This window comes from Strix aluco, chromosome 2, assembly GCF_031877795.1.
Source record: "Strix aluco isolate bStrAlu1 chromosome 2, bStrAlu1.hap1, whole genome shotgun sequence".
Lineage (NCBI taxonomy): Eukaryota > Metazoa > Chordata > Aves > Strigiformes > Strigidae > Strix > Strix aluco.
The window spans coordinates 100982720-101271077 of record NC_133932.1 but is presented as its reverse complement, the minus strand read 5'-3'; positions in this window follow the sequence as shown (position 1 = coordinate 101271077).

Sequence of the window (288358 nt, the reverse complement as noted above, 5' to 3'; positions counted from 1 at the left end):
TATTTTATTATAAGCATATGTTTAGGGACTGTCTTAGACCAGATGAGAAATTGTATTTATTCTGAATATCCTTTGAGTTTCTATGCTTAAAGCCGTATTGGCTATAGGAATGATTTTCTATTCCCTTGTGTCTTATTCTAAATTGAGAACAAAATGAATATAAGCCACTGCTTATGTCATATCATTTAATAAAGATTTGTAAGACACCAAATAAATATAGTAAATACAGCAGAAAAGGATACATATGAAACTACTTTAATAACATGGTATCACTATGTTATAAGAAATCTAGAATAGAGATTAGCAATTGTTAATAAGCCTTTATCTTTGACCACAAGATAAGCTTCTTAAAAACACTGAGGCTTTGTCTCACTTCAAAGTCTGTAGGAGTGGAAAGCTCCAGGATAAGGGCACTGTCCAGACTTTGGGCTTCTTTCATGCTATGTTCTTCTGGAAAAGACTCCAGAGGTTGGTAATTATGGTTCCATAATAACTTTTTCACCTCCATGCACCAGTGTGAGTGAACCAAACTGCTCAGTATATACTAGATCACTGCCACTTAGTGCTCTAATACTACCTTGGCAGACTCTGTTTAGTTGATTCTTTTAGGGATGCAATACAGATAGAAAGTGTATTTGTTTAGATGAGTTAAACTTTTTGCACATGTCAAAATAAGGCAACAATCCTTTAAAAGGAAAAGAACACTTACCTTTTGAAAAAGTAACAGTCTTTGAAAAGTAGTCTCCAGAACCCAAAGAGAAGAAAAAAAAAAAAAAAAAAGGCAAATACAACCTTATTCATGAACACTTCTTCCTCCATAACTCAGTTGAGTAATGCTGTTGATGACTATAAATCCACCACCATTCTTTTCTAAATACACCTTTTCCAGTGGACTAAAATAGGAGAGAGGAATGGAAGATCTAGACACCCAGGTAAAGCCTTTATAATGCTAGTAAGTACATTCAGTGTTTTAATTTCCAAAGAAATCACCTTTTTTAAAAAAAATCATTCTCCGGCACTTATTAATCATCTTCCCTGGACTGCTAAATCTTAAAACCACTACAGCTGCAAAAGTTCTTGTGGCTGGAGGCAGAAATCAAGATAGAGGGAGAAGAGGAATATGATGATTGTGACAGACTTTCATTCCTACTACTTCTTATTCCTTTAGCGGAGGTGAAATGTCAGGGACCCACTGTACTACCACAACAGTAGGATAAGTAGGAGCAATTGCAGGACATCTGAATCAAGCGGTCTTTTTCAAAGAGCTTTCATGGAGATTTGCCAAGTTTACTGTGGGATCAAGACTGTAAACCTGAGACAGCTCTGCTGATAACCAGTAATTCCTGTAGTCTAAGGTGCTGTTCACATCACCTCCTGCCTGGAAGAAATTCAAGCTTCTGTGGGCAATGACAACACTCAACTGCAAGGAGCCACCAGGTATTGCTGCCAAATCTTGAATCCCATAGCTTCTTGTAAATGGATGCCAGCTCTCCTCATTCACTTTCTTTATTTCCTTCATCCTGAGTGTTTGTAAGTCATACTAGCAAATGCTACTCCACATTTCCAAGCCTTGAAGGGTGGTCTGGAGAAAGACCAATCCTTGTTTAATGCATGTGTTGGTTAGCACAGAATGCATTTTTGCAGCCAAATAAAATTCAGTTAGGATCGTATTTGAAGAACCACCTGTTTGCTCAGTTTGGAATTTTTTTTAATTATTAATTTTGTTTCATTTTATAAGTAATCCAGACGATCTTCAACATCAATGAAGCTAGAAGCATGCTCTTTTTTAACAGTAGCATAAATATTAATTACAATCACCAGTCCAGACTGAGGATTTTATTTGGCATAACATGCACAACTATGCAACAATTATGTAAAAATGGAACTTATTATGAGCTATAATTAATATACTGTGTTGCCAGCTAACTCAAAGCACTTTGCTAAGCATGCTTAGCTTTAAAGACTGCATCAGAGCAGTGGTAAAATGTATATTAGATTCAGTAAAGCACATCAGCATCCCTAGGATTTCTCTTCTAGTGGTGACTAGCATTACCATCGACAGCACGTGTTGCAGACTTGTTGGATTTTATTTGTACTGGAATCTTGCTATTTAAAAAGAAAAAAAGAGAGAAAAAGCGCACTATAATTGCTGATTTACCGCCACTGCTTAATCTAATTCAGTTCTTAATGGTCCATTTGCATAGCAGAATTTACATTTTATTTCACAGAAAATGTTATGAGTCCACCTGCCTTAGTTCACATAATGCATCAGAAAGGGGAAACAATGGTACAAGCAAAGGAGTGTCAGATCACTTACCTTTACTAAAACAACTTAAATATTGAAGGAGAAGGAAGTACAGGTGTATCATCTTTGCAGGTGAACCAAAATGCACCAACTCCCCCACCTCCCTCACTTTCCGTTTTATTGGGTTTCCACAGCTCAGAAGTAATTTTCAAGTGTGGTGCTATCACATGCCACTGTTCTCGTAAAATTTTATTCATTCTGAAGACAGACAGAGAATGTAAAAAGATATATGCAGGCATATTGTGCCTTATCAAACTAACATCACTAAACATAACAATCTTCCTATTGACTTGGACCTAATCCAGACACTAGGGATCACAGACAAATTACAAGATATTACACCCTGCCCACAGTGAGGTGATCAAAATAAAAACAAATTAAGGATATTTTTTGATCGACAGTTTATATGTATTTCATTATATTTTTGCAGTTCCTTCAAGGCTTAAATCCTACAGGTGACAGCTGTCATTTTAAAGGTGACTCATTACATTTATTTACAGAGTCCCCTAACAGATGGAAGGGTCTTTGTTTCCCAGGGAACACTGACAGGTTATGATTTGCAGAGCTTTTAATCATTTTAACAAAACTTATACACATCTGTCAATTACTCTATTCAGTGTTGTTAATAATACAGCAATCTGAGAATGACAAAGAACACTTTCTTTTTCTTGAAACCACAACTTTTCCATCAAGACTAAAAGAGTGGAACAAAAATAGTTTTGAAGAGCTGTTTTCTTCCAGAGAAATGAATATAAGTACCAGTGTATTTTGTCTGGCTGAGATGGAGTTAATTTTCCCTATAGCAGCCCACATAGCGCTGTGCTTTGTATTGGTAGCTAGAAAGGTGTTGGTAACACACCAATGTTTTGGCCACTGCTGAGCAGTGTTGAAACAGCACGAAGGCTGTCTCTCCAACATTCCCCTCTCACCCATTAGGCTGGAGTGGGCAAAACCTTGGGAGGGGACATAGCCAGAACAGCTGACCCAAACTGGCCACGTGACATTTGCTTAGCAATAAAAGCTAAGAGAAAGGGGGCAGGGGACATTCGTTATTACGCTGTTTGTCTTCCAGAGCAACCGTTACGCGTACTGAAGACGTGCTTCCTGGGAGGTGGCTGGATATCACCTGCTGATGGGAAGTAGAGAATAAATCCTTTGTTTACCTTTGCTTCTGTGCACAGCCTTTTCTTTTGCTTTATTAAACTGTCTTTATCTTGACCCATGAGGTTTTTTTTCCATGTCCTGCTGTAGAGGGGAATGATAGAGCAGCTTGGTGGACACTGGCATCCAGCCAAGGTCAACCCACCACAGACAGTATTAACAATAACAGTAAAATTTTATTTTCATGGTACCTGTTCACAGAGCTTTTTTCCTCCTGAGCTACAGTGAAACTATAAATCATTAAAAAAAACAACAGATAAAACATGACAAGTTGGAATCACATGAATAATTAAAACCAAAGTCACTGTGCAGAACTGATAATTTTGGTCAGGTACAGAATAAGGCCCTTCACTGTGGTACTTTTTCTGGTCCTGATAACAAGCACTTCAAGCTCCCAAGGCTTCAGAATAGAGACAGCAGATGTATGTGTACCAGTACGTGTGGTGGCTCTGTCTCATGACTAAAACACAGCTCATTCATTCATTATAGACCTTAGGCCACAGTCCCCTTACATAAACCAGATATTCTTTTGCAATGATATTACAGGACATTCACATAGTAGTTGCATAGTCTTTACAGAGCAATGACACTGGGTTGGGTGTTTTTGAACTCTATAATGTTCAATATCAGCAGAAACCTGAGCACCTAAATGAAAACTTTCTAGCAAAAACTAGAAAGCTTTTTAGTAAAAGTGTTTTCACAGCATCTTATACTTTTATTTCTTTTAGAATTAGAGGGTTTTTTACTTCAAGTACCTACTACAAAAAATAAAATAGACATAGTTCTTTGCAATGTAACCACAACTTAACAGCACCTTAGTAACAGAACACTTCCAGCTTTCAAAGAAGCTACATTTTTAAGATCTCCCAACTGAAGATTTTTGTGTCATCAGGTGGTTCTTCATACTATTTAATATCATTACAATAGATTTTGAAGACCCTAGAGAAGGAGTCACAGCTTCTCTTTAAGCACTACTGATAAGTACTGAAATATTTCATTTTGCAAAAGCATTACAGAAGAAAAAACAAAACAAAACAAAACAATCCAATTTTTGGGACAGAGAAAGCATTATCTCCAGACCAGTCACAGCTGGCATAATAAGACACAATTTATAGGTTACAGTCTGCACAGGCAATATGTGCTGGAGACAGGAATTTAACTTGGATTTCCCTAGAAGTCTAATCCAGACCTTGAACTACTACAACCACCTTTTTATCTTCTTCTGGAAGCCCACACAGGTTATGGATTAGAAAGGCAGTTGCTAGAATTTAACCATGTTCCACAACAGTTTAACCCCAGCCTTTAACCTCTTCTCTGTATATTCTGTATAAATTCTCTGCCATTCTTCCAGTGACAAAATAGTCAGGAAGGGTGTTTCCCAACATTTTCTTAGGGGCCTTAAACTTTTAAGGACCTTGACATCTCTGTATATATTCTCTTGGAAAGAGTATGGACTACATTCAAACGTTATTCTGTAAAGTAAAATAAGTGGCAGCTGGCACCATACAGTTTTGTTATAATGAAAACATGAGGTGGTTGCCATTACACAGTCCTGCACTAATGAGAACAGTAGGAGACTAGCATTACAATGGTCTAATGAAAACAGGAAATAGCTGGCATTAGATTGGTATAATGAAAACAGGAGGTGGCTGACATTACACTTATACAATAAATAAATTAAGATTTCTGGCCCTATCAATCTCATCTACATTATATATGATTCCCGGGTGCAAGAAAGAGGCTTATGCAGTCAGGGCCCCTGACAGTAAAGAGCATTCTTTGTTACAACATTTCAGAAGAAAAGGGGTGTCATTTTCTTGCAGGGTTTCTTTTTTCTTTTTTTTGGTGGTTATACATCAGTGAAATAGAGATATGGTTTTAAAAATTGATACATAATATATACAGATTCTTCCTTTTTTTAAAAAAATAATCAAAAGCAGTATATTTTCTAGTGCATGTCCTGCTAGAATGTGAGATTGAAAGTAGCTTATTGAAAATGAAATTCAATATGACAGGACTTTTTAACTAACCTCCCACTTACCCCTCCCTAATTTGAGCTAAGTATCCAATGGATAAAAGTACTTCGGGGTGTTTCATGTAATGTAGAGAATGAGACCAAGAGGAAAAATACTTGCTGAGAAAAAAAAAAAGAAAGAAAAAAGCACAAAATCAATCATTCAGCTAATGGGCTTTCTTCTAGGAACAGAAGGGTCAGGTGTTTTTGTTCCTTGTTTTTCAAGCTAACCTCTCTGGTTGAGACTTTTTAATTATTATTGCACAAGAGGGTCTTCTGTGTAGCTCTTAGACAATAAATACACAACCATCTTCCCTTTTATTGTGACTTTTAGAGCCATTGGAAACTGATTGATTCTCACTCTCCTTAATCTGGCTGAATTCACCATCAAGTTCGTATAGTTCAAGGCCAGTACATTAAGATACTGCATCAATCCAGTTGTATGGTACCTTTCAGCCCCTCAATCTCCCATTTCTCATCTTCAAGCTCAACCACATCTTTTCTGGACATTTTCCATTGAAACCAAGAGGCGAAATGAAGCACGAAAATGTTTGAAGTATGATTTTCAAAGCAGCAATTAGTGTGCCGGAATGCTCCAGCATAAAACACTGTGCTTCCTGCAGCCTGGTATTCTGCTGATAGCTTCGGTTTCCATGCTCAGATTGCAGTGCAAATATTCCAGTCAGGTAGCTCTGAGTGAAACAGCAGTGTGATGCAAATAAGGAACAGATAATCAAATCAAACTTTCTAATCGAGTTTTGCTATGCTGACTCTCTTATTTCTCTCTAGCCTGCAGTTTGCATGTTGTTTTACAACACTGTGGAATTAGCTTAAAGAGTAAATACTTGTGAGTTTAAAGAATCCTGTCATGTCTCACATATACTGAAGAACGAATGAAGGAAAATAATCTTCCTGTGCTACTTCTATTATTACTTTAATGTCTTTGTGTCTTTTGTGTGGTACAAATTGAATTCTTTGGAAGGAGAGGAATAGGAGATGAAGAAGCCAGAGGGGTAAAACAGGGTGAGTGCCGTTAACAAATTTTTACTTTCTTTTTCTTTTGTTTTTATTTCTTCATCAAACAACTGAAGGAAAAAGAAAGGAAATAGTCATGCCTTACGCACCAGATTTTAAACTAAGACGTATGGCACTGGAAGCAACATATGCCTTAGAAAATCTGCTGTTACGCATTGTGTGTGCAAGCCACAGACGTGGCTTAATCAAGATAGGAGGCGACACGTGCCGTGCATCTGAGATTAGTGTCTGGCCCTCAGCCATTAATGCTGGCATCCCAGGAACCGACTCAGTCCTCTGCCAAACTTCTGCTGTGATTTGGATTCGCTGAAACCAACTCAGAATCTTTAATCCCCCAAAGCAGTATCTCTTTGATTTGTGAGGCTTGCAAAACATCCAGGTGGTGGTCCAGCCATGACAGTGCTGCATAAGCTCAAGAAGCACCATGCTCTCTTTAAGAGTTTTACTATACAGTCCTCTACCATGTAGGTCTGAATGTCAGAGCTCACCCCTTTTTTCTTGTGTTCATTATTCTGCAGAGACAATAGTCCTATCGCCCATTGCATAAGACTTCCAATCTTTTTGAAATACTTGAAATCTTACAAATGTATACTATAAATCTACTTGATGGGTCTCATCATTCCGTAAGCAGCATTTTTCATTAGCTTTACAATAAAAGGGCATTTTGCCCTATTTTCAAGCTAACAAATTTTGTCAGGGTTGGCATCTTTATTACAGTGCCAAATATATCAGTCAATATCACCTGGTGTAATTGAGTCTTGTTATATGATTCAGATAGTTGCTTAAACTATGGATTTTTCAAAGTCAAATTTTCTGGCAGAGAGAATATTATTTTAATAGAATTTTAGATAAATAGGTAGTGTATCACTGTAACTACTAGTCTTGATTTAAGATAATGAATTGACCTCTCCATGTATAATATTCAAGATCATTTGTAATTGTGTTGCACAAAAAAAGCTGTATAAAAACCATTTGATTATGCTTGATTTCTATTTCATACTGCATACCAAAGCTAACACCTGACATACACAGTAGAACATGAATGAGTGTGACAGTGAAGTCCATATAGGAGCCAAGGTTTTAAATTTTTTTTAAATAATAATAGAGAATATGCTCCCTTCTGGGTTTCTAATCAAGTAAGAAAAGTGGCATCATGAAAAAGGTGCCTATCTTTTAATGGAACACAGAAATTAAAATTTAGAAGTCTAGCTACACACACACGCAGAAGGAGGAGAATCATAGGAAAGTAAAAGATTTAAAACTGAGCGACACAGATTCAGCTAAACTACATTCTGAACCAAACATTTTTCCTAGATGCATTCACTTATAACAAAGGACTAATTCTATATTACTACACAGTTAGCTAATTAAAAGTTTTCCATTTTCATATGCATCTGTAATCTCGTTTTGGACAGTCCATTAAATTACAAATATTCAAATGGCATCTAGACATTATTTATATCCCTGTGATTGTTTTCTGCTTTTATTTCTAGATTGAAGAAAAAGTTGTAAAATCTAGATAAGTATTTAGAATGCCTTTATCTTAACCAAATATAAAGACTGGATTGTAATCAGCACTTCCACATAACAGAACACTTACTGTCTTTTTCCATGTTACTAATTCAATTTAATTTGGAAATTATTCTCACACATTACATTCTTATAACTTTCCTGCCATTCCCGAGGCAGACAGACAAAATACAAATTACTTACTTTAAGGCACTATAATTTCTTCAGTGATAGACACTGAAAATTTGCAAACTACATACGACCACAAGAACTTCACAGCTTAGATATAGCTTAAATTTTCAGTGTACAGAAAAACTGTATCACTACAGTATGTACTTGTGCCAGATTCAGTCAACTAAGTAGAGCTCACCCTAGCTAATTCCTGGGACATCTCCAAGGATAACAATGAGATCTACTAAGTAAACTGGACTGTTTACCAGGTGATACTGTCCTTTTCTTCTAAGTCAACATTGAACTAATCAATGTTAATCTAAATTATTTCACCTGATACATTCCCTGTCTTTTCAGAGCTTATGGCAGGAGCTCTGCTCTCATTTGCCCCCTTCTTATCCTACGATAAACTGAAGATTTTGTACTAAGCTTACATGGACAGTTTCCAAATGTTCTATTACCTGTGGTAGTCCATGGACCTGAATGTCTATTACACAGTTGCCAGAGGTAGCAGAAACTAAAATTGGTGGTCCAAGCGGGCTCATCCAAAACCACATTTCTACTGTCATCCTGGTTTTGGGAAGAATTGAGAGCTTGTCTTGCCTTGAGCTGCTTCTTTTTGGATTTAGGTAAAAAACATGGCATTGATTATTAATGGCTCAATGGCAGTTCTTGCAGATAAACTATATTTACTCATGGGGATTTCTGGACCAGTCTTCAATTTGGATTATTATATTAGCCAAGGAAAGATTTTATATCCTCAGGGAAAGTTGAAGTTCTCCAGGAATGGTTCTACCATTTTTTTTAAAAAAAAAGGCTGGTAACATTCATCTCCTAATGCAAATACTGTCGGGAATGACCAGGGGAAGTGCTTTACTCATAAATAGGGAAGACCTGGTGGAAAACTCAGAGGACGGTTTAGATTGCAGCATCTCTGAGATGATTAAGTTAAGGACCTGGAGGTGAAATGGGAAGGCAAGCAGCAAATTTTGGATTCTGGACTTTACAACTGCATATTTCATCTTATTCAGGATGTTGCTTGAGAACTCTTTGGGAAGCTGTCATGAAGAAGAAGTCAAGAAGAGCTAGCTGATTTTTAAAGAGAGCTTAACAACAGCTCAGGAATTAATCATAAAATCATAGAATCATAAATAAGTTTGTCTTGGAAAGGACCTTTAAAGATCATCTAGTCCAACCCCCCTGCAAATAGCAGTGACATCTTCAACTCGATTAGGTTGCTCAGAGCCCCATCTAACTTGATAAATGTTTCCAGGCATGAGATATCTACCACCTCTATGGGCAACCTGTTCCAGTGTTTCACCACCCTCATTGTAAAAAATTTCTTCCTTATATCTGGTCTGAATATACCCTCCTTAGTTTAAAACCATTATACCTTATTCTGTTGCTACAGGCCCTACTAAAAAGTCTGTCCCCAGTCTCCTGTACAGGAATAGTGGTAATTTTGGCAAATTACTTACTTAGCTAAGTGTGCAACTCTCCAAAATCTTAAACAAAGAGAGTCCACAAGAGCTGGAAAAAAAACCAAAATAGACAACAAGGCAAAAAAGAAGAGGAATTGCTTAGGCACCTAGGGACAAGATCGGGAAAGAAGTCCAGATAGAGCTATGACTAGTGAAAGACAAAGATATACATGTAGGGATTGTATAGCTCTGCCAGTTGCAAAGAAAATATCAGGGAAAATGAGGAAGATGATGGAGGGGGAAGACAGTCTAGTCATGGACAATACGGAAAATGCTGAAGGACTGAACTAACCTCTCTACCAGGAAAGTTTGGGAAGGAGAAGGGATTCTCATTTTTAGAACAAAAAGTTGTAGAAGTTAGATGTACTCCATATCATGTAACAGATATAAGTTTTATTAACAGATGCTGAACGAGTTAATTGTTGTGCTTGTGAAGCTGCTGTCTGTCATGTTGTCTGGAAGAAACAAAACAAAGCGAAACAAAATGAAACACTTTTAAGAGAGGCAAAAAAGGAGAATCAAAGAAACTGTTGGCTGGTCAGTCTCTTCTCAGTCCTTGAGAAGATCAAGAAGCACATGCTCTTGGAATCTACTTCCAAACAAGCAAAAGACAAGACAAGTAATCATGAGTACTCGACATGAACTTTCCAACAGGAAGGTGTGCATAAAAAAATTACTATCTTTGTGCAATTTAATGACTGGGTAAATGACAAGAGAAAGTGGTGTATGGAATTTGCCTTACCTTTAGTGAGGTTTTTTGACGATCTCCCACAGCTGAGGAAGTGGTGGGAAAACGGTTAGGTGAGTGAGCTATATGGCTTGAAAATTAACTGGATTCAGCCACAACAATGATCAGTGCTTAAATATCCCTCTGAGGGAGAGCAGTGAGAAGTTCAGTACTGTAGAATTCCATGCTGGGACCCATAATGTTCAACATCTTCAATGAGCACAAGTGCACTTAGAACATTTGCAGATGAAACAAGTAGGAAGCTGTAACTGTGGCCATGACAAATGTCACAAGTCTATCCAAAGAGACTGCAATAAACTTTAGCACTAGACCAAAATATAGCTCATGAGATTCCATAAGAAAAAGTGAAAAATTCTGGACCTAGGGAGAAATGATTCCATGCATCAACAGAGGTTAGGAAGGGACTACAGAGTTAAAGCCCTGTTGAAAAGAGCTTGAGGGTAATAGTGTACACTAGTTTGGAGACAAGCCCACAGTGTGCTCTCTTCCTGAATAAGGCAAACTATATACTGAGCTATGCTGAGACACTCTGGCCACAAGATCAAAGGAAGTTATTCTTCCTTTCTTAGCAACAGTGAGGTTGTATGCAAAATACTGCATCCAGTTTGGGACTTCACAGTTTAAGAGGGATAAGAAGAAATTGGAAAGGATCCAATGGAGGGCTACAAAGATGATCAGGGCCACAGAATTTTTGCCATGAATGGCACCTGAGGAAACTGAGGCTATACAGCTCAGTGAAGAAGAAACTAAGGACTTCTGCTTAAATATATTTGAAAGATGATGCAGCCAAAGTCTCCTTGGTAGTACTGGATGGTATAACAATAGGCAAAGACCACAAGCTGTAGCTTGGGAAAAGAAAATTGTACATGAAGAAAAAATTCTGGAGGAGGGTAGTGCCGCATATAGCCAGCTTGTCCAAGGAGGTTGTGGAATTTGTGTCCATGGAGGTGTCCGAGACTTAGCTCAACAAAATGAAGGCTGATTGACCTAATACTCGTGTTAGCCCTGCACCAAGGAGTGGATTGGACTAGATGGCTACCTGAGGTCACCTCCAATTAGCATTTCTGTGGTTCTGTAAAGTTCCCTGTGCATTACAAAGAGAAGCTGGCTAAAACGTGAGTGTTGGTAAAGTGAGTCCAGCAAAACTTCTGAGGTAGAGCTGGGACTTGAGGCTAGAGATGTGTTATATGGGCAGGTAATAGTTATGGCCTGGGGATCACCCTAAGTTTTACATTCAGTGGGAACAGTGAGATGGTCCATGTTTGGTGATATGCTGCCCTGTCAGTCCCTGTGGATCCTGATGTCCCATCAGGACACAGTGCTCTTAGGATCCATCTCAGAGGCATCAAAAGCCTCAAAGAGGTAATATACTTTCTACTTACTTGTCACCAAAATCACTATCTAATAACATCCTGTTTGACAGGACTGTTGACAGCCTTTGGATCTGTCTTCCCTCTCCTATATCTCTGTGGGAAATGTTTGTACAAATACGTAACAGTGTCTCCCATCATAACAAATAAACAACTACTGAGTTTATTTCTGCTGTTCTGCATCTTTATAACAACGGGATTTTTTTGTCACAGATTTCATTTTCAAGAAAACAATATATGTGAACTGGGAACAACAGCATTAGAGTCTCATTCGCAACAAAGAAAGAGAGAGAATAACTGACAGCAGAAACTTTCTGATCTTTCCAATTCCTCCCCAAAACAAAACTCATACAAAAATTAGACATAAAGATTTATTCTAAGCCTGACAAGACTAAACATACCTATTTCTGGTTTACATTCAGTCATCACTCTCAACAATTTATTCATTAGATCAAGTAGATGGTTAACATGTCTGAATTTAATTTTTTTCTCACTTAGCTGTGTGTCTTTGCTAAGTAAAGGTGTCTTTGCTAAGTCCTAGTTCTGAGCATACACTCTGGTTTCTACTAATAGATCTCACTGAATGCAGCTGATGTTTAGAAACCTGTGGATTTAATTAAATACACATGAGTATCCATCATTATCTCTGGTGCCCTGTAGCATTGTTTCATGGTTACCTTTTTCTCTGTCAGCTTTTTCTTCCAACAAGATGTCCATCAGGAGGTTCCAGGGAGAGAGAATACCAGATTTTCTTTCCCCAAAAGGTATTGTGTTAACATTTGTGCCTGATATTTCTAGTTTCAATAGCTTCAGAACTTAGCCAACTGAATAATTTACCAAATCATGCCAACTGCAAAGAGAAGAAGCAAGATATGTGGGAGGCCTTGGATTTTTATCTGTATAGGACAAAACCTTTCAAAATTTTTTCTAAAGAAGTCTGTCTCCTTTGCTGAGAGAATGAAAGGGGAAGCAATTTCCACTCAGAGTATCTCAGAGTGGATGTCTGTGTCTATTATGCTTTCCCAAGATTTATCTAAGTCACCTGATAATATATGACCACACTCAACAAGGATCTGTGCAGCTTAGAAATGCAATTTGCATTCAGTGTAACACAGAGTTCCATATACATTTTTACAAATGATGGTGTTCTACAGCCTGTGCTTTCCCTAGATGCCTCCTATATAAAGTCTTTCAGTAATTATTACCATCTGTTTCTTAGCCCCACTCAGCTGTACTCTTTGGAGCCACCTGCAGCAGAATAGAGAGACAAGCAATCAGAAGACAAAAAAATAAATAAATACTTCTTTCTATAATTCTTTCTATAAGAACGAGAGTTTTTAGAAAAAGGATATCTCCCTTTCTTTATGTTCCATGGACACTAAAGAAGGAACTGGGGAATGGGCATGAATGATCAAGCCCTTCCCATCTTTGTTACTATACAAATTGACAGGTAAGATGCACCTTTGACCCCTTGGGACTTCACTGGCCAAAATTATCTAGTTCCACACATAATGGAATACAGAAAGAAGCAACACACAATTCATTTACTGTGTGGATAAGTTGGTATATTTATTATGGCAAGAGGAGATCAAGTAGGTTTTATAATTAGAATGGTAACTGAATTTTGCAAGACCAAGGGATGGTGTTCCAGCTAAAGGATAATCTAAAAATTGTACCTTGCTAATGTGTCTTGTTAATGCCAAAGGCAAACTTTTTCAGCTCCTTGAATTGCATTGCATAAGGGCAGAACTGGGAAGAAAGTGAAACTTCTAAAGAAGACAGTTGTTCTATGATGTTGTTTCTACCAGCTATATAGCATATGCATATGTTGACAAACTAAGCAACAGCTGTTTTACTGGCAATATTCAATGTTAAGACATTGATGTTACGCCTTACAGAGGGAACTCTTCTTGTAACAAACTACAGCTAAATGCAACATCTCATCCTGCCTGAACCCTAAAGGAAACAAAGCAGGTATCCACACTGCATTTTAAATTATCAAGTACAAGAGCAGCATATATGAGAGGTTTTAGCACAATTCTCCATCCAAGGTAATCTTCTTTTCCTTTTTTTTTTAAAAAAAAAAAAAAAAAAAACACTAAGTTAGGTATCTCTAAAAAAATCACTGGGTTTGTATGGCATAGGAAGGTTAGAGTTAGCAACTTCTATACAAATCCATGCATTCTTCTACCTTGGCAAAATTCCTAACAAGGACGTACAAAGAGTCATGAAGTGCCTTGTTCTCACCTTGATGAGCACTTAAAATGTAATTTACTGTTGCTCTCAATTATTGTAGATTCCACAAGTGTTTACTATTTTTGGCATCCTGGAACCTCACAGCCAAAAGATGATGAATGAATGTAATGATGTGTTCTGTTTTAACAGAAATCTGGTAGTAAGGGAAAATAAGATATTTAGGCTAATTGCATAACCACTTCTTGAAACTTTAATAAACTGTCAAAAAGATGTGCTAACATTATGGTGAAAAAGATGCTTCAGAATGACAGACTTTTTTCTAGGGAATAAGTTATTTCTTTTTTTTTTTTTTTTTAAAAAAAAAAAGGGTGAAAGTGGCATATTTTGCAAATATGTTATTTATATTAATTATGTAGAAGGTCCTCCTAGTTGTGCAATTACATTCTCATGTAACACCCAAGGAAGGGGTTCAAGTGCCTAAGAATTTGACAACTGCTCTCTGCTTTACTCATTAGCATTAGCATCAAATTTCTTTTTTCTGTAGACAAAAGCTATGAAAAACCTTCAGCAACTTTTTATCAGCCTTTCAGATGTTTTAGCTATTTTTTTCTTTCCTTTTCTTCTGTCCTTCTTTTGTGTTTTGCTCTTTGACCATAAAGGGGAGCAGCTACAATGAAATAAAGTGTTCGCTTCTTCCTTTCTGTAGTCCCTCTCTTGTGTATTAAATCACTTCTAGGCTAGTACTATATCTAGAATGTGGCTAGATATGCACTTCATAGGTTCCTACAGGGTAATATTTGGTCCTAATGCAAATTCTGAGAAATCATATTAAATCCTTTGTATGGCACTATATGGGACCTAATATGCCACGTGGGATGAACTGAACCCTTATTTACTTTAACATTTTACTACAGATAGGAATGGACTGTGAACAAAATCAACTTAATATCCAACAACACAATTTGCATTTTCATTTTGTCTAATGCTTTTGAAGTATATCTTGTCAGCAAATGAAGAGCAATTTTTCAGCATAGGCTTTATCAGAAACAGACTCTGCCTTTTCTCCCTTCCTTCAGACTTCTCACCCAAGTCTTGGATCCATATGGGATGTTTTCTCCTTCTTTCAGGAGGGAATCTTCTATTCTGACAGATGGTATTGCAGACTGCAGGAATATGGCATTTTAAAAATAGTTTTAGGGAGATGGATTAGCTTCTGGAATTTTTCTGTGCAGAAATGTAAGCAGTACAGATTTCCCTAAATAAATACCTTCTAGGCTTGCAAAACAATCAGTCACTTTTGAAAATTTGTGTTCATAATGTACGTTCAGTGGGAACATTAAGCAGATGATATTAAAATTATAATTTAAAATAATAATGATGACAAGATTATTCAACTCTACCAATCACTGTTCTTTAAAAATAAAACCTCCTTAAACTATGGTCAACTCCACTAAAACAGTTCAATTTATTCATGTAGATAAATAAAATTTTCCCTTTCTACTAAATAGGATCAAAAATACAAAAACCTGGTAATTTGGTTATGCTATATATTGACCTGATAGAGAAATTAGAAAAATTATCTGCAATATGCAGAAGGTCAAACCAGATGTTTTACAATAATGCTTTCCAGCCTCAGCATTGATGTATCCATGAAATCCTCATACCTCAGAACATGCTACAATTTCCAAATTGTGACAGTCAAGAGGAAACCTCTTTAATGACCAGCTTATTCCATAACTTTTCACTATAGGGAAGTATTGCAACTTCCACTGAAATATTTGTCACTGGACATGTCAGACAAAATGTCATGTTGAACAGACTCCTGCTCTGATCCAGAATGTCTGTAGGTTCACAGATACATATAATCAGAGTGCTACATGGAAGACTTCTTGACACTGTTTTGTTTTAACAAAGATTCTGGATGGGCTCGTTTACTCTGTTCATAAATATTTGACAACTATATTTGCTTATGCAACACAAATGCATCATTATTTAAACTAATCCTTAGGGATCATTTTTGCAGTTGCTATGCTTTTTATAGTACCATGCTCTTTGCATAATTTTGGTTTTGATCGTCTGTTATCACCAACAATTTAAGGCTGTACAAAGAGTATATAAACACACAGATGTCAAGGAGAATGTTTAGGCATTTTGTGGTTTTTTGTGTTGGTTTTTTTTTTTTTTTCCCCATTCTGATGCTTGAAAAATTCACCTTAAAATTTAATATTCTCTTATGATGTGTTAGGGCATGGCATCATACAGTGGCTAAAGCATGCCATTTGAGGCTATTGCCATCTAATACTATGGAAAATGTATTCCTCTTTAAATGCACTTGCGTGTATGTCTCTAACCCAGATCATGCAGATTTATACTGATAAATAAAATAAGGTTGAGGCCAGTCCTGCACCCTGATTGGCTCACATACACATTTTTCAGAGCTATTGCCTCTTCCAGAGTAGACTGGTCTCATGGGATATAAACCAGTCAGCCCCAGGTCTCCTCTAGAATCGGTGTGATGCCCTTTGGATCCTTCAACATAATTAATTAATGTGTGTGTATGAATGGAGGGGTGTTAGTTCAAAATGCCTGAAGTAATATGTTAGGGGATACCCTATGCTGAAATTTCAAGATAATATTTTTGAATCAAAACAGATAAGAAGTAAGAGGATGGTGAGGAGAAGATGATTCATGGAAACCAGAAGGCACACGATCTGCAGAACAAACAGCTTTAGAGTTTGAAAGACATCTTTGTTAAGGGTTGTATTATATTCTTTCAAGTTAATATACTCTATTTCACCTTGTGAATAATTAGTCTTACATCTAGTGACACCTGCAGTAGTCATGCTGTCAGTCAAGTTACTCTTTTTAAGCAATATTGACCAGCCATGACAAAACTTATCAAAGGGGTTCTATTCTGGAGATTTGAGGGAATGCATTCTCCATCCCTACTTTATGGAAGTCTTTGATCTATCTGCTAAAAGTGCTCATTAGTGATGATGGAGACGGGTTCAGAAGAAACCTGACCATCATTTCTTTCCTTTGATGATGTAGGAAGTACAGATGACTATTTTTGTTTTAAAAAGTTAATTTCCGTGAAACATTTACCTTTTTCTTTAACATCCACAAGTCTTCGAAGAGATAAACTATATTCCAGGATACCCACAAGACTCTGGGAAGAACTCTGAAACTGCGAAATCTGTGGGAACTGCAAGCTCCAGCACAGCTAGATTACTGAGTCTTGGAACAAAGTTTTAAAGAGAGAGTTGCAACCCTGAGAGTATGTATGGGAATCTGAAAAGAGACCTAGTGTCCAAATTCTTCAGGGCAGAAAAGTGATGGGAAACTGATCTTTTGTGTTTCTCAAATTGTTATGGATTGTTACATTATGCTATCTCAAGATAACAAGCAGTTATCTTGAGAGAGGTAGTTCAAATCAGAGAAAAGCTCAGCCTCTGGAGATACCTGTTGTAGGATATCTCACTCAGATTTTGAAAGTTAGATTTTATAAATGCCCCTCTAAAAGAACATGGGAAACATGTCATCCACAGTTATTGTAAACTGATGGGTATCTAGAAAAGCTGATTTAGGAAATGAAGACAAGTTAAAAAAACTAAACACCACCATACCCACCCCCCCACCCCCCCCCCCAAAAAAAAAAAAAAAAAAAAAAGGAAAAAAAGAAGATTATGTTAAAATCATAAAAATTATAAAGTGAATGAATAGGGAACTTTTATTCACTATTTTTCATAGTTCAAGATCTAAAGACTACCTCAGGAGATGAACAGGCAGTAGCTTTATAATGATCAAAAAGAAGTACCTTTTTCACACAGTGTGTAATTAAAAAGTGAATTTTATTTTCACAAGAAGTTGGTAAATCTCAGACAGTACAAAAAAAAAAAAAAAAGTTCAGAAATCAAATCGCCCTCTACAGCTGCCTGAAAGGAGGTTGCAGAGAGCCTCTTTAACCAAGTAACAAGTGATAGGACAAGAGGGAATGGCCTCAAGTTGCTCCAGGGAAGGTTTAGACTAGATGTCAGGAAGTATTTCTTTACAGAACGGGTTATTAGGCAGTGGAATGGATTGCCCAGGGAGGTGGTGGAGTCCCCATCCCTGGAGGTGTTTAAGAGTAGGGTCGACATAGCGCTGAGAGATATGGTGTAGATGGGAACTGTCAGTGTTAGGTTAATGGTTGGACTGGATGATCTTCAAGGTCCTTTCCAACCTAGTTGATTCTGTGATTCTGTGAAAGGTCCTTCTGTAGTTACTACAGACAGTAGCCTGGATGAAACTTCCAGTTCAGGAAGCCCCAGGAAGTTGACACCTGGGACAGGAAAGCAAGACCAGAGAAAGTGTCACTTCATCCTTGCCATACTTGTCATCTTCCCCTAATCATTTGTTTCAGACTCCAGGATGATGGGCAGTCCTCTGTTGCTTTCTGCTATGGACGCTCTAATGTTCTTGGGAGACCTGTAGGATTTTCACAAATCCCACCTTATAGACTGAATTCAGTACTGAACTTAATCATCTCCCACTTGAGCTAGACTTATTTTGAACCTTTGAATTTCTGTAAAGACATATAATCTAATAAATCATGTACTCTCACACAGTGTCCATGTAAAACTACCTCAACTTTTGTAATGTTTTGTGGGGGATACTGAATTTATTTAAATAAATATATATATCTCTCTACTTTTATAATGCATAGATCTATATAAACCTCAAACATGTTCTGTCCTAGATCGAATACAATGAAAGTTTGCGTTTTGGGTTTGTTTTTTTGGGTTTTTTTGGTTTTTATTTTTTTTTAACTTAGCATAATGCACTAAATTGGATTTCTGGTAACTTTTCTTAGCCTAATGCAGATGGTTTTAAAAGACAACAGTAGCTACACACTGCAAAGGAGTGATCCCTGGTCTCCAGGACCAAGTACAGTAATTTGTGTCTAATCTGTTCAGAGCTAGTCCTTTCTGCATATGATTTGCCATATGCATACAGCATAACATTTTGGCTCAGTGTTTCCTCTGAGGTCCATGTCAAGATATAAGCACTGGTTCAATTCTGCATATATATATATATATATTTTTTTTTTTTTTAGGTTGAAAGTGTCTGAAATAATGTGAAGGTTGTATTTCTCTTTACTAGACTGATGTTCCCATAGTTTGAATCTGAGGATATGCCGTTGGTAGGTAGGTTCATTTTGAGATGTTGGGATTGTTATTTTGGAGGACTGGGACAGGAGCTCAGACTGACTGAGAATAATCTACACTGCATTTTGACAGTGGTCTTTGCCCAAACCACATTTGAGTTTTTGGTTAAGTTAAACTAATTTACCCACTCAGAAAGAGTTGAAAATATATGAGGGATTTTTGCAGGAATGAGAAAGAAAATAGTCTTTCTCTATAAATTAAAACATAAGCTTAACACATCACTTCTTGTGAGGAAGATGTCTCTTTTTTTTTTCCATAGCTGCAACCTTTATAATGTCCTCTTGCTATTTTTCCCAACTAATTTTGGTCAAAAAGTGAATCTACTGCAGTCAGCATAGTAAAGCCAAGGTAACTAGTTGAATCCTGCCAGTCTGATGATGACTAGAGTGATACCCTGCACAGTAATGAGCACTCAGAGATGCAGCTTTTAACAGAAGCAACTTAATCTTAAAATCTGCAATTAAGAGTATGGTTTCCATGGAGACAGTTGTGAAAGATGCAATGAAGTTGCAAAATAAACAAGTTGTAGAGTGTCAGACACATAAACTATCCTGAAAGTAAAAGAAAAGGCCAGAAGCAAGCAACGTATGAATTGTTTCCTGCACTGTAACTCCTCATATGACCTTAATGTTTTGCTAGAAATGTGAGCAATTCAGAAAAAGCAACCATGGAGGATCATATTTACAAGAACTGTTACATTTCATCAAGAGATAAGCATATGAAGCTAGAAAAGAAAAAAAATCTAATGCATTATATGATGAATATTAGGAATGGCTGGGATTCTTCCATACTGTACAATAATAGTAAGAAGAAATCTGTTTCACTTTTTAGAATACAATTCAGGATGTTAACAGATAATGGTTCATCTGCATACAGAATATGTTGTAGGAAAAAAAAAATTATCTGAAAGATAATCATTAAGGATGCAAAAATCAAACAATACAAAGTTACAAAATGTTAGTAATGAGGTTGCTTTAATTCAGTTTTATATTTAGATATCTAAACATAAGTAGAAAGAATCTTTCCCTGGATGTTCTCAAGGACACTCAATTTATCCATTTATAAAACACTCATTTCAAGAGAACTGAACCACTAAACAGCCAAAGCTAAGGCACAAACTGTATCTGTTATTTACAGCAACTGGAACTTATCCTGTGACACTGTCTTCATTGACATAATCAACTGTGTCACTCACTTAATATCTAGTTGGGGAGGATGTTCATTTATTATTCTCATTATTCAAAATGTGTGATGTAAAGCCTAGTTTAATGTACACTTTTCAGACCCTGTTCCGGACACTAAGTTATTCATCTTATCAGAGACTGTTTTGTCTCTAGAGTCTCAAACACTGAACAACCAGTATGTCTTCACTCCTGCCAAGCTGTGTTAATGGGATATTATATTACAGGTGAAGTCCAGCAGAACAAGAACATTATACTCAAATTTCCAATTTGAGGCAGCCAGGATCTGATTATTCAAAGTACTTGGCATTGTACATCTTGATATAGACCTGGGGAATTACAGGCCAGTCAGTCTAACTTCTGTGCCCAGCAGGATCATGGAGCAGATCCTCCTGGAGACTATGGTAGGGCACATGGAAAATAAGGAAGTGATTGGTGACAACCAGCATGGTTTCACTAAGGGCAAGTCCTGCCTGACAAATTTGGTGGTCTTCTACTATGGGGTTACAGCACTGGTGGATAAGAGAAGAGCAAGTGATGTCATCTACCTGGAACTGTGCAAAGCTTTTGACACTGTCGTGCATGACGTTCTTGTCTCTAAATTGGAGAGACATGGATTTGATGGATGGATCACTTGGCGGATAAGGAATTGGTCACACTCGAGGAGTTGTGGCCAATAGCTCAGTCTCCAAGTGGAGACCAGTGACTAGTGGTGTTCCTCAGGGGTCGATGCTGGGGCCACTGCTGTTTAATATCTTTGTTGGTAACATGGACAGTGGGATTGAGTGCACTCTCAGCAAGTTTGCTGATGACACCAAGCTGTGTGGTGTGGTTGACATGCTGGAGGGAAGGGATGTGCCATCCAGAGGGACCTGGGCAGAATTAAAAGGTGGGCCCATGCAAACCTCACAAAATTCAGCAAGGTCTAGTGCAAGGTCCTGCACATGGGTCGAGGCAATCCCAATCACAAATACAGGCTGGGCAGAGAATGGATTGAGATCAGCCCTGAGGAAAAGGACTTGAGGGTATTGGTGGACAAGAAGCTCAACATGACCTGTCAATGTGCGCTTGCAGCCCAGAAAGCCAACCTGATCCTGGGCCGCATCAAGAAAAAGGTGACCAGCAGGTCGAGGGAGGTGATTCTGCCCCTCTTCTCTGCTCTTGTGAGACCCCACCTGCAGTGCTGTGTCCAGCTCTGGGGCCCCCAACATAAGAAGGACACAGACCTGTTAGAGCAAGTCCAGAGGAGGGCCATGAAGATGATCAGGGGGCTGGAGTGCCTACCCTATGAGGACACGCTGAGAGAGTTGGGGTTGTTCAGCCTGGAGAAGAGAAGGCTCCAGGGAGACCTTAAGAAGTTGTGGATGCTTCCTCCCTGGAATTGTTCAAGGCCAGGTTGGATGGGGCTTTAGGCAACCTGATCTAGTGGAAGTTGTCCGAGCCCATGGCAGGGGGTTTGGAACTAAATGTTCCTTAAGGTTCCTTCCAACCCAAACCATTCTATGATTCTGTGATTAAACTTTTGTTTTATGAATTCAGACCACAGCTTCCAGACCTTCTGCAAATCAGACACAGATATTGAATCAGATATGCAAAAGTGAGGCAAGAGATGCTACAGCCTAGGATGATTGAGTTTTGCCAGGATAATTTCAGAGATTTATTCAGTGGCCATAATAGAAAATGCAGAAGTAGGCTAACATCACAATCTACATCTTCTTACTCAAAATGTTGCTTTAATGAGAAGTTAAAATCTCTACTTTCCATTCATTATCATAGAGTCCACGTTTAACAGAAGTTCAAAAATAACTTTTGCTTTCCTAAACTGTAAGAATTGTTCAAATTCTCCCCAGCTTGAGGATGGGACCAAAACTGTCTGTTTCCTGCATAAATAGCAGCACACTATTATGAAGAAAGCAGTAATCATCAGTTCATTTTTAAGTGAAAATGTCTGTATTTTGTGCAGTCATAATTGTTATGCATGTATATTAGGTATTCTCAGGACATACCTGAAAGACTTATCTACACTTACTCTTCACTTATGCATCCCAAATGGGTTTAGGTGAGCACTACATAGATGCTCAGGTCAGCCAAGACAGTGGCAGTTCCAGATGTTTTCCACAGCAGGACTAAGGTGAATAAGGGTATTTTGTAGAAGAAATGAGGACTCTCGGGCTAGTTTTACTGTTTTAAATTTAGATATCTAAAGATGCACTTTCCAGATGAACAAGGAACTGCAGCAGCAGACTTCTCCAGGAGAGGATAACAGCAGGGAGCCAGGGATGACCCTAGGGCATGTAGTGCTCTCACTGATGTGATGCAGTTCTACAGGGCCTAGGCACAGTGGGCAGAGCTGGAGGCTAGTAACAACAAAGGTCCATCAACAACTCCCAATATGGCAAGCAACATATTACGTCCAGAACACATCCACAGGATCCCATCAGTGGCAGCAAGACAGAGGGACAGAGACAGTGCCTGAGGCAAACTGAAGAATACATCCAAAGCATCCATCTACAAGACAAGATACCTACAGTATAGGCACGAGATCCATTCAGGAGACAGGGCTAGAGACAGGTACCTCTATAATGTAGCCCAAGCAGTGTCTGCAGACCCAAGGCTGAGCTGGAAATTAGGTCCTGGGCCTGTGGTCAGAGCACCTGTGGAGCGGCCAGGTGAAGCTGCTCCAGGCTGTTCAATCCTATTAGTGCACCCATGACACAAATTTAATATTTAAGATAATTCTGTGCTGGTTTTGTCCTCCCTCTAGCAAACTTACTTCTTTCCACTATGCTTTATGTGATTTTTTTTTTCTGAGTTCTGGTAATTGATGCCTTTCTTCTACATGCTTTCATTCTGCAATAATGTTTCTGAGAGGTGGTAATTTGCACAGCATTCACTAGGTAAGGCCACAATACTTATTTATGGAAATGCTTCATAGCTTTTACCATATTAATTATTTCTTACACTATTCCTCCAAACACTTTCATAACTTTTTTGATCCAAGTATTTAATTTTATTTACAGAGATGCCCAGGTCTTAGGAGTTCCTGAGTTCCAGCTGAGACTCAAACAGATCCCAAGCCATAGAGAATGTGCTGCAGCACATTCTTCCCATTTCCACCAGTATAGCCTCTGTCTCCCACCCCTTTCTATGATGGTATCTGAGCCCTCTAGGAATGCATCAACTTAAAACCAACTTAACAATTGGTTTAGGTAGTTTTGAAACAATTATCATCTGTGAATCCAGAAACTGTAAAACTAGATAGCAGGTAGTTTTCCTTTGCTAATATTCTTTAGAGTATCTTCTGGTATTGATTGACAACTTTGTGTCATCTTTCTACCTCACTGCACAATCCTCTCTTCCAGATCATTAATAAAATGTATTAAAAAGCATAGAGTTTAATGTGAAACCTTAAAGCACCCCTCTGTTAATGTGCTGACATTTTTTAAAATCCTCCTGTTTTCTGTTTCTTAGTCAATTCTGTCAGTTTTATCTCCCTTACTCTATCTTTAATATTAAAAATAATTTGTGCTACATCTATCACTTATAATTCTCCAAGCTTTTCTTTTTTTTTTTTTTTCTCTTTGAAACCTCTTTCACCTGGTTTAATAGAGGCAGCTACAGTAGTCTAGATGTTGATATTGATCGAATCAATGAGAAGGTGCTAAGCAGCCTCGTATTACTGATGCCTCATGTTGGAAAAAATTGCATGAAAAGAGGTGGTGTAAGTGTAAGTGACATATAATAAATACTGTCTGTGCCAATGAATCTTGAGTTTCTTCCTGATCAGCATCAACAGTAAGAATGTCTGTACCAATATTTCAGATAGACTATATCCCATTAGTTAAGGACTTTGGGGTGGATTATGACAGAATTGTGTTAGAAAGCTACTAGACTTGAAAGAATTTGAGCCCACATGTCTTGTCTCTTAGGGAAAGGAAGTGTACTACTGTTTAGTCCATTATAAACTAAGACTGGGGCTCTGACAGCAGCTTTTGGGATGAAACTGATCCTGATGGGATGTGTTACTTGTGCTCTTTAGAAAGATTCTGAACTGAACCTTTTCTGGAACATAATAGGAAAGACATCTAACACCTGAATCCCAGCTCCAAGGTGTGATGATTTTTTTCAGCCACATTGAAACTGTTCTGTTTTAACACAGAGAATCTAAAGCTTAGGAGTCTGACTTGTTTTCTGTGGGCTTCTATATCTCCTCAACTTATAAAGACGATACCTAAGGTGAGTAGGTGCTTAATTTTGATGTTGAGGCAGGCAGGATGAACCTGTTCCTAGATAAACAGGAGAGTTCATCATCTAGCATCCATGGATGTTGTGTCACCTCCGAAATCAGATGCAAACTGAACTGTGATTACATTTTTATTATCTAAACTTTCATTGATGTCCCACTTTAGGCACTTCAGTTGGTTTGGATATGTCCAGGTGAGAGTATAGGAGAAAACCTAAGCTGAAGTCAGCTGGTGCAACTGAACCAGATAATGGAAATAATCCCAGTTCTTCTAGCAATTAAAGTTCAATCTATTCCCTTCACAAGTAGCAGTGCATCAAAAGAATCCTGAATATAGTTTTAAATAGCAAATTTGAAACTAGAAAATCTAGTTTTCTTGTTGACCTCGATGCTGTGAGGGAGGTTTACAGAGGCCTATCACTGTTGTTCTGCTTCGTTTCCCTTCAGCTTCTTCAATTATCCTGCAAGGTCTCCCTCCAATATTGCTTTGTAAACTACCTCCCTTTTTGACATAGAAATTATATATTTCAAGACATAACTGAATACATTTTTAGCAGGCATTTTTAGGAAAGATTCAAAAGCCTAGGAATCCTTCCTCCTTGTCTGTGGTACACCCCTTTTCATGTGGCCTATGAGGGACTCCCAGAGTGCTTGGTGCCTTCAAGACCATAAATTTGTTTTCTTTGATTATATCATTCTTCATTAACATAGGTTCAGAAGTTCAGCACATCAATTCTTTTGATATTTTGCAAAAGATCCAAAGTAGCTTATTAAAAACACTAATAGTTTGGATAAACTATTATGAGGGTATCTATATTACAAAATTATAGAGTTTGTTAAAATGTTATTATATGTCTAAATTAAAATCTGCAGCCTATGTTTATGAACAGTTTTGACTGACTGCAATGTGTGTCACTCGTCTTTCTCATCCCTGATTTATGCACAGCCTTAAATACTTGGGTTTATTTCAGTCTGAGAGTCACTTAATGTTAAGTGACCCAGCCTCAGATTGGTTGGGTTGTCTCCTCCAGCTTTTCCAGCTGCAGATCTGGCCAAATGTATCTAGGAAAGCCAAAAAAAAAAAAAAAAAAAAAAGATAAAAATAGACAAAAATAGTAAAAAAGAGCAACACAGCATAATATTATCTTAATTATATATTTAGTGAATTAATGTCATCAGAAGAAGCTAACTGCAACCCAAGATGAAATTAATTTTATTGTTCTCTCTGAACATTTGTATTCTTACCTTGATTGTACAGGTTATATTGTAGTATCTGTAATGGTCCTCAGAATCAGTTTTATATGAGATTAAGATACCTATATGTTTTTGAGAGTTGAGCCATACTCTCCTCTAACACTTCTTTCTGCTTTCTTCCAACAAAAAAAGTAGAAGTCATAAAAAATATTTCTTGATGTCCCTAGGTTCATACACACTTCTTTTTTACCACATAAGAGCTGCCCTTTCCACCTGGGCTCGTGATCACTACTTATGGGACTCTTCTGAACTTGTATAATAGCACACTCAAAAGATGTTAGCAGTTTGTCAACATAATAGCTTAGGGTAAAAATGCTCTGGGTAAAAAAATATATAAGAACTTATCAGAAGTGGATGAAACCAACTGATTTGCCTACATATTATAGAATATTGAATGCCCCATTGCTGGTTTTTCTTTTCATTATGGTGTTATAAGTATTTCGGCACTGAGATCAGTTCTGCTTCTCCTTTGTAGAACCAGTTTCACTGAATCTGTATCAGAACACTCATTCCCCATCTTTCCACCTCACAAATAAAACCAGACCAAACCTTTTAAGCTATGTGACTTATGAACACAAAAACCAGAATGTCATTATCTACATGCCTCATTGTAGCCCAGGTTATTTAAATCAGGAGACTGAGAAAAAGATAACATACAGTTGTGTCCAATGAAGAACTAATCACTGTGAAAGGTACATGTTCAAATCTAACATCTTAGTTATGTTATAATCTTCTCATAAGTAATGTTAGAGCAGAGAGACTTAACAGCCTACTTTGTTGAAGAGATGGCTTCTTCTCATCAAGAAATGTCCGTAACTACACTTAAACAGAAAAATGGAAATCAGGTTATGTGACTTGCGATAGTGATTTTGGTGCTGTGTTATATAAACTGAGATTTTTTGGGTAGATTTTTACTGTGGACATAATTGTTACTTTAACTGTCTTAGATCACTATTATGATTTACCCTGACAGCTGTTTTACTGCACTGATATGATAAAATTGTAGAATTAATTACTTGTTTATTTTATTTTAGTCATGCAACTGGCTGAAAATCTATGCCAATCATTTGGTCAAAGTCTAAAACACTACAAAAATATCTACTCTGAATTAAGGACAGATTACAATAACTAATCTGGTTGTGTGCTTCCTTTTAGCTAAATCTAGATTTCAAAACAAGCAAAGAGATCAGCCCAACTCATAATTCTTTTTAAGACAGTTCTTTGCTATGTGGGGGTTTGAGATTGTGGCTTTGAAATATGAAGTTGGAAAAAAAAAGATGTTAAATGCTTGAAAGCCATAAACTGTAAAGACAGAAGCTCATATCTAATTTAGAAGGTTTGGCAAGTGTTGTATCCATTGATTTTTATGGTTAATTTCTGTCCTTTTCTTTAAAGTTAAAATGTCACATGGAGTGCTGTAAAGCATTACACAGGTTCTTTCCATTCTCTGGTGTGGATATATTCTTCTTTTGGGGCATCCTTTCACTGTCAATACTTACATCTGTTGCTTAAAATGCTATTCCTGGTACAATTGTTTTTTAAATGCAAACCCATATGTGTGATCTCAAGAGAAACTGGTAAATTTTAGCAAATGGGCATCCCTAAATTACATGCCATCTGCAGCTAGTGATGAGAGGACTAAACCCAGTCAGCTGTGATCTTCCACCACTGCATCTATCATTTTGATTGGCTCTAGGGAAATCAACAGCTTTTGGCTTGAACTTTTCCAACCCCAACAGGTTATTATGGACTGGTTGAGATGTACTGGCTAAAGAATGATCTCTTTTATGTGCAGCTAGGCCTCAAACTGTTTTCTAGTGGAAATCATCAGCAAAACTGCAAAATTCAGCAAAGCAAATGTAGGAGCATACTCTAGCATTGATTCAGATTTTATGAGGTGTAAGTGTGCAGCCTTATTAATTCAGAAAGACTTTTGAAATATGTAAATTCTGAAAGAAAAATTTAAGAAACATTATTATTGCCTATGTAATCATAAATTAATAGTACTAGAAAAAACAATGAACTTTTCAGAACAGCATATTCACATTCTGAAGGGATAATTGCCACAGTGGGAATTACTTTATTATAGCATGTGAGACTTTAGGATCATGTTAGAGACAGAGAAAAAAAAAATAGGAAAATAATACATAGATGCTACCTTACTGAGGAAAAGTGCTTCTGAAATCCCTTTTATATCGCTGATCTTCCACTATTAAGTGTCCCACCCTACAATCCTACCTTACAGCATATTTCTTTAAAGTAATAAAAGTTATTGTGAAGTAACTAAAACTGCAGTTTAGAAATCTAAGTGAAAATATACTGAGATGCACGTTGCTCTTACTAACAAAAGGCTTGGCAAATGTAAGTACTTAAACCTCATGAGCCTAACTGAACACTTGATAATTTGTTTTTATTTACTCCCTAACTAGATGTACTAATAAAGTCAGAAAACAAGATCTGAGAGCCAGCTCTGAAAAAAAGCAACAAATGCCACCCCAAAACCAACCATATCATTGCTGCTCTTCTACAGAGCTCCAAATGCTAAATATAGCATGAATTCATGTTCACCCATAAACTTGCTGTAGTATTTAAATGGTTTGTAGGAATGAAAGGCATAACATCCAGCATGTTAGGGAGCAGGATGAATGAGGTACACCCTGGGAGACACTGGAAGAAGGGAACATCTGCAATCCCACTTCTCTTTTGATCTGAAAGATGTGTGTGTCACTGGGATTCAAGATTCTGAATCCTTTTTGAAAGACAGTTGTAGGTATCTGTGTGCAGAGGAGCAATCTGGGTAAGCATCTCCAGTACAGACACCACCTCAGAGCCATGAAACTGATCAGGTCCTTGTAACAGAGAGGATGACAAATCATCTTGTTTATCTGTTGGCTATTTTCATGTGGCATCATATTAGACAAACAAGATGCTAGAAAGATTGCACTCCATCTGACTACAATTGCTTTGGTGGGATTTAGATACCTCTTCGTGAATTAGGCATCAAAAATTTAAGGCATCCAAATTCCCAGTGTTAAATTAATCTTTTGGTCTTTCAGCTATGTTTGTTTTCAATTTCTGTCCTCTATGCTAGAATTTTAATATGCACATTTGGCATGCTCTGACAGTGTCTGTAAGATCAAATCCCCCAGGGAATTTAAACAAAAGAATGGCTGGTGTCTCTAAATAGTTTTATTTAATGGCTAAGTGCTGTATTCACAGAATCATAGAATCATTCCGGTTGGAAAAGACCCTTGGGATCATCGTGTCCAACCATCAGCCCTACTCTACAAAGTTCTCCCCTGCACCATATCCCCCAGCATCTCATCTAAATGACCCTTAAACACATCCAGGGATGGTGACTCCACCACCTCCCTGGGCAGCCTGTTCCCCTGTCTCACTGTCTAGCACTGTGTTCCTCAAGCCTGTTAGAGTTTAGGTGCCTAAAGTACATGTGCTACAATTCAGCTGTTACCTAACGAGATTTTTTTAAGGTCTCAAAGTAATATCATTGGAATTTGGGAACTTCTAAGATACACTGAATGGGAGTCCTAAGGACAACAATTTGTGGACTTTTATTTCCAAATTACATGTGTATTCAAAGTTAGATGCCTGGATTATATTTTTGGCCTATTCATTAGCTTCTCAATGCTTTAGTTTCCCATGTGTGAAATGTAAAAGATATCTTCCATAGCAGAGGACTGTGAAAAAAAATACTTTAAGGACTATATACTCTCATCTCCTATAAGAGCCTAGTTGGTAGGATCTCTGATAAATACTTAAAGTTTGAGATAAGATAACGTTTAAGATTTTGACATATGTTATGAAAGAAAAGAGAACAAAACAATAAGATGGAACTAACAAGATAAATAAACCGGGAGATAAGGCATCATGAAAATATTTTTTTCTGGAGTTTTATGGTCCTCTTGTTCACTGATTTTCTTAAAAAATTCTGCGCAAAGACTTAAAGGTAATTCAGCACTAATCATCTTTCCGTTCCACTTGATGTCTTAGGAAATTAGATGCCTAAGTAACTTTTAATTTTTTTTTTTCTCCCATAAGTGTCTAAAGATTCAAAATTGAGAGTTTCTGAACTTGCTTTTGTAAAATGCTTTGCATAACATTTTCCCGCTGAAGCCAATACACAATGTCAGTTGTCTCACTTCACCTGATTGCTCAGTGGTGTAGCGTCAGTCGCCATATCATTATAAGCATTAATGTTTTAACAAACATGTAATTTTGGGGGAAAAAGAAAAACCAATTGCAACCAAAATTATAAAAGAAACAAATAAAATTTGTTATTATGCTAGACTAACTTACTGTATAAAATTCTTTCATTATTGTAACAATTACAGCCAGAACAAAACCCCAAAATTAATATTGTGAGGCAAGAGAAAGCAGAGTTACTAGCAGAGAGCAACAAACTCATTTGTAGTAGTTTATGCATAGTTTGCTATCACCAGTGTACTTTACTAAAAATATATGAACTGATGGCAGACTCTGACTATAAAATCCATCCAGCATTTGCTGTAAGTGCTTAAACATGACTCTGCAAACAGCAGAAAACAAGAAAAGGCCTTTGGATTTTGAAAAATCTGCTTTAAAATAAGGCATATTATTTTATTCCCCCACTTGAAAGAGCCACAGGACTGTCATGGTGACTTTTCCAAATTATATACTTTCTCTCCAAAGTATTGTTAACTTAGATGTCTGAAGAAAGGCAAGACCTTTCTATTGATTTTTTCAAGTGTTTTTGATGGTGTGCGTTCCTCAAGACTAATGTTAGGACCCTCTCACAGCTTTGCACCGTTACCTGTATTTATTACATTTACCAGAAACGTTTCCTCTTTGATGTCCACTACTCAAAATTCTGAATAGCTGTGACAGCTGGAAAAAGATCAACACTCTAGTACTACCACCTGAAGCTTGCAATAGGTGACATGAAATCATTCTCTAAGTCAATGCTGAGAAATGTTTATTTAGTATCTATTTTTATATAAAGAAGAGAGATGAATGGTAGAAATGTTGAGTGATTTTCAGTTTCATATTGTCAAAGGACAAAAATATCCCCCTGTGATGTCAACAAGGACTTTTGTTATTGACTTTGGTGAAGACAGGATTTCACTCAGAATAATTTTGTTTCATAAGGAGAGATGTAGGGAAAAGAGTGAGAAGGGAGGCTTTCAATTATATTTTATTTGAACTTTCTGCAGTTGTTGAATCCATAAAACTTGCCTACGCATGCAAAGGATGAAGGCTGGTTCCTAACTGAACAGGAAATGACATCCAATCTATCAGAGAAGATGGGTAGGATGGCAAATTTTAGCTAAATGAAAAATTTCAGCTTATGAAAAATCCCTTTGTGGCCCCAGTGTTCATGCAGAGAAGCCAGGAGCTGTTAGGGTTTCACATCATAGTCCCATAGCCCCACACTACATGAAACTCAGATATACTTGAGAGAGATGATGGATGAATTGACACTGCAAGCACTTGAACAATGATCTGGAAGGAATTTGAGTATTTTAAACTCTCATTTATTGCATCATTTTTCTGCCTTACAAGCCCGACTATACTTAAGATAAGTATTTACCTTTCAGCTTCTATTTGAAGTCAATTCAACAAACCTACTTGTTTTGTAGGTAAATGCTAGAAACTACAGGGAAATGGTGCTTTCAAGACTGTATGGAGATGTACTTCTTGGCCCTAGTACCCTTCCTATCAGTATGAATATCCTGTTTCTGAGCTTTTATAGTATTTTATTGTGACAACTTAGAGTGAAATCTTTCCTTTATCTGTATTTTTGAAAAAGGTATTGAAGAACAATGGTTTTCTCTATATATCTTTTTCTTTCCTCTTCTAATTGTGTATCTGCCAGAGAAAAAGATTAAAATATGGAAAAGAAAGGGAACAACTTTCACAAAAGTAATAACTACAGTTTTGTTTTCTCTAAAATTTGAAACACCAGAGAATGGGGGTGTATGATTTTATGAAAAGTATGATTATGATTTTTTTGTTTGTTTGTCACTGAAGTTTTTTCTCTTTCCTTTGGTGGCACATCAGGTAAAATCTAATTTGCATAGTTTATTGTGTGTGTACATAGAAAATACATACAGAACCTGTAGTTGTTTCCATACATGTGGTGCATTACACCCAGGCTGCTCTTCTGAGATAGGAAAACTTGCCTTGTCTCCCTAACCTACCATCAAAGAAGACATCATTATTCAGATTCTGGTTTTCGGGACACACACAGAAGGGGTGCAGTGTGAGCTATGGAGCGTGGAAATCCTTTTCCACTCACTTTCACACAGAAGATGGAGACCCATTTATAGAGTGACTGAAGTGAAGAGCCAGCAGAGTGAATACATAGCACAGAGAATATAAGAAATAAAACTGCAGGGGGAGGTGGGGGGCAGAAAGAGACACTGGCTGACAACTCCTCTGCTTTGCCTTCACTCTCTCAACTTTGCCCACTATAATCTGGATTTTGCTTTTATTCTTGTCATTGAATATACCTTTTGGAGTGACCCAATCACAGTGACTCTTTTGGAGTCTGCAAGCACAGCAGACGCCAGCTTGTGCTGCATACATTCTCATTGTTGCATTCTAAAGACACTGCTCTTGCTGGTTCAGATAAAATGAGAAGCAAACATAGTCTTCACTTATGCCTTCATCCAAATGAAATAATATTGTCACTGTTTGATTAATTTTCCATAATGTAGCCTCATCTCTGATTTTTCTAGTTATCTACACTCATAAAGTGTGTTCAAGTGCATTCATAGCCATTGCAAGCAAATCAATTGTGAATTGTTCAGGAAAAGTGCTAGATGGAGAAGACCAAACATGCCAGAGAATCTTTTAAAATTTAGTACTGTAGATGACAATGACCAGCACCCAGACATATTACCAGATAGACACAAAAAGACTGGGATAGACATAGTCACTGGTTCCCCTTCTAACAGTTCTGACCTGTGATAAGAAGTTACCTCCCTGGAAAATTTTTTTTTTACCTGTTAATATCAATTCTAAGTATGAAATCTGTGATCTTTTTCCCAGCCCAGATAGAATATGGTGAGGCACCATATCAGCAACATCTAAAAATAAAGGAATAGCCTTTGACTGAATTAACTTTTGGTCTTGAAGCACTTTATAGCTTCAAAACATGTAGGAATCACCTTATCCACCCTCAGATATTTACAATATGAATATATACATGTGAGCTACTATCTGCAAATTTCTTCAGTGACAAAGGAGAGAAATAGGCACACTCTTCAGATGTGCTTTAACTGCCCAATTTTAGCTGTCTGCTGCAGGCTGACTGGACTCAAGCCCTAAAAGTGTCTGCTTCTTTTTTACTGACTATAAGGGTAGACTATTTCAGACACAGCAGCAAGCTAAGGTGCAATTTACTGATTGAAGAGACAGATACAGCTAAAGCACAGTCTGATTAACTCCCTCTGCCTTGAAGAAAAGGCTTACTGAGAAGTAGGAAACTAGCACAGGTGAAGAAATCTGCCTTTGGTCAGATGAATCCTACACTCGGTAAGACTTACTGACTTGGAATGTATGATTCCTCCTAAAAACAAAGAAACAAAAGCCCTAAAAAAAAAATCAAATGTTTTTTGTATTTTGAGTAGGTAAATTCACTTTCACAGTGGTTTCACAGAGTTTATGCTGTGGGGTTGCCATGCTGATTCAGCTGTGATTGCACTTTCCACACTCACTAGAGCAGAATGAAGCAGGTTTTGTCCTTATTTAGTCCAAATTGTATCTGTTCATATAGTCTAGTCATGTTGTCCTTGTTTTGAAAAAGGTTTCACCTCCATCTGGAAATGTTTCTCCCATACCTTTTTGCAACTCTTTTTAGAAACCTCAAGGGAATACTTCCAGGTCTTGGAGTTCCGTTAAGCTTCAGATGTTATAATTCCTTAATCACCTGTTCTGGCTGAATCTTACCTCCTTCGATATTTTTTCTTGTTCTCCTGGGAAATTTATGTCTGTTTCTGACATCTGTCCCCAAACCTTCTGTGTGAACACAGAGGCAAAGAATTCATTTGATTGTGCTTTAGTTATGTCTGTCTCTTCAGTCAGTAAATTACCCAGGCCGACTCTTAGAATTTCCACTGTCTCTTCCAATGACCTCTTGTTCAATATGTTCTTGAAAAAAAGAAAACTTTGTTATTTATCTTAGCCTCTTCTGCAATTTTCCTTTCATTTCACATCTTTACTATTCCTAGCAGATTGCTATGTTTTCTACTGTATTATGTCATCTCTTCAGTTATCCTCATTCTTTTAATACTTTGCATCAGCCTCTTTTGTGCTGAGTCCTTCAACTTTTACTTTCAGAGGCTGGTATATTGGTTGGATAATTCTGACAATGATAGAGCACACAGTTTGGGTACTGTGTGCAGTTCTGGGGCTCACAATTTAAGAAGGATGTGAAGGTCCTTAAATGTGTCCAGAGGAGAGCAACAAAGCTGGTGAAGGGGCTGGAAGGCATGTCCTATGAGGAGTGGCTAAGGACTTTGGCCTTGTCTAATTTGGAGAAAAGGAGACTAAGGGGCAACCTCATTGCTCTCTACAGCTTCCTGAGGAGGGGAACTGGAGAGGAAGGTGCTGAGCTCTTCTCCCTGGGATCCAGTGACAGGATGGAAGGGAATGGTTCACAGCTACAGCAGAGGAGGTTTAGACTGGACATTAGGATTCATTTCATTACTGAGAGGGTAGCCAAACACTGGCAACAGGCTTCCTAGAGAGGTGGTTGATGCCCCAAGCCTCTCAGTGTTTAAAAGGCTTTTGGATAATGCCCTTAATAACATGATTTAGATTTTGGTCTGCCATGAATTGGTCAGTCAGTTGGACTGGATGATCATTGTTGTTCCTTTCCAACTGAAATAGTCTTATTCTATTCTATTCTATTCTATTCTATTCTATTCTATTCTATTCTATTCTATTCTATTCTATTCTATTCTAAATTTACTCATCAGTGGTTTCCGCTTCCACACTGTGGTTTTTGTTTTTTTTTTTTTTTTTCTATTATTTTATTTAATTGGATTACACAAAAACACACTAGCAATCTTAAAATGTGTATGGTGGAAACAATAAGATGCTATTTCCATCTTTACCACTGAGTTGCTGTGACCTCAGAAGAAAGTCCTGAGAGCTAGACATAAGCTAGATGATATATCTGTGAGTGGCAAAGTGGTAAAAGTGAGAGAGTGGGCTGGCAGACCTTGGTCACATAAAATGGTAGTTTGTGGCAGTCATTGCACCTCATTCTCTCAGATCCATGGGATGAAGTGCTATAACCCTCAACAGAGGAACATAATATATAGGATGTTTTATAAAACTGTCTCACTTTTCTGAAGGATGCTTCCCAGGCGCTCTGGAGGTATTTAGGGTGGGTCACTATAATCCTGTTCAGCACCACCACTGGTCTCCAACTATAAAACTATAAGGAAATTTTCTAATAACTTAAATAACTATCTGGAGGTTATACTTACAAGAAACTGAAAAATGGTTCTGTGTATGAAATAGAGGCTCCACACCTGGTTTGTCACTTTTGTTCTTATAAAGCATAGTCAGAGATGCCCAAGAGCCTCCTAGAGCTTCATTCTGAGGAAGGGGGGAACTTGGAGCACAACAGAAGATACAGTTTGAACACCAAGCACTCTTCACATAATAGAAATGGAGAATGAGAGATTACATATATGGCTTTCACCAAAATCTAAAGCAACATTTTTGAAGGGATATTTTTTGTTTCGAGACAAAAGTTTTTAGTTAGGAGTCTTTTTCAGTTTTTAAATTTTCAGAGAAAAGTCAGCATTTTCCACAGGGAAAGAAACAATATAACATAATCTTCCAACTAGTTTTGGTTGTAACAAATGTATGTTTTCATAAAGTGCTTTTAGACCATCAGATAAAGGTCACTGGGGAAGTGGAAAATGTCATTAAGAAATTCACTGACTTGATTTTCCACAGGTTTAGGCTTCATTTGCCAGCTAAATACTACACTTCTTTGTCTACAGTGAAGTCTGTACAAGATTCAAAATGAAATTAGATTGCATATTCTAGTTCTCTGTTGGTATTAAGGTCACACCAAACTACATCTATAAATTACCCAGGCACAGGCATGTCTTAATGCAGCCCCTAAGGACACTCCAGTGCAGTCGCATGAAGAGAGGATTTCTTTGGTTTAGCATTACGCATATTCATTCCAGGCTACACTTTCCCTCGAGCAGTTTTACAATACCCCTAAATTGAGGACAATCCATCTGATGCAATTCTTCTAAGACCCTGACTTGCTACAAGTCTTGACAAACCCAGCCTGCTTCCTTGCCCTCCCCCGATTGTTCTCAGGCTGTTTGGACCCCCTCAACCCTCTGAAGCTCCTCTGAAACAAGCCCTTTACACTGGTCATTCTCTTTCCTACACCGGAGATAAACTCACCTGATGAACATGGGTGGTATAGATCACTAGTACCCACTAAGGAGGGAACGATTTGAAAACATTTACTACTACATCATTTCTGAAGGTCTGGCAAATGTTGTCAATCCCTGTTAGATATGGAGGAATTTGGTTATGGGGGACATACTCTCAGGGGTAGAAGCTAAATGAGACCTTGAACAGGGAATTAACTCAAAGCAGCCTGGAGGGCATTCTGGCACTGACAGTAGAAACATTAGGTTATTTTGATCTTGAAACTGCCCTGAGAAGCTCTGAATAGTATAGCAAATGGATCTAGAAAGGTTGGATTTAGCAGTCAAACACGTAAATACTTCTTAAGAGCATTTATGAGAAATTGACTTATGATAGTATATGAAGTAGAGCAGGAATCTGAAACCTAAGCTAGTGCTGTAAATGCTGAGGTATTCCACAAACAACTGATGTATTCTTTATGAATAGTCCTTGATGCTGCATGTCACATGTTCTTGCTTAATGTTCTGAAGAAAAATACACTAGGAGTTTCACAGTGAAAAAAGCTTTCATTAAAAAATGTCAATTTATGAAACTCTTCTAGTGCAGACTGGATTTTATGATGAAATAGAGATTCACCTTAAAAAGTCCAATAATCAAAGTATCTGGGCATTTATCTACAATGTAGAAATTCAAGTTAAAGCAATTTTTTTCTGCATTTTTTCCACAGGCCAGTGAACACCTTAGTCAAATTCTTATTAGCTATTTTGGGGTCACTATCCTCTGTTCATTTATACTAGCTTGTTCCTTTCTGTATGGATAATTAAATAATCATTGGAATGGAACTACAGTTTTGGCAATACAGAGCTTTCTGAAAATTCACTGACAAATTCCACCCAGCTCTGATAAATATTCCCAGTGTATTAAATTGGCCAACAGTTACAGCTCAGGTGCAAATTTGGACCAGGCTGGGGCCTGTTCTGTGTTGGTCCTGGTGAATACTGGAGTAGATTGGAATCAGTTTCTTATGTGCAATCATCTTTGTTTCAGCCTTGGGATTTTCCTGATTGCTTGATTTATTTTACAGTACAGGAAGTCTTCTTATTTTTATGTTGTTTGTTTAATTCATCACTGGGATAATCAATAGTAAATTTCTAACACCAGTTTTCTCCCTTCATTATCTTCAAAATACTTCATTGTTGGCAGATCAGATTTAACCCAGCTTCATCTCTGTTAAGGTTCTCTGTGCCTTTTTCTTTTCAGTTACACTTAGGGAAAATGCCAAGCACTCTTAACTACTGTGTTCACTTGGAAATTATTTCACTGGCACTTGTCTGGGAACACAGAAGAGACACAACCTAATTGATCCATAAAGGTGAAAATAAGACCTGTGTAATTCAAAATATATTTTTATGGTCAAAGGAATTGGAAATGCAAAACACACTCAAAGTCAGAAGAAGGAAGAATATGCTTTTGCTAAAAAAACTAAGGCTGATATTTAAAGTCCAGAAAATAAGGAAAATCAAAATGATAGGTGGCAGTCACTTTCCTACTGTCCCTTAGATAAAGTCTTCAACTTACCCCAGGTGATCCAAAGAGTTACAATGTCTGGAGCTTAATAATGGAAAGAGGTTATATATATAGTACTGTAAATAATTAATACGAAACTTGTCTTACAAAGTCCAGCGGAATGGTTAGAATCCTTATTCCTCCAGCCTTGTAATTGCATTAAAATAACTGTTCCTATTGCAATACAGAGGCAGAATTTATTTGCAAAAGTCAAATTTATTAATCTTGCTGATGAGTTATTGATGACTGTTAAAGCACAGATCACACAGTGGCTCTCTGGAACCCACACCCACCAGCTAACACAAGCCAGAATTACATAGGACAGGGACTACAATCATGCAAAAAGCCCATTGAAACTTGTAATGAGGAAAAGAATCCTTTTTATGAGGAATCAGTGGTGTATTGACACTACACAAGAGACAAAATGGATGGTATTACTGACAAGATGGAGTGGAAAAATACATGAAGCAAGTCCAGACCTCTGAACTTGTCAGACCTTTACTCTCAGTTCACCATTTTGAGTATTTTGACAATATAGTGCTAAGCATCCGTTTGCCATAACAACAAAAATCCCCTCAAACCAATTTTTCAGCTATTTTCTCCTTTTTTTTCCCACTAGCTTATGGATAGCTGTATTGGCAAAGTGTTGGCAGCAGGGCTGCAGGGGCGGCCTCTGTGAGGAGAGGCTGGGGCTGCCCCGTGCCGGACACAGCCGGTTCCAGCCGGCTCCAACCGACCCACCGCAGGGCACGGCTGAGCCCCTCAGTCATGGTGGTGATAGCTCAGGGAAAGAGTGTTTAAGAAAGGGCAAAACACTTCACAGTGGTGTGAGGAGTGAGTAAAAAAGTGTGAGAAACAGCCCTGTAGACACCAAGGTGAAAGAAGGAGAGGAGGAGGTGCTCCAGGTGCTGGAGCAGAGTTTATCCCTGCAGCCCCTGGAAGAGGCCATGGTGATCCAGGTTGTCTGCCTGCAGCCCAAGGAGAAGACCATGTCGGAGCAGATATCCCCACTGCAGCCTGTAGATGACTCACCAGAGCAGATGGATATTCCCTGAAGGAACTGCAGCTCATGGAGAGCCCACTCAGGAGCAGGGGAAAAGTGTGAGGAGCAGCAGAGAGAAACTGTTATGGACTGACTCATTTCTCATCCTCCACTGCTCATAGGGGAAGAAGGTAGAGGGATCAGGAAGGAAGGACTGAGGTTGAGTCTGGGAAAAGGGGAGCAAGGCTGACAGAGAGGTCTTTTATTTTCTGTCTTTGTTTCTCACCATCCAGCTCTGTTTTTAATTGGCAATAAATTAAATTTGTTTTCCCCAAGTCGAGTCTCTTTTGGTTGTGATGGTAATTAGTGAGTGGTCTCCCTGTCCTCATCTCAACCCACAAGCTTTTAAATCTTATTTTCTCCTCTTGAAGAAGGGAAGTGAGAGAGCAGCTGGGTGGGCATCTGTCAGCCAGCCCAGGTCAACCCACCACAATAACATATTATACAATCTGTAATAATATACTTTGTCCTTCTTGCACCTTCATTGCTAAATATGTGTCTCAGGAAAATGTGAAGTATTCAGGTGGCAATGTGACCCTGGAATCTTCAGTGCCACTGGAACACGAATCTACATCTTGGGATGTCACCCAACATAATATTATTTGGGAACTTAACTTAATTTATTAGATTTGTCTCCTCTCAATTACTCATTTTATATCTGTGCTAATCTCTTCTTTTTTAACCAAGGTTATTAAAATTATTCCAATTATATTTCAGTACCATAAAAAGTGGTACTGACATGACTGAAGGAATGGTAAATAGCAGTGAGAAAGCAGGAACAAGCTGCTGAAGGTGGGGAAAACTTAAGCTCACCTTTACCACAGCAACAAATGTATGTGGAATAGGACCTGGATCTCTGTGGCAACCTTGAGTTCCCTCATGTAGTTATTGTAGGTTGACTCTCTGTAACAGCATTCTGTGTAATTGAAATTGTTAATGACCATGAAATCTGCCCTCATCCTTTCAACCTGGAAGATCATCCTGGGTGTGAAATATACATGTTACCAGTTGAAGAGTAGTAATATTCTTCTTTATAAATTCCTACACTAGCAAACAATATAAAGTGTCAGAAGGTTCTTTAAACTAATGGAGAAATTCTTAACAAGAACTAAAGCCTCAAGGTAATGCTAGAAACATTAATGTAAAAAAAAAGAAAGTTTAAACATTTCAACAGTTCTGCCACATGTTGTTCAATACTAAAAAGCCTGTTTCTGGGAATCTATACTAGATAAACTTCAGTAATAGCAGCCCCAGTCCTCACCAAGAAAAGTAGGAAGACAGAGTAGCATATTTGGGGGGTTTTTTCAAGAGGAGAACTATTTGTTTATCCACCAGAAATGACAGTCCTGCATTCAAGAAACCAAGCTTTTCTGGAAGGAAAAAGCTAATAGTAAAATAAAAGCAAACCAGTAAAAAATTAGTAGAAATGGACAGTAGGCAAGGGTATCACCTGTGTTTTATCTCAGTGTGGTGGTTTAGTCCCTGCCAGGGTCTGAGACCATGCGGCCACTGTCCCTTCCCCACAAAGGCAGTGAAATACAAAGCCCCATGTCTGAGATAAGGAGAGGTTTAATACAACAGTACAACAGCAACAAAACAAACAACAACAATAACAATAATAATAACAGTAATAACAATGAACAGAGCAAGGTATGTACTGATACAGCAGTGAGAGGACCGGCTGTACAAACCCACGAACTCACTGATTCTTCCCGCGCTATGGCACCAGGATGTGACTTCAGCATGGTATATGAATAACCCGGCTAGAGCTTCCCCCCACTGCTGGGGAAACTTAACCCTATCCTAGCTAAACCAGGACACTCGGCAACAATATGTCTAGTGAGAACAAGGTACTCAGCTGCTGATCTTTCCTGCTGGTGAGATCTCTTTCTCTGCTGAGTATCCAGGTCATGAGGACACTGCGCAACTATTGGGTGCGCTCATCTGTTCTCACTATGAGAGCACCTCTCAGAGGTTTCTTCCCCTCCTAGGAAAGGAAATGTCTATGGGCATACGAAGAGAGCTGATGTTCTATATGGATGCTGCTGATGTAGGGCCTGGCCTAAGCTCCTTGTTTTTGCTGTTTCTGCTCAAGTTTTCATTGCCAAAACTGCCTCTGTGCTGCATTCATTCTTGCTCAGATAACCAACTCATATTTTTCAACAGTACTTCTTGTAACTACTGCACTGCAAGATACAGTGCTTCCATTCCTGTATTTATCTGAAAGAAGTTTCTGAAGTGCACCTGGGAGAGGAATCATATGGCACTAGAATTGAGTCCTTATCACTAACATCTTATCACTCCATTCCTGAATGGAGACATTTGGTTTTTTCCTTGCCTTTCCTCATCTCAGTGTCATGGATTACTATATTGACATGGGTTGCAGCATTCTGGGAAGGAACAACGCTCCTACATTTCATCATATTTTGACCAAGATGTCCCAGACTACAACATGTCATACAACACTTATGTAAATATGACCTAGCACAGCTTAGCTTCCCTCACTTGATAAAAGATGCTGACAGACTGTCCCCTTCCCTAGGAACACTTCTGTCTGCCTGAAGTTCTCAGAGAGCTCTGAGTTGCTCTCATCCCTGTAGATAATTCTCCCAAGACTTGTTAAGTGACAACTTTTGAAGATGCTTACATCAGAATAAACTCCAAAGGTGAGATCTCCAACTCTTTATATTCCGACATCAAAAAAACACATTCCTTTCTGAAAAAGACAGACTAGACAAATGTATGTTTTAGTATCTGTACAAGAATATTAAATTCTGTGTGTTGCATAGGGATAAGAGGCCAAATATTTTTCTGGACAAAACTATGAAAAATGTATGTACATTTATGAAAAAATGTACAAATTACTCCGGAGAAAAGAAGGCTGAGGGGAGACCTTATCACTCTCTACAACTACCTGAAAGGAAGTTGTAGCAAGGTGGGTGTCAGTCTCTTTTCCCAAGTAATAAGTGATAGGACAAGAGGAAATGGCCTCAAATTGCACCAGGGGAGGTTTAGATAAGATATTAGAAAAAATTCCTTCACCATAAGGGTTGCCAAGCATTGGAACAGGCTGCCCATGGAAGTGGTTGAGTCACCATCCCTGGAGGTATTTAAAAGATGTGTAGACATGGTGCTTAGGACTTGGTAGTGTTAACTGTTGAACTCAATGATCTTAAGGGTCTTTTCCAACCTAAATGTTTCTATGATTCTGTGGCTCTAAATCACACTTTCCACTCTTTCTCTTCCCTTTCTATAGGAAATTTTAAAAGTTTCCTATTTTTCAAAGTTTCCTGGTATTACACAAAATATTCTTTCAGCAAGAAACCATAGATATGATGTTTTCTTGTCTTGCATACCTGTGCATCAAGAGACATATCTATAATGGATTTGAAATAAGTATGCCTTTCTAGATACTACAGCACATGCTTGATGGACAAGTCTGTGGATTCACACCTCTGTTGGACAGAATAGCAATGTATATAGTTGTTTTCAGAGCTACCTCAGAGATGTATATGTGTCTGATTCCACACAAAATATCTATCCTCTAATCATATCCTTGTCCGTACTGACTTTGCTCTGCGTATAGATGCCTGCAAAACAAATCAACCAGACTTCAAGGCAAGACAACAAGAAGAGAAGGAAGAATACTTTGTGACTAGCAACCACAGAAGTACCCCAAGGAAAATGAAAAAGTCTCTCAGAAAACCTTTAGTGTAGAAGTCAAATTAAATATAATGCTCTGGATTTGCTTAATAATGACATTGACCACGATGACAAATACACTAAATGAGATTCTTCTGTTTATTTACCAAGGCGAAGATTCTTTGACTGAAGTGGCATAGATGTAACTGAGGACAAATTTTTGTTGAATAACTCCTATAGAATGCATACTGCCATATAATATAGTCATGTATAAATAGCTCCGGAAGAGTGTAACATGTTACAAATGAGTGGGAATGATTATAAATGACCTAGTATACAGTGGCTATGGAAAAACACTTTTCTTTGAATGAAAATGATGAACAGTTCATTTTTCCCTGGCTGCTCACATAGAAATAAATTAGACAGAAAAGAGCAGTATTTTAAACTGAAATACAATATTTGAATAAAGTTTAGTTGTTATGAACACATCTGCAGTCATAAGTGCAGCCTTTCTAACCGTTCAATACAAAGATTCTGTAGGTATCGATTGATACGTAATAACTGCTTTAACATATTTTTAATTTCTTTAATTGTCCATAAGATATATTTGATACTTTCTTTACATTTTTTTAATCTTTGTATTCACAGCAAGTGTGTTGCTTAAGGCTTGACCACACAGGGACACATCCTGAGGTTAGAGTTTGCAGACCCAGCATGAAGAAGGTGAAATGATGAAAATGCATCAGGCCTACTCTACATGTACCACACAGCTGTGTCGAGTGTCCATCAAGAAATTCCTCATCATTCTCATTGCAGTTGTTTCAGTGCTCTGTCTGTTGCTTAGTAATCCTCTGCAATGGGCTTACATGACATCTGTTCTGCTTAGTTTAAATTTCTTTTACCATGATCAACCTCTGACAAATCCATAGTAAAATCACTGGGGAGTTTTCCTGAAACACAGCTCTACACTGCTTTATGAAACCCTTTGTGCTCACATCATTTTAATAGTCTGTGAGTTTAAATGATAACCCCTTCCTTAAAATGGAAGGACATGTCATGTGTGCCCCTGCTTTCATACTTCTGCTTTCATACAGTGCACAACCTATAGCTCCAGGGCCTGATCCCATGAGCTCATTCATGCCTTGGGCAGAACCAGTTTCATGAACCTAGTATCTAGTTTAGAGAGGTAATCCGACAAGGCTCCCTACAGTACCAGTGAAGAGAGATTAGTTCCTCCAGAGCAACTGAGATAAACTGCTCTGATTTTTCCTCAGGAAAAGCACATTTTCAACTGCAAGAGAATCATTACTGTATTTACCTTGAGTTACTTTTAGTTGTATACTTAGAATTACCATAGTACTTACCTATAGTCTGAACATACTGAATCCCTGAAGATGTAAAATCACTGAGAGAGTAATGAAAATGCAGGTTTGATGGCTTCGTTTCCCTAATATGCTAAAATATCTTCAAATAAACACTTAGAGAAAATGTGTTCTAAACATATTTATCCAGAGAGCTGCATGGTCAGAAGGCCTCCTTTAAGCTTTTTTTCCCCCATGCATTCACATAGTTTATTTCTCAGAAGCTCTGGGGTAACACAGAAGAATTAATAGGAGTAAAAAAAGGTATTTTTATTCCACTGCTGCAACTGAAGAGAAAGAACAAATGATGTTGAGAAAGTGAAGGCAGAATCAGAGATTAGGTGGTGAACATTCAGGATATGGGAAGCCAGGAAAGAGAAGGAAATAGACCAGATGGGAGTGAGAGATTAAACAATGAACAGAATCAGACAGTATGACTAACTTGTTCCATAAGGACAAAACACTTACATCTCAGTTGCATATGAGCTTGGTTAACATGCTTTACCCCTGTAAGCAATTTCTACAGTTGTCCTAGGGTTGTTATTGATCACAGCTAAGGAAAGTGTCTATTAGAAAATCATCTTCTGAAAATACAGTCCACATGTTGGAAAAATTTGAAGACCTTTGCTATTGATAAAATAATGGGCTCAGAAACTACACTACAGTGAGGAAAACAGGAATAGCTGTAAATAAAAAGAAGCACAGATGGCTCTTCTGAAGATGGGGATCTCTACAAGATTCCTCTCACAGGGTTTTCTCTGAATCAGTTTGTCACAAGGATGGGAAAATTGCATTTTTTCTCTATCACACTTTTCTCAACATCTCCATTCTTTCCCAGAAATAAATGACCAAACTTTTGATCAATAGATCTACAGGTTTAGCATGTCTCTCAGCAGTCATACACTTTTTTGTACTCAGCTGGTTCATTGTGAATGCCCTTATCTCAATGGTAAAGAATTTTTTGGAGTTAGACAGTTAGGATGTGCTTTTGATAGAATCTTTTCTTGGAGTGGTGAGAAGGAACATTATCAGGAAGACTGTGTATATGCAAAACTTCTGAAAGTTTAAGTTTAAACCCAAATACTTTGACTGAAACATAAGACTTTTCAAACTGTTTAAAAAGCAAATTAAGATTAAAGAAAATAACAGGTTTTTCAATACTTGAATTCTTACTAGACATAGAGATTCTCTATGTCCCTGCGGCTCTTGTTACATGAAGAAAAAAGAAACTGTCAGAATCAGTTGAGGGGGTATAACTGGGGAGTCCGCTTTGAGTGGACGGGTCCCTTTGACATCTCAATTTGGGTCCTGTATCTCTTTCTACTCCACAATATTGAGAAAGAGTTCACATCAGGGCAATAGATAGGGCCAGAGAGAACAGAAGTCCTTTGGGACCTTTAAACATGGTTTGTTCAAAAGTCTGCCACCAAAAGCAAAGGCAAAACTAATCAACTGTATTTGACTCTTGAGTAGTATAGTAGAGGACAAAGACATTCTGATTCCACATGTTGATTTTCTGTATTTTTTTATTTCCATGTCACAATTATTCTTTACTTTTCTGTTGTTTACTGGTGTGACTAGATCAATGGACTGTCTTTTATTACTAGTCAGATTACTAGTATGCTTAAATTAAATTAAATATGAAAGTAACACTGATGGGATAAAATCTCTTCCCAGGAATTTTTTAACTGTGGTATACAAATAAAACTCTAGGCAAAAGTAGCTTTAAATGAGCAGTGGGTTTTTTTTATTTTTAAGAAAAACATTTTCAGTTCTATATCTTGCTTTATAGCTTTTTGCAAAGCTCTCCTGACAATTTATCTATATAAGTATATACAGAGAAATTTGCTACAAGACACATTTCTGTACTGTTATATAGTGAATCCCCATCTGTAAAATAAGTATTTGCAAGTTCTAGCAGTGATCCTCTACCTAAGCAAGTCACTGTGACTCTGAATGCAGCAATCATTCTTCTAGACAGTGTTTCTCAACCTGCCAAAAGCTATTGAGAAGTCTTTCACAGAAGTTAGTGGTAAGTCTGACAAACTAAAGATAAACATACACCCAAATCCACAAAACTGATTTCTAGTTGTCTAAGAGCTTGTAACCAGGTGAGAGAAAACCCAGTTAATAAACATGAAGGGTCACAGTTAAAGTTTCTGCACAAACTTCTGTTCTCAGTTTCCTTTGGGTTTAAGTTTCCCCCATCTGGTTGCAGTGAGGCTGGAAAGAAGACTAAAAAAATAGTAGGAAATGAAGCTATTTTCATCCCTATCAATGTGCAGGGTACTGATGCGCATGTATGGAACAGAGAAGATTTGGGGTAATTTGAGGGGCAGAACTGAGAATAATAGCTTCAGATATTTCTAAAATCCAGAATCATTTGTTGTTTCATAAATGCTTGAACATTTAACTCAAAGAATTTTTCAAGCCTCTCTGCACACATAAAAGAATTGTCTCCTGCTCTGGTACATTTGACTCAACATGCATTCTCAATTTTGTTGCAGTTGTTATATAAACAACTTCCATTTTGTTTTGATGTCTCTGTGGCTTTGCATAACACATTTATTTTTGTTTATGTTTTTACGGTGAGCTATTAAAAAAAAATAAACTAACATAAAAGCATTACTCTAAAATCTGGAGAAAAAACATATTTCTCTGTGAGGGTCTGGCATTCACTTTTCTGACCAGCTACTGCCAGTTGAAATACAGGTGTCTCAAGCTGTCATTCACTCCTATTTTTATTGCATCTTCAGTTTTGCTTCATCTTATCTTTGCCTTTTCCTATTGTAGCTTTAGACAATAAAGTGGCCATGGGAATGCAATGGGGCAGTATAGCCAAGCCAAAAGGGAAAAATGCAGCTTTGTGATATCTGAATTATTTCAGTGGCTCAAAACTCTGATTTAGTGTTTAAACATATTTGAATTAAACACTTCAATCAGCCAAGCATTTTCATTTTTCAGATAAAGTATTTGTATTTTTCAATTATAAAAATTAAATTTTCAGCTCCAGAGTCAATCTAGCACATTTCTGGTGTTCTATCTGAGCTGTAAGAGGCCAGGCTAGCTACTGCAGGTACAGCACTATTCTGCTTTGGGGACCCAATTTGGCATTTCTGTCTTCTGCAGCTCTGCACTGTGTGGACTTCTGGACACTCTGGAAGCTGCTTTGGAATTATCTGCATTGCACTCAGTTGCATGTTGTAGCCAGATTTTGATACAAAAGTATTAAAAAACTTTACTTCTAATGCAGATATGTGAATCTTAGACAGAATTACACTGTCCTTCCTATTGCATTATGCTGTCAACAGTTGGACAGCATTGTCTCGTAAGCATCAAGTTAAAATCTCTGTGAATTTTTAGTCTTTCCAATACCTTTGGGAGGGCTCTTTATGTGCAGCGTATACATTGTATTTTGTGTTTTTTTCTTCTGTGTTCTTTGAGGTTGTCTGTGTCAAACCAGTAAAAAATTATCACTTCCTTTCATCCTTCTCAGTGATCAGAAAAGGGCACAGCTCTCTGTAGAGCTCCTATATAAAGGTGTCTAAAGTTAAAAGTCGCTAAAAAGAACAGGAGGTAGAGTTCCTGCTACTAATTCCTGATACATCACTTTTTTTTTAAGATGTTAGTAGCAATGGTCAGTTCAAGCAGGAAGTTTTACCTTGTTCTTCTGGTCAATTTCCATTTTTTAGTTTTTCTTTTTAACTATAATTTATACATGTCTACATTAGAATATCTATAGCAGTTGACAATTGATTTCTAACACTGACATCATCACAAAATCAGATGTATTGTATAGAATAATTGATAGCAATTTTATCACAGTCCATTTTCAACTATAGCTTGTACTTCCTATGATACAATGATTTCTTTGTAGGTTAATTTATTCATGTGTTATAGAAGGAATGCACTTAGACTACTGTACTATATTCAGAAATAGAAAGGGGAAAAAAAACCCCTTTATTACAAAGACATATGAGTGGAAAAAATAGCTACACCAGAAATTAATTTAATTTCCTGTAACTAATTTCAAAAAACCACTATGAGCAATCTTTTACATTTTTAATACAAAAGCAAGTTTAATGCAACAAAATTAAATTTATTTGTGAACAACATTATAAGAATGGAAAAAATAAATTCTGCTTCTGAATTCTAGTTTCATTTTTACACCAGTGTAAATTCATTAATCTATAACAATTATTCCTAGCTATTGAGCAGAAAGTCAGAACTTCTCTTTCACATCTGTTTAAATAATTATACAGATGTACAAATTTGTCTAGTTAGGAGTCTGAGCTCAGTTTATGTGCTCACAGCTAATTTGAACTATGAAACGGCTGGGTATTTAGTTAAAAGTAGTCATCTAGCTTTGTCACAGCCGATGAAGAGAGGTGCCTTTCTAATCTCTTAGATGTCTCTCATATTGGGAATTGTTCTTTGAAAAAGCTGTGAGAAAACTGATTATGCAATGCAGAAATATATACACGTAAGTATATACACAAAGAGACAGAGAGATATTTTTATACATACACACATTCACATGCACTTGCAAAGTAGAATATAAGTTGACATATACATCCTAACATTCTTCACAATCTGGTATTGCCACCTTGAAAATGAAAATTGCTACAGTATTGTATAAAAGGTAGTCTAGTTTAATATTTCACATCAGTGTGATGTCTAGAATTGTGTGAACCAGACTCTCCCTCTGGGTGTCCTTGTTCTACTGTTTCTTTCCCTTCAGCTGTCTTTCCTCCTCTTGTACATTTACCTGTCCCGTTCCTCCAGGTACCTTTATCTTTTATCTTGAACTTTCTAAAGCACAACAAGACAAACTGTGGTTTTGCTCAGTTGGCTATTGCTCACTATATCATGCACTCCCTTTCCACTGTTGAATCAACAGCACAATATAAAACTATTTGGATGATAGAACTACAGCCCTGAAGTTATGAGAAGCTGACAATGTATTACCCATTTGCAGAGCTAATGAACATGTCTAAAGGTGTTTCCTCTCCCATGAAAATCCATCCTTCACCCAGGTTGAGCTGTGCAGGCCAGTGCTTTCCTAGGCTGCATAACTTGGTGAGGGCTGCACAGATCTACCAGTATAGATTGGAATTGTATCAGCCTGATGTTAACAGCTCTCACAGTTCATGAATCAGCCTCATCATACCACAAACTCTGCCAGAAGCAAAAACACTGAAGTATTTAAAAAAAAATTCAGAATTTGGAAATTCTGCAGAAAGAATTGTAATGAGTATGTATGAGTGCTTGCATATGTGTTGCACTGAAAAAAATGACAATGGTTTTTGTTAGTCTGCAACAGCCTGAGAATGTTTTGTGGTTAATACTGTAGTCTGTGGTAAATAGATATACAAATATTTCCTAAAAAGTTATTTGTAGGTTGAATTCAGTCTTAGAAACTTGACTAAATTAGTATATGCTGTTTGAAATTGTTAAACAGAGGTTTCTCAGTTCAGAATGGGTAGTATTTTTCATTGTCCCACTGAAAGAATTATACTGAACATACTTTTCCTTTTATGCAAGTATGAGGGTCAGAATTTTCTCTTCTGCTGGGAATTATATTCATACAATTTCATATTGAGATTACATTCAATCTGTTAGTATTATGATATGATCTTATTTCCATGTTGCCCTCAGCAACCTCTCTGCTCAAATTCCTATTTCTTCCATCTTGTGATGCTTCTGAGATATCTATATTCTGTTGCGTTTTTATCACATGGAGTGTTTATGTCCTTGAACACTTACCTTCTCATGAAGCTTCATGGACAGACAAAGATTTCACCACTTTACGTGAAACTAGAATGTTTTATCTATAAGAAAAGTAATACTTTATTAGCGGATGAAACACTGTTCTTAGGACAGTTTTCCATGTATGACTGCAAATATTTGTGCCTTGGACCATAGCACTTCCTAGTATCCAAATAAAATTAGCCCACTGATTTAACAAAAAGAGGTTTCCTAAGTTTATATCATTTCAGTAAAACCACAGGTATCTTTTCGCCTTGTAAAAAAATTGCTCATATAATACTCAAAGAAAGAAGAAAATGCCCTTTGAAATCCGAATATGAACACTATCATTCATAACACACTGAAACTAAAATTGTTAACCCCTGAGGGAAGTGGTTGAATGGATGAAGACTACTTGGCACAGCAAGTGCTTCATGAATACATGAAGCATGAAAACATGACATGGTATTAATTAGAGGGACAACACCAACTAGTCAAAAGCACAACAATGGTATTGAATTGCTGATTTGTTATCTTGTGTTTATTAATTAGCATTACGAATGTTCAGGATTTCATGTTGCTTTGTTTCTCTTAATTATGTAAAAAAGAATGCCAGATATGCTTAAAAGCATTTGCTTTACAAAATAGAAGACTGCCTGTGCTCTAGCTCTGACATTCATGCCCCTAGGAATACATTAGTGCTGGATTTAGGCACTATTTGTTGACATGGGTTGTAAACTACTATATTATTGTTGCAGAGTATTTGATGTGTAATGTATTTTTCTTGGAGGTGGTGAGCCAGATATCATGCAATATTAATATTTTCACATACAGGAAAACTATGCAAACTGGATGAGAAATACCAAGCACAGAAGCACATAAGGCAGAACTTTTTTTTCACATATTTATATAAAAAAAAATCTTCCTGTGTATGGCAGAAAGTATCAGTGCCTTTTGGATAAACATCTGCAGTAAGTTATATATATAATAGTGATGATAATGTCAATAATTATTAGCAGTACCAATAGTTTTCATAAAGCATAACCTTACCCCTGGTACATTTCCTATATATTTATATAGGAAATATAAAAGCATTTTTCAAAAAATACAATAATTTATAAAAAACTATCATAAAACCACCCTTATAAAGCACCCTAAATAGATGGAGGGGACACATTAATAAAAGAAATGGGGCAGAACAAAAGCAATAATCATTTAGGTCAACAGTGGCTGTTCTAAAAATATTTATTAGAAAATGAACAGAAAAGATGGGGTAAATAAACTTAGATTAATGTCAGAGGAGAATAGGTCAATCACAAAAAGTATCTAATTGCCTTCTCAGCTGAAATACACCAATGGAGTCATAAGAAACAATTCATAACTACACATAGACACCCGACAAGAGAAGGTTCAAAGTAAAGCACTCAGCAAGTATGAATCAGCAAAAAAATGCATAAGATGCATCTTTGTTTTGCAAGAGCAGACAGAACTCTGACTAATTCATTAGACAAAAAAGTCACACTAACTTTGGTGTTGAATGATTGAAATACTTTTATTTTGATAAACTTTGCTTTCACTTACATGCAGATAAACCCATTAAATTAATTGGAATTTGTATGACAGGTCATGCCAGAAATGGCCCAGTCACCAGTTTTTTTCACCAAGAAAAAAGGAAAGCCACAACATTCTCTTCTTGTAAAGTTAAAAGTTCTTGTTCAGACACTTTTGATGATCGGTATTCTTTTAATCTTAAATACATTGCATAATAAAATATTTTAATTTATTAGGTGAAGAACATTCTCTTCGTTATGTGCTGTTGCATTTAGAGATAGCAGAAGGCCTTCCAAAGAAAAGTTGCACCATTATTTGTCTTCCAAATATAACCCAAATTAGAACATTTATTATAAACAATAGACTTCCATGTGATTCCATGTGAGGATTTGATTAACATCAGTACTAAGACTTTGAGGAAGCATCTGAAGGTCACCAGGAAGAAACCAGATACAGATTTTGTATTTTAAATTTTATTTTTCTTCTGTGTAATAGAGGACATCTGGGAATCCACAGCGAGAAGAGCTGGAATACAAAGTCTTTTACAAAACAGAAATAAGCCATGTTGGTAGGCTTGCACTGGGAGCTTGCACAGTGCCTGTTTGCATTATGTCTGTCTTTAGCCTGTGCTGCTCTTTCCACAGGATTTTAAAGCAGGACTTTATCTGACATTTCATCCAAAGTCCAATGTCTGTCCTTGGAAGAGTGAGCTGACCCTAGGAAGCAGCAGACCTCAGGGTTATTGCAGATTCTGAGTCACAGTTGTTGATCTATAGGATCAGTTTCTAATCCTTCCCACTCACTGTGACAAAGAATCAACCAAGGTTCACAAAATATTGTGTAGCAGATCATCTCTTCTCTGAGCAGTGCTTCTGGACACCAGCATCCTTCACTGAAGGTGAGAAGTCAGTGACTGTGAATGGCTTGCTTGTTCCACTTCTATCTTTTTCTCTCCTTGCTAAACTATACTGACCTACAGGAATTGTTAACTTAGCTTTCAACCACTTGCTGGATGACCTACAAAACTATTTTGAAAAATGGAAATTAGGTTATAAACTCTGGCTCTTATCACAGTGTGTCATGCTGGTAATTTATTACAGGATGGAACAGACAGTATGCTGGAATTTCTCTGTGGAAATAGCTTCAGGGTTTTCAGTCCTGTGTCCAAACTTCAGTTTTATCATTATTGGTTCTCTGGAGAATTATTCATTTATAATTGAGAAAACTTTCCTTTCCCTCTAATCACAACAACAACAACAATAATAATAATACAAAATGTAATTTAATAAAAGGAAGCATGTGAGATTTATTGCTCAAAGTACTGAAATAGGATTCAGACTCATGAACTCAAACCATAGGTCTGTATTGATTTGCTGCACTAATTTGTTTGTGGCATTGAGCAAATTAATTGTTATTTTTGTGCCTCAGTTTTGTCATTTGTAGAACAGGAATAATAAAACTATTTACTTCATAAGAACTTTTTGGAAGGTTTAATTACGAATCTTAATGGCCCTTAGGTGCCTTGGATGGTAGATGTTGTGTAAGTTGCAACACACTATTGTTCCCATTTGTCTTCTCTGTCATGGGAGTTTCTCTGCTTTCAAAGTCTTACAAATGTGAATTATCCTTAACAGTAACCAGGCCCTTACATTGGATGCAGTCTGAGGAAATATACTGTAACAGTTGTTTCCGAGAGCTATATATTATGTCACTAGATAGATTTAGATCTAGAAATCTGGAATAAACCCAAAAGTTTTCTCCATAACAGAATAAAAATGGTGAAAACTGTATTTTATTTCTGCAGGTGTGAGAAACTGGCTGTAATAATTTAGCATTCTGTAGCATAGCCATATACTCATAGAAATGGAAGAATGTAATTTATGGTATTCAGCTCAAGATAAAGTATCATCTAGATATGTCATTGAGGTAATTTTTACAAAATGGTTTTATGTTAAATATTCTGAAGGCCAAAGCCATTAAATCTGCAATCTTAATTATCTTGTCCAGTACTGGTGTAGATCTCTTCTGAGATCATTAACTAATGTTTATAATGCACTATTGAACATTATAAACAGTTTTATTTTTCAAGGGATGACTCATTTTCCCTTCTTTTTCATGAATGAATCATCTTGCAAATCCTATGTATTTGTTCATTGGGAGACACATTAAATGGGCATACGGGTGCAGTCAGTTGCCTCTGTAACATTAGAAAAATCTAGCAATCCTAACAAATCATTTTCATGTGTTGCAGGTGCTGCCTATTAGAAGAAAAGATGTACTTTAATGTTCTTTAATTAAAGTTTCCATTTCTTTAGTTATTATTCTGAAAAGAACTGAATTAGAAATTCTGCTACTGAGTGGGAAGTTGGAAAGTATTGATAGCCACTAGGTCAGTGCTACTAATATCTGTACATGCACACAAGTGATACATGAGTGTCTTGTGCTGTGTTGTAAGCCAAATATCACATTTTACAAAGCTCAAAGCTTTCTCTTCACCACAGAACATCTTCTTTAGGTAAGCCTTTTCTTCTCTTTCTGCTTAATCTTCTTTCTTTCCCTTGTTGATTCTGTCTTGCTTTGTGCATTATGAGCTATTTCAATAGACTGAAATGACCTGTGAGAATAAGTTTAAATTAGTTAAACACTTCCACAGACAACACACTCAATTTTGTGTCCATCTTCTGAAGAATGAAATTGGTATTGTTACCCCTCCTTGTTCATGGATAATACAGGGACTTAAAATTTCAATGTCAAAAATAAGCGAAGTGAACACCTTCACAGCAAGTGTGTAAATATATTAGTATTACAAAAGGGTATTAGATTGTTGGAAATTCATACTGGCAAAAAAGCTAGGAGTAAATGACTTGTAATAAATCAGGGTTAGCATGGAAAGCGTTTTTATATTTGGGGCTTATTAACACCTAAGTTTTGGTACACCAGTGTAGTTTCCATACTAGTTTCTCATTCATATAATTATAGAATCATAGAATATCTCAAGTTGGAAGGGATCCCTAAGGATCATCAAGTCCAATTCCTTGCTCCTCACAGGACTACCTAAAAATAAATCATATGACTAAGAGAGTTGTCCAGATACTCTTTGAGCTCTGGCAGGCTTGGTGTTCTGACCACTTCCCTGGGGAGCCTGTTCCAGTGACCAACTACCCTCTCAGTGAAGACCCTTTTCCTAATGTCCAGCCTGAACTTCCCTGATGCAGCTTCATTCCATTTCCTCGTGTCCTATCCCTGGTCATCAGAGAGACATCAGCACCTCCCCCCCAGCTGCCTCCTCAAGGAAGTTGTTGACTGTGATGAGGTCACCTCTCAGCCTTCTCTTCTCCAAGCTGAACAAACCAGGTGATCTCAGTCACTCCTCATAAGTCTTACCCTCGAGGCCTTTCACCATCTTGGTCACCCTGCTCTGGACACACTCAAACAGTTTGATGTCCTTATATTGAGGCACCCAAAACTGCACACAATACTGGAGATGGGGACACACCAGTTCAGTGTAGAGTGGGACAGTCACCTCCCTCGACCAGCTAGGTATGTGATGCACCCCAGGACATGGTTGGCCCTTTTGGCTATCAGGGCACACTGTTGACTCATACTCAACTTGCCATCAGGCCAAACCCCCCTATCTCTTTCCACGGGGCTGCTCGCCAGCCTCTTGTCCCCCACTTTCTATGTATAAGCAGGATTGCCCCATCTCAGGTACAAAATCCTGCACTTGCTTTGTTAATTTTCATATGGTGGGTGGTTCCCTAGCTCTCTAGTCTATCCAGACCTCTCTGTAAGGCCTCTCTACCCTCAACAGAGTCCACAGCTCCTCCTAATTTAATATCATCAGCAAATTTAATGTAACATTCGATACTGCATCCAGATCATTTAAAAAGACATTAAAGAGCACTGTCCTTAAAATCGAGCCCTGGGGAATCCCACTGGTGATCTAACCCCATTCACTGTAACTCTTTGAGTCCAACCCATCAGCCAATTGCTCACCCAATATATTATGAATCTATGCTGGACATTTTGTCCAGAAGGCTACTGTGAGAGACAGTATCAAAAACTTTGCTAAAATTAAAAAAATCCACATCAACTAGCTTCCATTGGTCAACTAGATGAGTGACCTTGTCATAAAAGGAAATTAAATTGGTTAAACAGGACTTTCCCTTTGTGAATCATGTTGGTTATTACCAACGACTGCATTGTCTCTCGTGTTTTTCAGTACCTTCCAGGTTAACCTTCTCTATAATTTTACCAGGCACTGAAGTGGGACTGACAAGCGTGTAATTACCAGGGTCTTCCTTCTTACCCTTCTTGAAAATTGGAACAACATTTGCCAGCTTCCAGTTGACTGGGACCTCTCCAGACTCTCTCAAGACTGTTACAAATTAACAGAGAGAGGTCCCACAATAAACATTAGCCAGCTCTTTCAGTACCGTTGGATGAATCCCATCAGGCCCCATAAATTTATGTGCATCCAGCTGAAGCAGTAAGTCTTGAACAAGTTCAGAGTTGGCTGGGAGTTTATCATCCCTCCAGTCATGGTCTTCCAACACAGGGCTCCGGGAGTCCCAGAGCCCATCATCAGTGTTAAAGACAGAGGCAAAGAAGGCATTAAGCATCTCTGCTTCGTCTATGTCCTTATTTGTGAGGTGACCGACCTCATCAAGTAACAGTTCAATTTACCTCTGATCCTCCTTGAGCTGTTAACATATTAACAATTCTTGGAAGAATTCTTGAAAGAAAATAGGAAATTGGATTACTTTCCATTATTGCTTTGCTAATTGGTAGCTGCAAATATTCACATTAAATTGTCAGTTCAATGAAGGGATTTAGGGGCTTATTTGTTCTTTTACAAGGCAAAATCCAACCCATAGGAACATCTGACATCCCCATAACATTTATGCAGCTACAGCCCAACTTCCAGTTGAACTGTGTCCACCTCCATTCTCATAAGCATTTTTGGTACAGAAAATCTGTTTTCAGGTTCTTGTTCTGCAGCAGCTTTAGCAGCAACTATAAGAAGATTCCTTCTCTGCTGGGTAAACTGCAGCTGAAATGAGGGTCCTGGGCCATGGGCAGGGTGGGGGGAAACACTGATGGGCTCTGGGCACAGACAGTAAGACCTGTCAGCACCCTCAAGGCCCTGATGCTTTCTCTTCTATGAAATCGATGGAAAGTCTCAGGAATTATTTTGGCCAATTGACACTATCCCCTATATTTTCACCATGTTGAAAAATTACAGTGGGCCAAGGGTTACAGGTTGTTTGAATGCGCCAACCTGTTTAGAAAGCAACACAGTAGTTATATGGATAATAGCTTAAAAACTATAGTTGTCCCATGCCAGTTGCCTCAGTGCCAGACTCAGAGACATATCAGTGTAGATAAAGCACAGCTGTGTTAGGACAAGTCTGAACCAGTGCTGGCAGTGCTCTGTACAGGCAGTGATGCTCTTTCAGGTGCTGAAAGCAGTTCAGCTGAAACACAATGAGGCCAGCTAACTCTTAACATGGTTTTATCAAGCTAAAGGCCTTTATCTCTCCCCTTCCCACTAAAACCGTCCAGTATAGAGTAAATACTTCTGATTTTGTGGTGTTTTAGTGGTCTCACAACAGTGCTCCTTTCCACACAGCTGGACTGGATTGACCCTGCAGTGGACCTTATCATTTAAAAGTACTGATAGGTTGATGGTGTGGATGAGATTCATCTGGCCTGATGAATACATCTGCATCCAGAGCAGTCACCTTCAACTTCATTTGTAGTCACTAGAAGGAAATAGAAACTCCTGGACTCAATTCATCTCACAGTAAAGTAATTGTCTAAAATAGGTCAGGAGAATATTGCTCAGTAAATTCTTTTATTTCCCTCTCGATATATATAAAAGACCCAAATGTAAATAGTTCAGAAGTAAATGTACAAAGCAGCTATCTAAACTTTGGTTAGATGGCTTTCAAACCATTTTTTTTTTTCTGTTGGCTTATTCCTAAGTCCCTATTTTTAAATGAAACTCATATTACCTGATGAGTTCTAAAATAGATCTGCATTGCTGTAATAAATATCATTATTATGATAATTATTTGCAATCTCCAATAAAGTTAGAATGCTGTATAATAATGCAAGGAGAGAGGAGGTCACCAGCTGTCTATGCTTCTGAAAACAGGAAGAATTCACTCACTTCCATGCTGAAGGATCTTCCGGAGTGTTATGAAACTATAGCAGCAACTGAAATATATTCTGGGCTGTTCCTCTACACCGGGAGACCATTATAATGATAATTTAACACCTGTATCACTGATTTTTGGTAGTGCAACCTGTAATCAGAGTCTGAAGCGATCCCTGAAGCAGTTATAATTTAGATTACAGTTTAATATACAACAGTGTTAGTTCTGAGCATTTGGATCACAGAATGTGGAACACCTCACTAAGCAATGATTGCATTAAGTAGGATTCACCATGAAGGAGGGCAATCTAATAATTCTATAGTCTTGAAATGTAGCCAGGTTTGACTGAGCTTGTATCTTGAGCAGGATGGCCTATTTTTTTGGCAGTGTGATACCATACAGGATGCTTTCATGAGGCATCTTTCTGGTAGTTTTGTTTAAAGTAGGCCCAGTAGACACTGCTAATTTACCTCCAGGCCGTGATTTTGAAAGGCAGTCAGTATAACTCAGGAAATAGAAGAGTGCCAGGAAAAGAAAGTTTTATCAATGCGACATCTCAGGTATTACACGTGGGGAGAAATAACACAGCCAAGCAGAGCTGTCAACACTCTGCTGTGTACCTTCCACCTCTACTGTCTCACCCAAACTGACAGAGTCTAGAGGACAGTAGGAACAGCATAGATGCCCATAAAGCATTCTGTCACAAGAGATAAGGAGGGAGAAGGTATCTAAGCTATTCTCCCTGCGTATTCCTTTGGAGCTGATTAGGAAAGGAAAATTAAATCATATCTCCCAAAATGATTATTTGTTGTCTGTGCTGACAACGTTATGAGCAATGTAGGTTTTGGTGCTGCTAGAATATGATCTATGCTCTTATTTTAAACAAAATACTACTGTTTTTTTTTTTCTTTCCTCCTTAGGGAAACTGCAGCCTATGTAAATTTTGCAGGTCCATAAGGCTCTGGGACTGGCTAGAGGGTCTGGCAGCTGAACTATGAGTTAGGTTCAGGTGAAAAAAAGTCTTGGTCATTGCACTTATTCATTGTGATAGGTTCCAGGCCAACCATCATGTAACATCTCCACATCAAAATAATACAAGAGGAAAGATAAACAGATCTTTTTTTTTTTTTTTTTTTTTTTTTTTTCCTGGACAGGACTGAATGCTTGAAATGGAAACACTGTGTGAAAATTTATTTATTTTGACCTTCCTGCTTGACTTTTGAACAGCTTAGGAAAGTGATAAGGATAGTAGCCACATTTACGTAACCCTGGTACTCAGATCCCCTGGGTGAAGGTTTCAGGTATCACTGTCATTGTTCAAAGGCGCTTCTGCCACACTGCAAATCCTCCAGCACATCTGACACATGATTCTCACTGCGACCAATGACATCGAGATGCCTAAATAGTTGGAACGTTCTGGATCTTAATGACTTGTCTTAGCTCTCTTCCATTGCTCAGTGAAGTCAGTGTAAATTTGTCACTGAAATTTAATAATGGTTCAGATACATACTTGAGGAGGAAGTTCTAAACTTGCATGGCTGGACAATGGCCCAAGGCTTAGTATGGAGAGGGGCCATATAGGTATAGCAGATCTTTAGAGTAGTGTCATACTGCTGGATTTCTTTAAGTAGAACATAAAGAGTAGTAATACAAAACTTTCTAAAACTCTTATATAACATTTTCAGTTACAGCTAAGAGATTTCACTATCACTTGAATACCTTCAAATCTCTTTCCACAAAATTCCTGTTCACCAATGACTGTAGCTGACGTGTCTTATTGCCTAGTTTTCTAGTGATAACACTCACTGCAGAATCAAATTTGTGCTAAAGCTGTGTGGATTCAACTAACCATGTCCTGACATTACTGAGACATTCTGAGCTGAAGTTCATACTGCAGCTCAGAGGCAAGTTTCATGCTAATTATTTTGCTTCCAACAGAGTCTGCTATGATAGATACACTGAAAGAAAATACTGCCTGGGCTATTAGGCTTCACAAAAAAGCTCTGAAGAAGGAGGGATGTTGAGCATTCATTTGTGATATAAGTGTCCTATGATTAAATCTCTCATTTGTCTAAAAGAGATAAAAATGACTTAAGAGCCTGATACCTTCACTGACTGAGGGTTTCAGGGAAGCTGTGTTGAAATCATAACCTTAAATGATGCAGTTGAGGGATGTTCTAAGCATCTCTAAATGCTAGATCACTGGATGTGGAACTAGTGCCATTCTTGGTCCAACATTAATTTTCAGACCGTATCCATTCACTCAACTTAGTAAGAATCTTGGACTGTGTCAATCCCACTGTGGTCACTGCACTCAATGTTTTTCACAACATTAGAAGTCTGGCAATAGAAGTTTGTACTGACAAAAAAATTATCTAGACAGTTTAGGCAGTATACCTCCAAAATTAGGTGGTAGCTGATACGAGGTTAGTAAATTATGAAGAGTCTGAACTAAGGTCCCTAAAGTCCTACATTTTGTGGATCTGACAGCTTATGTGTCTGCCTCCCATAATTCTTGTCATGTCATTTCAAAGGAGAACAAACAGAAGCAACAATGGTTTCATAAATATTTTGTTATTTGTACGTTACGAGATATCAGTGTCTTGCCCAAATAGGAAAAGCACTCCTTTTGTAATTTCTACTGATAAGCAGCTTGAACCCATCTCTTATGAATGCAGAAAAGAGCTGTTTTGTGTATCATATTATCAGTAGTAGCAGTAGCAAATGGCCCAGTTTTATTTTATTTTTCAGACTTTTCCAAATCAATCCTAAAATAAATATTTTGGAGTTTGAAATGACTTTAACAAAGCTTGACATGGTAATAATGGCTCACACTTGTGTTAGTTATTCCCCAGCCAGGCCCTTAGCCATATTATTTGCATTTTGTCTTTGCTCACAACTATCCTTCTTATGTTCTTGTCAAAGGTATTAAACTTGCTGTTGCAAAGAAAGGAGACTATCCGTATTCCCAATATTCTGGGACAGAATAAAGGAGCAAACACTTCTGCACAAAGCTCCTTTGAGCTATTTAATTTACTTTCTGACAAAAGGAAAGATGACATTGAGCACTCAACAAAGAACAAAAATTATTTCTTAAAACATGAAATACAAATGATAATTCAATCATTAGGAGAAATTTATTACATTCAGGAAAATTCTATTATGCCTTCTTCATTACAGATTGTGAGCTAGCCACTGTTGTAGTGGGGTCCAAAAGTTACATTTGATTTTGGTTTTGGTGTTTCTTTGCCTACTGAAAAAAAACATCTACTTAAAAAAGTAGATGAAAACTTTCCTTCTTCTATTTTTTTAACAATAATTAGAAAAAGCCCTCGGCTCAGGAACAAATGGGACATTTTCAGTGGAAATATAACAGAATAAAGCTGTTATTCCCTCTCTACAGAATGCTTGTATCCTCCTTTTATTTATATATATTTTAATAAACCATTACTTCCTTTTAATAAAGATAATACCATATTGAAAGAAAGTAAGTTAAAACCATGAGTGACAACTAACAATAGCCTGGAGGGTCTGGCTTTTGATATCCTTCAAATCCAAATTTTTTATAAATGCAGTCACACTTGGTGCTATTTGTTGGAAAAAAAAAAATGTAGCTGCAGGTTTTAGTCAACCTGAAGTCTGAGGATGGACAATTTGGAATTACAAGAGCAGCGAAGAGACCAGGCAGATCACACAGTGACATATTACAACAGGTAAGCTTAGATGTTGCTTTAATGTTTGCAGTTACATGACATTTGAACAACAGATTTGTAAAATACAAAGCTGAAATATTCTACTAACATTTTTATGCTGATCACATAAAGGTTTAAAGCAAACATATGGAGAATCTCAGTTATCAATTCCTTACAACATCACTTAACAGAATTAATAGGTAATTATATCAACATCTGTATTTAAAAAAAAAATAGAAAAAGAAAAAAATACAATCCCTCAACATAAGTGCAACCTCAGTGGTCACAAACTACACAGATTATATTGCACACACATAGACTGAATTATCTGAAAGGTTTCTCTCCTGACAGATATTACTACATGAAATAGGTGACTCATGACCTTCACCTGTATTAATTTGAACCTGTCCTTTCATAGAAACAGGAGGAAAGAAAAACTGGAGAGTGAGGAAGGCTATTGTGTGATGTTATACTTCAGCATCTTATTGAGTGGAAATCTAATTTGAGATACACATGAAATAGTTTCAAAAAATTTTCATACACATAAATTCTTGTTTGGTGGGGAGAGTGTCACTATAAATAAAACAGATCCCACCCATTGCAGAGTGAATGGAATAGAAGATTGCTTTTGCTAACATTTCTCTTTTATTAGCTAGAATTAGAGAGAGACTTCCTTGTAATAGACAATTCCCTGTAACTTTTAGATGCACATTAATATGTTCTTTTATTAAATTGCATGAAAGACCACAAGTAAAAGTGATCAGTCCTCGCTCATATGACAGGTGTGTCCTCTATGTACTGGTGATTGTGGCACTCATGCACCATTACACCCTCCTGTTGTAAAATTTCTAGGAAATGCTTCCGATATTCCAGTCCAAAATAGTTCTATCTTGACTTAATTTTGCAGACACAGCACTTGATGTGTAACTATTATACACCAGCTAAAACATTATTCTGATGAGTGTCCTTAACTTTGCAATAGTTGTGCAACATGCTCACCTAGCATAGCATTTATTTAACTAATGTATACTGTAAGTCAGCAGTAAATACAGCTAAAATGTTTAGAGTGGGTGACCAGGACATGAGAATTTTCTTTATTGAGAGGATTTAGAGACAGAAGAGCAGATGAACTGGAGCTGAGAGTATGGGACTAGAAGAAGGGAAGCTGTGAGTCTGTGAAGGTGAATGGAAGACTAGGTAGCAAGGCAGATGAAATGCTGGAGGGGAAGGCATCTCTAACCTTCATCATCCCCGTGTTTTGGGATTTCAGATCCTGTCTGTCTTGAGAAATAGGTCCCTTCTGCTCTTCCATGCAAACCGATATCCAAGGAGTTTGTTACATCCTCCTTGTCTCATATGTCCCCAGGGTATCATGCATGTTTTCTGTGGCACTCTGTCCCCTATATATATTGGAATACTTGTGTCTCAGAGAGCAGGACTTGTAAGGTGAGGGAGGTTACCATTTGTGAAAAAGTGGTGGTGATCAGGTTGTCTTCATATACTAGGAAATGATGGATGGGAGAAACAGAGAGAGTCGGTAACTCTCTTTAAGTGTCTGAATCATCCCTCTTGTTTTCTAGGTGGGATAACATCAAGGTAAGTCTCTAGACTGTTTGTTGATACCAGCAAGATAGCTTCAGTCCACATGACAGGTTCTCTACGCTTAGCTACGGAGAGACAGGCATGGATGAAACAGTTTTCCTATGTTCTGTCCTCATTACTGGGATGCTTTCATACAGACTTCATCCGCTTGGACTGTCTTTATTTAGTATTATTCAAAAGGATTCAGTGATCCACATCTGGCTTAATTTAAAGACGTCTGGGTTTTTAAAGACTTCTATGTTTTTAAAGACATAAGTCCAGTCTGTGTTTTCTTTGCATCATTCTTGAAATTATACAAAATAAAGTATATTTTTTTCATTTGACAAACAGAAACTAATGTTTAAGGTTTTTTGAGGTACAGAGTGTGAGAAGAAAGAATACCCGAGTTCCCAAAACTTGAGAACTGGAGTTCAAGGGAGAAACATTTTGTTCCTATGTTTTCTTTTCTGCTTGAATACAGGTTCTGATATAAATACATGCCCTGCCTAGTTAGTGTTAACAGAAACCTAATCTCCTCACATGCCCCTCTCTTTCTTCCTCATCCTACATGAACTAGAGTATTTTCTGTAGAAACTCTGTGTGTGGAATTCAGTCTAGATTAAGACAGCTATGCTTAAGTGTATATGTAGATGTCTGAACTAGGTGTCTACGCCATCATTGTGGTAGGTGAAGACCTAGAGTGGGACTTGCTTGTCCAAACATAGACACTTAGTTCTTCTGAGACATACTAGGGTTATCTGAGACATCCTGAATGGGCTGGTGGAGATGACATATGACCTAAGGAAGATACATCCTTCCATACCCTTGTGACTTTAGACGACTCATTCTCTTGACTTAATTAATTGTATTTAGCAAAAGAAAGTGTCTTAACCTTGAAAGGAATGACACCTTCAAACTCTTGATTTGGTAGCCCAGACTATATACAAGTACCATCTGAGAGGATATATTGGAGACGTAGGACCTTCTGGAAAAACACATGGAGGCCAGACAGTGTATCTTACACATTCTTAAGTGGCGTTTATCAGGATGACTAATTGGATATATTTTTTTGAAGTTAAACTTCCCTGCAGTATCTTGTCATTTCAGAATATTACAGAAGTATTTTGAAAAATAAAACTAAACATAGTGAAAAAACTGGCATAACTCTAGCTCTGCTTTATTCAAACTATGTCCCAACATGCCCCACACAAGTGTATGTACATTCTGCTCTTGTACCGAACAAGGGTTACTAGTACTTGTGCAGAATACACATTTGGCTAACAATGTTAATGAAATCTGATAATGTTTGCAAGCTGAAACCTGCTTTTATAATCACTCCATTCGGTTTCACTGGTACAATGCTCTCGCCCATCACTAAACCTATAGCCACATTTGTCTCACTCAAAACTGGTACTTTTCTCCATAGAAAGATCTACAATTCCCTTCCCTGTTCTTTCCTTACTGAACTGCATATCATTCCAAGGACAAAGATTTCAAATGGAAATATGGAAAAAAGACAAAAGGTCTTTTCCCTGCTCTGGGACTCTGTCACATCTCTTCCAAAGCACTCCAGTGAATCTCATTGCCATTTAACTCTTGAATACCCTTAGGTTATTTACAGTTAATTTACTACTCCAGGGGAGTAAGGTGGTGGAGAGACCACTACAGGTAAGGTGGTCTGAGTACACACTATGAATACATTCAGGTGACTGGAAGAACTTAGATCATCCTTTTCTATTTTCAGAGGTATTAATGTTTCTGAACCCATATGCATAGTACAGATTCATGTCAGTGAAGTTATATCTAATCAATATTGTATGTATTAGAAATATTTTAAGTACCTTACCTAGAAACTAGAGGTTTATTTTCTATCTCATTGTCTTTTTCAACTTGATGGCTAGGCTGTTTCTTTTTTTTCTTTTTTTTTTTTTTTTTTTCAGAATAAGTTGTTGGCATTTCTGAAGGTAATGTGATTTCAGTTCTTGGAGCAGTGAGTCCCACAACTGAAGCACAATAATTGAGAGAGTTAATTCTGCTGTACTCATGAATCGTCCTCTTTGGTTAACATGGGAGGCTCACATCCCATTTTCCATAGGAATTCATCTGTCACAACAGAGTAAGTCAAGAAAATTACAACAGTATTTGAAACAGTGATCCAAGATTGTCCTCAGAAAGGCAGAACAATTGAATATGAGGCAATATTTACTTAATGATCTGAAAATATAGTAATTTTAAACTGCATTATTGTAAAATTTTACTTAGAAATCTTGTAAATATTTCAGTTAAGTATAAGGACCTGGGCAGTCATATCAAATGCCAGTACCATGGTACTGCAAACTCAGTAGTTACTCCAGTGACATAACAAGTTACATTTCTTAAATAAGTGTAAGAAGTTCTTAAATAACATTTGCATTACATTTTCTTCAAGGACTCTTTAAGGAGTCACAAACAGTGCAGAACCATTTTCTCCCCTATATCTTTTGTGAACAACATGAAAGCTGTAAGTCTTTCAAAACCATGTCCATATGCTAACTGTATACATTTTGTATTTATTTTTACTGTGATGGTATAGGAAACAATGGTGTGGTGGGCAATAAGTGCAGTATGTGGAAATAAACAAGTGGAAGCTCTGAAGCTCTGTTACTGGGGAGATTAAATGGTAATTGATACTTTTATCTTTCTCATTCTTTAATATAACATTTTGATCGTGTTTAATGGTCTACGAAAAAGTTATATAGGATTATTGTCAGTCTTTGAAAAGTCCAATTAGGGCCTATAGTTAAGAAGGTGGAGGGAAGGCCACCACTGAAAGAGTGACTTTTTTTTTTTTTTTTTGGATTGTATTTAAACTTTTCAAATGCTGGATACTATTTTGACTAGCACTATAAATTATATACAGCTTGATAGTGCTCAGAAGGAATTAATTAAAAACTTTGGATTGATTTTGGTTTAGAAGTTTTGTTATCAAAACAGATGTTAATGACAAAAGAAGTTATTTGTTTTATCAAATGACAGAGTCAGCTTCAATTAATTTTGGACTACTGAAAAAGCATGTTTTATAAAACGACCATATTACAAAAAGATTCTCTTCCTTCACTGCTTCTTTTCTACACTCCACTGTTAAAATGAGGCTGAACTTCTACAAGCCTGGTTATAGGGAGGTCTCAACTTCTCGTTGGAAAACCACATCACTGTATTAACAGGGCATTGTCTTCTAGTTAATAAACAGAGGCTTTCAGAAATGGTTTCCATACAGAGACCTTTTGCTGTATCAAAGTAAAATGTCACTTGTTGTATCAATATGGCAACTAAATTTATTCACAGTTTAACTTTAGTAACATGAATAGAGAATTGAATTTTGCAAAGTATTTTGTACACATTTCTCTGCTTCATAGCCTTTTCCTATTTTCTGATATATAATTTATCATTTTAAAAATTTAGTGACTTTTTAAAAATATATTTTCACCCTTATTATCCACTGTCTTAAATTTCGGTTACTCATGCACAGACTGCTCACAAATTGCAACCAACCAAACTATGAAGTTATTTTTCATCCACTTTTCAGATACATAAATGACCTTAGATAGCAGAAGGCAAAGGAAAACTTGATCTCACTGTGAAATATCCTTTCCTTTGAGAAGGAAAAAAACCAAAACCAGGATATGTTGTCCATGCAAAATAAAAACCAAACCCAAACAAAACCAACCCTTCCAAAACAAAACAAAACAAAACAAAACAAAACAAAACAAAACAAAACAAAACAAAACAAAACAAAATCAAAAAATGGTGAAGAATTCTACCTCATTGTTTCACCTGAAGACTTATATGAGTAAAATGAAAATGGCAGTTAGTGTTTTTGATTTTTTTTCCATTCTCTGAAAGGAAACATTCACTTTGACAAAATCACTGGTGTTTACTCCAACATAAGAAGATTTTTTTAATGTGCTATTTCTGTATACTTGAGGAACTTCAGACTGTCAGGTAAGGGACAGCCCGAGACTTCAATCTCACTGAATATAATTCCATATTGACAGAAACCTGTGGAATTTGTCCTTTACAGCAGTTTTCTGTAAAAGTTGTTATAAAGAATAACATCTTTAATGTCTCTTGTTCTGGCTATGATAATCATATAACCATTTTATGTTTGTTGACTTTTGCCTACAGCAGTACGGATTTCAGAAAGCTTCAAAGGTGACTAGAGATTTTGCAACCGTAAGTTTTTTTAGGAATTCCACATAAGACATCTGTGGAGACACTGAACATTGAGACTTCAACAATTCTTTTAAAACCAGATTGTATTAAAGGAGTTTGTGTTGGCAACCTATGGTGGGTTTACACTTTGCTAATTAGCAATACCTTGGTGAAAATTGTCTGTGCAATCCTCCAGCTTCCCACAAAGTGGGGAAAAAGGAGACACATAGCAGTGTTTCATCCGTATCATCCTGTATCAGCTCAGTGTTTTACTAGCCACTCTGCCCAGAACCAAAGAACATCAAATGCAATCCCCAGACACGTGGATTGTATTAGGGATGGAATAAGAAGCCTTAACTCTGTAGTTCCAGGCTTTTGTTGGATTATTTTTACACAGCTTTTGTATTTAGGGAGGATTATGACACACATGGTCAATAAGATCACACAGTCTTTTTAGACCCTTATAATACTTCAAGGTGCAATGAAATGAGTTAAATATGGAGAGAAAAGCCAGTTTGAGTCTCATGGATTTTGAAATTTTAAATGAAAACTTGTTGTGCATTTTAACAAGGATCTTTCCATAATTTTTAACATTAACAGAAAAAAAAATGTAGAAGAGAATAAAGAAGACCTCATACTAAAAGACATGATCTGATTATAGTGACAATTATTCTTCATTTCATCCATGGTGATCATAGGAGACCCTTTAGAGCTATTATGATTTTGGTTGAAGTGCATGGGACACTGCTACTTAATTTCCATGAGATCTTAATGTAATTGTTATGATTCCTCCTTCAAAAAGCATAATCATGCATTCTACAGTTGTCATGGTGTATTGTGCCAATAAATACTACTAAGGAAATTCTTCATGCACAGCTCATTGACATAATAGACCATAATGATTTTTTTTAGTGCTGCTATGGTCTACTGTATCAATGCCTACTGAGGGAGACTTTAAAGCACTCATCCAAGCACATAGGGTAACTATACATAATAAAAATCTTTATGAAGGTTTTGGAAATAAGCAATTATTCTGCACTGCATTGTTCATTTTATATATAAGTGCCAAAATCATTAGCATACACAAGGGACTGATGTGGTATTCAAATTTTCCCTTAAAGACTGAAATAACTTCACTTTCACAGGCTTCAAGAACCTTCAAGAAAGTATTTTTTTTGTGTTGTCTTTCATTTTTCGTCATGTCAAAGTGCAAAAATACAAAGGAAAAACTTAACTCTCTCTCACTTAATGATCTCATGCTTCTCTATAATTTTGTAAGAAAAGGTTATAGTTGCCTCATCTTCCTATCTGAGAGCTATGCCTCTAATCTAAAACCCTGTCTAAGTATTCTATCTATGACATGGACAGAGAGAAGTGCCTCCAGAGAACAATTCGGAGGAACATTCATAAACTAGGTACCTAAAATGAGTGGGATGAAAGACTCATGGAAAGATTTAGCCCAGTTTCATAAAATTTTTAGACCTTGATTCAAGACTACAGGAAAACCAGGTGAAATATATATCAGCCCTGATGTAGAAAATACAGACACTGTTTTTAGAATTTTAACTAATCTAGATGAAAAGGGATTAATTTAGGACAATATAAAGGACCTCTCATTCTAAATAGGATGCAGTGCTGAATAACTACCACTTTCTGACATGAATACCAAGAGACTCAACAGGAAGTTCAAGAAACTATGCAACTGTCACTGATACATTAACTTTGCTAGAGGGCTGTGAGGAAAGTTTAACCACCCCCCAGAGATGTACTAAAGTGTGCTCTAGATCATCAAAAAACTCTTTTTTCTTTATTTTTATAGAATATTGTGGTGGGTTGACCTTGGTTAGTCGCCAGGTCCCTACCAAACCACTCTATCACTCCCCTTCCATCAACAGGACAGAGGAAGTAAATATGATGAAACTCTTGTGCATTGAGATAAGGACAGGGAGATCACTCAGCATTAACTGTCATGGGCAAAACAGACTTGAGAAAATTAATTTAATTTATTGACAATTAAACAGAGTAGGATAGTAAAAAATAAGAACAAATCCAAAAACACCTTCTACCCCATCTCTCCCTGCTTTCCCAGGCTCAACTTCACTTCTGACTCTTCTACCTCCTCCCTTTGAGCAATGTAGGTGGATGGGGAATGGGGTCTGCAGTCAGTCCATAACACTTTGTCTCTGCTACTCCTTCCTCATGCTCTTCTGCTGCTCCAGCTTGGGGTCCCTCCCACAAGATAAAGTCCTTCACAAAATTCTTCTTTTCCTTCTATGATAAGGTCACCTGCCTAGTGAATGAAGGGAAGGTGCTGGATGTAGTTTTTCTAGATTTTAGTAAAGCTTTTGATATTGTCCCTTACAGCATCCTTCTGGACAAGTTGTCCAACTGTGGAATGATCAGGTTCACAGTGAGATGGGTGAGGAACTGGTTGAAGGGCAGAGCTCAATGTGTTGTAATGAATGGGGCTACAGCTGGTTGGTGACCAGTCACCAGCAGTGCTCCTCAGGGTTCCATTCTAGGGCCAGTTCTGTTCAATATATTTATCAACAATCTGGAGGCAGGAGTTGAATGCACCATTAACAAGTTTGCTGATGATACCAAACTGGGAGGTGCTGTTGACTCTCTTGAGGGACAAGAGGCCTTGCAGAGGGATTTAGATGTATTGGAACATTGGGCTATGATTAATGAGTTGAAATTTAACAAGTCCAAATGCCAGATTCTGCATCTAGGATGGAGTAACACTGGGCACAAGCATAAACTGGGAGATGAGTGGCTGGAGAACAGCCCTCCAGAAAGGCAACTGGGAGTGCTGGTCGACAGCAGTCTCAATATAAGTCAACAGTGTGCCCTGGCAGCCAAGAGGGTAAACTGCATCCTGGGGTGTGTGCAGTTCTGGGCCCACAATTTAAGAAGGATGTGAAGGTCCTTTGATGTGTCCAGAGGAGTACAACAAAGTTGGTGAAAGGGCTGGAAGGAATGTCCTATGAGGAGCAGCTAAGTATTTTGGGCTTGTCTAGTTTGGAGAAAAGGAGGCTGAAGGGCAACCTCATTGCTCTCTACAGTTTCCTGAAGAGGGGAAGTGGAGAGGGGGGTGCTGAGCTCTTCTCCCTGGGTTCCAGTGATAGGACACGTGGGAATGGCTTAAAGTTGCACCAAGGGAGCTTTAGACTGGACATTAGGAAACATTTCTTTATTGAGAGGTGGTCAAACTGTGGAGCAGACTTCCTAGAGAGGTGGTCAATGGCCCTCAAACCTGTCAGTGTTCAAAAGACATTTGGACAATGTCCTTAATAACATGCTTTAACTTGGTCAGCCTGTTGAATTGGTCAGTCAGTTGAACTAGATCGTTGTTGGTCCTTTCCAATTGAAATAGTCTATTCTCTAACATCGGCCGTTCCCACAGGCTGCAGCTCTTCAAGAACTGCTCCAGCATATGTCCTTTCCACAGGATGCAGACCTTCAGGAACAGACTGCTCCAGCATGGGTCCCCCATGAGCCACAGTCCTGCCAGGAGCCTGCTCCACCATGGGCTCCCCATGGGCTGCAGATTCCTTCAGGACACATCCACCTGATCTGGCATAGGGTCCTCCACGGGCTGCAGAGGGACAACCTTAATAACCATGATGTTCACAAGCTGCAGGAGAATCTCTTTTCTGGCACTTGAAGTACCTACTCTCCCTCCTTCTTCAGTGACCTTGGTGTCTAGAGAGTTGTTTTTCTCACCTTATCTCACTTCTCTCCCAGCTGGTGTTGCACAGTGTTTTTTACCCTTTCTTAAATATGTTGTCACAGAGTTGTTACCAACATTGTTGACTGGCTCAGCTTTGGTCAGCTTCAGGTCCCTTTTGGAGCAAGGTGAAATTGACTCTGTCTGACATGGTGGAAGCTTCTGGCATCTTCTCACAGAAAACCTCCTGCAGCAACCCTCACCCCCTGCTCCCCACTACCAAAACTTGCCACATAAATTCAACACAAATATAAAGTAGATTAAGAAAAAAAAAAAAAAAAAAAAAAAAGGATCTTTTCCTTTTTTTCTTGTCTTTTTTCTCCCTTTTCTCTTTCCTTTTACTTTTTTCCCATCTCCTTCTCCTTCTCAGAATCAATCACAGAATCACAGAATCACAGAATCATCTAGGTTGGAAAGGACCTTGAAGATCATCTAGTCCAACCATTAACCTAGCTCTGACAGTTCCCAACTACACCGTATATCTAAGTGCTATGTCGACCCTACTCTTAAACATCTCCAGGGATGGAGACTCCACCACCACCTCCCTGGGCAGCCCATTCCAATGCCTAAAAACCCATTCTGTAAAGAAATACTTCCTAATATCTAGTCTAAAACTCCCCTGGTGCAACTTGAGGCCATTACCACTTGTCCAATTGCTTATTACTTGGTTAAAGAGGCTCATACCAAGTTCTCTGCAACCTCCTTCCAGGTAGCTATAGAGGGTGATGAGGTCTCCCCTCAGCCTCCTCTTCTCCAAACTAAACAAGCCCGGTTCCCTCAGCCGCTCCTCGTACAACATATGCTCCAGACCCTTCACCAGCTTCGTTGCCCTTCTCTGGACACGCTCGAGTAATTCAATGTCCTTTTTGTAGTGAGGGGCCCAAAACTGAACACAGGAATCAAGGTGCGGCCTCACCAGTGCCGAGTACAGGGGTAAGATCACTTCCCTGTCCCTGCTGGCCACACTATTTCTGATACAAGCCAGGATGCCATTGGCCTTCTTGGACACCTGGGCACACTGCTGGCTCATGTTCAGCCGGCTGTCGATCAACACCCCCAGATCCCTCTCTGACTGGCAGCTCTCCAGCCACTCCTCCCCAAGCCTGTAGCGCTGCTGGGGGTTGTTGTGGCCAAAGTGCAGCACCCAGCATTTGGCCTTATTGAAACTCCTACAGCTGGCCTTAGCCCATCACTCCAGCCTGTCCAGATCTCTCTGCAGAGCCTCCCTACCCTCGAGCTCATCAACACTCCCACCCAACTTGGTGTCATCTGCAAACTTACTGCAGGTGCACTCGATGCCCTGGTCTAGATCATCAGTAAAGATGTTAAACAGGAGTGGCCCCAAAACCGAGCCCTGGGGGACACCACTCGTGACTGGCCGCCAACTGGATTTAACTCCATTCACCACCACTCTTTGGGCCCAGCCATCCAGCCAGTTTTTTACCCAGAACAGTGTGTGATCGTCCAAGCCTCGGGCAGCCAGTGTTTCCAGGAGAATGTTGTGGGAAACGGTGTCAAAGGCCTTACTGAAGTCAAGGTAGACAACATCCACAGGCTTTCCCTCATCCAATAAGCAGGTCACCCTGTCGTAGAAGGAGATCAGGTTTGTCAAGCAGGACCTGCCTTTCATAAACCCATGCTGACTGGGCCTGATCATCTGGTTGTCCGGCAGGTGTTCTATGATTGTACTCAGGATGAGCTGCTCCATCAGCTTCCCGGGCACCGAAGTCAAGCTGACAGTCCTGTAATTTCCTGGATCATCCTTCCCAACCTTCTTATAGATGGGCGTCACATTGTCCATTTTCCAATCTGTTGGGACCTCCCTGGTCAGCCAGGACTGATGGTAAATAATGGAAAGCGGCTTGCCGAGCACTCCAGCCAGCATCTTCAGCACTCTCCGGTGTATCCCATCCAGTCCCATAGACTTGTGTGTGTCCATCTGATGCAGTAGGTCACTGAGTGTCTCCTCCTGGATTGTGGGGGGGTCGTTCTCCCAGTCTCTGTCTTCTGGTTGAGGAGGCTGGATTCCCTCAGTACAACTAGTCTTGGTATTAAAGACTGAGGCAAAGAATACATTAAGCACCTCAGCCTTTTCCTCATCACTTGTTACCATGTTTCCTCCTGCGTCTATCAGGGGATGGAGACTCTCCCTGGTCTTTCTTTTGCTCCTCACATACTTATAGAAACATTTCTTGTTGTCCTTGATTGCTGAAGCCAGATTAATTTCCAGATGGGCTTTAAACCTCCTGATTTCTGCCCTGCACAGCCTCACAGCATCTTTGTAATCACTGTGAGTCGCTAGCCCCTTCTTCCAAAGGCCGTAAACTTTCCTTTTCTCCCTGAGTTGGAGCCAAATCTCCCTATTTAGCCAGGCTGGTCTTTTCTGACGCCGCTTCTCTTACAGCACCTGGGGACTGCCTGCTCCTGAACCATTAAGACTTCCTTCTGGAAGAGCGCCCAGCCTTCCTGGACCCCTATACCCTTCAGGATCATCTCCCAAGGGATCGTTTCAAGCAGGTGCCTAAAAAAGACCAAGTCAGCCCTTTGGAAGTCCAGGATGTCAGTTCTGCTTAGCCCTCTCCTGGCCTCTCTAAGAATAGAGAACTCTATTATTTCATGATCACTGGGCCCTAGTCGGCCTCCAACCGCCACATCATCCACCAGTCCTTCTCTGTTCACAAAGAGGAGATCCAGCAGGGCACCTTCTCTGGTCCGTTCACACACCAGCTGTGTCAGGAAGTTATCTGACACACACTCCAGGAATCTCTGGGACTGGTCCTGCTCTTTTGTGTTGTATTTCCATCAGATGTCTGGGAAGTTAAAGTCTCCCACAAGAACAAGGTCAAGCGATAGTGAGATTTCTCCTAAGTGCCTATAGAATATTTCATCCACCTCTCTGTCCTAGGTGGGTAGCCTATAGTAGACTCCTACTACAACATCTGCCCTGTTGGCCTTCCCCTGATTCTAACATAAAGACACTCCACCCTGTCTTCACTACACTTGTACTCAAAGCAATCATAATAGTCCCTAATATACAGCACCACCCCACCACCTCCCCTTCCTGTCTGTCCCTCCTAAAGAGCTTGTAGCCCTCAACAGGCACACTCCAGTCTTGGGAGACATCCCACCATGTTTCTGTAATAGCCACTACATCATAATTTTCCTTTTTCTTCATGGCTTCAAGCTCCTCCTGTTTGTTACCCACGCTGTGTGCATTGGTATACATGCACTTCAGATGGGCTGATGTTTTGCCCCCTTCCCCCTTCAAATCTAGTTTAAAGCTCTGTCAGTGAGCCCAGCTAACTCCTGTCTCAAGATCCTTTTCCCCCTCTGGGACAGGTGCATTCCATCTAATGCCAAAAGGTCTGGTGCCCTGTATGCCAACCCATGATTGAAAAATCCAAAGCCCTGATGGTAACACCAGTCTTGGATACACAAGTTCATCTGTTGAGTTCTCCTGTTTTCTTCTTCATCTGTCCCCCCAACTGAAGGGATGGAGGAGAACACAATTTGTGCTCCCGACCCCTTAAGTAGTTTCCCCAAGGTTCTGACATCTCTCTTCATTGCTTTAGGACTTCTCCTGGTAATATTGTTGCTACCTACCTGAAAAACCAGGGGAGGGTAGTAGTCCTTGGGTCTCACTAGAGCAGGGAGTTTAGCCATGAGGTCCTTGATGAGGGCCCCAGGGAGACAGCAGACTTCCCTATGAAGCGGGTCTGGTCTGCATATTGGGCCTTCGACACCCCTCAGAATGGAGTCACCCCCTACAATGACTCTTCTGGGGTTCTTTTTAGAACTCATTTTAATACTTGGTCTAGAATGACCCGGCCTTGGTGGACCTTGGTCTTCCTCCTTGTTTGTCTCTTTCTCTTCCTCCTTCTCTTCTTCACTCAAAAGTTCCAGGGCCCCATGTCTATTGTTGAAGGGACACCATGGAGGGTGAGGGAGGTCAGGAGAGGATTTTCCTGCCTCCGTGAGCAGGGACCTGTTTCCAGCCTCCCCCATCTCTTAGGTCCCGTCCTTCTGCCTGGCAGCAAGAGCATGAGGGATTACCTTCCTCCTTTGGAGCCTCCATTTACTCCTGTTGCGGGGTGCTAGGGTATTACTCCACCTATCAATTTCCCTTTCACACTCCCTAATACTTCTTAATCTCTTGACCTCTTCTTTGAGTTCCTCCACCAGGCTGAGCAGGTCATCCAGCTGATCACAGCACACACAGGTGTTGTCACTGCTGCCCTCCAACAGGATTGACAGGCTCAGGCACTCCCTGCAGCCTGGGACCCTGACCGCTGCATGTTTGCGTGGCAGCTCCGTCTGGGTCACCATGTTCTTTCTGGTGGTGGTTTTGATGCGAGTGAAGACCATGGTTCAGTCTACTCATGGAGGACGATAACAGCTAGCTCAGATGAGATCTAGACCCCGGAGAGGGACTGCGCCCTGTCCGCTCGCCCTGCCTGCGTGAACTGCTGCGCAAACTGATGCGCCTCACCCTTCTGACTCACCACACCCTGTTTGCCCGCCCTGTTCGCCGCTCCCCTGGTCGCTCGCGCTCCCTGGGGGCTGCTCTCATACGTGATGGGTGTTGGGCGCCGTCACTCCCATCTCCGCCCATTCTGAGTCCCCGCTGCCCTCCTTAGCAGCTCACTCTTCCCGCTCAGGTGGAGGCAGCTTGAGGCTCTCCCTCTTCCCTCGGCTTCTGCCTTCATGTCTTGCAGTTTTGTCGTGGGTTTTTGATGTTTTCAGGAGGGTCCCCCGCCGCTGTTCTCCTCTTTGGAGCTCCTATCCTCAGCAACTGAGCTGAAAAGGCTCCTTCCCTGTCTTCCTTACCTTCTTTCTCCTTTCCTGATTTTAACCCTAAACAGTCTAACCCTGGTGTACAGTCAATGGTGACATGACATTGCTTAATTATGAGACAAAAAAGTGTGGGTTTTTTTTTTTTTTTTCTTCAGTTGGCTGTGGAAATTGCAGCCTGAGGTAATTTGCTCACGTTGCTTCTAGATTTCAGTACGGTTCTGGCCTGCATGATACAATCTAAAAGTTTGGAACTTGACATTTAGCAGCCATAAACATTAGTGTGATAGATTTTTGAAAGTGTCCTCACTAGTAAAACTTGAGTCCATAAGCATTCTCCAAAGGTAAATGAAAAAAGGATGCAAACTTTGCCAAAATAATAGTACAAGTTGAAGCAAATCTTAATAGAAAATATTTACTTTATTTACAACATATTTCTTTCCTAGGCCTAATGCCTAACATGTCCAAACCTGAAAAGGACCTGTAAGAAAAATGTGGAGCATTTCTTAACTATTTTATTACAAGCAGAGACCCTGATTAATGCAAAAGAATTTCAACATGTTTCTATGGCCCACTTTGAAACAAAGGTCAAGCATTAGATTGTTTCATAATTAACTGAGCTTCCTGGTTATGTGATCCTTCAGAATAGATTCTTATCTATACTCGGGGTCTCTAGTCACTCCTAAATAATTTGAAGGTACCTAACAGATGAATCACATAAAAAAATCTGAAATATAAGGCTAAAAAGTATGGAAGCTGTAACATAAGTGATGACAATCCCCTCTATTTTTAAAACTCATGAAGATATGTCTTTCATCTTCTTCATTGAGAACATGGTCTGGTCATGGAGTGCTTTGCCACAGTCTTCAGTTGTAACATCTCAGAGTTTAGCCCTTGTTTTTCATGGCAAATCACTGCATCATTCTAGACCTTATTCTTTGAAAAATTCTAGGGATGATGTTGACATTTTGTATACTCATTTGGGTGTCTAAATAATGCTTTAAGAGTGGGATTCCTCTTATCTATGTTTAGCTATGAACTAATCATCTTTAGTTTCAGCTACTGTTAGAGGGGACACATGAGCACTTTTAGAGCAAGATTCAGCTGACCTCTTTTAAAATATATTTTAAAATCATACTCAAAGTATGTATTTGTTTCTACTGGTTACAAAAGAAGTCTATTACCTTGTTACATTGTATTTGGATGTCTTGACTGTTGAGCTGGTCACATGATTCCCTACTGCAAGAATTTCCCTGATTTTGGCTAATATCTGCACAGGTGCTTTGTAACCTATATCATACGGAGATAAACTATGCATGTGGCATCTGAACCTAACTCCCTTAAGCACTTGCTAAGCAGAGCTCTACTGGGAATTTCATTTTTAGATGAGACATGGACATGTATTGGGCCACTTTCTCTTCTTGCTCTTTGTTTTATGTTTAAGGGAGTTGATGTATGTGCACTAGAACCTATGAGTGCACAGCAATGCAGACTGACTGTTCACTACAGACACAACCAAGAAGGATGTCACATGAAGAATTCAAACTCTAATGTACTTCTCAGTTTCCTTAGAATGTAGCAGTATTTATACCAGATGTTTGCTTTTGCTACAGAATATTTTATGTGAGAGAGGAGGAGTACTTAAATTAAGTCCATCCTTCCCAACAAAAAACATTTTTCTGCCAAAGACTTTCTATTAGCAATGAAGCTTTGGTCTCTTAGTGAAGTCTTTAGTGAAATAGGAATTTCCACCATTGAAGTGTTCAGTCCAGTTAGAAACAAAGCCAAAGCTATACTGGTGCAGATTGCATTTTAAACCAATGAATATACTGTATATTGGTGCAAAAATACCTGTAGAAAAAAATCCATGACATAGACAAACCTTCTTACAATATATTTTCTTGACTATTTGCCCTATAAAGATAACTCTCTAAACAAGCCTTTTGGCTCAATAACCAAACTAGAAGGGCATAGTGATTGTTGTGTACTTCAGTCAATATTCCAGTTTCTGTGCAAAGTTACAGATATGGATTGTCTTCACACAAAATGTATTATCTTAGATCCAGTAAAATGTACAACAATCAGCATATAAATGCATGTATACAAAAGACCCAGACTAGTTCAGAGTTTGGGAAAAAAGCTCTAGCCAGTCAAAGTAAAGTTTAAAATAGAAATATACTTTTTGCTGTCAAATGAATCTAAATGAAAATGACAATTTATAAATATGTATTATATAATAAATTATATTGTTATGTGTGATAAATCGTTACATAATAGTAGATGATGTATAGTATATTGCTTGTAATATATTTTAACAACATTTTACTATAATTTATAATATATCTATTATATTTAATTTACTTCGCAATGTGTATAAGATAAAGTTTCTTTGGACATTTCAGTCAGCTGATAGCATAAGCAGTGGTTTTGTTATGGAGGTCCATAAAACACTAGTCACTATTTCTGAGTGATGAAACGAACATACTGAAGATCAGTGATAACTGCCCAAATGTTAAGTCCCCCTTTTTACCCAATATAGTAATCTTTCCCCATAAACCAAACAAATCTTCAGTAAATTCAAACAAAACATCCAACAAAAAGATTGACCAAAAGCCTAACCACATAAAAGTTCTATACAGCACACTGAAGTGAAACAGAGTTTCACTTGATCAGTTTATCAGCCAAACTCTGGAGAGTGAAATGCAAAAGCATCCTCTGGAAACCTCTGTAACTGAGAAGTAGGATTTATTCCCTGAGGCTGAACTCTGGGCTGATATGTTTACCTGTTACAGCTCCCAAATTAGTTAAAAGCTAGCTTGGGTATGTTGACAGTATAGAGTACTAACAGCAGCATAAATGATCCAAGGGACTTCTTACTTTTTGTCTTGTTCTACCTGAAAATGTTTTCAGCCACTTTCCAATCTTGTTGCATAGGCCTGTTCTGTTTCAAACTTGCTTGAGGCTTTAAAAATATTCAGGAGTAAGCTGATCTGTACATAATAGGTGACATGGAAACAGTGTAGAGGTTTACGCACAAGTGCTATTTGAACATGTCTTTTCTTTGTACCAGGGAAATCTGTAGCTGTTTGTGTTGAAATTTTCAGCCTTCACATGTAGCCTGAGAAGAGCCACTGCAACATCTTGATGTCTTAAAATGATAAGAATCATTATGAACTCCTATTTGAAAATCCAAGGCTGTCAATAGTAGCAGTAAGACCTCTGTAGCCAATGAGCTAGAGGTGAACATGCACTTCTCAAAGATATATGTATGTCAACACAACTTCAGGCAAGAGGTTTTTTACCTCAGCAAGTGTTTTGTCAATGAATCACATTTAGTTTGTTTTCACTCAGACTGTGCTCTGATTCACCTATTTTGAATGTACTGAAACTCTGGAATCTAAATATAATGAAAAGGTAAACATAGACTGAACGATCTCAAGAGGGCTGATAGCATATGTAATGCCCAATCTTCTATAATTTGCCTCAAATTTGCTCACAGATATTCATTGGGACAAGCAGTGGTGATTTACTTGACAGCACTTCCTGTTCTTTTTCCCAGCAATATTAATCAGTCTAGACAAGATTTCATTAGGAGGGTTTTTCACATGAAAGAAATAGTGAAACTCAAGAGAAGTTCATCCCTGAGCAATAATTATTTAGAACTGAGAAGGAATTGGAAGGGTAGGTTCTGGTCTTTCTTTCAAAATCAAGTAAAATATACAATGATTATGAGTCTCTTAGACCATGACTGTATATTTTAGCCTCTGAACTGGAGAAGCATGCCAAAGAGAATGTATCAAAAAACCTGGATTTTAGAGTCCCGAGGTTTGATCATTTGCCTGAGATATGAAAGACAGACTGAAGACACATCCTTATGCAGCTTAACTTGGCCTTTCTGCTTCTCACTCCAACATCTAAACACAGAACTAGTGGCAAGTCTGCTTTGGATATATTGGTCTCTACCTCGAAGATATATATCTTTGGTACATTGTTTAAAAATCTTAATTTTGTTCCAGCACTGAATTAAAATTAAACTTGGAAACCTTAAACTTTTCCAAAAAGGATTTATTTTTTTAATTTCTGTTCATATCTTTAAGCATGAAACATTATGAGACTGAAATATCCTGCACTCAATGTGTGGGCTGTCATTAGTAGGATCACTGGTTATGAAACAGTTCTCTGAGATCCTTCTGGAGGTAAAAAATAGAGATCTGGGAAATACAGCCATCTCTGATAATGGTTTCCATTTCTTTGTCAGGAATTATCACACAGGGAAATATGATATGAAGGAACAGAATCTTTTCTGATGGCAAATTTGATATTTTCTTATCATGCTGAAGGTGGACTCTGAAACAACTGACAAAGAAAGAGATGAACCAGTTCGAGCACCTCAACAGCCTCTAAGAGAGAAATGTGTCAATAGGCTATGATATGTGCGCCTACTATTAACTTAAGATGCTGATTTTAATTTCTTTTCCTTCTTCCAGGGAAAGGCTGATGAGCAATATTCACAGGAAGTTCTCATCACAACAATGTTTAGTAATGTCTAAAATTCTCTGGAAAAATGGTCTGGGAATCTTAACTTCTGAGAAAGAACTGTCTGCTAGTCCTGTTTAGTTTATTTATATTTTCATGAAATTAGTTTCTTGCACAAATCTAAATATAATTTCAAAGCACCAAGAATGTGTCCTATTAAGTTACATGCATGCATGAACATGTACAGACACACTCATACAAAACCATACTTTTTCCTACTGCATAAGGGCTTGCATAGTAATATGAAATTTTTTTAGATGATTACAAATAAATGATGCAGTGATAGGGACATTATAGTTATATAGAAGTGTAGATGCCCCCTCTTTACTTCATCTTGCTTGCTCTTAGTTTCACATGACATCACAACTGAAGTGATTGGCATTGATATTTTTAATGGTTATGTCTAAAAGCAAAGACGGGATTAATCAAAGTTGGAATCTTTCAAATCCAAGGGCTTACAAAGAGGCCACCAATAGTCTATTCTATTAGGTTTGATAACACCAAACCTATGCAACATTATTTCTAGGAAATCATCAACAGACACTGTAAAGACAATATGTGATCCATTTATAATTTACAGATTGATATAAATTAAATCTATGGCATCCATATGTAACTGTCTGATTCCTGCATTGCTAAATTTATAAGATTTAAGAGGTTAAGCTCTTCTAGGATTTATTGATAAGATTACAATTGTCTGTGGCTTTTGGATCCATCACGGTAACAAGTATAAAAAGTGATGACACAAAGCTCTTATAGAAGTTTTTAAGTAATAAAGAGGGTCAAAACCACAGGGATCTTATTTATTTGTACCAAAGACTTATTATGTAACCATTGGTATTTCCTAAAAACATTATAAATACTGTAGACTCTAATTCTAGCCCAAATGCTTCATTCAGCATCTGCACATAGCTCTCAATGCCACTAATTTTCATGTGTTGTTATAGTTATTAATTCTTAATATTTTATTAATTTTATTGCCTCTGTAAATATCTAGTCAATCAAACAGACAACACAGAAAACAGTCCCTATTATAAAAGAACATCTTCATGAAAATGAAAGTGTCAATAGGAAAGCCACAGATGAATGAAATGGTAAAACGGCACTTTCAGTAAAAGGATAACTTGAATATAAAACAATGTTTACTCAAGTAGCTTAAGAATAGAAGACAATAGAAGTAGAAGTTTCCAAATATTATAGATATTATTAAAACCCATAATGATTTAGCAGCCACAAAACCTCTTGTGAGGTGGAAAAGGGTTGTAGCCCATATTTTACAGATGGAGAAAATGATGCACAGTAATTTTATACGCCTCCATCTTGATGTGCCAAAGTTGAAGTACCTGTGCTTTGATTTTAGAGTTGGTGAACACCTACAGCTTTAAGTGAAGCTAATCATGAAACAGAGTAGTATCTGGAAGCACTATGAACACATTTTTTTCAATCAAGATTATTTTTATTTTAAAATATTTAAACTATTCTTCATCCACTTTTACATTTCCAAGATTAGACCTTGGCTTTTGTAGCGAAAGATGCTTTTTGTCACATTATGTTTGTTATTTTATCATTTCCACTACACTGCCTGGAAGGAACATTCAGCCTAAAAGTCTTTATTTAGTCTTTTGTCAGTCTCTGACTAACAACGTGCTTTTTATGTCTTCCTTTCTATTATGATTAATAGTTTACATTCGTGTTTGGAATGTTTCAAGCTACAGTCATAGCAATCCCTTTCACAATTTCCTTCTATGTCTTCTGACACTACATGAATATTTGTGTTTGATCATTTTTTCTTATGGGTATGAAGTGAAGGTAGTATGTAGGTGTAGTTTCTCAGTATATTTTATATCAAATGTTTTGCTTCTTTCAGGGGTGTGGAAATCTCTGCCAACATAGTACAGTGTGCTGGACTCAATGACTGGAAATGCTTTCAGACCTCACACTGGGAAATCATTCAGGAAAAAAAAAAAAAAAAAAAAAAAAATTGGGATTCTCCTATCCACAGGTTTTTTTTAATACTAGATCTATCGCACAGGTGTTACGACTGATCTAATCTAATTGGCCCACCAATCACCAGTCCACCCTTTGACACCAAAAACAAATAATTTTTTTAGCTAGACTTAATCTTTCAGAGGTAAGACTTCTGAATGTAAAACAAGGGTTCTGAGGAACTACGGTAATGGAATGGAGATAAAATCCTTCCCTGTAACAATATGTTGCATCAGCACAATTCATGCATGGCTCCTCTTTCAGAGTTTTCTGATGTAGCTTGCTGACACTGACATGTTAATGGTTAAAATATATAAAATAGTTCTTCTCTTAATGAAGAAATTTTTTTTAAATGGAAAAAAGTTTAAAAAAAAAATTTGTAAAGCAATGATAACTTTGGAAAAGGATTTACATACACTGTTAAAAATATAAACAGTAGCTTAGAAAAGTCAGTAGTTTTACCAAATACCATACAGAACAGTATCAGTGACTGTAGTTTTACAGTGCCTCTGAAACATAACACACCTTGAGAACATCCTTAATGGGATGAGTGACTTCCCCTCTGGACTTTCAAATAGAAGTCTCTGTGTAGGACAAAATTCTTTTTACCCTGAATGCTGATATCTCTATTTCTAAGAATATACTGTGACCAGGCTTTTTAAAATATTTAGAGACTAAACTCACCTTAAATTCCTTTGCCTAGTGAAAGGCAATAGAGAAGTCCTTTGAAGAGATTTCTGAAGAGCAATACAGAGGGCCTTAGAAAGAGGCTGACTGAGAACGAAGAAATGGATTTGAGTTAGCTCAATGTTAGGTGCAAGTTAAACTATCTAATATGGTCATTTCCTAAAGTTACTGAGTAACATACAGACTTTTTCCTGTACGAGAATTCAGAAATTCTAATAAAAAAAGTGATAAACAAATCTTGCTCTTCCTAGAATCAGGAGCTCTGAAGGTTTATCATTACAATTGGAAAAAACAGTTGGATAAAGAAAGTGGAGCAGAAGTAAATTCTACGCAAAATTTCATCTTAGGGGACTAATGTATTTCGCCTAACCTACCTGCACCTGCTCTGTTGTGTGTACTTACAGACAGAAGAATAATTCATTCTGTTATAATGGCAATTTATAAATTTTCTGTACAGTTAATTTCAGGACAAGTTGTATTGTAAAGTGTCTTAGTACTGGTAAATAAGACTTGTCTGTTGCTCTGTGCTGAGACTAATAATATATATCAATATCTGGAAATTTGGATGAAGCTTTTTAATATTGCCTTCATCTGTTGTATATTGTTGTGGTGGGTTAGCCTTGGCCAGCAACCCCACTCAGTCGCTCACTCGCTCCCCCTCCTTAATAGGACAGGGGCAGATAGTAGGAAAGACAAAGCTAATGGGTCAAGACAGAAAGGGAGATCACTCAACAATTACTGTCATGGGCTGAACAGACTCAACTCGGGGAAACTTAATTTAATTTATTGCCAATTAAAGATAGAGATGCATAGGGAGAAACAAAGACAAAAATTAAAACAATACATCCCAGACTCCCCTTGTGAGGCTCAAATTCATTCCTCACTCCCACATCCTCTCTCTCCCCAGCCCTGTCCACCTGAGGCTCCACGCACAGGGGGATGGGGAATGGCAGTTGGGGTCAATCCATAACAGTTCCTCTGTGTGGCTCCTTCCTTCTCACACCTTTCCTCTTCTCCAGACTGGGCACTATACAGGTTGCACCTTCATTTAAGTAATACATACCTGCTCTAGTGTGGGGACCTCCATGGGCTGCAGGTGGATATTTGCTCCTCTGTGGTCCTCCATGGGCTTCAGGGAGACAACCTGCATCACCATGGTCCTCACCATGGGCTGCCAGGGAATCTCTGCTCCAGAATGTGGAGAACCGCAACTTGAGGCCATTCCCTCTTGTCCTACCACTTGTTACTTCATTAAAGAGACTCATCCCTAGTTCTATGCAACCTCCTTTCAGGTAGTTGTAGAGGGCGATGAGGTCTCCCCTCAGCCTCCTCTTCTCCAGACTAAACAAACCCAGTTCCCTCAGCCGCTCCTCGTACGACATGTGATCCAGACCCTTCACCAGCTTCGTTGCCCTTCTTTGGACACGCTTGAGTAATTCAATGTCCTTTTTGTAGTGAGGGGCCCAAAACTGAACACAGGAATCAAGGTGCAGCCTCACCAGTGCTGAGGACAGGGGTAAGATCTATTCCCTTTCCTTGCTGACCAGGGATATCAATGGTATCTGATATAAGCCAGGATACCATTGGCCTTCTTGGCCACCTGGGCACACTGCTGGCTCATGTTCAGCCGGCTGTCAAACACCCCCAGGTCCCTCTCTGACTGGCAGCTCTCCAGCCACTCCTCCCCAAGCCTGTAGCGCTGCTGGGGGTTGTTGTGGCCGAAGTGCAGCACCCGGCATTTGGCCTTATTGAAACTCCTACAGTTGGCCTTAGCCCATCACTCCAGCCTGTCCAGATCTCTCTGCAGAGCCTCCCTACCCTCAAGCAGATCAACACTCCCACCCAACTTGGTGTCATCTGCAAACTTACTGCGGGTGCACTCGATGCCCTGGTCTAGATCATCAATAAAGATGTTAAACAGGAGTGGCCCCAAAACCGAGCCCTGGGGGACACCACTCGTGACTGGCCGCCAACTGGATTTAACTCTGTTCACCACACCTCTTTGGACCTGGCCATCCAGCCAGTTTTTTACCCAGAAAAGTGTGTGATCGTCCAAGCCTCGAGCAGCCAGTTTTTCCAGGAGAATGCTGTGGGAAACGGTGTCAAAGGCCTTCCTGAAGTCAAGGTAGACAACATCCACAGGCTTTCCCTCATCCAATAAGCAGGTCGCCCTGTCGTAGAAGGAGATCAGGTTTGTCAAGCAGGACCTGCCTTTCATAAACCCATGCTGACTGGGCCTGATCATCTGGTTGTCCTGCATGTGTTGTATGATGGTACTCAGGATGAGCTGCTCCATCAGCTTCCCGGGCAAAAAGTTATTGTCACAACTTTCTTTCCTTGAGCTTGGGCCATGTTATTATTGATAAAAGTTGTGTGGTTTTAAGTTGTAAGATAGTATTTCTCATGAGTGATGGGAAGACTTAACTTTTTACAACACTCATATGGTTTTTTTCCTCTGAAAGTGTGTTAACAAAACTAAGATTAATTAATATATTTTGCATATATGTAAAAATTCATTATAGTAAATAATAGTGATAGTAGAGATGCATAATTAAATTTTCATTACATCTTCCATTATAAAATCTGTCTTCAGTTGTTTATAGCTTTTCTGAATTTGTATAATTGGTAAAACAGAGAACTCATGCAGAGTGCTTACACACCCAACAGTCTGCCATTTTTCCATCATTTGTATCAGTTGGTCTAATAACATATTGCCTCCCTCTTATAAATACACCTGGTTTCTATTTTTAGACCACTACCATGTTATACATTACATACTAATTCACTCGGCTTTATTTCTTTACTTTATTTCTCTACAGGATACAAGATGCAGAAAATCCCTTTCTGAGCTAGTTTCTCATCATGGCACTGAATTGTGCCTTGTTGATGAACTAGCTCTAACATTGCCCTGTTTGCCGAGTGCAAACATAACTCACTGATCAGTATCAGACTCTGGCACAGATCTGCTGTCTGAGCTTGTTAAAGCATTATCACTATCCACTATATGGTAATTTTTGCATAACAATAGAAAACAGATGTTTTGAATAAGTAATGAAATTACAATTCTGAAAAAAATAAGTGCAACATTTTTCAGCTTCATTGAAGTACTGTGAATGGATTTATCACACCTAATGTGTATATCTAGAAATTAGAATAAAATCCTTATTTGATGGCATTATTGCCTTAAAGTATTCCTTGCCCCAACAGACCCATATCTTTCTGCCTCAATCTGTACTGCACTCTACCCCCCTTGTTTACAGAAACATAAAAGGAACTGGATTGCGAAATTGTCTAAGTCAACAAATTACCAACTACATACTTCTGAAATCACAGATAATGTGTCTGAATTTTAATTCATTGTTTTAGTTCTACTTTATAGTCAATATAAGAAAGACGCGTCCCTGAAAGGTGATTTATCTCATCTTGAGGTGTTTATTTTTCCTCAGCGGTATAAAGGGATCCAGCTTTGACCTAGACAAGTATCTTAGACAGCTGAAGCTGGATGAGATGAATCACATGTTGCATGAACAGCTTCAGTATTGAAAATTAATCTGAGCTTTGCTACAGAAACTGTTGACATACCACTTACTCAGAATCACAGAATCATCTAGTTTGGAAAAGACCTTGAAGATCATCTAGTCCAACCATTAACCTAACACTGACAGTTCCCAACTACACCATATCCCTAAGCGCTATGTTGACCCTACTCTTAAACACGTCCAGGGATGGGGACTCCACCACCTCCCTGGGCAGCCCATTCCAACACCTAACAACCCGTTCTGTAAAGAAATGTTTCCTAATATCTAGTCTAAACCTTCCCTGGTGTAACTTGAGGCCATTACCTCTTGTCCTATCACTTATTACTTGGTTAAAGAGACTCATCCCCAGCTCTCTGCAACTCGTCCTTAATTCTTTTGAAATTGATTTGCAAGATCTATTAAAAATCCCACAACAGTTAAAATTTTTGGGTGCTGGAAAACTCTATTTGCATGGCTCATAAATTAGTATAAATTATTAAGACCTATTTGACTGTCAGTGTTCTTACTTTCTTTTTGAATGTAAAGGGTTTTTCCTTCTGTTACATGATACTAGTACCAGGGCTGTGCATGGATCAGAGGTTATCTGCTCTCTAACTTTCCTTTACTACTCTTGACATACGTGTGGAACCCTCCAGTTCAGCTGTTTTACCGTGTTCTATTTCTTATAACGACAACATCCCATAAAGAAAGGAGGAGATAATTCTCCCACAAATTTGCATGTGAACGCTAGCTACAAGACAAGGAAATGCACATTCACCATGAGCACAGTTTGTGGAGTGATGAGGACACAAAGAGCCTCAGAGGAAATGATTGTTTCACAACAAGGAGCTCATGCATTTCAAATTGCTCAGCACCTGGGCTTGAAATGAGTCCATGCTCCTGTTGCTTAATACTGTTGCACAGTAGTTTTGGCAACAAGACTGACAGCTTGAAGGGTTATTCTCAAAATCATACAGCATGTTAAATTCTGGTAATGTATTTTTTTCCCTTTCCTGGCAAGATTACAAGAAAAAATTGGCTGGGTCTTCATAGATGTGCATCTGGCTGAATGGCAAAGCCTGGCTATCAATTTTATCACTATTAATTTATTATTTTCTGGGTTTTGCACTTAGCCTACATAAAACTTTGAATCCCATTGTTGCCTTTAGAAAAACACTTTTTTCCCACCTAAGGGATGAATGTATGCGCTCATGATTTTCAGATATTGTCTCAATTAACTCTTGACTGCTTTGGTGGCATTGAGAATCTAAAATTTGTACAAATGTGAAAGCTGATAGCTACCTGTGAAGCCAGATGCTCTCTGTATGAATGCCGGTAGAAGGTCAGACTGAGTGCCTGTTTAAATCAGTACGTCTTCACTGGAAATGATTTGTGGTAGATACATAGGGAAAGAATAAGAAACTAGGCAAATATAGTATTGTTCTGCCCTCATATTCCGTCCTGTCTTTAACTTGAGGTCTTTCTTAACCATTTGATATTGTAGAAGAATGGGGAAAGGTTTCAGGGTGGTAGGATGAATTAGACGAGTGTGGTGTTAACAAAGAGAGAGTTCCAGCACAAAGTCTGACCATGAATTCTTGCTTGGAACTAACATACTGCTACACTTGCCATGTTATTACACTTCCATGTAGTCAGCCACCATTAATCCCTGTCAGAAACAGGATACTGTACAAAGTGTACGGTACTTCAGGCAATCTGTACTTCAACATCAAACCAGCTTCAGTTATGAGATCAGACCAGGTTGCTTGTCTTTATCCAGCTGGGTCTTGAAAACCTCCAAGGATAGAAACTGCACAGTCTCTCTAGGAAACAGTCCCACCACTCGACTGTCCTCATAGTAAAAAGGTTTCTCCTTATAACCAGCATGTCATATTCAACTTATGTTTTTTACTCAATTTATGTCCATTGTTTCTTGTCCTCCCACCCTGCACCACTATGAAGAACCTGTCTCCACCTTCTTGATGAAGAAGCTGAACTCACTCCAGTTAATCGATGTTTTCCTTGTCCTTGACAGGGGTGAGGGAGAGATGGCAGAGACAAACTGGCCACAGTATTCTACATGTGGTCTAATGAGTAGCAGTTAGAGGGGAGGAATCACATCTTTTGTCCCGCTGGCCATGCTCTTGTTCATAGAGCTTAGGTTCATATTGACCATCTTGCTGCCAGAGCACACTGCTGGCTCACATGGAGCTCACGGTCCACTGGTGGCCTCATGTCTTTTTCAGCAGAGCTTCTCCCCAGCCAGTCAGTCCCCAACATGCAATGAGTTCTTCCTAGGTGCAGGACTTTGCATTTGTTTTCGTTGATTATCATAAGGTTGGCCCACTCCTCCATCCTGTGACTAGTGCCTTTGTACAGCAGCCCTGCCCTTGAGCATATTGATTGGTCCTCCACACTTTGGTGATATCTGCAAACTGTCAGCACACATTCTTTCATCTCCTGCAAGCCACTGAGAAAGATGTTAGACAGGACAGATAGGAGGATAGACCCATGCAGTATTTTGCTTGCTACCAGCCTCCAGGTAGAGTATAACAAATTAACCACAATGAGAAGAGGCTGCATGCATAGACTGAAGATGCCAATGTCTTTCGATGATCAAATATTTGGAAAACCTTCAAAAGGAAAAACATGGTGAGACTGCATGTTTGTACTGTGGCACTGTACTGTACTGCTGATAAATCACTTGCATGCTACTTTGTACTTAAGAAGCAAAGAGTCAACAAATTAAGGCACCTTTCACAACTTCTGGTTATCTTTATTCTTTCCTGTACATAAACAAACATATATTTATTTCACTTAGGGGTATATATAGCTTTTTTCGGTGTGTGGTGTTGAAAACAACAGAAAACATGAAAGAAAGATTAAAAAAATCAATATTGTTCTTTATTTGAAGACCAGTTGCTTCTAAGCATCTGGAATGTCTAATATACAACAAGCCGTGTTTGTGTTTTATTGGGCTGAGCATAGAACTGTAAGTAGCACCCTAGTGCTGGTTTTGAGTACATCACATGATATTTTTTTTTAATTTGGATTATTACCTTAATGAAAGAAATACTAAAATTTATATATTTGTGAAGACACAAGATACATGATTAAAAATCACAAAAATAGAAAATACTGTTTAACTATTTATTGTTGCTATTTATTATTTATTTATTATAAACTACTTACAGGCCAGAAAAGTGTCCCAGCCTTTTTCAATATTTTGTATTAAATCATTAATATATTTTCTTTCAAGAAGCTACAGATTTCAAAAATACTGTACTTTGTGGAATTATATTTTTTTAACCAGCAGAAAGCTGAAAGTATTACAATATTCTTATTTCAAATTGTGATTGAAATGGAAACAAAATAATGTTATTGAGATATAAGTCTTTGATATCTCTTTTTGTTGTTATTTAGGATGGGGAAGTCCTGTTTTTCTGAGTGCATGTGCTAGATGAACAATGCTTTGCCAGAGTCTTGATAGCTAGCTAGGCTTTGGTTTTTCAGTTTTGAGGTCAGAGCATTAACACATTTGCATTATAAAAAGAAAGAAAACTTGTTGGGAATCCCTGTATATATTTCATCTGGTTTAAAACCTTAATCCTAGATTCTGAGTGTTGTGTGGTTTTAAGAGTATTAGTACAGATTTATACAAAATGGCTTGATTCTGCACGTATCTGCAAACACTTTTCACCAACATCAGAAAGTTAAATAAAAAAAAGAAACCTAGATCAGGGTTAACAAGGTCTAACTGCTGGAGCCCTGGGAAGACCAGATGGTGGTGTGAAACTACTATATTGCTTTCTTGCTATTGTCCTGAAGATAGATTTTTAATCAAGGATCTTTGATCTTTATTTTTAATACAAAGAATACAAAAAGAATCTGGTCAAGTGTGTTTTAAAAGTTTCTAGTTTGTTGGGTTTGTTTTTAAACTTTCCATAGCAGTTGATACACCCTGAATAGCAGCCACTCTCTTACTTTTGTCCTTAGAGCCTACTTCTGTTACATGCCTATTTCAGGGCAGATGGGAATAGTTGGCACAGCAGCTGGCCAAAATTCAGATACTCTATTTTGTGTAATAAAACCTACATAATGATATTTCTATATTTGGTTTTGAACCAAATCATGCAGAAACCAAATTTGCTAAATTCCCCATGAACAGAAATTCTGAAGAAGAAAAAAAGGCATTTTCTCTTGTTGCCCTCTGTTCCCATCAGGTAAAATAAATGCATTGGGACCTGCAGCTACTAATTGAAAATCACATTCTTGAGGGGATCAAGAGGCTGGGGAATGAGTTGGCTCAGGAGTCCAGACATCTTAGAATCTTTGGCCAAAGGACAATCTGCCCAGTGGGGCTTCCTGTGGTCACACGCCATTGATCTCCAGCAGCTGCTACACTGGAATTAACATTCTTGTCAGGTTGACTGCTGCTGCTAGCCATGTGAAATTGTCACAACTGTCCATTTCAACATTTCCATGCCAAGAAACCTGGAAAACCCAAGAGCCCAGACTTCGTATGAAGCTCTCAAGTCTGCTAGTCCCTTCCTGCAGAGCCAAACACTGATCCCTATTTAAAGGGGGAGCTCAGCAGTTGGGTTCAAAGAGTCTGAAAACCTTGCCACAACAAACTGTCCTGGCACCACGGATAATGAGATTTAATACATAGGGGGAAAACACATTGTATCTAAATTACTATACACTTTAGAGCCTTGGATTCTCAATCAGTAGTAGCAGGTTGGAATCTGTCAGGTTTTCCTCATAGAGTCTTGTCTTTGATTTGGTACATATTGTTTGAATTCAAGATCTTTAAAGAGAAATATTTTAGGTACAATGAAGAGGTGTTTTCTGACAAAGCTTCATTTTAGTGAAAAATTTCTGAATAGATTAAATTTGTTTTTTATTGAAATTAGAAGTTATAGCAAAAAAGTAACTTTATGCATCTATATACTGATTGGCATCCAGTAACCTGACACTTTTCATTCAGGATGTTGGAATTATGACCCATTCCAAGAAAATAAGAGCCCATTGCTCAGTATTGTTAAAACAAAACAAAAATTGTCCAATTGTTGGGAAATATTAAAACTGGAATAGGGAATTAAACTCAAATCATAATTATATCACTATTTCAACCTGTTGTTGACATCTTAAATACTCTGTAGTTCTTGTCTTCCCATCCCAGGAGAGTTATAGAAGAATGTGAAAAGTTCAGATAGCAACAAAGATGATCAAATTTTTGACAAAAAACTCCAAAGCTCATTAGTTTGCAAATTAAAAGATAGAGAAGGGAGGTGTAATAAACATGTACAAAATCCTTGGTGTCATGGTGTTGCAGGTGCACCTGTCCAATGAAAAAAATGCTTCTTGGTTGCTGAAGTGTAGGAGCTCCTGTCTGCCTTTGTTCTCAGGGCTTCGCAGTAATTGGGGCCTTTGGCGAATGACAGCCACTGTTGACTACAGGTCAGATTGGGCCTGGGTATAAATTGAGGCCCCTGGGGAAGCCATTTTGAGCTTGTCCCCTGGAGCAGCACGCTGCAGTAGAGGACTCTCCCCTTGGCTCGGGATGCCGCCCAAGGAAACTCCTCGAGGTGACTTGGGTCGGGACGCTGCCCTCAGTAGGACCTTGAGGTTGAGAGCTCTTGCTTGTTAGGTGAGTGATAGAGCATTTTGGGTTGCCGTTAAACCCTAGGGAGTGGTGCTTTGTTCTGTGTTTTGGGTTGCTTAAACCCTAAGGAGTTGTGCTTTTTTCTGCGTTTCAGGTTGCTGTTAAACCCTAGGAAGTTGTTCTGTTGTCCTCTCACAGACATTTGAACCTGTAATTTACGGAGAGCTAGTTAATTGTGTTAAAAATAAATTTTTAAGTTTTGGTTGTTGGTCGTTTATTTGAGACCCTCCGTAACAAATTGGTGTAGTCTGCAGGATGTAGATAGAGGAGTTATTACAGAATTATAGTTGTGTCCATTCTCCCTCAGATGTACAATGGGTGAAGGAGAGGTGGTTTGATCCAGTGGCAGTTGTGAGAAAGTTGGAACAAAGCTGGGGAAGTTGGTGGAATAGTGGAAGTGAAGGAAAAATGTGTGCCATTTTAGGTGCCTGCTTGATTCAGGTGCAGGATTATTTTGTAGTAGTGGAGAAAGTTAACTTAAAGGAGCAATTAGAAATTGATCGTTTGAAGACAGAATTATTATGAGAAAGAGAAGGCAGTTATTAGGAAAAAAAATTGAAATTAAGTTGGCATGAGCAAAAAATCCTCCTAGTGTTGTTCAGATTCGAAAGTTAATTACCAGTGTAGATCTTGAGGAGTGGGATGGAGATATTTGGGGAGAGTCTGATGAAAGTGGCTTGGAGGAAATAGAGGAATTGGAGGAAAGACATGTGCGACCTCTCATTAAAACAGAAAGACATACAGGTCCATAAGGGGGGAACCCCCGAACCACCATCCAGACAACTCCCTGGGCAGGACCTGAGCTTAGTGAACTTCAGGTTAAATATTCACATAAGCCGGGTGAAACTGAAACTGAGTATTTGTGGAGAGCTTCTTTAAGGAGGGGGGGATCGGATTCTGTTGAGCGATGACGAGGCAGAAGGTTTCTGGGGTCACAGAGTGTTTTGAAGTGATGGACTAGTGGGTAACCAGTTGATAACATCTTGAGTGCCTTACTGGGCTGGTGGGTGGACCCTAAGAAGAGGGGAGAACCTGTTACCATTAAAGTAAAGGGACTCTTGGAGCTGGTGGAGGGAGTACAAAAGGCAGCTTGCATTCAGGTGATGGATGAGAGGGGGCAGTGCGGAATATCGCTTGCTGTGCCAGTGGATCCCAGCCACCTTAGACCTCTTATTAGAGGACTCCCGGCTGCCTTAAAGATCCATGTCCAGTCCCTCAGAGAAAGGGTGCAAAGAGCTATTGAATGCAACCAGCGAAACCCCCCCAGCCTTCATGTACACATGTTAATGTGGGCAGAAGTGTTACATGATCTGGTTACTTATGGGTGAGAAATGGGCTGGACTGACCCACGTGGGGCTGAAGATGTAAGCCAGAGGGTTTGGCAAATCAGTCGGACACTTCCCCCCGAGCAGCCTCCTCATAGAGAGTTTAAACCACCCCGGGATAAGTCAGGTCAGTTTTATGATTCAGGAAGGAATCATCTTTGGCAGAAGGCGTTGGCACTGGGGGCACCCAGGGCAATATTACATGGGCAATCTACTGGTAACATCTCGAAGTTGGTGCAATTGCTGGAGGGCAGAACTTGAGAACAAAGGAAAAATATTAGAGTTTGATGTTTTGGCAGGTAAACAGTGATGTTTACCACATGGCAGTGTGGAGTTTTGGAGTTAGGGGGACAGAAGTTACCTGTGTCTCTCAATATCCATTGACAAGTGCTGCCAAACAGGGTATTTTTGAGGTGATTAATGATACTGGAAAAGGATTATAAATCATACATATTCCCATTACAATTCTCCAGTGTGGCCAGTCCGCAAATCAAACAAAAGGTGGCAATTAACAGTCGATTATGGGCAGCTGAATGCCATCCAGGCCTTTGTCAGCTGCAGGGCCTGGCTGGGCTGGGCTCAGCCCTGCAGGAGCCGCCGGCCAGGTCTGGGACCGGCTCTTTGTGGTGCCTTTGTCAGAAGCAAGAGATGGCTTTGCTCCCACGTGGGACGGTCCAGTTTACATTTGCATGTCTTGTCTGGGGATATCGGTACTTGCCGACAATTGCTTGCTATGCACTGGCTCAAAAGCTCGCTAAAACCACACCGGGAGAAGGGGTTAATATCTCTGGAAAACTCCCAATCCTGTGGGAGTTGGCAGTGAGAAACTGCAAGGAAACACTATGTGCAGTGAGATCATTATTGCCACACACGGCGGATAGAGAAGGAAACACCCAAATCGATTCAATCAGATAACAGGAGCCACTTTACTGCCGGGGTGGTCCAGGAGTGGGCACACAAGGAATACAGTGGGTTTGCACACCCCATACTATCCTCAGGCTAATGGGCATTGTCGACATGCTTGGGAAGCCTTAGGGAAAGGTGGAAAAACTCACCCTATTAGTGCCCAATAGATAATTACTAATTTTTAACTTGATGCCCGGGTTCTGATCCGAGGCCTAGTTCTGTTTTTTTTTTTTTTTGTTAGGATCTTGGTGGAACAGATGACTTCGACATCCTGATTGGCCATGGGGATCCATATGGACAATCAAGACTTGGATGACAACACGGTGGCGAATGAATCCTGTGAAATTGGCATCATTCAGAAGAATGTGATTGAACTTGGTGCTATTATGTTAATGCCTGTCCTGGTTTAACCAGGATAGGGTTAAGTTTCCCCAGCAGTGGAGGAGGAAGCTCTAGCCGGGTTATTCATATGCCATGCTGACGTCAAGTCCAGGCGCCAGAGCACAGGAAGAATCGGTGATCGCGTGGGGTTGGCGCAGCCAGGTTTTTCTCTCACTGCTGTACTGGTAGATATTTTGCTCTGTTCATTGTTATTACTGTTATTCTTATTGTTATTGTTGTTGTTTGTTGTGTTACTATTGCACTGCTGTATTAAACCTGTCCTTATCTCAGATCGGGGCTTTGTATTTCACTCCCTTTGTGGGGGAGGGGCAGCGGCCGCGTGGTCTCAGACCCCGGCAGGGGCTAAACCATTACAATGCCATTTTAGGTCAAAAAATGAAGAAGGTGGCAAGAGACGAGGCAATTGTTGCTATATTAAGCTTTAATTGATTAATTGGATACGTTTGAATCTTCCTTGTTAGAATGGTTAATCAGCTTCCTTCAATTTTGATTGTAATACATTGTATGGTTGGAGGGTTGGGGTTTTTTTAGATTTGATTGTATAATCATTTAGGGATGACAATCCACAACAAGCATGGAGACTCACCAGGACTGCACTCCCTTTTAACCTTGGAGGCAAGAGGTGACTGCACCACCACTTCAAGGAAACCAGCCAAATCATGACTGTAGTCATGGGGTGGATTGTGTGGCAGGTGCACCTGCCCAATGAAAACAGAGCTTCTTGGCTGCTGAAGTATAGCAGCTACTGACTTCTTTGTTCAGGGCTTCATGGTAATTGGGGCCTTTGGTCAAGGGCAGCTGCTATTGACTACAGGTCAGATTGGGCCTGGGTATAAATTGAGGCCCCTGGGGGAGCCATTTTGAGCTCGTCCCCTGGAGCAGCACGCTGCGGTAGAGGACTCTCCCCTTGGGTCGGGATGCTGCCTAAGGAAACTCCTCGAGGTGACTTGGGTCGGGACACTGCCCTCAGTAGGACCTTGAGGTTGAGAGCCCTCATTTGTAAGGTGAGTGATAGAGCGTTTTGGGGAGTGGTGCTTTGTTCTGTGTTTTGGGTTGCTTAAACCCTAAGGAGTTGTGCTTTTTTCTGCATTTCAGGTTGCCATTAAACCCTAGGAAGTTGTTCTGTTCTCCTCTCACAGACATTCGGACCTGTGATTTACGGAGAGCTAGTTAATTCTGTTAATAATAAATTTTTATATTTTCATGGTTAGTCATTTATTTGAGAGCCTCCATAATACATGGAAAGGATAAAAAGTTGTTAAAGGCTGATTTTCCCCACGAAGATAAAAACAAAGGGGTAAAAGCTCAAGCTAGTTGGAGGCAGACCCAAAAGGGAAATCACATAATCAACATTTGGGTCAGAACTTTCTTCTAGAGGATACCGTCAATGCTCAAAGTTGCTGTGGGAACTAATGAAACTGAGTTTTGAAAGCAAAATCTACGGAAGGTGTTGTGAGAGTGCAGAGCAGGCTGATTGCTAAGGTTCTGGAGCCATGGGGACTTCCCCCAGGGTCCAGCTGGGCAGGACCCTGACAGGTTACTAAACACTCAGAAAAGTCCCAGATCTGTAAAAAGTTATAGCCTGGAAAATACCAGCAAGAATTTTTACATGTGATTTTCCTATTTTTATACTCTTCCTCAACATTCTTTTTGTCTGCTGACATAATGGCTTCCTCATCTCAAGTCATTTGTTCTGAACCAATACAACCATGCTTATGTTTTTACCCAATTTACACAAGAGTAGATAGATCATTAAATTCATGTCTAAATCATCATTCAGAAAAAGAAAATCTCTCTAGTTTTAGGTGTGTAGGTATTTGACAAGAATCTCTTTTAGTTTGTGTTGAGTACTATTTAGTTCCTGTTGAGATATTTGGTCAGAATGCCATCACAATCAATAATCTATGGGATTTGTTATTACTTGCACTTCCAAACACCCACTGTCATTATCTGGATCAATGAATATTTAATTATTCCATGGTGTTTCTACAGTGTGGAGTAAAAAAATTTCTTTCTTTCCATCTTTTTTTATCCCTCCCCATTACCATACATGAGTTTCCACAACCATAGTTACAATTGGCATCTGTAAGATAGAAAAACAGCTCTGGAGCTGTTTTAAGGTGTGCATCTCTGAGATGTGCACTATAGATCTCCACTCTATAGGGTGCCCACACCCAGTACTCAACACCTGCTGCATATCCACTGTGTAGTCATTTTGCATGTTTGCTTATGACACTGACAGACCTACACACATGTAAAATGGATCAGGCAAGATCATGCTCCTGAAGATATAGCAAACTATTAAATACAGGTCTCCTGTATAACTTAATTTCTGAACTGTAATGCAAAAGGAATAAGAACCCATATCATTGTGTTTGTTGAACAAATGCTAACAAGGTCAAAATCCCTCCAGAAAAGAGATTAAGAGTTTCATTTGGAGTTACTTTTACCACCATTTTTAATTTAAGAAACATGTTTGAAAAAACAGTTCTTTCTTCTGTGTGCCATCTTGGAGAAAAAAAATAATATGAGCCCATGAAATCAATTTATTTTTATTCCTGAAAAATACAAAGGTATCTTGAACATACATTACAGATCTAAAAAAATAATTGTTTATTTACTTTTAGGAACAGACATCAAAATTTTATCTGAACTACCTACACAGATACATAGTCATGATAATCTAAGCAACCACAAAATAAGATTTATCTCTGTGAAATCCTCTAATATGATGACGTAAGCATTTATAATGCAAGAACGTTTCTTCATTTTTGGTCTACTCTCTGCTTAGCTTAGGAAGCAACCTAAAATTTAACAGCTGTAATCATGTAATAATAACACATGCAGGAGATTTCACCAGTTCTCCTCCTTAGTACAAAGCCTTGCTACTGGAGAGACAATGTAATTTTCAGACCTGAACTTTGATAACATTAAAAGGCTTTCATAGTTTCCTTAAGAACAAATTGTTAAATTCACTGGAGTTGTATATGTTACAGTTTCTGATCTTTTTCATTGTTTTTATCTGTGGACTGCATCATCTATAAAGTCTTTACTTACAGTAAAACATTTCCCCACATCTTTACTTTATTAAAACATATGTTTCATTAATATTTTCATTAAAACCTCCCAGATAATTTGCCTTAGGGGTTCAGCTTTATTTTATGAATGGTGAACAAGTTCAACATATAAGCAGTGGTATTATTCATTTTTAAGACATACGGGATTTTAATTGCATTGTAGAAAAGAAAATATTTCCTGTCACCTGCTCCAAATATTTACTTCTATTGTTCTTCTGAAAGGTCAATCTAGAATGTCACATCTGCAAGAACACCTGTGACCCCACTTGGCATAGAAGGTCTTGCAAGATGGAAGCAGGAAGACTGAAGAATGTTTCCCTGAGTATCCAAAATAGATTATTAAAAACTTATCCCAACAGTTGAGTTCCCTAAGGCATCAGTGTTATGTACACATATACACAGAATGTTTAGCATTTGAAAATACCAGGAAGCATTTCCAAATCAGTCCCAAATGACTCTTACAGCTTCTTTCCTTTGTTGCTGGCATGCTGGATCTTATGGTTTGGAGCTGGAGAGGGGGCTGCCTTTAATTATTAATATTTTAACTTTTTAGAATTCTTCAGAAACAAAAGAAATATGATTTATCTGAATACCAGTAGCCCTGGGAACTTTCTCTGATGAAAGAAACTGTCTATTTTATGTATAACTCATGTTTACAGCCCCCTTGTTTGTGAGTACTAATGGCATTCCTTAACTCTGGAGCTTATTGGGAAAAAAACCAGCAAGGGCGATTTCTTTAGGGAACTCTGATATTTAACTACTTCCTTTTTCTTAAATAAGTTTCAAAACAAATACCCAGCAAAATAAGGAAACTTTTCACCAAATGAAAAAATAATTAAAATGGGAGCCTGGAAGAAACATAGCCTTTTCTTTTATGTTCACTAATCTTTGAGAGTTCAAATTCCTCAACCCCACCTGTTCTCTGTAAGTCTTGCTGATGGTCAGACTGTGTCTTTTCTCATGTATCATGGCCATTCAGTTCTCTGCAACGCAATTAAAACCCCATCTTTCTTCAAACTGATTACATCTTGCAACATCTGTAAGGAAAGAAAGGAAGGTATAAACATTCTCTTTTCCTTTACACAGATGGGAGGCACAGACCAACAGAATAAAAAATACTCAAGTGGTTGCTAAATGTTAAGTTCTATTCAAATAAAAAATGTTGGTTTGTGTTTTGCTGCTTTGAGTTCTAAGGGATTTGATTAACATCACTGATCAACTCACTGTTAAGAGCCGGAAAAAACACAGGTCTTTGGACTTCCAAGACTAAAGTGGATTATTCTACATACATTTAAAAAGATACAAGACAACAGTGAGATGAGCTGTAATTAAAGGGGCCAGATATTTTCTGGGAAAGAGTAGAAACCTCTTCCAGTTTAGGAAAAAGGTTTTCACAATCACCTATGCTGTAAATTAAGAAGACCAGATTGATGTTTCAAGCAAAACTAAAGAACAGGTATGAAAGAACACATGGAAATAGAGTTTAAAACATTTTTTCTTCCTTCGTGCTAGTATGAATCACAGACCTAAAACTGTGTCAATTCCAGCAGTCACAAGAGACTTAGCTGCTATTTCATAAAGGTTTTATTTCAAAGAAAATATTATACTTTTGAGGGTGTGCCTTTTTATAAAAAGAGGGAAATATCAGTGAAAAGTCACCTGTGTTTTGCCAGAGAGCTATGGAAGTCTGACATCATGTGCTCTCTAAGTTTCACACAAAGGATGCCTTGCTCTCCTAGGTGAACAATTTTGTCGGGGTAAAAATCTTTTGTTACATACTGTTTAAACTCCAAACTTGCCTGGAAGGACAGAGTTTTAAAATTATCTTAATTTTTGTTGATTTTGAAAATGATTATATAAATTCTGTTCTTTAACCCATTCTAAGAAAGTAGTACTGGAAGATAGCACAAAAAGACTCATAGACTATCTCTTACAGGTTGAAACATATATTGAACTTAATAACTGGCAGGACTGCATTTTTCAGTCTCTGAGTCTCTTTAAGCTTTTTTCACTAACAAAAAGCAAAACACTTGACCCCATGAAACTTACAGAAAGCCAATCCTATAGTTTATTATTTCTCTTACTCTTAATTACCTGTGCTTTTTCACTGATACACATCTCATATTATTCTTTGGGTGAGTAAGGGACATTGGGCTCTTGTACATGCCTTTATACTTTGGTAATTAAATATTTGGTGCCCTTGTGAGGTCCATGCTCCTGATGTCATTGGAAAATGTAAGAGACAATTGCTGCTGTCTACAAAAATTATAAGTGCACACATTTCAGTAACATTCATTCTTGTTAGAGGAGAGAATTATTGTAGTGACACACCTCCAAGTGTGTAACGCAACAGAAATTATATGATTTGATGTAAGGTTTTGTGTATAATGTTTCTGCCTCTATCTGCACTTCAGCCAGAAGCAGCTGGAACAATAACTTTGTCACATTAGATCCTTAAAGAAGCAAAGTTTCCTCTGGTTTACCTGTCTTAAAGATAAGGGTACAAATAAAAAATTTCCTCTAAACTACATATTTTGCTCTCAGCATGATCCTGATGCAGTTCAAACAATATACATCAGATTTCTCTTTGAGATGACATGCTTTCAGATTTTCTTCACACACAGATATGTGTCCAGAATGAGGCTAAAAACTCTCTGCTTTTTGATGTATATGGTTGTTCATTGCACAAAAAAGATGAAACATGTAGAGCTGATTTAAATAACAATATTATAGTTTTCATTTAAATCTGGATATAACAAAAAGAGATCCATTATCTGTATCTCTGTCACAGAAGCATTATCTCCTGCAGAGTGCATGTGTCTTGCTTGAATGTTTGCTAAGCTTCTGTTTCAAGATATTTTTCCATGTAAATGATGGCTGTGTTTGCCAGAGGGATGTAGAGCAAATGAGAGAGGTGGTAGTATGTGCTTAAATTAGAGTTGCTTACACTCATAAAGAAAACAAGATCTTCCTTTAAAGTAATGAGGGTCAAACTTTTTCTTAATAAACATCATTATTAAAGGCAGAAACTGCTACATGGACAGTTCTTTTATAGTCAGGATTTTAAGCCCTACTTTTCTTCCTGTTTACTTTGATAAAGTCTCCTGATAAATGTGTCATTGCTAAATAAATTTTGCATGAGACAGTTTTTATTTTTTGATATATTTTGCTGATATAAAACAGTTGAGATCTGACAATAATCAGAATCATGTACTAGAGAGTTCTTCACGAAACCCCACCAAGAAGGTGACTTATTGTGTTACAGTACCTAATTTTTTAATTGATTTTTCATAGTGCCATACAATATTTTGATTGAAGATTTACCATTACTTGGAATTAAGAGGTCCACAGCATGTAATCTGAAAACTGTCTTTCCAAATAATCTTAAATGTAATTCTTGATGGATACATTTGCACTGTCAAATAATTCAGTCCCCCTCATCGTTCCTATATCTAGTCTCCTGATTATACTGCATAGGTATTATTTAAACTTCTTTTGAAGAGAACAAAATAGCTTCTTCTGAAACACAGCCTAAAAGTGATTCTGGGAATAGCTTCTTTGACAGATAACTTCCAAAAGGCTGAAGGATTAAGACAACAGTAGGCTTGCTACCATGTGCTCTACACAATACTCCAATACTTTCTGAATATGCTCTTGATCCACAAATTCTTGAACATACCATGATACCAGGGCATGCAACACATTTCAAGCAATAAGAATATGGCTCTGACAGGCTGCAATAAAGCCTTCACATCATTAGTTACATTTTCAACAGAAAAGAAACCCCAGACCACAAAAATAGTAATTACATCTTTTGTTTAAATGATCACCATGTGAGAATAAAAACAAAGTCAGTGTCAAACTCTGCTTAGTGTGCATGCAGCTAGTTTACCCTAGATTAACCTTGAAGAACATGGATGTGAACCACCCCACAAAACTTGATCTGGAGACCAAAGCTTACTGCATAGGATAAATATATTAAATGGACAATATGTGCAGCCAGAGATAGGTATCAGTGGAGTAGTAGGGAGAGACCAAATTGAAGTCCATTCCTGTGTCTATGATAACAATGTAAAAATATTTATTAGCAAGTTTTGCAGATGACAGGCTTTGGTGGTATAATAAATGAGAAAAAGGAGAGGTTATTTCTGTGCAATTAGCATAATCTGGGTGAATGACCAGAGTGGGAGCCATTCACCAAGCCTGACTATAGTCTAGTGTGGCTAATCTCCCCCTCTGAGATTAATTAATCTCCTACTCTGAGCTGTTCTCTGGAGGATACTATCATACTATCTTCCTCTACTGACTACAAGGGACTCTAGGGAAATTAGCCTTTATAGACAAAAATTAGCCTTTGGAAATACATTCCCCTTCCCTGGTCTGACAAATATCTACATATCTGGGATGTGAATAATGCATAAGCCTTTAGAGGTTCTTGCAAAATACTGCTTGGGAAAAAAAAAAAAAAAAAAAAAAGACTCTGTTGACTGCTGTTGCACACAAAATATGCCTGTTTTGGAATAAGTGAGAAGCACAGCTACTCTTCAGTCTAAGGCATAACTGTGAAACCCTCTGAAAAGGGAAATCAACAGGATGAATAAGCCAAGGAAAACTTTATCACAAGAAAATGCTGCTCATTGATGTTCCCTTACTACTTGTGCTTGGACAAAGTCTGTTTGTGAATTCCTAGATCTGCACAGTTTTTCCTGCCTATAAAAGAACTAAAACATAACTCAGTCTACATAGTCACAACCTGCATGAACTTTTTCACTATAAAACCCCTTTGTCAGAGACCCTGTCTCTTTAACAGGGACATTAATAGGCATTGTATTTCCAGAAAAATCAAGAGCCATCATCTTTTGGTTCTGTGGCTAATAGATGCAGTAATCCCAGATTATTCCACAGAACAAACGAGTGTTTATTTCTTTTACATAGAGCATGCTACAGTCATTTCACAATTTACTTTTTTCCTAACAGATATAAGAACATTAAATTGTGAATCATTCTGAAACAAGACAGTGCAGATTCCAACATACTTCCCTACCAAAGACTGATTCTTTGCATTTGGAGCATGAAAGAATGTTTTATCATGGATTTTCAGGGCTGGATGGGGACTTTGAACAACGTTGTCTAGTGAAAGGTGTCCCTGTCCGTGGCAGGGAGTTGGAACTAGATGATCTTTAAGGTCCCTTTCAACCCAAACCATTCTATGGTTCTATATTTTTAAAACCTTTGACAATAGGTAATTCAGGAGCAAGTGGTACCTAAACACTACATAGGTGATGTCAATGTCAAAATGTGAGGAAGCGAAGTCCTTTTTACTCATTGATATATTTAGGTAAATTGCAGCTTTCCTAAACCAAGCACGTAGGTCCTGAATCAAAATAAATAAAAAAATTCAAAATTAATGATGTGGTCATTCAGTGCATAGAATAGCGTAACACACCACTTGCAAAAGAAGTAACTTTCCTTTAAGCTTATTCCTCCAAGGTATATCTCCTGAAATAAAATCTGTCTGGTATTTTGTCAATAAATACAACACTAATTTATCTGCTTCACGAATGCAGGGATTTCCCAGGACAAAAAAATGAAGACAACATACATGCAGACACACAGAACCTCCTTCTTATTATTTTATTGCTTATAAAAAGAATTATACAAATATCCTTATTTTGTTTTAGGATAAAATGTATAAGCATATTGTAAATATTTAGTAAAAATGTGACATACTTTGTCCTTCTCAAACGGAAGTACACAGGAATTTATTAAGTAGGAGGAGTGTGTTTGTGCTCTACATCATAACCCAGCCCAGACATATGGATGGTGCCTCTGTGATCTCCAGACGTCTGTTTCTTCAGAAACTGTACTCTCCAGATTACACAGGCATTTCTGAAAAGTTCATAGAAAGAACAGATTTCATTTACTGATCTTTCTGAACATAATTAATAATGTAGTTTTATATTACTTAAACATAATGCCTAAAATAGAAGAGCATGTCTGCAGATGAATAACAATAGTTATAATTCCAGAGAAAGACCGTCTGCTAGGGTAATAAGTATGTTTTGGTTTCATCTTGACTAGATTTTAAATTACCTCATAGGAGTTCTTTGATGCACAGTAAATCTTAAAGCTAAATATTAATTTAGAAGCCTAAGCTTAGGATTTTGATTTTTAAAAATGTTGATCCCAGATACTTGAGTAAAACCTTCTGATATGGTAAGTGTTGACTGAAAGTTTCAAATCTTATTGTCTAATGTTTGTCAATTGTGTTAATAATTGTCTTTTCCCTCTATAGATTTTCTCCCATTGAATCAGAGTACAAAATTTAGAGACTCAGTGTAGAAGTTACAGATTTGATACCTGTGCTAAACCGGTCTAATTATGCAGCCCTTGATTTCACCAGCATATAAAAATGCAGAGGAAGAAGACAGCATCATAGACCCTCTGCTAATCTCTATTCTACAACTGGAGATTTCATGTGGTTAAAAACAACGTTATCAGAAGAACTGACAGGAAATGCCTTACATGGAAGCCTCACATATCTTTTTTTTTCCCCTTAGAGTCCTGACATAGGTCAGCTCTTGTTATTCTCAAAAATCAGATCTCCTTACAAGCATCTAACTTAAGACTTCTCTTTTTACTGATCAAATTATAACATCTTAGTGGATTTGCCTCCAGTGTGCTTAATTAGAAGTAGGACAAGAAATGTAAATGTGCAGCTGATGTAGTGTTGCTTTATTAATGTTAGAGAGGTGATGGTGACATCAGAAGCTGGACAGTTACTTTACTATATGAAAAAGCAAGTAACTGTAAATTCAGACTCACTTTTGTGGTAGTTCTGTGTTATATATTGCCATGGAGACTCATTCCTGTCCATCTTAAAGTCCAAAACTGTAAACAGTTAAGTTATTCTCTTCAATAATAACTGAGGGAATTAATCAGCTCACAGGTTCCTGTAAGGTATCTCTGGTATTTTTTTCCTCTGCTAGCTTCTGCATCAGTTAAACAAAGCAAAATTGAATTTTGCAGAGGAAAACAAAATCTATGGATCAGAAAAAAAAGTAGCTACCCACCATAATCTTCAGCGTATAAAACAGGTTCATATAACTTGTGATCAGTGTAATGTCATGGCTTAATGTACCATTGAAAAAATAGTTCACATCCAACACAAATCACCTCTGTACAACTGTGTATTCAATTTCATGAAGCAAGCCAGAGACACAGCATGAGGTTAAACATATCTAAATATTAGTAAATTACACACATAATTAAGCACAGATTTGACTTCAATTACCCTTATTTTTTAAGACATACAGTACTCAAGAAAAAGTAATATTCATAAATAGGGAAAATAAGAAAAAAAACCCACCCCACAATGAAAAGAACAGGTTTTCTGATTTGAAGACCTTCCCCTTCAGAAACAATTATCTTGGAAATTTTGAGCGAGGCTATATCATTCAGTCTTTTTGTGGCATTGTCTGTTTAAAGAGATTCATGCTCATAAAACAATCTAAGTGAAACATATCAGGAATAGCCTTCAATAAATCATGATGCTTGCTCTCTATGGCCTTCCTGTACTTCAAATGGTTATAGTGTCTTCTCAATTTGCTAATACATGTTAAGGGGATTCTGGAAATGCCAAGGAAAAAGGAATATGTATTTTATGAGCTGACTGACTTGCCTTAAGAAAGTTTTATTTTGTGCAAAAGTAGGAAAGGACTGCACTGAAGATGTGAAGTGTTTTTGAGAATATTGATCCACTATTAACCAAACTTCCCCTTACTCTCTAGTCACATAGTCATAGCGTATTTCCATTTTGCAATGTGCTTCCACTGTCAGTGTTTTTATGTTGACATACATGGCTGTTTTTAAACAGAAGTTCCTATAATGGTCATTACAAAGAGAAAGAGATTAACTTTTTTCAGGTCTCAGATTTCAAGACTTCTATTCAGACCTGTTCACTGTTGTCATATGAAGTCTCTTCCCTTTCTAATTTTCTGTTTATATTTTCTGTATACACCCATATGTTCATTCATGTTTTGTCTGTCTTTTCAAGGTTATGAAGCCATAATATCCCCTTAAGAAGAATTTTAAAGCCTGATTATGACAGCATAATTAAAACTAAAGACTTCATCGGAAATGCAATGGGTTTGATTTTAATGGGACTGCTTACAAAGTAGTACCACTTCCTAAGTTGAGTAGTATGTTACACCATATATTGTTGGACTGAAATTGATGAAGATATAGGGGAAGTAAATGAGTACTTCTAAATCATTTTGACTCTTATTAAGAGAACCTGGCATCTGACAAGACCAGTATTCTTACTCAAGTCCTGGCAAAGAGAGACTGGAAAATGCTGAAAGGGAGGCTTTGAAGTGCAGTATTATTCTATCCACATGTGTTAACTTAGTTTTGAAATCTCTAATTTAGCTTTTATGCTGAAGTACAATTTATCTGTACCATTTGGCAGGATGAAGATGATGCTTGGACAGTAACTTCCAGAATTTGTCATTACAGCAAACAGTTTAAGAATATGCATAAGGAGTACACATAGAACAGTGGTGCAAGCTTTCCACTCTGTAATTACTTCACTCTTTCTGCAAAAAGTCTTAACCTTACAGGGGATGCTTCCTCTTCCATAAGTATTGCTGACACATCAGAAAACAGCTGGGATTTTCTGTAAATATAAAACTCAGACAATTAACTCATGTACAACACACACGTCATCATATTCATTTGCCATTTTCATGGTGGCTTGTCCTTTCTACATTTTATTATTCATTTATGATAGCTATTATGTGCCTTTCAGAGTCTATCTGGCTCTCCTGAGGAATATTTATGACTATTATAGGGCTCTTATGAGAAGACCCAACGATAGTTATTGCAGAAACTCTGTGAAATGCTACATTAGTGCAGAGATATGCTGGTAGTAAAATACCTGAACTTGTTTCAAAGTATCCCTTGATGGAAATTAAAAGATAGGCTTCTTCTGGTGAGGTTCTGTATCTCCTCTAACCCTGTCACCTCAGAGAACTGAGTAGTTCTGATTGGAAGTTTAGTATTCAGTGGTTGCAGCTGGTGCCTGAAAGCAAGAGACTTTGGAAAAGATTCCAATGGAAAGAAACAAGAAAAAAAAAAAAGTAAAGGTATTTGCTACAGCAGTAACACAGCAGAAATAAAAATTGAAAGAATATAGGTGAAAATAGAAGTCCTAAAGGTGCACCTTGTGACACTCAGGGACACCTCTATTATCCTTTACCCCTCTACCTCCTCCTATTTTAAAGAAGTAAGGATGCTGTCTTGAAGTGAATCTGAATACTGAAGTACTGCACCACCTTCTGGGAGGGAGAGAATCTGGAAAGAAGAGAAAGATACAGCTTTCACTAGTTTTTTTTTAATCAGTGTCTAATTTCATCCTTGTATCAACAAATAAGCATGAAGCAAACTACTGAATAATTTTTTTTTAATCCATGGCCATTAAAATATTTTCTATGTTTCTAGCCTATTTTGGCCTCTCTGTATAAAGAACAAGTAGCCATTTCAATTTAGAACTAGGAGAGTTTTGTGGCATGTAAGTGGTTGTTATAGAAGCAAATATGTTATGCTGTCAGGGAAGTAATTTGGGGAAACATCTTGAGTGGAAAATGAAAAAAGAGAATTTAACAGGCCAGAAAAATTAAAGAAGAAAAAAATTAAGATCAACAAAGTGAGAAAATTAAAAGAAATGTGAAAACAAAGTTGATAATACATGGATAGAATATAAATATAAAACTTTCCAGTTTGGGTGCAAATATTAACTTCACCTTACATAGAACATAAATTCCTATGATGGGTTCATGTCCTGTGTATACAAGAAATAGATTCCATTACTCAGACGCATTATCACAGCTGCTTAATACATTTGTTCCAGTGAAATCTCTGGTACAAGTTACACAATATCCTTATTATCTTTTCAGAACACAATCAAAACTTAGTTTTTGTTCAGTGCCTGAAAATTTTTATTTATTTATGTTGCTTTAACTTTAAGCAGTTTCTGGAAGAAAGCTGTGCATTGTTGTGGAATGTGGTTCAATGCCATCTTGGACTACTCCAGCATTTATCTTGTGTAGTCCTTTGGCTATCTGAGGGAAGTTGAAAAGAGGTATTTGCAAAGACTAATCTTACAACAGGAAAGCTAGTCTCTGCAGGTATCTTCTTTAATCAAAGGAGAGGAGAAGGTTCCACAAAGGAGATGTTTCTTAACAAGAGGCTTTTAATCATCACTGAAGGTGTCCTCTTCCACTGAGGATGCCTAGGAAGATTCTCCTTCATAGGTAAAAGTCAGTCTTTTTGACTAACCCTTCAAAGGTTTATCACACTTCATTACAAGAAGATCCTCTTAAAATATTTCTTAGCATGGAGCATGTTTTAGTGTTTAGGGCTCTACATTTCCACTTCTTTCTCCTTCGTGACATATTTTCCTCTACCTCCTACTCCCAGTTACAGGTCATTGCTTTTATTCAAATTATTAGTAAAAGATCTTCTTTTTTATACTAGGGTGAGCATCACACTGCAGGAACAAATTATTATCCCCACTTTCCTTCAGCTCTGACCGTAATCTGCCTGGAACAAGGATTGTTTTTTGCTTCAGATTCTTAGTCAAAACCCAGCAGATTGCCCATATTTAGACAACATCAAAGGAAAAAATACAAAACAAACCAAAATCCAAACCAAAACATGTACTGATTTAGCAAAAAAAATTAATTGAAGTCAATATTGTCAGTTTACACTGGGTGAGGATCTGACCCTGAGTATTTGTTAAGTGTGGTAGTAAGTGTAAATAAATCATATTGCACTGCTGGAGTGTATGGTAATTGGGTTATTTTGTTTCCTGTATTCCCTGTCTTTTGTTTTTCTAGTTTACTTTAATTAACAAACAGCATGAAGCATTTCAAACCTGTCCTTGATGTTCATTGAGGAAGAGGGAGACCAAATGCCAAACTTTAACCTACAATTCATCAGAAATAGTGAGATACCTTATAGGAGGTAGCAGAAAATATATTCATTCACATTTAAATTAAGTGTTGCAAATAATGATTTAATTGACGATTAATAAGCCAGTTATTGCAGGTTAATTAAATGCCACTTGATGATTAAAAACATATTATTTATTCAGATTAACAACTATCAGGCAGTAGTATAGCCCCACACCCTGCTGTGAGTTATTACTTTAAAAGACTCTGTCAAGGTGTTTCTCATTTTCAGGCTTGGCTTTTTTTACTCTGTTACTGTTTATAACAACACCTTGAAAACACTATGAGAAAATAATGCCAAAATTCTTGACATAAGATTGTTTTGCCCTAACATAGAGCATCTATATATTTTTGGCATGAATGTTTCTAAAAGTTCAGCTGTAATAATTGTAAGGAAAATACCACTGAAATATCACAAGTACTACACATATACATATGTATATAAAACAAAGAGGAAATTGCAAAGAGTGAATACAAAATAACAGATATGAAGGAAGTCAAATATCAAATCTGTAAGCATCACAGAACTCCTTTGATTTACCTCATGGGCCATACCCAGTTAATTTTCAGTAGAGCTATACATCCATATATGCTACTTGCATTTGGATGTAATGTGTGAATACTGCCTTGTGGTGGTCAGGAATGGGTGTTGGAAAAATAAGCAGCACTAACTTGTTTGTCATCTATATTACAATCTTTCATTCTTTATCCACATATTCTTTTACGAAAGCCTTTTTAACAGTGCATTAATGCTTATGTTGTGCTGTGTTGATAGGTTATTTAGAATTCCTTGTAGATGAAAGATTACCATAATAGAGCAAACTTCTCATCCATATTAATACACAGTATGAGCACCATCTTTTCCTGTCGTAAATCCAAAACAACTTTAAATCAAAACAACTGTACAAATCAGTTTTGCATGCATGGCAGGACAGCGGAGTTCACCCATCTTCAGTTTGGACGAGAAACTGCAGTCTGGCAGGTAGCCTGTTATAATTATTTCATTTTGGAAAGATTGCACAACTTCCATGAAGTGAAGGAAGTGACAGTCATGTATGTGTATATTGGTTCTTTGCCACTTTTGCTGATGTCATTCTCATCTTCTCAAATACCACCGCACAAAACCATTTTATACTACAGAACACAGGCACCGAGTTTCCTTCTGCCTCTTCACAACACCTCTTAGTGTTGTTACAAGACCTCTTTTTGCCTGTAGTAAAAGTTTTGTTTCTGTTTTTCCACACAACACACTTAAGAGAGATTCCAGTACCAATACATGCATATTTATTTAAATGATTTCTGGATCCAAATTTGATGTTAGGAATGCAGAAATTGGAAAAGCAATTCTCTGTATTATTTTTAGAAATCTAAAGGATATTATATACTTTTGGTTTTTTAGGGGTAGCTTCACCAAGACCTAGAATTTCTGTCCAGCAGCCCATAAGTGAGCTTGAGAAATACTGGGCAGCGTCTCCGTCATAGTCAGCTACCTTAATATACAATGTGAAAGAATCACAGAATCATCTAGGTTGGAAGAGACCTTGAAGATCATCTAGTCCAACCATTAACCTAACACTGACAGTTCCCAACTACACCATATCCCTAAGCGCTATGTCAATGTGACTCTTAAACACCTCCAGGGATGGGGACTCCACCACCTCCCTGGGCAGCTCATTCCAACGCCTAAAAACCCGTTCTGTAAAGAAATGCTTCCTAATATCCAGTCTAAACCTTCCCTGGTGCAACTTGAGGCCATTACCTCTTGTCCTGTCACTTGTTACTTGGTTAAAGAGACTCATTCCCATTTCTCTGCATTCTCCTTTCAGGTAGTTGTAGAGGGCGATGAGGTCTCCCCTCAGCCTCCTCTTCTCCAGAGTAAACTACCCCAGTTCTTTCTCCTGACCTCTTTAAGAATATAGAACTCTATTATTTCATGATCGCTGGGCCCTAGTCGGCCTCCAACCGCCACATCATCCACCAGTCTTTCTCTGTTCACAAAGAGGAGATCCAGCAGGGCACCTTCTCTGGTCGGTTCACTCACCAGCTGCATCAGGAAGTTATCTGCCACACATTCCAGGAATCTCCGGGACTGGTCCCGCTCTGCTGTGTTGTATTTCCATCAGATGTCTGGGAAGTTAAAGTTTCCCACAAGAACAAGGGCAAACAATCGTGATATTTCTCCTAAGTGCCTACAGAATATTTCATCCACCTCTTTGTCCTGGTTGGGTGGCCTATAGTAGTAAATTTGCTTTATCCTTTCTTGACATGGAACACAGTTGCTTAGCCCAGATTAAGTTAAAAAGAAGACAGGAACTAATCAAAATATTAATTTACTGTGATTCATATCAAAGTTCTTCACCCAAAGTGAGGCAGAGAAAAACTTTCTGTGAGCTGATTTACAACTACTGCTTAAAGTCACATGTGAAAAGCATAAAACACGGTTTCTTTTCACTGCTATCAACTGCATTGCCATTCCTATTCTGTAAAGCAAATAAATAAATAAATATGTAAACCCACATCATCAAAAACAGTAGAAGTGGGGTCACATTGACTGGAAAACCTTTTACAGTATACACAGCTGTTATGACTTCTGAGAATACAACGAAACAAAAGAACCAAGTCCTCTTCCAATCTTCTTCTCTAAAGTCAAGGATGGCTTAATGACTAACATTTTGCTGGCACCAGTAGGTTTATAAACAGTCCTCTTAACAGTACAGTAGTTGAGTTTAAAGTTATTTTATAGAAACAAAATCTTCGTAATCTATCTCAGATATTAAGGGAAAGGCAAACTTACAAAGGAAAGAGTCTTGAGAAAAGAATCAATTACACTAGCTTATGTTTCCTAAAATTCACTGACTCTTAAGCTCGAAGAGGAGACAGTTAATAGGTTCATTTTCACAGCAGTTGGGTGTATAAGTGCTTTCTCCAGGGGTCAGGAAGACCAGTCTTTCTAAGTATAACAAGCAATAGAGAAAGTGTGAGCTAAAATGCAGAACAAGACAGAGGACATTTTCTTGACACTTCTTTTGCTTTTCCTTCAGACTGCTCTAACAGACAGTTTCAGCAACTTCTCAGGTCTCTGCAGTACTCATAAAAGTGATGTAAGACATGCAGATGGCATGTGTCAATAGGTGTCAGAATCTTTATATTGTTTGAGTTAAACAGCTGAAGATATTTTAATGTGAGGGTTTTTAAACATTTAAGGTATGTGCATTTCTAGACATAAAAGACCAGATACTCTTATAGTACCATTTGGTGTAGCTGTATGTGCCATACAGCTGTTGTGGTTCTGAATCTCTCGTGTTCTTCTTCAACTTTCCAAGACTCACTGCAAACTATAAATTACAACCAGGTTTCCATCAGCTTGGTATACCTCAGAGCATCCTCTGCAAACCTCAGCTTGTCCTAAAACCACAGAAACAGACATTAAAATGAAGGAGAAATTAGTACACGTATCACTTGTAAAATGCATTGTCTCAGTTTTATTAAAATGTCAGTGGATAAGGATGGGGTGGTGGTGGAAATAAAGGACAGAAGTATTAAAATAATTGAAAACAGATTATCATATATTTTTTCTGTACCACTCTGGATCCGTACCATTAATGCTTAAAATCAATGCTGTTTTGAAAGTTTTGAGATGGCCTAAAGATAAAAATAGCTTTCAGCCTTAAAGAAGCACATATTAAAACATGCTAAAACATCGATACCTTTTATTACTATTTAGTTCAAACACAATGATTGAATTTTACACGTATTATACACTTTTTTATGTTGCCTTACCATTTTACATTTGTCTCAGTACAAAGGTAATTAACAATCAGTCACTTAGATTTTAATCATTCTTATTTTCTTGTTTTCACATAATTAAGATTCCAGTACATTCAGTGCTTCCAACACTTGAACAAAATACTGAAATTCAAAGGAAACAATTCATGTGGGTTTAGAATGGTTTTAATAACATGGATGTATTGATGACAGCTAATAAGCAAAGGAGAAATTTTACAGACTTCTGTAATTTCAAAAGTACTCCATTACACTGCATTCATAGGGTCTTTTTGCCTTCCTTTCTTCTGCTTTTTTCTTTGGAAACTGTTTCTACAGCTTTCTCTCAAATTTTCTCAAACTGTGCTACAACACAACAAAATCAACATGACTTGCATCATGCTGCGTACTAGGCACATCAGCACATCTGATGGGGAAGGTAAATCTTGTGATATGGAAGAAACAAAGCCATGGTAAAGTGTTACAATCTTTTGTTTTATTGAGTTCATTTTGAATATGAAGCCCTTCAAAACACACTCTTCCTCCATCTTGTCCAGTAAGAGTTATATCACAGATGACCAACTCACACATCTTGTCAGGAGCGTGAAAGAGTCAGGAATTGGAATCAGTGTTGCAGGGCTGCATCTGTGTGAAATGTTGCCCTTCTGCATGTTGCTAAGTGGGCTTGAAGACTTCACTGTGCTATAACTGCACCTGAAAGACTCTGATTAGTCAACCACAGAGATCAGAGGCAGATGGTCAGGAGATGAGCATCTCATCTCAGCATAGTAATAGTGAGAAGAACAAAATATCCAAAAATACGGGGAAGTTAATGTACAGGAGATAAAAGGTCTTTAGGGTCTGCGGAAGACAGGAATGACAGGGAATCTCTAACCACAATATATGGAGGGAATCAAGAACCTGCAGGTAGGTCTCCTTTGCTTTCTTAAAAGATGAACAGTGTGGGATGTAGTTGAGGATGTATGATAATAATTTCGCTTCAGTGGGGGAAAATGCAGAGGATGGATAATGGCTTTAGTACACATGAAAACTGTATGCAGGAAGGACAGAACTTCCCATAACAAGTACAGTTGCTTTTCATTTCACTGTAACCCTCACCCTACAGAGATTTTGGCAGAGACTGCAGAAACTGCATGAGAAGATAAGAAAATCCTGAGGGACAAAGTTGTGAATGCTTCAGTCACAGTCTTTCATTTTCATGACAGCTTACTTTTGTTAAACAGTAGGGCTATTCAAGATGTATGTGAAATGCAGTTGTTGTGATTTAAGCCCAGAGGGCAACTGAGCAGATGCTCCTTCACTCCTTACCCCTCAGTAATGGGAAGGAGAAAATAAAACAAAAAGCTCAAGGACTGAGATAAGGACAGACAGAGATGAATCACCAGTTATGGTCACGAGCAAAAGACAGACTCATTAGGGGAAAAAAAAGAACACCAATTTAGTTTAACAACCACCACCACTTAATTTTCCAATCAGAGTAGAACAGTGAGAAGTATAACCACATCTTAAAAAGCATCTTCCTGCTACCCCTCCCCTCCTCCCAGACTTAACTTTTCTCTACCTCCCAATTTTCTCTACCTCCTTCCCCACAGCGGCACAGGGGAGTAGGGGATGGGGGTTGTGGTCAGTTCATCACCAGTTGTTTCTGGTGAGGAATGTTCTGGGAGGACCCCTCACACTCTTCCCCTGCTCCAGTGTGGGGTTCCTCCTACAGTAGACAGTCCTCCCCAAACTTCTCCAACATGTGTCCTTCTCATGGGTTGCAGCTCTTCCCAAACTGCTTCAGTGTGGGTCCGTTCTGCATGTTGCAGTCCTCCCAGTGACGAGCTACAACAGCACGGGTTTCCCTCAGAGTTCCAGCCTTCTTTGGGCGCAGCCACCTGCTCCAGTGCGGGGTCCTCCACAGGCTGCAGGTGGGCATCTGCTCCACCATGGATCTCCATGTGCTGCAGGGGCACAGCCTGCCCTCTCCCCACAGGCTGCAGGGGAGTCTCTGCTCTGCCGCACCTTCGCCTGCTCCTCCTCCTCCTTTCTTCAACTGACCTCGGTGTTTGCATAGGCATCTCCCTCACAACTCCTTCTCCTCTCAGGTTCCCCTTCTTAAATACATTATCACAGAGGTGCAGCCACTGTAGTCAATTGGCTTGGCTTTGGCCAGAGGCGGATCTGACTTGCAACCAGTGGAGCTTTGAGAAGCTTGTCACAGGGAGCCACCGCTGCAGCCCTTCCCCCACTACTAAAATCCCCACTACACATGAACACAACACAGCAGTTAAAACCCACCAACAGGCTGAATTACTGGTGTGACTGCGCTTGAAACAGGGACATAACCACAGCCACGTGCAGTGACCCCATACACCTTGGGCGTTACAAGCCAAGATAAAGAGGAAAGGATGAACTCCCAGTCCCCAGAGTGAATGCCATTCTATTATTATTATTATTATTATTATTAAATATTCAACAATAAGAAATGTTATGAGAGAGATCTACAGTAAAAGGGTTTTTTTTAATTGGAAAAATATACTAAAATTTCAATTTGCAACAAAAACAAATTTTCTTTTTAAATTGCTTCCATCAAAATTTGTTATATACAACAAGATTTTATTGAAAAAATGTTTCTTGGAAGACACATTTTTCAGGGAGAATTTCACTATTCAAGACATTTCTGTTGGCTTTAGTGGACTTATTTCTATCAATATTTAGTTTGACATTTTGTGTAATCAATTTTTATCTAGCTTTTTGTTTAAGTTTTGAACAATTTAAGTATTGTTATTTGGAACTGATTAATTAGAGAGGCTTAGATTCTCCACTAAGACCACTAGAACAGTATATCAGTATTAAATCCCTAGTTGATTGTTTTTCAACATAAAGATTTAAAATTGTTCCTGTCCTCCTATGATCATTAAAATAGATTGGTAAAGTGTCCAATAGACCTATCTATCTGGAGTACAGCTCACAGGGAGGCTGCATGGTCAAACAAAAATATTCAAAGAAGGTGGCAATTCAAAAACTGTTGTTCAAAATGTTACTATATTCTTACAAAAAGATCTGCTACCAGCAAAATACTTTGACCCAGGGCAACAGATATTTTGCATATGTAGGCAAGAATACATTTTCTGTGTGAAGCATATCCTGTGACCTGACTGACATCTTCCAGTACAAATCCGTCCTCTCATTTTCCTACTGACACAGTTTTGTTCTTGAGCATAATTGAATCTCATCTCTGCAGCCTTGGCTGCTCTTCTGCTCCTTCAGACCTTTCTCTCCTGGCTCTAATTTTCTCTCTGCATACATTTTCTTACAACTCTCTGCACTTTCTCCTTCCCTGTGGCTCACTCGTTTCTCTCTGTAATTCTCCAGCTTCTACTCCATCAGAGGAGAAGTTCTTTAGCTGCTGTCCTCCAGTGCAGCAGCACAGTGGTGACCCCTTCTCACCCTTGCAGCACTTGACCATATTCATCTTCCTTGCAGTAGCATTTCAATCCACAGAAGAGCAAATTCTTATTGTATATGTCAATGAACTCTCATGAAGAAAAAAAATCACTGTAAAATAAACATTATACTTCAGTGTTTTTCAGATGAAACATTTTCATCTTTTAAAGCATTCTTCTTTAAAGATTTCCTTTGATTTAACTTCAGACTTACAAACTCAAAATAAAATCCTAAATTTTTGTGCGTTGTTTAATTCTTTTGTTTTAAGCTAACAATAATGCTCAACTTATCACTTTTTAGCACATTTTTAAATAGTAACAACTAATAATTGTGGTTTAAAAGCAGAAGTTTACTTCTTATTTATTTGTCACAATGGACAGAAACTTGAACACTTGAACACTGGATTTATGAGGTGAAAAAAGGGGCCATTGACTCTTCTAGCAGTCTGTTTGCCATTCCTTTTCTGTGGCCAAGAAAAGCGTAACTTGCTCGTACAGCTCCTACCATAATTTTGCTAATCTCAGGTGCCAGACTGAAGCTGACAGAAAGGATCAGTGCTGCTGTGCTATGAACATCAATAACTCTAGTGCTATGGCAAGGTCTGGGAAATTAATTAAAAAAGAACCCTCCCAGCTGGAAGGTTATATGAGCCAGGAGGGTCCTTAACTTACCTGGGTAAAGGGATAAGGGGTAGAAAAGGGGGATGCCCCATTAACATAGGTTGGCCATTGGAAGAAAATCATATACCTCCCTCTGTTGGACATCCATTGAGATCTTCATGTCAAAACTAAAGCTACACTTTGCAGATCCTTTTGATTTAACATTGTTTTTATGGCTTTTTCCATGTATTTACGTGGCTGAGTTTGTTCTTCAGATTCACAGTATCTGTTTGTCATCACAATATCCCTTGCTTTACCCTTGACAGTTACAAACTTTCCCTGCTTATACCCAGAATGGCATTTCAGAGTCGTTTTTGTGTCCTGTTCCTTTGTCCATGACGCTAAGCTCTTTCATGGCCTTTCTCTTATCTGTCATGTTGTATATAAAATATTTTAAATTCTAGATTTACTTTTCAAGGATTTCTACATGTTATTTTCATTCTAGCTTTCAAATAGAGACCTTGAAATTTCTCTCTCATACTTGAATATTTTTCTTCTTAACATCTACAAAACTTAATCTCCATTCTTGCAGTTCTGCCTTCTAGTTCTTCATAATACCCTTGGCAAACTTCACAATGGTCAAACAGCTCTGAACAGTGCTCAGGTCTAGTGACTAATACTGCCATGGTTTTCCCGTAGTTCCTTTATATCTGTTGCATTTTCGTGTCCCTTGTATTAGCCTTTGGTTTTAAGCTTTCAGGGAAACAGTACATCTATTCTGATTGAACAGTACCTAGAAGCAAAAAGTCCTTACAAGGGTTCCTAATTTGTGAACTAAGAATACTAAGAAAACAACAGCTTCAAGTCAGAATGAATAAATCTAGAAAGTGAGAGAATTTCCAAAGTATTTACTCTTAATACTGCTTTTTAGTTAGTGTCTCATAAAACATATGACTTACATTACGTGGGACTAAAGATATCTGAATAACATCTTTGACCCATAGTGTCCCCAAGTTCTTAAGTTCCTTTCTATACAAGGATGCAGTTTTCAACATGTCCACCACTGTGGTTCAAGTAACTGACCCAAACTGACCCAAACTTAGTCTTATCGCAAACTTCCCTGACATATTTCTCTCTCTTCTGTTAGATTCTCAGAAAACTTTTCTTCAAATTCTTCTTGAAGGAACAGGGTATAAAATATTTTAATAGCTCCATGTAAATACATATACCGCTGGCACATCATAACACTAATAATAGCGTTGGGTGTTTACAGCTCTTATCAGTGGCAGAGGGAGACAACACCACTGAGCAACATAAATGTTCAAATAGAGAATCCCTTTACTTATGCATGCCTGCTAAATATTGTTAAGGAAAAGTAGGTTGCAAAAAAGCCTTGTTACCATACGGTTATAACAGCCTGTATGAACCAGAACACACTCTCCTATTTATGAGATGTCTGCCTATATTTTTTCCTCTCCCTTTCAGTATTTGTTACATCTTATTTAAGTTTTCTAGTGTCACAGTCTCTTTTAGATCATCTTCTAGCTAAGGAAACTACTAGAGAATTGGTTTCTTTTAGTTTTACTCCATGCAGTTCTGACCTATTTTACCTTGTTACAGTGATGGAGGGTTTCCACATGGCTAAAATTCAGCTTCCAAGACTTCTGTATTAGAAACAATGTGGAAGCTTCCCCTCTGTATTCCCTGTACACATAGGTATAATCAGAATGCTAGCTTGTAATCAGTGCAGCCATCCAACAGTTCTAGTCAGTTTGTTTTCTATTTAGCGTTTATTTAAAATTGAAAAGAACTATTCTATATCAATATAATGAAAAATGCCTTCTGGCAAAATAGTCACTAGCAAGCTTGTAGACAGATGATTCCTTAGTTTATATCTTCCCTTTCAACATCCCCTGCCTCAGAAAAATATTCTTTAGCTAAGGAGGCCATGTTCACTTTGTGGTGGGTTTTTTTGTGTGTTTTTTTTTTTTTTTCTTCTCTTTCAAGTACATGTAATTACTGAATGTTGGCCAATATACTCACTTAATCTTTTCAATGTGTTAACTGTTGCTTTATCTGTTCTAACAGATGAAAGGTGATTTTGCACTACTTTAATTTTGTAAATTGATGCTGCCAGGATCTGCTTTGCAAGTGCTATTGAACTTCCACTGTATAAGATAAGTTAGATCTTTGTTAATTCCATAGAATAATTAATATTCCCTGTAAGTGGAAACCTTGGACAGGTATATGATGCTTAGAAGTACAAAAGCTGTTCAAGAATCATTATCATATCAATGCAGTACATTGATATAATTTTAAAATAGAAAAATGCCAGGAAACAGAGCAGCTATAAAATAGTCTGAGCTGTTTCAGCAAGATGCATGCTGACCTCGGACTATAGAAAATAATCTCCTGTTACTTACATGACATTTTCTTTCAGTGCAAATGTTTCACTCTGTGACCCACTTTTCCTACTTTATTAATTCAAAAATACAATATAGCATGTGAAAAAGAGCCAGTTTTGATGAATGTCATAGGCCCATTGCTTAGGTTGCCAGGGAAATTTTCCCTATTTTGAGCACATGTTCTGAAAACATTTTATGCTTCCATTTAATGATTGCATCCATTTGCTTTGTTTCTATATGCTAGATAAAATCCACCTAAACCCAGCCTTACTTTATCTACCCTTTAACCACCTGAAACTCATCTTTCCCATGTAGTCATTCAACCTACTTAATTATTCTGATTATCTGCACATGTAGGTGCATAGATTTATTAGGTGTCTCCTTCTTACCTAGGCAGCCACTTAAGCAATGCCCATGCATGCTCATAAGTATGAATGGGTGCCTGTCTACTGATCTAGTGAAAATCAAGATATCTGACTTCTTCCTTAGTCCCTAGACTTGCCTACAAAGTTGTTATAGGGTCATGTCTACTAGCTTTCTTTGAGATGGTAGATAGTTATTGATGATATTTATTCTTTGTATAATACTTCAATTGTTTATGGTAGGGAAGATAGAACTGGCATTCCAGACATATTTTCTGAGGGATCTGGATGATCAATTTATGCTTAAACTTATAAATCAGAGTAGATAAATGCTGGTAATCCTCCTCCCTTACTTATTTATTTCAATTTCCACCAACAAAAAGGGATTAATATCGTTTTGTTTTCTTTATCTCTTCATAGTTTATACATTTTTGTGTGATTATATTTTTTAATCACAGGACATAGAATTTGAAGTAGAGACATAATGCAAATATTAAATTATGGCAATGTATTACTATTCATTTTTTAGTTCAAATTCAAAGGAAGCTCCTATAAGCATAGCACTGCTTATGGAACTTAAATGAGAGAAAAAGATAGATTATTATGAAAATATAGATATATATCTAAAAGTTTTTTCCCCCAGAAGTAGGCCATGTAGTAGCTTGATTTTTATTGGTATGATTAGTTGCCTCTTGGCTTCTCTGAAAGCAAGTTAGAGACACTCTATATGCTCTGGCTTTAGCCTATCTATCTTAGCATAGGCTAATGTGTATGATATAGTACATGCAAAACAATGTGGCGTAGATCTCTGTTATAGGAGTTCTTATTGTATTCATATGAATCAAAATTTTGCATTCAAAAGAGAGAATATTCTCATTAAAATGAAAGGCAAAATATGGTATTGGTAAAACAGTGATTTTGCGTGTATATTTAAATGTGTGTATAGGGGAGACTAAGAAAAATGGGTGGATATAAATTTAGGTCTTAGTATTCAAAATTATAGAGGGATTTTAAATACTTTAAAATGTAACGACATTCACACCTGGGATTCAGTCCTGAAATTTTGTTTCAATGAAGTTAAAATCTCCCTGAAGTTCCGTCGTCTTAACATTTGAACTTTTAACTTTTCAGCAGCCAGATAATTGGCAGACAGTTTAATTCTTTAGTTAGTGGGGAAAGAAATTGCAAAACATAACCACATGACATATAATTTCAAGCATGAAAAATGGAATAAAGCCATATGAATTCCCAGTAAAAAGTAAAATGCATTTTTAGTATCCCATAGCAAGGAATTTTATTTAGACAGCAACATGCTGAAAATCAACTTCCTAAAGCAATTGTCATGAAATCTTTCTTTGATGATTTCAGTTAGAATTCTGGAATGCAAAGGGTCAAAGAATCCAAGAGATTTCATAATTTCTCATACATCAGTGAAAAAACCTTAGGGCTGACGCAAGCTGATGAACCAAGACTTAATGTAATATGGTCAATTCATTTTGTACTGATTACAGTCCAAGCAGCTGCATCCTGCCCTATCAGTTATACTTTTCAGAAGGCTGCACTATTTCTAGTGAAGAGTCATACTATCAAATGGATTAAAATATATGCATTAGGACAGACAAAAAATAAGGATAAACTGGAAATGTTAAAAAGAAATAAAATTATTAAAACCCCCTGTCTAGTTGCTTACATTTACTAACAAAGAAAATGTTTTTAAAGACTTTTAGAGACTAGATCTACATTGAAGACAACTTTGTAGCTGTAAGAACATTTTTCAAAATTTGGTATGCTTTTAGTATTTATACATAAGACCTATAATATCAATAATGAATAATACAACATACTTTTAGAAGTATATATATGTGGTCTAACTCTGCTCCTAGTAGTCCAATGCTGATCTAATGTATTTTTTTAAACCTTCTATTCAGTGTTCATTCATCAAAATTCTGCTGTCCGTCTTTTCAGAGGGAGTTACTTTACTCCTTTAAGGATGAGTTTTGTAAAAGCTAGCCATTTTGTGATATTTTATTCAATCCATTATCTATTCAAAGGGATAGAAAAACAAAACAGGAATTAATTCTCAGAAATGAAAATGTAAAGAATTGGAGTGGAACCCTGAGGAGAAGATAAGTTAGAATACTTTTAAATGATTTAAACTGGGTCTATGATCGTCCCCATGCAAATCTCCCCAACCGATATCTGTTTGACTTAGATTGATAACAATGCACATAACCCTTCAGTTATGGATTCCCTGCAGTGCAGATAAAGTGATACCTTCTATCAAAATAAAAAGTAGATTTTGTTAGAACAGTAAATAGTAAGGAAGCTTTGGACTCAAGACTCACTTTCTCTTGTAGAAACACAGAACAATAAACACAGACTTGGGATAATAAATGACTGATTTTATATTCCTGATTTAAAAAAAAATCTTCTGTTGTGTTCACTGAGATTATTTCCTCAAACATAAGTTCAAGATCAGGATTATTTTCTAGTCCGTTCTTTCTTTTTACAGGACTACAATGGTGTTGAATAGGGGCAATCATTTAAAGAAAAAAAATCAGCAAATTATAAGGTCCCTTGAGAAAACTCAGTAATTTTAATTTTTTTTTTCCTTTAGAACAGAATGCTCTGGTCAGGTCTCAGATAAACCTCAGCTAACTTAAATCTGTGGCCATTCTGAAAAGAGCCCTTGAAAGCTGTCAAGTGCATGTTTTTCACATTCAAATGACAAAACTCATTTTCTCTGTCACTTGACTGGGCTCTGGGTGTTCTCTGATTGAAGAAGTCATAATGAAGAAGACACACCATGAATCACTTTTTATTTTATGTAATACCTTCTGTATCTTGTGGTTAAGTCCAGGCTGTACAATCAGAGGGAAAGAATGTCAGTTTTAAAGGCATTCATTAAATTTGACAGCTTATTTTATATTGATATATGTCAACTACTCACTGGTCAAGTCAACTTGTTTCCACATGGGGCCATTTGCGGTGGTTTTAAGTTTTGTTGAAGTAAATCCTTTCCCTCCAATGTGAATCACAAAGTTCAGTGAATGTATATTAAAGAACTAGGATCAAAACAGCTATTTTAATTTATACCAGCTGGGCCACATAAGGTTCACTTCCTTTTCCATTTGTGACAATCTAACATGGCTGTCCCTCTACACAGATGAGGTATTATGATAGCCTTAAATTCATAGGGTAAAAATCATGCAGAGGATTTTCATCCATTGTTCTACTTCTTCACTTGCTACTTTAATGAACTTGGAATGCTTAGTTTACCATTTTAACATAGATAGGTTTCTGTTAAGGGTCATGAAACGTTTATTGTAAAATGCCATCTTCTGAAGACAGGACATATTTATGGTCTTGACTGTGTGTGAATACAGATATACAGTTGTTTGTCCAATAAACTGTGTCATAATAATACTTTGTATTTGTTTTCTTTAAACTAGGATAGGAACTAGTACTTTCTCATCTCTCAAGAAATGTATACCAATTTTTTTTTTCCCATTCTTTGCTACAGCTCTGGTCAATGTTCTTGTGCAAGACAATGTCCTGGTACTGTCTTCCTTTCCATTGTTAATTATCACTACATAAAATTATTTGTTTACATGTTAAGAATAGATTTTCACACAGAAAAAGCATGATCAAGACTGAAAATTAGAAGATTAATTTTTTTCATTTAGCACAAATTTTTAAGAAGGTAGAGATTTACAAATAATAATTTATACTGATATATCTTTTAACATGTGCTATTGAAAGACACCTGTTGCTCTGCACTTTCACAGAGTAACATAGACCTTAAGTCAAAAGACTTAAATATATGCTTAAACTTCATCCTGTTGAGACTGGGACAAACCATCCTGCAGAATCTATCTATTGATAACATCAGGATTGGATCCAGCTTCAATATGGTCAGCACAACTGCTCAGCTGTAAGGTTACTGCCACATCACATCTCTGCACGCTGTCCAAGGACGTGTTGATGGGTTGGCTACAGCCCCAGAATCTTACCTTCACCTCAGCAAATCTGTCCTGTAGTGTCACTGAGAGTTGTTCATCAATATGTCCTTCTCTCCCTAATGACTAGTCCTCTGGCCAGATCTTTACAGTGATTTTATTAAGCAATCATGGTGTGTTTTGTAAGCAGTATTGAACTTTATCTGGCTGAAATTGGTTTTTCCTTTGTTAATTCCATAGAAATTATTTATATTATTGTAATCCTTGAGCTGGTGTTTTGGATGAAGTTAGTAAATAAAGTTCTTGAGTCATTAGTCAGCTAAATGCAGCATAACAATACAAGTAAATGTAGAAATATACGGTGCAACTAACCAAGCATAAAATAATTTGGTTTGCATCTAGGAAACTATCCACCTAACAAAGTATTCTGGCTGTACCTGCAGCAGACTGTTGATGACTTATTCACATTGTAAGCAGGCTTCCCTGAGCCCACTAGGAAAAGCTGTAATGCTCATTGCTAATCCATCTCAGAGTAGGTAATGGCTGAAAAACAGTCAGTAATTATTAAAGTGGTGCACTTCAGGCTACTACAATGACAACTGTCTGAAAACAAACAAATATGTAGCTATACATTCAAATGCTTAAACAAAATAGTTGATTACTCCTATATTCTTACATGTCATTCTGCTCTCTCCCCCTTAATTTTGACATGTTGGAGACATAAACACTGTAAAAGAGGAGTGGATAAAAAAAAAGCTGGATGAAGTACAAAATATATCCAGACAGATTTCAGAGGAAAAAGATAAAATTTAAAAGTGAGATGACGAAAAGACATGAGTATTCTAAATCACAAGTTGAGACCAAATTTTTGTGCCAAGATAAATGGGTTTAATCTAGCAAGATGATCAAGATTTTGGTAGATATTTCAGAAATAAAAATATGCTAAATAAGTATGCCTGTACCATAAACTCTATCTTTTTTTCCTTTTTTTCCCCCGTTCTCTAGTCTGCCAGAGGGGGAAAAATTGAATTCTTTGGTCATGAAAAGAGTCAAATTGGTAGCATCAAAATTTAGAACCAGAAATATAGAAACATATTTTGCACAACCCCATGCTTAAGATATATATCTAACCCACTGCTACCACATCTTTAAGTCAGAAGCCTGTCTTCACTCCCTTCTATTCATCAACATCTGAACTGGGATGGCCAACAAAGGATTTCAAGCTGTGGAAGTTGTGGAAACCGTTTTATGATGCTGGTATTCAACACATTGCTCCAACTCATAAACCACTGTTGAAAATAACTTATTGAAAAAGCAAACAAGCCTAGACTTCATTTCACTGCTGGATATTTTATGCATATGACTATCAATCAAACTATAACTGTGTCTATCACTTAAAAGGTAAAACCAGCTTTATTAAGTAGGGTCAATGAAGTTGTAGCAATGACATAACATGACTGAACAAAAAAATTAGCTGCACATTTTTAGAGAAAAAAAGTCTTCAATAGAAAATGTTGATTCATCAGATCTGAAATCTTAAACAACAGAGTTATGTTCAGCAGAAACTTCTCTGGTTTCCCCACAGACATTCCTCTCAGTTTTCTGGTGAAAATGATTCTCTATAGCTGTGAGGCAATTTCACAGTGTGGACTTTAGACAGATGCTTAAATCTTTTGGTATTCTGAAAAACACAGACTGAATCATTTCCATCTAACACAGGGTAAAAATCTTTATAAAATTCCCCTTACACTCCAACATAGTCTGGGATAAAAATAGTAAAAAAGTCATACAGATTTAATTTTGACATTTCCAAATGGAATGCTTCAAATCAATAGTGTTAAAAAACTCAACATTTTAAACTTTGTATTCTCATTTTTTTTAACTTTTTATTTCAAAATATCATTATTTTTTTAAAAATTGCACCAGATAAAGATGAAAATAGGTAAAGGTCAAACCAATGCAAAGCAAAATATTTTGTGGCAGATCAAACAGAAAGTTTCTATTTGATAATTGTGACTTTAGCAATCTTTAGTGACTCCGTGAAAACTTGCCAAAATTCATTTTTTTGACCCAACTCAAGTATATTAATTACTTTTTTCTCCCAGTTTTCATAATTGAAAAAATAAATCCAGTACCTGTTCTGTATATCGGGTATACACAGCAAGATTTGAGGGGAGTAGGAGCAGCATGGCAGGAGCATCCTCTGTGAGGAGAGGCCGGGGCTGCCCCGTGCCAGACACAGCCGGTTCCAGCTGGCTCCAACTGACCCACCACAGGGCACGGCTGAGCCTCGCAGACAAGGTGGTGGCACCTCTGGGAATGTGTATTTAATAAAGAGCAAAACACTGGGCAAGCAGAGGAGCAGTGGGGAAGAAAGGGTGAGAACAGCAGAGGAAAACCGAGATCAGAGAAGGAGGAGCGGGAGGAGGAGCTCCAGGCACCAGAGCAGAGATTCCTTGTAGCCCAGGGAAGACCCATGCAGGAGAAGGGGAAAAGTGTGAGGAGAAAGGAGTAGCAGAGAGAAGCTATTATGGACTGACTCAATCCCCAGTCCCCAACCCCTGCGTACGACTCAGAGTGAATGGGGGTCAGATAGAGGTCTGCAAGAAAGTAGGGAAGTTGAGCCTGAGAAAGCAAAGGGGAAAAGTGTTTTTTAGTGTTTGGTTTTGTTTGTCATCTTTAAAATCTATTTTACTTGGCAATATTACTTTTTTTTCTATCCGAGACAAGTTTTTTTTTGCTGATGAGAGTAACTGCTATGCAATCTCCCTGTCTCTATTTTGACCCAGAACCTTTCTATTCAGATTTTCTCCTCATGTCCTGTTGAGGACATGGAGTAAATGAGCAGCTGCGTGGGCATTTAGCTGGTAGTTAAGGGTATCTCATTACACTCAGGTCCATTTAAAGGGTTCATTACTCTTCAAGAAAGTAAAACGAAAAAAAATATTTTTGATCTATTAATCAAGGAAGGGAAAATGAACTAAAATTTTAGTATATGTTGATTATTTAACTGATTTGGAGAATAAAGTTCAGATATCATGCAGAGTGCATTCCCAACATGGGAAGCGGAGTGGAGCTACTTTGCATCCAAAAGAGTCGGGGCTTTTTGTCACTTCTCTGGAGCTGTCCAGTAAAATATCTATTCACAATATGTACCTATACTCAGGACCAGTCTGTGTACTATGCTGTGCATTCAGTCAATGCAACTAGCACAAAGAACTACTTTTCCCTTTTTTGCCTTCAGTACATGAATCTGGCAGCCACTTTAACAGGTATCCATCCCTCTTTTTTTCTCCACAGAGAAAGTCTTAAAAGCATAGGAAGATAATGACAGTGAAAAGGACTCGGTGCTCAACTGGTATAGTATTGGCATCCCTGGCTCTGAGCAAGAGGGTTAGAAAGGCAATAATGAACTAGATATCCTCTGCCTTTCTTTCACATTCCTTTGATTAGAAACTATGGCCAGAAATGTTCATAATTATTTGATATATAAATAAATAGCTTATGCCCTCTACTGTGAAAATCCAAGGTCTATCTTTTGAACTGGCTCACATATCTTCTTTGTGGGCCAGGTTCAGTGTTTGCACACAGTAACACAGTATAAATTATGCAGGGATAATGATTCAAGAACTCAGGAAGGACTTTAAAAAACTTACTGTCTGCAAGGAGCACCTGTGCTTCTTTACTTATTAATATGCATTTCTTTGTTTCTACATTTATATTTAGAACAGTGGAAAGGGCAGGTTGGGAGAGAATAGTTTTTGAAGATGCTACCATTAAAAGTTACAAAAATAAGTGGGAAAAGGTTTTAAAATAAGCACAAAACAAAATCTTCAAACAAAGCAATGCAAACCCAGAATTGAAAGTGGAAGTCTCTACAGTTATATAGACTCGAGACTTTGCTGAACAGCTATGAGTGCATTTTCTAAGGGAAGATGTATTTGCAAAAGGGAATGATGGGATTTCTGCATCTGAAATACCTTAAGCCTTACATGCATTTTTATGCATGTAGCAAAGAAATAGTGATTGTCGTAATCTGTAAGGAGAGATTCCTGCTCCTATACTTGAGTGGTTAGCAACAACCTGGCAAATAGTTTATAGATATTGCTGATATGGGAGGTTAAAGTTGTCTTGCCTTAGAGCTTAGGAGCTTTTGTTCATTTTTGATAAGAGTTAAGTCTGTTCACAGTGAGGAATTATGGAAATAAGGGGCAGGAAAAATTTTAGAAAGGGAAGACATTTCCTTTTGTACATATAAGCATTCATCCTGCCCAGAGAACTGCAGAATGTTGCAAGTGCAAGGTAAAATGTGTTGAACACAAGAGCCTGACTCTGCACTAATGAAACTGCCGGGCTGTTGAATTACTCCTGCCTAGGAATACTCTTTTGGGCACTGTAAAAATTATAAATGATAACCGCAGCAGAAGCGATACATATAAGGGAAACTCTGAGCTATGCACCACATTTGACATGCTGAGGATGGCATATTATCATGGCTTGCTAAACACCCTGAATCTCTGCCTACAGTTCTGCTTAACTACTGGCCACATGAAAAAGTAAGGAAGCAGTAACCTGGGGAATCTGAGTGCACAGGGTGCACAGAGTGGTACCCAGGTCTTCACCTTGTCAATACACATCACACTGAAATGGCACAGACCGATACATGACTCCTTCTGACCTTAAAGTAATTTCAGGAAAGAGTATAGTAATATTATATATTTGGATCTCCTTTATTCAAATACAGTTCAATGCCAGACAGCCAAGTTTATTTTCCTCTGGTAATCACCCTAAACTTTTGTTTGCTAGAAACCCTATTGTCCCAAATTTTCCTCACCTTATTTAATTGTAAGTTTTCTATTAAAAAAAGTATATATAAGAGACAGAAAAGCTCTAACATCTTCATGTCAGAAATTAGAAGATATATGCTAAAAATCTTAAATGCCAGTTAAAGAACTACAGACTACAGATTCAAAACCTGTTGCCTAACACTAGAAGTCCCTACATTTACATTTTGAAGTTGCTTAAGTGATTTAAATGTCTACTCAAAACTGCTTAGATCTAGGGAACACTGAACAGGTAAGGCTCTGGTTTATATTTCAACTGTCAGTATGTAACAAGATAGTTTTCTATCCAAATTGCCTATTTGAGACCGATTCATCTGACTTCTCAAATCATGTCTATTGGGTTGAACCTGCTAGAAACTACTAGTGGAAGATGTTGTACTCCCTTTCACCCTCTCCAATTTTTACATAGGAATTTACTGGTTAGAGCATATACCTATGCCCCTGGAAGACCCTGTCTGAGTTTTCATGCTGCTGTAGGGAGCTGAACCTATATCACTGGAACCATCTGTTAACCAAAAGGCTATTTGGTATTCAAACCAGGTCTTCTCAAGTTCATCTGTTTAAAAATGTTCTGCTTATAAAAATTTTTTGCAATATTTATGGAACAAGGATTGGAATTTCATTCTCTCTCACTCTTGCTTACTAATTACCACCAGCCTATGACTAAATTCAGCATTTCATACTGAAGAGGCAGTTCTGCTTGCTCAGCATGTCTTAGCACATCAAGTTTATGCTCGTTATTAAGCATCCAAATATCTAGAAATCTGAGCATAAAACACCTGAGATGGAACTTGTGACCAAACATAGGCAGCTAAGCTCTCTTTATTGTCAGAAAGAAATACAAGCTTTCAGTTGAAGGATCCTACCTTTAGGTGACCATCTATATTTGGTCAGAAGAATTACACCCTAAAAGAACCTCTTTCTCCTTTCTCGAACTGTAAAGAGTATCTGGAATGATCAGTTTAGCTGTAGGTGACTGATTTGTAGATGTCTAAAGTTCAATGGGGTGAATTCTACCACTTTGATTGTCCATATTTTTTCTGGATCTAATGGTAACACCTATATGGAAAGTTTTTTCCTGAATTATTTGAACAGCTATAAAAATTGGTCAAACAGTTGGGTTTGGAAGCAGATTTTCCTTTAACAGGTAGATAGAAGTTTCTTCATTAATTTTGTCTTACTCAAGAAAGGACAGCTGTTACTCTTTTCCTTATTAAGATTAATGCATTAGTGCCTGAGATGTAAGTTTTCCCTCTGTATTAGGTTTAGGTGCCCTGGTTTTAGTACCATGGGTGGGTGTGTGGGTGGTCTATGTGAAGAGAGGCCAGGAGCTTCTCTGTGTCAGACACAGCTGGTTCCAGACGTCTCCAATACACCCACTGGCAGGGCACAGATGGGCCTCTCAGCCAAGATGGTGGCACTTCTCTATTAAGAAATACAGAGAGCGGGGGATGAGTCTCTTTAACCAAGTAACAAGCGATAGGACAAGAGGGAATGGCCTCAAGTTGCGCCAGGGAAAGTTTAGACTGGATATTATGAAGCATTTCTTTACAGAACGGGTTGTTAGGTGTTGGAATGGGCTGTCCAGGGCACTGGTGGATTCCCCATCCCTGGAGGTGTTTAAGAGTCATGTTGACATAGCGCTTAGGGATATGGTGTAGTTGAGAGCGGTCAGTGTTAGGTTAATGGTTGGACTAGATGATCTTCAAGGTCTTTTCCAACCTAGATGATTCTGTGATTCTGTGAAAGGGAAAAGTGCTGCGCACCAGTGTGAGGAGTGATGAAAAACGTGTGAGAAACAGCCTTGCAGACACTAAGATGAAAGAAGAAGGAGGAGGTACTCCAGGCACCAGAGCAGAGTTTCCTTTACAGCCTGTGGAGAAGACCATGGTGGAACAGGTTGTCCCCCTGCAGCCCATGAAAGACTATGGGGGAGCAGATATTCACACTGCAAACCGTGGAGGACCCTATGCCAGAGCAGGTAAATAGGTCCTAAAGGATGCTGCAGTCTGTGAGAGGATCCCAGGCTAAAGAAGGTTTTCTGGCAGGAGCTGCAGTCTGTGTAGGACCCGCACTGGATCAGTCTGTTCCTGATGGACTATACCCCACAGAGAGGACCCATGCTAGAGCAGTTCATGAAGGACTATATCCCATGGGAGGGACCTCACGCTGGAGTAGGGGAAGAGTATGAGGAGGAAGGAGATGTAGAGGTCAAATGTCATGAACTGACCACAACCCCAATTCCTCATTCCCCTGTACTGCTCAAGTTAGAGAGGAAGGGATAGAGGAGTTGAGATTGAAGGAATAAGGTTGAGCCTTGGAAGAAGGGTGTAGGCGAAATTTGTTTTAGTTTTTGTCTTTGCTCCTCACCATCCTACTCTATTTTTAATTGGCAGTAAGTTAAATTATTTTTACCCAAGATGAATCTGTTTTCCTGTGATGGTAATTGGTGAGTGATCTGTATCTCAACCAATGAGCATTTTTGTCTTGATTTGTACTTGTCCTATTGAAGAGGAGTGAGAGAGCAGCTGGGTGGCTGTCTGGCAGCCAGCCGAGGTCAACTCACCACACACTCAAAATATGTAAGGAGAGGGAGTATCTTTCTGTATTCTCCCAAACAAAGTAATGAGATGTTTTTGTTTGAAAGATGGAGTATAGAGAGATGCATGGATATATCTACATTGTCTGTTGAGTATCATTTGGAATCTGTTTGCTGTTGGGACAGAGTTGTCTTTGCTTTTGTAGATTGCCAGATGTTTATAGGGGAGGCAGGTCAACCATGGGCTACTGTTTTAAGAGCAGTGTAGACTTAGCCTGAGAGGTATAGGCCCAAATCATCAAACTAATCAGGGCAGCGATTTCACACTCTTTTTTTTTTTTTTTTTCAGAGGAACATTAATAGCTTTCCACTAACTGCAATACAATGACAATAACTTATAGGTATGATTGGATTTTGTGGTTGTAAGCAGTCCTCCAAATGTGCATTTACAATACTGATGAATATTTATAAGAAATGATAATAAAAATAATACTAAGGTAGACACTAGAATCTGATATGTTTTTCTTCTAAAGTGTGTTCAGTGCTGGTTTTCTCCCTTCATTTTGATTTCTGATTTTTTTTTTAAAAAAGGAAAAAAGAAATTGTAACTGAATGTGGTTTCCCTTCCTTACTTTTTTTCTCTGCTTACTTGAGAGCTGAGCTAAGAGGAAAATCCTACCTAAATGTGTCTGCTTCTTCACAGAGCTGAACTCCCAAAGAACTGATAAATTAGCTATTTAAATACAGTTGATAGGATGGCACAATTAAGTATAAAGCTTAATGACTTAACACAATTGTGAAAGAGGCCTGGCTCACTGTCAAAATACTTACAGTCAGATCTTCAGCTGGTGGAAATCAACAGCGTTGTGTTGGATTCAGTGGAGCAATGCCAATTTTCACCAGCTGAAGCTCTAGTTCTTTATATTTACCTAAAGATTTACTTTAATATGGTTCCTTTGTCATGCTCACTGGCATGCGTACTCATGCCTGATGTGGGCACTGCTGCATAAAGGATGTGTTGCGCCATTCAATGAAATCTTTAAATGAACCACCTGCAGCCCATCGCTAGTTAGCAATGCAGGTGGAAGTACAGAATCGCACAAGGAAGGCTGCCCAGCTTTTCTGTCCCTCAGCAAAACGGGTTCTAATATGTAGGTTTCTGTGTAACCATTGCTGAGCTATTGTTTACACAGTCACTGCACAGTCAGTGCTTCTGATAATTCAGAATTGCAAACTGCTTTGGGGGTACTTAGAGCCGACGAAGGGTGCAATATAAAACCAAATTCTCTTCTATTCAGTTTGTGAAACTATGAGTTATACTTGACAGTGTAGAAGAAAATATTTTTGTATGTCTTTGAACTAACTCCTGTGGGCAGTTTTTGTGCTGTTTCAAAGTAATTTAGCTCTGGGGAGGGAACAGAAGCAATGATCATCCATCCAGGATAAGAATTAACAGGGCCAGTATTGATCAACCACAGCTCTTTACACAGAGCTCTGGTCAGAGTCAAATGTAACATTTCTTCACATCTGCCTTTGATTTTTCTCTAGAGAATTTCATCTAAAGATGTGCCAGTTGCAGGATGCTAGTCATCTAATTCTATCCATCACTAAAAGGAAAAAAAAGAAGAGAAAAAAAAACCCAACCACCTAAAATCAGCTAGATAACTAAAACTACTGTGGGTGAAAGGAAAACATCTGTTTACATGTAAAAGTCAAAAGGGGAAGGTCTGGTACTCTCCATTCATAAAGACACATGTACTCTTTCCTTGGCACCCTTTCTAAGAAAGAAACAATTGAAAGACAAAGTACAAATTCCAAACCCATCCAGTTATCACTATTGGCCCAGGAATTGTTTCATAATCACACCAATGTTACTGAACAAGGATTTGTTTTTTTATTTTTATTATATGAATAAGTGAAAGTAGTTGTTACAAGGTACTCCTGATGTCCTGGAAAAGATCTTGCATGTGCAGCATTGGAATTAATAGCCAGTTAAAAGTGTCTTCCCATTTCCTAGAAGTCAAATTGAGTTTTGACAATGGTTTCACTGGAGGCAGTACCAGATCCGGAATAAACCATAAGGGAACATAAGAAAATAAGTAAGACATAAGGGGTTCACTGTCATTCTGTCTAGCCCAATAATTTCTTTTAAATGGTGGGAAATAAAAGATGTTTATGGAAGGCGAAAAACCCAGGGTCTTTTTATGGTGAAATTATTAAAAAATCCTCTCCCAGTACCTCGCAGCTGGAAAGGCAGAAATTCCTTATTTGAGTCAGAATTGATTTCATGGACATATTTAAAAGTGCAAACAAAGATAGACTAGACTGTGCAGAGGTCTGGAGCTGTTATTCATCTCTGATTTCAACTGAAGGCTCGAGGAACTGAAAAAAATTTTGTGACATCATTTCAAATTCGCTTAAAGTCTCCTAGAAGAAGCACTGCTCTTCAGAATGGTTTCATCTGGAGTTATCAGTAGACCAAGACAGGGATAACAGGGCTGTTGGCTTGTCTGGATAAGAAGACATTGGTAGAGTTTGTTTAGTGGAAAACTTCATAGCAGATTTCTGTTTTGTTAGCACTATGTTCATTTGTATGGGAAGATAAGGAAAAACAGGCTGAACTCAGCTCAAGCTGAAGAGTTTACGTATGAAGTATAGGTGAAAAGATTAAAAAATATCTTGCTTACTTTGCTGTGAGTCAAGGAGGCAAGACTGGTTCTCAGGAAGAAATTTAAGGGGTTGTCACACCAGTTTCAAGGGGCTAACACAACTGCTATGGCTCAGCACCATATGTTGTGCAGTGAAATGGGCCAACAGCACTGACCTGCAGTCTAGACATATATCGCTAATGGCCATCCTGTCTGCTGCAGGGCTTAGGGAATCACACTGCTGTTAGAAATGTAAGTTTTTTAGCCAGAATCCACTAACAGATGAACAAAAACCCACATGTATCCTTGAGAATCTGACTTTGAACATTCAGTGTGAACAATGCTGTCAGACAGCATAGAGATAGCATAGAATCATAGAATCAATCATAGAATGGTTTGGGTTGGAAGGGACCTTAAAGATCATCTGGTTCCAACCCCCCTGCATTGGGCTGGGACACTTTTGTCATGTTCCATTCAGACGAGGGAGACAAGTGATTTAGATTAGTAAATCCCCAGTGGAGTGGACAACGGTGAAACAAGTCTGAAAGTCCGGACATTTATTAACTTCCCACAATGTACTAACTGAACACATGATAATTGGTTAAGTGTATAACAAGTTATGGCAAGCAATACAGTAAGCCTGGCATTAGTTAATGGTAGTGAAGGAAAAGGGGAGCAAGGAAAGGAGGGACATAGAGAGAACAGAGAAATAGAGATCACCTGTCTGGGTTCCTGCGCTGATCCTGCCAGCAAGAGTTCAAGGAGGCATCTGTCTTCTTCGCTTCACTTCACTCTCTGAACCACCCCGCCTCCCTACCCCCCCTCAATTTATGCACACTTTCCTTGGGTCCGTCCCCTGGGTCGACCCACATACCTATGTATTCCGTGTATGGGGAGGGGTAAGGTGTTTCATGGGATGATGTAATTAGCATGATCTTGTTAGTCTTCATTAGCATATTGAGGGGTGTTAACTTTAATATGCATTTCGTGGATAATGAAGCAAAGGTCATTCACTGGACAGATGGCCCTTGAAATTTGGCCAGGTGCACCAGAGCAGAGCTGTCCTGTCTCCACAAGGCTCCCCCCTCCAGCTGCATCCCGTGTTATTCGGGCAGCTTTACCAGCTTCAGCCTCCACACTATCCACCCCGTGACTATAGTTTCATTACTTATGAGTGTTTGAAACATTCCTTAGCTTGGAGGACCTCCACTGCCCCTGCTATCCTTTATCTCTTTCTCAGGCTGTTTTTCTCAGTCTTTGTTTCTCACAGGCCTGTTTCTTTCAGGATCTGTTTTTACAAGTCATCTCTCACAGCCTTCCACTAGATCAGGTTGCTCAAAGCCCCATCCAACCTGGCCTTGAACACTTCCAGGGAGGGGGCATCCACAACTTCTCCAGGCAGCCTGTGCCAGTGTCTCACCACGTGCATAGTAAATAATTTCTTCCTTATAGGTAATCTAAATCTACCTTCTTTCAGTTTAAAACCCTTACCCCTCATCCTATCACTACACTCCCTGATAAAGGGTCCCTCCCCATCTTTTCTGTAGGATCCCTTTAGGTACTGAAAGGTTGCTATAAGGTCTCCCTGGAGCGTTCTCTTCTCCAGGCTGAAAAATCCCAACTCTCTTGGCCTGTCCTCATAGGGGAGATGTTTTAGACCCCTGATCATCTTCATGGCCCTCCTCTGGACTTGCTTCAACAAGTCCATGACCTTCTTATGTTGGGGACCCCAGAGCTGGACACAGCACTCCAGATGGGGTCTCATGAGAGCGGAGTAGAGTAGCAGAATCACCTCCATCAGCTGCTGGCCACACTTCTCTTGATGTAGCCCAAGACACAGCTGGCTTTCTGGGCCGCAACACATTGTTGACCTATATCAATAAACGTAAGTTTGTGAATGACCTCACATAAGTAACTGCTTAAAATAAGTGGTGTCAATAACTCCATAAAGATAAAGGTAAGAAACACTAATTATTAACACAAGGTCAGTTAAGAGCAGATCACCAAGTAACTAAGAAAGAAACAAGCATCTCTGCTTTACTGTTGGGAAAAAAAAAGTGCTATTGGCATAATGGTAAATAAGAGTGTTGGTACAGAAACATGGTATTTTATTGAAACCCTGGTAAATATGTATTAATGTGCCTTGCAAAGTAAAGCAAGTAAATTCTATTTACCTACTTCTATCCAGGATTGTACTACTTGAAAGACATTAATAAGTTTGAGTTACATACTGAGGCACTTCAAGGTATGTTAATACCTCTTAATTCCATTTAAGTGTTCAGCTGAGATCAGAGTCTAGTCTCTGGACTTCTCACCTACTCTAGTCAGAATAAGTAAGAGCCAAGTGTTGTCCTTAAAGGTGTAAATAATGCCTTCATGTTAGAATTAAAGCATTGGAAGAGGTAGGATCTGAGCACTGGGTGTTATTTAAAACTCTATGTGAATTGCAGTTCTCATGCATCAGCAGATGCCCAAACATGCAGGAAAACTGCATACTCTGGGAAGGGTGCAGGGGGTGGCTGCTACAGGAATTACTCTTTTAACAATTTTCTGGTTATCAAAATCAAACAATTCTAGGCAGAAGGAATCATTCCCCCCCTGCCTTTTTTTCTGAGAAAGAGAGTGATTGTAATATCTTTAGCTCTATTATGGCTTGTGTCTGATTGAGAATTTTCTTAGCTGAATTTCAAATGTCTAGTGAAGTATACCCAGGCCTACTAATAACAGTCACCAAGGATACACAGAGATTTAATGCAGTGTTTGCAGAGCGGGGAGTAATGGCTGTCAGACTGAGCTAGTGGAGTTACAGTACTTCATTAGCTCATTTGGAAGAGCCATGATTTTAGAGCAGAAGTATCTAAACTGTAAACACCTCCCAAATCTTTCCACCACCTCACCATTTTTTTTTTTTTTCAGGTACAATAAGACTTATTAAAGAGACAACAGCCAAATAGAGAACTTTTACAATGAGATGTATATTTATTATGTGTAAAAGGAAAACATTCACCTTCAAATCCCTTTGAAAGAATGTATCTGTATATACAGGAAATATGATTGTTTCTGTATTTTATTGGTGCTTAGCACTTACTGTAACATTAAGGAAGATCAGCTGAATTCTTTGCATGGAAGTACTAAGAAAAAAGAGTAAAGGGAAAGCACTGCAATTTTGTGAAGTACTGTGGCTTTCTTTCACTGAGATTTACACATTTCTTTCCCCTTACTTGAAAAATTAGGTTTTGGGACATTTGTCAGTTTGCACTGTGTTTTGGTGAAACCTGTGTAGCTACAGAGGGTAATTTGTTGGAATGCACTAATGCAGCACCGTGTAGCTCAGATGCTCTTTATAACAGAACAGTTATTTGCCACCTGGGCCTTTACAGGTAGTAAGTAAAAAAGCCTATAGCAGGTGTTTTACATAGCTTTTAATTTTTATTTACAGTGTTTTGCTTTTCGAAGGAGACAGAAAGGTACAGAAGCAAATTAAATATACCAGTCTTGATAATCGTGAGGGACTGCCTCTTTTTACCTCCTGCACTAACAGCACAAGAGTGGGTTTGTTTTCTGCGTCTGGTGCAGTGATGCAGCAGTACCAGGAGTGCATGACCAAAGTGATTTAAGCTGCCCCACCCTGCCCATGAGTTCTCATTCTGGGTATAGGCAGAAGTGATCTTAACACCAGGGACTGCTGGGGAATCAGAGCTTGCTAGGATCAAACTGGATAATAAGACACAGAAAGAAAAAGTAGAAGAGTGTTCCAGAGTCTCAATACTGGGTTTCCTGCACAAGGAAGACTTATGGGAAACAGCTTGTCTGCCCTCCTCACAGGTGCCATCTAAGTGTCCTCAGCCACATATGAGGATACAGCAATGGATAGTATATTTTCTGCTGTGGATCAGAGAAGATAGAATAATACATTGGTTACATATATAAAGTTTGTGTTATAACATTTCACTTACTTCCACTAATTACTGTTGGGCAAAACTTAAAAGGTTTGGTCAAATGATTTCATCAAGGTCATTCACTGATTCCCTAAACCCTGACAAGCCCCTTAGCATTCCCTCATCTATTCTCAAGTCCTTTACTGCTTTTCAGTGCTTGATCTCCCCAAAAGACACTAAAACTAAGGATTATATCACTTCTGCATTTACCTTCACAGTGATACAGCTCCTAAAGCACAGAGTAAGTAGGACTGAGCTCAGAGAAGGAACTTCTGTTCGTGTGATTTCAGGATAACCAGTCATGGGTTTATGCACAAATATTCTCACTGCCCTCTTGTTCTTCCTGTCACTGGCTGCTAGCATCACTATACTTCCCTTACTGTACAGTAAAACTGGGAATCACACAGATTAAAAACTATTGCTTTCAAGTCTTGATATCCCACTCATTTCCTGTCAGCCTGCTGATATAACTGATCCAGAAGGCACTTTTCATTAAGTTACAGTAAGAAAATCTCTTAACACTGGATTTGAATTTTCATGGTAAGCACTGGATTGGGTAACCTCCATTACATGCTACCCAGCAGGGAAAATATGCTGTAGTTGTGTCTTAGCAGATGTCTCGTGACAAGTAGCACTCATCTCTGTGGCAATCTTCTTGTGTTAGCCTTCTTGAGACCACAGAAGAGATTAGGATTTAGAACAAAACACTTTTTCAATCTAGTTTGTAGACAGACTTCCACATAGGTCCTTCCAGATATTCCTTTATTCAGCTGTTGGTTGCTTTTAAGTAATTTTAAAAAGTAATGATAAGGATTTGTCTATCCCCTCCCCTTCTTATGGTGACTTTAAGAAGCTTGAAAAGCTTTGATTTGAGTAAACAGATCAGGTTTTAAAATGCATAGCAAGAACAGACATTTTAATTGTGATCTTGAAGTCAAGTTATTTGTACAAAGAATATAAAGATTGTCAGAGAAACCTCTACCAATGGCTTCTTGAGGACTTTTCAGTCTAGGTCTCCATTTCTGCTGAAGTTAATTGAAAAAAGACTTCAGAACTTTACTCCTATCTTTTCATTAGATGCTACTAAATTTGGCATCCCTAGCTTGAGGGCCTTTCTTCATTATTTATAGATCTGGTAGCTTTGCAGAGATTGGATGGATGGCCTTCCATATGCATAACTCTTTCATTCCCACCATCCCCTTTCCAAGCTACATTATAAAATTTTATATTTCAGAAAGAACACTTAAAAGTAAAGTACCAGATCCTTAGTAGGGGAAATTGAAAGTAATTCTGTATTGTGTTCATGGATGTTATTATCAATACCATGAATCTTGTGTTTATTCTGTGCATAGTAGCACAAAGAAAAAGCACAGCATTGCAAAACATAAATGGTCATGTTTTACAGTTTGACATTCACCAATGTAAAAACCAGTTTATGGTATGAAGTTAAGGAAAATTAGGTGCTTCTTATTTTCGAAAATTTTTGGCTGCATTCTTAACCAGTGCAAATTTCTATGGTTCTTTTGATTCCAGTGCATTTTTTCCAGGTTCTTATGTTCTGAGCTCATCACCTACCACTTCTGAGATATTGGTAAGACACAAAGAACTTGTTCAATTTCGAATATACTTCTTGTATAAGACACATCTGATTGTGCACTGCCTCTCTCATTTAAGCAGAGTTTACAAATCTTTACAGTGCATTAGAAATAATTAAAATATTACTAGTGATCTTTAGTAACATAGCCTATTTTTTGTGAAAGCAAAAACCTAAAGATAAGTAATACTGGTGGTGCTCATATAACATCACAGAATTTCTTTTTTTTTCCCTCTTTTTTTTTTTTTTTTTTTTTTCTTCCAGTAATCCTCTTTATGGGCTTAACGAAAAAAAAGATAATATCAAGGTCTTTGGTGGCTCTAGGACATTGATTGCCAAACCAAACCATTCTTCCAAATATCAGTAAACTAGGAGCAGCAGACTGCTGTGAGCTATTTTTCAGCCAAAAGGATTAGATTTGTCTCTGAGACGGGTCTGACATCTAATATAGATTTCCAATGGGTTGAGTTTCGCCAGTCATAGTTGTGACTTTGTGAGAAGACTTGAAGCTTTCTGAGGGTGGAGTATGTCCCCTGCTGGGGAACCGAAGCATGTACCTCAGCCCTGGCACAGCAAATCTGTATTATGTTTTTAAGAAACCTTCAGTTGAGCTGTGGGGAGATACCCATGTGGTCAAATCTTCTGGAACAATTTCTGTTACAGCTACACAGCACAGTGGCTTCTGGATTCAAATAATAAGGCAGCTATGGTTGTTTAGGGCTTGCAAAGAAATAGGAAGAAAAAAAGGAGGAAAAAAATGAAGTATTACATCCTAGGCAGTTACATGATTTTAGCATTTGTTCCAGGGACATACTGCAAAGAGATATTGTCTCAGGGACTCGTACTGCCGTTTGTATGCAGAAGCACAGAAGAAGGACTGTAAAATATTTAAGGGAAAGTAACAAGCTGCACTTGTTAATGAAATTCAATTTTTATTTATTTTCATAAAAGTACCAGCATTATTTATGTAAACAATACAAACTGCATCTGCTATTTAGCTTTGTGTGAGATTTTCCATATCACTGAGGTTTAGGGAATATCACTTAGGGAGAAAAGCAATTTTAAGGTTATCATGTGAGTGACAAAGACATTAATCTGACAAGATATGCTCAAGAGACCCAAGATGCAATTGTAGAATTCTTTTTGGCTCTCTCACCTATAATTTCACGGAGCTCAGTGTAATTAACACACTTCATGGGATTTAAGTAACATTTGTTGCTTCTCCATCAGAATGCAAATTTGAGAATGATATGGATCTGTACAGGAGACAGCAACAACTGTTCCCTAGGTAATAACTGGTGCACTGTTTCCCACTGCAAAAAATAAGGAAAAAAAAAAAAAGGTGACAGATAAAGCATTACTCAGTTTTTATTAGGAAGTTAACATATGTTTTATAACTGCTGCAAATGCAGAAACCAGATATGTCATAAAATTAATGAAAATTAAATGGTTTATTGTCAGCTTGAAAATTTTAGGCCTTGTTTTCTTAAAAGGCGTATGAAATAATGAAATCTTCAGACTGCATGTGTGTATGTGTGTGCATGTATAAGTGGTTTTGCAATCAGCTAACAAAAAAATCAGTAGGTCAGCAGCATCTGTTAATTCTTAACCAGGAAGAAAACATTTTAACAAAAGAGAGGGCAGTAATTATAGGTGTACATCTGTGTGCATGCATGCATATGTTTACAGTACAGAAATACATTCAAGCATTCAAATCAAGAATCTTTTATCTTCAGTAATAGTTTAGTGTACAATAAAAGAATAGATTAAAAGACTTGTTACTTCCCTGTCCTACATTCCACCTCAGAATACAAAAGAATAATCCAAGTCTATACCATGTAAGGAGAGGTCATATGGTCTTGATTACTTATATTTTTCATCAGGAAATTGAAAAAATAAAAATAAATTTCATTCCACATGCAGCCTATTAGTAAAGAAAGAGCAAATTATGCATATAATTAATTACCTGCTCCTACATTTCTCTAGAAATAACCCTATGAGATAGGAAAGAATATCTGGATTTTACACTTCTTTTAGCTAATCATATTTGAGTACAAAGTGAACAAATGCACAAATGCGTAATGCTTGCAGAACATATAAGTTGAATAAATGAAGTGGGGCATACAGTACACATTAGTTTATTAATGCTTCAGGTTTTTCTTGATGTCCTTCAGGCACATTATCAGCTGCCTTAAGGATGATCAGATTTATCCTCATCTGCTCTTATTTTTTTCCCCTACAGATGAAATAATAAATAAATAAATAAACCTATACAATGAAGTTTTCCTTAGTGCATTTGGCATTGGCAGGACACTAACCTGAGAAAACTCTTAAGCTGTCAACAGAGTGGGAGATACAATTAATTTATCTCATATGTCTCTTACTTTTACCCAACCAGAATCTGAAACGGTTTTGGTTTCTAGAATGGATTTAAGGTACTACTGCTCCTTTATGTTTGTAGTTGAAAACAAATTATAAGAAAACCTTAATTACTAAGCTGGCTAAAACTGAATGTGAAATCAAAGTCCTATTATCATACAAAGTAGAAAAAAAAAAAAGAAAATGAGATCCCAGAGTGCCATTGGTGCTTGTGATTTCTAAGCTCTACCATATATTTATGGCTAGAGAAAAATTGATATATCTGCTAGAAAGAACAAGAAATGAACTTCAAATGTTTTAAGAAAGATTTCTTGTTCATAGGCAGATGGAGGCACTCGGATGAGCAGTGAAGCATCACCACTGACGTGAGCACAGAAATAAACAGGAGAGGCAGACTAAAAGAGACTCAAGATATGGGTTTATCCCAATGGGAGAGATATGACACATATGTGCTGTAAATAAAAATACTCTGTTCTCAGTTCAGCCCGATTTTCATGCAATCGGACTAAAAGGAACACTTTCTAGTGCCTCTTTACTGATGGTCTATTTATGCCTTTGACGTTTTTTCCTCACAACCTTTTCCTGGGCCCTGTGGTTGTCTGCCTCTAACCTTCTCTCCACTCTGCCCTGAATCTTATCTAAAAGTGAAATTATAGTAATTAATTCATCACACATGCAGTTCAGCTTGTTGGCTACAGCTAGATTCATGCAGTGTGTTCCTAGTGCAATGCTAAATGCCTCATCTCTATAGATTTTCAGGCCAAGGGTTGTATTGCGCATCTATTTTGTGTATTAGTGGTCTGCTATATCATGTGAAATCACCTATTGCTAGGCGTTCAATGTAGATAATTCTGAGAAATGTAATTTAATTGTGAGACATAAGATGATATCTAGGATTTAATGCCTATCCATATCTTTATAACCTTCTGAAACCCACTCCTGAAACTCTGAACAGCTCAATTTTCATTTGCACATTTATATGGCTTTCTGACACCTGCTGCCCAATAACTGGTGCCATAAGCAATTCGTTCTTAATTTATGTAACTAAAACAGGGATTTCTACATCCTTAATTTGATGTGCTGTTTTGTCAAAACAACACTGTGCTATCTTTTTTGAAGGGCCTAAGACATTACAATAATCATGATCATATGAAACAAATGTCATGCAGCTAGGTATTCTTGTGGTTGAGGGAGTGAAGTCTTCATGAAATATGCAATTTAAGTGTTTTTAAATGTATGATGTGGTTTAAAATAGATGAAGCTTTAAATTATTTTCTTTATAAAAGATCAGTTCTAAGAAGCTCAGTTTGTCACTTCTTTTCTCAAATAGAATAAATATTTATCTTAAGTTCTTATTCTGCAGCAACTGTATTTTTCTGGTAGACAACTTATTTTATTCTTCCTAAAATTTAGGCACATTAAGTTTCTGTATCTGCTTGCCCTAGAATTAAAATGGCACAATTGCTACTTTAAAAAGTTACAAATAAGAAGTTTTATCAAGATGAAACTCAGATCCCCCAAAGGTATGAACATATTTTGCTCATTTATAGTATAAAAAGTTAAGGCCAGGTACATAGCCTTACTCTGCGCTTTAAGTTAAAATCAGTGGTTTGTGTACAAATGGAGAACGAAATTCCAGTATCAGTAGCCCTTAGTCTCAGGTCAATAGTCGTTCTCTAAGCTCTAACACCATTTCCTAGATGCACAAGTAGGCTTCCAGGAATTAACTTGCTGATTTCAACTCTTTCAGATGTGTTCATGACCAGAAGTGATGTCTAAGCTATCCAGAACTCAAATTACATAGAACTTCAAAGGTCAGCATTACCACCTCCAACTAAGGTCAGAAATTAATAGGAAATTCATGGGACTGAAACTGTTTCTTTTGTCTGGCTCTGACAAGACACCATGTTGGTAAATTTTGTATCTACTAAACCCTCTGAGGCTCTCTTCATGCTAGTCCTAAAAATCCACTAGTGGAATACTGCATGTTGTACGCTTTGCACAGTAGGATTTTTAGGTGCATTCAGGACTGGTCTAAATCCAAGGTTTTTGAACCTGATAGATGTTTTAATACCCCGTGAAGTGCTTTGGAAGATTCTTCCTGGAATTTTCTGTGCTGTGGTCTTTTAAATTCCGTGCAAAGCAGTCAGTTTCACTGGTATAAATGAAAATATGACATTCTAATAAGTATAAATCACTTGGAGATGACTGATGCATAAGTAACAAAGGCAAATCCCTTATATGAAAAGATACAGATTTTCCCATTCAGGAAAAGCTGTCATGCCCATTAACAGAAGCTGCAGGTACTGCATCAAGAAAATCCGAGGAACTCAGAAGCTATTCACCATTTCAATGTTTGGGAATTGGGCACACATGATTCATAGAAAGATCTGTGTACTGTTCAGGTTTCTGGAAGGCTCTTATCTTGCATATATCCCTTGAAGGGTTGAAATATTTCCCTTGAGTATATCTCCCGAAAGAATGAAAACACTTCTCCCAACACATGAAAACTGACTTTGAGCCAACCATACCAGAACTTCCCTTTCCTTTTCTGGGGTTGTCTTATCTCCAGAGAATGAAAGTTGCTTTGGAATTTCAGTCTGTGGAGACCAGCATGAAGAATTGTAACTTAAGAACTCACTGGAAGTCTTTTACTTTTCATGAAATTCTCTCAGAAGCAAATAATAATCTGCTAAAAATAAATATTAACTTCCTATAATAAACCCATTTCCCATAGCCCACCTTCGTTCCATGCTTCTACGGATATTCTTCTCTAGTAGTCTGTGGTGGTTTAGGCCCTGCCGGGACCCGAGACCACGCTGCCGCTGCCCCTCCCCCACCCTTGTACCGGACGGGGCAGGGAGTGAAATACAAACCCCGAGGGTGAGATAAGGAGAGTTTTAATACAACAGTGCAACAACAACAAACCAAACAACAATAACAATAACAATAATGAACAGAACAAGAGATATACCACATGGATACAGCAGTGAGGGGACCGAACTGCACAAAAGCCGTCCCTGCTCTTTCCCTGCTCTTCCCACACTTGGGCGCCCGGACCTGAAGTCAGCATGGTATTGAATAACCCGGCTAGAGCTCCCTCCCCACCGCTGGGGAAACTTAACCCTATCCTAGCTGAACCAGGACATAATCCACCCCTTTATTCTATACCATCTGCGTCATGCCCAGCTGCCATTTAGCAATTAACAATAACCAAAAAACAAACAACAAAAGCACAATATAAGCACAACCCCATAGTCTGAGATTTTTTAAAATTTTTTTTTGTCAGACAAGAATGTCTTGGAAATGAGCTGGATCACAAAAGAGCTCAGGTTTTCCTCAAAATATTTAATTCCATAAAGTTAAAAAAAAAAAGATTCTTCATCTCATACAAATGCATGATAAACTTCATCCAACTGGATTTACTTATTTCTGCCTAGTTGATATTATTCATTGTGTTAAGCTTGCATTTACTTTTTAATTCTGCTTATGTTGCTTACAGCAACTAAAACTTTAATATAGATTTCATCAGGCAAGAAAACTAAAGGCAGTAATTATTTCTAAAATCTTTTTGGCTTTAATTCTAGTTAAAACTTGATTTTTTCCTAGACCATTGGCCTAAGAAATAGTAGTAATTCCCTTATTACTATGTAGCATTTGTAGGCATCAACAGTAAGTCTGCTTATGCACAGTTATTCTATACCTACAGGACAGAAGAATGGTTTATCTGAGTTGTGTGTGGTTTCATAATGATTACTGAATAATTCCTTAGGTTCTTCATATACTTGTTCAAGTCATGCTGTGAAACATGCAAGAACTGATTATATATATGTTTGTATTTATATTTATGCTTATATTTGTGTTTATATTATTTACATTTACATTAACATTATGACTTATGTTCGGATTTATATCTGTATTTTTATACCTTTACATACTGTCTGAAGTCCAAATCAAAAGCTTTGCTGTAGAAAAGGATATGCCTCAAATAAGCACTTTGGACAGGTCTGTACATAGTTTAAACCAAGATAACACACTGACTTCAGTATGATACTGATTTATGCTGCCTGAACAGCTGACTCCATATATTGGAAGAATGATTTTTTTTTTAACATTCTGGTGTCACAGGAATAGAAGATTGAAGAAGAGTGGCTCTTCTGGGTTGGATCATAGGTCCAAACCCAGTCTTATCATGCTTTCTCTAAGACAAGTTTTGACTACTTAAGGTAATAATAAAATGTTTAAAATTATATAAAAAGAAAGTAAGCACATGGCAGCGTACTCCTCAGGATACTTCTCCAGCTTTGTGTGACTTAGGGAAATTCCTAAACTAGAGCTTGTATCTCAATGTTTAACATCCTTTGATAAATTTCTATCTATTTGTCTAATTGGTTTTTGAACTGACTTAAATTTTTGGCATCCAGACTATCCTGTGACAATGTGTTCCAAAGTTTAGTCATATGTTAAATTATTAATTTTTTAAAAATTCTTTAAAATCTATTACCTTACAACTTCATCTAATGGCTCTCATAATTATTTTGCTATGTAGAAGAGTGTCTTGTTCTGTTTTTCTTCCCCAGTAATTCTTAGGGGTTTGTGTTTTGTTGCTTGGTTTGGTTTTGTTTATCAGTGAACACTGAACTGACATTTTCATAGGTGTATCCAGAGTAGCTGCAAATATCTTTTCTGGGTTACCAATGCCTAGTTTAGAGCCTTTCACTGTTTATAAACAGTGAGAATTTCCATTTGTCTTTTTCTCATATGCATAACTTTCTATGTGTTGCCTCTGCCTTTTTATCATCCAGTTAGTTTTGTGAGGAGTTTTCACAATCTTTCACAAAGAGTGAGACTTTAATTGTTAAAACTGATCATTTTATCATGGTATTGTTTCCTGTCCTTTAGATAATTATTTTCTCCTATCCTTCAGGTATTTATAAATCCACAGGTAGACATTCCTTTTTATAATCTACGACTGTTTAGTTTATTTAAGGACCTTTTATAAAGGACCTTCTCCAAATTTTTTGAAAATCCAGGAACAGCATATCAAACATACAGATCACCTTTGATCATATGTTCATTTATTCTAAGAACTTTTAAAAGCCAGAATTTTCACTACAAAATTTTTTATGCCTCCTCATTTTATTGCATTTATCTATGTGTCTATGCCTCCTATTCTACCAATCCACCTGTAAAGAATCAGACATACAACCTCTTAATTTTCTGCATCTCCCCTGCATTTCCCCTTCCAAGTTTCTATAAAGATCCTTTCTAAAAAAAATGGCATAAAATTTGCTAACCTCTATTCTCCTCATACAGAAGCTGACTTAAGCAATAGTGTAAGATCTATGATCAAATGACAACGTCATATTTGAGTTATTTAAGAACCCCTGGGTGTATACCATCTTGTCTTGGCAATTTTTTACTCTTCATTTATCTATTTGGTCTAAAATCACTTCTATTGACACTTTAATTTAAGATAGTTCCTCCAGTTCATCTTTTGCAAAGAAAACGTCCACTGTGAGAACGTTCCTAAACTCTTCAGTGGTGAGTATCAATGTGAAGAACTCATTTCATTTTTCTACCATGGTCTTATCTCCTTTGAGTTCTCTTATTACACCTCCATCATCTATCAGCTCTGCAGACTCTCTGGCAGACATTCTGCTTCTGATGGGTTGGTAAAAAACCTTATTATTAGTTTTCATGCCTTTCACAATCTTGTCCTCTAAACCTTTTTTTGGTCTTAACTTGATTCTACATTAAAGTTTTCAGAGGTCATGATGTTCAGATTTCCCTACATGGCTATAAATTCCACTTTCTGAGAGTAAGCTTTTAATTTGAAGAGTTGGTTGTTTTTTTTTTTCCTGCTGTTTATCAATACCATAATTTTGTTTATTGCCATGAACTTTACAAAATTTCCATTACACATTTAATAATTTTACCCTTTAAGAGTTTCCTTTTAATTTCTTGTATTTTTTTCTAGTATCACTCTTTTTGTAGTGGTCCCCTTTTTTACATACATGTATGTGTGTGTATGTGTTTTTTTTTTTTTTTCATTCCTATAGGGAAGAAGAATTTAAATGTACTATAGTCAGGACTTCAGAATGGGTATTCAGTATTAAAAATTTCAGTAAGTTCTTATGCTCTGCTCAGAATTATATAAAAAATAGCTGCTCCAAGAAGCAATCGTTATAGCATCTAAAATTAGTTTTTAGAACATGTCCCAAAATTTCTTTTTATCAGTCTGCATGGGAATAATTGAGTTCTCCATTATTACTGAGTTTTCTGCCATTGTAATCTCTCTCAACTCCCTTAGCATGTCCCAATCAATATACCTATCCAATTCAGGTGATTAATAACACAACCTTCCTACAATATTCTTTCTATTTATATATGAAATATTCAAATCAGAGGGAATGTTTCTTGTTGATACAGTTAATTTTTTTCCCTTGTTTGACTTTATCTGCACCTATACCACTGAACAACCTTGGGCCTCAAGTCAGAATATGCAGAGGACTGTGACCACACTGCTTAAAGTTAGTCCTCTTTGGAGAAAGATGCATATGTTTACAAGGTTTACAACTTGGCCAAGGCCTCTTCTAATCCCTGTGTTCTGGTCTTAAAATGCAATTTTTATTTTCATGCACGATTTTTCAGTTCAAAGTACCCGAGAGAGAGAAAGAGAGTGATGGCTACACTGCAGTACATCCGAGTGGGGGTTAGAAGGCAACACAGTGTGGCTGGATGCATCAGGGTATTGCTGGAACACATGTACTCTCATGCCCTTGGATTTAATCTAAATCCAGATGCTACAATTTGTTTCACTTGAAAAAAACACCTGGTAGTTGACACTGCACATGAAGAGCGCATAAACTCTTCAATGAACTTGGGAGCGAGGAGGTTGTACAGAGTAGATATATCTCTATATCTCTATAAGTTAAGGCATAGTAACACCCACTCGTCAGTACAGTCTGACCTATCAGTCCTGTCTAATTTGTAACCTGATATTGCAGTATCTCACATAGTATCTTCACGTCCATGAGGTTCTTTTATATACCTCTTAATTCTAAACTTGAGAGAAAAACATACATTTGACTAGGACCCGATTGGTCATTTTAAGTTGTCCTGACTAAATACGACTTCATTTAATTGGGGTTCTTCACAATTTCTTACCTATATCTTCTCCATATATAAGCCCTCCAAAAAATCAACCCCTGCCAAGATCACCCTATTTTACTGTAAAGAAATAAGCTAATTTAATTCAATATAGGGTAAATGTTCAAAAGGTAATTTCAACTTCCCAAATTTTTCCACATAGATCTACCAGAGGCCATCATACAATTTGTCACAAATGACCACAACTTGAACCCAGTGTTTCCAGGTGTTCTTGCAGCATGTTTAAAAGTGTTCTTTGTTATTTGCAAAATGTCAGTTTTTCCTTTTCATATATATTTTCAGTATAAAGACAATCTTTGCTATGTGGCTAAGAATAGGGCTGTTCCAATGGGAAACTTCAGCTGCTCATTAACAATTAGTTTCTCCCAGACACTTGGATAGCTGCTTCACTGACATGCAGAAGCACCTAAAAGAGTTTCAGATAACATGTAGGTGTTAATTCTGACCTAGAAATCCTTAAATGATTTTGTGCCTTGTTACCTGAGAAACCGACTTTCTCCTGTTGTGTTTCCACCATTAGAAATAGCTTAAGAGCTTTATTTCTCACGTGCTAAGTTCACAGGGTGACAAGGCATTAGTGCCCAGTCTTCAGACATACATACTGAAACATACTTTCTAGGTAGTACACTAACACCTAGATTTCCAATCTGGATATTCAAGGAATACCCAGAAAATTAATTTAATTTCCAACCTTTCTTGTGTCTTATGGGATTCGCTGGGAGAGATCTAGGAAGGCTATATGTAAAGTTCATGGTTCAATTTCATTTCAAATGATCTTCTTTTCTGCAATCTCTTTTTTTCTTTTTTTTTTTTTAATTTTTTTGGTACAATATGTAAGTTGTGGAAAGTATATAAAAATACATATTCAGATATAATTTGAAAATGTATGCAAATCTGGTTTCTCATAGTGGCCAGGAAATTTGGGTTAAAAGAGATGTGAATTCAGTTATTATGTGGTATTGGATGAAGTTAGGGTAGCACAAAAGGAAATTATATAAACCAGTTTTGGTTTTAAGTTGAAAAAACCAAAAATCTCAGATTGGGAGCCAAGCACTGTCAAAGCGATTTTTCTTTGGAAAAAATGCTTTTGTTATACAACATCCAGTGATAGTGGACATAGTAGCAAGGATATAACAGCAGCTAACACATACTTACATGTATTTTCTTTGGCTCAGTGAACATTAGAGTGTTTATGGGATCAGCATGTGTCTCCATACGCTTTTCTTCAGTGGGCATTTTCCTTTTTTACATTTCAGAGTTTTGTTCTATACCTGTAACCAATAGTGAGGATGCATGAGAGATAAGTCTTTAATGAAATAAAACCACATACACACAGAAAAAGCAACCATCCTTATATTAGCTGGATTAAGAAAAAATAAGATTTTCACTTAAACAAATATAACTACTTCTGCCGTGATTTACATTAAAGAGACAATATTGGAACCTACAGAACAACTGGCAGAAAATCCCAGAACTGTTTCACTCACATCTGACTTCTGCCCATCTCTTCATTTACTGACTCTAACAAAGACACTTCGCTTTTAAGACTGTGAGTGTTTCTATGGGAGTTATCATTAAATTATACTGTCATCTTCCTCTTACTAAAACTGTATGATTAAGAATAGAGAGGAATCTTCCTGTACTCTTTTATATAGCTGTTAAAACATGATACTGAAGACATACTGCTGTAGAGCTAAATAACTTAAAATAAAATTAAAGACTAAAACAAATAAAACTGGGAAAGTAAACTGTAAATGTAGACTTACTGAAATGCATGTGCTAAATAGTAAAACAATATCTCACACAAAATTATATTAAAAGATGCCCTGCTAGCAGCCTTATAGCTAAGAATACATTATAAAACAATCTTAAACCAGAAATATTCTGTTTTTCTCCAAAGCTAAAAGTCTTTTTTCTTTCTCTCTCTCTCTTTTTTTTTTTTTTTTTTTTTTTTTTTATTCTTTGTATGAACTAACTCTGGACTAATTCTTCAGTATTAGCAGTTCTGGCTAATACCTGGTTAGAATTTTAGGATTTGTATCCGACAGAGACTTTTCTTCTTAAAATATCTGCCTGTTGTGGTACTGCATCTCCTCAAATGACCAGTGCTTTAATAAAATTTGATGGAGAGGAACATCAGAAGGAATCTAATGCAGCTTATAGATTTACTTCAAAAATAGATTTTGGAACTTTTTGGTGTAAATATTTATCTTCTGCAAGCCCCCAGGACAGTCTGTGGTAAATATAAAGACTTTTTCTCATCCACCTGACAAAAGAACTCTATGGTTCACATAAAGACTATCCCAGCCATTCTAGACAAGATCAGTGAAAAGGAAATAGCAGAAACAGCTGTGATTAAACAGCCATTGGTAATTTAACAGCATTTATGACTAATTTATTCTAGAACTATATGTACCCATGTGGTTATTATCTACCTGAATAAATTTGTGCTTTGTAGAATTTCAATTTTTGTTATTTTTCCATTCTTTCCAGTCCCTTTTTCCTTATTTCTTATATACTATTTCCTTTATCCCTTTATTTTTTCCTCACTACCTTCTATTCCTTTTTTGGTTTCTTCTCTTTTTAAGAGCGCTTGATCTTCTCCTATACTTTTTTTCTTGCTCAGAATAACATTGTCACTTAATCAGCTGCACCCAAGCACACACATTCACATTTTTTGCTCTCTCTTTCCTCCTTATCCACCAACATTGGGTCTAAAAAAATATAGTTAAAAGGACTCTGTGAAAGTTAGAATATCTGCCCCTTCCTCAACCACTTTGCAAAAAAAGGAAAATTTTTGACTTGTTGCTTTGTCTTCCTCACAAAATGTTTGCAAAGATCTACATTGTCTATAAGAAGAGAATGCAAGGTTTAAACACCTAACTCAGATGTCTCAGGTAGCTGAAGATGAGTGAGTGTTATCTGGCCTACATATGCCAACATTTGCACTGTAGCAGAAATGCCCACAGATCACTTGTTAATTCAGAAATGATGAACTCAGTCAATGGGGCTCTAATTCTCCATCCTCTAAGAGACGGATGGTGATAATACTTTCTTAACCCAGCATGTCTATTCAGACATCTGCTGCTTAGGTGGCAAATCATACTACCTCCTATCAGTATTTATTCAGGAAAGAAACCTCTGAAAGCACTATTACTCCTCAGGGGATAATTACTGTCTGGTGTTTAAAATGCCTGTGTATGTGCATAGCCCTCTGAATGTGTATGGAACTGATAAAACCATACTGCAGCTGGCCTTCCACAAACTCAGTGTTACTTGTTTTGTGCATCTCACATCACATCAGTGTTACTTGTTTTGTGCATCTTTTGTGCATCTTCAATAGGTGAAGTCTTTTCTTATGACAGCTTTCCAGACCATGGAGATAGTGGCATTGGTAAAGTTGCATGTATATAATTGAAGAAAAAAAAAATGGTTGTATATAAGTAAATTAAATTTATATAATTGATAAGCTGTACAAGAACTGACTTGTTTGTAAATGATTTGTAAAGTTATATAGTTGAAGCAACTGATAAATTTATATAATTGAACCTTTGTATATTCTGTCTTGTCTACCATTTATTCTAATCTTTCCTTGTTAATTTAACCCATTAGTTTTTATGTTATCTTTTTCAATTAAAAAATGTTCCTGTTATCCTAATATTTCTTTATATATTTCTAGATTATAGTTGGTTTCCCCTCTGACATTTTCCATTTTTTCTTTCTTTTTTTAAAAGTGGAACCCAAAACTGAATGCAATACTCTGTCTAAAGCTTGATCAGTATCAAGCAGTTAATTATCTAATTACTTGCTTATTGTATATACAGTACTACTTTGCAATATTCATGGGTTTGTAATGTTATCAGACAATTCATTTACATTTAGTTAATCATGGGCCAGGCTTTCCTTTGTGCTGGTAATGTTGACAAAATATATAATTTTTACTTTTTTCTGTGATTTTTCTTACTTATGCAAACCAGTCTAAAATTGACATAACTAAAGATTAAAAACAACCATTTCAGATTTTTTGGAACCCACCCCATTCCTAGCAATATTAATTATATACTATAACCTCATCAGGTCAGAAAAACAAGTGCATCTCTGCATCTCTGTGCATTCTGCCCCAGAAGACTCTCAGAAGGCCAATAATGATTATGGGAGTTGATCCCAATCTGGTTACATCCCAGGATCTACTTCAGTGTGACTACCATTGCTTCACAAACAACCTTTTGAGTTTCTGATCCAACCCAAACTTTGTATGGAAGATTCTTGTGTGGGGAAGTAAGCCATCCTGACTGATCCAGCCCAGGGAAAATGCGCTTTCCTTCTTATGATATTACTGACACTTCAAAGAGTGGGCAAAGCTTTTGCAGGGATTTGTGTTGTCTCTTCTGTTTTGTTTTAAAAGCTTTTTGGCACTATTTGTAGGCATCCAAGAAAGTGTAACTTATTATTTTCTGTTTTTTTGATTAGCATGATTTCTACTTTTTTTCCAAGCACACAATGAAAATATTAAGCAGAGTTGGCTTCATAACCCAGAACAGACCTCTGTAGACCACACTTCATACTTCTTCCTAACCTGACACTGAACCATTAATAATTGCTCTGTTGGTTGTTTTTTTTTATTTGTTGTTACTGTGTGTTTTTTTTTTTCTTTCCAGCATTGTATTTATTTAGCAGTGATTGCATTTAATCAACATTTCTCTAGTTTCTTTATGAGAATGTCATGTGGAACTGTATCAAATTCTTTATTAAAATCAAGATGTAGTATGTCCACAGCATTTCCTTTATCCACTAAGCTTGTTATCCTATCAGTGAAAGAAATTAGGTTAGTTCAGCATGATTTGTTTTTGATGAGCCCATGTTGCCTACTATTTACAAGTTATTTTCCTCCAGGTGCTTATGAATTATCTGCTTTATTAATTGTTCTAGCAATTTATATCAAGTATTGAGTTTATACTTATCAGTCAGTGAGGTTTTATCAAATAGCATGAAGATAACTGACCATCTTGAACATATTGTAAATATGGATTTATAAAAATGCTCTGCTGTTTAATTCTTTATCTAGATTAATAGGATTTTCTTTACTTTCAAAGTTGGGGATGATTTTAGACTAAAAAGATATTTTTTACCTATATGTAATAATGTAATAGAAAAACATCTGTCACAGAAAAGAACACTAAGCTAAATCTTACTGTAATACCTTGACCCCACCACACACCTTCCATATGAAGACCTGCATGTCAGCTACTACTTCATTGCCCTACCCTTTTGCTGAATTTTCTGCGACACCTGAGCTATGACCCACAGAAATTACTATCAGATATCAGAATATCCATCAGGGAAATCACTGATGTTTAAGGCCTATAGTAGACACAAACTTCAGCCTGAGGTAAACTGTGACCTAGAATGCCCTGCATTGATTATGAAGGGACCCAGCCTGACCTAGTCAGATGTGAACATTTACCTTTGTTCTCTTTCTGAATTTCTAGACTCTCCACTCAAAAGCTGAATCAACTTTCACATGGGGAGATTTCTCCTGTGGAACTCAGACATGAGACAGAGAGTTAGCTTTGCAGCTGTGCTTTTCTCCTTCATTGATCCCAGAATACTGGGAACCCAGATGTGTAATGGATGCACCCCTTGTTGGCAGTCAGATGGAATGTTGTAGTTTCTATCAGTAATCAAAAATCCATTATTAAAGAGAACTGGGATTATTTCCTTAATTCCACTGTTATCAACTGCTTGATGAGAACTCTAGGACCTGATTTAAGTAACATTTAATTAGCACTGTTGCAGAGAGGTAAAGCATTTCTGAAGTAAATTAAATTACATCCGTTCAAACTACCAGTGATTTTGTCTTTGTCTAGATTTTCTTAGTATAATTAGTCAAAGCTGGTTTTAACCATCAGATTTACAAGAAGTGCTTCTGTACTATTGGTAAAATAGAGCGTGTGACTTTTTTGCTTCCCCCGCTAGATATTTAGCAAGATTTGACAAACAAAACATTGCTCTCCCTTTATCCAAGGAATCCCTTGTGAGAGAGAACTGCTGGAAAACAGTTAAGTGTTAAAAGCAGAGATCTTCAATCTTTTGGACTACAAAGACTTAAGAAATATGAAAAAACAAGTATGGCCCATTAGAAAACCAAGTCATTGATTTAGAGTAGTAAAAAGAGCCTCAGCATTTTGGAAGCAAGACCTGTCAAGGTGAAGAAAAATGTAGGGTTTGAGGATGAAACATTCACAGAAAACCATATTTATTTCCACTCTTTCAGGTAAAAACAAGGCACGCCTTCCTTTTGTTCTCTTTTTTCTTCCCCCCCACCCCCCCCCACCCCCCCCCCAGCCCCAGAACAAGCAGAGAACAATGGTAAGAAACACCACCATTAGATTTTAAGGCAGCTAACTTCATCTAATATGATCAGGCTGTCATATTCCTCATATGGTGAGAAAACTATTCTGGTGGTGATGCCCTTGTTAAGAAATTTTAGTCATCATTTGTATGATGGAGTACATGTACAGAACATAGACATATTTGGAAAAGTGTCTAATGATACTTTGTTCAGCATGTGGGAAGCAAAGATGCATACTTAACAAAAATGTAAACACCTCTTCCTGGAAAACAAAAGAGCACACTAATAATCACCTTCCAAATACCAAATCCCCTTTCGAAAACAAGACGTCATTATAGTTTCTCAAGTAACTGGTTTCTACACAGGTTATAGTTTGTTTTGGTTTGGGTTTTTTTGCATTATCATACAATTTAGTAAAAAGTTTTACAGACAAAGTATATTCCAATTTATTTCTTGGAAGAATCTAAAGTATTTTTGGTAATGGTTTCCAAATTATCCTGAAGCTCACCATAAAATGTCAGCTTGAACTCTTGAAAGTTTAGTAAAGTTATGTAAAAAGGTTTTAAAAGAGACAATGTGGCCGAAACTTTGGATCATTAGTTTTGCTTCAAACAATACAGAGAAAAAACTTGGTTTTATCCGAGTAAAATGCCTGAAGTGGGACTCAGTTGGAATATAAATCCTTAATTCCAGGAATGTAAAGCTTATAGCCTACAGGAGTTATCGTTTCAGCAATACAGTTCCCTAGGTTCCTTTATCTTGATTATCCCCTGAACTGTAGCTACAATGGAAAAGCAGACCCACTTGGTGCCTGTCTCAAGTCTAAGTACATTCAAAAACTCAAACTAGACTTTCTTCTGACAAAATGACCTTCTCACTGGTATGATCACAAAGTCAAGATGAGGCACACTGCCAGAGGATTGAACAGTAAACTAAAACCAAAGAAAAATAAAGCCACAAGTTTTCTGTGTTTTCTCAGACAAATTGAAATGCATGGTAGCCTTTCGTCTTCAAGTTCTGGCTTACAATGGCAACAATATTTCAATCTATGCCTTATGCAGTCCTATTCTGTCCTCTATTTCAATTGTTTTGCTACAATTTTAATTTGTAATACTTGTAAAAAGTTTTATGATCTTTGGATCTATTGTGTATATATGGGCCTACAGACACACATACAGAATTTAAGCATCCACTACTCATCTAGATTTATATTTACTATCCAGAGAGACAAGAGGATGTAAAAGACAGAGGAACTAACCAGCAAAATTACTGAAATGACAACTGACATTCTTATGAAGTCACAGAACAAGTATCCCAATTCCACTTTTCAATAATAAAAATACAGTATTATGAATTAAAATTGAATTATAAACTACGAAGGTTTCTGTACCCCGTTCAAATTATTTTTAAATTTAAAAAAAATCCTATAGACTTTTTCAATATTGAAGGAATTCTTTTTGCCATTACCATAAAAGAGATTTAGGCAGGATACCTGTGTTCTTTTGTTGACAGGCAGTTTCAGCTTGCGCTAATGTTTGCAGCTCACGCAGGATGTGTTCCATGATCTTTGCCTGTAACTCTGGGACAACTGTGTCCATATTTATGTTGAGGAATGGTTTGTGGGTTTTTTTTTCTTTGTCATTTTTAGTATTTGAGCCCCATTCGGAACCGTTTGTTCCTTCAGTATGAAAACCTAGTAAAATACGAATGGTGAAAAGTGGGGTTTGAATGCAAACTTAGCATGAAAATTTTAACTCAGAGTTTTTCATCAGTAGAGGTGAAAGTAAACTCTTCCCAAGCTTGTCTTCTCCCTTGTTTTACTTTCTCTGTCTGTTTTTCTCCTGAGGACAAAAGAGAGGGAGAAGAAATCATGGCAGTTCTGTGTACATTCCCAATCCATCTGCTTCTGACATGCATTAAAGAACAGACAAGAATCCAGGTGCAAATGTGTCATAAAGCTACCTTCAATTTCCATCAGCTCCTTTACCAAGACAAGCTCCATCCGAGAGCTGAGCTCAGCTTGTGGAATAGCTTTTTCTGTTTTATTTTTACCCCTGTATCCAGCTTGTATTTAGTAGGTTTCCTCTCCTTCTACTAGTATGCACTGATACTGCCACTTACTTACCAAGATAAAAAGAGTTCTAATCTGTTTCTTAAGAGACCTGATTCTCCTCTCTTCTGCATCACATTGGTAACTTCCATTTCCAGAAAGAGGGTGTAAAACGCTACCAAGTAAAAATTAAGTTACTGGCAGAGTGCATCTATGACCTTTAGGATTGGAGCTCTCCAAAGATGAAATGATTGTTTGTCAAGACTGCTTTGTAACAAAAGAAAGAGAAAATAGTATAGCAATCAACAAATTAAGTTAGAAGAAATAAAATGTGAAAAACAAAAGAAAATACTAATCTAATATACAGGAACTAAGGATGATTTAAATTTTATCTAGACTCAGCAAGGTTTCACTCCTTATTAGATACTTGGGATCCACTATTAGAAATGTGATCTTTTTGTCATTCTGTCTAGTAGTCTCAGGCAATTTACAACTTCTCATGTTGATAGATGTCTAGATATTTAAAGCCAGCAATGCATAAAATTTACCTACAGATGTTGATGCATCATAAATCCTTTAACGTATACATTTCTCTGTAACAATTTTGAGGTTATAAGAAAGAGGATATATCAGCATATCACTTAAAAATTTGCTGGGATGAACAGTTGTTTGCTGCTGGATATAAAAGAAATAAAACACAATATGGTTTGGGCTCTAGAAAACTTGCAATACTATGGAATGGAAAGAAAAGCACACACACTTTATTCAGGCAAAAATTTAATTGACTTCCATGTATTTTAATGATTGTGCAGTAAACTGTTTAAACTTCAATTATTGTTATGTCAGTCTCTGAAATGGGAAGATTAATATGACAAAATACATGCATATACATAGGGATCACCTCATGAAGCCTTTACAATCAATGCAGAGGACTAGAAACTTTCAAATCAGTCAGTAGAATCATAGAGCAACCCAAACTGGAAGGAATCTTGAAAGATCACCTGGTCCAACCTTAGAGATGCATTTCCTCTCATCTTAAACCAGATATGTAAAATAACTCCGATATTACCAGGAGAAGTCCTAACTCAATGAAAAGAGATTTCAGGGCCTTGGGGAAACTGGTTAGGGGGTCAGGGACACAAATTGTGTTCTCCTCCATCCCTTCAGTTGCAGGGATGGATGAAGAAGATTACAGGAGAAGCCAACACATGAACCTGTAGCTCCAAGACTGATGTTACCAGCAGTGCTTTGGATTATTCAACATGGGTTAGTATACAGGATGCCAGAACTTTTGGCATCAGATGGAATGCACCTGTTCCAGAGGGGGAAAAGGATCTTGGGGCAGGAGTTACCTGGGCTCATTGAGAGAGCTTTAAACTAGATTTGAAGGGGGAAGGAGACAAAACTGGAACTCCAACACATATGACCCAGGGTAGATTACCACAGTTTGTGCACTGATGTGCCAGCGATGACCCTCACCCTGCTATCCCAGTGGAGGCAAGGGATGGAGAAAAGTGGCACAACAAAGATGCAAGGAATGTTGATAGATCAGTAACCTGTGAAAGGTCAGGCCGGACTTAGGACCTCTAAATGCAAAAAGATGCTGGGGACATCAGCCCATCTGAAGTGCATGTATACCAATGCACACAGCATGGGTAACAAACAGGAGGAGCTTGAAGCCATGATGAAACAGGAAAGTTATGATGTAGTGTCTATTACAGAAGCACAGTGGGATGTCTCCCATGACTGGAGTGCGCCAATTGATGGCTACAAGCTCTTTAGGAGGGATGGACAAGGAAGGAGAGGTGGTGGGGTGGTGCTGTATGTTAGGGAATGTTATGATGGCTTTGAGCACAAGTGTAGTAAAGACAGGGTGGAGTGTCTTTGTGTTAGAATCAGGGGGAAGCACAACAGGGCAGATGTTGTAGTAGGAGTCTACTATAGGCCATCCAATCAGGACATAGAGGTGGATGAAATATTCTATAGGCACTTAGGAGAAATCTCACGATCGCTTGCCCTTGTTCTTGTGGGAGACTTTAACTTCCCAGACATCTGCTGGAAATACAACACAGCAGAGAGGGACCAGTCCCAGAGATACCTGGAGTGTGTGGGAGATAACTTCCTACACAGCTGGTGTGTGAACCGACCAGAGAAGGTGCCCTGCTGGACCTCCTCTTTGTGAACAGAGAAGGAATGGTGGACGATGTGGTGGTTGGAGGCTGACTAGGGCACAGCGATCATGAAATAATAGAGTTCTCTATTCTTAGAGAGGCCGGGAGAGGGGGCAGCAGAACTGACAACCTGGACATAGAAAGAGCTCCCTTTGTCTTGTTTAGGAACCTGCTTGACAGAATGCCTTGGGAGATGGTCCTGAAGGTAGAGGGGTCCAGGAAGGCTGGGCGCTCTTTAAGAAGGAAGTGTTAATGGCTCAGGAGCAGGCGGCCCCCAGGTGATGTAAGAGAAGAGAGTGACAAAGAAGCCCACACTGGCTAAACAGGGAGCTTTGGCTGCAAAGGGAGAAAAGCAAAGATTACAGCCTTTGGAAGAAGGGGCTAGCGACTCACAACGATTACAAAGATGCTGTGAGGCTATGCAGGACAGAAATCAGGAGGTCTAAAGCCCAGCTGGAAATTAATCTGGCTTCAACAATCAAGGACAACAAGAAATGTTTCTATAAGTATGTGAGTAGCAAAAGAAAGACCAGGGAGAGCCTCCACCCCCTGCTAGACACAGGAAGAAACATGGTAACAAGTGATGAGGAGAAGGCTGAGGTGCTTAATGCCTTCTTTGCCTCAGTCTTTGATAACAAGACTAGTTATATTGAGGGACTCCAACCTCCTCAGCCAGAAGACAGACACTGGGAGAACGACCCAGCAGATAGTCAGTGACCTGCTGCATCACATAGACATACACAAGTCTATGCGACCGGATGGGATACACCTGAGGGTGCTGAAGGAGCTGGCTGGGGTGCTCACCAAACCACTTTCCATCATTTACCAGCAGTCCTGGCTGACTGGGCAGGTCCCGACAGATTGGAAACTGGCCAGCGTGACGCCCATATATAAGAAGGGCTGGAGGGATGATCCAGGAAGTTACAGGCCTGTCAGCTTGACATTGGTGCCCGGGAAGCTGATGGAGCTCATCCTGAGTATCATCATACAACACATATGGGACAACCAGATGATCAGGCCCAGTCAGCATGAGTTATGAAAGGCAAGTCCTGCTTGACAAACCTGATCTCCTTCTACGACAGGGTGACCTGCTATTGGATGAGGGAAAGGCTGTGCATGTTGTTTACCTTGACTTCAGGAAGGCCTTTGACACCGTTTCCCACAGCATTCTCCTGGAAAAACTGGCTGCTCGTGGCTTGGACGATCGTACACTTTTCTGGTAAAAAACTGGCTGGATGGCCGGGCCCAAAGAGTTGTGGTGAATGGAGTTAAATCTGGTTGGCGGTCCGTCACGAGTGGTGTCCCCCAGGGCTCGGTTTTGGGGCCACTCCTGTTTAACATCTTTATTGATGATCTAGACGAGGGGATTGAGTGCACCCTCAGTAAGTTTGCAGATGACACCAAGTTGGGTGGGAGTGTTGATCTGCTCGAGGGTAGGGAGGCTCTGCAGAGAGATCTGGACAGGCTGGAGCGATGGGCTAAGGCCAACTGTAGGAGTTTCAATAAGGTCAAATGCCGGGTGCTGCACTTCAGCCACAACAACCCTCAACAGCGCTACAGGCTTGGGGAGGAGTGGCTGGAGAGCTGCCAGTCAGAGAGGGACCTGGGGGTGTTGATTGACAGCCGGCTGAACATGAGCCAGCCGTTGCCCAGGTGTCCAAGAAGGCCAATGGTATCCTGGCTTGTTTCAGAAATTACGTGGCCAGCAGGGACAGAGAAGTGATCTTACCCCTGTACTTAGCACTGGTGAGGCTGCATCTCAATTACTGTGTTCAGTTTTGGGCCCCTCACTACAAAAAGGACATTGAATTACTCGAGCGTGTCCAGAGAACGGCAACAAAGTTGTTGAAGGGTCTGGAGCACATGTCGTACAAGGAGCGGCTGAGGGAACTGGAGTTGTTTAGTCTGGAGAAGAGGAGGCTGAGGGGAGACCTCATCGCCCTCTACAACTACCTGAAAGGAGGTTGCAGAGAACTGGGGAAGAGTCTTTTTAATGAAGTAATAAGCAATAGGACAGGAAGGAATGACCTCACGTCACAGCAGAGAAGGTTTAGACTGGATATTAGGAAGTGTTTCTTTCTGGAACGGGTTGTTAGGCGTTGGAATGAGCTGCCCAGGGAAGTGGTGGAGTCCCCATCCCTTTAGGTGTTTAAGAGTCACCTTGACATCGTAATTAGCGATATGGTGTATTTGAGAACTGTCAATGTTAGGTTAATGGTTGTACTAGATGATCTTCAAGGTCCTTTCCAACGTTGATGATTCTGTGATTCTGTGAACCACAGCCTAAAAATGCGTCTTATTCTGCACTGCACTACTGGATACCAGCAAACCTGGTACCTACACCCTAAGACCAATGTATTTTTAATACTACTGAAAAAAGATTTCAACTGCAGAAGCTTATAGTCTATTTGTATTACCTTAGATTTACATAATTAATGCCTCTCTAAACTTAAATGAAAGGCAATTTTTTTTTTCAATGTTTTAGAAATGTTTAGAAAAAATTGTTAAATGCAACAGTGGGTAGCTGTGCTACAAATTCTTCTCAAAACAGGAAGTCCCCATGGCAATTTTTAAAGCATTAAAACTTCATTTTCCCTGTGAAAAGCCTATTTGAGTATTTTTTAGTGCTATAATAAGTTTTCCCAACAGAAAATGAAGCTTTTAAGACCTACTAAAACATTAACGGTTGCTTTCTACTCAGGGATATGAAGTCCAAACTTCAGATAGAAGAGTTTGATTCTCCATGGCCTTGTATGTTAAACCTCACTTACAGTTCCAGTAGAGTACCTTTACACTTTTCAGGTAGTGCAATTATGTTTCAAAAATATTCTTTAAGGCCACTTGTCACAGCCAAAAAAAACCAAACAAATGTGTTTTTTATGTAGCTCAGACCCAAGCTTTTTGCTGTAATCACTTATTATTGTCTAAGTCAGTGTAAAATATTACCAAGGACAAATGCACCATTTCATAGTGTCTTTGAAATTCTTTGAAAAAGTACAGAAGATACAGAGTAGAAAACAATGGGGTCCTAAGCCAGTAAATTTGCATCTTGCTTCAGTTGTATCGCTGGTCTTAGCAGAAATACTCTTTCCTTGCATAAGTGCAGCTGAGAGGAAATTCATACCTTTTAATACCAACCAGAAAAACACCAGATCTGTGAAGGTGTTTACTACTGCAAATGCACAGCCAGCCTTTTAATTATGGTAGATTACTAAAGAATTGCACCAGGAAGATGAAAAAGATTATTTCATTAGTCATTCTATTCTCATTGCTGTCCTACACTAGAATCTGTGTAAGAGGAAGTAATGTTTTCAGCAGTGTGTATCAGAGTTTTCTACTTGTGGTCCATTATCCATGGTGGTCCTGGAGATGCTTCTAAGGGAACTAAGATAAAAGGCTGGAAAGAACAGCTGCATATCCTCTACAGCAAATAAAATATATTTCTAAAGTGATCTGTATTACCCAGAAATCACAAACGCTTGATAATACCTGACATATAAACATGTTCAGCAAGGTTATGACTAGTGGTACTGCTGTGTGCATTCCTACAGTTTATGTGGTATGCTCTTTCCTAAATCCGAGTCCTAATCAGTCACAATGCCTAAAGTTGATACATCCTCAGGCTCTATTTTGACACTTGCATACTGTGTCTATTAATAAAACAAGATTAAGTGTAGAAGTCATGTGTAGTACATGCCATGTCCTTACGAGATGTGGCTACTAAAATGCAGTGCCCCAAAGGGTCCGCCTCATACTGCAACACTGAGCTTGCAAAGGGTGCACAGTACTTGGCTTAGGAACTCAGGTGTTCACAGTGGTGCAGTATGGCACCAGCAGCAAGTGTGATTCAATGCACAAATCTTAAACTGGACTAACATGATGTGTGAAAAGACTTGAGCTTTTCGGATGCCCTTTTTATTCTGATTTATTCATGCAGCTAGTACTAATATAATTAGCTAGGTTTTCTAGGTAGAAGTCAGAAAGTATAAGTTTAGTGTCTAGTTAAATAATTATTTGTCTGGTTCACTATCTAGGTTTTGAAACACTGAGTAACAGACTAATATTGCCTTCAAAATTACATTTATCACATCACACAACCAGAATGACAGTCTAGAATCATTAAAGAAAACCAGCAAGACTGTAGCTTGCCACTAGGTCAAGTAGCTCTTTTTTTTGAACACTTCCCATCTAAGTAATTTATCTTTCTGACCCAAAGATGTGAAGCTCCTTATGAAGACTGAGAAAGGCCAGTAGGGAGTAAGCAACTGATCAGTAAAATGAAATAAATCCCTTTAAAAAATGACTTTTTTTTGTTGCTTTTCATATTAGGAAACTATGCAAACTACTTTAGAGCCCATTTTTCTCTCCAGTAAACAGGAGAATTCACACTGACTTTGGAAAGCGTAACTTTGTCTCAGCTCCTTTTTTTTAAAGAATAAAAGCATTCATTTCTTTGCATATCTGTTGTTTTCCAGTGGGATAAGTCTTTATTATGGAAAGTTTTGAAATTAGCTTCTTTCTATGAGACTTGTGATGAATATACATATCTGTATGCCTAATGGCTAACTCTCAGAAGAAGTATTTGATTCTTCACTCCTTTACATCAAATGGTACAAAAAGGAAACTTTGTTGAAATAAACAGCATTGTGTCAACAAAAACTGATACAGTAGAGAATCATAATCTCTTGGGCTTTAATGGATAGCCACTTACTCTGCTAAGGAACTGTAAAATGTTGCGATCATGATTTATGAGCCTTTTCCACCTTGTTTTGTACTGGTGCAAATGGCAAAAGAGTGAAGCGCAAAGCAGACTGAGGACATGGTCTAGTGAGCACCTCTCCTGTTTTTATCCATTTCTTGCTGTTTAAACTTCCCAGTTTGCACACAGTGCACATGCCAGAGACTGTTCATCACTGTTCCTCACACAGTGGAAAGTTCAGTGATTCTTGCTAGTGGACAGTGCATACCACTTCCTGATTAGTATTTAGTGAGCATTGCATCTTAAAATTACTACACAGTAAAACTGTTCAACTTTAGGTAGTCTGGAGGACAAAACTTTCATCACCTCTGGAGGTGACCTGAACAAAGCAACTTCAAAATCAAAGTTAGGTCAGGTTTCTCTGGGTCTTGTCCAGATGAGTGTTGAAAGAGGGAAGGTACCACAGACTCTGTGGGCAACCTGTTACAATGCTTAGTCACAGTCACCGTGACAATTATATCCATTATATTCAGTCAGAATCTCCCTTGCAGTAGCTTCTGACTGTTACCTTTTTTTCTGTGCACCTTCAAAGAACTCTTGCACTTTCACTGCTCTATAGCCATCCTTTATGTTGTTGAAGAGAGCAAGTCAAATCCTTTTCTCTCTCCTCCCCTTCTCTGTAAGTTGTCTGCTTCATGCTTCTTCATCTTCAAGACATATTCCATGTGTTCCAGCCCCCTGCACACCTTAGTACCCTCATGTGGACTCTATTTTGTCACTCTCTCTTAGTTTGTTGAGCCCAAAATTGGACACAATATTCCAGATATGGTCTCAGAAGGGTTGAGAAGAGAAGAATAAGCAATTCTTTCAACTTGTCTGCTGCACTAACCAGCACTACAAGAACACATTACTGGTTGTTGTCCAATGGACATTTTTCAGGTTGTTGACCATCAGACACCCAGATTCCCATCTTTTACTGCAAAGTCTCTTTCTATCTAATTAACCCCAGATTGTTCAGTTGCAACGTGTAATTCTGTCACAAATGCAGGAATTTGCATTTTCTTTTACTGACCTTCATGAGGTTTCTGCCAGCCTATTTCTACAGTCTTTCAAGATCCTTTTGACTCCTGGACCCTAACCTTTAGCTTGCTCTCTGATCTTTCTAGTTTAGAATCTTTGGAGAATTCACTAAGATGCCTAGTCTTCTGTGGCAGAGGTCCCCAGTGAAGATTCTAGACAGTACCAGGCCCACAGTTGACTCTGGGAAACACCACTCACAACTGGCTGCCAGTTAGACTTGGAACAGTTGAGGCTCCACTTTGAGGACCATTAGTTTTTCACTCATTTTGGGTGCAAGTCCATATTGTCTCATCTTGGCTATCAAAATGCAATAACAAGATGTCGAATGTCTTGTTAAAGTCAAGGTAAACAACAATAATTATCTTCTTCTCTGGCCATTTCATGACCATTCAGACTGGTCAAGCATGATTTTTCCTTTGATAAATGCATGCTGGTTGTTCCAAGCCATCTTCTTGCACTTCATGTGCCTGGAATGGCTTCCAGAAGGATTTGGTCCATAAATATATTATACTGACCAGCCTGTGGTCCTCTAAATCCTCCTAGTGCCCATTTTGAAGATGAATACGATGAACATTTTTTCAGGCATCAGGGCCTCTCTTCAATTACCATAGTGATGTCCGTCAGCTTCTTCAGCATGCTTGAATATATCCCATCTATCCCCATGGACTTGTGAATGTCCAGTTTTCTGAAGAATCCATCATCTGATATTCTTCTTCTATTAATGCTACTACTTCTCTTCTCTAAACTTCCCAGATAAGCACAGGAAACTGTGAGGCCTGAGAGAAGCCTTTGCCAGCAAAAACTGAGGCAAAGAAAACATCTCAACTTTTTTAGTGACCCTCATTATTAAGTTGTCCCATCCATTCAGCAGAAGACCCACAGTATGCCTGGATTTCCTTTTCCTGATGATGTACTTACAGAAGTCCTTTTCTTTCACAGACCCTTTCCAGCTTCAGTTACAGCTGAAATTTGGCTTTTCCTAATTCCATCACTGCCTGCATGGACAATGCTTCCATATTCATCTGAGGCATTGTGGTTTAAGCCCAGAGGGCAACTGAGCACCATGCAGCCATTTTCTCACTCTATCCCTCCCCAGTGGGATAGGGAAGAGAAAATATAACAAAAGTCTTGAGGACTGAGACAAGGACAGGGAGGGATGATTCATCAATTATGGTCACGGGTAAAAGACAGACTCCTTAGGGGAAGAAAAACAACATCAATTTAATTTAAGCACCAACATCACCACCAGTTAATTTTCCAATCTAACAGAGCAGGGGAGTAAGAAGTATACCCACATTCTAAAAACACCTTCCCCTTCACTCCTCCCTTCTTCCTGGGCCCAACTTTGTTCCCAATTTCTCTACCTCCTCCCACCCAGCAACACAGGGAGGCAGGGGATGGGGGATGTGGTCATTTTATCACCTGTTGTCTCTGTCACTCCTTTCTCCTCAAGGGGAGGACTCCCCAAACTCTTCTTCTGCTCCAACATGTGGTCCCTCCCTTGGGGGACAGTCCTCCATGAACTTCTCTAATGTGGGTCCTTCCCATGGGCTGCAGCTCTTCACAAACTGCTCCAGCGTGGGTCCATTCCATGGACTGCAGTCCTCCCAGAAACAGACTGCTTCAGCGTGGGCTTCCATCACAGTCATGAACTTCTTCAGGTGCAGCCATTTGCTCCGGCATGGGGTCCTCCACAGGCAGGTGGAATGCCACATGCAGGTGGGCATCTACTCCACCATGGATCTCCATGGGCTGCAGAGGGACAACCTGCCCTCTCACCATGGGCTGCAGGGGAATCTGTGCTCGGGCACACCTTCCCCTGCTCCGCCTTTCTTCCACTGACCTTGGTGTTTGCATAGGTATTTCCCTCACTCTTCCTCCTCCTCTCAGGTCCCCCTTCTTAAATATGTTATCACAGAGTTGCAATCACCATCACTAATTGGCTTGGTCTTGGTACAGAGACGAGTCCAACTTTAGCAGGGGGAGCTTCTCACAGGAGCCACCTCTGTACCCCCCCCTCTACCAAAACCCTGCCACACATAAACCAAATACAGGTATCCTGTCCCCATTTTCACCTTTCATAAGCTTCCTTTCTTGTTTCTTAACCCTGTCTGGAGTTTCTTGTTCAGCAAAGCTGGTCTTTTGTTGTGAAATATCAGTGCACTGAATTAATCTTTCTGATCCAGATCTCCCAGTCCTTCGTCTTACAAATCTTTCTTTTTGTTGGACCTTATCTCTGATTCTCTCTCACACCTGCCACCATTGGTATCAACCTCAATACCTCACATGCCAGCTTCAGGAGAATTCAGTGGAATATGAGTTAAAGATCTCATTCAAGACCTGGAAATCCCTTTTTTCCTGCAACATTGTAAGTTATTAGCTAAGTAAAAGGCAGCAATTGCTGTGATCATAATTTTTATTTTATTTTTTTATTATGTCACATGAGAGTTCTAGCTCTAGATGAGTAACCAAATTACCTCACTGTGATAACCCACCCATTCTGTCACAGCCTTTGTCACTTGCCTTGTCTATTACTCAGAAAGTCACATTTCGAAACTGTGCAAACTCCTCAGTTCAGGGATCACTTCTATTAATTTTTATGGTGCTTTCCACACAAAAAGAGAGGGATTATTCTGAAGGAAAAGCTGTGACAGCAAAAGTCTATTGACAAATGATCTGTCAATAGAATTGCTGGGCACCCTCAAATTCCTTATAGGATGGTTAAATAAATATTCACTAAGGGTAGTTTTCTTACACTTCACTTTTTGACATTTCTTTGTCTGAAAAGTAGACATCTGACCCAAGTGGGATGACTCAGTGTGACACTGTCTTATAGACAATTTGTCCTTTCATAAAAATACCCAGAGGAATAAAAATGGACTGGCTGGATAAGTTGTTTGGTCTTGAGGAAGAAAGGCTTCCCCTACCCCCCAATTTCTGGGACAGAGGAAGAAATTATAAGATGTTTCTTTGAAAAAAAACTTATCTGTTAGATTTAACATTTCTAAGTTTTAAAAAACCTATTGTGTAAATGAAATTTCAAGATAAGCGATCTGTGGAAAATTTATATGATGTGTGCATCCCACAGAGGAATGCTGTGAAAAGCAAGAATACCTTAATGTACTCTGTATCAACTACATGCAGCCAATGTACTGACAGGTACTACTGACAACAGCAAGGACAGTGGTGGTATTGTCATCATGATTATTATTGTGGTCTTAGTTATTTAGTCACACAAAGTGAGAATATATTTGTAACTGTTTCCCTGTATACAGGTAAATGATGGTCTAGTGTATTTGTTCAGAAAATATAAAAATAAATCTGTTTGGATGTTGAGATCCACCTCTCAAAATAGCATTAGTAAGACAGTTGATTAGTGACTTTGTTGTTAGATCTAGTATGCAATAAAAAAAACCCAAAACAACCTACACAAATATTCCCCTTTTCCAAGTAAGATGGGATCTGTAACAGATGGAATACAATGTGTAGGAACTTCTACATAACTTCTTAGATACATTACCAAAACCTGAAGATTTCAAAATGGGCTACAGAAGAAGTACTGATGTAGTTTATGTGAAAACTTAGGTTGCATTCTAGGCTCTTTCAGTACCCAGCTGCAGAGAAAGGAATAGGGGTACCTTTTTCCCTGTAGTTAACAGTTTGAAGAATCCGTTGCAGGAAGAAAGAATGCCATAGTTCAGTAATCACCAACTGCCGAGAATAGGAAAACAGTAAAATCATTGAAGGGGAAGAGAAATGAAGAACACAGTAGTAGTGACCACTTCATTAGAAAATCTTGACAAAAGTAATAAGATTTAAAGAGCATTGCTTCTATAATATATTGTTCAGTGCATTAAAAATAACTGAAAAATCTGAACTACTCAAGGCATTTCCTATATTTGACTGCTTATTATCACTCTTGTCTTATTACATCTCATTTATGACTGCTTTTTTTTCATCTTAAAATAACTCAGTGGGACTGTCTTGCACAAAATGTCCTTGCAGGTTTCCTCTTTTTTCTTTTTATTTTTCTAGAGATTTTAATTTGATGGTTTACTTTTTGTTTATTCCCTAGGTTGATGACACATCATCACTTATTTCTACATTAGACATACGTTTAGGGGCAAGAGAGAAGCCTGGGGGCGGCCCATCAATGTTTGAGGGACGGTGTGCTAGCAAGGTCCTTCAGTCTGCCATCTCAGTGGTGGTAGGGGATAGAGATCCACGTGGCAGCACAGATGCAAGGGTTATTGATGTGTTAGAAACCATGGATGCATCTGAGAATGGCCACATAGGAACTAGGAGCTCTACCTCAAAAAAAATGGAGGGATCAACAGCCCAACCGAAGTGCATCTACATCAATGCATGCATCATGGGCAACAAACAGGAGGAGCTGGAAGCCCTTGTGCAACATTATGATATAGCTGCCATCAGGGAAATATGGTGGGATGAGGCACACAACTGGAGTGCTGCAATGGATGGATATAAACTCTTCAAAAGGGATAGGTAAGGAAGGAGAGGTGTTGGAGTAGCCCTGTGTGTCATAGAGTAGTTTGATTGTCTAGAGCTTGATGATGGTGACGATAAGGTTGTGTGTTTATGGGTAAGAATCAGGGGGAAGGCCAACAAGGCAGGTATCATGGTGAGAGTCTGTTATAGACCACCCAACCAGGATGAAGAGGCAGACGAAATGTTCTATAAGCAGCTGGGAGAAGTCTCACAATCGCTAGCTCTTGTTCTCATGGGGGACTTCAACTTGCCAGATGTCTGCTGGAAATACGATACAGCAGAGAGGAAACAGTATAGGAGGTTTCTGGAATGTGTGGAAGACACCTTCCTGACACAGCTGGTGAGGGAGCCAACTAGTGAAGGCGCCCCACTGGACCTGTTGTTTTCAAACAGAGAAGGACTTGTGGGTGATGTGATGGTTAGAGGCTGTCTTGGGCCCAGAAATTGCAAAATGATAGAGTTTTTGATTCTTGGATAAGTAAGGAGGGGATAAGCAGAACTGCTACCTTGGACTTCTGGAGGGAAGACCTTGGCCTGTTTATGGGCCTGGTTTCCAGAGTACCTTGGGAGGCAGTCCTGAAGGGCAAAGGAGTCCAGGAAGGCTGGACATTCTTCAAGAAGGAAATCTCAAAGACACAGGAGCAGTCTGTCCCCATCTGCTGAAAGACGATCCGTCGGGGAAGAAGATGGCCTGGCTGAACACATAGCTTTGGCTGAAACTCAGGAAAAAAAAGAGAGTTTATGACCTTTGGAAGGAGGGGCTGGCAACTCAGGAGGACTACAAAGATGTTGTGAGGTTATGCAGGGAGAAAATTAGAAAGGCCAAAGCACAACTAGAACTTGATCCGGGTACTACCATAAAAGACAACAAAAAATGTTTCCACAAATATATTTGTAGAATATATTATAAACAAAAGGAGGTCTGAGGAGAATCTCCATCCTTTATTGTTTATGGGGGGGGGAAACATAGTGACAATGCCTTCTTTGCCTCAGATTTTCATAGTAAGATTGATTGTTCTCAAGGTACCCAGCCCCCTGAGCTGGAGGACAGGGAGAATGAGCAGAATGAAGCCCCCATAATCTGAAGGGAAATGGCTAGCAACTTGCTACACCACTTAGACACACCCAAGTCTATGGGCCCAGATGGGATCCACCCAAGGGTACTGAGCGAGATGGTGGAAGTGCTCACCAAGACACTTTTCATCATTTGTGTGCAGTCCTGGCTAGCCAGGGAGGTCCCAGTTCACGGGAGGTTAAAAAATGTGATGCCCATCTGCAAGAAGGGCCAGAGGGAGGATCTGGGGAATTACAGGCCTGTCAGCCTGACCCTGGTGCTAGTGAAGGTTATGGAGCAGATTGTATTGAGTGTCATCACACAACACGTACAGAAAAAACAAGTGATCAGGCCCAGTCAGCACGGGTTTGTGAAAGGCAAGTCCTTAGAGAAGGTTTATCTCCTTCTATGACAAGGTGACCTGCTAAGTGGATGAGGGAAAGGCTGTGGATGTTGTCTACCTAGACTTTAGTAAAGTCTTTGACACCATTTTCCACAGCATTCTCCTAGAGAAACTAGCTGCTCATGGCTTGGACAGGTGTACTCTTTGCTGGGTAAAAAACTGGCTGGATGGCCAAGCCCAAAGAGTTGTGGTGAATGGAGTTAAATCCGCTCAGTGGCCAGTCACAAATGGTGTTCCCCAGGGCCCAGTATTGTAGCCAGTTCTGTTTAATATCTTTATCGATGATCTGGATGAGGAAAGAAGTGCATCTTCAGTAAGTTTGCAGACCATGCCAAGTTGGGTGGGAGTGTTGATCTGCTTGAGTGTAAGAAGGCTCTACAGAGAGATCTGGACAGGCTGGATCGATGGTCTGAGGCCAATTGTATAAGGTTCAATAAGGTTAAGTGTCAGGTCCTGCACTTGGGTCACAACAACCCCTAAAGGCTTGGGGAAGAGTGGCTGGAAAGCTGCCTGGTGGAAAAGGATCTGGGAATGTTGGTCAACAGCCAGATGAATATGAGCCAGCAGTGTACCCAGGTGACCAAGAAGGGCAATAGCATCCTGTCTCGTATCAGAAATAGTGTGGCCAGCAGGACTAAGCAAGTGATTGTCCCCCTGGACTCATTACTTTTGAGGCCACACTTCTAATACTGTGTTCAGTTTTGGGCCCCTCATACAAGAAAGACATTGAGATGCTGGAGCATGTCCAAAGAAGAGCACCAAAGCTGGTGAAGGGTCTAGATCACAAGTCCTGTGAGAAGCAGATGTGGGAACTGGAGTTGTTTATCCTGGAGAAAAGGACACTGAGGGGAGACCTTGTCACTCTCTACAACTACCTGAAAGGAGGTGGCAGCAAGGTGGATGTTGGTCTCTTCTCCCAAGTAACAAGTGATATGAAGAGAGGAAAGAGCCTCAAGCTGTACCAGGGAAGGTTTAGATTGGATATTAGGAAAAATTTCTTCACTGAAAGGGTTGTCAAGCATTGACACTTGGAAGAGGCTGCCCAGGGAAGTGGTAGAGTCATGATCCCCGGAGGTGTTTAAAAGATGTGTACATGTGGCACTTTGGGACATGGTTTAGTGGTGGACTTGGCAGTGTTAGGTTAACAGTTGCACTCAATGATCTTAAAGGTTCTTTCCAACCTAAATTATTCTATAATTCTATGATTTACTTTTTAAACAAGAAATACATTGACTTCTCAATCATTTAGGAAAATTTAAGTGATAACACAGGACAACGTATCTCTATTCTAATGGTTTATAAGAAATAATCTTTTATGATAAACTAGTTTAGTTGTACATTGCAATAATAGATAGTCTTTTTTTCACAAAACAATAGAGGACACAAAGAGTATGAAGAAAACATCCCATTTAGAAATCACAATTATCTTTAAAGTAGGGCAGCAATTTCATAGCATAATAGAACTATTTTACAGGGCACTTTGTCTTCAAGACCAATTCCTTTGAGAGCTTGTTACCACACAGGCCAAATTTTGACTTCAGACACCCATGTGCTTTTCCTACTGATTTGTGAAAAATCATGAACAATTTTGAGGGCTCTCTTGGCCGAAATAAATGAATCTTTACAATCTCTTGTTGATAATCACAGAATCACAGAATCATCTAGGTTGGAAAGGACCTTGAAGATCATCTAGTCCAACCATTAACCTAGCTCTGACAGTTCCCAACTACAACATATCACTAAGCGCTATGTCAATGTGACTCTTAAACACCTACAGGGATAGGGATTCCACCACCTCCCTGGGCAGCCCATTCCAAAGCCTAACAACCTGTTCTGTAAAGAAAAACTTCCTAATATCTAGTCTAAACCTTCCCTGATGTAATTGAGGCCATAACCTCTTGTCCTATCGCTTATTACTTGGTTAAAGAGACTCATCCCCAGTTCTCTGCAACCTCTTTTCAGGTAGTTGTAGAAGGTGATGAGGTCTCCCTTCAGCCTCCTCCTCTCCAGACTAAACAACTCCAGTTCCCTCAGCCGCTCCTCATAAGACATGTGCTCCAGACCCTTAACCAGCTTCGTTGCCCTTCTCTGGACACGTTCAAGTAATTCAATGTCCTTTTTGTAGTGAGGGGCCCAAAACTGAACACAGTAATTGAGATGCAGCCTCACCAGTGCTAAGTACAGGGGTAAGATCACTTCCCTGTCCCTGCTGGCCACGCTATTTCTGATACAAGCCAGGATGCCATTGGCCTTCTTGGCCACCTGAGCACACTGCTGGCTCATGTTCAGCCGGCTAGCAATCAACACCCCCAGGTCCCTTTCTGACTGGCAGTTCTCCAGCCATTCCTCCCTAAGCCTGTAGCGCTGTTGAGGGTTGTTGTGGCGGAAGTGCAGCACCCGGCATTTGGCCTTATTGAAACTCCTACAGTTGGCCTTAGCCCATTGCTCCAGCCTGTCCAGATCTATCTGCAGAGCCTCCCTACCCTCAAGCAGATCAACACTCCCACCCAACTTGGTGTCATCTGCCAACTTACTGAGGGTGCACTCAATCCCCTCGTCTAGATCATCAATAAAGATGTTAAACAGGAGTGGCCCCAAAACCGAGCCCTGGGGGACACCACTTGTGACAGGCCGCCAACCAGATTTAACTCCATTCACCACAACTCTTTGGGCCCGGCCATCCAGCCAGTTTTTTACCCAGCAAAGCGTGTGCCCATCCAAGCCACGAGCAGCCAGTTTTTCCAGGAGAATGCTGTGGGAAACGGTGTCAAAGGCCTTCCTGAAGTCAAGGTAAACAACATGCACAGCCTTTCCCTCATCCAATAAGCAGGTCACCCTGTCGTAGAAGGAGATCAGGTTTTTCAAGCAGGACCTGCCTTTCATAAACCCATGCTGACTGGGCCTGATCATCTGGTTGTCCCACATGTGTTGTTTGATGGTACTCAGGATGAGCTGCTCCATCAGCTTCCCGGGCACCAAAGTCAAGCTGACAGGCCTGTAATTTCCCAGATCATCCTTCCAACCCTTCTTATATATGGGCGTCACATTGGCTGATTTCCAATTTGTCGGGACCTCCCCAGTCAGCCAGGACTGCTGGTAAATGATGGAAAGTGGTTTGGCGATCACCCCAGCCAGCTCCTTCAGCACCTTCGGATGTATTCCATCCGGTCCCATAGACTTGTGTGTGTCTATTGTGATGCAGTAGGTCACTGACTATCTCCTACTGGATTGCAGGGCAGTTGTTTTCCCGGTCTCTGTCTTCTGGCTGAGGAGGCTGGATTCCCTCAGTACAACTAGTCTTGTTATCAAAGACTGAGGCAAAGAAGGCATTAAGCACCTCAGCCTTTTCTACACCACTTGTTACCATGTTTCCTCCTGCATCTAGCAGGGGGTTGAGGCTCTCCCTGGTCTTTCTTTTGCTACTCACATACTTATAGAAACATTTATTGTTGTCCTTGATTGCTGAAGCCAGATTAATTTCCAGCTGGGCTTTAGACCTCCTGATTTCTGTCCTGCATAGCCTCACAGCATCTTTGTAATCGTTGTGAGTCGCTAGCCCCTTTGGAAGATCCAAAGGCTGTAATCTTTGCTTTTCTCCCTGAGTTGTAGCCAAAGCTCCCTGTTTAGCCAGGGTGGGCTTCTTTGTCACTGGCTTCTCTTACATCACCTGGGGGCCGCCTGCTCCTGAGCCATTAACACTTTCTTCTTAAAGAGTGCCCAGCCTTCCTGGACACCTATACCCTTCAGGACCATCTCCCAAGGGATTCTGTCAAGCAGGTGCCCAAATAAGACAAAGTCAGCCCTTTTGAAGTCCAGGATGTCAGTTCTGCTTAGCCCCCTCTCCTGGCCTCTCTAAGAACAGAGAACTCTATTGTTTCATGATTGCTGTGTCCTAGTCGGCCTCCAACCACCACATCATCCACCAGTCCTTCTCTGTTCACAAAGAGGAGATCCAGCAGGGCACCTTCTCTGATCAGTTCAGTCACCAGCTGTGTCAGGAAGTTGTCTCCCACACATTCCAGGAATCTCCGGGACTGGTCCCGCTCTGCTGTGCTGTATTTCCAGCAGATGTCTGGGAAGTTAACGTCTCCCACAAGAACAAGGGCAAGCGATCGTGAGATTTCTCCTAAGTGCCTATAGAATATTTCATCCACCTCTCTGTCCTGGGTGGGTGGCCTATAATGTGTCAACATGGACGCAAAACATTATATTTTTGTGAGCTGTGAATAAATAATATTGAAGGCTTTCAGGTTACGTGTTGTTACTTTTGGAATGTCTTCAGAGCTTTTCCTAAATCTGCTCGCTGAAAAGAGAAATAATAATGCCCAAAAATAGATTAGGGAGATGACCTTAAGAATAAACTATATCTAATGAATATGTGTATTTCTGCAGTATGATAGAAACCAAGATCTTATATATTTGTGTAGTCATGTCACTTATTTGCATTTTCCTCCTTCTTTTTTTTCACTTTTCTAAAATACTCTGTGAAGAATTATCATGAGAGAGCCTCAAAGCTACATTATAAATTTCCCTGAGACCAAATTTCCACTAAATATAATTGACAAGAATTGGTTTGCATGAGTGACAGAATCTACAGAACCTATTTTTTCTTATAAAACAAACATTTTAGCATACCAATATAAAGGAAGCTGTTATTTAGAACCAGACAAGACATTTAACAAAAGGAAAGTAACAATAGGATTGTATTTGGTCTGATTAAAAACAAAACAAAACAAAACAAAACAAACAAGCAGGTACCTTTTAACTTCTATCTTTACTTAAGCTTCTGTATTTTTCAAGTGTATTGATCAATCCTCCTAATATTATTATGGTTATCATCACTGATATGGGAATTTCAGCTTCAAAGTTTTTTTTCCCTTTCCATTTGCTCTGCTGGTTGCTGTTACTACATAGTATTCCTTATGAACCTCGTCACTTTGCTACATCTTTTCTCAAGATAAGACAATCATAAGACATGACATAATGAACATGCTCCTTCTGCCATGATATTATATGATTAGCTAATGGTTGGATTATTTGGTGGTTTGATACGTTTCTGATCACCTTTATATCTGGCTTCTCAATACCTCAACTTGATGACTTCTGCTTATCATTCATTTTTTCTGTTAAGTCCAGCATGTACGTTAACTGCTCTAAATTTATTCAAAAATATTTCTTCTTTTTTACCTGTTGCCTATATTTTGTTATATTGCACTCACAATGGTTTTATTGTACATCATTAGGGCTTATTCATATTACTCCAATCTAATAGTGTTGCTTAGCAGCACAGCTGGGATTATAATGAAATTGGTTCCACAATTTAGTTACAATCAAACTAACTATATCTCTGAAAACATAGTTGAAAATACAGTTGTTGAATGACTGGAAGTGTTCTGTAGTTAAGTGGTTTTGAATCTGCTAAAGTTGTGCTGCAGATGCCCTCTTCACTGGAAGTTTCTCAGTCCCCAAATGTACCTGAAATCTAATGTTTTCAGATTAGTTTCTTCAAAGGTTTATGTGAAAATACAGTCTTTTTTTTCCCCATCTGCTTGCCTACCATCAATAAGTTCAAGAAAATCTAACAGAGGATAACATATTCTGAAAGGTAAGATTTTCCCTGTAAATACCTTAAAGATGGACTTCCAAAACAGAGAAGAAGTACCCACTGAGGGGCAGGCTACAGCACTAATTTTATACCAAACTTGTTTATTTATCCAATTCACATATTTGCATCTCTAGACGAGAAAACACATATTACCAATTACAGACATGGGAGCAAGATAGGGAAACTGTTTTAGACTCTGTTCCTGGAATGTTTGGAGAAAACAGAGACTGAGGAAAGGAGAGTATATGAAACATGGGGAATATATGAAATTATTGTACTGTTGACTATGGAGTTACAGAGGAGGAAAGGAGAAACAAAACAAATTGTGATGAATATTCAGGAGAAACATGGGTGGGATTTGGTCTGTTACACAGATAATGTGTGGGGCACATAGGATCGAAAACCAGATTTCATCAATTCAATGCTTCACTGAAACAATTCCACTGGTCACTGTGTCAGCCTTGTGTACTTGTAACATCTGAACACACAATAGCTTTGTTTCTCACTGTTCTAAAGAAAAAAAAAATACAAAACCTTTATTTCTGTCCATGACATTTTTTTCTTAATTCATGTTTAATTCACAGTAAACTCTGGATCAGGTTTTCTCCTTTCTTGTGTTTTCTATGTTTTTAGTCCTGAATTTCATGTTATCAGACTGTGTGTTTGTCTGCATTAGTGTTCTTGCGTTGTTCCTTTACCTCTTTGGTTTAGATGCCCTTGCTATCTGTATACTTTATGTAGTACTAGATTGTTGTGAGAAACAGATATGTCCTGTCACAGTGACATCAGATGTCTCAGCATTCTTTCTTCAGAATATAGCTAAATTCTAGAATTCTAAATCAGAAATTTGAGTATTTAATTCTCATTTTTCTATGTGAATTAAAAAAAAAACAAACAAACAAACCCAAAACTACACTTGAATCTCAGTGAGAGAAAAACTTTTAAAATGCCTTTGTCATCTGCTTGAACGTTTCAGAACTTTAGTCTCACTCAATTCTTCTCCTTATTTTCTTCCCATTGACAGTTCTGTGAAGAGACTGAATTCTTACATTCATTGCTTCCAGGCATAGGTATGGTTTCTTGTCTGCAAAGTCCATATTGTTATTGGTATGGATCCCTTGGTCCGGTTTTGTCTGCTATTTTTCTGTATCTTATGGGTCAGGGAGGATCCCACCAGCTTGACTACTGTCACCGTGTTTCATCTACCAACTGCTGTGCTACAAAATGAAAAGCATCCATGCTTGTAAAAATAAATTGTTTCCTTATTAAGGGATGTTGTGTATTGTATTCTGCTATGACAGTCTAGCCAATTCCATGAGCCATTTTAGAGTTCCCATGAGCTGGACACTTGGATATTTGAGAAGTGTCAGTGTATAAACAGTTCCAGTCAAGTGCCCTTATGAAATATAATTACCTAAATAAATTGATACAGACATTTGCCCGTCCATTTTCAAGTTCTGATTTCTATACCACTTTCAAAAAATTATCCTTTGTGCTTGTTGAGAAATCAGTTTAGAAATGTTTCTAGAGGTAATATCTCACCAGGTTTTTTTCACATGCTTCTATTTTTGTTTTTGTTTCTCTTGTAAGGGAAGAAATTATTTTTTTCTTCTAGCATCTTCCATTTCTACCAGACCCTAAGGCTGAGATCAGAAGTTTTTAAGTTATTTGGACTGGAACATTGTGGTGGTGCAATTCTACCCCCCTCTACTCTCTATTGCTGTGCTGCTTGGTGCTTGGTGTGTTCCCAACCCTCTTCTGGGTCATACCAACCTGAGGAGGTAGAGACTATTAATAGTCGGGAAACAGAACATTACACTGTGCTTTTGGTGAGTCTGGCTCCTGCTTTCCTTTGAAGTAGTTACAACACTCCATCACTTCCTGACAACATAGTACTTCTGTACCTGAGTTTGCGGTTGAAGGAAAACAATAACAGAATTGCACATCCATCAAGCTCTTGTGTACCTGGTAAGAACACCAGAACATCTCATTGTCTGAGCTAGGCCAAAGTGATATGTTGTGAGAGACTGAAATGTCAAATGATTGTCTCAAAGTTTGCTTGTGTGTGTGCTTTGAGTCACTGGGTGGTGTCAGTAATGCCTCAAACATTCTTCAAGGACCAGCTGTGGCCTTTGTAATTAATCTAAGGAATGTCACCCAAGGAAGCAGAAGTATATCGAAGGATGCACGCTCCCACTCCCTTGCAAATATTGAAAAATGCTTAGATAAATCCTGAAAGAGGGGGGGAAGTGGACTGAGTGAAACCAGGTGTTTCTCATCAAGCAGAAGGACTGCTGATCACTAGCTCCATTGTATTATCTTGATACTTTGTGGCTCTATTGTGTATGCCAGATGCCATGTGTGCCTTGCAAACAACTTTGTGACTTCACCAGTGAGGAGGTGATAAGAACTGATAAGAGGTGATCATTTTTTATTTTGTGAAAAGAGAAGGACTAGTGGATGATGTGGCGGCTGGAGGCTGACTAGGGCACAGCGATCACAGAATAATAGAATTCTCTATTCCTAGAGAGACCAGGAAAGAGGGCAGCAGAACTGACATCCTGGACTTAGAAAGAGCTCACTTTGTCTTGTTTAGGAACCTGCTTGACAGAATCCCTTGGGAGATAGTCTTGAAGGTAGAGGGGTCCAGGAAGGTTGGGTGCTCTTCCAGAAGGAAGTCTTAATGGCTCAGGAGCAGGCTGTCCCCAGGTGTTGTAAGAGAAGCCGGCGACAGAGGGCTAAACAGGGAACTCTGGTTGCAACTCAGGGAGAAAAGAAAGATTACAGCCTTTGGATCTTCCAAAGGGGCTAGCGACTCACAACGATTACAAAGATGCTGTGAGGCTATGCAGGACAGAAATCAGGAGGTCTAAAGCCCAGCTGGAAATTAATCTGGCTTCAGCAATCAAGGACAACAATAAATGTTTCTATAAGTATGTGAGTAGCAAAAGAAAGACCAGGGAGAGCCTCAACCCCCTGCTAGATGCAGGAGGAAACATGGTAACAAGTGGTGTAGAAAAGGCTGAGGTGCTTAATGCCTTCTTTGCCTCAGTCTTTGATAACAAGACTAGTTGTACTGAGGGAATCCAGCCTCTTCAGCCAGAAGACAGAGACCGGGAAAACAACTGCCCTGCAATCCAGTAGGAGATAGTCAGTGACCTACTGCATCACATAGACACACACAAGTCTATGGGACCGGATGGAATACATCCGAAGGTGCTGAAGGAGCTGGCTGGGGTGATCGCCAAACCACTTTCCATCATTTACCAGCAGTCCTGGCTGACTGGGGAGGTCCCGACAAATTGGAAATCAGCCAATGTGACGCCCATATATAAGAAGGGTTGGAAGGATGATCTGGGAAATTACAGGCCTGTCAGCTTGACTTTGGTGCCCGGGAAGCTGATGGAGCAGCTCATCCTGAGTACCATCAAACAACACATGTGGGACAACCAGATGATCAGGCCCAGTCAGCATGGGTTTATGAAAGGCAGGTCCTGCTTGAAAAACCTGATCTCCTTCTACGACAGGGTGACCTGCTTATTGGATGAGGGAAAGGCTGTGCATGTTGTTTACCTTGACTTCAGGAAGGCCTTTGACACCGTTTCCCACAGCATTCTCCTGGCGAAACTGGCTGCTCGTGGCTTGGATGGGCACACGCTTTGCTGGGTAAAAAACTGGCTGGATGGCCGGGCCCAAAGAGTTGTGGTGAACGGAGTTAAATCTGGTTGGCGGCCTGTCACAAGTGGTATCCCCCAGGGCTCAGTTTTGGGGCCACTCCTGTTTAACATCTTTATTGATGATCTAGACCAGGGCATCGAGTGCACCCTCAGTAAGTTGGCAGATGACACCAAGTTGGGTGGGAGTGTTGATCTGCTTGAGGGTAGGGAGGCTCTGCAGAGAGATCTGGACAGGCTGGAGCGATGGGCTAAGGCCAACTGTAGGAGTTTCAATAAGCCCAAATGCCAGGTGCTGCACTTCGGCCACAACAACCCTCAACAGCGCTACAGGCTTAGGGAGGAATGGCTGGAGAATGTCAGTCAGAGGGGGACCTGGGGGTGTTGATTGATAGCTGGCTGGACATGAGCCAGCAGTGTGCCCAGGTGGCCAAGAAGGCCAATGGCATCCTGGCTTGTATCAGAAATAGCGTGGCCAGCAGGGACAGGGAAGTGATCTTACCCCTGTACTTAGCACTGGTGAGGCTGCATCTCAATTACTGTGTTCAGTTTTGGGCCCCTCACTACAAAAAGGACATTGAATTACTCGAGCGTGTCCAAAGAAGGGCAACGAAGCTGGTTAAGGGTCTGGAGCACAGGTCTTATGAGAAGTGATTGAAGGAACTGGAGTTGTTTAGTCTGGAGAAGAGGAGGCTGAAGGGAGACCTCATCGCCCTCTACAACTACCTGAAAGGAGGTTTCAGAGAACTGGGGATGAGTCTCTTTAACCAAGTAATAAGCAGTAGGACAAGAGGTAATGGCCTCAATTTGCACCAGGGAAGGTTTAGAATGGATATTAGGAAGCATTTCTTCACAGAACAGGTTGTTAGGTGTTGAAAGAACTGTCCAGGGAGGTGGTGGAATCCCCATCCCTGGAGGTGTTTAAGAGTCACATTGACATAGAGCTTAGGGATATGGTGTAGTTGAACCTGTCAGTGTTAGGTTAATAGTTGGACTGGATGATCTTCAAGGTCTTTTCCAACCTTGATGATTCTGTGATTCTGTGATTTTTTCCCCAGAAGCCATATGATTGCTCAAAAGCATGAAGTCAACAAATGCGTGGGAACTGAGACAAAAACAAACGTGGGTAGGGCGAGCACGACCACTGACTGAGTTGTTCATGGAAATGAGCTCGAGAAATACTTTCCTCTATTTGTCTAGTATGCAGATCAGCTGATATGATGAGTTTAAAAGCTCTCTCAAACAGAGAACTTTGCTAGGGGTGCACCCACCACTGAAAAACTGAAGATTGAGGACCAGCGGTATGCTGATGGATCCATGGTGGTGACTATTCTTGCAATTCTATTTCAGATGCTTGCTTGATTTCTGTCTTTTCCTTCCATTCTGCCCTAGCACTACTACTCTTAATAATAAAAATTGTTTTGGGTGTATTGCATTTGACCTTGTTTGTGTCTTTATCTCGCTCTTGGGATCATATTGAAACCTATCCCAACATTGGATCGGGACATATGTATCTGACAAAAGTCAATTATCTTGGACCCTGTAAATTGTGACCCCAAGTGAGACACTTTGAGCTCTCCTAAATTGCAGAGGGCCTGTGACCAACATCTCCCCTGAGCTGAGACACCTCTTCAGATATTAAACCTTAAGGTATTAAGTCTTCCAGAGCCAACAGGAAGCCAGGGCAAAGTCGACCCGCTCAAGTCTCAACCATCTCCCATTGAGGTATGCTGGTGCATTGTGAGTATTTCACTCTAAACTCAAGAAGAGGGAAATTTTAAGTTTGAGCTAGCTTCACTTTCACCCTCTATCTCTCTCTATTTGCTAATGTGTTTGGGCATACATAGTTATTTTCACTAGTGTGGGTATGTACTTATTTTACTGGATCCAAGTATTTTTGCCTATGTGCTTTGTGTTTGTGAATATTCATGCATGTATATATTTATTTAGAGAACCATATAATAAGTTAGAGTGAATCTTGTCATCTTTAATCTGTAGTTAAATCACTATTTTATTTATAATATGTTTTATTAAATTATTTTGTAAACCTTTGAAGTGGTTAATGATTAAGTGCTGCTAGTCATTAACAAATCTTGATTTGCTGCTAAAACCATTACTGTGTTAATACTTTCATCCACGACAAACATGTACCTCCACTGTGGATGACCCTATCTCAGAATGTGTTCCTGTTCATGTATGCTGAATTATAAACAGAAAAAATACATCATCACAGATGGAGAAGTTAAAGAAAAAATGGTTCAGGAAAATGGCAGTGTGCTCTTGAACTGAAATAATAATGTAATTGTTTAGTTCATACAGCTCATGTATGTATTGTATGGATGAATTTGAATTCTCTTTGCTCTGCTCTGCTTCCTAATGCAGGACATTCTTTGAAAAAAAAAAACCAACAAAAAACCCAACACAAAACATTAAACAAAAAATATATATTCTTTTTTTTTTTGAACAAGTAAATGTTGAAAGAGTTGTGTTTCTGAAGACAAACATTATACTTTCCCTTCAATAAAGGTTAAGAGATGTGAAATTTAAAAAATATATATTTTTATAGGTACATAGAAAATCACGAGCTTCTATTACTGAGAGAGCTTTTAAAAATTTATTTTATGTTGCAAACACCAAACAGACAGTTTTCAAAATGATCTGTTTTCAAATCTCCAGTTTTCTGCTCCAAACAGATATAAGAATTCTATAAAGTAGTATATCTTTTAAATTTCACCTGCACTGCGAGCAGCTTCATCTTTTCTATTCTGCAGTAAGAAAATAGGATAATTATCTTTCTTTACCTTGTAATTCTTTGCAATAATTAAGAACCAGAACTATTAACCCATCTTTGGAGAGGTTAGCTGTTCCTCAAAATGAAAGGTAAGACAAATGAAATTAACATATGAGTATTAGGTATACAATGAGTAATACATAATTTGTGTCTCTCCTTGCAGCTTCATGGTAAAAGGTTTCTAAGGATTAGTGGTGGATTAGCCATGCTGAAAACTAGAACATTTTTCAGCTGAAAAATCCAAATAACCATACAAAGAATGGATTATCCCCCCAGTCTAGATGGGGGAATCTGGTTGATGATGGCTTTCCTTAGAGGTCTAAGCATGTTCCATGAGGAAAATAAACATTGTGATACAGTATTTAAAAAAAAAAAAAAGAATCAAAAGAAGCATTTAAACATGAAGGTTTTATCCCCGAAATACCGAAGAAAGTATGAGTAATTCAGTGTCAGTGTAAAAAATAACTAATTTTTTAAAACCAATGAACAATAGTCTTTATTTTCTAACCCAGTGAGATAGAATTGATAAAATCTGAAAATATTACACTCCATTGTGTAGTAGTAAATAACCAAACAGAAGTGCTTATCACCTGTTCTTTAAAAACTAAATCGAGTGCAGCCTTTTCTAGGACATCACTGAAGCTACCAAGATTCCTACTGATGTTCATGGGGATGCTCCAGAAATATGTTAAGTTATCCTACAGGACCAACAACTAGAAGGTAACTGTCATATTCCTACACCAAGTTCAACTGTAGAGGTAACAAACAAAATTTCATCTCATTATGACTAGCCACATTCCTATCACTAGTGATTATGAGTGTTGTATGATTAGTTGTCTGACTCTTCTCTTTGGAAGGGAAATGTTCTTTTGAATTTCACATTTACAGGTTACACATATAAAAGAGATTGCCATATAGCACTGTGAAAAGCAGTCCTCTGCATCTTAGCTGTAGGTCAGTGTTTTAACAGTCCTTCATTCCACTGTAACTGACAGGCCAGGATGCAAGCTTTAGCAGTCATAGGAACAACACAAATATTGGGCAAGGAGCTCATCACTGTGTAAACATTTTTTAGGCTACCTACAAATGATACAGCTTTCCTGTTCAAATGAGGCAGAAGATTATAAAAAGACTTTAGTCATAGAGCTGTATTTTAGTTTACATAGACCTCAATGCTGAGTAAAATCAAGAAGCCTATGGAAAACTCTGATAATCACTGACCTTTGAAAAGCAGTTTATACAAACAACAGCTTCCAGAACTTCCCAAAATCTACTTTTTTCCAACTTTTCCAGTAATGTCCCAGGTGACTAGGAAGAACCACTTTTTAGCTAGTCTTTTACTAGAAACCTGTCTGATCTAAGAGGAAAGAAAGGAAGATGTCTTAAATAGGTCTGTATTGTAAAGAACACTTTTCCCCCAAAAATTAACAATCATTTTTGTAGCAATAGTGTTTGTGTATTTGAAAACAGACAAGTGTATGGAACAATTAAATAAAAAATAATAATTTTATTCAAGAAATAATGCAAAGTATCCATTTCCTTTCCTTTGAGTAACGAGATTTAGTGAGATAGATACCCAGTTAAAAAAAAACAATCAGCACTGATGAGTGATTCCAGCTGTCTCTATTTTAGGAACTCAATCCACAGACAATAATTGTTCTGTAAAATAGATGACTAGCTGTCTAGTTTGGGTATATGGCCAGGCTCTTGACATGGATTTAAGATGCAGCCATATCACATCCTGAACTTCTGTTTCCAGGAAAAGGAAACCATGTGGGCTGAAAGACAGAAGGCAGCTGTGCAGTTCTTTGAACCAGGACTGCAGGATACACAATGTAGTATCTCTATAGTGTAGTCAGGACATAAACCCTCTGGTGTGATGGGAATATTAAGTCAGCTTTAAAAGATAAAGATTTTTAGTGCATTTGATTAATAATTTTAACTTATGACTTCTGCCAAAAATGGGCAAAAACCAACATCTTTCTTTTTTATGTAAGAGAAACATAAGAGAAACATATGAGAATATAACCCAAACTGCCGAAGTTAATTCCAAGGAGATCTAAAAAAGAGGCTGCTAGATAAAGAGGGAAGATTGAGATCATCTTGTTTAGATACCTACATGTAATAGAAAAATTAATATTTATGGTGAACTTAGGAAGTCTAATTTCAGCCATAGTTTAAATAAGAAAAATCATCCCTTCAAAATTCATCTTGAACTAAAAAAAATTCTTGAGCAAAAAAGATTTTCCCTAATAAACCTCACACCCAAGTACATTCTGTCCCTTTAGACTCGAAACATTTCAATTACTGTATTAATTACTTATTATTATATCATAGTCTTTCCTTCTGTAAAATTTTCTACTATAAAAGTTTCCTTTTGTACATGTTCTCTAGATTTTGTTTATCAATTCACCCAGACACCGGCACTATCTCAGAAATCAAGAGAAGGAAACAAAACAAACTAAAAAAAAAAAAAAAATCAAACAAAATAAAAGTAGAAGTATAAAGATGTAAAACCAGCAAACATACAAAATTGTAGCTAACTTTAAATACATGAAAAAAAGAAAAGACTGGAAGAGTTATAATAAGGCTGAAAGTTAAAAAGAGCAAAGATGTGGGAGTGGAATCTCAAAATGCGACAAAAGAAAGAAAAAGAAAGGCCAAACAACAAAAGTAAATTATCATAATGAAAACTAAAAGCCTCCTTTTATCTGTTGTAAAAATAGATACCATTGTTTTCCAGATTAACTTTGGTTTTGTAATTATGGATTTATGGAGAAATGAATGTTGGTGAACTAAACTGCTCACTTAGAGAATGTAGCTAAATCCATGGCATAGCAGGAACAGCTGTTGCCCATTATGTTTTGCGTTTTGATGATAAGTGGTAAGAAAGGTTGGGAAAAGGTGACCATTCAGCACTTTTTATTATGAGGTAATGGCTCCAATGATGTTAGCAAAATAATTAAATATCATCAGTCCTATTCTCTGTGAAGACACCTAATGTTGTTTCCATCTCTCCGTGCTGTCCTAAAATGTATTCACATATGCAGCAATATTGGAGGTTAGGGTAAAAAGAAGATTTTGTGCATTACATACACAGTCTTAATCCAAATTGGGTAATTCAGTGTTCCTACACTACGTATTTAAATTGAAACTATTACTCTTGTTCTCATGAAAGTAACAGTAAACCTTGCTCTCTGTTATGTCTTTGACTGGAAAGCTTTTTCTGTATGTTATTCACAAATGACATATGCATTTTCACATGGATGTCTCCAACTTTATTTGTCTTCTTAGTCATCCCATATGCAAGAAGAACCTGATGTGTCATCCTAATAATGAATACACTTATATTTTCGTGCTGAGTTACCCTTAGCAGCCAAACTTCCACTCAGCCACTCACTCACTCTGCCACCTGCCATGCAGGACAAGGAGAGAAAATAAGAACAGGAATGAGAAATCTCATGGGTCGAGGTAAAGATATGGAGATTGTTTACCAAATACTGTCATGGGCAAAAAAGACTAGACTTGGGAAAAATTAATTTAATTTACTGCCAAGTAGAACAAATATTTTTGGGTAGTGGGAAACATAAAAGCAAACATCAAAACATCACCATTCCTCCCCCTTTCCCAGACTCAACCTCAGTCATTCTCTCCTGACTCCTCTACCTCTTCCTCACCGAGCAGTGCAGGGAGATGGGGAATGGGAGCTGCAGTCAGTTCATAACAGTTTGTCTCTGCCACTACTTCCTCCTCACACTTTTCCTCTCTTTCAAAATGGGTCCTTCAGGAAAAATTGCTGTAGTGTGGACTCTCCACAGACTACAGGGATTATCTCTTTGTCCACAGAGCACCTCCTCCTCCTCCTTCTCTGACCTTTGTGTTCCCTCTGTTATTTCTCATTCTTCCCCCCCCCCCCCCCCCCCCCCCCCTTCTCTGCTTGTCCAGCATTTTCTGTCCTTTCTTAAATATGCTTTCCATCTTAAATATGCCACGATCTTGAATGGTGGGTTCACCTGTACCCTGTGGTGGGTCCTTTGGAGCCAGCTGGAACGGGCCATGTCCAGCACAGCCTCTCCTCACAGAGGCAATCTGTACAGTCCCCCAGCTGACAACATGTTGACACCTGCACCCAGTGCAAACTTGTACTCAGCCCCACCAGATGTTTGGGATAGTGGAAACCTTAAAAGGGAAAACTTGCACATAAAGAGCTGATTTACTTAAGTTATTCAGTACCGCAGCCATTGATAAAAAGACTTGAAGAATGGCATGGAGATCTATCCAGAATCAACAGATAGGTTGGGTTCAACAAAGGATCAGTTATTTGCATTAAATTAACTGTTTCAGTTAATTTAGAACCAGTTTCAGTTAATTTAGAACTAGTTCAGGAAAACATTTTTTTCCACACAACTAGCTGAGTTGCCTCATTTATTTTTATAACCGAGGTGATAATGTTTATTTTTTCTCACTCGGAATCAGCCATTTCCAAGGATCCCAATGATTTATGCTGGCTTCCATTAAAAGCCTAGAAATGTCAAAACCTATTTCTAGAGCTAGCTGTTCAGATATGTCCCCATGTTTGATTTTTTGCACATAGCACTCTCTGAGAAGAATGGAAGAATCAGACCTTTCTAAACCTACAAGGTGTTCTGGACAACAAGTGAGGCATCATGCAACAATACTTCCCTTTAAATTTCTTTCTTCAGGTGACACGACAGCAAAGAGGTATTATGACCAGAGAGGAAATTTCCTTTTTCTTAATTGCACTTCAGAATAAGATTAATAAGCATCTTATGGGCTTCACTCATACATCAGAAAAAAATATACTTTTTGCACCTAAAAGCAGATGATGTTCTCATCTTATCAAATGGGCTTTAATTGAAACACACCATACCATACATGGCATAAGATAGAAAATAGAATTTCCACCCATTGGGCAGAAGACTTGACAAATCCTAAATGCAGATTATAGAACTGAGCTTTTGGTCATGATAAAAAGTCTTTTGCTTTTATTCAAGATTTTGGACTGTCGAATCACTTTATGGGTTTTAATGAATAGTAAAAAAGTTGCTACTTGCTTGGGCAGATGGAAGAGAGATAAACAAGACATATGTTCATTCAGCCATCAATCCTTAAAAATCATTTAAAACTGAAATTGTAGTTTGTTTTAACTCCTTTCTTGGATGGGTGGTTAGCATAAATGGCCCTCCTCTGTGTTGAACATATCCTAGGTCTAGGACAAAAAAAAAAAAAAACCAAAACAAACAAAACACAACACCCAATAAATAAATAAATATACAGTATGAAATAAGAAAATTACATAAACTATTTTCAGAATTGTTGGATGGAAATGTACATGTACATTCCTAAAATGAAGATTTAAACATACTGATCAGATAAAGTCTCAGGCTCCCTAAACTGCAATGTAGATGACCCAGACAACCTAGGAATATCAGTAAGAGAGAAACAGAGTATTTACATCATAGAGTTGATCAAGTTTTTGTCCGTAGCATATGTGGACTAATTTACTAGTTAGAAGCAAAGAAGATCTATAGACGATCAATATGAACAGGGAGACAATTGGGGTATACCAGATCTCCCTTTTCAGGTTCTCAAAAATTTCTATGGATATTGAGCATACAGGGAATAGAGGCTGTTATTTTAGACCTACTGGATTACATTCTCTTCTTATCATGAGTCATAAGCCTTAGGTATCAGTGAAGTGATTCCTGAAATCAATAGATTATATTCCAGCCAGCAATGCAATGCAAACTGACAAATCTTAACCCACTTGTCACATTAAAATGTATGCATGATAAATCAATAAACATAAATGTGCTTAGTATGAAATAGTTGTTCTAGACTCATTTTACAACTTGTAACAGTATTAGATTGCTTAATCCCCATAGGGAAATAATTCTATTATCTTGCTGTAGCCTGAAAGAAGATAGGTAGACTTTTCAAGTAAACAATTTGGATGGGAAATAGCTATTTTTCATATATTAAATTTATAGCTTAAAAATATTTGAAGCAATGAAGAAACTAGTCTTCTCTAAATAAAAAAAGTAGTAATGAAAAATTAGACTTAGAGTGTAGCTAGACCTGAATGCTTTATACTGGAACAACTGAGTAACTACTATTTGAAAGGTCACTATGAAAGCATTAACATTTAATTAAAAGTAAGAACATAGGGTTTTTTTCTCATAAAATTAAAACTAACTAGGGAAATCAGGTGTTCTTCCTCAAATCCTTGATATGAGTAAAAGGGAAAACACCATATATGTGTAGCCAATAATTTACTGTTAGTATAGTTGAGGTCTTAACCTTGCAACCAAAATGCAGGTGATAATTCTTAGTCCAATTACAATGGATGCTAAAAATTCTAGACCAAATTATCTAGTCACTTCCTCAAGAATTGTCCTATGAAAGCATTATACATGAAATTCCTGCTATCTATCTACCTTCCCAGTATTTCTCCGGATTGACAGTTTTAGGTTTCGCCAATAAAATGTAAGGGAGCATTACGAGAGATCACCACCACAGTGTCCATGATGCATTGACACTGATAGCTGGGAACCCTTTTTTCTCAGTTTTGGGGTCTGCTTAGGCTTATTTTCATATGTTTCCTTAATACTGGTATTCTTTTCATTGACTCACAGATGAAGTTTGAAAGTTGCACACTAAGTTATAAAGATAAATACTACTGCTGTACTCAGAAAGAATATGTGTACTTTCATACATAATAAGACAGAATAATTAAATGACACGTTAGAATTTGGAATATATATATAGAGAAACATAACAATCTTTTTTTTTTTTTTTTACTCTCTGTCAACTGACGGCCTCAGTTAATGATAAAGGACTAAAATAAAGGGTCATTTTTTGTTGTAGAGTGACTGCCAGGGTTTGTCAAATCTCTACAATAGGTAGCATTTAAAGAGTTAAGCAGAAATATGTTAGCCAGTAGTCAAGTTGTCACTTGACCATCAGACAATTGCTATAACAGCTAAAACCAGCTTAGGCCAAGACAAGATGAGATAACTGCTGAGACCGTGCAGTGTTGGGTCAATACATCTCCTGTGGTCTTTTTGTAATTCTAGTAATTGCACAGGTCATATTTACTGGTCTACATGTATATCGACAAAAAGAAAAGGAAATGCTATCCTTTTTCTTGAAATAATTCTTATGCAGCCAAGAAAATTTATTTACTAGTGAAAGTTTCTGTATTTTTCATCCATACGTAAATCTTTTATCTCACCACCTGTTCATAAAAATCAAAGATCCAGCTGCCTCTGTAATGCATGGAGTACTGGATAGGGCTTCATCTCGTTCCAAAATATATATTCACCTCCATTCCCACTGCAAAGTTCAGCAATGCAAAAAGCAGGGAAAGTTTTGAATGTTCAGTCAAAATACATGAGGAAATAAAAAATGACCAACATGACAATATGATATCCATAAATTCACAGTTGATGTAAATAGAAAGGGAAATTTGGTTGAGCCCTAGATACTACAGATGCTCAGTAAGCAAAACCCAAAATATTACTGAAAAAAATTTAAAGTAAACAGTATATAATGATTTATTTGTGCAGTATGTATACTCCAGGATGACAGCGACAAAAAAATCTCAGAACAGACGAAATTATATTAAAATTATAGGGACTATTTCCCCATAGAGACCACAAAATCACAGAATCACAGAATGGTTGAAGTTATAAGGGATCTCTGGAAATCATCCATTCCAATCCCCCTGCTCAAGCAGGGCCACCCAGAGCTAGTTGTCCAGGACCATCCATGTCCAGAAAGCTTTTGAATATCTCCAAGCATGGAAACCACACAGCCTCCTTAGGTAACCTGTGCCAGCACTCAGTCACTTTCACAGTGAAAAAGTGTTTCCTGATGTTCAGATGGAACCTCCCGCATTTCAGTCTGTGCTCGTTGCCTCTGGTGCTGTCACTGTGTCCTGGTTTCGGCCAGGATAGAGTTACCTTTCCTTAACCTGAGAGGGAGCACAGCTAGAGGGCTGAGCCCAGATTGGTCATTGGAGTATTTCATATCATGTGATGTCATGCTCAGTATATAGGTGGATGCGAGCTCTCACGCCTTGGTTTTTTGGTTCCAGTTTCCCAGTCGGCGCGGGATTTCTTGTGTTGTCAGTATTGCTGCTGGGGGCGGGCTGCGTAGCAGTCGCCGGTTGGTAAGCCACTGCTGTATTTTAACCCGTTTGGACTTACTATTGTTAGTGTTGTTTTGTTACTACTACTAAATTTTTGTTCTTATTCAACCTATGAATTTCTTTTTTGTCCCTCCCCTATTTCACCGGGGAGGGGGGTGGGGGGGGTGGGGGGGAAGTAAACGACTGGCCACGTGGTGATTGGCTACCGGCTGAGTTCAAACCACGACAATATTTTGGCACCCAACGTGAGGCCTGAGGTTTGAGATAATGACAGAACGGGTCATAATGTTTATTGCTTGGCTCCTTAAGATTTTATCACCTCACTTGCTGTATGTATTTCCCATGCTGTTGCTCACAGTCCATGAGAGTTGGGTTAAGATTTTGTTTTTGCTGTACTATGTGATGCTGATCTATGATAGGGTGACGTCATCGGCCCTGGGGCTATTTACAATTGTGTTTGAGAAATTCAGGAATTTCAAATATCCTTGGAATGTTGACATTGGTCGCCTTGCTGCTAGGAGCTAGTGTGTTCCTGCATGTGGTTCAGGTTTTGTTCAGGGTTAAGTAACTATTTAAGGGTATCACCTGGAAATCTACCTCAAGGTCAGAGATTTATGAGTGGCTGGGGGTGTGGAGTAGCATGGGCAAGTACCTAGAACAGTGGGCACCCCGGGTGTATTGGAACTTCACTCCTGCACAGGTGCAGAATCCTAAAGAACTAGTAAAATATTTGGAGAAAGTATGTTGTCACCCAGGTAATTCCAGAGAGGCACAGCTCACTGCAACATGCTGGGGCATAGCCCACGCCTACCGAGTGCTATTAAACACTGTTCAGCACCCTCAAGAGGAAGCGAAGGGCTCTGGATCTGGTAACAAAGTAACAGAAACTGCAGCCACTACAACCCCGAGGACAGGCGCTGCAGCTGAACCAGAGAACCAACCCATGATGGTGTCAGTTGCTCCCTACATAAGAAGAAACACACAAGAAAATCACCTTGCAGTGTACAGGGTGTCAATGAACCAGGCCCATCACAAAAACACGGGGAGGAGGCAGAGCCAGTCTTAGTCACCCGATCCTTATCCCTGAGCGAGTTGAGAGACATGCGAAAATATTTCAGCCACCACCCAGCTGAGCAACTTGTTACCTGGCTGCTCTGGTGCTGGGATAGCGGGTCCAGTAGCATGGAACTAGAGGGTAGGGAGGCCAGGCAGCTGGGATCCCTGTCTAGGGAAGGGGACATTGACAAAGCCATTGGAAAGAAGACACAAAATCTCAGACTCTAGAGGTGACTCCTGTCAAGTGTGAGGGAGAGGTATCCCTTCAAGGAAGATTTTGTATGTCATCCAAGTAAGTGGACCACTATAGAGAGAGATGTTCAATACTTGAGGGAGCTAGCTGTGCGGGAGATGGTTTACTATGACCGAGATAATGCACAGCTACCCAGGTGAATCCAGGTGAAGTCCAGTGCACCCAGCCCATGTTGAGGAAGTTTGTATGGAGCACACCATCATCATACACCAATGCATTAGCAGTAATGGACTGGAGAGATGAAGAGATACCAACAGTGAATGAACTAGCTTGCTGACTACAACAATATGAAGAAAGTCTATTCCCCCCTTGTCGAGGCTGTGAAGAAATTATCTCAAGAATTCTAGCAATTTAAAGAGGACATGTCCTACTCCCCACCTGCACTGACTAGGATCTTGGCTATTAGGAGCAGTCATTTCTGTACTCGAGATAACCAGTACACACCACAGGGGAATCTGTGTCATCACCTGCATGACTATAGAGAAGACATGAAGAAATGGGATGGAAAACCTACCTACCTTCTAGAAGAGTGGGTATGTGAGTTGGAAGGAGGAACAACTACAAAACAGGGTTCTTTTAGGAGAAATGCTGCTTTGGTTTCCAGTAATCAAGTGTCCAAACAGAGCAGAAAGGTTGACTTTGTTCACAATCCTATGAGAAGAACTTCTGATTTGTATTCACAAGAAGTGAGTGATCAAGATGAGACTGAAACCCGTGCACACCATACTAAACTATTTGTGATTAGCAGGTATTATGACCAACATTAGAGGGGCCCTGCCTCCAGCCAGGCGGAGGACAGGGACAATCGAGTTTATTGGCCCATGTGGATTCGATGGCCTGGCACATCTGACCCCCAGCAGTATAAGGCTCTAGTGGACACTGGTGCGCAATGCACCCTAATGCTGTCAAATTTCAAAGGGGCAGAACCCATTTGTCTTAGAGTTGAAGGCAGCCAAGTGGTACATCATGATTGATATTTTTAACGTATTTTTCTCCATCCCTCTGGCAGCAGAATGCAGGCCACAGTTTGCTTTTACCTGGAGGTGTGTCCAATACACGTGGAATCGACTGCCCCAGGGGTGGAAACACAGCCCCACCGTTTGCCATGGACTGATCCAGACTGCACTGGAACAGGGTGAAACACTGGAACACTTACAATACATTGATGATACCTTTATATGGGGTAATACAGCAGAAGAAGTTTTTGAGAAAGGGGAGAAAATAATCCAAATCCTTCTGAGAGCTGGTTTTGCCATAAAGCGTGGTAAGGTTAAGTGACCTGCAGAAGAGATTCAGTTTTTAGGAGTAGAGTGGCAAGATGGACATCGTCAGATTCCAATGGAGGTGATTAATAAAATAACAGCTATGTCCCCACCGACTAATAGAAAAAAACCCGAAATCTTTCTTAGGTGTTGTGGGTTTCTGGAGACTGCACATTCCAAATTACAGTCAGATTGTAAGCCATCCCTATCACGTGACCTGGAAAAAGAATGATTTTATATGGGGTCTGGTTAAACAACAAGCTTTTGAACAAATTAAGCAGGAAATAGTTCATGCAGTAGCCCTCGAGCCAGTTCAGACAGGACAAGATGTTAAAAACGTGCTCTACACTGCAGCCAGGAAGGATGGCCCTACCTGGAGTCTCTGGCAGAGAGCACCAGGGGAGACTCAGGGTTGACCCCTGGGGTTTTGGAATCGGGGATACAGAGGATCTGAGGACCGCCATACTCTGACCGAAAAGGAGATATTGGCAACATATGAAGGGGTCTGAGCTGCTTCAGAGGTGATCAAGACTGAAGCACAACTCCTCTTGGCACACCGACTGCCAGTGCTGGGCTGGATGTTCAAAGGGAGTGTCCTCTCTACACATCATGCAGCCGATGCCACATGGAGTAAATGGGTCACATTAATCACACAGCAGGCTTAAATAGGGAGCCCCAATCATCCAAGAATACTGGAAGTGATCACAAGTTGGCCAGAAAGCAAAGATTTTGGAATGGTGTCAGAGGAAGAGGTAACACGTGCTGAGGAGGCCCCACCATATAATAAACTACTGGATAATGAGAAGCAATATGCCCTGTTTATTGATGGGTCCTGTCGCATTGTGGGGAAACATCGAAGGTGGAAAGAAGCTGTGTGGAGCCCCACACAACGGGTCGCTGAAGCTGCTGAAGGAGAAGCTGAATCAAGTCAGTTCGCAGAGGTGAAAGGCATCCAGTTGGCCTTGAATATTGCTGAGCGAGAAAAGTGGCCAGTGCTCTACCTCTATACTGACTCACGAATGGTGACAAATGGTCTATGGGGGTGGTTACAGCAGTGGAAATGGAGCAACTGGCATTGCAGAGGCAAACCCATCTGGGCTGCTGAATTATGGGAAGATATTGATGCTCGAGTAGAGAATCTGGCTGTTAAAGTATGCCATGTAGACGCTCATGTACCCAAGAGCTGGGCCACTGAAGAACATCAGAACAAACAACAGGTAGATCAAGCTGCTAAGATTAAGGTCCCTCACATAGATCTGGACTGGCAACATAAGGGTGAACAATTTATGGCTCACTGGGCCCATGACTCCTCAGGCCATCAGGGAAGAGATGCAACATATAGATGGGTTTGTGACTGAGGGGTGGACTTAACCATGGATGCTATTGCACAGGTAATCCATGAATGTGAGACATGTGCTATGATCAAGCAAGCCAAACGGTTAAAGCCCATTTGATATGGAGGACAATGGTTAAAATCTAAATATGGGGAGGCCTGGCAGATTGATTACATCACGGTCCCAAAAATTTGGCATGGCAAACACTATGTGCTTACAATGGTGAAAGCAGCCACCGGATGGTTGGAAACACGCCATGCCCCATGCCACTGCCCGGAACACCGTTGTAGGCCTTGAGGAGAAAGTCTTATGGCAGCGTGGCACACCAGAAAGGATTGAGTCAGATAATGGGACACATTTCCGAAACAATCTTATAGATGCTTGGGCCAAAGAACATGTCATTGAGTGGATATATCACATTCCCTACCATGAACAAGCCTCTGGGAAAATTGAGCGATACAATGGGTTGCTAAAAACTACACTGAGAGCAATGGGTGGTGGAACTTTCAAATACTGGGACATGCATTTAGCAAAACCCACCTTGTTAGTCAATACAAGCTGGCCCTGCTCAATCAAACCTCCTACATACTGTAGATGGGGCTAAAGCCCCCATAGTGTGCATTAAAAATATGCTGGGGAAGACCATCTAGGTTATTCTTGCATCGGGTAAAGGTAAACCCATGCGTGGGATTACTTTTGCACAAGGACCTGGGTGCACTTGGTGGGTAATGCAGAAGAACAGAGAAGTCCAATGTGTGCCTCAAGGAGATTTAACTTTAAGTGAAAACAGCCAGAGAATCGATAATTATCCCTTTTATTGCAATTGGTGGCTCACAACATCCTCCTGCCACATCCAAAGACTCCTGCTCCGCCAACTGAGCCCACTCCAAGTCACTCCTCCAGACTTAAGACTGTCATGAGAGATGGAACCCAAAGTAATGAACCAAATGAACTCAGTAGACATTTTGGAAGGATGGCCAACAGACTAAGGGAATGATATCTGTGAGACCCAGGAAAAGAGGTGGTGATTCCTTAGAGTGTATTTGGAACCTGAGCGTAACATAAATGGTATGGAATGAGGGGTGAAGACTGTTCTGGTTTCATCCAGGATAGAGTAAACTTTCCATGGGCTGAGAGGGAACACAGCAAGAGGGCCGGGCCCGAATTGGACATTGAAGTGTTCCATATCATGTGACGTCATGCTCATTATATAGGCAGACATGTGCTCTCTCACACCTCGTTTTTGCGATTTTGGTTTCCCAGTTGGCGCAGCGGGATTTCTGGTGTGATCAGAATCATTGCAGGGGGCGAGCTGCATACCAATCATTGGTCGGTAAGCCACTAGTATTTTTACCTGTTTGGACTTAATATGATTACTGTTTCCTGTATCATATAAACATACACAAGTCTATGAGACTGGATGGGATACACCCGAGGGTACTGAAGGAGCTGGCTGGAGTGCTTGCCAAGCCACTTTCCATTATTTACCAGCAGTCCTCAGTCCTGACTGACTGGGAAGGTCCTGACAGATTGGAAATCGGCCAATGTGATGTCCATATATAAGAAGGGTCGGAAGGATGATATGGAAAATTACAGGCCTGTCAGCTTGACCTCGGTGCCCGGGAAGCTGATGGAGCAGCTCATCCTGAGTACCATCATACAACACATGCGGAATAACCAGATGATAAGGCCCAGTCAGCATGGGTTTATGAAAGGCAGGTCCTGCTTGACAAACCGAATCTCCTTCTATGACAGGGTGACCTGCTTATTGGATGAGGGAAAGGCTGTGGATGTTGTTTACCTTGACTTCAGTAACGCTTTGACACTGCTTCCCACAGCATTCTCCTGGCAAAAAAGGCTGCTCACAGCTTGGATGGGCACAAGCTTTGCTGGATAAAAAACTGGCTGGATGGGTGGGCCCAAAGAGTTATGGTTAACGGAGTTAAATCCAGTTGGCGGCCGGTCATGAGGGGTGTCCCCCAGGGCTTGGTTTTGGGGCCACTCCTGTTTAACATCTTTATTGATGATCTAGATGAGGGGATTGAGTGCACCTGCAGTAGGTTTGCAGATGACACCAAGTTGGGTGGGAGTGTTGATCTGCTTGAGGGTAGGGAGGCTCTGCAGAGAGATGTGGACAGGTTGGAGCGATGGGCTAAGGCCAACTGTAGGAGTTTCAATAAGGCCAAATGCCAGGTGCTGCTCTTTGGCCACAACAACCCCCAGCAGCGCTACAGGCTTGGGGAGGAGTGGCTGGAGAGCAGCCAGTCAGAGAGGGACCTGGTTGTGTTGATAGACAGCCAGCTGAACATGAGCCAGCAGTGTGCCCAGGTGACCAAGAAGGCCAATGGCATCCTGACTTCTATCAGAAATAATGTGGCCAGCAGGGACAGAGAAGTGATCTTACCCCTGTACTCAGCACTGGTGAGGCTGCACCTCGATTCCTGTGTTCAGTTTTGGGCCCCTCACTACAAAAATCATTGTGAGTGTGTCCAAAGAAGGGCAACAAATCCGGTGCAGTGTCTGGAGCACAGGTCTTATGAGGAGCAGCTGAGGGAACTGGGGTTGTTTATTCTGGAGAAGAGGAGGCTGAGGGGAGACCTCATCAACCTCTACAACTACCTGAAAAGAGGTTGCAGAGAACTGGGTATAAGCCTCTTTTACCAAGTAATAAGCGATAAGACAAGAGGTAATGGCCTCAAGTTGCACCAGGAAAGGTTTAGACTGGATATTAGGAAGTATTTCTTTACAGAACGGGTTGTTAGGCATTGGAATGGGCTGCCCAGGGCAGTGGTGGAGTCCCCATCCCTGGAGATGTTTAAGAGTCAGGTTGACATAGCACTGAGGGATATGGTGTAGTTGAGAAAGGTCTGTGTTATGGTAATAGTTCGCTAGATGATGTCCAAGGTCTTTTACAACCTAGATGATTCTGTGATTCTGTGTTTTTTTGTTACTTTACTAAATTTTTGTTATTCAACCTACGAATTCCTTTTTTTTTGTCCCTGTCTTATTTCAACAGGGGGGGCGGGGTGGAGGGAAGTAAACAACTAGCATGTAGTGATTGGCTACCAGCTGAGTTCAAACCACTACAGACTGGGCACCACTGAAAACAACCTGGCTCCATTCTCTTTGCGCCCTCCTTTCAAGTATTTATATACTTTAATAAGAGCCTCAATGAGCCTCCTCCACTCTAGGCTAAACAGTCTCAGCCTTTCTTCACATGAGAGATGCTCCAGCCTCTTAATCACCTTCATGACCCTTCTCTGGACTCTCTCCACTATGTCCATGTCTCTCTTGTACTGAGCAGCCCAAAGCTGGACACAAAATTCCAGGTGTGGCCTCACCAGTGTAGAGTAGATGGGAAGGATCACCTCCCTTGCACTGCTGGCAACACTCCCAATGCAGCCCAGAGTACCATTAGTCTTCTTTGTGTCAAAGGCACATTTTTGGCTGATGTTCAAGTTGGTGTCCAGCAAGACTGCCAGGTCCTTTTCTGCCAAGCTGCTTTCCAGGTGGGTGGGCCCAGCTTGTACTGGTGCATGGAGTTGTTCCTCTCCAGGTGCAGGGCTTGTTGAACTACATGAGATTCCTGTCAGCCCATTTCTCCAGCCTGTCAAGGTCCCTCTGGAGGGCAGCACAACCCTCTGGCATATCCTCCCACCACGCTGCACCACCACCTGGATCATTACTGAAGATGTTGAAGAGGATTAGACCCACTATTGACCTCTGGTGTACACCACTAGTTACTGGTCACCAACTAGACTTTGGGATGCTGATTACTGTAGTCTGGGCCCAGCCATTCAGGCAGTTTTCCATCCACCTCACTCTCCGCTCATTCAGCCCATACATCAGCAGCTTCTCTATGAGAATCTTATGGGAGACAGTGTCAAAGGCCTTCCTGAAGCCCAGCTAGACAAATCCACTGCTCTCCCCTTGTCTACCAGGACACTCATTTCATTGTAGAAGTTACCAAGTTGTTAAGCATGACTTCCCCTTGGTGAGTCCATGCTGCCTAACCCTGATGATTTTCTTGTTGTTCGTGTGCCTGGAAATGGTTTTCAGGATTAGCTGCTCCATTACCTTCCCAGGGATCAAGGTGACCAGCTCGTCATTCCTTAGGTCCCTTCCGTCTTGCCCTTCTTGAAGACAGGAGTGATGTTTACTTTCCTTCAGTCCTCAGGGACTTCTCCCAATTGACATGATTGATCAAAGGTTGTCAATAGTGTCCTCTCAATGACATCTGCCAGCTCCTTCAGCACTTGTGGGTGCATCCCATCAGGGCCCATGGATTTATGGATGTCCAGTGGCGTTTGTATTCCCTGACCTGATCCTCTGCCAACAAGACTACACCTTCCTTATACCAGCCTTTCCCTCTGGTCACTGAGACCTGAGATTCCTGAAGGCCAGTCTGGTTAGTGAAGACTGACGCAAAGGCAGCATTCAGTACCTCAGCTTTTTCCATGTCCTGTGTAACCACGTCCCCCATCTCACTAAGCCATGGACCCACATTTTCCCTAGTCTTTCTTGTGTCACCTATGTACTTAAAGAAGCTCTCGTTGTTGCCTTTGACACCCCTGGACAGACCCTATTCCATTTGGACTTTAGCTTCTCCCTGGGTGCTTGGACAGTGTTTCTGTATTCCTTCTAGGTGACCTGCCCTTGCTTCCACCCTCTGTATGCTTCTCTTTTGTGTTTGAGTTTAGCCAGGACCTCCTTGTACATTCATGCAGGCCTCCTGGCATTTTGGCCTGACTTCTTATTCTTTGGGATCTAGCTCTCTTGAGCTTGGAGGAGGTGATATTAACCAGCTTTCTTGCACCCTTCTTCCCTCCAGGGACTAATCCCATTTGACTCTTCCAAGCAGATCTTTGAAGAGGCCAGACTCTGTTCTTTTGAAGTCCAGAGCTGTGAGCTTGCTTTTGACCCTCCTCCCTCAGGATCCTGAACTTCCACATCTTGTGGTCACTGCAGCCAAGGCAGCCTTTGATCTTCACATCCCCAGTGAGCTCCTCCTTGTTGGTCAGTATAAGGTCCAGCATAGCACTTCTCCTCAATTCCTCCTCCATCACTTGGTGGAGGGAGACATCACCAATGTGTTCCAGGAACCTCCTGGATTGCTCCTGCCCTGCTGTGTTGTCCCTCCAGCAGATATCAGGGTGCTTGAAGTCCCCCATGAGGACCAGGGTCTGTGAATGTGAGGCTGTTTCTATCTTTCTGTTGAGAGCCTTATCCACTTGTTCTTCCTGGTTGGGTGGCCTGTAGCAGACACCTACTCTAACGTCACCTTTGTCTGTCCTCTCTTTAATCGCAACCCATAAAGTCTCAGGTGATTCCTCACCCATCCCCGCATAGAGCTCCATGCATGCCAGTTGCTCTCTGACATAAAGGGCAGCTCCCCTCCACATCTTCCCTTCCTGTCCTTCCTAAAGAACCCATATCCCACCACTGCAATACTCTATTCATGGGAGCCATCCCACCATGTCTCCATGTCCCCAACAAGATCGTAGCCATGCAACTGCACACAAGTCTCTAACTCGGCATGTTTATTCCCATTTCTGCATACTTGAGTGTACAGGAACTTTAAAGGAGGCACCCAGCATGTTGAGTTCCTGGAGAGGCTTTGGGTGATTTCTCTATAATGGTGCCATGTAGGCACTTCTTGTTCTCACTTTAAAGCTCTCCTTTTGAGCTCAGCCATCCCATTGGCAAAAATTAACATTGCCTTGCTTCCATCTGACCTCTCCTGAATAGATGCTGATCTGCAAACAGGGTCTCATGGTCATAGAACACAAAACCTTTTTACCAACAGCAGTTCTGCAGTCAATTATTGACTTGTCCTATTAATACATTCGCCTTATACCCTTTCCCTTCACTGACAGGGTTGAGGAGAATACCACCTGGACCTACACACCCATGATTACCACCCTCAGAACTCTGTAGTCACTTTTGATACTTCCCAGGTTTCCCTTGTCAGTATGATTTATGTCCACAGGGAATTAGGGAAGCATGTGTAGTAGTCAGAGGATCAGCTGAGTTTTGACAATCCCTCTACAACATCAGGATTCCTGGTCCCTGGCAGACAGCAAGGCTCTCACGATGATGACTGGTCGTGTTGGCAGATGGGTGCCTCTGACTTGCTATTTATTCCTCATAGGCTTGTACCAGATTCTTTGCTTGTAGTCATATCTGGCTCCTCTTCAGCTTGAGGGTGGTGAACCTATTTTGCAGCTGTAAGCAGTTAAGTGGGGTAGTAGTCTTCCTGTTCATGGCAGAAGTCATCAATTTCCATCGTTCCCTTTCTCCAGAGGTTTTGCTTATCTTCATAGTGAGTGTAGACGCTGCCTGCTCCTCTACTGCAGGTGGGCACAGAGGCTGTTCAAAGCTGCTGAGTCTTACAGAACATCCTGACTGTATGTCTCACATGCAGATGGTTGTTTTTCTTCTCTGACTTGTTTTAAGGTATAATGGACAGAAGTAGCTCTGTCTTGGAAAACAGGCAACATTCACCCATATGTACCAATCTGAGAAATTCAGTGGGCAAAGGCTCTTGTTCAGTTGTGGCAGGGAGTAGGTGGTGCTTTGCGAGCTCTATAACAGACAAGAAGGCTGGTTGGAGTTCCAAGGATCCCAAAACCAGTAAAATATCTTTATATCTGTGTTTTACTTGTATCAGTTCCACATTCTTCAATAGGTGACACACAGAAAAAAAACCCCACTCAATTATGTTTCACTTTATATATATTTCTGATTCTAACAGGCTATTTAATTATTCTGTCTTATTATGTATGAAAGTATCCATTTCCTTTTTTGTGTAAAACAGTAGTACTTATAAATTAATTAAGTGATGAAGGGCAGATGGCTGGAGGGCTAGGTAAAGTGAAATCACCCTGAATTCGTTCTAAACATATATTAATTTATTTTATACAGTCTTGCTTTGGTCTGGTACTTTGGGATGAATGGAATGGGTTGTCTTTATCTTGTATCATTCTAAATAAAATTGACTCCTTATTTTTTTCATTCTGCATTATCTAGAGGCTCAAATCTCAATATAGTACACCAAATACCAAAAAAATCTGTGATTTTGAATTACAATGAAAACTTTGTGTAAAGTTAGTGTGTAAAACACATGGTATGATGAGGGTAGACTGCAGTCTTATTTGGATATGGTGCTTCTCAGGAGAAGTATCCCACTGCATATTGATATGGAAAGTATGTAAGAACAATTCTATAAACAACCCTTTAAAAAACAATTCTGCTACTACTGCAATTTCATCTGGAGTAGAGACATGAAGTTCTTTTAACGCTTAGATGAAGCTTGCAAGATAGCAGACAGCCTCATTTCCATAGCAGCCAAATTTTATGAAGCCCTAAGCCAATTATTTAATTAGCTAATTTGCTCAGTCACAAATAATTTGCACGTAGCTCTAAATGTCAGATTTGAAAACACTGGGGAGAGTTAGTCCTAGTGGAAAATATATTATTGAGAACAGAATTCCCTTACAAGGTTTTTCCAGGAAGTCTCAACAGGTTTGAGGGATGAAGGTCAGTTTGTATTCATGATTGTGTTAAGAAGTGGGGAAGAAAGAGGTGAAAAGAGTAGTATGAATCTTAATAGATGCTAGAGGATGATCTTGGTTGCCTAAATAATTCTTATAGAGATACTATACCTCTCTAATATCTCATTTTAACTCTAAATAATTTTTGGGCGTATGCATGTTTATGAGAAAATAGATTTGTCTACCTTCCCACTGATATTAGGAAAAGGAATTTTAGAAGAAGAATATTAACATTTTCCTCTATCCCATATTCTTTCTATGAGTTTATTCTGTTGGAATCTCCAGATCCTTCTGGTCATTAAATCCTTTTGCCTGCATAGTGACATTTTTTAAATAGCTCTGCCTTCCTGTATCTTCATCTATACTCTTTCCATGATTCTTCCCATTTTCCAGGACAGGAAGAAAACAGAAGCAAAAGAATTTTATAACTCTTGCCCTGTCTTTTGCCCCCTTGCCAATGTACTCTATCAGTAAGAGAACTGGCAAATTCAATTGCCAGTTTCTTCAAAGGTCCTTTTGCTTACCTGCTAAGTGAGTGAGAACAGTCAATCTCAAGAATTTTCTTCTAAGACTTCCCCCCACCCCTACAATCAAGTAATTTGCAAGAGATTCCTGAGTGTTGGCCACACTGGCATTATGGGGAGGTGAGCACAGAGAAAGCAGCTTTAGAAAAATTCCAATGGGTTAGCATTATGTTTTTCTCCCCATTAGTTTTCATTCCCAAAAATATATACAAAATATTTTTTGCAGCAGTTCCTCTCCCCCACTTTTCACAATCTCTCCTTTGCATATGTCTAGATAGATGTCATTTTCCTTAAAAATACTATTAGTTTTTGGTTTGTTTTTTTTTTTTCTTTTAGCAGCTGTGATGCTTCTCTCTCCCCACAAATACTTTTGGTCTCCTCTATGAAGATTATAGCTGCTGAGTTTTCAGGAGGAAAAAAAGAAATCCTACTCACAAGTAGGAAGACAAAGGTAAATCAAAGTTTTCAGCATTTCTTAAACAGATTTTTAAGCCACAAACATATTTTTTTGGATGGTCTGAAAACCTGCTTTCTGAATACTGAGTGATTGCACAGAGAGAACTAGAGGGTTTTGTTCCTGACCTTTTTTTCTTTCCTTAATGTGCTTCTCTGTGTGACCTGTCAGCTTAACAGGTACACTCAATGAAGTATGATTTGAAGTCTTCAGACATGAAGGATTTCATGTACTGGGGAATATTGTGCTAAAAGTCATGTATAAGCAAACTGTGTTGATTTCAATTTTACATTTGAAAATGGTCGATTGAAACACAACACTGTGGAGAAAGCAAGAAAGGTTTTTCTGACCCTGTTTTCTGTATGTTCGAAACAATGCCAATAATCCAGCTACATGGATACATATACATAAACCAGACTACCTCAGCTAGTATGTGTCATGTAATGATTTATATTGTAATTTCCTCTCTCTCACACAAGCACACACACTCACACATATACACACATAAATATTCCTCAGTCATTATCTCAGAAATATTTGGATTCTGCTTCACAAATACAGAAAACAGGCTGCAAAGCTACTGTTATTAGCTCTATTCTCTGTCTTACTATGTTTATCTCTTCTAGCGACAAAAGGAGAATTAAACCACCTCTGTTATATTGTCAAAAAGCTAATTAAAGGAAGTTAAAAATAATATCAACAAATAAAAGTTTATAATAAAAAAACACTCAAGGCCAAACAAGCAGATGCCCAGCAATCCTTAATCTCTTTTCGTTTTACACATAATTCAACCCTTATATAAATGCTAAGGGTAATATTGACTCTGAAAACATAGATGTTTATCCCCAGGCCATCAGTAATAAAACTGGCTTCATGTAGCATGATAAGTAAATGCAGATACATATTAAGGTATTATTGGTTTACTACCTTATTTCCTTTACGTTGTAGGCAAAAGCTTCCATCTGTTGTTGTACAATATTAAGCTCCCTTGTTTAATCTCCTTATTGTTTAATTTTCTCTTTTTTCCTTTTTGTTTTCCAAAGACCAGTTTTTATTTTTTAATCATTTACTGTAACATTATTTTTTCAACATTGCCTACATTGTTTTCTTGTTGTCTGTTCAATTGCTTATGTCTGAACCCAGCTGAAATACGACAGGAAAAGAATGAGTCATAAATAAAATAAGCCACAATATTTTCTCTCAATACTGCATAGGTGTTCTGTAGTTGAAGGAGGGCAAGAGACAGGCCCCAAGGAGACATCAGAAACTGATATACTAATATTACATAAAAATACAGGATTCTCCAGATATATTGCTTTATCTTGAATCCATGCAAATGTTCTGTATTTGAACTCCCCAGTTAAAAATAACAAGAAAAAAGTTTCTTTTAATATAAGGGTTTGGACAGTAGAAATTATCTAATTTGGCTGCTGCTTCATGTGATAGATATAGACCAATTCATTATCTTTTGTTTTGTTTTGCTTTTAATTCTGGGCACTGTTATAAAATAAAAATGATTTAACTTCTTGCCATACAAAAGGGAACAACCACTTGCAATTTAACATCTGGGCACATTTTGTAAAAATATTTTCCTTACTAATTTATCACCTTGATTGAAAGAATGACAACAATACTACTGTCAGCTGTATCCCAAAGTTAAAAATTTTGATTTAAAATGACAGGTAGACTTGAATGATCTCCCAATCCAGATTTGATTAAGAAGTCCATAATGACATGACATAGTAAGTTATGGGACACAGTGAAAACTGTCTTTTTTCCTACTGTGACACAACTGTCTGGTGACTCAAGTACTTTTCTCATAATGGTTCCAGAAAGTAGCAGAATTATAATTATGACACTGGCAAGAATATACCCTTTTATTGGTGTTTTTTCTTATAACTGCTATATTGAACTGTTTTGATCACTCTAATTCGTGTTGGTGGCAAATTGCATTGTGGTATTTTGGAGTTTCTTTTTGTATCTCATTTTTGCAGGAATTTGTGACTCTGTTTCTCCTTTCCTTGATTTATCTTTAAGCTTATTTTTAATGGGAAAAAAAAAAAAAGTACAGCTATGAATATTTTTTAAAATTCTATAACATTAATTAAGAAGAATCATAAAGTAAGTGGACAAGTACGTAAACCCACATTGCCTTCATTAAGGAGATCTATAAAATAGGGAGAGAAATACACAATCAAGCTCTGTTCTCTATCATTTGTCAGTGTAAGCATAGAGGATTCCCACTAAAATGAGACACTCAGAATTTGTTATAGCTGACCAAGATTTGGTGTAAAAATCATGATGTTTGTCATATTTATTTCTAAGCTGCAATAAGAGGACAACACCTTTGGTTGAAAGAATATAAATTCTCTACATGTACTACATTTTTTAAAATATATTTGATTTAGTATAAGATAGTCAGTAAGTAAAGACACGATTGGTACTAGGTTCCTTCAAGGATTATTCTTTAGTAATTTGAGTAGTAAAGATATTTGTTTAAGCAGATGGAGCCTCATCACTTCAGTTGTCATAAATAAAATTGCATATTAGAACTTTAAAAACTCAAGTGCTGAATCAGGGGAATATTGTTATTTTAGTATTTGTGGTATTGAAATAAATGTTCCTATCAGAATACCAGGGGAGAAGTTGTTTGTATACCTCAGCAGAACATATATCACTAAATTGTGAATTTTATGAAATGCGCATGGCAGAGCTTCATAACTTCTTGCTGTATTATGAAATCACAGACAAAAATCTCTGGGGACTGTGAAGTCAAATGACTTCTGGGGAGGAAAAGGGAAGGGGGCTGCCCATGCAAAATTGCTGAGTTTCAGTTTGGATTCTCATCCTGTTATGCAGTCACATTAGAGCATCATATTTGTCACCTCAAGCCTCAGAATCTATTAATTTATAAAATTAAATAATTAAAAGAAACCAGTTTGGCTAGCAGAGCAGTAATGCATCAGAATGAATCAGTGAAGTTAGCTGAAGGCCAAAAAACAGAGCCTGAGACTGACCCCACAGTTAACATGCCGATGTGATAGCCCTCTGGACTGCCATAAACCAATCATTCCCATCAAAGGCGTTTTCCTGAAATCTTGTAAATATTCACAGGAGAGATATAGGTGAAGAGCCTAGGAAATCTATTTGCATCCCATATTCATACAGACATTTTGAAAGGTATAATCAAAAGGAAATTTTCCTACTGCAGGGGGTAGTGAATATCAAAATGAAAGGGATAATAATAAAGAGTCACAAGCATAAAGAAGCTGTCAGCCCTCTCTGATGCAGAAAGGATGGTAAGTTTAAGGATGTGTAAACAAATTAAGGTCAGTCTTTTACTCCACCTGAAAATGATTTGGACAAGTTTACTTCAGAGTAAAAGTAGAATGGCTTGTGTTAAGGGTATTCTCATCTCACTCGTGTTAGTTTCCCCGAGGCGATAATAAACACAACTTTTAGTTTGTTTGCTTGTCTTCTTCTCAGGAGTGAACACAAGCCCTTAGAAGACAGGATGATGAGGAAATGTATATGAAAACAGTAATTTGACAGCCTCATATTTTCTAAGGTGTTTTAATTAACTTCATAGAAAGGGATTCATCTCACATACCTTCAGACATCTAAAAAGTAATTATCTATGTCTATGCTAGTCACCTCATTTCCCTTTGTTGGAAGAGAAATAGGTGCCTGCATTCCCTTCTAAAACAAGTACCTAAAATCACCTTCAGAGATGTCAGTATCCCTCCGGTGACTATATGTAAGGGCCCTCTGAGTACCAGCTTAGATTTATATGACTTAATGATGTCTAAAATTAAATTAAATGAATGGCTTCCATTCTTCCTTTGCAACAGTTTATTTTTCCCAAAACCAAGGCAACCCTGAAATATCAGTATAGTAACACTATTTGACTGTTTTTTCTTCTGTTAAATAGTACTACTTTGTATTTATACATACTGTACAATAGATTAGTGTATTACCAGTCTGCAGAGAATGATGCTATGAACTCTCTGAATTCTTTGGGTATTTTTGTAAAAACACAGATGTTCATGACAAGAATTTTTCCAAATACTCACAAAAGTAGAAATGTATGCTTTCTTAGTTCTCATACCAGTTCCAGACAATTGTGTACTATTCACTGCACAGTAACATCCACAGAATGATATTGAAATTATGTGTCATTATGATGACATAATGGACACAAGACCTTGTCTCTTCTGAATCATGGTTGTATTGATGTCAATGGGCTTATTGCCACTGACTTCCACAAGACTAGAATTTGGACTCTTGTTCTATCAGACTATGTTGGATCTGAGCAAGATGTTCTGAATTAAACTTGACACCAGCCAACACCTTACATGGAAGATCAAGGCTTACCTTGGCTGTCTAAGTGGTAGCAGGAGGGACTTTTCTGTCCCAGTGAAAATAATAATTACTCCCATTGATGGTCCCTTTGATTTCAGTGAAATTGGTGGGGTTCAGCATACAAGATATTGCATGAGTGAGCCTTAATGTGGCCTGTATGTGCTTCAGATGGTAAAGTCAGGTGAGGATTTCTAAGACTCATACAAAGCTGGGGAGAACCCTCTTTCTGACAAGATTTTACAAGCCACAGCTTTGTTCAGATAGAATTGGCCAGGCCTCTCATTTGACTCAGAATATGTTTCTTTTGAACAGAGCTGATCAGACACAGTATAAATGAAGAAGATACCAAATCTAGGTCCCATTGATGTCATCATTAGATCTAATCCCACCATCAATGGGACCAGGATTTGACCCAAAGTCAAAAGATGAGCAATTATGGGAAAGAAAGCAAAACAGTAAGAGAAGATTTTATCCAAAACAGGCTTCTCACACGCAGACAGAATTTTGACACAGGATATTGCAAAATAAGAGCTAGTATGTAGCTGAAATCCATTTACAAAGAGTTTTTCATTTTCATAGTTGATTACCTACAGCTTAAAGTTCAGTGTGACTTTAGGTATCTAATGATAGGCACCTGAGTTTAGAGGTAAGAACATTAAGTAGTCAAAAACAAATATTGGAAATTTAGATACATAAGAGAGGTAAAACTGTACGCTGTCTTTTCCCATCCAGGTATAACTTTTGAGGTTCTCGTTAATAATAACCGTGTCTGGTTTTAAGTTCAGAAAAACTATTTTGCATAGGTAGGTATGTGTAACCCACTTCAGAAAGTTATTAAACTGAGTTATTTTCAAGATAATGAAATCATATGAGCATAGATTTTTTAAACTCCTACTTAATAGACAAAGAATGCACATAATGATCAGTACCCAGAGGCACAACTATTAAAATGTATCAGAAGTTATGAAATGAAGACAAAGCTAACAGATGCATGAAGAAGATTCTAAAACTGAATCATAAAAACACAAATACTAAAAGAGAGATTATGAATTATCAACCAATAATGCTTGCCAACTTGATAATAAAAATGTTTAATAAATGAGTAAAGGTTTAAGAAGTGGAAGATAAAATAAAAAATAAATTTTCCCTCATCAGGCCATTGTGTTGTTGTATATTGGCTGCATGTATTCTGGAAAAGGTGGTGTCACATAATCCTTCATTCCACAGACCTTCATAACAGCATGGTTGCCTTTGACCAGAATTCAGGAGGAAAAAAAAATGGTAAGGATAATTGTTACAGATTTTAACATGGCCCTGAAATTAAGATTCTGTTCCATTATTTTATTTGCTGGTATTTTCTGCAGAGACATCTCTGCAGAGGTGATAGAGAGCAGCCTAATCTGTTATCTGGAGTGCAGCTTCTATTGTTGTTGGCTTTTACACTCTGAAAATGCAAAAAGAGAAGGCCAAATCATAGGAAGCTGACACTAGCAGTAACAGCAGTAGCCACAGGATGAAAGGAGTGTGAGGTCCACAGTGGGTGGCTGAGGGGGTTTCTGGGCCCTGGGAAACGTTGGGATGTGTGTGTGGAGGGACTAGCCAGGTCTCAGAAGAGGTGCAGGTAAGAGGTGGACAGTGCTGGCTGTGTCCACTGCCATTTCAAGCCATGGGAAGCCACATATAACCAGTCCCAAGGGAGCACTACAAACAGGGTGCACAAACAGGGAGCAGTGTCAGCAGTTTGTGTGGCAGTATGTTGGAAGGGTGCTTGGGAAGGGTGGCACACTCTGCCAGTTGTCAGGCTGCTGCCTGCTCTCTTCACCTGCAGGCTTACGCTGCAGCCCTGAAAGTCCGTGCAAGCTTATGCTGCTCGAGGTCTCCAAGGAATTAGAAGGGCTTGTTAGGCAGTGCTTTGAGGTTGATAGAAGCATGGTGGTAGAGAGCAGGTGACAGTTGTACTCTGCAGCAGACAGGAATCACCTACCTAGCCAGGCTAGCCTAGGATGCATGGAGGCAGCCACCCTTCTTATCATGAAAGCTGCTGTCCAGGTGGCGGTCTGCAGAGACTCACCCCTGCCTCCTGCATGGAGGAGGATGGAAGCTCCATCTGCACAAAGGTGTGCTCTGATGGAGTCACTCAGACAGAGGGTGGAGGAGCTGCAGAAGGAAGTTAGCAGGCTACACAGTATTAAAGATGGTGAACAAGAGAATATTATTCAAGACTTTGCAAGAAGAAATATTAAGGCCTCATGGTAGTGACCTCCAAGGACTACCACTACTTTGCTTCAACAGCGAACAGACAGCACCTTGGAGAAGGAGGCACCATGGTCTCTGGTGACCCGTGGGGACAAGGTACCACTTCACTCCCCTTCCTCACATGTACCAACCAGCAACAGATATGAAGCCTTGGTAGCAGATGAAACCAATGGGCAAGATTCACAGGGAGAAATCACACCAACAGCATATACTAAAATCTGTAAAAGGAAGCAGCCAGTGCTAGTAGTGGAAGAATCTCTTCTGAGAGGCACTGAGGCACTCATCTGCCAGCCTGATGTACAGTCAAGGGAAGTTGGCTTCTTACTGGAAGCCAAGATCAGGAATGTCACAGAGAGACTGACACAACTGGTTAAAAGCACAGATTAATAACCCTTACTTCTTTTCCATGTGGGCATCAATGACACAATAAAGCAAAACCTGGGCAAGATCAAGCAGGACTTCAGAGTTCTGGGAGCTCAAGTGAAAGGGATAGGTGCCCAAGTAATCTTCTCCTCTGTCTTGTCAATCAGAGTTAGGGGTGTAGGCAGAAGTCAATGCACCATGCAGATCAATACCTGACTTCGTGTTTGGTGTCATCTCCAGGGGTTTGTTTTCTATGATCACAGAATGTTCTTCAAAGAATACAGCATGGGGAGATGGGATCAACTTATCTAGAAGAGACAGGAGAATCTTTGCTAGCAGATTGGCTTAGTGAATCATGCTTTAGTCCATCAAACTTGGAGGGTAGCATCCAAAGCTATAACACTGTGACAAAGGTGCATATTCATAAGAAACACAGTGGATGAGGAATGCTCCCCAACCCTTTCCAAAGGCAAGATCCTAAGTCCAGTCACTTCAAGTGCATGTACACCAACTCATGTAGTCTGGGGCAACAAACAGGAGGAACTGGAGCTCTGTGTCCGCTTTGAGAGTTATAATGACATAGGAATAACAGAAACTTGGTAGGAAATCTCACATGACTGAAAGACTACAATGGATAGCTACAAACTCTTTTGGAAAGATAGGAAGGGAAGAAGAGAAAGTGGAGTTGTACTTTATGTAAAACATAAATTTGAATGTGTGGAGGTGACCTATGGAGATCACGAAAATTCTTACCAAATGCCCTTAGACCAAGATTAGAGGGATTGACACCAAGGAGGATCTTATGTTAAGCATCTGTTACCAACATCTCAATCAGGTTAATGAGGCTGACAAAATCTTTTTATATCTGCTCAAGAAAGTTTCAGGCCAAAAGAACCTGATCCTCATGGTTGAGTTCAATTACCCAGACATTTGTTGGGAAAAAAACCCAGCAGTGCATAAGTTGTTCATCAGGGTCTCGGAATTCTTCCTGCTACAGATGCTGGACATGCCAGCTAGGAACAGCGCATTGCTAGATTTACTGCTTAAAAACTGAGACTTACTTGGCAACATAGCCACCAATGGTAGCCTTGAATATAGTGACCACAACATTGTGGAGTTTAAGATCCTGCTGAGCACACTGAAGACCAGTAGCAGGACAAAGACCCTGGATTTTGGAAGAGTCAACTTTAATGCACTCAGAGACCAGGGATTCTATGGGAAGCATCCATGGAGGGCAAATGATCTTGTGAGTGGTGGGAGTTATTCAACAACAGCCTCTTGTAAGGACAAGAACAGAAAAGGAAAGGAAGAAGGCAGAACAAGACACCATCCTAGCTTAATAATGAGCTTTTGGTTGTGCTTAAAAGCAAAAAAATAAGCATACTGGTTATGCAAATGCAGACAAATAGCCATCAAGGACTATAAGAAACTTGCTAGGGCATGCAGAGATGCAGTCAGGAAGGCTAAGGCTCAGTTCAAGTTGAAATTGGCCATAAATGTCAAGAACAACAAGAAAGGGTTGTTCAGAAACATGAGCAGTAAGAAGAAACACAGTGAAGGCTTAGGCTTATTGTTAAACAGAGCAGGGAAGCTAGTTGCTGATAATGCTAACGTGGCAGAGGTTTTCAATGTCTTCTTTGTCTCTGTCTTTACTGGTGTAACAGGACCCCAGACCAGCATCAAGTATCTATGACAATGCATGTGTTGACTGACCAGAAAGAGAGGAAGGGCTGGTCAGTGGCTTCTTGTGGACTCAACCCACATAAATCTATGGGCCTGGATGGAATACACTTCAAGGATAAACTTTCCATTAAAAGAAGAGGTAGATATTGTTGCAAGGACACTCTTTATAATATTTGAAAAATATTGGAGATCAGGGGATATCCCTGTCCCAATCCCATGTTGGGGGATGTTTTGATATGATCCCAAGAGTGAGATAAAGACACAAATGAGATCAAATGCCATACACCCAAAACAGGTTTTATTATTAAAGTGAAGAGTGGTAGAGATAGGACAGAATGGAAGGAAAAGACAGAAATCAAGCAAGCATCCGGAATAGAATAGCAAGTATAGTCACCACCATGGATCCAGCAGCATCAAATTGGTCATCAGTCTTCAGTTCTTCAGTGGTGGGTGCACATGGATCTATCAGTGTCCCATTCCTCAATCTTCAGTTCTTCGGTGGTGTGTACACCTGGATCTAGCTCTGGTGGTGGGTGCACACACAGCAAAGTTCTCTGTCGTCTATTAAGCTCATCGTATCAGTTGATTTGCATACTAGACAAAGAGAAGCAGGTATTCCATGATCTCATTTCCATGAGCAATTGAATTAGTGGTCATTCCTCCCCTGCCCACCTTTGTTTTTCACAGAATCAGAGAATAATCAAGGTTGGAAAAGACCATGAAGATTACCTTGTCCAAACATTAACCAAATATTGACAGTTCTCAACTACACCGTATCCCTAAGCGATATGTCAACGTGACTCTTAAACACCTCCAGGAATGGGGACTCCACCACTGCCCTGGGCATCCCATTCCAACGCCTAACAACTGTGCAAAGTTCAAGCTCAACAGAGTAAGAGCTAAGCTAAATGTGGCAGTCAGTGGGAAATTATCATTAAAGGGGGATGTCACAAATAGCACTCAACAGGTTTTGAATCTCATGGGTTTCCTTTAGTTTTAATTTGAAAGAAATGTATAATTAATTCTAAAATGTGTGAATGACAAATGAGTGGAGTGGTAAACCATGTTGAGCATAAGTAAGCTATACAGAGTTATTGCAAGAATGTGTTAAGCTGGGCCCACTAAATGTGTATCACAGAATCACAGAATCCTATAGGTTGGAAAAGACCTTGAAGATCATCCAGTCCAACCATTAACCTAACATTGACAGTTCCCAACTACACCATATCCCTCAGCGCTATGTCGACTCTACTCTTAAACACCTCCAGGGATGGGGACTCCACCACTGCCCTGGGCAGCCCATTCCAATGCCTAACAACATGTTCTGTAAAGAAATAATTCCTAATATCCAGTCTAAACCTTCCCTGGTGCAACTTGAGGACATTCCCTCTTGTCCTATTGCTTATTACTTGGTTAAAGAGGATCATCCCCATCTCTCTGCAACCTCCTTTCAGGTAGTTGTAGAGGGCGATGAGGTCTCCCTTCAGCCTCCTCTTCTTCAAACTAAACAACTCCAGTTCCCTCAGCCGCTCCACATAAGACCTGTGCTCCAGACCCTTCACCAGCTTCGTTGCCCTTCTTTGGACACGCTCAAGTAATTCAATGTCTTTTTTGTAGTGAGGGGCCCAAAACTGAACACAGGAATCGAGGTGTGGCCTCACCAGTGCCGAGTACAGGGGTAAGATCATTTCCCAGTCCCTGCTGGCCACATTATTTCTGATGCAAGCCAGGATATCATTGGCCTTCTTGACCACCTGGGCACACTGCTGGCTCATGTTCAGCCGGCTGTCAATCAACACCCCCAGGTCCCTCTCTGACCCGCTGCTCTCCAGCCACTCCTCCCCAAGCCTGTAGCACTGCTGGGGGTTGTTGTGGCCAAAGTGCAGCACCCAGCATTTGGCCTTATTGAAACTCCTACAGTTGGCCTTAGCCCATCGCTCCAGCCTGTCCAGGTCTCTCTGCAGAGCCTCCCTACCCTCGAGCAGATCAACACTCCCACCCAACTTGGTGTCATCTGCAAACTTACTGAGGGTGCACTCAATCCCCTCGTCTAGATCATCAATAAAGATGTTAAACAGGAGTGGCCTCAAAACCGAGCCCTGGGGGACACCCCTCATGACCAGCCGCTAACTGGATTTAACTCCGTTCACCACAACTCTTTGGGCCCGGCCATCCAGCCAGTTTTTTACCCAGCAAAGCTTGTGCCCATCCAAGCCGTGAGCAGCCAGTTTCGCCAGGAGAATGCTGTGGGAAGCGGTGTCAAAGGCCTTCCTGAAGTCAAGGTAAACAACATGCACAGCCTTTCCCTCATCCAATAAGCAGGTCACCCTGTCGTAGAAGGAGATCAGGTTTGTCAAGCAGGACTTGCCTTTCATAAACCCATGCTGACTGGGCCTGATCATCTGGTTGTCCCACATGTGTTGTTTGATGGTACTCAGGATGAGCTGCTCCATCAGCTTCCCGGGCACCAAAGTCAAGCTGACAGGCCTATAATTTCCCAGATCATCCTTCCAACCCTTCTTATATATGGGCGTCACATTGGCTGATTTCCAATTTGTCGGGACCTCCCCAGTCAACCAGGACTGCTGGTAAATGATGGAAAGTGGTTTGGCGATCACCCCAGCCAGCTCCTTCAGCACCTTCGGATGTATTCCATCCGGTCCCATAGACTTGTGTGTGTCTATGTGATGCAGTAGGTCACTGACTATCTCCTACTGGATTGCAGGGCAGTTGTTTTCCCGGTCTCTGTCTTCTGGCTGAGGAGGCTGGATTCCCTCAGTACAACTAGTCTTGTTATCAAAGACTGAGGCAAAGAAGGCATTAAGCACCTCAGCCTTTTCTACATCACTTGTTACCATATTTCCTCCTGTGTCTAGCAGGGGATGGAGACTCTCCCTGGTCTTTCTTTTGCTACTGACATACTTATAGAAACATTTCTTGTTGTCCTTGATTGCTGAAGCCAGATTAATTTCCAGATGGGCTTTAGACCTCCTGATTTCTGTCCTGCATAGCCTCACAGCATCTTTTTAATCATTATGAATCACTAGCTCCTTCTTCCAAAGGCTGTAAACTCTCCTTTTCTCCCTGAGTTGTAGCCAAATCTCCCTGTTTAGCCAGGCTGTTCTTCTCTGGCGCCGATTTCTCTTACAGCACCTGGGGACATCCTGCTCCTGTGCCATTAAGATTTTCTTCTTAAAGAGTGCCCAGCCTTCCTGGACCCCTGTACCTTCAGGACCATCTCCCAAGGTATTCTGTCAAGCAGGTGCCCAAATAAGACAAAGTCAGCCCTTTGTAAATCTAAGATGTCAGTTCTGCTGCCCCCTCTCCTGGCCTCTCTAAGAATAGAGAACTGTATTATTTCGTGATCACTGTGCCCTAGTGTGAGAGACGAGAAACCGGGCCTATGAGAAACTAAGAAAAACAGTCTGAGAAAGCAAAAGTTGAGTCTGATCTAAGGAATACCTCAAACACTCACAAGACGAAACTATGAGTCACAGGATGGATAGGGTGGAGGTCGAAGCCGATAAAGCTGCCCCAATAACACTGGATGCAGCTGGAGGGGGGAGCCCTGTGGAGACAGGACAGCTCTGCTCTGGTACACCTGGCCAAATTTCAAGGGCCATCTGTCCAGTGAATGACCTTTGCTTCATTATCCACAAAACGTATATTAAAGTTAACACCCCTCAATATGTTAATGAAGACTAACAAGATCATGCTAATTACATCATCCCATGAAGCACCTTACCCCTCCCCATACACGGGATACATAGGTATGTGGGTCGACCTAGGGCACGGACCCAAGGAAAGTGCGTATAAATCAAGGTGGGGGAAAAGAAGGGGGGGGCCTGGAGAATGCAGTGAAGAGAAGAAGATGGATGCCTCCTGGAACCCTCACTGGCGGGATGGATGCAGAAACCCAGACCGGTGATCTGTATTTCCCTATTCCCTTTCTCTCCCTCTTTTCCTTTTTCCATTAAGAAAAGCAAGGCATATTGTATTGTTTGCCACAACTTGCGATATACTTAGCCAATTATCGTGTGTTCAATTAGTACATTGTGCGTAGCTAATAAATGTTTGGACTTTAAGACTTGTCTCACCGTTGTTCGCTTCATTGGGGAATTACGAATCTGAGTCACTTGTCTCCCTCACCTGAGCAGGACGTGACACCTAGTTGGCCTCCAACCGTCACATCATCCACCAGTCCTTCTCTGTTCACAAAGAGGAGGTCCAGCAGGGCACCTTCTCTCGTCAGTTCACTCATTAGCTGTGTCAGGAAGCTATCGTCCATACGTTCCAGGAATCTCTGGGACTGGTCCCACTCTGCTGTGCTGTATTTCCAGCAGATGTCTGGGAAGTTAAAGTCTCCCACAAGAACAAGGGCAAGTGATCGTGAGATTTCTCCTAAGTGCCTATGGAATATTTCATCCACCTCTCTCTCCTGGGTGGGTGGCCTATAGTAGACTCCTACTACAACATCTGCCCTGTTGGCCTTCCCCCTGATTCTAATGCAAAGACACTCCACCCTGTCTTCACTACACTTGTACTCAAAGCAATCATAACAGTCCCTTACATACAGTGCCACCCCACCACCTCTCCTTCCTTGTCTATCCCTCCTAAAGAGCTTGTAGCCATCAACTGGCTCACTCTAGTCATGGGAGACATGCCACCATGTTTCTGTAATAGCCACTACATCGTAATTTTTCCTGTTTCATCATGGCTTCAAGCTCCTCCTGTTTGTTACCCATGCTGTGTTTTTGCCTCAGTTCCCACGGATCTGTTGACTTCATGCTTCTTGAGCAATCATCTGGCTTCTGGGGCAAAAATTATCACCTCTTATCAGTTCTTATTATCTCCTCACTGGTGAAGTCACAAAGTCGTTTGCAAGGCACACATGGCATCTGGCATACACAATAGAGCCACAAAGTATCAAGCTAACACAATGGAGCCAGTGATCAGCAGTCCTTCTGCTTGATGAGAAATACCTGGTTTCACTCAGTCCATGTTTCCCCCTCTGATGATTTATCTAAGGAGTTTGTCAATACAACTGCAAGGGAGTGGGAGGGTGTGTCATTCGATACACTTCTACTTCCTTGTGTGGCATTCCTTAGATTAATTATAAAGGCCACAGCTGGTCCTTGATGAATGTTTGAGGTATTACTGACACCACCCAGTGACTCAAAGCACACACACAAGCAAGCTTTGAGACAATCATTTGACATTTCAGTCTCTCACAATCCATGGTAACTGGAAGAGGGCAAATGTGTCATACCCATCTACAAGAAAGACCGAAGAAAGGACCCAGGAAACTACAGGCTCATTTGTCTTACTTTAATCCCTGGGAAAGTAATGAAGCAAGTCCTCCTAGAAAATACTGCAAGCCAAATGGATCAGGTTATTGGGAAAAGACAGCACAGATTTACTAAAGTCAAATCTTGCCAGACTAACCTGTTCACCTTCTACGACTACATAACATCTTCTGTCGACAAGGGAAGAGCAGTGGATATTGTTTACCTGAACTTCAACAAATCATTTGACACAGTTTCCCGCAGCCTTCTGGATAAACTGACAAGATACAGATTGGACGGGTAGTCTGTGATATGGGAAATGTAGGAAATTGGCTAGCAGGTCATACTCAGAGTGTGGTGATCAATGGTTTTTACTAAGGCTGGCAGTCTGTCACAAGTGGGGTCACCCAGGGATCAATACTGGGGCCCATGATGTTAAACATCGTCTTTATAAATTATCTGTATGATGGGATTGAAAACACCCTCACCAAGTTTACTGAAACCAAATTGAGTGGTGAGATGAACACATCAGGAGAGAGTGGTCTTATAGAGAGACCTGGACATTCTGGAAGAGTGGCCTAGGCCACACAGTATGAAGTTTAACAAAGACAAGTGCAAAGTCCTGCACCTGGAATGAAATAACCGAAGACCCCAGTACAGGCTAGGATATGTGTGCCTTGCTGAAAGGGATCTTGAGGTCTTGGTAGACAACAAGCTGAACCAAGTCAACAGTGGATCCCAGGCAAATTGGATCCTGGGCTGTATTCACAGGGGCATTGCTAGCAGAGATAGAGAGGTGGTGATCCCACTCTACTGAGCATTTGTCAGGCCCCATCTGGAGTACTGTATTTAGTTCAATTCAAGACAGATGCAGAGACAAGAGAGAGTCCAAAGGAGGGCCATAAAAATTGTCAAAGTGCTGGAGAACCTATCCTATGAGGAAAGACTGAAGAAGCTAGGTCTTTTCTCCCTGGAGAAGAGAAGGCTTGGGGGGATCTTATCACAGTATTCCATTACTTAAAAGATGCCTGAAAAGAGGACAGAGGCGGTCTCTTCGCAAGGAGTCATATGGAGTAGACAAGGGGCAACGGGTAAAAGTCGCACTGGAAGATCTTTCATCTCAACATAAGAAAGAAAACAATCATTCACTGGAACAACCACCCCATTGACATGGTAGAGTCTGCCTCCCTGAAAGTTTTCAAGGTGCATTTGGACAGGGTGGTAGACCCACTGTCAATGAAGGAAGAGTTGGTATGAGAACTATTATAGGAGCCTAACTCCTACCATTCAATGGGCCCTGACATTATCCACCCAAGGGTGTTAAGAGAGCTGTCTGATGTCATTACAAGGCTGGTCTCCATAATCTTTGAGAAGTCATGGAGATCGGGGGATGTCCCAGAAGACTGGAAAAAGGTTAATGTCAGAAGGCTAGTGTCAGAAGAGCTTAAAGGAGAATCCAGGAAATTATAGATCCATCAGACTTACTTCAATCACTGGAAAAGTTATGGAATGAATCCTCCTGGGGGCTATCACAAGTCAAATGAAGCAAGCGGTTGGGAAAAGCCAGCACAGATTCATCAAGGGCAAATTGTGCTCAACAAACCTGATTGCCTTCTATGACAAAGTACCCTGCTCATTTGATGTCAGTCAAACAATAGACATTGCCTCCCTGGATTTCTCCAAGGTTTTTGATGCCGTTCTTAACAGTCTCCTTCTAGAGAAACTGACACAGTCTAGACAAGTGGTCTGTGCAGTGGGTGGGGAACTGGTTGACAGGCCGTACCCAGAAGGTGGTAGTAAATACCTCCTTATCAAACTGGCAACCTGTCACAAGTGGGGTCCTCCGTGGATCAATATTGGGCCCAACGCTGTTTAATATCTTCATAAGTAATCTGGATGATGGGATCAAGTGTACCCTGATGAAGTTTGCTGATGATACCAAACTGAGTGGGGAAGTGGACACTTTGGAAGGGAAAGCCACTCTGCAGGAAGACCTGGATAGGCTGGAGGAGTGGGCTAACAAGAACCTTATGAAGTTCAACAAGGACAAGTGTAAGGTCTTGAACTGGGAAAACATAATCCAGGAATGCAGCACAGAATGGGGTCTACCTGTCTGGGAAGCAGCTCTGTGGAAAGGGACCTGGGTGTTCTGGTAACCAACAAGATCAATATGAGTGAACAGTGTGCTGCAGTGGCAAAGAAAGCCAACAGGGTGCTGGGTTACATCAACAAGGGCATCACCAGCAGAGATAAAGAAGTCATTATGCTACTCTGCACAGCACTTGTCAGGTCACACCTGGAATACTGTGTTCAGTTTTGGCCCCCACTATACAGAAAAGATGAGTACAAACTGGAGAAGATCCAGAGGAGGGCCACAAAGATGATCAAGGAGCTGGGAAGCCTGCTATATGAGGAAAGGTTGAGAGAATTGGGTTTGTTCAGCCTTGAGAAGAGAAGGCTTAGGAGAGACCTCATCCCATGTTCCAGTTTTTAAAGGGTGGCTACAAAGAAGACAGAGACTCTCTTCTTACAAGGACTCACATGGGAAAGAGGAGGGGTAATAGGTGCAAGTTGCTCCTGGAGAGATTCCAACTGGACACAAGAGGAAAGTTTTTCATGAACAGAACAATCAGCCACTGGAATAATCTCCCCAGGGAAGTGATGGATACCCCAACATTGAACACTTGTAAGATTCAGCTGCACAGGGTGCTGGGCCATTTTGTCTAGACTGTGCTTTTGCCAAGAATGGTTGGACCAGATGATCTTTTGAGGGCCCTTCCAACGTGAGCTGTTCTATGATTCTAAATTTTCCATTCAGGATATTGTATTACCTCATTTCATCCCTACAAGGAGGGTAAAGGTCAAGGTGATATCAGAAATTGAGCAACCATTTTTTACCTGCTCTTTGTACAAGCATCCATGAGCCTGTGGAACAGAGAACTGTGACTCTGGGCTACAGAGGATTTGCTTTCCGTAAGGTCTCTACTGCACATTGCATTTGTTTTTTCATTGACAGTGATCTTCCACTTTGCATATTTAATTTGAACCAGTCTTAGTTGTTGCTGTTATCAAAGTACAAAAACCTATAGAGGGGCCCAAGAACTCTACCCTATGTAGGGCAGAGTTCTGTACTTACCATGATAGCTATGTCTGAAGTACTTATTTTATCCTGCTAAGTTTAAAATCTTACTAAATGGTTTAAAATGGACCTGAATGTTTGCAATTGTTGTGGATTAACTCCAATATGGAGTTCAGCCCCACACAGCTGCTCATTTACTCCCCCCATAATGGGATGGGGGGGAGAATTGAAAGGGCAAAAGTAAGAAAACTTGTGGGTTCAGATAAAGACACTTTAATAGGTAAAGGAAAAGCTGCACATGCAAGCGAAGTAAAAGAGGGAATTCATTCAGTACTTCCCATTGGCAGGCAGGTGTTATTCCATTTCCAGGAACGCAGGGCTCCATCATGCTTAACGCCTACTTGCGAAGACAAATGTCATGATATCAAATGTGTGTCATAACACCAAATGTGTGTCATAACACCCTTTCCTCCTTCTTCCCCCATCTTTTGTTGCTAGGCACAACATCATATGTCTGTGATATCCCTTTGGTCAGCTGGGGTCAGCTGTCTCATTTGTGTCCCCTCTCAACTTCTTGTGTACCCTCAGCTTACTTGCTGGTGGGGCAGAGTGAGAAACAAAAAAAACCCTCGATGTCGTGTAAACACTGCTGAGCGATAACTAAAATATCAGTGTGTTATCAACACTATTTTCATCACAAATCCAAAACATAGCATTGTACAAGTTACTATGAAGAAAATTATCCCAGACAAAACTAGTACAGCAGTGAATGATTGCAATGTTTGTGATTTAAAAAGCCATGAGTTCTTAATACCAAGTTTTGTTTGCTAAAAATAAACCAGAGCAGTCTTAAAGTTGTTCTAACTTATTAAGCAGACAAAATCAAGTAAGAGCATAGAATTAATTGTTTATTCTACTGAGCAGGCCCTGAATAAATATTAGTTCCACCAAACAGAAAAACCTGGACTGCTGTGGTTTTTGTTCACAAAACAAGTTTAACTCATCAAACTGCACAAGCCAAAGTTAATAAGTAAATATGTAACATGTAACATGTAAATGAAACCTATAATAAAACTTGAGAAAGTAAATAGGATGCAGGAAGCCAAGGAATCTGTTGCTTTTCTTTGCTTGAAGAACAAATCTGCAGTCACCTGTCTGGGTGTGAGATAAATCTCATTTGACTTGTTTGGACTTGCATGACAAAGTTTGCCTGGGTGGTTGCAGGATGTCTGCGTATAGCTGTATTTTTTCCCTAATATTTGATTTATTACCCTCTCAAGTGAGTTTGACTTTGAAGATGCTATCATGGAAAACATAAAGTGTACATTATTCAGAAACAGAAAGATTGTACAGTCTGCCTCCATGTTTTTACCAAGGTTAAAGAGCTAAAATCTACTAAAAAGGTAATGAACTGTGTTTATACCTGGTGAGATTCCTTTGCTTCTTTTCCTTCACTGGCTTTGTACATTGGACAGTTTTGGCCAAAGAGTTTCAGATATATTTTTAAATTATAGTTTTCTGAAGACACTTCATACTTTAGAAAGTAACTGGCACTTCAACAGCAGTCTCGGCAAAGGAAAAAAGTGCTGAAAGTGCAGAGATTCATTCTCATTTCAGGAAGTAGCCACCTGAGGTCAAGACTAAGGAACATTGGCAAGTAGTCTGCAGATGCACTGCTTGTTCTGTACCTATTCTACAGATATAAAAGACTACTCTTTCCAGAATTGTCACAGTGGTAGATTACATAACCAATAAATTCATATTTTTCTGTAAGCTTCAAACTTTCATATGTATGAAATACAGTCTAGCATGTTGTGACAAAAATACTTTATCAGCATGCTATATTATTAACTGACAGTGAAGCCATAAAATAATTAGTCTTCTGGGTAATCTTTGCTAACATAACCATACTTACATCATCATGTCCTCTTCACATGCCCACTGAAAATCATTCTGAAAAAGATCTGAGGATATTAAGGAAATTAGCTGTAAGTAGCAATTGTTACTTACTCTCCACTGTAAAATTCTACATTCATTTATCTCAAGACAAGTATATGGGGTATAAGGGAGCCATAATGTTTAAAAGATTTTTCTGGAACATAATTTCAAAACTATTGTCAAAAGCAAACCCCACTGAATATTACCTGAAAAGTGGGAATGCCTATATCCCAGTGGCATGAAACTCCTTTTTAAAGCCTTAATGGAAGACATAAAACCTTAAATTCATCATTCATGTCCCATTTAGACTGAAATTGTGCAGTCAGTATGAAAATGCATTCTGTATTTAAAGAAATGAGCAAAGTGTTTTGGGGAGAGTGTTTAAAATACCATAAATAATGTCGGCTTTTGGAAGCTACTGAGACATTGGAATATCATAGCTAACCCTAAGGAAAACTAGAAGGCATGAAGCAAAAAGATTGGACAGTGTGCACCTAAAAACTGTGGAAGCATTTGGTAAGCATTATGAACTGCATGGTTCAGCTGTATTATGTTCCTATGATACCTTGGTATGATATATACATATACATACCATGCAGAGAGGGATCAGCTGTAGCTCTTAAGAGTTGAGGGCCCCTTCAATATTGTCCTAGTTTTGGCCAGGATAGAGTTAACTTTTCTTGGGTTGAGAGGGAGCACAGCTGAAGGGCTGGGTCTCGATAGGTCATTGGAACATTCCATGTCATGTGACGCCAGAGCTCAGCATACAGGTGGGCTCGTGCTCTCATGCTCATTGTTTTGTTTGCGGTTTCCGAATCAGCTGGGCAGAGTTTGTCTGGTGGGTGGAGATGGCTGCTGGGGATGAACTCTGTACTGGTCGCCATTCAGTGAGCCACTACTGCATTTTATATGTTTTGGACTACTATTATTACTGTTGTTTTTGCTAGTAAATTTTTTTATTATTAATATTTAACCTACAAATTTCTTCTTTTGTCCCTCCCCTATTTCACCAGTGGTGGGGGGGAGTAAACAACTGACCACGTGGCGATTTGCTACCTGCTGAGTTCAAACCACAACAAAGAGACAGAAGAAGGAATCACAGGCCTTGAGAAAAGTGCCTAGAGGCATTATACCTTTGAAAGCAATTTCTTTAACATTCAGCAGAATTGTTGCTATGGAGTTTCAGGTCAACATATTACCATAAGATACCATAACAGGGAAAATGTCTCATACTCAAGTCTATCTACCACCTTTCTGCACTTCTGCTACTGCAGAATGACTAATGCAAAGCAAAGAGAAGAAATTAATTGAGATGAAATGAAAACCATTCTATGGGTTACTTCAAGGATGAACCGTCGTGTATTGGGCATAAAACACTGTCTTCACTCACACTTGCAATAAGTTTTGATTTTCAGACTTCAGTGTAATTAGTTTGGGGTTTACATTAACAACTACTGTCATTTGTAATGTTAACATAACTAAGAGAATCCTGTTTGTCATTCTCCATGCCCTTGGCAAACATTTAAACAAACACACAAATTCATTTTCACGACAGTCGCAGCAAAACTAACAGGAAAGTCACTATTCCTCTTGCCAACTACTCCAAAATCCAAGCAAATAGACAACTCATATTTTAACTGTTTATTTTCTTCTATCTCAATTTCTCACATCCTTTAAAAAGTTTATTGACTTTAATCATCCCACTGTTATTTACTGTTGTATAATGTATGCCCCACTCCACATACAATATGATACAAAATAACATTTTTAAAATGGGCAAAGGTTCATTGTCCTGAAAATGTTTATACATATGTATGTGATGATGATGATGACAGTGATGAAGGTATTAGGTCCTATAATCCCAATATTTCCCACATTTTTCTGATGGATCTTCTAAAATTTTATTGCATTAAAGCTATGGGGTTGCACCTACAGTTACTCTGAGAGCTGCTATAGCAGGATTGTTATGGAAACCTGTGGGGTTTGAGAGATTTTTTCTTTCTTTCTTTTCAAGCCTATTAGATGTGCAAGATTTTCTTTACATTGAATGAGTTAAAGGGATATTTCTTTATAAAGACTGTAGTATTACCTGAACTAATTGTACAGACAAAATGACATGTTTAGAAGTCATACTTAGAAGACATGTTTAGAAGACATGCTTAGAACTCATACACCAATATGACTAGAAATAGAAAAACCCATCTTATGATTGTGCTGTGAAGTCCTCACAACATAAAAAAAATGTTTTAGACCCAAACTCCAGACCAGTACAAAAAACCACTTGGAATATTTGGACAGTATTAAATATCTAAGGGTAAATGAGCCACTGTTATTTTTTGATGACACTAGTTGTAATAATAACAATGTTTTTTTGACTTCCACAATACTATTTATGAAGCTTATAGTGAGATTACTGAAAGATTATACTTACACCTGCATTTCATCTAATCTAAATAGGTCTCAGACGCTCTGTTTTGCAATTCCTTTCCACTATTTTCAAGATAAGTGGGCAAAGCTGGGTTTATTTATGTATTTTATTTTGGTGTATGAGGTACTGTGGAACAATCATAAAATTTTTCCTCTGGGTTTTGCGTAACTAGAGTGAATATATAACATGCCTGTTCATATTAAAGAAGGAAACTGTTGTATACAATTTCCTATATAGATGTCAGTATTATGATGGTCAAAGGATTAAAAAGAGTTGCAATGAGATGTAAGTCAGAGTAAATCTCAGTAGAAAACATACCAAAATGTTGAAAACATAAGCTTTTGAAATTTGAAATCTGTGTCTGTATTTTCCCTGTAAAGTGAAGCCTGCTATTCATCTACCCCTTTCAATTAATTCTTTTGATTGGTTACGTTTGACCCTAGTAAGTTTACTATTCCTTTTAAAATCATCTTTAATAAGCATTTACAGTTGACTAGATTTGACTTAGAATCTTATTTTCAGACTTCATCGGGGTTTAAGCAGTTCTGCTGTATAAAGATGAAACAGCAAATAAAAAACTTTGTGATGACATTTTTTTTTATTTTGTGCGTGAACCACTTTACTTGTAGAGATGACAAATGCTATCTTTAATTTGACTTGCACATCATTTAGACACTAGTTAGAGCAACACATTGTTTATTAAGGGTTGAGTGAGGTCTTCCAAATGTTCCACATTAAACCATTCATTCTATCTAAGCTGAAACGATGTGAAATCTTGCCAAAATAGCTAAAAATCTGAGGTGTTTTATTTTAGCACCTATGAAATACTTTGGACACATGCAAATAAAATCAGTTCTCCTACTTTTCATAATCATAATGCAAAAAGAGAAAAAATCCCATAGCCTTCAAGTGAAAATGTATTCCATCTTGATTAATAGCAAAAAAAAGGCTGTTCTTCCCCACTTTCATCTATCCTTTCTCCTCTCTATCACCTCAAGAGTTAAAATGGCTATAACTGTATGTTTATTTGTTCAACAAATTATGAGTTTTCCACTTTCTTCTTAACTAATTTCTTTTTCATGGATATATATAGAGAACTTAAAGGTAAAGGGTTTATATGCTTTATATCACAAACTGACATTTTTCTTAACCTGTTTGTTCCCATAATTTGTATTTGACTAAAAGATTTTCTTCCAAATGGTTGTGCAGTTTCAGTAGGGTGACACAGCAAAAGTATTTGTTCACTCTTGATATTTTAGTGCAATTGTTTTGTTAAAAAACACATTATAAACACTGTAATCAAACTACCTCTCCATATTCTTTTTGAAAAACTAAACAGATTAAACTCTTTTCAAAGTAAAGAATTCTTTATCTGCTCTCCAGGAACAATTGTTTACAGCTTTTCAAGGCTTTAAATGGTTCTTTCAAGATGAAACTCAGAAAAACTTTACTCATTATCTTTAAGATTACACATGCCAAACAACAGTGAAGGAGACACACTGTTGTCTTATTCCTGCTCACAGAAGTAGTACTCCTACAATTTATACACTCAAAGAGCATATTTGTCTTTCTGCCTTTGTGACCTCATCTGAGTTGCCTTTGTCTTAAAATTCTTTGGTCACTTTCAAAGTAACAACTTCCCCTGCTCAGTGGGAATGCATTCTTCTTTCCAAAAGAAACATATTTATCATGTCAAGATCATTATTAAAAATGAAGTATTCTTAGACATATATATTAAAAGGAAGGTCACTGCTCTGGTGCAGCCCTCTGATTACTACTCCTTGTTGGTTATCCAGGCAGGTAATGATAAGGTGGTAAAAAGAAGTCTTAAGTCATTTAAAAAGAACTTCAAGGCACTGGGGTGGCTACTTGAAGGCTCGGGAGCTCAGGTCGTGTTTTCATCAATCCCTCAATGGAAGGGAAAACCACTGAAAGAGGGTGGAAAACATATCTGATTAACACATGACTCAGAGACCGGTGCCACCGTCGGAATTTTGTGTTCTTTGATCATGGTGAGGTTTATACGGCACCTGGTCTACTGGTGACAAATGAGACAGGTGGGATGCAACTGTCCCAGAGGGGGGAAAAGGATTCTGGGGCAGGAGTTAGCAGGGTTATTGACAGGGCTTTAAACTAGATATGAGGGGGGACGGGGAGATAACTGGGCCTGTTACAAACAAGCTCAAGGGAAGCATGCCAAAGCTTGAAGGATGGTGGACTGTGAGGGCTCTCCATCTGCCACTTCATTTGAGAGAAGGGAAAGATCTTTAGGAACCGTGGAAGCACCTGAGAAGGGTCTGGTAGGGAATGGGGCCCACACTCAGAAAAAGGTGTTGGATTCATTAGCTCATTTCAAGTGCATCTATACCAATGCACGCAGTATGAGCAACAAACAGGGGGAGCTTGAAGCCATGATGCAGCACGAGAACTATGACATAGTAGCTATAACAAAAACGTGCTGGGATGCCTCACACGACTGGAGTGCTGCAATTGATGGCTACAAGCTCTTCAGGAGGGATAGACAGGGAAGGAGAGGTGGTGGAGTGGCCCTGTATGTTAGAGAATGCTATGACAGCTTGGAAATCAAGTATAGTGATAACAGGGTTGAGAGTGTTTGGATTAGGTTAAGGACCAATGAAGCAGATCTTGCTGTGGGAGTCTACTATAAATCTCCCAACCAAAGCAGTGAGGTGGATGAAGCTTTCTATAAACAGTTGGGGGAAATCTCGCGGTCACTCGCCGTTGTTCTTGTGGGGGACTTTAACCTCACGGGTATCTGCTGCGATCACAGCACAGCAGAGAGGGAACAATCCAGGAGGTTCCTGGAATGTGTAGAGGATAACTTCCTCACACAGCTGGTGAGGGAGCCGACCAGGGAAGGTGCCCTCCTGGACCTGCTTCTTGTGAACAGGGAAGAGCTTGTGGGGGAAGTAAAGGTTGGAGGCCTTCTAGGGTGCAGTGACCATGAGATGAATGAGTTTTCGATCCTTGGAGAAACAAAGAGAGGGGTTAGTAAAACTGCCACCTTAGACTTCCGGAGGGCTAACTATGACCTGTTCAAAAGACTGATTAACAAAATCCCTTGGGAGGCTGCCTTGAAGGATATGGGAGTCCAGGAAGGCTGGACTTCTCTACTTCAGGAGAGAAGTCTTAAAGGCACAGGAGCAGGCTGTTCCTGTGTGCCGAAAAACAAGCAGGCGGGGAAGGAGACTGGCCTGGCTAAACAGGGACCTTTGGCTGGATCTCAAGAGTAAAAGGAGAATCTATTGCCTTTGGAAGAGGGGCCAAGTCTCTCATGAAGACTCTAAAGATGTAGGGAAGCTATGCAGGGAGAACATTAGGAGAGCCAAAGCACAGCTAGAGCTCAACTTGGCTACAGCTGTTAAGGATAATAAAAAATGTTTCTATAAATTCATTAACAGCAAAAGGAGGATTAGGGAAAATCTCCCTCCTTTACTGGATGCAGAGGGAAACATGGTAACTAAGGATGAGGAAAAGGCTGAAGTGCTCAACGCCTACTTTGCCTCAGTCTTTAGCAGTGGAACTGGCTGTTCCCTGGACACCCAACCTCATGAGCTGGGAGATAGGGAGGGGAAGCAGATTGAGGTCAGCACAGTGGAAGAGGAGGTGGTCAGAGACCTGCTACAACACTTGGATGCGCACAAGTCTGTGGGACTGGATGGGTTACACCCAAGGGTGCTGAAAGAGTTGGCAGATGTGCTCGCCAAGCCGCTTTCCATGATTTACCTGAAATCTTGGCTAACTGGGGAGGTCCCACTGGACTGGAGGGTGGCAAATGTGACACCCATATACAAGAAAGGCAGAAAGGATGATCCTGGAACCTATAGACCTGTCAGTCTGACCTCGGTGCCCGGGAAGGTCATGGAGCAGGTCATACTGAGTGTCATTAAAAGTCATATAATGGACAACCAGGGGATCAGGCCCAGTCAGCATGGGTTTATGAAAGGCAAGTCCTGCTTGACAAACCGAATCTCCTTCTATGACAGGGTGACCTGCTTATTGGATGAGGGAAAGGCTGTGCATGTTTTTTACCTTGACTTCAGGAAGGCCTTTGACACCGTTTCCCACAGCATTCTCCTGGCGAAACTGGCTGCTCACGGCTTGGATGGGCACAAGCTTTGCTGGGTAAAAAACTGTCTGAATGGCTGGGCCCAAAGAGTGGTGGTGAATGGAGTTAAATCCAGTTGGTGGCCGGTCACGAGTGGTGTCCCCCAGGGCTCGGTTTTGGGGCCACTCCTGTTTAACATCTTTATTGATGATCTAGACGAGGGGATTGAGTGCATCCTCAATAAATTTGCAAATGACACCAAGTTGGGTGGGAGTGTTGATCTGCTTGAGGGTAGGGAGGCTCTGCAGAGAGACCTGGACAGGCTGGAGCGATGGGCTAAGGCCAACTGTAGGAGTTTCAATAAGGCCAAATGCTGGGTGCTGCACTTTGGCCACAACAACTCCCAGCAGCGCTACAGGCTTGGGGAGGAGTGGCTGGAGAGCTGCCAGTCAGAGAGGGACCTGGGGGTGTTGATTGAAAGCTGACTGAACATGAGCCAGCAGTGTGCCCAGGTGGCCAAGAAGGCCAATGGTATCCTGGCTTGCATCAGGATATATATAGCGTGGCCAGCAGGGACAGGGAAGTGATCTTACCCCTGTACTCGGCACTGGTGAGGCCACACCTCGATTCCTGTGTTCAATTTTGGGCCCCTCACTACAAAAAAGACATTGAATTACTTGAGCGTGTCCAAAGAAGGGCAACGAAGCTGGTGAAGGGTCTGGAGCACAGGTCTTATGAGAAGTGGTTGAAGGAACTGGAGTTGTTTAGTCTGGAGAAGAGGAGGCTGAGGGGAGACCTCATCACCTTCTACAACTACCTGAAAAGAGGTTGCAGAGAACTGGGTATAAGCCTCTTCTACCAAGTAATAAGCGATAGGACAAGATGGAATGGCCTCAAGTTGCACCAGGGAAGGTTTAGACTAGATATTAGGAAGCATTTCTTTACAGAACGGGCTGTTAGGCATTGGAATGGGCTGCCCAGGGCAGTGGTGGAGTCCCCATCCCTGGAGGTGTTTAAGAGTAGAGTCGACATAGCGCTTAGGGATATGGTGTAGTTGGGAACTGTCAATGTTAGGTTAATGGTTGGACTGGATGATCTTCAAGGTCTTTTCCAACCTATAGGATTCTGTGATTCTGTGATACACATTTAGTGGGCCCAGCTTAACACATTCTTGCAATAACTCTGTATAGCTTACTTATGCTCAACATGGTTTACCACTCCACTCATTTGTCATTCACACATTTTAGAATTAATTATACATTTCTTTCAAATTAAAACTAAAGGAAACCCATGAGATTCAAAACCTGTTGAGTGCTATTTGTGACATCCCCCTTTAATGATAATTTCCCACTGACTGCCACATTTAGCTTAGCTCTTACTCTGTTGAGCTTGAACTTTGCACAGTGCCTGGTGGTCTCTTCTGGCTCTGAAATCTGTGGCTTTCTGAAAATTATGGTTGAGTTCCTTTTTTTGAAGGGCTTTGGGGAACAAAAAGCACTCTCCTCGACACATCCCTAACACATGCAGTTTTGACTAAAGAAAAATTGCAGTCAAATTGCACATTCAACTATCTTCAGCCAGACGTATACTGGGGTTTGAAAGAATTCTTCATCTCTCTGCACAGAAGTGGTCATATCTGTTCCTGGTGTGTTTCACTTTCTTCTGCATTTATCTAAAATGGAGACCGATATCAATTGTTCTGGAGTGCTGAAAGGTATGCCTAATCTTAACCAAGGTCACTGAGCTCAATTTAAGAGTACTGGAACAGATATGAGACCCTGGGGGGAGGATGAATTAAATGATCGGATCATCCTTTCTGACTTCAAACTCTATGACATTTTTCATGCACCTGGTTTTGACTAGCATGTGGGGAAAAGTAGGCAATTCATCTTTCTGGTTAAAAAAGGAAGCATGACAACCTCCCTTTTGTTTTTTATTTGTAGTCATCTAAATTTTCAATTTGTTTCCTCATCTTGCTATATTCTCATGTCTGCACTATTCCTGCTTGGTTTTTGGCAGCCAATTTGGGGCTGCATTTCTTGAGAGTATATAAAACTAACATTGTTATGTGGCTCTTCTGACAGGCAAAGCACTCATGCAAAGCAAGATGAATGGGATGTCAGTTTTCCCTATCATGGGATCTGCATTTAGTGACCCAGATGAGAACTGAGAGAACTTGTCACAGAGGCGAGACACACCAGATATGGCTTTAAATGGTGCTCCAAATCCCATATAGTTTTGAAGCTACTGCTAGAACACTGAATTTGTCATAAAAGACTTGTCAGTTCAGAGTTCATTAAGGTAAAAGATGAGAGTGTTTTATCTGGACATTCTTGATCCCTCCTATGGTAGGGGAAGAGATTAGTTACAGTCCTTGAAAGGAAAAAAAAAATGTGCTTTTGCAGTGTTTTCTTCTAGCTTTCCTTTGGATTGAATCTCTGTGGAATAGCTCCTCCTGGCATATAAGTATTTCTTTTCCTTGTTTGTCTTTTTGTCTTCTTTGTTAAACTTGGAGGTGTGTTTACGATGTCAATTCAAAGTCCCTTGAGACTTGGCTGAGACTTGAGGTGAGGTGTTAAACTTCACAAGACTGAATTGGAACGGTTAAGGTGAGAGACAGGGTTTTAATCACTTGCACTGTGGCTGCCACACTAGAAACTTTGTGACCTCAGCTGAGTTTTCTTTTACTCAGAGTCCAAAATCAATAGAAGTATTCATGACTGGAGAAATGACTTGTGTTTGACTTTGGCCCCAAAGTTGGGAAACATCAAAAAGTGTATTTCTCAGATGTGCAGTTTACAAACTGTGACTCTGAAACTCTGAATTTTACTATTTTGAATTCCATGTTTTGTAAATAATTCAGAACTGCATCAACATTCTTGACAGAACACTTAATCCTCCTGCTTCACAGTCATATTTTCTTCACATCACAAAGATCTGATCTTTTACTAAGTTTACTGATGCACATTGACATTTTTGGCAGATAGCAAAATTATTATTTATTATTATTACTACTATTACTAGTATTATTATTACTAAGCTCCCAGGATTTGAGTGGATCACCTATAGTCTATCAAAGATTTTATTTTAGCACACTTATTGTAATGCTAAAACTAGTTACAGAAATTGTCATAAAATATAAAAATCAATATAAAATATAAAATTGTACAGATGCTGGAAAAGAAAGCTTAAATTTACTAGGTAACATCTTTTTTTTTTTTTTTAAATCTTGTTTTTTAAGTCCTGGTTAGCACAGTCATTGAATTCTTCACAGTACCATGTAAAACACATATTGATATTAAAGCTATGTTGAGAACTAGCTGGCTATGCTAAAAACATTAATTGGTTATATATGCACTGTAATAATTTATTTTTTTTCTTATGCTGTATGTATATCTTGGTGCTGGTAGTAAAATATTCAATATGGTGTACGAATAAACCCCTTGGATTGTGCTGCACACAATTCTGTTGCAATGACCCCAGGTGTACGTGGCAGTGACATTTGGAGTCTTTCACTCAGCATCTGTGTACATGAGCATCAATAATTTTGAAGCAGAAGAAAATGAACTATGACTAAAAGTAACACCACACACCTCCTGACAATTCTAGTCCTGCAATTGTATCTCATCTTATGATTTAAAAGAGCTTATGAACAGTAGCATGATTGTCAGACCCTCCAGATCTGTTTATGTCTTTCTGTTAACCAGCAAAGTATGTTGTAGATATATATCAGTAAAGAAAAAAGAAAATCACCTTCTTCAGCGTTTTTATGGACTAATAATGTAAATTAAAAACACACCACTCATTATATAACAAATCTATGGAACTTGCTGCTTTAGAAGCTAGACTCAGTGGAAGAAAAGGAATAAGATGATACAGGTACAATGCTGTGCAGATCAGAAAATAATTTCCCACAGAAAATTAGTCCATGTCCAGCAATATTTCTTCAAGTAGCTATCACTAAGGAACACCAAATACAACAGCTGATGATCTGAGTTTGATCCAGTATAACAAGATTAAAGGGCAAGTGAAAAGTACTCCACTCATGTACAAACCATCAGCTGCACAAATATAAGATGGAAAACAACTGGCCAAATGAGGATGATCTGGGAATTATAGAGGATTGCTAACTGAGCATGAGTCAACTGTGTCATGTTGTTACAAAGAAAGCAAATATCAGACTGCTACGTACAAGCAAAACATTCTCTGCAAAACATATCCAGTAATCCTTCTGCTTATTCAGCACTGCTCAAGCCTTAGTTGAAATGCTGTGGCCAGCAACGTGCCCAGCAAGTTAGAGGTAGCACAACTGGAGAGGCAATTGTAGGAACTGAACTGTAGTTCAGATATACAGAAAACAATTTGTAACAGTAAGGACAGTGATGCATTAAGATAGGTTTCCTAAGGATCTCTTAAACACACTGTCTTTGGAAGCTTTTAAGATCTGACTGAGGAAGCATCAATCAGGAGTGATTTGGACTGAGGAATGGGCTGGATGATCTCTCAGAGTTTCTTCTAGCAACATTTTCTATGACTAATCACTCCCTTAATGTCCCCTTTTCCTAGACAGGTGAAGAAAATGGGTATCTCATTAGATTTGTAGTTAGACACAAAAAATTATTCTTTCTTCAAAAGAGATTTAGTAAAGCTCTTGAATGTAAAACCTTTCATTTCATTCTGACTGAAAGCAAGCTTTGTTCTTCTTTTGATCTGTAAAGAAGTATGCTTTCCAAAATAAGGTTCATCATGAGGCAAACTGAATGTTTCTCAAGTTGATTTAGTTTATTTTAGGTTTTGTTTGTATGTTTGTTTTTATTTAATGTAAATTATTTTCCTCTCTGAAGAACAGAAATCTACTCATAAACCTCTGCCATGCCTTTCAGTGAACACCAAAAAAAGTTCACTTTCACAAAGTTTGCAGACGTTACCTTTGATTAGTCAGAAAAACTATTTAAGTACAATCTTTTAGGAAGATTTAGCATGGCTGATGGAGGTGTGTATCTACTTCATGCAATTTAGCAATCAGTGGAATTGGGACAAAGATCAAGGTGGGCTTTCTGACCAGCTGTCCCTTATAATTTGTTAGCCAGGCTTTGTTTATGTAGTAGCTGGAAATGTAAGGTAAAGGCTTTTTATTTTTGTTTTCAGAAAGTCCAATGGGAACTGATTATTTAAAATATGATATATATTCTGTTTTATGCAGACATCATCACCGACTCCTCAACTTTTTTTTGTTAATGTGAAGTTCCTGCGAGAGATTTTATTTTCCAAGTTATGTCCTTCATTGAATATTTGTTGAAATTATGTCTATGGAGAGGAGAAAATATGATTAAATACTGTTTTCTCTTTTTTTTGAGTACTGGAAAAAATACTGTAAAAGTCAGTTTTAAATGATCAATTATAACATGAAAGTCAATGGAGGGAGAACCTTAAGATATCAGTGCATTTCCAGTCCTGCTGGATGACTTAGAAAGGTGTAAACATTAGTCAGAGAGAATCAAGACTTTAAATCAAAACTAGATGTCTTTCTAAAAGATATATTGTCCCTCAAGCAGAGATATGAACTTGATGCATGAATTATTTGTTCAGATTTTATGGCCTGTTACACAGGTGGTTGGAATAGATAATCATAATGGTTCTTTCCATCCATACAGTATATGAATCTGAATTCATCTTGAGCACATTGAGAGGTAAAGAATAACTCAATGAAAGCAACTAATACAAAAAACAATAACTATAATAATAATAATAATAACCCCACAACAGCAAGAAATATCCCTTAATTTTTTGTTCTCTTTAAGAGAGTAAAAAAAAAAAAAAAGGTGTTACTTGCCATTTTCCCCATTCTCAACTTAATTCTTAATCAAGCAAAACAGTCATAAACAAAAAAGTAAGTATCTGTGACTTTGAGAGGTGGCCTTACATTTCCTGCTTTCTTACCCACCATTGTGGTAATTGGCATGTTAGCCAGCTCAGTAGGATTTCTGAGATAAAATAAATGCAAGCTGGAAATTATGCTTTCTGGCTGAATGATATGGACTCAACAATAAGAAAACAAGTAACTAATTTGCTGGTGCTACGTGAATCAAGAAATAATTTAGTAGTGTTTCTATCACTACATTTGTTCTACTGTGCTAATGGTCATTGTAAAATTTTTCTGTAGTCATTAAAGTAGCAGATATAAGTGGAGGGAGCAGAAACACAGGGTAAGAAGTGGCCATTAAAGTCACAATTAGAAATATAACATTACCCTTTAACAACAAAGGTGTTAACAACACAACAGACTGCCCTCTCACCACATTGTTGTTTAAAGTGTTCATTTAAAATAGTCCTCAGTTGGCATGCTTGGAAATGCCATCCTTCAGTAACATGAGAACATAGCATATGGAACTGGAAAAGCATTTAATGGCTGTCTCTGTATTACTGAATCTGGAGTGCCTTTAAGTTAATGGTTGCTGGTACACTGTAGCTCTTTCCCTCCCTTTCAGAAATGCCCCTTCTGTCCTAGTTTTCATGTGAAGAAAACTTGCAGGTCAGACAAGGGGTTTAGCTTGCTTTAAAAATACCTGAGAGTCCTTATTGAAGTACCTCCCAGCAACCCATGGAACATTTAGTTCTGATCCCTGATATTGTAAGCAACTGTATCACACAACTTCATCCCAAATTTAGGAAGCTACAACTTAAAAATATGTTCTCACTCACCTGTGTTCTAATGACACAATTGCAATAGTGAAACACCCAGATATTAAGAACCTTCTCGTAATTTAGGAACAAAAGTTATTAACTGACAATGTATATCCTTTTATTCTGCTGATATTTATTCTTTAGCCAAAACAGATCAATTTCCATTTTAACAGGCGAAGTTTTCTACAATACAAAAGGTTTTCCAAACTCTTGATCATATTATTAGTCAGTATGAACTCATATTTCTTGAACATGGTTATAACTGTGTATAGAATTCCAGACAGATACCACTACTGCCTTGTAAAATACATTAAAGCATTACTGTCTCTACTACAAACCTCCTTCCTGATGGTTGCAAGGATTGTACTTATTTTGGGGGAACATAAACCAAGTGATGTTGAATAGTTTTTTCTACTGTTCTCATTTTCCATTTCCTCAAATAACTTTATGAGTACTAAAAACACTTTTATGAGGATCAGTACATGATTGGTTAGTTTTAGCAATTCATAGGAAAAAAGTAAAGGAAAATAAAGAGATCAAGTTGATTAAAAAATTTAAAATTACCATGGCTGAGTTAAAAAATAGTGCTCTGATGATATAAAAATGTCAGGTGTGTTTCAATTTCTTTGACATTTCTAAGGGAAGATATTTTAATTTCAGTTGTTGCATCTAGCATGTTATATATATTAATTACACTTAAAATTTAAAAGTATATTACAATGGTCTAATGTCATCTGAACAAAATATTTTGAAAGGTTATATCAGTGTTTCCAAAGCAAATCATTTAAGTGCTTTGACTCCATAAACAACCTTGAAACATTTATTCTGATGGGAAATTACAGTTATTCAAAAAGTAGGAATTTCTCACTGGATATTAATTCCTGTTTTCTTACCAACTCTACTATATCTAAGTAATGATTCTGTGGCTTGATAAATTGCTTATCACCAGAGTATCTAAACATTTTCCAATTTAAATAGCAATAAACTGTATGTGTAAGGTAATACATTTAACATACTTGAAAAAAGATAGATGTTTGTCTTAAACTATAACTCAGTGTATTTTAAAAAATCAGATTCCATACTCAAGGAATTAAGTTATGGCTTAAATCAAGTGCTACAATTTCTGTAAATGACTTATTAGTGACTTACTAGTGACTTACTAGTGACTAAGTAAGTTCTTCCTACCCAACTCATTAACTATTAACAATTTTTTGTAATATGCATCCATGATCTTTGTTTGGGGGGTGTACTTTAGGACTGAAATCCAGGAAAGGGTCCTGGAATGACCTTTCATCTAATTTTCACAGTAGATTTCACCAGTATATGATGGGAATAACAACGGAAATATGTTTTGTTATATAAGCATTTTCAAGGAAATTTTAGAGGCATTTTTTGCACAATCACCATGTTAGAAATCTTTAGTCTCACTGAGTGTAGGAATAATTTTCCTCAAAATCAACAGAACTATTGTGACTCCACTGTGCAAGAGAATTCACACAGACAAATGTTGTGACACAATATAAACCATAGTCTTCCTGATTTAGCAATGAACCTCAAAGGCAGGACTTTGCAAGCATGGAAAGATGTCCATGTGCCAGTACAGCACAGTGATGGTAACAGAAATGCTCTTGCAGCACTGCAAACCAAGCTGCAGTGGTACTAAATAGAAAGCAGCCATGTGAACGTGACTCTGGCTGTGCCACACAGATGATCAGAACTGTACAGAGGATTTAATCTCTTATATTCCCATGGAATGTTAGTTTCCTTAAGCTTTAAGCAGGGTGCAAGATTTTGGTCCCAAGAGCTTTGAAAGTTATACCTTGGTATATCTCATTCAAGAAGGCCATCAGATCTCAAATTGGCTTATAGTTTAGATGTGTGTAGAAAAAAATGAGGGGTGGAAAGACAAAGGAATATGATCCCTGATAAAGCTGCTTTTTCAAAAAATCTCCCTCCAGTAATCAGAGAACTTCATGGATTTTCTGTTATTTTCAACAAGGTTCAGAACGGATGTCAAATGAATCAAAATCATAAGGAGAAAAGGCTTCATAATGCTGTTTCTCTGTTTTTTGTGCTTTTTGCAAAGCCATATCCATCACATATCACATTTTGTGTCATTGCATGGTTTTGTGAAGGCAAGCCAAATCTAAACTAGAGACTTCATGAAGCAATGATCAATCACCCAAGACATTTGGATTTGCTATTCAGATAAATCTGGACACACAATATGACTAAAATAGCATGAGAAATTATTTTCTTGCATTATTTCTGTGCTCTGTACTTTTCATGCATGATAAGATTTGGATTTTTTCCAAACCATTTATCCAGACCTACTTTCTAACTGTGTGCTTTTAATACCCCTGAAATGAGTTTTTCGTGTGATCTCATGGAGAAACTGAAACTGCGGTGGAAAAGTGGACAGCACTATCAGCAGACAGTTCAGTAACTGCAGATGGAAAACACCACTGTGGTAAAACTCGCGTGATTAAGCCTTTGATTAAAAAGAAATTGTGCTCTCAAAGTAAGTTTACATTAATATTATGTAGGGACAGCAAACAGGAACATTCTTAGAACACTTAACTTTCCATCTTGTTGACTGACAAAACTGAATGCTTTACTATTCAGTATGTTTTCAACAGCAGAATTTATTTTCCCTGGTTTATAAGTTTTTTAAGCCCTTCTCTTTTTTCCTCCTATGCCAGAACCAAACATGAACATTTCTTTTAATGATAATATCATAATTTATTTTTAGCATTGAAATCAGTGAATTTGGAGCAGTTAAAGTAAAACCCAGAAAAAGCAGACTAGAAGGTATTATACACTACATGAGGTATTATACAGTACTGTTTCTTCATTGATGTTTTTGAGAAGTTTCCTTTTCCTTCGATTAGAGTACTGCTGTGAGGTGCCCCCACAGCCATCTCTTCTCCAGACTGCATGAGCCCTTGTCCCTTGCCCTCTTCTCACAGGGCAAGTGCTCCAGCCTGGACCATTGTGGTGACCCTCTATCGAACTCACTAGAGCTTATCAACATCTTTCTCTTCATATGCTCAAAAAAAAAAAAAAAAGTTTTCTACACAAGTCACATTGCCATAGATCAAACACTTCATTTTTACGTAACAATTCCTATCTGCAAGGTTGGCAGTCAGGTTTATGAATAAGTGTTAGCACATACAGACAGATAAATGTTTCAGAAAATGATTGCTTACACAAGAAGTAGGCATTCCCAGCATGTTTAACAAAACCTCCACAAAAGAGCCTCAGTGCACTCCAGGAAATCAGTTGTATTGCCCCTGTGATGGTTCTACTAGGGCATCATCCATGGAAATGGAGATCCACCAGAGCTGGTGCAACTAGAAACTGATGTCAAAATCCCTATTAACCTCCTTAACTTGCCAGGTAAAAAAGTGAGCTCATTTTCCATAATCCTGAGCATTTATGTTTTCAGTGGAATTGGAGGATAATCAAGACAATGCACAGACTAAGAATTTGATTTTAAAAAGGAGGATTTTAACTTAAAGGCAACTGCTATCACTAAATTCATAGACAAGAAAATTAGACTAAAATGTAGTCAATAGACTGGGACAAACTCCTCCTGATGGTAATTTAGTGTACTCCTGAAAAAAACCCTAATTTTTTTCTTTTTTTTTTTTTTCCTGAATCTCTTTCATTACCTTTTCAAAACTTATGTTCTTTTTATGGGAATTCTTCTTACAGTTGCAATCCAAAAGGAAAAACAGGAGAACAATCTCAGAAATCTGATATTAAAAAATAATTTTTAAAAAATCTGTATCTAAAACCTGGCCTAAGTAATCATTTTAAATATGTGAAATATTAGGTATGTGAATTAAAATGTTTTTGTGATTTAACATTCAGAATTACATATTAACATTACGCTCAGTAATTATGATGGAAAATGATATGTATTGTAGTTTGTATTAAAAGTAATCTCACTCCAAAAAATAAAGTTTAATGAATAATTAATTTAAACCCAAGAAAATGCAAAAATGAAAAAATACAGTAAAATATTATTTATACAACAGAATCCAGGAAAGGGAAAGACCAGTGAAATCTGCAGTGACTGGTTATCTCAAAAGTAAAGAAAAATAGGATAAAATAAAATGCATCTTAATCATTAATGGATGAAAGCAGTGATTTATCTGAGGTGTTGGGATTGGTTTTAGGTGCTGTAAAGTCTTAATTTGGTACCAATGTGGATATAAGAACACAGCCTCTCCACTTGCTCTCTGCACGATCCTTCAGTTTCTTTTCCTCAGGCTTTTTATATTTCAACCCCTTCCTGCCCATCTTAAGAGAAAAACTTTCAACTAGCCCCAACAGTCACAGATTTTCTGAGTTTTTTTCTTCTCCACCTTACAAGGCTATAATTGTTGTGTCCCAGAACACTTCACTCCTGTCCATCATAATGAAAGATAAGCTGCCACTAGATACTGCTCACCTAGTAATAAGCAGGAGCAAAGTATTTGGCATTGTATAAGCATGAGGGCAGTCATCGTCAGAAAGAGACTCAGGAGTTTGCTAATGAAGATGACATATTGAAGCGACAGCTAGATAATGAGGATTATGAATAACAAAATCCATAGAGAAGGTGGCTAGAATCTGTGGTCGGGTGAGCCAGAAGTGTTGTGCATGAGGGGAAAAGAAAAAAAAGTATTTATTTCTATTGTGTGTTTACTTAGGTATTTAACATCCATGTTGAGGAGCACAGTATTTTTAACCAGTCAAACAGATTTTTAAATAAGAGGAAGAGACAATACAATGGAAAAGACAAATCACATACAGAATCTGAATTACTGTATTGAGTGAAATATGAATGGTATCAGTTTTACTCTGGAGGTGATTCTCTTCCCCCTGCCAAATATACACATTATCTTAAGTACACACCTAACTTAAAATGGCTAATGTTACTGAGATTTATTCCCTTCCAGTTAATTACATTAAAAAGTTTGTCAATACAGATGTCACAGTGTCCAGATCAAATTCTCAATAATGGCAAAACATATCAAAGTTGCAAGTCAACTTCATCATGTGTAGACTGATAGAGGACAAATTCTTCTCTTAAGACCATCATTTTAACTTTTCTTTAGTTCTGTCTTTTAATTGCTCTTTAGCCAAGTATTGATTTCAGATAAGTACTGTGATTTCTGAGAAACACTGGGGTTTAGGTTTTATATAACGCTGGTACTATGTCACCTGCGTAACACTGGCACTTCAGCTCTTGTTAGTCATTACTTCTCTCAACATCTTTACAGAACAGTTGAATAGAGACAGAGTTTTAGGGGACTGTGAAGCTTTGGACTTGGAGATGAAAACAGTAAAAACCTAGATTGTACTTTAAATTCTGAATTTGATAACAGCAGAAACAAAAGAAAATAATTTCACTTACAATTTATGAGTGTTTTCTTTGCAAGGTGTAAGACCTAGAGACTGTCTTGGATTCTGGGTGCCAGCTGATAACTGTCAGAAACAAAAGCTATGCATTTTTTCCTTGTGAGTTTGATGTCTAAGAAAGTTGAAATTGAAAAGGAGTCACTAAGACTCTACTAAAAATAATTTCCTGTCTTTAAAATGAGTGGTTTATAAATATTAAGATTGAATTTAAGGAATATATTAGTAAATCATGAGAATAAGATGATGAGGATTTTTTTTTTTCAAAATTGGATGTGAAAAAACCAAAATTATTCTTTAAAATATAAAAAGAAAAAAAAATTAAGCAATAGATGATTGGTGACAATAAGGATGCAGTGTGTCTTGTTTTTTGCAAAAGTACTAGGAGTCAGCTGAAAAGTTATCCTGAAAGACACTGAGATTCCAAACATGTAACGATGAAGGCAAATAATGTGTTTTTTGGCATTAGAATACTAGCTAATCTGGATTCTGTATTTATGTCTTCAGTCAGAGGATGAGGTTTGACAAATGCACTCACCCACTTGCCAGTGATGAGAAGAAACTTCTCTTAGCATGTTGGGACTTACACATCAGTTACTGCAAAATTTAAAAGTTGTATTTAAAAATCAGCCAACCACAAACATGTACACAAGAAAGAAGTAGCAGGAGAAATCTTCTACTTTTATGTTTCTGAAGGAAATCTTCTACATGTTTCCACTGTTTCTCATGGCTGTGTGTAGTATGAAAAAACCATGAACCTATTTTTTTAATTCTCATTTTTTCTTGATGTCTACAGAAGAGCATAGATTCATTGTAAAGACATTGGAGATGACTCCACTACCTCAGAAAAGTTGGAAATAAGAAAATGGTAATTTACAGCTGAAAGTCTCCATACATTTTAATGTAGATGGCATAATCATGGACATGGCAAAGGCTAAAATCTAATCCCTTCAATAAATATGGCTTCCAGTAACATTTTTTGGATGGATGAATGAAACAGATTAGTTTCAAACTGAATTGTCTATAATCAGTATGGATAAGCAAACAACAACATAAAAACTTTTCCCACCATGCTTAGGAGGACTCCAGCTGGGATATCTCTATACAAGTGTTTAATTAAAAGATACAGTCATAGGACAAGCAGAAATAGACATTCAATGAATGCATTGGTTTCAGAACAAATATGGTACATGAAAAATTTAAATGAGAAATGTAAAGTAAAACATGTTAGAAGATTAAGATAACTATGTCATAAGACCAAGAGAATTGGAAAGAACATGTAACTTTAGCAGTGTAGTCTCTGAAATAAAAAACAATTTATAATTTCTTGCATATTTAGTCTACAGAAAAGAAAATCCTTAAGATCTGAGATGAACTGAAGAACTACTGGTAATAACCAGAGGACTTGAATAGTAACAAATTGAGTCCAGAGAAATAGACTATTACTTGAGTGATTTACAAGTGTGCTCTGAATAAAAAGTGTATAAAAGAAAAAGATTTAAGAAAAAAAAAAAAAAAGCTACTATTGATATGGAGATGGACTGTCTCACAGTATAGATACCCAGCATTTGAGAAAACAATGACTTCTGTGAGAAAAGCATAGTACTTTTCTGAAGTGACAGACATGGAGTCATTATTAGTAATTACTCTAAGCCACAAGATTATTTTTAATAAATATAAATGGTAGAGATCTCAAAGCCCAGAAGTCAAAAATGAGTATGCAATGAAGAGAAAGCTGGTGAACAAGGCAGCAGAAATAAAACAATTTTTTCCACTTCATGTAAATAAATAGGTACATTTTCTTCCTTCCTTCCCTCTCTTTTAAGAGTTAACACTTTCTAAGATAAATCACGTAAACAGATATATAGATTCAGAAACATCAGTAGCTGTTAAAGCAAAGAGGAAGAGAATCACACACTAACACATAAAATATCAGATTTTATCCATATGGTGTAAAAAGTCCACTAGATGAGAAACATTTATCTGTGACTTCAAGAGAAGATAAAAAACATGAGCAACTAAAAAAACTCAACAAACCCACAAAAAACCTCAACCACTCCCAACAGTTGTTGAAGTGTTGGTTCAAGAAAACAATTGCCTTTTTCAAGGAGATGTTGAGCAAAAAGACAGGACTGCACTTAGATAAAACAGTATCTCCTGTATTACAAAAGCATAGAATACTGTATCTTGGTAGATCACAGACAGAAGAAGAGCTACTGTAACACATATAAAAAAACCCAACCCAAACCAAACCAAAAGCAACAAGACACTATCAAAAAGGAAGCACTGGGATACATTTATACTACCAAGTATTAGTGGCAAATATAAGATACTGATAGGCATTAATACCATACAGAAAGACTGATGTGTATCAATAATTTATACTGCATTCCATATATTTTAAATAGAAGAAATGTTTCCTTTCATAAATGTGATATTAAAAAGTTTTAATAAAACACATTTTAGAGAGATTCAAGGTCCAAACGCTGCAGAGAATGATCAGTGAGATTTTGGAAGGTAATACTTAGAGAGCTAGTTCCTGCATAGGATTTTTCTTTTAAGTGGTATTCTGGTTTATTAAAGGATGTGCAGAAGCAGAAGTGATTCTATAAAAATATTTGAACTCCTAAATTTTCAGTTTATTATAACTAAGCATGGATAACTGTTATGTGCCACCTAAAATTACTGGCCCTGAGGCTGTATTTTCCTAATCCTGTCCTAAGAAAGTTCTTACAACTAAGGATGCACAGAAACTGTCTGACTGGCAGCCAATTCTAGACATGGAAAGTTCGAATGCTGGGTTTATTAGGCCTTATTGTTACCAAAATGAACCTTTGAGAAATTTGACTGAATGAGACAACATTTCAGGAGAACAAAATGTATGAGACAGCATTTCAGAACTTTAGCTGAATGACTCTGCAAACGTGTCCTCCCCCATTTTCACTCAGCAGGATAAACAAAAACTGTAGATCACTGCCAGCTGCACATTCAGTCAGGCTAACAACTTTAAAAGCACAGAAAGCACATATGTATTTCATATGCAGGTTGGATATTTGCAAGTTAGAGTTGTAAAAAAACCTTCAGCTTTAGTTTGGAGGTATATACATTTTCAAATGTACATCTGCAGAGCTCATTTTTTAGTACAGTTTTTGCAGAAGCCCAAGCTTTGACTTTGTTATTTGAAACCTGAAGATAAAACAGCAAGAAAAAACAGAAAGATAGGGACTGAGATAACAAGATTAGGATTTAAAAATAGTATTTAAACCTGTGAAGGACAAAAATTCAGCAGATTATTTGTCTAGACAATAACTTTTTAATGTCAGAAATAAACTTTCTAGAGCACCGAAAATATCAGCCACAGTTATGACTACAATTAAAACTGAAAAACACTGTAGTTGTGAGACCTATTTTCAATGTATGGATGTGACCATTAGTGGGGTGCTTTGTAAACTGGAAACTTTTTCTGCTAGCTCTGGGATCTGGAGTCTCTGAGAGCTCTCTTCTTGCCCATTGTCCTTTACTTTCTGAGTGTTGTATCTGCTTGCAGGGGCTTTCGCTAGTGTATCTTCAACAAACGCTTCAAAAAGACCTGTATTCTTTCAAAGTCACATACCTCATTTTAGGCAGATCATTAATCTCTCAAAATCTGGATGACTAAACCAGACTCATAATCCTCCATTTCTGAACTGTCTAAAGCTTTCCTTTAAAGTTTTCATGCTACTAATTTCTGTCACCTAGAACCAGAAGCCTCTTTTGACACTCTCCATCCCCTTCTCCTACAACTTCCATATCATAACCAAATCCTTTAATGACTTGCTCCATGTTTTAAAAATTTCCTGCATACATCTACCCACTCATATGTTTGTCATTTTCTTCTGAAATCTGTCAGTCAAAATAACTCCTCCACATCAGTCTTAAGAAAACACATTTTAGTGTTCCTCTAACATTAATATGTGTAGTTTATATGTTTTACATATAAATACATTTATATATATGTAAGTATACATAAATATATGCACACATGAGTATATCAATGAAAGAATACAAACAATATCGAACAAAGAGTGGACAATTTGTTCCACATATATATGTCATGTGTAAGTCACCTAAAAGAACTATGAAACTTTATATTGGTTGAAAATTTGACCACACATCTATCCCTTTTACCTAATTAATCTGCATAATCTTAGGTTTTTCTTCATTCTTCCACTATCATTTAAGTTTCTATTCACTCTATTTAATAAAGACTTCTAGTATAGAGATTAGTCCTCTTCCATAAAGCATCTAGAAAACTTGAAGCTTTTACAGGTTAAAAGATACAGCTGAACTCGAAGTCTCTATTTATTGGAAATTCTCTCTAATAAAAAGAAAGAAAGTAGTATAACAGAAAAGAGTAGGACGTCTACTCTCAAGCTAGCTCTTAAGGCAAAATGAAATGAAGACCCTGGAAACTTCCGTGGAGCTGAGATGATTCACTGTGAATTGTTTGTTCACTTCTAATCTCCAACTGTTGAACCTTTTTCACAAACAACAGCAAATACTTTTTCTTTTTTTTTTTTTTTTTTTTTTGCTATTTTCTAAACTGTCTGCAGGCTCTTATATCAAAGCACAGTTGTCTAAACTCCAACTTCATGTTTTTTCTTTTCGTCAACATTCAGTTGACTTCAATTTTCTTAAAAACAATCATCTCTTGTAACACAAATGCAGAAGACATTTCAGGTGAATCATCTAAATTAGACAGCAATTGTATATCTAAATCAAATTCATATAGGAGCACTAGCTACAACTTTAGTAGCATTCAGAGCTAAATAGAAATTAAATATCACCAAACAGTATAATTATCCATTAAAAAAATCCTTTCAAATGGCTGAAATCGCCTCTTCCTCTTCAAATACATGAAATTAATAATAACAGCTGGTTTGGATACAGCTCTGTTTATATTTGTATGATGTCCCATTATTGTGAATGGGGTCTGGCTTCCTGCCAGATCCTGACGTGGCCACAAGCTGTTTCAAGTACCAGCTAGTACTAAATCTGTGAATCAAATATGTTTCCTCTCTCACCATTATGGTATTCTATGAAATATCAGAACAAGATGCTGCACTTGCATCTGCTCTAGCATGAGATTCAGTGTATCACCCAGGTAAGGAGCCACATCCTTTCGAGTGCAGTGCCCATGGGTATGTTAACATCAGGACCGTTCTTCAGAGGCTAACTTTCCACTGGGTAATTTGGAATTTTATCAAAAGCTCACTGAAGTCAAAGGAAATATTACAACTGATGTCAGAAGGCTTTGATCAGGCCCATGGTGAGCATGTACTTTAGCAGTCTTTTAGTGCTCTTGTAACATGCATAGCCAAATGAATGCTCTTAATCTTTTGAGTAAAAATATCATGGAAGTCAGCACAGTCCAGCTGACCAGAGTCAGAAATCAGAAAAGGACTTATCAAGTGGAATTTGGCACCTGAAAGCCTTTTTAGTCACCAATGTTCAACCTTTAGTCGATCAGGAATATTCATAATAGCCTTTGCCTAGTTGCTGTTGATGTCTTAAGTCTGTCAGTTCCAGTGCTTCTGTTGGTAAGGTCCCCAGGACAATTCCTTTTAAATTATTGCTGTGGCACAAAGCTGTAATGTAAAGACATCTTCTGGTGCCAAGGTGCTTTTTGCTAGTTCTCACCTAAAACCTACAGATGTTAATGAAATAAATGTTTTCTACCAAGCATAGAGATGTTTCTTAATGTGTGTTCATATCATGGTTAATCCTTCCCCATGCTTTTCTGTGCCTTATCAATGCACTTCACATGTGCAAATCAGGAGTGAAAAATCTTTGTTGGAGAATTTTTACATGTGGGCTTTCCCACTGTTGCTGTTTTAAACTCTGGCATTTAACTAGAGAGGGATTTAAACGTCACCCACTCTGCTTGGAGGTTTTAGTTTAGTTCTAATTATTGGATTATTGTGAAGAATGGGCAGAGGCAGTCCTTTCCTGTCCATGCTTCACAGAGAATGTACTGTTCATCTCCTAGACATCCCAAGGGATTTTCCTCCCAGCGAAATGCTGTTTACTTGAGGGAATCCTCTCTCCTTCAAAAGTATTTCAGTGAACATCTAACTCAGATTGCTGATCTCTGTGAATCTCTTTTCAAAGAAGAAATGACATGTGTGGGAAGAGATGAATTTGGCAGTAAGGTGTGAGGAAAATGCTGCAACAGATGTCAGTGTTGTGGGTTTACGTTGTGTTTACCTTTGGGCTTGCCTTAGCTCCTATACCTTTAAAGCTACACTCTTTGGAAGAGATCCCTTACCTAAAATTCAAGGGCTACAAAGTTTAGAGTTATGTGACCCACCGCAGACCCAGAAGAGATGTTTGGTCTCCTAGCAAGTTCTGTGTTTAACATTATTTTTATAAACAAAATTATTTCAGAATTACACTGATATCAGACTTCTCTGAAAACAGAAGTGGGAATTCATGCCTCTAGCTGGAGTAGACTTTAATCTCTTTTTAATGCAGTGACCTAGTAAGGAAAATCTAAATGAATACTAGGAATATGCTGGTAAGATACAGTAACACTGGCTCCCCTACTGAAGCATTTTGCAAAGTAATGCTCACAGATTCAGCCATTTAGTGATATTGCTGGGTATCTAAAGTGGAAAGAAATTTATAACTTTTATACCTATGCTTCTGAAAGACATTTTTTTTTTTTTTCCAAGATTCCATGTCTATAACTAGTTACTGATTTCTTACTTAGAAACTGCAAGATGTAGCCTGGCTTTCAGAACAAAAATCAGTGGTGTACACAACTCCAAAAATCAAGTCAGTAGCACATTATGTTTGAATACTAATAAAGTGCTTAGGAATGCATATACTAAGGTCAGTGGTTTAGAGTTGTCATGAAAATAGAGAAAACTGAGGAACAAAGTAACTGATGGGTGTTTGTCTTGTTATCACAAGAAAAGACTTAATTTCTACAACAGGTCATTGCTCACATATTGTAGTTAGTCATGGACACAAGCCCCTATGATTTTTGAACTTTTTTTTTGCTAGTCTTGTATTCAAAGAGATGAAGGAGAAACATTTCAAAAGCATCAAAGACTTAGAGGCCTGAAGGAGACATTTCAAATGTGGTTCATGCATACTGGGTTTCTGAGGTCCCTAAAGTGATGGACAAGCATCACACAGAGCTTTTAGAAGTGCTTAAACCCAACCAAGAAGCCTGAGACTAAAAGGGTAACTTTGGCTACAACATAATGTTTCAAAATGTGTCTAGAGCTCATAATTCACTCTGGTGAATTTTAAAGTGTTACCTATAGTCTTTTTCCTCTAAACTTAAAGTTGTGTCTCTGTGTGTGTAACTTTGAAGAGCTCACTGTTTGGGAAATAACTCTTACTTCAAAGAGTTGAAATTGGTGAAAGTTTTGACAAGGGCTGTTCTTAGGAGGAAAAAAAGCTTTGAAAAGGGCCATAGGTAGAGAAAAAAAAAACTTAAAAGAAGCCTGTGATTTGGAGAACAAACTTTAAAATGATCTGTTATGGTGGAAGAGAGCTTTAATTGGTTCTGCTTTCTCAGACCGCTGTTTATTTTTCTGTTTTTTTTATGACCAGGTATTTTGTCTCCAGCTTGGTTTGTGTTTTGGCTTGTTTCCCTATGTTGTTGGTTTTTTTTCACAGATCATGGGCTGTGACATTTTAGAGGCTTCTACACAAATTTTAGCTATTAGAATATTTGGAAATCTGTGATAGCGTCAGAAACCTGGTATAAGACAGTGGAGCTCTACTTACTGGTATTTACCGTGGAAACAGAGGGATAGACAGCTGTGTCAATGTTGCCATGGTGAATAAGGTGGGAGTACTATGTGGCTGGCAAACAAGAGCAGGCATGTTCCAGACTGGTAATGTTTTACTCACTTCTTACCTGAAGGAATATGAGAGTTTTATATGGTAAAAAATTGGTCCTTTTAGCAGTAGAAGTGCATTTGTACAAAATCTGTGACTCTGTGCACCACTGGAAAATCTACAGATGAAATTTCCGAGTGTTCCAGTGCCATAGATTGTTCTTTGCACTTCATGGGTTTGGGGCCAGGTGAGCTTCCACGGTTTTGTTGTTTATTAGGGGGGAGGGGCTGTATTGATCTTGTGGCCATAGAAGGTGATAAAATATTTGCCCAAGTGACTAGCTTAATTCAATTTGATGTAAGAATTTACTATCCACTTTACAGTCAGCATTTCATCCATGATTCTTGTACTGAATGTGTAGTAAGGAATTGTGTGTATTCAGTTCTGATGATCATTGAGAACAGAAGTCTGGCTTCTCCTGCCACTGCTTCTGTATAAGAGAGTCACTAACAGTCACGCATGTTTCCATAAAAATATCTTTGTTCCAACACAGAAAACTTTATTCCATAAAGATGGACTTCTGACGTTCTGCTACAGCTGATCAGACATTGCAATATATTCATTAGTCATGGAGTCTAATCCACAGTCACAAAACAAAATAGAAATCATTTTATCCCCCAAGTGGTCAAACCTTTTTCAGTGTTAGACTGTGTTATTTATCTGTCTATTTGGGATCATGTCATTCTTTACTGCTCGGTGGGTTTGTGAGAAGAAGATATGTGTCTTTAAAAATTCTGGTAATGGATCACGAATTAGAGTACAAGGGCATCCTATGGGAGCAAGAATCTGTAGGTAGGATTATTCTTTTCTTAAGAAAAAATGCTACAGCTTGTCTAGAAAATTGGCAGCTAATTTTGCTGCCATCCACATCTGCAATCATTTTAGGCTATGCCTATTCTTTCCTCAGACATCATCAATGAATACTAAGGAAACAATGTAGTACTACAGTGAAATCCAGGGCTGAGGTGACAGCAGGGTACTTTTCCAAGAAAGCAACTGATGGAAGACACAGCTGCTCAGCAATACTGAGGTTAAGTCACTGATTCAAATGCCTGAACCATGTATTCAGGTGCTTAACCTTAAAATGTTGTTTCATACTGTGTATTTCACAAATGTACATTTAATAAAGCATCACTTTAATCCATTGAGGCTTCAAGTTCTGAAAAAAAATATTGTCATTCATAAACACTACTGTCTGAAAAATACAGAAATTCTCCAATATTTTAAGGCTGATTAAAAGTATGAATTATCTGCACAGTAGTTCTGTATACCATTGCACTGCATAAATCCACTAAACCATAAAAATGATGTCCTTTTAAAGCTGAGCACTGAGAAAGACACACAATATAATAATCTCTTGAACTACCGTAATTTAGTCTGGGCACCGAGTTTATATTTTGAGCTGAGAAATACAGGTTTCTGAAAATCAACAGATCTACAAATGTGTAACAGGGTTCTTGCATGTTTTTCTTTTTTGTCACCACAGATGGTGCAGTTCACCTCATTGGAACTTTGATTTATATCTCTGAAAGCGATACAGTCAATATTGAATTCAGGCCCTCATTTACATCACACAAAAATGAGACTATTTTTAATGTTAGACATGAAGCTTCTTTGCAAATAAAAAGTGAAAATAAGAAGCTAACAATTGCAAGCAGAAATAGCATTGGTAGCAATTGAGTAATCTATTCCTACATGCCAGAAATGTCTCCTTACCTTCTGCATTGTATCCATAGATTCAGATAACAAATGGTGAAATTTCTTGTTAAATTGTATCAAAATAGCACAGAAAACAGAACTCGAGATACTCTGTCAGAAAAAAAAAATACATTCTGCAACCCTCAAAACTAGACACTTTACAAAGGCAGTCTTTGCTGAGGGAAACCTACAGTGCTAATACAAGATGATGTGAGCAGATGTGCAAAACCCATCTATATTATGTAAACCTACTACTTTCCTCTTTGGCTACTACCTTGGGGCAGATTTACATTTGCCTTTTTCTTGATCTTAATGTCAACTTAATGAATCACTGTTTCTTCTTGTCCTCTTCTCATTTCTATTCCAGCACTGATCCCTTAGCTGTATTGACACATAACGATTTGTACGGACATGCTATGAGGAAGCTTAAGGAGCTACTCCACATTAAAAAAAACCAAAACCCTATTAAATATAATTTAATTTGTGTTTTGTATTTATATTTTTAATCCAAACTTCTAAGCATTTCTCAGGTCAGCCCCACAGCCATTTTTACTTGCACAACTGAGAGAGTGCTACACCACATGTGAAGAAAGGTTAGGAAAGAAAAAAATCTTAAACCAGTTTTGCCTCTAGGTTGTCTGGAAATGAAAACCCTGGTGTTGATTTTCATCTCAGATCAGTACAGGACATTACACTATTTTTTCAGGTTATTTTACCAAGATTCCACATATCCACAGAACATAGAAAAACTTTTGAAAACTTATTAATGGTTCTAAATCAGTTCTGGGGAAAAAAATACAAATATAGGGAATTAAGGTCTTTTATTAAACATTAAAATAGAATTATTTCAATTACAAACCTATGCCAAGGTTAGAAATAGAAGCCTGAAATGAAAAGGGAACCATTATACATTTTGTAAAATAAAAACTGAATTAAGACAGAATTTCTTGCAAGTAATATGAAATAAACATTTCTGAACATTGTGGGAAATTTTAAAAAAATTATTACTCATGCAGCTTTTTTCCTTTTATTGGTGTTATATCTGTTCACATATAGCCTTCAGCAATATAACAGCTATAAGTAAATATGGTAACACATGTCTACAGAAGTTCATATGTAGAACTCTCTATAAAATGACAATAAGTAGTGGTGTTATGTCACTTGGATTGCCCAACGTTCAGACATTTGGTATCTGAATCCTTTCCAACCACTTCAGGATGCTATTGAGCACCCAAACATTTCTGAGTAGCCTGAATTTCAGCCTTGGGTGAATAGCTGATTTTTCTCCTCAGTTCCTCCAGAAGTCTGTAGTCCACATCTAAAATGATAGAGGTTTGGAGATCAACACTGATAATAGCTTTTCCTGTATGAGTTTGTCATTCTATAGGATACTATCTTTCCCCATAAGCCAAGCTTAGTCAGATATCTGTGTACACTATGGTATCTATAGAGACTTTCACATCAATAAGTTAAGCACCTGCTTTCCATCTGAGGAAAAGTCCCACTTTAAAGCACAGTTGTAAATCCATTGTTTTAAATTGCATAGGTTCTGGGAGATGACAAGCATGGTCCTCCATGGATAGCATGAAGTATATCAACATGGAGCACTCTGAACAGATAAAAGTCCTACTCCTGAGAAACCCCAGTCCCACCATATGCAGCGTACAACAAGCACTGGAGTTCAGATGGACAGCATTTCAGTGCCACAGAGACCACCAATTTGTACTAACTTCTGTGTTTATATTCCTCCTTCACTAAATCAAATTTTCCTAGATATTCAGGGGGCAGAGGAGAATGTACTGCCAAATGCTTTGCTCGCAGTGAAAACTTCATATATGACATCAGAAACTAGGGATAAACATATCCAGTAACTGATTTACCAATGGCTAAAATACATTGCTTCTCTCCCTTTTCTAGGTAAAATGTCAAATTCTACAGGGAGAATGGGTAAATAACGTAGAAGTAGTAAGGTGATAAGAGGATGACAGCTAATATTTTAATAACACCTTTTCTTTATCTACAGCCTTTTCCTTCTCTTTTCCTTTCTTTTTTCTTTTTTTTACTTTCTCCAGCAATTTTGATGCTGTTTTTCACAATTTCTTGTTTTGCTTCACATTGTCAAAAAACTGAATAGAAAAGGGATGTAGTTTGATGGCCTAATTGGCTACATTTTAATTCCACTTGATTCCTGGTATTTGTTTATATGGTAACATTAAATACACTCCCTAATCATTTGGAGCCTTGTATATGCGTACTTGCCAAGACGTTGACCCAGTATTACAAATATAGTCTGCAGAAATAGTGACATTGTATGTTGCATTATCAATTGGAGTGTTCTACACCCAATTTAGACCTCAGCTACAAGAAGGGAAAATACAAAGCACAACATAACATCCCTCCAAATATATAAAAATATTATCCTTAAAAATATGTACCAAAGGCTATTATAAAAAATCATAGAAATTACTAAGGAAATAGATGTTACATTTTCAAGGAAAATAATCTATTAGTTTTTGATGGACGTCCTGGACAGACTAATTTGCTGAGCTTGACTGCAATTCAGGGATAAGTTCTATTTGAAGTCTGTTTGCTTTAAAACTAAAACAGGATCTTTGAGGTCCTGCCCTGGAAGACCCATGAAATCTGCCTTATTATTATTGAATTGCTGCTTCCTGGTAAGGGCGTTTCAGAACTACAACAATTAGTTGGGACTTGAAATTTCTGGGTTCAATTTTCAGCCATTTCACAGGCTTCATATATCTGCTTCAACTTATGCACATATTAATTTTCCTCATCTAACTTTAAAGTTAGAAGATTTATCTGTATTTTCTATATAGTTTCCCATAATGATGGGCTTATCCCGTCCTAATATTTCAGGAATTGACCTCTGGAAGTGCTTGTCCTCCTTTCTGTGATAAAGAAGTTTAGAAAGATTGATTTTCTGACATAGACACCTGAGCTGAAGACCCAAATTTAGGCAATATGAGTACATTCCTCAAAATATATTATTTATTGAGGAAACCTAGATTTTAACCTAGGCAAGGCATCTAAATTTTTTAAATCTAAAACTAGCTGAGAAGAGTACAAATCATAATGTCTTTGTGGCCTAGTTTTCAATTTGTAAATGTTTCTCTTCCAGCTATGTCTATTTTTCTTATTTAATATTATTATTTACACATACTATATATGAGTATTATTTTTATGTGTATGCCTTGTGTTTGTATTATTTATATCATTGGTAATTGTTTGTATTATTTTTTTTCAACACCATCTGTCTGTCACTATCCATCTGCTGTCTCTTATTTTAGGCTTAGATTGCAAGCTTTTGGAGCATGATTCATCTTTTTTTTCCCTGGCCCATTACAAGTTACTCTTGGGTACTACAGTGCCTAGGACACCTAGTTTTGAAACAGAGCCCCACTGCAAAAAGTGGTCTACAAACAAGAAATAAAACAATAATCCATGCTCCAATGAGGTGGGATAACAAGTAAACACAGAAAGACAGATGGCAGAGTGCAGGAAGGCAATGAGACAAAGTTAGTCAGCATGATAGACAATGTATTACAACAACAGCCTTCTAATTTTCCATGTCGTTTGTAGACATGAGAAAAAAATGATATTACAGGAAACTCCTCTCAGTGAGGAGCATGTCTTGGCACTAGAAAAAAGGTGCTTGAAAATTCAGTGAGTTGGGGAGTGAACTTGAGATAAGAGACGAGAGTAAGAACATCATAGAAAATGGAAAAGGTCATGGAAAGCTTCTAAAATTGAAACAAGTAACTTAACTTGACTCCATAAAGGAGCACTAAAAAAATAATGCAAAGATGAGCAGGGAAATGACCAAAACAATGACACAGGAAAATTGTATTTGCAGCAGAATTTCAAATGGCTGTGAGCAGGGCAAACCAACAGGGACTGCAGTCAGAGAGGTGGAAGGTACAGTCACCGAGACAAGAGACAAAAGTAACTGGAAATGTTTCGGACATTTAATTATATTCTTAATGCACTCAACAAACTGTAGTTGCTGAAATAGCGGACACATGCAAACAGTAAGCAAGACAACCTTCCTGCAAATCTACATTATTAGTCACACTTAAGAACTGTTAATAGAAGACAATAGTTATTTAAGAATAATTCTGGTCTAAATGCAGGGGTTTGTTGCAGAAGTACATGGTAAGATACACAGCCCGTGAATGTCCCCAGCAGCCTGATGACCATGTCTTGATTCTAATTCTTTCATGGGCAGAGCAGACGAAAGTGTCAGTCTGAATTTCTCAGATTATTTTAGCTGTCCCAGTGTCTTCGGTAATTTATAACATTTTCCATCACTGCCATACATTATTTAAATCTGTGAATCATTCTGAGATAAAGACAGAAACTGAGTAAGAGGTTGGAGACAGATTTGGTAAAAAATACAGCTTCACTGTGTACTTACCTGACATGTCTGCTCTTCCTCACTACATTTATTTATGATAGAGAACATATGAGAATTGTTTCTGTAGGTCATAGATTCACTTAATCATGGCTCCCTCGTTCACATTCAGTTTGCTCCCTGAATAACTGCATCTGCAAAGGACAGAGTTCAGAATAAGTTGACAATTCTTACATGTAGAAATGTTCATTAAACAATAATGAATAGCTATCGTCACCACATTCCAACTATTTTCTCATAATCCTGAAATAATTTTTTTTAACTCAATTTTATGTGGATTCCTAATGAAAAATGTGGCCAAGTGTACCCCAAAGAGATTGACTAAGGAATATATGTTGTTTTATATCTATAGTGCACAATAAAGACCGAATGCATGTTTAAAAGCAGAAGACACAAGGTTAGGGACTTGATTATATTGAATCCATCTTCAGGACAAGGTATCTCTGAGCTATATAACAGAATCACAGAATGGCTGAAGTTGTAAGGGACCTCAAAAGGTCATTTCATGGAACACCTCCCTGCCCAAGCAGGGCCACCCAGAGCTGGTTGTCCAGGACCAGCCGTATCCAGAAAGCATTTGAATATCTCCAAGTATGGAGACTACACGAACTCCTTGGGAAACCTGTGCCAGCCCTCAGTTGCTTTCACAGTGAAAAAGTGTTTCCTGAAGTTCAGATGGAATCTCCTGCATTTCAGTCTGTGCCTCTGGTCCTGTCGCTGGGCACCACTGAAAACAACCTGGCTCCATTCTCTTTGCGCCCTCCTTTCAAGTATTTATATACTTTAATAAGAGCCTCAATGAGCCTCCTCCACTCTAGGCTAAACAGTCTCAGCCTTTCTTCACATGAGAGATGCTCCAGCCTCTTAATCACCTTCATGACCCTTCTCTGGACTCTCTCCACTATGTCCATGTCTCTCTTGTACTGAGCAGCCCAAAGCTGGACACAAAATTCCAGGTGTGGCCTCACCAGTGTAGAGTAGATGGGAAGGATCACCTCCCTTGCACTGCTGGCAACACTCCCAATGCAGCCCAGAGTACCATTAGTCTTCTTTGTGTCAAAGGCACATTTTTGGCTGATGTTCAAGTTGGTGTCCAGCAAGACTGCCAGGTCCTTTTCTGCCAAGCTGCTTTCCAGGTGGGTGGGCCCAGCTTGTACTGGTGCATGGAGTTGTTCCTCTCCAGGTGCAGGGCTTGTTGAACTACATGAGATTCCTGTCAGCCCATTTCTCCAAGCCTGTCAAGGTCCCTCTGGAGGGCAGCACAACCCTCTGGCATATCCTCCCACCACGCTGCACCACCACCTGGATCATTACTGAAGATGTTGAAGAGGATTAGACCCACTATTGACCTCTGGTGTACACCACTAGTTACTGGTCACCAACTAGACTTTGGGATGCTGATTACTGTAGTCTGGGCCCAGCCATTCAGGCAGTTTTCCATCCACCTCACTCTCCGCTCATTCAGCCCATACATCAGCAGCTTCTCTATGAGAATCTTATGGGAGACAGTGTCAAAGGCCTTCCTGAAGCCCAGCTAGACAAATCCACTGCTCTCCCCTTGTCTACCAGGACACTCATTTCATTGTAGAAGTTACCAAGTTGTTAAGCATGACTTCCCCTTGGTGAGTCCATGCTGCCTAACCCTGATGATTTTCTTGTTGTTCGTGTGCCTGGAAATGGTTTTCAGGATTAGCTGCTCCATTACCTTCCCAGGGATCAAGGTGACCAGCTCGTCATTCCTTAGGTCCCTTCCGTCTTGCCCTTCTTGAAGACAGGAGTGATGTTTACTTTCCTTCAGTCCTCAGGGACTTCTCCCAATTGACATGATTGATCAAAGGTTGTCAATAGTGTCCTCTCAATGACATCTGCCAGCTCCTTCAGCACTTGTGGGTGCATCCCATCAGGGCCCATGGATTTATGGATGTCCAGTGGCGTTTGTATTCCCTGACCTGATCCTCTGCCAACAAGACTACACCTTCCTTATACCAGCCTTTCCCTCTGGTCACTGAGACCTGAGATTCCTGAAGGCCAGTCTGGTTAGTGAAGACTGACGCAAAGGCAGCATTCAGTACCTCAGCTTTTTCCATGTCCTGTGTAACCACGTCCCCCATCTCACTAAGCCATGGACCCACATTTTCCCTAGTCTTTCTTGTGTCACCTATGTACTTAAAGAAGCTCTCGTTGTTGCCTTTGACACCCCTGGACAGACCCTATTCCATTTGGACTTTAGCTTCTCCCTGGGTGCTTGGACAGTGTTTCTGTATTCCTTCTAGGTGACCTGCCCTTGCTTCCACCCTCTGTATGCTTCTCTTTTGTGTTTGAGTTTAGCCAGGACCTCCTTGTACATTCATGCAGGCCTCCTGGCATTTTGGCCTGACTTCTTATTCTTTGGGATCTAGCTCTCTTAAGCTTGGAGGAGGTGATATTAACCAGCTTTCTTGCACCCTTCTTCCCTCCAGGGACTAATCCCATTTGACTCTTCCAAGCAGATCTTTGAAGAGGCCAGACTCTGTTCTTTTGAAGTCCAGAGCTGTGAGCTTGCTTTTGACCCTCCTCCCTCAGGATCCTGAACTTCCACATCTTGTGGTCACTGCAGCCAAGGCAGCCTTTGATCTTCACATCCCCAGTGAGCTCCTCCTTGTTGGTCAGTATAAGGTCCAGCATAGCACTTCTCCTCAATTCCTCCTCCATCACTTGGTGGAGGGAGACATCACCAATGTGTTCCAGGAACCTCCTGGATTGCTCCTGCCCTGCTGTGTTGTCCCTCCAGCAGATATCAGGGTGCTTGAAGTCCCCCATGAAGACCAGGGTCTGTGAATGTGAGGCTGTTTCTATCTTTCTGTTGAGAGCCTCATCCACTTGTTCTTCCTGGTTGGGTGGCCTGTAGCAGACACCTACTCTAACGTCACCTTTGTCTGTCCTCTCTTTAATCGCAACCCATAAAGTCTCAGGTGATTCCTCACCCATCCCCGCGTAGAGCTCCATGCATGCCAGTTGCTCTCTGACATAAAGGGCAGCTCCCCTCCACATCTTCCCTTCCTGTCCTTCCTAAAGAACCCATATCCCACCACTGCAATACTCTATTCATGGGAGCCATCCCACCATGTCTCCATGTCCCCAACAAGATCGTAGCCATGCAACTGCACACAAGTCTCTAACTCGGCATGTTTATTCCCATTTCTGCATACTTGAGTGTACAGGGACTTTAAAGGAGGCACCCAGCATGTTGAGTTCCTGGAGAGGCTTTGGGTGATTTCTCTGTAATGGTGCCATGTAGGCACTTCCTAGCTCACATGTGAGTGCTGGAGGTGACCCCGCCCAAGCCCCATTTTGTTTACCTTTGAGATTCCTTTCTATCACACTACCCCATGCCTTTTGCTCAGCAATCCTTTCTGTCAGTTTCTCACAGGACTTCTTATCTCCCTCACTCTCATCCATCACTCTCAGTTTAAAGCCCTCCTTATGATGTCAGCCATCCCATTGCTAATCAACACTTTGCCCCACTTAGTGAGCTGTAATGCAGCTCTCCCAAGCAGACACTGATCTGCGAACAGAGTCCCATGGTCATAGAACCCAAAACCCTGTCACCAACTGCCAATTATGGCAGTTCTGCAGCCAATTATTGGCTTGTCTTATTAGTGCCATTCACCTTATACCCTTTACCTTCACTGACAGTATTGAGGAGAACACCACCTGTGCCCATATGCCCTTGATTATCATCCCAGAGTTCTGTAATCACTTTGGATACTGTCCAGGTTTCCCCTGGCAGTATAATTTGTGTCCATGCGGAATAAGAGCAAAGAGTGTAGTAGTCAGAGGACCAGCTGAGTTCTGTCAAATCCTTCTACAATGTACTGGATCCTGGTCCCTGGCAGGTAGCAAACCTCTCCAGATGATTGGCTGGGTTGACAGATGAGTGTCTTCATCCCCCACAGCAGGAAGTAACCCATTTTGATAACTCGCCATTTCTTCGTCATAGTCTTACATAGTTTGCGGTTAGGTAGACCAGGTTCTTTGCTTGTAGGCACATCTGGCTCCTTTTCAACTTTGAAGACGGTGACTCTATTTTGCAGTTGTAAACAGTTAATTGGGGCAGGAGCCTTTCTCTTCATGCCAGAAGTTACCAGCTTCCATCCTTACCCTTTTCCAGAATTTTCACTTACATTGGTGGTGGGGATAGACACCACCTGCTTCTGTTCTACAGATGGGGTGTGAGACTTTTCAAGATGCTGAGTCTCAGAGAATATCCTATCTACTTCCCTTTCATCTTATATGATGCTCATTTTTTCCCATAACTCCTCCACTTGGTGGCACAGCTCCTCCAAGACAGCTCACCTCCTGCAGGCCAGAGGTGCATCTCTCTTGGCCTCAGATAGAGGCCCCAGGCACTTTCTCTAGCCTGGTAGTTGTAGGGCTGCATCTGCTGCCTGAGACTCAGTCTGTGTTGAACCTTCCACACTTGCAGGGACAGCTGCTTCAACCTCTATTGAGGAAACTGGCCTGTGCATGTTACTACCATGTATGAGACTATTATAGCAGCACAATTTCAGTTGAGGCCCCCACCAACGCCCCCTTCTTCGCACCCTTCTGCGCAAACTGCAGCGTCTGTTGGCTGCCTCTGTTAGTTGCACTCATAGCACATTAAACCTATATATTCCAAATCTGATGGCATCAAGGTTGTTCCAAGCATGACTTGGAATATAATTATATATTCTTAGAAACATTAACAAAACTCTTGCTGCTTATCTTCACATAAGTCTCTTTCTGTTTCCATTACTAGACCTTGTAAAAAGAGAGTCCCTTCTTCATGACTCTACATCTGAAAGTCCATATAGGAAGTACTCAAATACTTTGGTGCCTAAAACATGGAAAAAAGTGAGTTTCACACCTATACATCATTAAGTTAGCAGGAAAGGTGAGAATTCCTTCATTCCGGTCTTTTTTAAACTTATTTAAAGAAATGCACAAAGGAAAACCTCAAGTAGAAATTTTGTTAAGGTGGAATTAAAGAAAAGAATACATGACAAAAGGCTAGTAAAAGAGACAGTAAAGGATAGTAAAAGAGGATACTAAAGTTAGTAAAATAAAAAAGAAAATTAAGGCAAAATAAAATCTCTTAAGAAACTGAGTTATGATAAAACCTACAAGAAAGCTAAACATCTGGAAAGTTAAACAGACTCATCACCTAAACTAAGTTACCCTTGCTTCTGTAGATTTATGACTCACTCACCTTCTTTGGTGCCAAATAAAACACAAAACGTGCTCACCAAAAAACACAGATTGTATGAATTGTTACTGATTTTTAAATCCAGGGATATTTTTCTTTATATAGCTAATAAAGCATACAAATAATTTTCTTCAGTTGAAGTGGAGGGACAGTCCTGAATTTTTCAGTGCTACCTCAAGATATGATAAGACACCAGCTTCCAGATCTTTTTCTTCCAATGGAATATTTATCATGCGGATGATCTCCAGCTTCAGTGCTGAAGGCCTTGGTAGTGTGACATTTGCAAAATTTTGGCATAGATCATTGGGGTCACTCTGACTTCCTTCAGCCCTTTGCTTGGAGCATGCTGATGGGGAGGACCTTCCCTGTGTTACAGAGCTGGCAGCTGTTATCATCGTCATCATGAGTCCCATTGTTACCTCCAATGCTGAGAAGACCAGTTCTCTGGATGACTTGCACAGCTGTTGCCAGGAAAGGAGATTAAGAAGACAGAAAGGCATTTGGAAACATGGCTGTGAAGACACAGGCTTCATCCTCCTAAGCAAGGGCATTATCAGTCTTCCTCACCTCACTCCCACCAGGAACAGGCTACTGGCCCCAAAGGCTGTAACAGAAGATATGTTCTGAAACATTGCATCAGATTTGTTAGACTTTTTTACTTTTAATTTTCCTTCTATTTTCTACACATTTTTTTCCATAAAATGCCTACTACTGACATACCTACCTTCTTCTACTGTTTTAACGAGAGTCTGTGCCCCTCTGAGGGTCAAATGGGAGGTTCAGATTTCCCCAGCTGGACAATTGGGTGGACATTTTTGTCTTGACACCACACAGGATCCAGAAAGTCCACACATGGAAATGGCTATAATAATGGCTTTACAGGAGTTTTACACCTTTGTGGACTGGCAGCTGGAGGGCAATTAGGTTAATTTGAAATAACTCAAATGGCACTAAATGCCCATGTTCAAATAACTGAATTAAGCTGTAAAGTAGGAGAGAATTCAGTTGCAGCTGTAGGTTTTTACTGGTGGGGGTTTACAGGTAGATATCCTAAATTCCCATTATGATTCATCAAGAGAAAGGGATTCACCTTGACCATCAAGTGAGGCTGCTATCTGTATCTGTTGCCACTGGGCATCATAAGTTGAGCTTCTACTTCTGTTGAGGTGAACATGCATCTCAGCTCTCAGTTTCATCCCACTTAATTTTAAGAATGTTTTTAACTAACTCATGCACCAGAAGAGTAAAAGATAGGGATGGGGCATGCACAGCTGGAAGTATGGAAAAGGAGTAACATAGAAAAACAGTGGTTAGGTAGCCTTGTGTATTGCCAAATAGGTGCAATTTGTTACCCTAAGTGCTTACAATTAGAGGGATAAATCTGGGTCAGTGTTGTGAACCTGGGTAATGACTGGCATATGGAATTGTAAACCTAAATCCTCTGGCACGCTGTGGGTATCTCTATAACAGTTAAGTCTTTTCTTCATGTCTTCAACACAGTTGCAATTGGTTCAGCTTCCACTTCTGCTTTTACAAAGTAATCTAATAAACCCTGTGATTCACTAGGGAACCAGGTGGACTACCTTCATGACATGAAATTACATGACATGGAGTCTTATGGTCATTCTCATGTGGGATTTACCATAGCACAGAACCTCATTGCTGTAGGAGATTAATTAATTGCTGTCATGAAATAACTTTATCACACCAGGGGAAATAATATTAGTATAATTGACGTCTTCCTACTGAATATAGAATAATGATTGTTACAAAATATTGTCTAACAATTATCAAACCTGAAAAAAATGATCTTGTAATTTTATTTCCTATTGTTTTATTGGTAAGAATGGCATGAAATCAGTAGTTTTCCTCAGGTGCAGAAACTGAAAGACAGTGTGAAAGTAAGAACTAGAGTTCAGTTGTTGTACATGATGGTAGCTGAAATCTAAAGCAATAGAGATTAAGAATCACTGGTAGTTTGTAAGGAGAAATTATGTGATTAGTGGAACAAACCCTTTAATAATTAATTTTATTTGTTCTTTCCAGCATGTGGATGCATACTAAAGGCACACGTATACTATTCTCCACAGAAATAAGGGATGTACTTGTGTGTGTGTGTGCATCCACGTGTGCATGCTTGTTTATATTTTATATATAAACATAATAATATAACATTTAATTACCTCTAAATGTATTATTTATACAATTATAAATGTATGTATTTAAATTTGTTATAAACATATGTGTATTTGTGTGTTATATAATGGAAAGATATTATGATGTCTCTTGGCTATGTGTTTATAATATATAAAGTTTAGTTTGATAGCAGTGATGGATCTCATCATGGCCTTACTGGACTATGGATTATGTAATATAAAAAGAGTAGAACCCATCCTGAAAGGCTTATGATCTCACTAGTCAAGGTAGATAAAGAAAAATGATAGCAAGCTAATAAGAATTTTTAAAGGGAAAAAAAAAGAAACAGTGTACCATGTGTTCTTGCTTACTTTTCACATGGTAACCTCACCACCCACTCTCCTTTGTCTTGCCGCCTCACCAAGTCTGCTGCACAGCCTTGATTTACGACAAGTTCTCTCCTGTTTTCTTACCAGATATGAAGAAACACTGCCTCTCTTTGGTGCTCCAAAAAAGTCAGAAATAAGCAGCTTACTGTATTTGTCCTACACCAAGTTCTCAGCCCTTTCTACACTTTAACAGTAGGAGACTTTCTCTTCTGCCCCTTACAGGACTCTTACATATAACTGCAGTTTTTTGTACCTATGTTCCTGGTCACATAGTGTTATTATTCTGCACAAATGGTAAGCCTACAAATCACATGATCCCAGTATGTTTTGCTATAAAATAGATTTATTAAATACAGACTATCCTCTTCTTTTCATTACTAGACATTTAGCCTGTGAAGCGGTCCTTGAAAGGGAAGAGAAAACATATGACAACTAGTAATTTGCAAGAGCTGGATCTGCTTCAGTGAACAATAGCATTACCTGAGATAGTCTCCAAGTCCAATAGTGAGCTCATAGGTCAGACAATACCAAACCTCCTACAAATAAGAGAATGGCTTCTCTCAGGCACTTTGTATTTCTGTAAAAGTCTACATGTCATCCTGCTCAAATAAGTAGAGAGAAGGCAGGAAATACAGAGAATGAGAAACCTGTGGAAAAATACAATAGAAGGAAAAGAAATAATTTAAATCTCTCTGGACGTAACAAATTATGAAGAGAAAAAGACTAATGTCTCCAGTTTAAGTAAATCATTAGTAATTTTCTGCACTAAGAGAAATAGTTGAGTTCCCAGAGATGTGATAAAGATTTAAGATCATAAGTGCCTGAGTGCAATGTAAGATATAGTGGGAAACATTCTTAAAAGGCAAATGCAGTGACAAAAGCTCCCTATTACATTTAATAGATAATAAATGGGATTCCTCTGAGTTAACCTTTCACCTGTAGATTTCAGGGAAATGGCAAGGATTTTTTTTCAGAAGACTTGGGTAGGGAGTGATAAGATCTAGAAGAATGATAGTTAAAATTGTTCAGCAAGGTATGACACGGATACAATGAAATACTATAGAGGGTTCTAACTTCACCATGCGGATATTTTGTGTATGTAACACAAAAGGTCAAGGGTCCTTTAACATTAAAACTAGGAAAAAATGAAGCAGACAGACTTGACTTGTGGCTCTTATAATGAAAATGCACCTGATATACCTTTATTGATTCAAGATTCCTTTATTAATACAGTAAGTACACTTAGTAGAAGCATGATTATAAGAAATGCGCTGTCATTGTTAATAAATTAATCAGAAAGAAAATGTAAACAGCACTAAACTGCCCTACAAAGACAGGTAAGTAGAAACCTACCTAGTTTGTATCGCACTTGAAGCATTTCTTGCAAACATCTGAAAGCTAACATGAGTACTCCTGAAAACTGATTCTTCTAAAAATAAGATATTTACTGAAAATGAGTTTCAAATACTAGCTCTCTTTGTGCTATTTGTGATATTTTTGTGGATTATTTCTTACTATTTATTTTTCAATTCAGTCAAGGCAGAGAAGAATTCTACATGTTTTATGGACTCTGTCACCAGAGCACTAACTGGGTGTTTGCATTTCAAAATGTTTAGCAATTTGCAGATCAAATTTAATCACTGAGAAAAAAAAAAATCATATGGATTGTATTTCAATTTCCCAAACTGCTTTTGGACATCTTTGAAGCAAAACAAAAAAAAAAACCCACAAAATTTGGGATATCTGTTATCTGTAAGAATATTTTGCATAGCTATGTTTCTCAGCAAGCAGACAAACAACCCATTTCTCTAGTATAGGACATATGAGAAGTATTTTCATCTCCACATGGAAAGGACAAGATTTCAACAGCTTATATTTCCAGCCTGTTGCCTTATAATTTTGTAGGCCCTGATTTGGGCATGCACGTAAATTTATCTTTAAGCATCTGCCTTCATCTCATTAAGCACATGTTTAAGTCTTTTCTTGAAAAGGGATGCTTTCCGGAAAAGAGATCTTGAGTGATGCTATTCTCCGCTTCTGACACTGAATTTAGTCAATAAGTCTTGCAAGCTGCAATTTAGAAAAAAAGTTTCTTACTTTCAAATTAGCTTACTACATCTGGTGAATTTTCCCTCTCTTTTTTTTTTTTTTTTAAGGATGAAAGGAGTTCATGATATGTGCAATTGTATGTGTCACATGCTTCCTTCTCTATTCTCCTTATGTTCTTTGTTCTAATGCTTCCTCTAGTGTTCTCACACAGGGTTTGAATGTTATTGATTCCCTCAGATTTTAAATACATGAAGATGAGTTTAGTGAGAACAGCTAGATTTCTTCCTTATGTTATAAATACCCAGAATTCTGTTGCTTTTTATTGCAATTCTTTGAGTCATAACACCACCTCTTCTGGTGTAATCTTCACAAGAAGGAAAAGATGTCATATTTTAAATGAGAAGAAACTTTTCAAGTAGATGCTTTCACAGAATCACTGAATTGTCTAGGTTGGAAAAGACCTTGAATATCATCTAATCCAACCATTAACCTAACATTAACAGTTCCCAGCTACACCATATCCCTAAGCACTATGTCGACTTTACTCTTAAAACACCTTCAAGGGATGGGGAATCCACCACTGCCCTGGGCAGCCCATTCCGACGCCTAACAACATGTTCTGTAAAGAAATGCTTCCTAATATACAGTCTAAACCTTTCCTGGTGCAACTTGAGGCCATTACCTCTTGTCCTGTCACTTGTCACTTGGTTAAAGAGACTCATCCCCAGTTCTCTGCAACCTCCTTTCAGGTTGTAGAGGGCAATGAGGTCTCCCCTCAGCCTCCTCTTCTCCACACTAAACAACCCCAGTTCCCTCAGCCACTCCTCATCAGACCTGTGCTCCAGACCCTTCACCAGCTTTGTTGCTCTTCTCTGGACACACTCAAGTAATTCAGTGTCCTTTTTGTAGTGAGGGGCCCAAAACTGAACACAGTAATTGAGGTGTGGCCTCACCAGTGCCGAGTACAGGGGTAAGATCACTTCCCTGTCCCTGCTGGCCACGCTATTTCTGATGCAAGTCAGGATACCACTGGCCTTCATGGCCACCTGGGGACACTGCTGGTTCATGTTCAGCTGGCTGTCACACATTCCAGGAATCTCCGGGACTGGTCCTGCTCTGCTGTGCTGTATTCCCAGCAGATGTCTGGGAAGTTAACGTCTCCCACAAGAACAAGGGCAAGCGATCGTGAGATTTCTCCTAAGTGCCTATAGAATATTTCATCCACCTCTCTCTCCTGGGTGGGTGGCCTATAGTAGACTTCTGCTCGAACATCTGCCCTGTTGGCCTTCCCCCTGATTCTAACACAAAGACTCTCCACCCTGTCTTCACTACACTTGTACTCAAAACAATCATAACTGTCCCTAACATACAGCGCCACCCCACCACCTCCCCTTCCTTGTCTGTCCCTCCTAAAGAGCTTGTAGCCATCAACTGGCACACTCCAGTCATGGGAGACATCCCACCATGTTTCTGTGATAGCCACTACATCATAATTTTCCTGTTTCTTCATGGCTTCAAGCTCCTCCTGTTTGTTACCCATGCTGTGTGCACTGGTATACATGCACTTCAGATGGGCTGATGTTTTGCCCCCTTCCCCCTTCAAATCTAGTTTAAAGCTCTGTCAATGAGCCCACCTAACTCTTGCCCCAAGATCCTTTTCCCCCTATGGGACAGGTGCATCCCATCTAATGCTAAAAATCTGGTGTGCTGTATACTAACTCATGACTGAAATATCCGAAGCCCTGATGGTAACACCAGTCATGGAGCCACAAGTTCATCTGTTGAGTTCTCCTGTCTCCTCCACAACTGAAGGGATGGAGGAGAACACAATTTGTGCTCCTGACCCCTTAAGTAGTTTCCCCAAGGACCTGAAATCTCTCTTCATTGCTTTAGGACTTCTCCTGGTAATATAGTTGCTACCTACCTGAAAAACCAGGAGAGGGTAGTAGTCCTTGGGTCTCACTAGAGTGGGGAGTTTTGCTGTGAGGTCCTTGACCCGAGCCCCAGGGAGGTAGGAGACTTCCCTATGAAGCGGGTCTGGTCTGCATATTGGGCCTTCGATACCCCTCAGAATGGAGTCACCCACTACAATGACTTCTGGGGTTCTTTTTAGAACTGGTTTTAATACCTGGTGTAGAACAACCCTGCCTTGGTGGACCTTGGTCTTCCTCCTTGTTTGACTCATTTTCTTCCTCCTTCTCTTCTTCATTCAAAAGTTCCAGGTAGAGGTAGTGTTATGGTAAACATCAGACCATTTGCAGCTGCTAGAAAGTTTAATAAGGTAGGAGTGCTCAGGCAATAGCAAGGAAAAAGACTTGTTCCAGTCTATCGAAATCCATGGCAGAACTGCAGATTGTAAGACTTCATTGACCAAATTCACTACTAGAAGTCCAGCTGCCTGTAATCACTAAAGGGATCTTTGGTATTAAGTCACCTGATTTGACAGCAACAAAATTTTGAGAAATTTCTCATAGCATAAAATTTGAGAAGTATTAAGAAGAATAAGAAAGACTACGGATAGGATATTTCAGGTAAGTTTGACTTAAAAGTCTATTATTCTTAGAAGGAGGTTGTTATATTATTTCCCGTTGTAGGACAAGAACAGATTCAAGATCACCTGAAGGACCTGAATGTACAAAAGTCCATGGGATCTGATGAGGTGCACCGAGGGTACTGAGGGAATTGGCTGATGCAGTGGCCAAGCCACTCTCCATCATATTTGAAAAGCTGTGGCATTCAGGCAAAAACCCCAGTGACTGGGTAAAGGGAAATATCATACACAACTTTTAAAAGGGTAAAATAAAGGACCTTGGGAAATACCGATCAGTCAGCAACACTCCTGTGGACAGTAAGATCATGGAGCAAATCTTCCTGGAAGACATGTCAAAACATATGGAAGACAGAGAGGTGATTAGACAGAGACAAGATGCCTGCACCAAGGAAAAATCATGCCTGAGTAATCTAGTGGTCTTCTACGATGGAGTGACTGCATCAGTGGACAAGGGAACATCTACATAAACATCTGTAAGACCTTTGATATGATCCTCCATAACAATCTTACCACTAAATTCCCCACCCAGGAGAGAGAGGTGGATGAAATATTCTATAGGCACTCAGGAGAAATCTCACGATCGCTTGCCCTTGTTCTTGTGGGAGACGTTAACTTCCCAGACATCTGCTGGAAATACAGCACAGCAGAGAGGGACCAGTCCCGGAGATTCCTGGAATGTGTGGGCAATAACTTCCTGACACAGCTGGTGTGTGAACCGACCAGAGAAGGTGCCCTGCTGGACCTCCTCTTTGTGAACAGAGAAGGACTGGTGGATGACGTGGCAGTTGGAGGCCGATTAGGGCACAGTGATCATGAAATAATGGAGTTCTCTATTCCTAGAGAGGCCAGGAGAGGGGGCAGCAGAACTGACAACCTGGACTTCCAAAGGGCTGATTTTGTCTTGTTTAGGCACCTGCTTGACAGAATCCCTTGGGAGACAGTCCTGAAGGGTATAGGGGTCCAGGAAGGCTGGGCACTTCTTTTTAAGAAATAAGTCTTAATGGCACAGGAGCAGGCAGTCCCCAGGTGCTGTAAGAGAATCCGGCAACAGAGAAGCCCACCCTGGCTAAACAGGGAGCTTTGGCTGCAACTCAGGGAGAAAAGGAGAGTTTACTGATTTTGGAAAAAGGGGCTAGCGACTCACAATGATTACAAAGATGCTGTGAAGTTATGCAGGGTGGAAATCAGGAGGTCTAAAGCCCATCAGGAAATTAATCTGGCTTCAGCAATCAAGGACAACAAGAAATGTTTCTATAAGTATGTGAGCAGCAAAAGAAAGACCAGGGAGAGACTCATTGCCCCGCTAGACGCAGGAGGAAGCATGGTAACAAGTGATGTAGAAAAGGCTGAGGTGCTTAATGCCTTCTTTGCCTTAGTCTTTAAGTTGTACTGAGGGAATCCAGCCTCCTTAGCCAGAAGACAGAGACTCGGAGAACGACCCCCCCGCAATCCAGGAGGAGATAGTCAGTGACCTGCTGCATCACATAGACACACACAAGTCTATGGGACCGGATGGGATACACCGGAGGGTGATGAAGGAGCTGGCTGGGGTGCTTGCCAAGCCACTTTCCATCATTTACCAGCAGTCCTGGCTGACCGGGGAGGTCCCAACAGATTGGAAAATGGACAATGTGATGCCATATATAAGAAGTGTCGGAAGGATGATACAGAAAATTACAGGCCTGTCAGCTTGACTTCGGTGCCCGGGAAGCTGATGGAGCAGCTCATCCTGAGTACCATCAAACAACACATGCGGAATAACCAGATGATCAGGCCCAGTCAGCATGGGTTTATGAAAGGCAGGTCCTGCTTGACAGACCTCATCTCCTTCTGTGACAGAGCGACCTGCTTATTGGATGAGGGAAAGGCTGTGCATGTTGTTTACCTTGACTTTAGGAAGGCCTTGGACACCGTTTCCCACAGCATTCTCCTCACAAATCTGGCAGCTTGTGGCTTGGATGGGCACACGCTTTGCTGGGTTAAAAACCGGCTGGATGGCCGGGCCCAAAGAGTTGTGGTAAACGGAGTTAAATCCAGTTGGTGGCCGGTCACGAGTGGTGTCCCCCATGGCTCGGTTTTGGGGCCACTCCTGTTTAACATCTTTATTGATGATCTAGACGAGGGGATTCAGTGCACCCTCAGTAAGTTTGCAGATGACACCAAGTTGGGTGGGAGTGTTGATCTGCTCGAGGGTAGGGAGGCTCTGCAGAGAGATGTGGACAGGTTGGAGCGATGGGCTAAGGCCAACTGTAGGAGTTTCAATAAGGCCAAATGCCGGGTGCTGCACTTGGGTCACAAAAACCCCCAGGCTTGGGGAGGAGTGGCTGGAGAGCTGCCAGTCAGAGAGGGACCTGGGGGTGTTGATTGACAGCCGGCTGAACATGAGCCAGCAGTGTGCCCAGGTGGCCAAGAAGGCCAATGGTATCCTGGCTTGCATCAGAAATAGTGTGGCCAGCAGGGACAGGGAAGGGATCTTACCCCTGTACTCGGCACTGGTGAGGCCGCACCTCGATTCCTGTGTTCAGTTTTGGGCCCCTCACTACAAAAAGGACATTGAATTACTCGAGTGTGTCCAAAGAAAGACAACAAAGTTGATGAAGGGTCTGGAGCACAGGTCTGATGAGGAGTGGCTGAGGGAACTGGGGTTGTTTAGTCTGGAGAAGAGGAGGCTGAGGGGAGACCTCATCGCCCTCTACAGCTACCTGAAAGGAGGTTGCAGAGAGCTGGGGATGAGTCTCTTTAACTAAGTAATAAGCGATAGGATAAGAGGGAATGGTCTCAAGTTGCACCAGGGAAGGTTTAGACTGGATATTAGGAATTATTTTTGTACAGAACTGGTTGTTAGGCTTTGGAATGGGCTGCCCAGGGCAGTGGTGGAGTCCCCGTACCTGGAGGTGTTTAAGAGTATGGTCGACTTAGCGCTTAGGGATATGGTATAGTTGGAACTGTTAATGTTGGATTTGTGGTTGGACTGGATGATCTTCAAGGTCTTTTCCAACCTAGACAATTCTGTGATTCTGTAAATTGGAGAGATAGGGGTTTTGCTGATGGACTGTTAGATGTATAAGGAAACGGTTGAATGGCCGTGTCCAAAGAGTTATCGTCAATCGCTCAATACCCAGGTGGAAATTAGTAATAATTACGTCCCTCAGAGGTCCATATTGGGACCCGTAGTGTTTCATATCTTCATCAATGACATGGACCATGGACTTAGTGCACCCTAAGGAAATTTGCAGATTACACCAAGGTGAGTGGTGCAGCTGATTCGCTAGAGGAAAGGGATGCTATCCAGAGAGACCTTGACAAGTGTGAGGAGTGGTTCCATGTGACCCTCTGTGACAGGTGCCCCTGCCCAATGGAAATAGGGCTTCTTGGCTGTCGAAGTGTAGCAGCTCCTGATTGACTTTGTTCTCAGGGCTTCGCGGTAATTGAGGCCTTTGACTAATTGGAACCGCTATTGACTACAGGTCAGATTTGGCCTGGATATAAATGGAGTCCCCTGGGGGAGCCATTTTGAGTTCATCCCCTGGAGCAGCACGCTGCGGTAGAGGACTCTCCCCTTGGGTCGGGATGCTGCCCAAGGAAACTCCTCGAGGTGTCTTGGTTCGGGAAATTGCCTTGAGCAGGTCCTCGAGGTTGAGAGCCCTCACTTGTTAGGTGAGTGATAGAGTGTTTTGGGTTGCCGTTAAACCCTAGGGAGTGGGGCTTTGTGCTGTGTTTTGGGTTGCTTAAACCCTAAGGAATTGAGCTTTGTTCTGCGTTTCGGGTTGCTGTTAAACCTTAGGAAGTTGTTCTGTTCTCCTCTCACAGACATTTGAACCTGTAATTTACAGAGAGCTAATTAATTATGTTAATAAAAAAATTTTAATTTTTGGTGGTTGCTGCTTTATTTGAGAGCCTCTGTAACAACCTCATAAATATCAACAAGGTCAAGAGCAAGGTTGTACACCTGGGTTGGGATGAAGCCCAGTACCAGTACAGACTAGGGGATAAATGAATTAAGACCAACCTTGCAAGGAATGACTTGGGGAAAATGGTGGATGAAAAATTGGATGTGATCTTGCAGTGTGCTCAGAAAACCAACTGTATTGCAGGCTGCATAAAAAGAAACATGGCAAACAGGTTGAGGGAAGTGATTCTCCCCCTCTGCTCTTCTCTGCTCTGCTCTGCTCTGCTCTGCTCTGCTCTGCTCTCATGAGATCCTGGAGTACTGTATCAAGTTCTGTGGTCCCCAGTAAAAGTCATGAACCTGTTAGAGTGGGTCCAGAGGAGCGCCATGAAAATGGTCAGAGTGCTGGAACACCTCTCTTATGAAGAAAGACTAACATTTCGTGTTGTTCAGCCTGGAAAAAAGGAGTCTCTGGGGAGGCCATATTGCAGCCTTTCAAGGTATAAAGGGGGCTTATAAGAAAGATGAAGACTTTTTACCAAGGCCTGTAGTGACAGGAAAAGGGGCAATAGTTTTAAGCTGAAAGAGGGTAGGCTTAGACTGAACATAAGGAAGAAATTTTTTTATGATGTGGGTGGTGAGACACGGGAACATGTTGCCCAAAGAAGTTGTGGATGCCCCATCACTGGATGTGTTCATGGTCAGGTTGGACAGAGCTTTGAGCAAACTGATCTAGTGAAAGATGTCTCTGTCCATGGCAGGGGAGTTGAATGAGGTGATCTTTAAAGGTCCCTTCCAACTCCAACCATTCTATGATTTTATGATTGTATTAAAATAAAATAATATATATTCTAAGAAGGGAACTTCTTACCAGTTCCATACGTACTACTTATATTGAATGCGAGTCTTAAGTATAAGAGTGATACCATGAACAAATCTCTTAATCCTTATTGATACAGAGCAACTTGAATCTTGACAGCACTAGCAATATCACAGGTTTTCAGAAGCACTGCATACATCAGTGCTACCCATCAAGGTACTAATACCTCTTCTTCCCTACTCTTGAAGGCATATTGTGCAGTGAAAGTAACATCATCTGGTAAAAAGCACTTTACCTGTATGAAACCATACTACATTAAAATAAAATTAATCCAAGCCCTGTAACACTATAAAATAGATGAAACATCTGGACAAATAGCTACAGTGGTGGTGTGGGAATATGAACCTATTTTCAGGATGGTCAAGATGAGCCTGGTTAAATGATAAAGGACACACATAAATGGAGCTCTAATCCTTATTTCACAAATCACACTTCAACACTCTTACTCATTTATTTATTTGCATTATCAATAATCTGGTTTAGTATTTTATCACGCTACTGCATTGCCTTTCAAGTCGATTACTTTGAATTACAATCTAATCAGGCAATACAATGCCTCATAGTGCACACGTTTCATCGATAGAGAATGAAGATGATGTCACTCTAAAGCCAAGCTCTCATCTGTATAATCTCTGCAGCTGGCAATCTCAGACCATTCAGGTAAGCTACTGATCTGTGTGCTTTCCTTCTGATTGAAGCATGCCTCAATATATTTGAAGTCCTCTGATTTTTTTAAAAGTTTATTTTGAGGTTTGGCTATAATCCAGTATGACTGCCTGAAATACAATGTGTGAAGATCAAATGGTCACATGAAAATTAGATTTGTGAGCTTCTTCAAACAGTACTGATCCTGTGCTAATGTTGACATATTTGTTATTTCTGAAGAGGCTTGGTCCTCTTGGTTTGGTTCCTTGCATAGACTACAAGTGAAAAATATGTATGCCAACCCTAAAAATGTTAATTCTTTAAAAAGGGGGAAGTGCAAGTCTGCATTTTCTTTTTTATTCTTGCAGTAAAATGGATATGCAAGTTTGTAATGAGAGCCATGCAGGAATTGTGAGCTACAGGAACTTCATTTTGCAAAAACACAGACCATTATCACCTACCTGGAAGGTATTGGTTCTTATAACCTGTTCTTTATTAAACATAAGAAGTATTTCTGGGGTGTACATATTTTCAAAAAAATATAGCTACATATATTGATGAAATAATTTGATCATTGATTGTATATTATGTTGCTTCTTATAAATCATATTTATAAATAGTTAATAAACACATAATGGAGGTTATGCATATGTGTAAAAAATAAAATTTATTTTCTGCCATTCATGGATTTTATATATCTAAAAAATAGGACCTTAATTCATAGAAACATACAGAGGTTAGTTGGAAGGGTCCTTAAACATCAATTAGTTTCAAACGCCCTTGCTATGGGCAGGGACACCTTCCACTAGATCAGGTTGCTCAAAGCCTCATCTAACCCGACCTTGAACACTTCCAGGGAGGGGGCAGCCACAACTTCTCTGGGCAACCTGTTCCAGTGTCTCACCACCATCACAGTAAAGAATTTGTTCCTTCCATCTAATCTAAATCTACCCTTTTTCAGTATAAAAACATTACCCCTTGTCCTATCACTACACTCCCTGACAGAGTGTCGCTCCCCAGCTTTCCTGTAGGCCCCCTTTAAGTACTGGAAGGCTGCTCTGAGGTCTCCCTAGAGCCTTCTCTTCTCCAGGCTGAACAACCCCAGATCTCTGAGCCTGTCCTCGTAAGGGAGATGCTCTGTCCCCCTGGAGCCCCATATCTTCTTGGCCCTCCTCTAGACCCACACCAGCAGGTCCATGTCCTTCTTCTACTGGGCGCCCCAGAGCTGGGCACATTACTCCAGGTGGGATCTCACAGGAGCAGAGTAGAGGAGCAGGATCACCTCCCTTGACCTGCTGGCCACAGTTCTCTTGATGCAGTCCAGGTTACAGCTGGCTTTCTGGTTTGCAGCGCACATTACAATACCCCCCAAGTCCTTCTTCATATGGCTGCTCTCAATCCACTCATTGCCCATCCTGAATTTGTGCTTGGGATTGCCCCAACCCATGTGCAGGACCTTACAATTGGCCTTGCTGTATTTCATGAGCTTCGCATAGGCCCACCTCTCAAGCCTATCAAAGTCCCTCTGGATGGCACATCCCTTCCCTCCAGCATGTCAACCACACCACACAGCTTGGTGTCATTGGCAAACTTGTGAGGGTGCACTCAATCTCACTGTCCATTTCTTCAACAAAGATGTAAAACAACACTGGTCCCAACACCAACCACTGAGGAATGCCAGTCATTACTGTTCTCCACTTGGACATCAGGCCATTGACCACAACACTTTGAGTGTGACCATTCAACCAATTTCTGATCCACTGAGTGGTTCATCCATAAAATCCGTATCTCCCCAATTTAGAGACAAGGATGTCATGTGGGACAGTGTCAAAACTTTGCACAAGTCCAGGTAGATGGCGCCAGTTGCTCTTCCTTTATCCACCAATGCTGTGACCCCATCGTAGAAAGCTACCACAGTTTTCTGGCAAGATTTGCCCTTAGTGAAGCCATGTTGTCTGTCACCAAGCACCTCCTTATTTTCCATGTGCCCTAGCATATTTTCCAGGAGGATCCACTCCATGATCTTGCCAGGCACAGAGGTGAGACTAACTAGCCTGTAGTTTCATGGGTCTTCCTTTCTTCCCCTTTCTAAAAATGGGGGTTATGTTTCCCCTTTTTCAACCAGTGGGAACTTCACCAGGCCACCATGACTTCTCAAATATGATGGATAGTGTCTTAGCCATTTCATCCGCCAGTTCCCTCAGGACACACAGATGCATTTCATCAGGTGCCATGGACCTGTGCACCTTCATGTTCCTTAGATGGTCTCAAAGCTGATCTTCTCCTACAGTGAGCAGTTGTCCTTTCTCCCAGTCCCTGCCTTTGCCTTCTGCTACTTGGGCATGTGGTTGGAGCCCTTGCCAGCGAAGACTGAGGCAAAAGAGTTGTTGAGGACCTCAGTTTTCTCTATATCCCAGGAAACCAGGTCTCCTGTTTCCTTCTGGAGAGGGCACACATTTTCCCTAGTCTTCCATTTATCACCAGTATACCTGTAGAAGTTTTTTTTGTTGCTCTTGATGCCCCAGCCACATTTAACTCTGTCAGGGCTTTGGCCTTCCTAACCTGATCCCTGGCTACCTGGACAGTTTCTCTGTATTTCTCCCAGGTGATCTGTCCTTGCTTCGCCCTTCTGTAGGCTTCCTTTTTGTGTTTGAGCTTGTCTTTGTTCATCCATGCAGGCCTCTGGGTGGTTTTGCCAGACTTCCGCTTTATTGGGATGCATCACCCCTGAGCTTGGAGGACGTGATCCTTGAATATTAACGAGCTTTTGTGACCCCTCTTCCCTCCAGGGCTTTACCCCATGCTACCTTACCAAGCAGATCCCCGAAGAAACCAGAGTCTGCTCTCCTGAAGCCCAGGGTAGAGAGCTTGCTGTGCTCCCTCCTTGCTGCCCTAAGGATCTTGAACTCCACTATTTCATGGTCACTGCAGCCAAAGATGACCTTGAGTTTCACATTCCCCACCAGACCCTCATTGTTGGTGAGAACAAGGTCCAGCATAGCACCTCTCCTCATTGGCTCCTCTATCACTTGGAAAAGGAAGTTATCATCAACACATTCCAGGAACCTCACGGATTGCTTGTGCTCTGCTGTTTTGTCTCTCCAACAGATATTGGGGTGTTTGAAGTCCCCCATGAGGACCAGGGCTTGTGAACATGAGGCTGTTCCTATCTGTGTATAGAGGGCCTCAACCCTTTGGTCTTCCTGGTTGGGTGCACTATAGTAGACCCCCACTATAATGTCACCTATACCTGCTCTCCTTTTAATCCTGACTCATAAGGTCTTGGCCAGTTCCTCATTCGTCCTCTGGCAGGGCTCCATGCACTCCAGTATGGAGTTAACAGCCATGTTAATTAACCTCTTCACTGTTGTATTTGAGCATCTTTGTGTGTTCTGAATAGAAACAGAACGCTTCATGAAATTGCTGGTGCACTAATAATTCTGAGGTCTAAATCCTGGTAGGCTATTGTGTTTTTAAGTGCCATTATGTACTGGCTCAGGAAAAAAAAAATTCCCACTTGTGATATGAATTTTATTCTTCAGGGTTATTTACATTTTGGATGATGTAGCAAAAATTACTCATTGATTAAAAAATTCTTATTCATTTCTTAACCACCCTGACTGAAAAGGAGCAATAATCATACTTGCATGCACCAAGTGTTTCTTAGCCAGGCCAAATATTCTGACAACATCCTGGATTAAGTCAGCAACTGAGTATGCAGTAACACCTTAAATTATTACTTTTTACAAAAATTAAGCTTATATGCAGGATTTGCTCCCTAAAACTGACCTGTAGAAATTCTTACTGATGGACTGTCTCAGTCTGCAATTAAAGATTTCTACAGGTTAGGTTTTAAGAAATCATCTGTTAAACAGAGGGTGTAATATCAAGTGTCCATCATGAGTCATTTTTGATGACTCAGAATTTATGTTATTTCATACAGCTTACTTCATACAATTGTTAATGTGAGAACTGTAATCTCCCCCAGGGAGTGCGAGCGACCAGGAGTGTGGCGAACAGGGCAGGCAAACAGGGTGTGACGCATCAGAAGAGTGTGGTGCATCAGTTTGCGTGGCAGTTCGCGCAGGCAGGGCGAGTGGACAGGGCGCAGTCTATCTGGGTCTAGAACTTATCTGAGCTAGTTTCATCTTATCGTCCTCCACGAGTGGACTGAACCATGGTCTCCACTCATGTAAAAACCACCACCAGAAAGAACGTGGTGACCCAGATAGAGCTGTCACACAAACATGCAGCGGTCAGGGTCCCAGGCTGCAGGGAGTGCCTGAGCCTGTCAATCCTGTCGGAGGGCAGCAGTGACAACACCTGTGTGTCCTGTGATCAGCTGGATGACATGCTCAGCCTGGTGGCGGAAGTCAAAGAAGAGGTCAAAAGATTAAGAAGTATTAGGGAGTGTGAAAGGGAAATTGGTTCATAGAGTAGCACCTTGGCACCCATGAAGCAACAGAAGCAAATGGAGGTTCCAAACAAGGCACGCAATCCCTCATCCTCTTGCTACCAGGCAGAAGGAGGGGACATAAGAGATGGGGGAGGCTGGAAACAAGTCCCTGCTCACGGAGGCAGGAAAATCCTCTCCAAACATCCCTCACCCTCCATGGTGTCCCTTCGCAATAGATTTGGGGCCCTGGAACTTTTAAGTGAAGAAGAGAAGGGGGAAGAGAATAAGTCAAACAAGGAGGAAGACCAAGGTCCACCAAGGCAGGGTCGCTCTAGACCAGGTATTAAAACCAATTCTAAAAAGAACCCCAGAAGACATTGTAGGGGGTGACTCCATTCTGAGGGGTATCGAAGGCCCAATATGCAGACCAGACCCGCTTCATAGGGAAGTCTCCTACCTCCCTGGGGCTCGGGTCAAGGACCTCACAGCAAAACTCCCCACTCTAGTGAGACCCAAGGACTACTACCCTCTCCTGGTTTTTCAGGTAGGTAGCAACTATATTACCAGGAGAAGTCCTAAAGCAATGAAGAGAGATTTCAGGTTCTTGGGGAAACTACTTAAGGGGTCGGGAGCATCCCTTCAGTTGTGGAGGAGACAGGAGAACTCAACAGATGAACTTGTGGCTCCATGACTGGTGTTACCATCAGGGCTTCGGATATTTCAGTCATGAGTTAGTATACAGCACACCAGATTTTTAGCATTAGATGGGATGCACCTGTCCCATAGGGGGAAAAGGATCTTGGGGCAAGAGTTAGGTGGGCTCATTGACAGAGCTTTAAACTAGATTTGAAGGGGGAAGGGGGCAAAACATCAGCCCATCTGAAGTGCATGTATACCAGTGCACACAGCATGGGTAACAAACAGGAGGAGCTTGAAGCCATGAAGAAACAGGAAAATTATGATGTAGTGGCTATCACAGAAACATGGTGGGATGTCTCCCATGACTGGAGTGTGCCAGTTGATGGCTACAAGCTCTTTAGGAGGGACAGACAAGGAAGGGGAGGTGGTGGGGTGGCGCTGTATGTTAGGGACAGTTATGATTGTTTTGAGTACAAGTGTAGTGAAGACAGGGTGGAGAGTCTTTGTGTTAGAATCAGGGGGAAGGCCAACAGGGCAGATGTTCGAGCAGAAGTCTACTATAGGCCACCCACCCAGGAGAGAGAGGTGGATGAAATATTCTATAGGCACTTAGGAGAAATCTCACGATCGCTTGCCCTTGTTCTTGTGGGAGACGTTAACTTCCCAGACATCTGCTGGAAATACAGCACAGCAGAGAGGGACCAGTCCCGGAGATTCCTGGAATGTGTGGGCAATAACTTCCTGACACAGCTGGTGTGTGAACCGACCAGAGAAGGTGCCCTGCTGGACCTCCTCTTTGTGAACAGAGAAGGCCTGGTGGATGACGTGGCAGTTGGAGGCCGATTAGGGCACAGAGATCATGAAATAATGGAGTTCTCTATTCCTAGAGAGTCCAGGAGATGGGGCAGCAGAACTGACAACCTGGACTTCCAAAGGGCTGATTTTGTCTTGTTTAGGCACCTGCTTGACAGAATCCCTTGGGAGACGGTCCTGAAGGGTATAGGGGTCCAGGAAGGCTGGGCACTTCTTTTTAAGAAATAAGTCTTAATGGCACAGGAGCAGGCAGTCCCCAGGTGCTGTAAGAGAATCCGGCAACAGAGAAGCCCACCCTGGCTAAACAGGGAGCTTTGGCTGCAACTCAGGGAGAAAAGGAGAGTTTACAAAGATGCTGTGAAGCTATGCAGGGTGGAAATCATGAGGTCTAAAGCCCATCTGGAAATTAATCTGGCTTCAGCAATCAAGGACAACAAGAAATGTTTCTATAAGTATGTGAGCAGCAAAAGAAAGACCAGGGAGAGACTCATTCCCCTGCTAGATGCAGGAGGAAACATGATAACAGGTGATGAGAAGAAGGCTGAAGTGCTTAATGCCTTCTTTGACTCAGTCTTTAATAACAAGACCAGTTGTACTGAGGGAATCCAGCCTCCTTAGCCAGAAGACAGAGAGTCGGAGAACGACCCCCCCACATTCCAGGAGGAGAGAGTCAGTGACCTACTGCAGTACATAGACACAAACAAGTCTATGGGACCGGATGGGAGACAATGGAGGGTGATGAAGGAGCAGGCTGGGGTGCTTGCCAAACCACTTTCCATCATTTACCAGCAGTCCTGGCTGACCGGGGAGATCCCGACAAATTAGAAATCAGCCAATGTGATGCTCATATATAAGAAGGCTCGGTGGGATGATCCAGGAAATTATAAGCCTGTCAGCTTGACTTCGATGCCCGGAAAGCTGATGGAGCAGCTCATCCTGAGTACCATCATACAACACATGCGGGACAACCAGATGATCAGGCCCAGTCAGCATGGGTTTATGAAAGGCAGGTCATGCTTGACAAACCTTATCTCTTTCTACGACAGGGAGACCTGCTTATTGGATGAGGGAAAGCTGTGGATGTAGTTTACCTTTATTAAGGCCTTTGACACCATTTCCCACAGTGTTCTCCTCGCAAAACTGGCTGCTCATGGCTTGGATGGCACACGCTTTGTTGGGTAAAAAACTGGCTGTATAGCCTGGCCCAAAGAGTGTTGGTGAATGGAGTTAAATCCGGTTGGTGGCTGGTCACGAGTGGTGTCCCCCAGGGCTCGGTTTTGGGGCCACTCCTGTTTAACATCTTTATTGATGATCTAGACCAGGGCATCGAGTGCACCCTCAGTAAGTTGGCAGATGACACCAAGTTGGGTGGGAGTGTTGATCTGCTTGAGGGTAGGGAGGCTCTGCAGAGAGATCTGGACAGGCTGGAGCGATGGGCTAAGGCCAGCTGCATGAGTTTCAATAAGGCCAAATGCCAGGTGCTGCACTTGGGTCACAAAAACCCCCAGCAGCGCTACAGGCTTGGGGAGGAGTGGCTGGAGAGCTGCCAGTCAGAGAGGGACCTGGGGGTGTTGATTGACAGCTGGCTGAACATGAGCCAGCAGTGTGCCCAGGTGGCCAAGAAGGTCAATGGTATCCTGGCTTGTATCAGAAATAGCGTGGCCAGCAGGAACAGGGAAGGGATCTTACCCCTGTACTCGGCACTGGTGAGGCCGCACCTCGATTCCTGTGTTCAGTTTTGGGCCCCTCACTACAAAAAGGACATTGAATTACTCGAGCGTGTCCAAAGAAGAGCAACGAAGCTGGTGAAGGGTCTGGAGCACAGGTCTGATGAGGAGCGGCTGAGGGAACTGGGGTTGTTTAGCGTGGAGAAGAGGAGTCTGAGGGGAGACCTCATCGCCCTCTACAGCTACCTGAAAGGAGGTTGCAGAGAGCTGGGGATGAGTCTCTTTAACTAAGTAATAAGCGATAGGATAAGAGGGAATGGTCTCAAGTTGCACCAGGGAAAGTGTAGACTAGATATTAGCAACCCGTTCTTTACAGAACTGGTTGTTAGGCGTTGGAATGGGCTGCCCAGGGCAGTGGTCGAGTCCCCATCCCTGGAGGTGTTTAAGAGTCAGGTTGACATAGCACTTAGGGATATGGTTTAGTTGGGAACTGTCAATGTTAGGTTAATGGTTGGACTGGATGATCTTCAAGGTCTTTTCCAACCTAGACGATTCTGTGATTCTGTGTCAATTTTATTTGGCAAACTTCTTTTTTAACTTTATCCAAAAGTAATATAAACCTATTCTGAAGTTATGAATTTTCCTCCAGTTTTAAAAGAGACTTAAATCCTAGCTGGAGTTATATTAGAAGAGCAAATTGATGTCTAGCCAGGATGTTGTAAAGGAGTATTCTTTATTTTAGATCAGCCCAAAATGAATTAATTCTAACCAATCATTAAATGCCTAGCTAGTGCTAACTTACACAAGTATAAAACTTTGAATTTAAGATGTTGCAGCCTCAAAACAATACAGATTTGGATGCAGTACTATGTTCATGTTCACAAAGTGAGAAATACATATGCACTGCAGAACTAAATATTTAACTGAATTGTATAAATTAATTTCTTGTTTATATTTACTGCCTTGTCTGTTCTGCTCCTGGTGTCCCATCAAACCCAAGTTTTTTCAACATTCTTAATCCGTAAATTGCTTCAAACTGATTCTTTTTGTTGTTGTTGTTGTTAAATCAAATTGCCATAAAAACGTTTCCTCCTTCTCCTTACAGTTTTGACATTTATTCTGTGAAGCAATTGGGCTAGAGTCCAAAGCTGTAGAAGAATCAGTCCTGGATAAATAACAAGCTTTTATACACAAACACACTGTGATTTTAAAATCTATTATCATATTTCTATACAGAGCTAGAAAGCTTCCTTTCCTGGAAATGAGAAATTCCCATTTTCTCATTGGGGTGCCCAGCCCATACGTAAAATTCCAAAAAGGCACAGGAAAACAGATGTTTAAAACCATTATATCTTTTTTTTTTTTATGAAGAAAAAAGGGCTTCATAATATGAAAATTTTAAAAACATTTATCATATTTTATGACCCAAAAGTGGATCTTCAACATATAAATATTTTTATTCAAAATCCCTGCATGAAACCCCATAGTATTCTTGTTCAACAGTTTCTGTATCAATATAGAATAAAATGTATGTTTAGATTTCTTTATATAGTTTTCCCTTTTGATGAGAGAAGTGCAGATTTCAAGACAGTTACTACTGCAACACAATCTGACTAGATATTTTTGCCCACAAAGTAGAAGAATGATGCTTCTGAAGTATGCTTCCATGAGGCATATTTCATTGACGAAAACATTTAGTTTTTTTCATGAGAATATTTTGATTCTAGACATGACATGATACAAAACTTCCTTTTTTGCAGAAAATTGAACTTTTTTTTTGTCATAAGTTTCAGTTAACAGATAATTCAATATTCCAGTAGGGATGTTGGTGGTAATCTAGAAAACATTTTAATCATCCCTCATTACTATCCAGTTATTTTTATTACTACTGGAGATTTCAGTAGTGACCATACACCTGGGAAATGGAAGAAAACTTCAGTCTCTTGAAACTTGACAAAGGACAGCTGCAGTTTTCCAGAACTGATTATGGTGTGCTATGGGTTAATGCCATTTATGTTTTCATTTTGTTTTGCTATGAAAAAAGGATTTTATATGGAAAACATATGTATGTTTATGTTGCTATAAAACAGACAAGATTTGTAGTGTAGCTGACAATGTTGGTACAGAAAATAGACACTTTGCTTTTCCTAACTTTCTCAGCCAAGTTATACTAGTTTACATTACATTAACATAGCTTTTCATGTTTAATATCCTTGTGGGGGAGGCTGAATGAAAAGAAGGAAAAATTGCCCATGCTTAATAATATTAGCATTTAAGTTGTCCCATTAGAGTTTAAAATTTGCAACTCATTAGAGCAAAGATTGTGCTTGAAGGACAGATTGCAAGAAGGTAGGAGAGGGAGAAACTATGAACACACCTTATGGAGGCAAATGGGGTAAGACAGCTGAATTTTGCTCTTTAGAGTCTGAGTTTTGAAAAATATTTGTTCAGTTTGCATCCCACAAAGCAAGAATGAGCTTTGAAATGGATCCTGACACTTCATTAAAAGACAACCGTGTTTAAGTGCTTGGTTTAAGCATTCATGGTTTTGAGTGATGATTTCCAGCATGGTTGAATTAAAAGGACATCAGTATTTTTATTAATAGTGTGATAGTTAAGAGATTAATAAAATAAAGAAGGTATAGTTGATATTTAACTGAAACAACTTGAATTCCATTTGATAATTAATCTAAATGCTTTTATGGGGACTCCCTCTAAAAAATCTCACAGTAGTACTTAATATTATCACATCACCGTCCCAGACAACTGTAGGTAGTCAGAACCCAAAAGCCTGATCATTTTTAGTGAGACATCTAAATACAGAGTTTTGAACATAAAGCAAGCATAAAGAAATAGATTGAGTTTTTTTGTGGTTTTTTTTTCAGATGTGTACTTGATTTGCTTGCCTAGGCATGAAGTACCCTACAGTATTTGAGACACTCATATGAGGCTATCAGCCAGAATCATGCCTTGTCCTCATGAAGTGGCCAAAAATACCAACTGACACTACATTCCTGTGTGTAACCAACTGAAACAAATCCTTAGTGTCTTCCAGTAAAGTCCAGTAAAGATTTTAAAAATATTTATTATTAACTCTTCACACCAATAAGGATTCAATTTTGTGTCTGAGTTAGGTGTGGACTGATTGTCAGATGAACAGTGGTCATTTAAAGCAAAGTCTCAGTAATGTATGGGCTGGTTGTACCTCACTGCGCCTCTATAGGATTGTCTTCCCCTTTCTCTATTCACTTAGTAAATATGAACTAGACTTAAGTTATTTGGATGATTAATACATCATCCCTTTTATAACTTATGCATCAGCTCATGCTCTAAAATGGCCTGAGCTTTTGACTCCTTGCTAACTACACTATTAATTTATCCATCTGTTACACCCTTGTTACAGGAAGGGTATAGTCAAATGGAGAACCAGCTGGCATATTGTCTTCCTATTCCAAACAGACAGAGTGCAGATAAATACTTAGCAGTTAATACTACTTCTAACTCTGAGACATGGTTCAAAGCCAAGTATTCATGCACTAATTCTGCTGTTTCAGAAAAGCTTACCTCCTGGAAGCCACTGTCTATTCACTGGAGTGGTTAAATAAACACAGTCTGTATGATCTGGCTCCTCCGACTAAATTATGTCTTTTGGATGCTTTGACTACTTGACCAATCCATCCATTTAAAAACAAACAAACAAACAAAACATGACAGTACGGACTCTGTTGGGCAGAGAAATGGGTCCACTTTAGAATGAAATTCTTGGAAAACCAAAGTAGAAAGAATACTTGGTCCTGTGTCATTTCTCTATCTTGTGGTGTCTATTTGAGAAAAACAGCTGTTTGCAAACTCCTCTCAGCAACACCACTGGGAGGGATGAAAAACCATAAAGAAACTCTGCATTTTGCTATTTGGAAAAGAGGTACCAGAAGAAGGAATGGATTTAATCTCTTTTCACTGATGTATTGGGTGTTTTTTCAGGTTTTTTTCTGACTTCATAACGAGTATATAGAGAGGATCTTTACAGATTTTGTAAATTGGAGAGCTAGGGACATAAAAGTTTTCTACAAGTCATTGTGATTAATTATTTTTGATTCATGTGTTTTATCAGGTTCTTGTATTCTTATTATGATTGTACAATAATGCTGGATGCGTGTTATACCTAGCAGAGTGCTCCTAGGAGAGCTTCCCTAGAAGTACTTCCTAATTCCCAGGATGGTCTATGATGTACTGATAAAAGTTCATTCTGCCTTACAGATGACCATTATTTAAGTCATCTAGCTATATTTCCACCAGGTAATAATGACAGAATGGTACTGGGCAAGGGATTTAGTCATAGTATGAATAAGTAGACCTTGAGGAAACTTCTACTTGCTGGTCTACACTGACAATTTTTTGTTAGGAATATTTCCAGCCAGTTCAGAGCCAGCCCCCAAAACACTTTTAGAGATAAAAAATGTGTATAGTAGCTCTTGTATCCTTTGAATCATCACTGCAGTTCAGTTCACGCGGCAGCATAGGAGCAGCCAACATGCTGATTTAAAACAAGATATAAACAAGTGTTCTGAAAATACCCTTACTATATTATATTTTTCAAATAGCTTTTTGTAAATCACAAGGGATCAACTCATCTCTCATTAAAGTGAAAGGACTCAATGAATTGATGTTACTCTAATTATATAGCACATATTTCACAGGACCAACATAATGCATGGATCTCTCATGCTCTCTTTCACGACCTCTTTGGTAAACTAGACACTCACTAAGAAGATGTCAAATAAGAATACATAAACTCTGAATTCAGATACTTTTATTCTGTTAAAAATATGTCAGAACTTCATTTTATCTTTTTAGTATGTGACCCATGGATAACTGAATAATCTATTCCTTCTGGGTTGGAATTAATACTGGAAGAAATGTGAAAATAAACATTTTCTTTGAAGATGTTCATATGATTAGAGCAAAGAAGTTTTATCTCAGTTATTAGGACACACGACACATTCATATTCCCTCATTTCCAGAATTAATTATCCTGGAAAAGAAGTCACTCAAGTCACCTGTATGGTTAAACTTAAGTGGTTCCTCCTCTTTTGCCTGAAATGACGGCCACATTTAAGATTTGGGAGAGAAATGAACTCCCTTCTTAAGGACTGATATGAAATGACTGAGTTCCCTGTAGTTATATAAAATCTATCTGGTACTAACACAGATCAGACAACAGAAGAAAATGTATTATGAAAGGTATTCTTAGTATACTTTCCTCATTGGTTTTCTAGTGACTGATCTTGCTAAATCAATATTCACTTCTGCAGGCAATCCTTTGACATTTTTTACTGCCTTTGGACCAAATCCTACCTTCATTTTTATCTGTGTGGCAATGCAAGGAGAATAGATCTACACACATACATATAAAAGAGGAATTTGATCCAGTAAGACCTAGTGAATGCCTACAGTTTGATAACTTTTTAGCAATGTTCTATTGATTACCTTTAGGAAAAAGAAAAGAAAGATTTTGGGCAATGACAAGGACTGTGTTTTATTTCCTGCAATAAATCAGGATATGGCTAGAGACAAACAATAGATAATACTTCTATCAAGCAAGAAAGGGGGCAAAAGAAGCAGAAATAAAGCCGATTGCTACACAAAATTGTATATGAAAAAGAAAGTTTTAATAAGAAATGTAAATAAACTAACAAGAGCAAAAATCCCATCTTAATGTGTCAAAGAAATCCTAACTATAATATCCACAGGGAACTCATCTTCCAAAGAGACAGTCCCTGCAGAAAGAACGAAATCTCCTGATGACTTGGAGATTTCAAAAACTCTCTTTCAAAGGCAATGCACAAGAAGGCAGGAATCTCACCAACAATGAGGGTCTGGTGGGGAATGTGAAACTCAAGGTCATCTTTGGCTGCAGTGACCATGAAATAGTGGAGTTCAAGATCCTTAGGGCAGCAAGGAGGGAGCACAGCAAGCTCTCTACCCTGGGCTTCAGGAGAGCAGACTCTGGTTTCTTCGGGGATCTGCTTGGTAAGGTAGCATGGGGTAAAGCCCTGGAGGGAAGAGGGGTCACAAAAGCTGGTTAATATTCAAGGATCACCTCCTCCAAGCTCAGGGATGATGGAGAAGGACTTGAGGGGCTGTTAGCAGATAGAAAACTGACTGAGTCAGTAATGTGCGCTGCAAACCAGAAAGCCAGCTGTAACCTGGACTGCATCAAGAGAACTGTGGCCAGCAGGTCAAGGGAGGTGATCCTGCTCCTCTACTCTGCTCTCGTGAGATCCCACCTGGAGTAATGTGCCCAGCTCTGGGGCGCCCAGTAGAAGAAGGACATGGACCTGCTGGAGTGGGTCTAGAGGAGGGCCAAGAAGATATGGGGCTCCAGGGGGACAGAGCATCTCCCTTACGAGGACAGGCTCAGAGATCTGGGGTTGTTCAGCCTGGAGAAGAGAAGGCTCTAGGGAGACCTCAGAGCAGCCTTCCAGTACTTAAAGGGGGCCTACAGGAAAGCTGGGGAGCGACACTCTGTCGGGGAGTGTAGTGATAGGACAAGGGGTAATGTTTTTATACTGAAAAAGGGTAGATTTAGATTAGATGGAAGGAACAAATTCTTTACTGTGATGGTGGTGAGACACTGGAACAGGTTGCCCAGAGAAGTTGTGGCTGCCCCCTCCCTGGAAGTGTTCAAGGTCGGGTTAGATGAGGCTTTGAGCAACCTGATCTAGTGGAAGGTGTCCCTGCCCATAGCAAGGGCGTTTGAAACTAATTGATGTTTAAGGTCCCTTCCAACTTTAAGCTCTCTATGATTCTCTGATTCTCTGAATCCCTTCCCAGTGCTTCCAAAACAAGCTCTTTGCTCCTCAGATACCAAAAGAAAAGCAGCTGTATATGTCCTCTAATGACTTGGACATTATTGAATAAGATTCTTTACATAAATATATCTGCTACCTTTAAATTTTTCTGCAGGTTTACTATGGTATCTTTTTTTTTTTTTTTTTTTCCTTCATTTGGAAAAGTTAGTGTCATCCCTGAAGTTCTGATCTATGTATATTCAAGCATTCTCCTCTTCAAGTCTATGGATATCTTCAATACACAAGAAATATGAGATTATACTCACTGGTTGGTTAGTTATCTAATTATTTTAGAACTCCTCAACTCATACTATATCACTATTGTAATCTTGGATATGCCAAAATTTAATTTCTGAAAACAAATTTCCATTAGAAAAAATTGCATTCGGAAGAGATTATTGAATGCTTTATTCTCTTAGCACATTTTGTCATGGTTGATGTATCTTTTTAGAATGATCTGCCTTAGAGTTATCAGGGGAAGCAATCCTCCCCCCGCAGCTGATCAGCATATAGGTGGTCCTTTCATGAATTTTTATTTGACACATTTTCCATTTTTCCGTCATGTTCTCACTGTGTAAAGAGAAAGGCTTTTACAGTTCAGAGAAAAGTTTCAATGACAAGTACAAAAGGCTAACAAGAGGAAAAATATCCTGCATATAACAATCCAAAGAAACCCCTCATAGCATAATGTCCACAGTGATGTCAGCTTCAAAACATCCTCCATTCTGATGAGAGAAAAAAGCCAATTAGACAAGTTATCCCAAAGCAATGTCAAAAGCCTACAAATTACAGTAGCTATAAAACCCAATCCCAACAGACTTCTACAAACATGTAAATTAATGCCATTGAAAAGCAATGCAATCAGGTCTCATTTATCATTATAATATCTTCTGATATTATAATATCTGCTGAGACCCGATAGCAATTTATGTACATCAGACAGTTTATTTAAAGAGGTAACAACTGCTACTCAAGAAGCTCCGAAAACAGCTGTTTTATTTGCCCCAAAAGTAAGCAGGGAAACTGAAATTCAAAAAGTGACCTATTGCACTATTTGCTCAGGCTAAACTAGAATCAACTGCATTAATTTCCAAGGTGTGTGTAATAGACTAAAGAGCAAGAAGTTTTGCTTTTCAAAAATTACAACAGGTTTTAAATCTCTTCTGAATCTAACTTAATAAAAGAAACACCTGCAAACTTACAGATACTGTTCTTCAAATATTTTTGAGGCCAGAGATAATAAATTAAAGATTACTTTGCACTTCAGTGTGGGCACACTCTTGCACTATGCTAAAACCATTACTTCCGATTGCCTTCAACAGTTACGCTCTTTCTGGACCATTTACGATAGATAAAGAAGTAATCATTGTTATTTTTGGCTGTAACAATCTTTATGTCCTAAGAGCTCTTTAAGGGTGAAACAATATTATGTTGTTTCAAAACTATTTCAAAATAAGTGTTGAAAGAAAAGCCTGAACTATCTGAATGAATTCAAAAAGACTGAGCTGTCAGAGTCTTTACTGTATTTTTC